This window comes from Hyaena hyaena, unplaced genomic scaffold (genome assembly GCF_003009895.1).
Source record: "Hyaena hyaena isolate Hyena2069 unplaced genomic scaffold, ASM300989v1 scaffold_95, whole genome shotgun sequence".
Classification (NCBI taxonomy): domain Eukaryota; kingdom Metazoa; phylum Chordata; class Mammalia; order Carnivora; family Hyaenidae; genus Hyaena; species Hyaena hyaena.
Window position 1 is genome coordinate 1,038,398 of NW_024080727.1, and position 288,358 is coordinate 1,326,755.

A 288,358-nucleotide genomic window follows, 5' to 3' on the forward strand; every position below is an offset into this window, starting at 1 on the left:
GCCGTAACTGAATGCTTGCTGTTTTGAGGCAATTCAAAACAGTGACCTCAGTGGGGACAGTTCCTTTATATGCTGTTTTCCAGGGCTCCTCTGTTAGTTGCAATTCTTAAGAGAATGTTCTGGAAAAAAAAACAACGTGTGTCTCAATTTTCTTTCCCACTATGGCTGTCATTGTTAAAAAATTTTTTTTAATGCTTATTCATATTTGAGAGAGAGAGAGAGAGAGAGAGAGAGTTAGTGTGAGAGTCGGGGCAGAGGCAGAGAGAGGGAGATACAGAATCTGAAACAGGCTCCAGGGTCTGAGCTGTCAGCATAGAGCCCAATGTGGGGCTTGAACTCATGAACCATGAGACCATGACCTAAGCCGAAGTCGGACACTCAACCAACTGAGCCACCCAGGTGCCCCTATGGCTTCATTTGTAGACAAGGACTTGCTTTAATCTGGGGTAAAGAAACTGTGTGTGAGTGAGTGTGTGTGTGTGTGTGTGTGTGTATGTGTGTGTGTGTGTGTGTGTGTAATCCTGCAAGACTCTAAACTCTGGAACATTCTATCCATTCAGATGACAGGCCACTGGGAATGGGTGCCTCTTTCAATGCTGTCACCTTGCCTTCTGTCACTGCTCCACATCGTCACTGGTCTCAATCCTTCCTCTCTTGTAGGACATTGCCCAGAGTAGCCAAGAGCAACCCCATTTTGGATTTCTTTCTGCATTTCCCCAATTCTACATACTCGGTTCCCATATGGTCTGTGTCCCACCATGCAGCAGGTTGGTCACATGTCTTGCCCTGAATAGCAGAGGTCTACAGCTTTCCATCCTGCACCACTGGGGTTCCCAATGCCTGCCCCTTCCTCCCCCCAGTCCATTCCTGCAGACCTCCACTGGCAGCCACCAGAGTTTGGCTTAGTTAGTGCGCTCGGCTGTAAGAAAGCCTGAAACATTGGGAGAGATTTATTGGGCTCACACGACAGGAAGTCTAGGGCAGTCAAGGGCTGGCCCAGCATCCGGAGGTGATGGGCACTCAGGCCCTTTCTTGCTTTCTGTTCTGCCCTTTCTGTTCTTTCCAGCCTTCAAAATCAGGCATAATTCTTAATCTGTGCAACAGAAGCCGAGTTAAGAAAATTGAACAAAACATGAGTTTATTAAGAGAAGTTTGGGGGGAAGGCTGGAGGAGCAGGCTGGAAATGAAACCCCAAGGATCAGCTCCCCACACTCGAACGCCATGGAGTAGCTAGAGAGGAAACCACCACCAGTGCTCCATGGACCACCAGATGCCACAGTAGGTCCACTGCCTGGAACTTGACCTTTCTGCAGTTGGCATTGCTGCCACCACCGGTGTCCCTTTGGTACTTGGAGCTCAACCACCGCTGCCCAGTGGAACGTCTTTCTGGACTTGAATCTGATTGGTGGAGCCAGTTCATGTGCCTGTGCCTGGCTGCAAAGGAAGCTGGGGAGAGAGTTAGAAACCCCCCAAGGTTGCATCTGGTTGATTTGAGCCCTGCGTGCAAAGGAGACCAGAGAGAGTATTTTCTCCACTCTGCCTCAGAGACACGGGACTCTCAAGATGGCTAAGTCTTACAAACACAGCCTGAGTGTTCTCAAAGAATAGTGCAGCCAGAAAGCATGACAAATGTCACCCCAGGCACCATTTCCTATTCCTCACTTCTCCGTCACTTTTCTCTCCACCCCCATTCACCTTTTGTCCCACAGCCACCATGGAGCTGCCCTGGCCGGCCATCAGTCGCCCCCTGTGACCATCCCCAGGCAGGTCTTTGTGCTCATCTAACTTCTCAGCAGAAGGGGACATGTTGACCTCCTCCTCAGAACACTTGTCTCCCGCTTTCCTCAGCATCCTATCTCCTGGTTTCCCCCTCCACCTCTGGCCACTTCTCTGGCTCCTCAACTGCCTCTTCCCTTCCTCCTGGCTTTTTGTCTGAGGGGTCTGGCACCACCTAGATGATTCCACCCATGAGTCATGGCCTTACATTTCCATCTCTAGGCCAGACCTCTCCCCTGAGACCCTAACCCTCCCTTGTGTGTGCTTCTTCCACCGGCACCCCTAACTTCCTCTGTCTACCACACAGCTCCCGATTTCCCTCTTTAATTTCTCAGTCGGTGTACCCCATCTGGTCACTGGCACTGCCGTGTTAAAGCTGGCAGCATAAGGATTCTATTTCTTTCCTTCCAGCTTCAGATCCACCCCCAGCAGCAAGTTGAATTGGGCTGTATCCCAATTCTCCCCACTTCCCTACCATCCAGGTAAGCCTCAGTTTTCCCCTGGAGTGCTCTGAAGGCCTCTCTGCTCCACTTGTGTCTCTTCTAGTCCATTCTCTACACGGCCACAGAAGACTGGCCATTACTCAAGCTTGAGTGGGAGCATGTGGGTCCTCAGCCTCAAGGCTTCCAAGAGCTTCCCATCTAACTAAGAATGAAATTTACACTCTTTATGGCCTGTGTGGCCCCGGTCATCTGTTCCTGCATCTCTGTGCCTGCTCCAGCTGCCTTAATCTCTCAGGGGATTGAACGTGGCAACGTCTTCTCCACCTCAGATCATTTGCACATGCTAGTCCCAGTCGACAGAGTTTTTTCCTTGCATTCTTCCCATGACAGGCTCATTCTCCATCCTTCCTATCTCAACTTAAAAGTCCTGCTGTCAAAGAGGACTCAGATCGCCTAGTGTTATAATCATCTCAGTCTATTTATTTTCTTTGCAATACTTGAACACTTAAGGATTCATAGTTATTTTATTTATTCGACTCCCTCCTTATCTGCTCCTCAACTTGAGTTGAAAGCCAATGAGGGTGAGACCAACCCTGTCTTACTCACTGACTAGCAGAATACTGGGAAGAGTAGGCGCTCCACAAAATCATATTGCTTGAAGATTATCTGTCTGTCTCTCAAAGATAGCCCAGCACCTGTTGCTCCAGAAATCTTTATCAATCCCTCTGGCTCAAACACTTGGACAGATGTTGCCTGTAAGATGTGTTCTCATGGGGGAGAAATGGTTTGGCAAACCCTGTGGCCCCCTCAGCTCTCAAACTGCATTTACAATGAATGGATCCGAGGTTGGACCTTTTAATAACCAGCCATGAAATGCAGCCAACCAGCTCTCCTTCAGGTGTGCGCAGGCCCAGTCTACCGCCCACCAGGAATCCACGCTCTGTGGCTGTTCACACGCTTGTAAAAGGTGGCTCCCTGGAGGCCTCAGACCTCCAGGTTGTTGGGCACATTGACATGTGTGATGAAAATTCTCCAAAGGCTCAGGTGAAGTGGGAGGGGGGTGCAGATCTCCCAGGCAGGTCAAAGGTGTTTTGATTTATGATGTGTTGCCCTTTCCTGTTGAGTACAGGCTGGAGACCATGTACAGCATGGTTTTGTTCAGGCTTGTAAAGTTATAGGAGCAGTACCGTGCACCTCAAATCTCCAGTTTATAGCATTAGAATTATGTGAGAGTGGAAAGGGAGCCCTTTGCACATGGTAACCACGTGTAGCATTTGCTAGACGCCAGCTGTATGCCAGTCCCCAGATAGGCCTTTAATCATACCACGTGCGATCTTCATGCGATTCTGAAAGGTGAATGGGTCTACATTTTACAGAAGGAGTCTCCAGGCTCTGTGCAGGCCCTCCCCTGCCAGCTCAAGACTGGGAGAACTGGGACTGTGGCCAGGTCCACCTTTTCCAAACTCCTTGAAGAGAAGCTGAAGCCGAAAAGGCAGCCTAGGCCAGGTTCCTCTGTAGGTGAGGTCACCCCTTGGGGGTTCCTGGGTTTGTTCCCCCTGTGGGGGCGGACATTTGGCAGCCTGGGAATGGGACCACAGGCAGGCAGGTGGGGGGCTGGCCTGGGTCCCACTTTGGCTGAGTGACCTGTCCAGACCAGGTCCTGGGAGATCACTCAGCCTCCCACAATACCCTCAGGGTGTCTGGGCCTGTCCCAGAACGTGGATTGGCAGCCTTGCTTGAGAAGCACCCCCTTGCAGAGGAGGAGGGACCTGGGTGGGCTCCTTAGCACTCATCAGTATTTATCGTCAGCGGTGTCTCCATGGGGCATTCATTCCACATCTCTCAGAGCACTTATTGCACCACTACGACAGCTGTTATGGCTCATTTGTTTTTGTATCCACAATGCTTGGAAGGTAAGAGCATGGAACAGATGGAAGGTAAGAGCTTGGATGGATGAATGGATAGGTGGGTGGGTAGGTGGATAGATGTATGGGTAGATAGATAGGTGGCTGGATGAGTGGGTAGAGGGGTGAAGGGGCGGGTGGATGAATGGATGGATGAATGAGTGGGTAGGTGGATGGGCTAGTAGACAGTTACATGGGTGGATGGATGGGCGGATAGATGGAGGTGTGGGTGGCTGGATGTTTCAGTGGATTGGTGAGTGGCTGCGTGGGTAGGTGAGGAAATTGAAATCAGGGAGAGGATTTGCTTCCACTTGCCTAGCCAGCCATCACAAGGGCCGATAGCACCCAGATCCTCCTCAACTGTCTTTCTCCTGTCCCTGTTGATCTCTCCTCCCTTTGAGCCCCAGCATCAGGCAGACTGTCCATCCCATTGGTGGCTGTGACAGGCCCAGCGTGTGATTCTGGTCACCAGGAGTAGGCATTGTGGCAAGGGAGGAATCAGGAGTGCTGAATGGGGCCCACTGCTGTAGTTCTGCAAGTGGAAACTTGAGGATTCTGGACCCTCACTCTCTGGGGCAGAACTGCCAATAGAACTTTCTTCAATAATGGACTCCTCCATGTCTGTGCTGTCCAATATGGTAGCCACTAGCCCCATGTGGCTACTGAACACTTAAAATGTTGAAATGTTAATGTGATAAAGGAGCTGATGTTTTAAATTTATTTAAACTTCCTGTTTATTTATTTTTTGAGATATAATTACATATAACATTATATTAATGTACATCAAATTAACATCCATCACCACATGTACTTACATTGTTTTCTTATGATGAAAAGGTTTAATACTGGCTGTCATGGCAACTTTCAAATATGCAATATAGAATTATTAATTATAGTCACCATGCTCTTCGTTACATCCTCAGGACTTATTTTATAACTGGAAGTGTGTATCTTCTGACCACATTCTCTCCTTTCACCCACCCCCATCCCTGGCCCCTGGCAACCACCAATCTATTCTCTGTATCTATGAGTGTGGTTTTGTTTTGACTTCACGTGTAAGTGAGGTCATATGGTATTTGTCTTTCTCTGTCTGACTCATTTCACTTAGAAGAATGCTCTCAAGGTCTATCCATGTTATCAGTAATGGCAAGATTCCCTTCTTTTTTATGTCTGAGTGATATTCCAGTGTGTGTGTGTGTGTGTGTGTGTGTGTGTGCACGTGTGCCACATTTTCTGCGTCCATTCATCTCTTGATGGACACTTAGGTTGCTTGCATGTCTTGGCTATTGTAAGTAATGCTGAAATAAATATGGGGGTGCAGATATATTTTTGAGTTAGTGTTTTCCCTTCCTTTGGATAAATACCTAGAAGTGGAATTGCTGGAATCATATAGTAGTTGTTAATTTTTCAAGGAACCTCCACACTGCTTTCCAGAGTGGCTACACCGATTCACATTCCCACCAAGAGTGCATGAGGCTTTCTTTTTCTCCACATCCTTGTCACCACTGGGTATTGCCTGTTATTCTGATGCCAGCCATCCTCATACCTGAGAGCTGACGTCTAACTGTGGTTTTGCTTTGCATTTTCCTGATGGTTAGTGATGTTGGGCACCAAAATCTATTTGAGTTTAATCAATTTACATTTATATTTCAACAGCCACAGATGAGTAGCCACAGCTAACCATTTGAGGAGGCACAGCTCTGGTGGGCTGAGTCAGCTCTTATTTGTAAAGCAGCCTCATTTAAGGACGAGTCCCAGGACAGGGATGTCCCTGACTCCTGAGCCTAAGCACCCAGAATGGAGCAGGGGGAGAGTGTCACTGTGGGAGAGACATGGGCAGGCACAGCCTTGGGAAGCTCAGGTGCCCTTCCCTGTCTTGCAGAGGCTGGAGCATCTCATACTTGGACATGCTGAGCCTGAAGGTCACCTCCTCCACATCCCTTCACCACCTCCCAGATGCTTTGGCTGAGCTGGCTAGTGGCTTCCTGAGATAAGACCACATGTGTCAGCCTCTGTGGCACTTGGTGGGGGGTGTCTATTCTGGTGGAATAGATGAGAGCAGAAGTGCTGTAAGGCAGTGAATGCGGAACATTTTGAAGACGTGTCTGCGGGGTAGCCTTTGCTGAGCGTGCATGCACTGAGCTTCATCTCCTGTCATGAGGACCAGCAACCCCCCCCCCACCCCCCTGGGGATGATGGAGGCAAAGGCCAGAGGTGGCTTGGGCCCCATGTTGAAGCACAACTAGCTCACCTGCCATGGTGGGAAGTCCTGGTGGGACGAGGTTTACTAGGCCCAACTCTCTTCTGCTGCCTCCAGACTCATGGGGCTCCAGCCATTCATCTCCGGCAGGTGCACCATCGTGACCTGGGCTGAGGGGCTCCTGCTGCCCACCACCCCCTCCTCCTGCCCTCCTGGACAAGTTTCTTCCTGGTAGCTTTGCACACATCCTTTCTTTTTTATGGTCTACCCTTGTCCTCTGGGCCTTTGAAGACCAAAGCCAAAACACAAAACCAAAACTTTCTCTCTCAAAACAGCTGGGCTCTTGCAACATGAAGCTTTGGCTCCTACTGTCTTTCCTCTTGCCCGCGTCTCAGCAGCCTGCAGTGGACATCAAGAGCCTACCTGGGCATGCTCTGCAGCTCTCACTCTGAGGACCACCGTTCTAAAATAACCCCCGGGCTGAATGGGCTAGTTGATGGAGTAACACAGTGTATAGAAAACCCCTGAACGGAAAACAAAGCCCTTTGATTAATATGTCAAAGTACTATCCTGTCACAAACAGAAATAACTCCTTGTGAATGGAAAACCACCCTTTTCTTCATTCTGTTAATGAGGAAGAATGTTTCGGCCTGAAAGGTATTTGGATCCCCTGGAGAACAGGTGGAAGGTCAGAGTGGAGGGGGTGGGGGTGAGCCCATCTCAAAGGTGGTAGCCCCTCTGAGGTCTTCTGGGGCAGATGCAGCCCGAGTCAGGCCCCTCAACACCCCGCCACCCCCCCCCACAGACACAGACACACAGACACAGACACACACAGACACACACAGACACACACACACACACACACACACACACACTCTGCCTACCACCACTCTTGGCTGGCTTGATGTTTTCACTCCCTGCCTCTCAACTCTGTCAAAGAATAACATTTCCATTTTTTGGTACTTGGGTAGACCCTAAAGATGAAGGGGTTGCAGCGGAAAAAGAAACACATGGATTTCTTCATTGACCATCATGAGCTCAATGCCCCAGCAGAAGCTAGGGGTTCTGCATCTAGCCCCAGGAGCCCCAGGGGGCATCTCAGAGGTTGTGAGGGGTGATGTCTTTTTTCCTAGAGCAGTGGGTGGGCAGGGGGTTGAGGCTGCCAGATTGTGACACATGTCTGTGAAGTGGTGCCACAGACCTAGATGGTCCCCAAGGTCTGTGTAAGTCCCCAGGCTCCTCCCTAATGCAGGGTGGCCCCTCCTGCCAACCTCGGGGCCCAGGCACCTCAGAGTCGTCTGTCCCATCAATGACGTCTGCTCTTGGGAACACCTGAACCCGTAAAGTGAACTCCTCAGGGAGGTTGTACTCGAACAAGGATCTACTCCAGATTTAGGAATGAATGGTGGAACTTCAGGCATTAGCTAGTGGGTGGGCAGCTCTATTTCTGTGACTGGGCTTTTCCAGTGCCCTTGAAATTACACATCGTCTGGGTGTAAGGCCCTGACTGCAGGGGTGAGACCAAGTATATGAAAAGGACTCTCACAAGGCCTCCCTTGGGAGGACCATGAGCTGCAGGTTGTATGCCTGGAACTGACCAACTTAGCAGCGCCTCCCCACCCCAGAGAGTCTGGGGAGAGTCAAGAGGCTGGAAGCTTAGTCCCCACTCATTCCCAGCTGCCTGTGGGAACTGAGGGCCCCCGGACTCTCTCTGCCACCAGATCTTTCTTCTGTAAAGGGAAATGTGTCACCTCTGTGGCAGTGAGCACACCGAGAGCCAGATCCTAGGTTCTAAATTCTGCTCCCATGCTGGGGACCCGCGGCTCTCTGGGAGACCAGCTGGGCCTAGATCTGGGGCAGGAGCAGCATGAGGCAGGTCTGGGACATCTTGTGCTGGAAAGCAAGCCAGTGCTCAAGGTTTCTGGGGCACTGAAAAGCATAATGACCATAAATGAGCACAAAGAACCATACATACAAATCATGGGCCCACTGGGATCATCAAGAAAGAAAAGAAAGGAAAGGAAGGAAGGAAGGAAGGAAGGAAGGAAGGAAGGAAGGAAGGAAGGAAGAAAGAAAGAAAGAAAGAAAGAAAGAAAGAAAGAAAGAAANAAGGAAGGAAGGAAGGAAGGAAGGAAGGAAGGAAGGAAGGAAGGAAGGAAGAAAGAAAGAAAGAAAGAAAGAAAGAAAGAAAGAAAGAAAGAAAGAAAGAAAGAAAGAAAGAAAGACAAGAAAAGAAAGAAGAAAGGAAGGAGGAGAAGAAGGAAGGCAGAGAAGAAGGAGGGAAGGATGAAAGAGGGAAGGAAAGAAGGAAGAAAGGAAGAAGAGAAGGAAGGAGGGAAGGAAAGGAGGGAGAAAAGCCCATTTGCACCAGTGGAGGTGAGCATGACATGTTTTTAGGATAAGCACTTGTTCATCCCAGGGGGTGAGGGAAGCTCTTCTTCACAGAAGAATGTCAATGTAGAAAGGAGAGAATCAGAAAGTCACTGATCTGCAACCCTCAGGGTGTGACTGATTCAGGCCAGGACCATCGGTGGAGGCTAAAACCATTTTAGGAGACGTTCCTGGGGGGTTGGGGTACCCACGGGACATGGAAGTACCACCCTGTGGATAACTTGGCAATCACAAAAGCAAAAGCAAAAACAAAAGCCCTTTGCAAAGGAGATCTAGCCCTCTCTGAGGTGACAAAGGGCTGCCCTGGGCAAGGTCCCCGCCCCCACTTCCCAGACCCCTCAGTCAGTCCTCAGAAATGGAGGGCAGAGAGTCTGGTCACACATGTGGCTCCAGGTACAGGGACCATCCATGGTGTTGGGGATCTCAGAGATGCCTTCTTCTGAGCAGACAGGCTTCCTTTGAGGGTGGCAGGCAGGGCCCTGGGAGTCTGACTCTGCCCTCCTGAAGGCTGGCCTTGGAGCAGCCTCCCGACCTCCCGGCCTCCTACCCTGGAAAACATCGCTGCCAACTCTGGACAGAGTTTCTGTCTTCCTTTGTCTGGAGTGAGGCCTGAGATAACCCCAACACTGCTCAGCAGCGGAGTGGCCCTGTGAAACTTGGCGCCGACCACAGAGGATGCTCTGATGGCCGGGAGGGTCAAGGTTGTCCCTGAGTCCTGGTGTTAAGTGACCAAAGCAAGTTGGATCAATACATATGCTAAGAGCTGATCACATACACACACACACACACACACACACACACACACACACACGCATGCACGCACACTCCTCACTCGAGCCCACGCTGCTACTGATGGTGGCAAGGGATCAAGGGTTTCGTGTGTGCGCATCAGCGTGCGCACATACATGTGCCTGGCTTGGTCTGTCCTTGTGTGTTATCCGTGAAATCAGAAAACTGAAAAGGGAGGCTGGGCAATCTGGCATTTGTGTGGAGCAAGGGATCATAAGAAGGGGGAGCTGTATGTGCCAGTATGTTCGATGTCTCTGTCCAGATCAGTCCCCGTCGCATCCCTGCTCAGGAAGCCATGCAGCCACCTCGGTGCTGCCACGTTCCCTTCCACCTTCACTAGCACAGATGTGGCGACTTTCGGTGCCGCGTCCCCTCCCGGCTTACACAGCACATCATACCTTGACCCCTCGCCTCTCAGAGGCAGGCTGGGTTGTTGATCCCACTCCACAGAGGAGAAAAGCGAGGCTCCGAGAGTCTTGCAGAAACTATTCAAGGTCCCACAGCGGGGAGCCGCTTCTCCTGAACCCACGTTCCTTCCACAACCCACGCCAGCCCCCGGCGGCCCCTCCGCTCAGTTCCCTGCTCATATCAAGTCCTCTGCTTCCCGCTTCAGCCCTGCCCTCTCTGTGTCCTCTCTCCCGGGCGCGTTGCCATCCACACAGCCTGGTGCCAGCTAAGACTGCTGCTCCCTGGTGGCCAGGTGCCCAGGCCTTGGTCTCCGCCCGGCATTCACTGCCCGCGGGCACTACTCAGGAGATGCTGGACCTAGGAGTTCAGAGCAATGACACTGACTTCTTGGGGGAAGATGCGTCTGGCGCATCTGGGACAAGGAGTTCCTACTGGAGGGTCAGAGGCATGAGGCACACACACACACACACACACACACACACACACACACACGATGGAAGACTGCCTGAGGCCGCTGGAAGAGGGCAGGTGACACCGAGTAAAACCGACCAAGGCCCTCGCACTCTTGCTGGTGATTGTACCCTGCAGGCAATGTGTGGGAGCTGATCCCGGCTTTGCAGACATGGACAGGTTTGGGGGGGCCTGTGATACCTGGAAAACCTCCTCCCCACTTTGGTCTCTAACTTGGGGGCCTGGATTTCAGGTTCAGTGAAATTTGGAATTACTAGATTATGATAATGATGAACGTTGACACAGCGCTTGTGGTTTGCATGGTGCTGATTAAATGCTTTACCTGGATGTAATTCATCTTTGTAGGTACTAACTTTTACTTTTTTAGGGACCTCCGCATTTCTATCCCTCTGGGTTCCTGGGGACATTGCCTACCAGAAGGGCAGGGCAGGGCCGTGTCCTGGCTGTAGCCCGAGGCAATGCCTCCCGTTGGCTGGCCTGTGACTGGTTTCATTTCAGTGCAGCCTGTGAAGTGAGTCTGGCAGTGGGGAGAGAGCATGACATGTGGACACTCCCATCCCTGAGCTGAGAGCCCACTGCTGACTAAATGGGCCCTTCCCCGATCTGTTTTCTCGATAAGAGTTTGCTAATCTCCCCAAATGCTAGGGAGCTCTTTTGACAATTTTATAAAAAAATGGGGGGTGGGGTTTGGGGGAAAAGATTTGAACAGATTCTTCATCAAAGAAGGTACACAGCTGACCAATCAGCACATGAAAAGATAGAACATCATCGGTTGTTAGGGGGAAATGCAAAATAAATCATGATAAGATGCCACTATGCACCTGTTCGAACAGCTGAACTGAGAAACACTGAAAACACTAAGTGCTGGTGAGGATGTAGAGCAACTGGAACTGCCTTACGCTGCTGCTGGGAACGCAAAGCAGTAAAAACACCCTAGAAAACAGTGTTGCTGCTTCCTCCAAACGGAAACATACACCTACCAAAGGACCAGTTATCCTGCCCCTAGGTTCACCCAGCGTGTTCGTGATGGTTCCCAGCAGCATTATTCACCGTAGCTAAGAAGTGTAAGTGTCCATTAACCGGTGAACGGAGAGACAAAGCTTAGCGTAGCCACAGGGGGGGGACACTACCCAGCAGTAAGAGGACGTTCCCAAGCAGGCAGTGATATGCAGGAAGCTCAAAAACATGTGAAAGAAACTAGGTCCACTTGTTTTATGATTCCAATGAAATGACAGTCTGGCAAAGGTAAAACTCTAGGGATGGAAAAGAGATCAGCAGTTGCTGGGTTTGGAGAGACGGGAAGGATACTGACCACAAAGGCACAGGAAACTTTCTGAGGCGATGGAAATATTGCACACCTAGACTGTCGTGGTGGTGACATGACGATGCACTTGTCCAAAAGCAACAAGTTGTACACCAAAAAAGGCTGAATTTTACTATCTATAAAGGACACATCGATAAATCTGATTTAAAAATAGTTCCACTTGGGGGGCGCCTTGGGGCTCAGTCGGTTAAGCATTGGATTTGGTATGGGTCATGATCTCGTAGTTTGTGAGTTCGAGCCCCACATGGAGGTCTCTGCTGTCACCACAGAGCCCACTTCAGATCCTCTGCCCCCCTTCTCTGCTTCTCCTCTGCTCGTTAAACATGAAAACATTAAACATTAAAAACTCTAGTTCAACATGAAGGGTCCAACTCACCGTATGGTCAGCTCTCAGGCCATGCTGGTCAGTGACCATCTGCCATACAGATACCCGGGGCGGAGGAGGCTGGGAAGGAGAGAATCGCACTTAAAGTGGAGCCCAGGTTCTACCTCTGAGGCTCTGGGGAAATGGCTTTGTCATCTGCTTCCCTTACGGGAACACTGGGCAGGCCCATCTCTGGGGAGGGATTCTGTGGGGACTTTTCCAGGCTAGATTCTAGAAACATCCAGTCTGGGAAAGGGCCATTTCAGTCCCAGCCTGCTGGCTACTCCTCGCGCCCTGGCGCCTCTGGGCAGGGAGCAGGAGCTTCCTGGGGACAGGCCAGGCTTGAGTGGGCAGCCCCCGCCCCTGCCCCCTCCTCGTTTCCCAAATCTGGGGCAGCCTGGAAGCCTGCAGTTGCCTGCCATGCGCCACCCCTTCCCATCTCAGGCCCAGTGTCAGAGAATTAGAAACATATGACTGAAGGGCCTGACAGATGGGGGAGGTGTCAAGAGGTGCCTGGCAGCTGTGGTCCCTGCTAGACCCAGACTCCGGGACACAGGGGTCCTGTCAAGCACGAGGCTGAGGTAGAGGAGGGTCAGAGGGGGAAGGTCATAGGGACTTTGAAAAGAGCAAGTGGAGAATTCTGCATAAGTCAGTGAAGAGTTGCTGCTGGTCACCCAGGCCTCTGTGGTACTGGGGTCCGTTGGGCCCCGCCAGCTTGGCTGTTTTCCTGGGGGGCTGCCCAGTGCCTTTTTCTAGCACATTGTGACCAGGTTTGGGCTGTGGAGAGTCACCCCCTAGTCAGCCCCAGGTGTGGGGGTCCATAGCCCCCTTGCCACTGGGACCATGGCCCTTATCTTTAGTGTCCTTCTCCTTGACCTCAGGGCTGTGGTGGGGACCGAGCAAGGCAAGGTGGTGGGAGGTGAGGGATGGTGACAAGCAGGGGTCTGGGAATCAGCCCAGACCCCAGAAGCTGTGACCTGTCACTTTGCTCCTGTCTCAGCGATGGGCAGGGACGGTGCTCAGGCGAGAGACGCTTGGGGCCTTGGTTCCATCCTCCTTGCCGGTGGCCTTGGCTGAGCCTTGCAGGCATTTCCTTGATGGACAAGGACAGTCACAACAGCCGCCCTTCAGAGGGGCTCTTGTGAAATGACATGGCCTGAGGAGGGGGGAAGGGTCGGAGCTGGTGAGCCTCCTGGAATAGGCCAGGAGAGGCTAACGCCTCGGCCCCCCGCCCCGCGCCCCCTACCTGCTCCAGCACTCACTCCCCTTCACTCTCCAGGTTATGGCTGTCCCAGGCTACAAGACACTGAAGCCACAGGGATGAGTGACTCTCTCAAGGCCAGAACAGGCCCCAGGCCCCCGTGGGCCCCAAAGTCCAGCGTTAATTCCTAAAGAAAAGCGGCCGATGAGTTGTAAAAAAAATTTTTTTTTGAATTGGCAATAGTTGCGCATTGGTACAAGATTCAAAATGCATCAAAAGGCGTATGGTAAAAATCTCCTTTCCATCCCTGCTTCCTGCTACTTTCCCCTTTTTCTTGGACTCATTTTCTTGGATATCTTTCTAGAAACTGCTCTACTTAGTTAAGTAAATACATGTATAGATTCCCTTGACTACTTTTTACCTGAGTGGCTGCATACTATATGCGTGATGATTTCTACCTTCCATTTTCCCATTTAACATACTATGGAGAATCTTCTTTATGCTTATAGAACTGCGTCTTCCGTTTTCATGGTTGCATAGTATTTCAGGGTAGGAGTTGGAATCTCTGTCCGTCCACCTCCGGGGCGGTGCCTTTCGCACGGTATTCAGTGTGGCCCTGGACAGATGCACTAGAGTTTGTTTGACCAGTGCCCTACTGATGGACATTTTGCTTGGGTTTCATCTGCTTGGGCTCCCATAACAAAATACCACAGACTGGGAGGCTTAACTCATTTATTTCCTCACAGTTCTGGAGTCTGGGAGCCCAAGACCAGGGTGCTGTCATGATGGGTTCCTGGTGAGTGTTCTCTTCCTGGCTCGCAGCCGGTCACCTCCTCACCATGTCCTCAAATGGCAGAGTGAGTGAGCTCTGAGTTCCTTCCTCTCCTAGTAAGGACGCCCATCCTACTGGATGGGGACCTCACCCTTATGATTTCATTTAACTCTAATTGCCGCTTTAAAGGTCCCATCTCCAAATCCAGTCACACTGGTGGTTAAGGCTTTAATATATGAATTTGGGGGAATGCAATTCAGTCCATATAGCTTATTTCTGTATTTGGCGATTATTATTATTATTACTATTATTTAAATGTTTAATTATTTTTGAGAGAGAGAGAGAGAGAGACGGAATGTATATGTGCACGTGTGCAGGGAAGGGGCAGAGAGAGAGAGAGAAAGAGAGAGAGAGAGAGAGAGACAGAGGATCCGAAGCAGGCTCCATGCTGTCAGAACAGAGCCCCATGTGGGGCTTGAACTCACAAACCACGAGATCATCAACTGAGCCAAAGTCGGACACTTAACCAACTGAGCCACCCAGGCACCCCCTTATTTGCCTATTATCAAGTAAAAACCAAAACCAATGATTAGGCAACCAGAAGGACATGCTGGCCAAGGAGACAGAGCAGGAATTGCTTGTTTGGCCCTCTGGTCTATTCTCTGCTCCAGGTGCTTGCTGCCTCCTAGGGGCTGATGGCCCCGTCCGGCTCCACTGGACCATGGAACTGTGTAGCTTTGTATGTCTAATTAACAGCCACAGATGTACAGTGTCTTAGATTTGCTTCTTCCTTCCTTCCTTCCTTCCTTCCTTCCTTCCTTCCTTCCTTCCTTCCTTCCTTCCTTCCTTCCTTCCTTCCTTCTTTCTTTCTTTCTTTCTTTCTTTCTTTCTTTCTTTCTTTCTTTCTTTCGTTGTTTCTTGTTATTTCTGATAGTCGGCCTCTCCAGAAATTGTCTCTAGGATTATTGTGCCTGGAATTTCATTGGCAGCAGCTGATCCAGAAGTAACATGTCAATGGTCATGGTAAATGAAGCCGTAATCTTGACCCTAATAGCTGCCTCTTTTCCTAATGAGCTGCTTATGCAAGCCTCCCTTCCCTGCTGTGGACACACATCAACACATTCCAAACCCTCTTTTGAACCAACACACAATTTTGTCACCTTGCCAGTTCCCTTGCTGGAGGGTCAGTAAATTTCGACGTAAGCTCAGGAGCAATTTGTGCTGAGAAATGTGGCTTCAGCACAACCACTAACAACCCCCAGCATGCTCAGTCCTGTGTCATTCCACACACGTGTGCATTTCCCCATAGGCTGCATTCCCGGGAGGGCGGGGAATGGGTGGTGGCTTGGCAGCGAGCATCCTTTCCACCTTCTTTCCTCAAAGGCTGGTAAGTGAACAGCTGCATTTCTTGCTTCCCTTGCAGCTAGAGTTCTAGTTGTGAATTGGGCTCTGCCCACCGTGTGTTCAACCAGCTCTCAAAAAAAAAAAAAAATTAAAAAGTACCCTGTGGTTTATAGTGCCTGCTGATTTTCATGGTGTAAATACTCCGACCGTGGTCAGTGTCAGTCGAGCTGTGCGTATGATGTCACTGACCATGAAGCTGGATTGCTGTGTACCATCGACCCTCGCTGGGATCAGCTGGCTCCAGCACACGCCCAGCGCTGCCAGTTAGCTGCATGCGACTATACAGTTCAAGGCCAAGAGTATCCCCCTGCTGCTTTTGGCTGTTCCTGCTGGCAAGCGGGGCTGTGGTGGTTGTTTCTGCTCCAGTGGAATCCAGGGTCCATTGAGTCCATTTGTGGGGTCAAGAGGCAGGTGTGGAGGCAGCAGTGGTGACCTCCTAACCCCCACCTGGCTGCCGGGGCTGAGGCAGCAGTACCCGGCCACCTGGTCCCCAGGCTTTGTTCTGGGCATCACTCCAGGTGGCCTGGGCCCACGCCTGCTCCTCCGGCCCTTTCAATAAAATTGTAAGCCCATAATTTCCTGTCTAAACCCCCTTTTGCTTAAAATTGTTTGAGTGGCTTCTATTTCCTGTAAGTAAACCCTGGATGATACAAAGTGGAATCTGAAATCATTTTTTCCTCCCTTAAAACAGACAGGCATTTTTCTCAAGCCTGTTCCCTAATCTGTGCAGAAGGAGGTTAATGAGTCATGAGGTCTTGGAGGACAATAATAAAGGCATCGGCACTTGCTAAGCTCGGCAAATCTGCCAACTCTGGAGGGAAGATCTGAGAAGGAGAGGCCCCCCCCCCCCCCCTTCCAGAGTGTTCTCTGTTCTCTCACAGCATCTTCTCCTGGACCCTGCTTAGGCTGCCTGCATTCACAGGGCAGAGGCTGCGCCGTTGGCTGCTAGTGCCGGCTGGGGAAGAAGCTAGATTTTCTTGGCCCCACATAACCAGACACATGAGGGTGTGTCATGCAGTTGCTGCTCTAAATGCACTTTGAGGCTGAATTGTCTTTGGGGTCTCTCTCTTGATTAGCCTCAGGCAGAAGTCATGTTCGGGGAGTAAACTACTCCTGGGGTGATACGGAGGAGGAGGGATGTGTAGACGGAAGATTCTGGCAGCCTAGTAGAGGCATTCTTTTAGGAAGTACTCCCTTGGTTAAAGGGAAATACCTCCTGTGAAAAGGGGCTGTTATCAGCTCTGGGCACCTTAGTGTGAAAGAGTTTCCAGGTTCTGTCAGGCTTATGGCAGACACTGAGCTGAGGACAGTGTCCTGGGAGTGTGACCCACCTGGGGGTGAGTATGACAGCAGGAATGTGGTGAGTAGACTTATCAGTGGCAGCAATGAGGGAGGCCAGCCTGGGTGGGATCCCACAGGTGGGAAGCTAGGCCCCGAACCAAAGTGACAGAGAACTGGGGTCTAGCAGACCTGGCTTCAGGCTCCGATCCCTCCTCCTGGTCCCTGCACAAATCACTCACTTCCCTGGGCCTGTCTTTCCTCATTTATAAAATGAGGAATATAATATCTAACCTCATAAGTTTCTCCTGAGGATTGGCTAAAATAGGAACTACAAGGTATTGGGAAACACAAAGTATAGGGCAGCATGATGGGAGCCATCTGCCTGCGTTTAGGCAATAAAGAGGGGGCCATCTAGAAAACTCGACACTAATGACACTGACACCAAGTCAGACTGCTGTCTTAAAAAGCATTTTTTTTAATGTTTATTTAATTTTGAGAGAGAGAGACAAAGCTGGGGAGGGGCAGAGAGAGAGGGAGACACAGAATTCAAAGCAGGCCTTTACATTTATGGATATGTTTTGTTTATCCATGCATTAGTTGATGAACATTTGAGTTGTTTCTACTTTTTGACTATTGTGAGTAACGCTGCTGTGATGATTCACGTACAAGATTTTGAGGAGACATAGTTTTCATTTCTCTTGGGTGGATGGCTAAAAGTGAGACTGCTGGGTATGTGATAACTTTATGTTTACATTTTTGAGGACCTGCCACACTGTTTTTCCAAGGTGGCCGCATGGTTTTGCATTCCTATTAGCAGGGTTTAAGTGTCCCAATTCTGCTACATTTTTGGAAACGCTTATTATCTGCCTTTTTAAAATTAGAGTCATCCTAACATGTTTGAAGTAGAATCTCATTGTGATTTTGATTTGCGTTTCCCTAATAACTAAGCATGTTGAATCTTCTTGTATGTGTTTTTGTACAAATACTCATTGTGTATCTTCTTTGGAGAATTGTCTGTTCAAATCCTTTGCCATTTTAAAGTCAAATTATTTGTCTTCTTCTGAGTTTTTAGAATTCTTTATATATTCCAGAAGTCAGTCCCTTATCAGACATATGATTCACAAATATTTTCTCCCATTCTTTGAGTTGTCTTTTCACTTTTTTTGATGATGTGCTTTAAAACACAAACATGTTTAATTTTGATGGTGTCCAATTTATTTATTTATTTTGTTGCTTATGGTTCATATCTAAGAAAACATTGCCTGATATACGATCAAGATTTATGTCTATGTTTGCTTCCAGAAGTATTTCAGTTTTAGCTTTCACATTTGGGTGCTTTTTAAAATCGATTTTCAGTTAATTTTTCATATGATAAGAGTTGGGGGTCCAATTTTACTTCTTTACCGATTCATATCAATTGTCCCCAAATCATTTTTGAAAAGGCTTTTCTTTCACTCATTGACTTGTCTTGGCACCCTTAGTGAAAATCTATAGACCATAGATGTAGCTATTTGAAGTTTTATTTCTGTTTGTCCAAACCCCCTTATTTTGAAAGACGTTAAGTTGACTTGAGGCACCTGGGTGGCTCAGTTGGTTGGACTTCCAACTTCAGCTCAGGTCATGATCTCATGGTTCATGGTCTCATGGTTCAAGCCCCATGTTAGGGTCTGTGCTGACAGCTCAGAGCCTGGAGCCTGCTTTGGATTCAGTGTCTCCCTCTCTTTCTGCCCCTCCCCGCTAGTGCTTTCTCTCTCTCAAAATAAATAAACATTTATAAAATATATTTAAAAAAAAAAGAAAAATGTATGTTGACTTGACCTTGACTCTTCTGTCTTGTTTCTGTCAGATATTCTTTCCAAAGAGGTCAACAGGTGGCCCCACTCACAACCCTGGTTGTTGGTTGGGCTGTTGGCTCACCGCATGGGTTCTCCTGCATGTGCCCTCTCCAGCAGGCTGGCTCCGGCCTCCACACAGGGAGGTCCTAAGGAAGGAGAATGGAAGCTATGAGTCCCTTGAATTTTTTCCTGGAGTCACACAGCATCATCTGTGCCACTCTGTTGCTCAAAGCAAGTGTACAAGTTGGCACATATTAAAAACGTGTGGAAATAGACCGTGCCTTTTGATGGGAGAAGCTGCAAGAATCTTCAAAGTACCTGTGGCCATAGTTCACAGCAATCTCTAAACACACCAGTGTGTATCTTCTAAGAACAAATAAATTCTGGATTATACATGGATTACACATCATTGTACAAGGGGTGTCCCCCTTTTCAGGGGAAAAGCCATTTGATAGAGACCTCAGTGACGGGAATACAGCATGGGGAAGAGTATTTAAGCCAGGAGGAAGAGCATGTGCAAAGGTCCTGGGGCAGGAAAGCATTTAGTGTGTTCAAGGAACAGCACAGAGATCAGTGTGACAGGAGAGAGGTGGGGCTGTTGCGAACATCAAATTGAATATAAAATATGTAAGCAAGTTATATTATGCGATGAGAGAGGTGTACTATTTCCTGTCACTGTGATTCTCCCAAGATATTTCCAGAGGGTGAGAGAAGACAAAAGAAAATATCTTTGGTAATAACATCCAGCTAGATCTGGGCCAGGGACAAGCATGAGGCATGCCACATTCCCCTTAGTGTCCAATGCCTGCTACCCAAAGTGAGCACTGTGTTGGGAACCTGGGCCAGTCCTCCCAGATGGGCTGAGGACCTGCTTTGGATCCCCTTTCTTCCTGGCAGCTCAGCCCAGCTAGGGGGCTCTCTCGTGTGCCACAGCCAGGTGGCTGCCCAGGCTACCCTGGCTTTCAGGGTCCCTGATTCCAGTGACTTCTAAGGGGCAAGAGGGTTCAAAGGTCTTAGCATTACAGGGTGCAGGGCTTTCCCTGGGGCTGCTCTAGGTCCTGGGGCCTGTGATGGGATCCACGGGAAGCTGGTCATGCTCTCAGCGAGGGCACTTACAGAGCCACAGCAGCCTTCTAGGTGTTGTCAGGTGGAGGGGGTCCTGGCCACTCGTGCTTTTGGAGTGTTTCAATATATTAGAAAGAAAGAGAGAGAGAGAGAGGGAGAGAGAGAGAGAGAGAGAGAGAGAGAGAGAGAGAGAGAGAGAGAGAGAGAGAGAGAAAGAAAGAAAGAAAGAAAGAAAGAAAGAAAGAAAGAAAGAAAGAAAAGAAAAACAAAGAAAAAAGAAAATAAAAGAAAAAAGGGAAGGGANAGAGAGAGAGAGAGAGAGAGAGAGAGAGAGAGAGAGAGAGAGAGAGAGAAAGAAAGAAAGAAAGAAAGAAAGAAAGAAAGAAAGAAAGAAAGAAAAGGAAAACAAAGAAAAAAGAAAATAAAAGAAAAAAGGGAAGGGAAGGGAGGGAGGGAAGGGAAGAAGGGAGGAAGGAAGAAGGGAAGGGGGAAGAAGGAGGAAGGAAGAAAGAAAAGGGAGAGAGAGGGAGGAAGAAAAAATAGGATTCAGAAAAAACAAGACGGCAAGCATGAGGTGTGCTCTCAGTGTAAGAACAAACTGGATGGTGTTTTAATACACAAAACACAGCTGAAAAAAAGTGCAGTGCGCTATTCACAACACAGCCACGGACTTACTGAACCCTTATTTCATAGCACAGCCCAAGATTCCTTCCATCCCATGTGTGACTCTGCGTCCAGCTTCATTTGGAGAGAGGGTGGCCGATGCCCTCCAGGGCACGGTCAGCGGGGGAGGGGGCCTTGGTGGCGGGGAGCTCTGGGGAGTCGGTCCCACGTGGAGGGAGGGGGGCTGGGGGTCCCAGGGGCTCAGGAGGGACCTGACGTCCTCACTCTGCTCTCCAGCTGCCTTGACCCTGTCTGGGCGTTAGAAGGTCTCTTTCTCTCTCTCCTATCTCTTTCTATCTCTGTCTTCTCTCTTCTTTGTGTGTCTTTCTTTTCTCTGTTTCTCTCTTGCTCCTTCTGGAAGCTGATGCGGGGCCTTCCCGCCCCCACCACCAGGCCCCCCAACAGTAAAGCTGCGGACTTTCAGGGTTGGGAACCAGAGAAGGTTGCCGGCAAGGTGGGGACTTGCTGCTTTCCTGCTTTCCTCCAGCCAGAGGGCCCTGGCCCGCCTTGCCCCGGGACCCTGCCACGTGCGGCGGCTGGCCTGGGCCTTGGCCAGGGTGGCCGTGACTGATGTGTCAGTGGGGCCAGCATGGCTGGAGCAAGTCAAAGCCAAGGATTCAGGACTGCAGGTTCTGGTATGGCCGCCCCGCTCTTGTACAGAGAGAATGCTCTATTGGGGCGTTTCCTCTCTTCTCCTTCTGACCTTCTTTCCAGATCAGCCCGTTCTCCCCAGATGCCGCGAAGTGGGGATGCTCATGGATGTCACAGGGTTTGTCCTCTCTCTAGGCCAGGCCTGGCCCCTCCAGTGTTGGGTGCACTAGGGTGTCATCGTCCTAGCCGGCTGAGGGCGGCCGGCTTACCTCCGAGGCCCGGCGTGGCCTGGCCCAGCCGCACAAATGTGGTGGTCAAATATTTATTTTTAGTGGCCACTGGTTAAATAGAACCTGCACTTTGATGGGGGAAACCCTAGAAAGTAAAAATAAATCAGATCTTTGCCTTGTCAGGAAATCCTACCAGGATGGACCCTGAGCCGCGTCCCCAAATGTCCAGGGCAGCTGTCAAGGCTAAAGATGTGAGGGTCCCTCACGGAGCCAGGTGGGCGAAGACTGCAGCCCCTCACTGGGAAGGCGGCAGCCCTTCTCTCCCCAGCCTCCCAGCACAGCCACAGCTCACCTGCCTCACGTTGGTTGTGGACCAACCATCAGAGGCGGCAGTGGACCGACACCAGGGGCCGAGGGTCTCACATGGGCACTGGCCTGACCTCTCTGACCTCAGCTCAGGTCAGGTGGTCCCGCCTGCTCAGAGAGGCACACAAGAGTCTGTTGGCTTAAACGCTCTGGAAATTCATCTGTGTGACCCGATAGTACCACCTCTCAGGGTGACGGAGTCCTTGCCCACCGCCTGAAGGGGAGCTGGCCCCTCGTGGGTGGGTATTGGGGGCCACTGGCCCAGAAGCCCCAGCCAAACCTTCTCTTATCCTGCTCAGGCATCCCCGCCTGAGAAGGGCTTTTCTTGGCCCTTGGTGTCTCTAGGGTGCAGCCCGTCTGCCTTGGGAAAATGACGCCAGAGGACAGAGACCACCTGCTCGTTACCAGTGCTCTGGTTTTCAGACGTGAAAGCTGCCTCAGAGGCACCAGGTTCCTTTTCCCAGGCCAGAACTCATAGAAGAATGTGAGTTCAAACCCAAAGTTGTCTCTAGATGTTTATTTTTTTATTTTTATTTTTTACTTATTTATTTATTTATTATTGAGAGACAGAGCATGAGCATGGGAGGGGCCAAAAGAGGGGGAGACACAGAATACGAAGCAGGCTCCAGGCTCTGAGCTGTCAGCACAGAGCCTGACGTGGGGCTCGAACTCACAAACTGCAAGATCATGACCTGAGCTGAAGTCGGACGCTTAACCAACTGAGCCACACAGGCGCCCCTGTCTCTGGGTTTTTGACCCTCTTCCACTCCTCATGGAATCCCTTATTGGTTATTAACACCTCAGACGGGATTGATTATTTTATCACAGTGTTGTTTTTTTTTTTTTTTAAGTTTATTTATTTATTTTGAGAGAGAGGGAGAGAGAATGCAAGCAGAGGAAGCACACAGAGAGAGGCAGACAGAATCCCAAACAGGCTCCAGGTTCTCAGCACAGAGCCTAACAGAGGGCTCGAACTCACAAACCATGAGATCATGATCTGAGCAGAAACCAAGAGCTGGGGGGCGCCTGGATGGCTTAGTCGGTTAAGCGTCCGACTTTTGCTTAGGTCATGATCTCGCGGTTCGTGGGTTTGAGCCCCGCGTCGGGCTCTGTGCTGACTGCCGGCTCAGAGCCTGGAGCCTGTTTCAATCTGTGACTCCNCCCCGCGTCGGGCTCTGTGCTGACTGCCGGCTCAGAGCCTGGAGCCTGTTTCAATCTGTGACTCCCTCTCTCTCTGACCCTCCCCTGCTCACGCTGTCTCTCTCTCTCTCCTAGAAATAAATTTAAAAAAAAAAAATTAAAAAAAAAAAGAAAACAAGAGTTGGACACTTAACCGACTGAGCTACCCAGGTGCCCCTTGATCACAGTGTTTCTTAAACCCAGATAATGCAGGACCCTTCCCATTCCACTTTTAGAAGAAAAAATTACCTTGGATGCCTAGTACTGATCTAAACTATTTTCATTATAACGTTACTTAAATAGATGAAAATGTGAAAGCAGGCACGTCCCTCTCACGTTTGTAGCTCTTATGGACCCTTCCCCTCGAGACCATTCAAAAGTCTCAAACAAAAGGAAAAGAAGAGACTCTGCAGAACGGCATCCACCTGAGGAGGTGGGTGACGCCATTTTGCAGAAGTGAGTCCCTGCTTACTGTGACAGGGCCTGTGGCGTCCCCGCCCAGTGCCTGCATGTGAGCTGTGGGGCCTGTTGGTGCCTATCACACGGTGGTGTCACTTGGTCCTCTGCATGTTCGTGACATGAGCTTGCTCACTCACCCAGCCCGGTCCACGGGACGGAACACCATGGGAGGTGTAATTAGGGCCTCCGTCCTGGTCACCGAGCAAAGCTCCAAAGACACGTGGTGCTGGCCAGGGAAGTGCTGGGGCAGGATTGGAACAAGGGACCTAAAGGCCTAGTGTGGGATGGGAAGTCCTGGGCTTGGAGTGGAGGACAGGCGGGGAAATCTTTAGGCCAGAACGAAAGCGGGCAGGAAAATCTCAGGGCCTCATCTGCAGGCACACATGAATGGGTGAAATCAGAATGACATTCCTGTCTTTTGTCAATGGAAAGTTCTAGAGCCCTGCTGTGGCTGCTGCTTGCTGGGGGCTCCTGGAGATGGGTCAACTGGGCCAATCAGTCTTGGAGGTCCTGTTGGGCCTTCACAGCCCCTGTGAGCCTCTGAGAATGAAGGGTCCAGGCAGCAAAGAGCCAGGCTCCCAGAAGGACTGCCAGACAGCGTAGGGATCCCCACCCCCAACCGGAGAATGACTGGCAGGTCAGGAGCGGTAACACCCCCTCCAGTGGCTGACTGACAGATCTGAACCTCACACGGATGGACGAATAGAGCTTTTCTGTCTCTGTTCTTGGTAACTGCCCTCATCAGCCCCTTCTCAGGTTGAATGGCGCTGCAAGACACATGAGACCCTTTGTCTCTCTGGCCTTCTGTTTAGAGCCTCTCCATTTACTAGCTGATTGTCCTTAGGTTTGTCAACTGATCTTTCTGGGCAGCGGTTGATGGACCTGAGTGTGAATCCCACGAGATAATATGGATCTTCTGCATTGGATTCTGGCTCCCCTTCACCTATCTGTAATATATGTGCGTGCACATATATGTACATGTGTAGATACAGATATTATTTTATAAGCAAGCTAAAAACAGCAGCAACGACAATAACCGCGAACTTCTCTCCACGTGCTGGGAGCACAAGAATTTGCCTCACTAGAGGCCCCGAAGCCATGTGACCCACAGAGGAATGAGCTGGGGCAAAATGGCAGACGTAGGCAGAGAGTGTCAGCAGCAACACGGCGATACAGCAGTACGTTCGTTTTGTTTGTTCCCGGTTTCATCTGGGAGCACGGGAAGAAAGACAACTCAACTTTCCTGCAAACTGGTCACGTCCAGTGTGCCTCAGCGAGGAGGTCTTGCTTACTGGTGGCTCTCGGCTAGTTCCAGTTTTCTTGGCCTCAGTTCCCCACAGTGGGCATCCAGTGGAAGACCTCTATGGGAAATGCAAAAGAGCCAAAGTGATGTGGTGGCCTTGGATCTCTTTTGGAAGTAGATGATGTGTAAATTATAACTAAAGGAGACACAAACTATTACAGTAAGAGTTTTCATGCCCAGAACCATCCTGGGAAGCACAGGGAGCACCAGAGCAGTCTTCTGTGTCTCTTGAACCTGCCCCTTCAGGTGTCTGCTGTACCGGAATTGCCAGAGCTTTTACCTTCCCAGGAAAGACCCTGCTCTCAGGCACCATGGACTGGATGGGGACAGAGCTTTACTTTGCCCAACACTGAGGACCAGAAGGCCATCCTTCCATGGGGTCCTTCCACGGCAGAATGTACATTTCTAGCTCCCTTCCTAATGGGGAGGCCTGTCTATGAAAAGGCCAAGATGGGAAGATGAAGAGGGAGACGTTGAGACATGCCTGAAGCTATCTACTCAGATATTTGGGTTAAAGAAAATTTTTTTTAATGTTTATTTTTGAGAGAGCACGAGTGGGGGAGAGGCAGAGAGAGAGGGAGGCAGAATCTGAAGCAGGCTCCTCACTGTTGGCACAAAGCCCGACGTGGGGCTCGAACTCACAAACTGTGAGATCATGACCTGAGCTGAAGTCGGATGCTCAACCAGTCGACTAAGCCACCCAGGCGCCCCTACTCAGATATCTGTCATATGAGCCTCCCCTCCCACCAGCAATGCCACCCCCCCAACCCTTTTCTTATAGAAGGTGGTTTTTAGCAGAAAGCATCATGAGCACTACAAGTACCGTTATGGACTAACAAGTGTGTCGGCCTGCTGATCATCCACTCACTGGCTACCATCGTGTCAAGCCCTGGGATAGATGCCAGGGGCACAAACTCAGTGAGGACCTTGCTGGGCCGAGGGGGCAGATTGGAGACAGACCCACGCTTAGGCGTTAGAGGAGAGAGGGGTGGGGGAGGGGAACCGAATCAGAGAGGGCTTCCCTGAGGAGGTGACCTGCGCCTTGAAAAGGTGGGGTTTGGCTAGAGAAAGAAGAGAACACGGAGGCACTGGCCAAGCAGCTGACAGAATATGGAGTGTGTGAAGAAACCACAGGCAAGGAGCTGGCGGCCAGCGTTCCCGGAGCCGGGGAGGCCGGGAAGACAGCGGCAGCTCGGCTGGCTCCCACGGGGGCCCCGGGGCCGGCCCTCCGACACCATCCCTGCCTGTGGAGGAGACTGAAGGGAAGCTTGGGAGGGCGTGCACGGTTGAGCACAGCAGCGGAAAGGACGGGGGGTTATGGCCATTTGGGGGGGGCTCCCAATAGTAAAGAAATGACTTTCGCCCTGCACAAGCCAGACTTCCTGCAGCTGGGAGAAAAGGCACTAATTCCATGTCTTACTCTGCCTGGCCTGGCGGGGCAGCCCCGGAGCAGGCTGGCAGGCTCACAGTCGGCCCTGCTGTCCTCGAGGGCACAGCGACTGTCCCTCTGGCCCGGAGGCCCCCACGTCCAGGCCGGAGAAACTTGGCTCCGCTTGGTCCTCTCAGAAGAAGTGGTTTTTATTTCATGTTCACCAGGGAGGTTACAAAATATGATTGGGGCTGCTGCTTCGCATATCGTTTATGCAATGCTCGCCCATCTCCCTGCCCCAAAGCCACTCACAAAGCGGTCTTTGTTCTCTGTGAGTTCAAAGTCAGCTTCTCCAGCGGGAAACGGATTGGCGATCACAAGGAGGAGACTGAGTTTTCCTGGCTGTCCGACCAGAAATATGGGACGCATCAGGGTTCCGGCAGGAGCCAGGGCCGGTGTGGTTTGCAGGCCACAGAGGCCAGTGTGAATGGATTTCCAGTGTGAGTCGAAGGCAGGCTGTGGGGGGCAGCCCACATCTGCCTCTCTCCCTGCGGCCTCAGCACACGCTCTGTCTTGCTTCCCACACCCATAGTGTGGGGTCCTCATCCCCTGGACTGAAAGTAAATCAGAGGGTTTCCTTGGTTTTTCTGGGGTTTCTCAGGGCTGAGTGGGGGGTGTCTCGTACCAGGGTGGGCAGGGCTCACCCATCCCACTTCTACTCTTCTGAAGTTTTGACTGATTGAATGAACGTCCAGGTTGGACTTTAAGGAAGATGCTTTTTCAAAGAGAGTTTGTAAAGGGCTGACCTGGGTGATCTGGAAGGCCTGGGAGATGCTGAGACCCATGAGGTTGTGGGGGTAGGAGACTCAGAGCCCTGGGGATCTGATGCAACCTCGAGCAGGGTGGCTGGCCTTTCTGGGCCTCATCTGGCCCTCTGGAAAGCGGAGTCACAGCTGCCTGATGGGAGCCGAGCACACGGCTGGGGACCACAGGGACCGCAGGCTCAGAGGTGCAGAGGCTTCAGACCACCCCCATCTGGTATCTATTGTATGGCTGAGCCAGGCTTTCACAGGGTGGAGAGCCTGCTGGTGGCCCCTGCACCATGTATAGAGCAGACCCATTCCCAATGTGGGATTGTCAGGCCAGCAGCCCTGGGGGCCCTGGGCAGAGACCCTGGCTTCAGCCCAAAGGGGACACTCCAGCTCAGACCATCCTGCCGTGAGGGGGCCCGTTCCCAGTGTCCTGGAGGAAACTAAGTAGGCGCACCTCCATGGCCGCGGCTAAGCTGGGCCTCCTCTCAGGCTCACAGGGGCCCTCAGGGAGGATGCTGGCTTCCTTGGCCATGAAACTGGCCCAGGACCCCCGCGTGGCTGGGATTCTTCAAGGCAGTGGCCGTGGCCTAGGCTACCTTCTGAGACTCACTCCCTGGTGTCTGACCTCTTCCCCCTCCCCTGGTGAGCCTCCAGATTGGGGGCTCACAACTCCCCAGCTTTCATTCCAGCAACAATAGCCTACATGTTTGGGGGTTTGGTTGAGGGAGTGGTGTGTCTCAGCTGCCTGGCCTGGCCTGAAGGCTGTTTTCCATCCTGGTGTGGGGGCTGTTGGCACAACAGTGAGGCCCACCTGCTCTCCCCCTTTCCGGGGGCCAGTGCCCCTTGGGGAGGTCACAGATGTGTTTCTGCAGCTCCAGGGCTTTACTGGGACTGAGCAGGAAACTGAGGGTGGGGGTAGGATGGGCTTTAGGAAAACCAAACCTCCCCCCAGCCCCTCGGAAGAGATGCTGAGCCTCCTATGGGGGAGAGGAGGCTCGAGTGAACTTCACAGAAGCTAGAAGGAGACGGAGGATCCCTTAAAGGTCCTCCCCACCTGGCTCCAGGATTCCAGATCTTTCCAGAGCACTTGCCTCACAGCCTTTCAAAGCAGAAGCCAGACCCAGATGGAGGCTGACACAGAGGCCCCTGCCTGGGCTGGAGCTTTTCAGAAATGGCACTTCCTGTGGCTCCCAGACTGCCTCCCTAGGTGGCCTCACTGTCACCGCCGCTGCCGGCCGTTGCACTCCCTGATAAACACTGGATCTGGCAGTTGAGACATCAGGGCCCATGTGAGATTTTGTGCAGGCTGGAGGCCCTCCGCTAAAACCACATCCCGGGGGTGGCCTCTCCACTCACACCGTTTGTGCAGGAAAGCAGCTGTTTTACAGTAACGGCTTCTGCATCCACGGAAAGGCCACCAGCGGGGTAGTAGGTATATTCTCTGCAGTTGCAGGCCCTTTTCCACCTTAGACACAACTCACAGTGGGAAGCCGCATGCTCAGGCAGGCTCACCCTGGGAGGTGCCGTCACCTACCAGAGGACGGATCATGAGTCTCCCCATTCTACAGTCAGGGAAACTAAGGTGCACAAAGCCAGGAGAGGTTGGGACTGGGGCTTGGGTTCTGCTGAGGTCTGCTTGCTCCAATCCTGGTGTGCTCACAAGACACACTGTCTCCTACTGAGCATGCTCGACGCCAGGCACTTTACCTGGGTCTCCTCATTCAATACTCACACCACACCTGGACTATAGGTATTGACCCATTTTACAGATAAGAAACTGAGGCTCAGAGAGGTTAAGTAACTTGTGCTAAGTGAACTAGGATGGAAAGTCAGACCTCTTTGACCTCAAAGGTCTCACCCACTCCACCCCTGTGGGGCTTTGCTGGCTTCCTGTGCTGCTTCCCCTAATGCTTTCCCTGACTATCCCTGTGAGAGCTCACAGAAAGGGCTATGTCCAGACTCCAGCCCCAGAGATTCTAATCTGCTGGCAGGGATGTGGCCTGGATGTCAGGGCCTTCTGCACGCAGGCAGCCCTGACCTGCCCAGGACAGCAGGGCTGGAGCTGGGCTAAGGTCCCTGACCTGCACACCCTGAAAGATGTTGAGTTTGGCTAAGTTTCAGCCTCCTTGGATATTTCCCCTTGGATCTGGGGTGATCGCTTCAAGTGAAATCCCAACTTTTCTGGCAAACACTCTGAGTTTATTCCACCTCCTCCGGCCTCCTGATGACCCAGCCTGACACTGCACACCTCGTTCCAGGAACTGTGTCCCACTCACTGGCCCTAACCTCTTCCCACCACATATGGTGAACTGCAGGCACTTGCTCATTTATTTCTGTACTCATGAATGTCAGTCTTCTGTTGGAATGGACCTCTGAGGCAGGAGGGACCTTGGCTGTCACACCCATCACAGGGTTCCTGGGTCGTGCACAGTGCCTGGCCCATGAAAGGTGCGTGATCCGGGTGCATGGACCAATGAATCAATGATAAGAGTGGGATCCATTCATCAGGGTTCAGATGTCCTGTCTGGCTTGATGCTGAAACACCAAGACCCCTGGTGACTAAGCCAGTCCTGAGGAACTGTTGGCCCAGTGGACTGAGCAGGACAACACCAGAGGACTAGCCCTCTAGTAGGGTGGTGTCTGCTGCTTCCACCCCAGGGTCCCTCTTCCTGTCTCTGATGACCTTGGAACCAACCCCACTGAAGGGCCAGGTCCTCTGAGAGCCTGGGGTCTTGTCCAGGACAAAGGGGGGCTGGCAGACCCCAGACTAAGCACCAGGTCAGCCTGTGCCAGGCCCCAGGAATCTGGGGCATCTTGCTCACCCTCATACGCTGAACTGCCCCCAGGAAGGTTCCCTGAGAGCCCCGATAAGGGGCTGATGCACAACTCCCTTGGTGAAGTTGAAATAGCTCAACCTGAACATTGAATACTTGGCTTGTTAAGTTGTGCTTCTGCAGCTGTTCAGAAGGGTGTCCCAGATGTCCCATTGTAGATCTCAGCACCACGGTGGGGCTGTACACACCTCCATTCGGAGCAGGCAGCCCAGGTCCCCAGACGGGGGGGCAGTGTGCCAACAATCGGTAACCAGGGCTCTCTAGACTGTGGTCTTGGTCAGGGAGGCTCACCAGGGCCTGAGCTAATGCCCCTTCCCTCCTTCAATCTTCCTGGCAGGTGCAGGGCTGGCTGAGGAAGAGGCTCGGTCTCTGGCCCTCAACTCCTGAGGAGCTCTGAACCCCTGCATTGGAGCTGCTGTGAGCTCTTCTGATGCCCAGCACCCATGTCTCCCCCAGGGAAGCCGGTCCCTGCAGGTGGGAGCCCAGCGCCCACGTCTCCCCCAGGGAAGCTGGTCCCCACAGGTGGGATCTGGCTTCAGAGGCTTCACAGGGAATGGACTTTTCTCCAAGTAACGGGGATGCTCTAATTTCTGCGGTTGGCATGTTTTGTTCTAATCTTATGGGTGTGATTCATTCCGTGTGATTTCTAGGGCATTTGGATGGCACGTGGGGACACCCGGGAGGAGTTTTTGATATCAGGATGATCTCAGGAAAGTTAGGGTGTCTGGTGATCCCCTGGTAAATGTAGACGCCATGAGTGACAGGAAGGGAGGAGGACCCCAAGGACGGCTGAGATGGGCTTGGGGAGGTCATGGTGGGAGGGATGGGGATTGAGCTGGGATGGAAGGTATGTAGCTTCTGGAAGGGAGCAGACTGTACCCTAGGCAGGTGCAAAGGGCTACTAAAAGTGTATACTCAAGAGGCAGATGGTGTGTCCCGGGAGAATCCCCAGGGGAGGCAGGACATGTAGGCGCTGGAATTGTAGTTTGCAGGTAAAGGAGAAAAGCATCCACACTCTGTGGTTAGGGCCCAGCGAATGACCTGGATGCGGCCCAAATGCTAGAACAGGTCGGGTTTTGTGAAGGAGTCATCTCCTTCAGCATCCTGTGGGGTGAGTTGGACCCAGGGCTGGCCCCCCTCTGCAGCACCCATGGGAGCTGTTCGGAGCCGCAGAGTCTCTGCAGGCTCTCCCACAGATCTGAACATTCCCACAGCTCTGGACGTTCCCATGCTGTTCCCACCAGCCCTGGATCTGGTTCAGAGATCTCAACTGAGACCATAGACAATCACCAGCCACTAAGTACGTGTTCCTGGGGCTACAGCACCTGGCCAGCCTGGACCACAGGAGGGGAGGCTGGCTCCTCAAATTGCCCCCCTGCCCAGGCCATGCTAAAAACTCCTTCATGACCGTGCATGGGCAATTTCAAGTGAGGGGTTCCCTAGTTGCCAGTTGGTAAAGATAAGGCCTTTGAGGACCATGGCTCAGTTTATTTTTTTAAGATATTTGTAATGTGGTGGATTATATTTGCAAGGGGAGTTTTGAAAAGTTCTGGTTAGAAAGAAAGAAGGAAGGAAGGAAGAAAGGGAGGAAGGAAGGGAGGAAGGTAGGTGAAAACTCTCTCCAAGCCTCTGCAGCACTGGTGAGTTATCGCTGCGATTACCAATATGCTCTTCAGCACATGGTTGGATTCTTGTGCTACTTTATAAAGCAGGAAGGTCCTTTGCACCACCAGTATTATTTTCTGGAAATACAGCAGCTAGTACATTGACTCCTGATTACCCTGGGCTGGAAGCAGCACAGCAATGTTTAAAAATTGCATCAACAGGGGCGCCTGGGTTGGCTCAGTAGGTTAAGCGTCCGGCTTTGGCTCAGGTCATGATCTAAGGTCTGTGGTTCGAGCCCCGTGTCGGGCTCTGTGCTGACAGCTTGGAGCCTTGAGCCTGCTTCGGATTCTGTGTCTCCCTCTCTCTGCCCTTCCCCTGCTTGTGCTCTCTCTCTGAAAAATAAACATTAAAAAAGCGTATCAACAATGTCACAGTATGTTCTGAAGACAGTAAGTGACTCTTAAACATTTCTGTTACTGTTGTCATAATGTCTTCTGTTCCCTAAGCATCACTCTGTCCCCAAATTGCAGCTATCACACCAGCCTCCATTTTGTGCCTTTGCTCCTTTATGATCTCAAGCAGATACTTTATATATATATATATATATATATATAGGAAGAAGGGTCATCCTTTCAGAGCTAACAAATGACATCCTTGTCAGACAAAATACTTTTTCTCAGATTTGTAAATTTGTTATAAATAGTACAAAATAATTTTTACAAATGTATTACTTTTTACAAAAAATATATATAAATAAAATTTAAGTATGGTTTGTTATTCAGTCAGCAAAGCCACAAGAGGAATGGCATTGCATGAGCAAAGACTGGAAATACTGCAAAGAATGCGTCTGTGAATGTGGATATTCTAAAGTTTGAGGTGCAAACTTTACCCCCAGCCCTCACAGTCTGGACAGGCTGAAGTTCCCCTTTCTTCAGATTAGCCTGGGGGGCTCAGGGCCGCTGATGGATGCCAGCTGCTGATGGATGCCATAAGGCAGCAAGAGGAAGGGCTTGGCGAGGGGCAGGCTCCCGGGGTAGGGGTGGGGTGCAGACCCCTTTCCTCTACATCTACACCCATCCTTCTGAGACCCTGCATCAGGACAGGCACCATGGCTGCCCTGGCAGTTTTGTTGCTTAGCAGGGAATAAGTCCCAGGCAGGTCACCCAAGGTGGAATTTCTCCATCCATGGGGCTCACAGCAGCAGCTGAGCAGGGAACCTGAGTGCCGGGGGTGGGGGTGGGGCCCTACATTCCTCCCCTGGGGGCTTGGGCTCCCCTGGGCCTGCCCCTAATATCTTCAGGCCCTGAATCAAGGGCACAAGGGAACCCGCACATACGATAAGCAAAAATATTTACTAAGTTATAACGTAAGCTATATATTTTTAAAAAATATTTTTTATTTATTTCTAGGAGAGAGAGAGAAAGAGACAGCATGAGCAGGGGAGGGTCAGAAAGAGAGGGAGACACAGACTCTGAAATTGGCTCCAGGCTCTGAGCTGGTAGTCAGCACAGAGCCCGACGCGGGGCTCGAACCCACGAACCGCGAGATCATGACCTAAACGAAAGTTGGACGCTTAACCGACTAAGCCACCCAGGTACCCCCGTAAGCTATATTTTTAATAAAATATTTTCTCCCTTCCTACCTAGGTAGATACATTTTTGTAATGACATGAGAGGCCTGCTTCAAATAAGGGAATTTCCTGCTTTATAAAGTCTGCACATGAGAATGTGATAGAGAAGAGAGGTCTGAAACCCAGCCACGGCCTGTTCCCTTCTCCTCCCACCCCAGGCTCTGTCTGTGAAGGGCCATGAGCCCAGATGTTTGAGTTTTATCCAACCCCTTTGTGTGCACTGTAAGTGTACACCATCAGTAGCATGGCCTCCCTAGAGAGGACGGGTCTGGGAAGGAGCCCATGCAGGCTGGTGGATGGTAGGGGGATGGTTCTGGGCTCTGGGGTGGAGGCTTTGGGTGGGCCCATCTGTGCACCCACACGCCGCTGGCCCAGCTGGAAGAAGGCCTGAGCAGGCCTCATGAACAGTGCTTTCCAAGGCAGATCTTATTGTCTTCACACCGTCTTTGGCTCCTGCTGCAATTGCTCACTGCTTGCTGGCTGGAGACATCGATACCCTGATGCCTCTTCCGAGTTGGCCCCGTCCCCTGGAGCCCAGAGAGACAGGACACCCTCGTCCCTCCAGGGGTAGCTGGTGCTTCCTCGCAGATCTGCTCTGAGCAAAGTAAGGAAGATTCTTTCAGCTTCTAACTGGGGAAGTCAGTGCTTGGGTGTAGGGTATACAGATCCTATACCCTTGGGGGCAGGAGGAAGGACAGCAGTGTCTGAGCATCAGGCTCAGCTGGCAGCAGGGGTGAAGGAAGCTGGGAAACGAAGGGAAATCAGACCTAGCACAGGTCTCAGGTTTGGGGCACAGGTGTGGGGCTCCATCCCGGCAGCCCCCTGGGGTAGACCTGGGTTAGACCTGAGGGGCTTCCTCAGTGTTCCAAGCCTCCCCGAAGGACTAAGGGGGGCAGGGCCTCCAAGGTGGGAGTGAGCCTGTCTCGGAAGGAGGAGGGAGGGGATGGGTTCGTTCACATTGTAGCAGGTACCAGAATCTCCTTCCTTTTTAAGACTGAGTAATACTCCATTGGATGGATAGGCCACATTTTATTTATCTTTTCATCCATCAGTGGACATGAGTTATTTCCACTTCTTGGCTATCGTGAAAAATGCTACTGTGAACATTGATGTACTGCCTTTTAAAAAAATTATGTCATGAATATTTTCTTTGCTGGTGTCTGGCTACAGCAGGCACCAGGAAACAGAAGAGAAGCCTTGAGAAGGAGTTCCATTGTTTTGCCTCCAAGGTGTCTCCTCGTGTGATGCTGCCTTGGCAGGGACACAACATTTTCAAAGGGTCACAGAATCAGAAAAGATGGTGTGATGAACTCAGGGCTCCAGAGTATGGCCTTGGCTTGAGTCTGCTGTGGGTCGAGGGGAAGGGAGTTCTGACTGTTGAGATGTTAGACAGAGTGTCTGCAAATGACAGTATCATTTGGCTAATATTGGTCTCAAGCAAATGAACCAGTTGGCAATTGACATTAAACAATGAGACCAGTTTTGAAAAACAGATGTTGGTGAAAGTGTAGTCAGCCAAACAGAGAGTGATCAACTTCCCAAAGACATTGTGGTCCACGTGGCAGGGATGAAAGAGTAAGAGTGATGCAGCCCTGAGAACATGGCGGGTGGGGTGCATAAGATTACCTTTGAGTAAGTGCCCACTGAGTGCCATGAAGCGTGTGGATGGCTTCTTAGACACAAGGTAACAAAAGGGAGAAAGATTGGCCCAGCAGTGGGTTGAATGGTGACTCCCCAAAACATGTCCACGTCCAAATCCGTAGAAACCTGTGAATGTTGCCTTATTTGGAAAAAAGGTCTTCGCAGATGTAATTAAATTAAGGATCTTAAGATGGGATTCCGGGGGTGCCTGGGTGGTTCAGTCAGTTAAGCGTCTGACTTTGGCTCAGGTCATGATCTCATGGTCCATGAGTTCGAGGCCCACATTGGGCTCTATGCTGACAGCTTGGAGCCTGGAGCCTGCTTCAGATTCTGTGTCTCCCTTTCTCTCTCTGCCTGTTCCCTGCTTGCATTCTGTCTCTCTCTCAAAAAATAAAATAAAAACATTTAAAAAATTAAAAAAAAAAAGCAGATGGGATCATTCCAGATTACCTAGGTGGGTCCTAATCCACAGACAAGTATCCTTGTAAGACAGCAGAGGAGATACTGGCACATAAAGAAGAAGCTTGTGTGATCACTTGGGTGACTGAGTCACCAGATCATCCCTAGAGCCCCTGGAGGTGAGCATGGCCCTGTGACCCCTTGACTTGGGACTTCTGTCTCCAAAGCGATTAGAAAAGAAATGTCCATTGTTTTAAGCCACCAAGTTTGCAGTAATTATTGCGGCAGCCCCAGGATATTCATATAGCCCCTTGAAAATGAAGTCATTAAAATCTGCCAATGAGGGGTGAGTGATTAAATTGAAGTGAATTCTGGGATTGTCTGTTGGTTTGTGATCAGCCAGCACCTGGCCTGGGTGAGGCGGGACAGAAGGATGAAGGGTTAGGAAGAGGAGGAGGTTTGCTGAACGGAGTGGGAGCAGCCTGCACGAGGTAGGTTGCAGAACCCTGGGGTTCTGCAGGGGACTGCCCACGTTTGATTCCAATTTCATGTATCAGATTTCTAACTACGCGTGACCTTGAACAATGCATGTTTGAACTGTGTGGGTCCACTTATACGTGGATTTTTTTTGCAGTACAGTCCTGTAAATGTATTTTCTCTTCCTTATGATTTTTTTAGGTTTATTTATTTTTAAGAGAGAGAGAGAGAGAGAGAGGGATACAGGTAGAGAGAAAGAGAAAGAATCCCAAGCAGGCTCGATGCGGAGCTCTGTCTCACAAACCTTGAGATCATGACCTGAGCTGAAATCAAGAGTCACATGCTCAACCAACTGAGCCACCCAGGCGCCCCTCCATTATATGATTTTCTTAATAATGTTTTTTTCCCTGCAGTTTACTTTATGGTAAGAATACAGTATATAATATATGTTGATCTATTGTTTATGTTATTGGTAAGACTTCCAGGCAGCAGTAGGCTATTAGTGATTTAATTTAGAGGGATTCACAAGCTTTATGTGGATTTTTGACTGTGGGGCAAAAGAGTTGGTGCCCCTAATTCAACTGTATTTACAAATTGTCCTGAAAATCTCTCCCTCTCTCTCCCCCGGCCTCTCTCTCTCACCTTCTCTCCTATGCACACTCATTCATTGTGACCATCTATTTACACATCTGTCTGATTTGTGACACGGGTCTTGAGGGAGGCTTTCTAGTGTGTCTGGAACTTTGGAAGAGTTTCTGTTTCCAGGTGTCTGAGGACAGGTGGTTGAGACCCAGAGAAGCGGGTTTCTGGCTGAAGTGTGGATGTGAGCTAGTCTCATCCCACACTGGCTGTGTTAGGAAGCTGCCCTCTACTCCATCCAGGGCTGTGTCAGATGTCAGAATAGTGAGTCCCGTGCTTGTCCCCAAGCCTCCTGTGCAGGCACAGACTGTAAATGAAGTCAGACTGTGGACGGGCGGATGGCTCTGGGCTGCCCGGCTTCTGGATTATGACCAGAAAACCCCATGTGCTTTAAAATGGTCGGGCTATCTGCACGTTCTCTTCTACCTTTACAGCAACTCCATTTGCTGCCTAACACCTGGAAAGGGAGCCGCCCCTGTGAGTGCACATGAAGCTCTGAAAGTTGTGGTGGTGTAGCTTATACATTTGGCTTTGACATTGGTTGGGAACGCCAATGTAGATCTGAAAGAGAAGTTGCCTTTAATTTGGAACTGATTGAGCATGCTCCTCAGTTCCTATTAGCACTTGGGGCTTTGAAAAGACCTTCCAAGGGGTGCCTGGGTGGCTTAGTCGACTGTGTCTGACTCTTGATTTTGGCTTTGGTCATGATCTCACATTTCATGAGATCCAGCCCTGCATCGGGCTCTGCGCTAACAGCATGGAGCCTGCTTGGGATTCTCTCTCTCCCTCTCTCTCTGCCTTTTCCCCACTCAGGCACACACAGACTCTCTCTCTCAAAATAAATAAATTGACATTTTTTTAAAAAAGAAAAGAGCTTAATAAATCCCCTAATATGGTAAGAAATCAATGTTTTAATTAGCATTTAGAGCAGACAGCCATTTCCAAGCAAAAACCTCCCAGCGTAGTCGGTGTGGATTTTCTATTTCAAACCTCTTTGGGAGAGTAATAACATTGCAGGTTTTAGAGCACCTTTCAGACATTCAAATGTAAATGGTGGGGGTGGGGGAGGGAGTCCAGCTCCTCTGTGACCCAGTGGAGACAAGGTCCGGGACCTCATGGTCTGAAGAGGGTGTCTCCAGCGGGACTCCAGAGGCAGATACCTGTACCACGCCCTTCAAGTTCCACGCCCGTGGCAGACATTGCCAATGGATCGCAGCGTCTCTGTCTGGCTCACATACCTTCCTGACACGGTACCTCAGCAACACTTCCAGTGAAGCAAAAGAGGAAAAAGTCCTTACAGTCTAAGAAGGGACTGCTGTGGTGAGGGGCCCCCAGGAAAACACGCACGATGACACCGGTGGCAGAAAGAGGGGTGGGACTAGGACCTCTTGTCCTGGGGATAGTGACGAGTGACAGTTGAGTTCTGGAAGATAGATAGGTAGTAGCTAGGGGGAGGAAAGGCATGTCCAGAGCACAGAAGGGCCAGTGTAGGGGTGTCTGAGTGGCTCAGTCGTTCAACATCCGAGTCTTGATCTAGGCTCAGGTCATGCATGATCTCATGGTTCGTGAGTTTGAAACTCATCAGGATTTGCCCTGATGGCAGATCCTGCTTGGAATTCTCTCTCACATTCTGCCCCTCCCCTGCTTGTGCTCTCTCTCTCTCTGCCTCTCTCTCTTTCTTAAAATAAATAAATAAACTTAAAAAAAGAGAAAGAAAAGCAAGGCCAATGTAGCTATAGCAGAGATGGGCTACGATTCTGGAGAGACGGAAGGACCAGACCTCATGCATGGCCTTGAAGGCCTTGTTGAGAACCACCGTCTTCATGGAGAAAGAGAAAAGCAGCCCCTGGTGTCCAGGAGCTGGCCCTGGCCCCCTAGAGCTGGGCCCTGGTTTGGGTGGGACCTGGTGACACTCCCACCCCAAGGCTGGTGTCCCATGGGCACCATGGAGCACCCACACCAGGCAAGATGACCCCAAGCCCAGGGCGAAGTGTCTCAGAACAAGGGCACTTCATAACCGTGTCTAAGCACACACACCAACAAGGTCGGGGTGCAAACCACAAAACAGCAAATGTCCTCTCACGATTAAAGTCAGTGACCACTGCTTTCTCACCTTGCTCCCGGCCGCCCTCCCTGCAGACAACATTTATTGCTGAGACATGCAATTCCTGACCTACGCCTGCTTCCCGATGACACCCAATCTAGGGCAAAGTCCTGCTTCCTTGGACCAGCCCCAAAGTCAGCACGCAAGCCGAGCCCTCTGCCCTTTCTGACACCTTCTGCCCATGTGGCACTTGGTCACTCTGGGTGTCAGCCTATCTCCCTGCTTCACCGAGGTGCTCACCTGTTTCTGGAGGTCAGGAAGCCCAGAGGTGGGGAAAGGGTGATGTCTACGTCATCTCTTCCTCCCCCTCCTCATCTTGCTCAGGATCTGACGCCCTCAGAGGGGAGGAAGGGGGAAGGCAGTCAGGAAGCTATTACTTGGCTGGTACTGTCATTGTCATCTCACATGGGCTCCCCCTCAACCTGCCAGCTTTTCTAAAAGAACTGTCTTTCCTGAGCACTGTCTGAGCTCTCCAGGGAACCCTCCTCTTACACTCCCCGGGATAGGCTCTGCTGAGTGCCCTTGACCTCAGTGAGCACATTTCTGTGAGGCCTGGCCTCTCTCTCACCGGGCCCCTCAGGAGCTATCCATGACATATGGCCCACGGCGCTTAAAGTTTGGACGACTCTGGGGGTGTGGTCTTCTCTCACGCTCTCTCTACCATCAGACCAGTGTGCCAGCCCACCGCACGGCTCCGATCATCCAGGGGGGTGTCTGTCCATTGTGTGCCCTATGCTGTAAGGGACAACATGAAGGTTATAAGAGATCCACTCTGGACCCTGCTTGTGAGATTTGAGGGGCAGGGGAAACACCCTTGACTCTTCTTCCCTTTTGGAGGGTAGAGAGGGGACTCCCAGGACAGCAATGGCTCTTTCTAGAACTCAGCTTCTCATCCTCTGTTATCCCTGGTCCTTCTGACCCTCAGTGTGGGTGAGGAGTCTAGCTGCCTTTGCGGTTTCCTCTGGAATGTGAAATCAATGGTTCTGGTATTTCTAAGGAAACTTCTATAATATTCAGATGGACCCACTGTCCCCACTTTCTGCCCCTGCCTCCCCTCAGAGGTACCTGCACTAGAATGAATAAGTGCCCGTCTTGTACATCCTTATCCTGGGGCAGCTGCTAGTGCTGGCTGTTTTCCCAAAGACCAGGTGTTTGCCTCTGTCCCATATTCCTTGGCACTGAACCCTGTGGCCATCGGTTCAGAGCAGAGCTCCAGAGCCAGCATAGGTGGTGGGACCCGGCTGACAGAGAAGCCAAGGTACCAGACCGCTTCCTTTCATGACAAGAGGCTGTGACAGCCAGCAATACTCTCGGAACTGTGTGGTGGACCCCGGTTGTCTTCCTGAAATGCATGACCATTTAGTTGGAGGGGACAGTGGCGATCCCCACCCCCCCCAACAGTGGTTCAGAAGGCTTCCAGCCTCACGGCTGTCTTCTTCGTTCTGCAGGGGAAGCCGTGCCAAGGCCCAGCTGTGGGACAGTCTGCAGTTTCCTATGCCATCCACTTAGAAAAGGTCTTGGCACAGCCAGGGGCCAGCGTGACAGGGAAAAAGAGCCCAGTTTTCTTTTCTGGAAGTTCCAGCCAAATCAGGCATGTTGAAGCACTTCACAGAATCCCAAGAGAAAGACCCTTTGCTTCCAGCTCTGGGTGTAGGATTCCCATCCTCCTGTGGATTCTCTTCCATTGGAATTTGGAGACAGGCCTGGATGAGGAGGCTGTCACCCGTTGCGTGATCACAGGCAAACTGCCCAACCTCTGGGAGCTTCGGTTTTCTTGTTTCCATGACAGGCGGCAGGAAGTGTACAGGTGGTGAGTGGTTTCTAGACTCCAGGCACCATATCAGCGGCTCTCTCACCGCTGGCGCTCGCCATGAGCAACACGGTTGCTTCATAGGTGGTGACTGTACCGGGCGCCTCTGGCCGGCCCCATGGGTGACTTACTCTTTTTCTTCTGATGCAAGGTCCCCAGCCTCTCAACTGCAGAGATTGTGCCTTCTGTTCCTGGCACTCAGCCCTGGGACTACCACACGGAAGGTTCCTAAGTAGAAGTTGCATGGAGGATTGTTACCTGGGAGGGAGCTTTCACACATGACTTTAAGTTTTCACGAACTCATAAGTCAACAAGAGAAAATACATAGCATTTGACTGAACACCTACTCTGCCTGGTGCTTTACATACGTTTTCTTATCTGATCTTCACAGGAGTCGTGAGGTGCTGTTTCCCATTTTACGGGTGAAGAAATTGAGAAAGCTCAGGCTTGGTCAAGATTAGTCAATACATAAGAGGGAGGGGCAGGATTTGTACGGAGTCTGACACCCCAGACTGTGCCTGTGCATTCTGCGAGGCTCAGTGATAGACATCTGGTGAACCGTGGTTGTCACAGTAGACTCATGGTCTAGCGGGGAAATAATGAACTACAGACCTAAGTCTGAAGGAGGTGCCAGCAGAAAGTCTACACCCCCTACAGGCTGTGGGGATAAAGGACTGGGACCAGGGCCTTCCCAGGGAGTTCCCAGAGACCCTCCATGCTGACTGTCTTGGCCCCAACCTCTGGCCAGCAGGGCAGCAGCGAGGGGAGGCTGGGCCTTGGTCTGCCAGCCCTTAACCCCTTGACCCTATAGATGTTGCATTGCAAAAACCACATTATTTTGTTTTGACTTCCTCTTGGGTTCCCAGAAAGTTTATTTACAGAAGTGAGATTGCCTCATAACATTGTTTTTTATTATGGTCAAATACACATAACACAAAACCTACCGTTTTAACCATTTAACTTAAAAAAGCGCACAATTCCATGGCATAGAGATGGAATCATACAGTATTTGTCCTTTCCTGACTGGCTTATTTCACTCAGCATGAGGTCCTATAGGTTCACCCCTGTTCCAGCCTGTGTCAGAATGTTTCTTCTTTAAGGCTGAATAATATTCCACTGTATGCTTAAAAAAATTTTTTTAGTGTTTATTTTTTGAGAGAGAAAGACAGAGTGAGAGTGGGGGAGGGGCAGAAAGAGAGGAAGACACAGAATCCGAAGCAGCTCCAGGCTCTGAGCTGTCAGCACAGAGCCTGACGTGGGGCTCGAACTCACAGACTGCGAGATCATGACTGAGCTGAAGTTGGATGTTTAACTGACTGAGCCACCCAGGCTGCCCCTCGCTGAGTGTTTATATCACATTTTGTGTATTTACTCATGTGTCCCTGGACACTTGGGTAGTTCCCACCTTTTAACTGTTGTGAATAATACTGTGACCAACAGGGTTGTGCAAATACCAGTTTCAGTTCCTGCTTTTGGATCTTTGGGTCGATATCTAGGAGTGGAATTGCTGGATCTCACGGTAATTCTATGTTTAATTTTTTTTAAATTTAATGTCTTTATTTTATTTTGAGAGACAGAGAGCGAGCGGGGGAAGGGCAGAGAGAGAGGGAGACACAGGATCTGAAGCAGGCTCCAGGCTCTGAGCTGTCAGCACAGAGCCTGACGTGGGGCTCGAACCCATAGACTGTGAGATCATGACCTGAGCCAAAGTCGGGCACTTAACCGACTGAGCCACCCAGGTGCCCCTCTATGTTTAATTTTTTGAGGATCCACTGTCCTGTTTTCCATAGTGGCTGCATCATTTTACATCCCCACTGACAGAGCACAGGGCTTCCCTTTTCTCTACATTCTTTTTTTTTTTTTTACAAATAGTCAAATTAGTTTCCACATAACACTCAGTGCTCATCCCCACAAGTGCCCTCCTCCATGCCCATCCCTCCTCCCCCCCACATCCATCAGTCCTCAGTTTTTGTCAGCATTCAAGAGTCTCTCATGGTTTGCCTCTCTCCCTTTCCCCCACCATTTCCCCCCTTCTTCTCCCGGTTGGTCCTCTGTTAAGTTCCTCCTAGTCCTCCTATACGTGCACACATATGATATTTGTCCTTCTCTGCCTGACTTATTTCACTCAGCATAACACCCTCAAGGTCCATCCATGTTGCTACACATGGCCAGATTTCATTGTTTCTCATTGCCATGGTATAGTATTGCCATAGTATTCCATGGTATAGATAAACCACATCTTCTTGATCCATTCATCTGTTGATGGACACTTAGGCTCTTTCCATGTTTTAGCTATTGTGGAGAGGGCTGCTATGAACATTGGGGTACATGTGCTCCTATGCCTCAGCATTTCTGTATCCCTTGGGTAAATCCCTTTTCTCTACATTCTTGCCAACGTTTGCTATTTTAAGTTTGTTTATGTGTTTTTATTTATTTATTCTTAAAACTTTATTTATTTTGAGAGCAAGAGCAGGGGAGAGGCAGAGAGAGAGAATCTCAAGTGGAGACTGGGCTCTGACAGTGCAGAGCCCAATGTGGGGCTTGAACTCACGAACTGTGAGATCATGACCTGAGCCTAGGTCATGACCTGAGCCGAGATCAAGAGTCAAACCCTTAACTGACTGAGCCACCCATGTGCCGCTGTCTGTGTGTTTTTATAAGAGCTACCCTAATGGTGTGGTTTTGTGCCTCTTAACTTTTTAGAACCTTCACATCCAATTTAAAAAATCTAGGGGAGCCTGGGAAGCTCGGCTGGTTAAGTGTCTGACTTTGGCTCAGGTCATGATCTCGTGGGTTGTGGGTTTGAGCCCCGCGTCGGGCTCTCTGCTGTCAGCACAGAACCTGCTTCAGAGATTGTCCCCCTCTCTCTCTGCCCTTTCCTAGCTCACCCTCTCTGCCTCTCAAAAATAAACATTAAAAGATAAATAAATAAAAATTCTATTTGTCTTACTTTACTCATCATCATTATTTTTTAAAGAACAGATGCGGTGCCTTAACATATTCTTTAGAAAAAAATATGAAGAAATGGACGAGTTGGGTCCAAGGGTAGTGGATTTGAATGTTTAATGGCTACTGTCAAACTGCTCTCCAAGATGGCTGCTCTTATTTACCTTTCCACTAGCAGTATACAGAGGGTAAGGTTTCCTCACATCCTCACTGACGTTTGATATTATTAATCTTTTAAAAACTTGACAATCAGCTGGGTACAAAGAGCTGCCTAAGTGGCTAGGTTTCTGAGATCGCCTTATTCGATGTCTCTTGGATCCTTGCAGTCTGCCCTTGGGCAGATGCAGGATGCAGCAAGGTCATGTTGCACCAGCTCCCCTCCCCTCTGCCTGCCTCCCTGTCTCACTCAGCCCTGCCAGTGGGTGCCCAGGGTCCTCCTTCAGCCTGGGCCTCAGTGGAAAGGCAAGCACAGTGGCATATGGAGAAGGTGGGGTGAGGAGAGCAGGCAGAAGGTGGGTGAGGGGGGTTGAGGAGGCTGGGGCCGTGGCTGGGAGTTAAGAGAAGGTTTATCTCAGCAAAAATGCCCAGGATGTAATGAGTGGAAGGAACTTCCAGCTGGGCTATGCTGACTTGATTTCTTTTGAAACCAGAGGAGCTGGAATCCTGCCACAATTATCCCCCTTACTCACCAAGAAGTCTGGAGTCCTGTCCCATGCAACTGCATTAGTGCTGTTTTCTGGCCTGATGTGACAATTAGTTGAGCGTGTGTGACAACATGAGCTCATGACAAATGACCCCTCCACCCTGAGATTTCTAAGTTTTCAGAGAAGGGAAAATACAGCAACCGCATCAGATCACGGGCAAGGAACTCAATCGTTTACCTTAATTCAGGCCTCAATGCTGCCGACTGAGCGGAGGGGACAGATCCCCACAGGAAGCATTGGCCCTGGGTGGGAGCCTTGCACGGGTGTCTGGGAATCATGCAAGGGTTTCCACTGGAATGTGGCCGCTCTCTGCCCCTTCGGGCCGTCTGCAAGCCGTGCTGTGTCCTGGAGCAGAATTTTAAAAAGCTGATTTGGTTCAGGCTTTTAAAAAATCAAAACAAAACAAACACCCAACTGGGGTGAACTGCAACTTTTTCCCAGGGAGCGAGCAAGCCCCTCGGCCAGGTTGCCCCTGGTGACGACACACTTTGGGTGAGCTGCTCGGCTGGGTCTTTGTTTCCCTCATGCACAACAACCGGGGTGGGAGAGGGTCAAGGTTGTTTTCCGGCTGCACACTCTGGGAAGCCAAACCCATACCTTGGGGCCTCTCTCCTGTCCCAGAGCCCCCCTGGTGGGGAGAAGAAAGGCCTCTGTGGAACTGGTTTCCCACGTTCACTTGCCTGGGGGCAGGTATCCAATGGCTAATGAAGGCGGCTATTGACCACCATGGGGCCCTGACTGCTGTGGACAAACTCGGGTCCCTGAAGCACTGGTCCAGGCTACCCGGCCCTCTGCCCAGCTCCATCTCTGCAGCCACAGGGACCTGACACCCATTTTCTGCTTCCTGAAAACCTCCACTCATCTGTGTCCTTCGAAGTAGTGAGAGTGGCTGATGGAGAGGAGGGCGGAGCCCAGGCCAACAGCAAGTGGCAAAGGCCTGTTCCCTCTCTTGGTTGACCAGTCCATAGTGCTAGAGATTTGCTTGCTGCTCATGAGGACTTCTTTGCTGCGGTAACTCATGGCTTGAGCTTCCATCCATCCATCCATCAGGCTCAGAAGCACTGAGTACAGCCTGGCAAATGGAGCTCACAGGGGGAATGGTCAGTTCTCGGCCACCAGTACCCTCCTTGGGCCTGGGAGCACGTAGGCCAGCTCTCCATGGGGCCCTATGGTTAAGCGGCCCCATAGGAGACAGCTCTCAGCCCAGAGCCTGGGTCATTAGTGGCTCGAGACGAGGAGGGGCGGCTCTCCAAGGGACCTGTGGCCTCGTAGGTCCCTGCAGCACTTGTGAAAGGAGAAAGGACGGGAGGGTGGATTGGCACAACTTTTCAGAACACCGTTTAGTCCAGTTTCTGTCAGAAATAACCAACCAGCCATCCCTAAACTTCATAGTGTGTAACTATCTTCCAACACTCACGGTTCTGTGGGTCTGGAATTTGGGTAGGGCAAGGAGCCTGGCTCACCTCTACTCTGTGGTGTCTGAGGGCTCCGGCAGCAGCAAAAGGGTGGCCAAATGGCTGCAATCATCTGAAGGCTCCTTCTCTCATGTTCCCCCCACAAGTTTTCCAGATTCAAGGGAGAAGGCACAAACTGCCTTCCTCCCCCTTGATGGGAGGAACGTCAAGGCCAGGTGTAGTAAAGCACACGGAGTGGGGGTACTGTTGTGGCCATTGTTGGAAAACATGGTGGAATGCACCACTCATCGGTTTTCCTCTTAGCCTGCACAGCTGGCCTTGACCAGGCCTCTCCCAAGTTTTCTTTACTTCTTGACCAGCGGTGGGCCAGGTCCTCAATAGGCCCGTTAGTGAGCTGGGCCACACAGTTGGGGGAGGTCCCCCACCTCTGCCTTTCTCCCCGTGGCTGGGCACGTTCAGGGTTGATTGGCGCTCAGAGAGCCACTTGGTTTAGTGGAAAGGTCTGACTGCTGGGGCTCACCCACCTCCCTCGGCATCTGTGGCCGTCCGTGTGACTTTGGGTCTTGTGTTTCTTGGCTCTTAACCTGCAACTCTGGGATGAGGGGGCCAGGCAGGGCCTCACCCTGGAGCTGAGTGGCCTGGGGACCACGAGCCCCCGCAGTGGTCAAGAGGCTCCTCTGTGGATGGCTGCCCCTCTGCGGCTGTGCTTCAGGGCACTTAGACAGAAGCCTTGATGCCCTTTCCTATTCGTGTAAAGGTTGTTTTTGTGGATGATGATGTCTGTGGGGCTGAGACTGAGTGAGCTCCAGAGGTGCCCTCTGCTGCCTTTGGTGGCTCCAGAGCAGAGGGCCCTGAGAGGATTAGTGGGTCCCTGCTGGGAGAATTGAGGGATCTTTGTAGTTCTAGAAGCTGCTTTTTCCAGAGACTCTCATAGGAATGGTTTTCTCTGGATTTTCCAGACCCCCCTCCACTTTCTGGCCTGTTCCCACTGTGCTGCTGCCCTTGGACCCGAGTGATCCCAGAGTGGGCACAGGGCCTCACACAAGCTGCATCCGGCTGTGTCGCAACATGCACACACACACACACTGCACATACATGCACAAATGCACGTGTCCACCACATATTACACCACACACTACATGCACATGCCTGCATACCTCGTGCCATACATTACACACACCCACACTGCATGTATACCACACAGTACCACACATGTATACACACCACATGCCACCCCACTTGCACACCATACACCACACACAAACACACGCACCCAAATATCACACATATCAACATCACACACCACATACACACCCACACCTCCACATTCACTTCACACACATATGCTCACACCACATATATACCCATACCACACACATGCACACCCATATAGCCACATACCACATCCATGCATGCACACACAGACACCACATACATCATACCACACATGTACACTATACACCCCCCACAGGGACATACACCACACACATTATACACCACACCCACACCCTCCACACCCACATGCACACACATACCCCTACATACAACACACATGCACACACACTTGCACGTGTACACATCATACTCATACATGTACACACACCACACATTCACGTGCACAGACACCACACATGACACACACACACACACACACCACACCACACACACCACGTGTCCATGCACACACACATACCACACACATGTACGCCACACACTCACACATCGGGACTCACACCACACACCTCAAACACATCCCCAGCCACCATATGCACATGCACACATACACATATGCACACATACATGCAGAGAAGAGACTCGTCACACGCCTGTGGCATATGCAGGAAAGCCAAATCACATTCTTAAAACTTGCTAATTCACAGAGAATGCAAGATGTCAATTAGAAAGTTCCAAGAAGTGGAGACCATGGGCCCCGCCTCTCCTCCAGCTGGCCCCCCAGGCACGCCGGGGCTCCTCTGGGCCTCTGCCCACCCCAGCAGCTTGCTTGAGTGTCTGTATTTATAGACATCCACACGTAGCCGCAGGGTTCCTTCTTCCCCAGATGGGCTCTTACTTGGGAATACTTGGTAAAGTAAACTCATCAAGCCCACAAACTCTCCTCAGAGGGCCAGGAGCCCAGAGGCATCCATTTCTCAGCAGGCGCTGTCGAGGCTCAGAGCGCAGGGGCTGGGCCTCCTGGAACAGGGCGCACCCTGGCCGCGGATGAGGGAACTGCTGGCATTGAGTCTGGTGAACTTGGCAGGGGGAGGTGGTGTCTGTAAGGAATGGGGACGGTGTGCAGAGGCTGCATTAAGTCCCTTCCTCCCCTGGGCTCCACGGAGGGAGAAGAGCTCCTATGTTTTGGAAAACATCGTATCCTCTGGCTCCGCACCCGGCAGCTGGCCACCGCCGTTTGCCCAGTTCTTTCTCTGCTGTGGAAGAGGCGAGACCCAGCCCCTGGCCTTACCCCAGGCATTACTGGCACCATCTGGAGCCTCCTGATAACTGGGGCAGACTAGCTTTCAGAGAGGGCCACATCCGGGAGTGTCACACATGCTGGGTGGAGGACGCCTCTGTGCCCCTCTACATTGCTCTGGACCAGGGTCCACCTGCCCGTCTGACTCTCTTTAACTCATAGGTCCTCTGGGCCTGGTCCCTGACCTCCATGCTATCCCTCCTAGGGACCAGGAGGGGACAATTCCAGGAAGAGGGGCAGGCACATGTGGCTTTGGGTCTTGTGTTTTTTGGCTCTTAGCCTGCAAACCTGGAATGAGTTAACCTGCAACTCCTAACTTACATCTAGGTCAGCTCTCCTCCTTGGCTTGAGCAGAAGCGGCCAGGGGGAGACGGCTGTGCCAGCAGGGCTCACACAGCCCTGAGCCCTGATTCTGCCAACGCGAGGAAAGGTGTATGTGCTCCCGCGCGTGTGTGCGCGTGCACGTGCCTGTGTATGGGTGACGTGCATCTTCAGCTCTGGTCTGGGGATGTCACCCAAGAAGTGTCAGCAGAAAAGGGTCAGAGGCCTCCTGTAGGCCCCTGACACAGGTGGGGACCCCTGGCTTCCAGAGGCGTTGTGCCCCCAGGGTTTTGACGCTCATGTCGTCCTTTCCACGGGGGAAAGTCGACCTATGAACATGTCCTCACAACCTGTTGTGAGGTTGTTCCAGGCCTGTATGGGCCCTTAATCCTGGCCGCTGTCCTGGACACACACACACACACACACACACACACACACAGATGCTCCTGGGCACACTGCTGGCTCAGAGGCTTTCACTTTAACTGACTCTATTGTGTGCCTGGATCTGTCACTATGTCACCCTTGAATTCTGTGACTGAGGACACAGGGGCCCCAAAGCTGAGAAACTCTCTGGGGCCTTTCAGGGCAATTGGCAGAGGCAAGATTTGAACCTGGGTCTCTCTGTGTCTCCAGACCCTTCACTTGCCACCACATTGGGGAAGAGCCACTCCCTTAGACCTTGGCAGCCCTGCAAGGGAAGTTTGGGGTGAAGGTTCTGGGGCATTTGGCCTCTGGGAGTTCAGAGAGGCTGACTAGAGAACCAGGCAGGGACCTCCAGCGCTCCTTTTCTGTGCTCAGGATCTTGGGCTTTTCTGTCCTGAGGACACCATTCCCACTCCTCCAGCCCCTCATGCGGGGGCAGAGTGGTTTGCTGAGCACTCACCATGAGTTCTTTGTCACTGTGTCACCCAGGAGGAGGGTGGGACCAAGGAGTGGAGCTCCCAGGAGACAGGGGCTGCTGCAGAGCCGGAGGTGGTAGTTGGAGGCGAGGTCTAGTTCCCGGACTCCCGCCCTGGCCGTTGCTTTACCACGTTGCACAATTCAGTGTGGCTCTGCTCTCTCGGTTCCCACCGCAGGACACAGCAGCGAATGAAAGGGAAAACTGCTAGCGGGCAGCCTCAAGGACAGGAGTTTGGGGGATGGGAAGCCTGGGGGGGGGGGTCCAGAGATGGCCAAAGGCCTTGGTCCCCACCCAGCAGGCCCTTGTGGAGAGATGTCTCCCTCACTGAAGAGTAAGGCTGAGGTCCAGCCCGTTCTCTGCTCCACCGAAGGCAACAGCCACCCAGTGTACTTCAGATCCAATTTAGAGCATTTTGACAAATAAAATCCAGATAAAATGTGATTTAGTTTTACTTGTCAAGCTGCACTTGGTTGGAGGCCTCAGTGTCCTGGCCCAGCTATTGGAGAGGTGGAGGTGGCTTTGAGTTCCCAGGTGCGGAGTGTGTCCTCTGGGGAAGCTCCTACCCCACCCTCCCTCTGTCCCCTCTCCCCACCACTGCTCCGAGGGCAGGGTTGACACAGGCTGGCCTTGGCTGGGCTTGAAGACAGGGGATCCATTCCTGGCTGGTAGGAAAGATGTCACCTTGCCCTGCACTGCACACAGGTTCCTCGGAGGCCACCTGAGGAGGAAGTGAAGAAGATGCCTCCCGGTCCCTGTGCAGTGGAAGCCAGGCCACCAGGTAGAGCTGTTTAGAAGCTTTCTGAGAGACTGGTGTGTCCCTAGAGGGGAAGGGAGGGGAGGGCAGGACGCAGCTGTCCAGGGCCCACGGAGAACCACCTCCTGTAGGTTCAAAGCGTGCCCGGCCCTCCCCACCCATGTTCTTTCCAACTTTACTGAAATATTATTGACAAATAAAAATTGTGTATATTTAAGGTGTACAACGTGATGTTTTGATACATGTGAACATTGTGAAACAAATACCATAATCAGGTGTGGTGAAAACACTTAAGATTTACTCTTTTTTTTTTTTTAATGTTTAATTTATTTCTGAGAGAGAGACAGACAGACAGCATGAGCAGGGGAGGGTCAGAGAAAGAGGGAGACACAGAATCTGAAGCAGGCTCTAGGCTCTGAGCTGTTAGCACAGAGCCCGACGCTGGGCTCAAACCCACGAACCATGAGATCGTGACATGAGCCGAATTGGATGCTTAACCGTCTGAGCCACCCAGGTGCCCCAAGATTTACTCTTTTAGCATATTGCGAGCATACAATATACAGCAAAACCTTGGATTGCAAGTAATTTGTTCTGAAAGTATGCTGCAAGACAAGGAACCATTTCCAATCAATTTTAACTCGGTAAGCGAGCCATGTCTTGTAATACAAGTAGTACGTGATGATGAATGTCAAATGATCACAACTGAGCCAATGGTTCTTTTCTCTCTCTCTGTCTCTCCTTTGCTCTCTCTCTCTCTCTCTCACTCTCTTTGGGATTGTGGGTGATCGTCTCCCATGCTTGGATGCTCAGTCTCAAGCCGCAGTGTTTGGCAGAAATCAATGATCCTTCAGAACGTTGGAAGGTGCTCACAACTGGCACTGGTGTATTTTTTGCCACCTCAAAGCCCCTATGGACAATCCTTTGCTTTTCCATACAAGAGTAAGCTCAGGAATGCTTTGCTTCATTCTAGGTCATTGGACAGTTCCTTGTTAAAGCTGCATGAAGAGAAAAAGATTCCACTGAGCCAATAGATAGCAGTGATTCTGGTTAGTGATAGTGAAAATCATCCTATATAATAACTCTCCTCTTATCTCCCTTGTACCAGCCAGGAAGGTTTTCAAGGTTAAGTTCAGGTTAATTTGTTTATTTTTCTTTATATTTTGTATTTTCTTTATTATTTTTTAATTATATTAGTATTGCAATCATTTTTATAGGAATATTTTATACGGATGTTTATGAATATTTTTATATGACTATTTCGACATATTTATACGTGGAACAAAACATCTTAGTTTCCATTATTTCTTATGGAGAAATTCACTTTGATATACAAGTGCTTTGGGTTACAAGCATGTTTCCAGAACGCATTATGCTCCCAAACCAAGGTTTTACTGAATTGCTATTAATTACAGTTATGATGTTGTACACTAGGTTTCTAAGACTTATTACTGAAGATTTGTACCATGTGACCAACATCTCCCCTTTTCCATGTCCAGCTCCTGGTAATTATCATTCTACTCTGCTACTGACTTTGACTCTTCCAGATTCCACAGGTGATACCATGCAGGATTTGTCTTTCAGCTTCTGGCTTATTTCACTTTGCCTAGTGTCCTCCAGTTTCATCCACAGTGTTGCAAATGCCAGGATTTTCTTCTTAAAGGCTGACTAACATTCCATTATATATGTGCATACACATCACATTTTCTTTATCCATTCACCTATTGATAGACACTTACGTGGTTTCTAACCAGGCTACTGTGAATAATGCTGCAATCAACATGCAATGCAGATATCCCTTTGAGATGGTGATTTAATTTCCTTTTGGATATGTACCTAGAAGTGGGGTTGCTGGATAAGATGATATTTTTAAGTTTTTGAAGGGTCTCCATAGTGTTTTCCGTTATAGCTGTAAAAATTGAAGTTTCCAGAAGCATATGATGGTTCCCTCTTCTCACATTCTCACCAATATTTTTTATCTTTTGGCATTTTTATAATGACCAGTCTAACAGATGTGAGGTGATATCTCTTTATTATTTTGATTGGTATTTCCTCATGATTAATGACATTGAGCATCTTTTCACATACCTGTTGGCCATTTGTATGTCTTCTTTACAAGAATGTCTATTCAGGTTTTTTGCCCATTTTTAAATCAAGTTGTTTGGTTTGTAACAAAAATAACAAAAATTGAGCTGTACAATTTCCTAGATATATTTTGGATATTAACCTGTCATTGGATATATGGTCTGCAGATATTTTCTTCCATTCTGTAGATTGCCTTGTCACTTTGTTATTGCTTCCAAAGTAAAACAGAAAATTTTACTTTGATGTAGTCTCACTTGTTTGTGTTTGCTTCTGTTGCCTGTGCCTTTGATGTCAAATCCAAGAAACCACTGCCAAGACCAATGTTAAGGAGAATTTCTCTTATGTTTTCTTCTAGGAGTTTTATTGTTTCAGGTCTAACATTTAAGTCTAAATCCATTTTGAATTGATTTTTGTGTATAGTGTAAGACAAGGGTCCAATTTCATTCTTTGTGTGTGGATATTCAATTTTCCCAACACCATTTATTGAAGAGAGATGATACTTCCTCCGTTGTGTTTTATTCTTCGTGCCTTTTTTGAAGACTAGTTGACCATATATGGATGGGTTTATTTCTGGGCTTTTCATTGTATCCCATTGGTCCATCTTTCTGTTTTCATGCCAGTACCATACTGTTTCAGTTATTATAGCTTCGTAATATAGTTTGATATCAGGAGGTTTGATATCAGGAAGATGTCTCCAGCTTTGTTCTTGCTCAAGATTGCTTTGGCTATTTGGGATCTTTTATAGTTTCATACAAGTTTAGGATTGTTTTTTCTATTTCTTTGAAAAATTCCATTTGAATTTTGGTAAGGATTACATTGATTATATAGATCACTTTGTATAGTATTTCCCATATTAATTCTATCTATGAACACAGTATATCTTTCCATTTTTCATGTCTTCAGTTTCTTTCACCTATGTTTATAGTTTTCAGTGTACAGATATTTCACTTCTTCTCTTAAATGTATTCCTAAGTATTTTTTTAATTCTATTGTATATAAAATTGTTTTCTTAATTCCTTTTCTGGAGAGTTCATTTTTAGTGAATAGGAACACAACTGATATTTGCATGCTAGTTTTGTATCCTAAAAGTTTACTGAATGTGATGTTAGCTGTGGGTGTCGTATATGATCTTTATTATGCTGAGGTACATTCTTTACATATCTAATTTGTTGAGAATATTTTTTATCATGAAAGACTGTTCAATTTTGTCAAATTTGTCTATCTCAATAGATCATATGATCTATTCATATGATCATATGAATTTGTCCTTCATTTTGTCAAATGTGATGTTGATACATCCTTACATCCAGGGATAAATCCCACTCACTTGTGGTGTATGATCACTTTAATGTGTTTTTAAATTCGGATTGTTGTATTTAGTTGGGGATTTTTGCATCTATGTTTGCCAGAGATAGTGTTCTGTAATTTTATTTTCTTGTAGTGTCCTCATCTGACTTTGGTATCAGGGTCTTGCTGGCTTCATAAAACGAGTTTGGAAGTGCTCTCTTCTCCTGAATGTTTTGGAAGAATTTGAGAAGAATTGGCATTAATTCTTCTTTAAATGTTTGGTAGAATTCGCTAGTGAGGCCATCTTGTCATGGCCTTTTCTTTGTTGGGAAATTTTTGCTTATTGACTGAATCTCTACCCTTATCAATCTGTTTAGATTTTCTGTTTCTTCATGATTCAATCTTGGCAGATTGTGTGTTTCTAGGAATTTATCCATTTCTTCTAGGTTATCCTATTTGTTGGGGTATAATTGTTCATAGACTCTCATGGTCCTTTGTATTTCTGTGGTACCAGTTGTAATCTATCCCTTTTGTGTCTAATTTTATGTGTTTGTTTATGCATTTTGTTTCTTTAGCTAGTCATTGCCAATTTTGTTTTATTTTTTCAAAAAGCAAGCTCACTTTCATTGATATTTTCTATTGTTTTTCTAGTCTCTGTTTCATTTATTTCTGTTCTGATCTTTGTTATTTCCTTCCTTATGCTAACTTTATTTTTTAGTTTATTCTCTTTCTAGTTCCTTGAGGTGTAAAGTTACTTTGTTTACTTAAAATCTTTTCTTTCCTTCTTATTGTAGGCATTATCTTTGTAAACTACCTCCTTAGAATTGCTTTTGCTGCATCCCATAAGTTTTGATATGTAGTGTTTCCATTTTTGTTTGTTTCAAGATATTCTTTAATTTCTCTTTCAATTTCTTTTTGATCCAATGGTGGTTTAAGTGTGTGTTGCTTAATTTCCACATATTTGTGATTTTTCCAGTTTTCTTCCTCTTACTAATGTTTGTTTCTTACCATTGTGGTCAGAAAAGATACTGGTATGATTTCAATCTTTTTAAATTTGTTATGACTTGTTTTGTGACCTAACGTATGATCTATCTTAGAAAATGTTCTGTTACGTGCTTGAGAAGAATGTGAATTCCGTTGCTGTTGGATGGAATGTTCTACATATGTCTGTTAGGTCCATTTAGTCTCAAGTGTAGCTCAAGTCTAATGTTTCCTTATGTCTTTCTGTCTGGGTGATCTATCCGTTGTTGAAAATGGGATAACAAAATCCCTTACTATTATTGTATAGTTATCCATTTCTCCTTTCAAAATGTTAATACTTTCTGTATATATTTTGTGCTCTGATATTGGGTGCATATATTTTTACAATTATTATATCCTCTTAACGATTTCAACCCTTATATAATGACTTTGTTTGTTATAGTTTTTCACTTAAAGTCTATTTTGTGTGATATAAGCTTACCTACTTCTACTCTCTTTGGGTTTTCAGTTGCATGGAATGTCACTTTCCATCTTTTCATTTTCAGTCTATGTGTGTCCTTAAAGTTGAAGTAAGTCTCTGTAGACATCATGTAGTTGGGTCTTGTTTTTTTATCCATTCAGCTATTCATTGTCTTTTGGTTGGAGAAATTAATCTATCTATTTTGAAAAGGACTTACTATTGCCATTCCCTTAATAGTTTTCTGCCTATTTTGTAGTTTCTTTGTTCTTCTCTTCCTCTCTTGCTGACTTCTGTTGTTATTTGATGATTTACTATAGCCGTATACTTTCATTCCTTTCTCTTTATTCTTTGTGTATCTACTATACATTTTTGCTTTGTGGTTACCATGAGGCTTACATAAAACATCTTTTAAGAATCTGTTTCAGGGGTGCCTGGGTGGCTCAGTTGGTTAAGCGTCCGACTTCGGCTCAGGTCATGATCTCACGGTTCGTGGGTTTGAGCCCCGCATCGGGCTCTGTGTTGACTGTTAGCTCAGAGCCTGGAGCCTGTTTCAGATTCTGTGTCTCCTTCTCTCTCAGATCCTCCCCTGCTCACGCTGTCTCTCTCTCAGAAATAAATAAAACAATAAAAAAATTTTTAAAAATCTGTTTCAAGCAGATAAGAACTTAGCTTGGGTCACATATAAAAACTCTACCTTCAGTGGGCCATGATGCAGACGGTGGCTTCTGGTGGGGGTCTCTGTTCTGCAGTCCTCAGGGTGGGAAAGGGAGGTCCTAGGGCTTCATGGTGGGGGGATGGTGCCAGGCCATCCCTGGCCTCCCCAAATGCAGCTGAGTTCTACCCCTTGAAGGTTCGCCTCTGCAGAATCACACAGATGTGCGCAGAAGATCCACTGTGCTGATCTTTTTTTTCATCCCTCAGACCTCCCCTCCACCCTCTGTAGGTAGAGGGGAGGTGGAGAGTCTGTCTTGGAGTGGGGTAGGTGTGACTTTGGGGAAAAGTGGGAACAGGATGCCATCTTCTTCTGGATCTTTCTGGCCCCCAAACCTGACGTTTGTCCATTTCTGTCTCCTTCTGCTTGCAGTTAACTCAGACCTATGATCATTTCCTGGGGATTGGGCTGTGGGCATCCTACCGGGCTCATGTGTTACTGCCTGACACTACTGAACTCAGATTAATAAGGCTTGTGGATCTATCAAATACAAAACAATCAACCCATCTCTAAATGTTATACTCCTTATATTCCTAATGCAAAACACCTGAGTTTTGACCAATTTCTCCAATTAAATATTGATTTAAAATTTTATCGAATCCCACTATAAACATTTAACTAAAAATCAAAGTCTGAACTATTAGATTACCTTCAGTGCCTTAAATATCATAAAAGGCTACATCTGCTACCCAGCTGAGTACTTTACTCACTCTAAAACTGACCCAAATTCTACTGCCTTAGGTTCACATCTTCCTTGTTTCACATGAGGCTCCTTCTTACTTATAGCCATAGTTCTTCCAAGGGTTCATGAGCCTTCCTAGGCTATAGTGACAGGGGAGAAGATGGTCATGATGGGAGCGAGTCCTGGGCCTGGGGTGGGGCTGGGCTGGGGCTATCACATACACTGCATCTCCTGATCGTGACAGGGTAAGCATTGCTATGACCATCTCACAAAGAAGCAACCAGGGTCATAGGGTGGGCTAGCTTGCCCCAAGTTGAGGGTTTAAACTTGTAGGACATCAGAGCTGGCTTTTCGGTGAGTAGGATGCAACCCTGGACCTCTCTGTAATTGTGGTTAAGAGCTGTAGACCATGTCCAACTCTTATGGTGCAGAAGGAAGCTCTCGGCACAGGTCTGGCTACAGAATGTTCCAATCCATCATTGTTCAGATTCTGCCTGAACATTCTGCCTGAACTGGAACAGAAACTTGTTAGGGCCAGCTTGAGAGCATCACTTGTTTGCCTTCAGGGCTCTGGTTGTGCTAGTGGAAAATGTACCTGAACGTTCAGGAAAAGCACTAGGCTGCTAGTAATGGAGAGCTGGAAAATACTGATGTAAAGCAGGAAGTGATTTCCTGGTCCACGAGGTAACGAGGAGACTGGAGGTCAGCTTCCAGGGCTGGCATGGAGGGCTGCCTCCCCCTCACTGTCCCAAGGTCTTCCCAGCCTCCCCAGAGGTCCCTGCCCTCATGCTCTATAGGTTACCAGGGAGGTAGAGGCAGGGCTGAAGCAGCTCCCACTGAGTCAGCCCTTCGAGGGTGCTTCCTGGGGCCCTACTCAACCATCTCCACACCATCCCTGGCTACGCTTAGTCCTAGGCTCTCCCTGCCCTGTAAGGGAGGCTGGGAACTGATGTACCGACGGAAGCAGGGTCTGTTACTGAGCAGTTTCTATCAGTGGTTCTTCAAGTGCTATTTTAATGAACTGCCCACCCCTCCCCTATGTCCTTAAAGACCGCTCCATTCTGCCCAGGATGGGAAATACCATCAGGCACTTAGGGAAGTAGAGGGTTTGAGGCCCCAGGCCCTGACATGCCAGAAGAGGTAGCTTCTTCCAAGACACCAGCCTGCTGGCATTTGGAGGGGTTTCACAGTGCTGTTTTCGGTAGCCTTGGTGGGGGGCTCTGCACCATTGTACTTGCTCTGGGGGGGTCAGCAGATGCTTTCTGCAGGAGGAACAGCAGGGAAAGCAGGACACACTCCCATTTGCCCCAGGTGCTGTGCAGGGGGGTAGTGTCATGTACACCCCCAGGTAGGGTCAGTGCAGAGACTCCAAGTAATCAGTGGCCCTGGAAGACTGTGACCAGCCTGTGATCGTCAGCAAGGCTGCTGCCTTCTCGGGGTGCCTGGGTGGCTTAGTTGGTTAAGTGTCTAATTTCAGCTCAGGTCACGATCTCGCGTTTGTGGGTTTGAGCTCTGCATTGGGCTCTGAGCTGTCAGCACATAGTCTGTGTCTCCCTCTTTCTCTGCCCTTTCCCCGCTTGTGCTCTGTTTCTCAAAAATAAATAAATGTTAAAATTTTTTTTTAAAGGCTGCTGCCTTCCCTAGTGCAGGGCAGTGGGTGGGAGCTGGGTGCTATCTGCTGCAGGAGAGGTCTTGACCTTGCAGTTGGGCTGTCCATGTTCACGATATCAGGGCAAGGGCAAACCAGGGTCAGAGCCCACTCACCTCGGCCAACCATCCCCAGCCCCTCCCCCGTCCTCTCTCTGTGGACATCCACCTCTGCCTGGAACTCTCTGCCTACGTCCCAAAGATGGCCAGGGTGGGCTCTGCTTGAGCCCTGATGAGGTCAGATGGATGTGACAGATTATTGGCCCTGCCCCCAGGACCTGATATCTTCCAAGGGGGTCAAGTGCCCTCATGGAGGAAAGAGGGCAGGGGGGTGCTTCTCATTACCTGTGGACACCAAGGCTGAGGTGTGTCCTTCCTGGGGTCCAGGGGAGAAGTCCCTCCCAGCGTGGCTTACCATCCACGGAGAGACCTCTATACAGTTCAAACAGTGCGGTGAGGAAAGTGTAAGGCGAAAACGAACGACCTAGCACTCTCTGCCCCCTCAATTCTTCCCAGAGGCAGCCAAGGTCGACCAGACTCTGAGGCATCCTGTGGGACATTTTTCCTATGCGTGCCTACGTAGCTGTACAATATTTTCTACTCAGATAGTAACTCTATACACACTGCACCGTGAGTCGCATTTTAGAAACACAATGCAATTATTGTACTCTGGAGAGCGTGCGGGACCAGCGTCATTAGCACCGCCTCCTTCTCCAAGAGGCTCCGAAGTGTGGCACTGTTGGAGGTTCAGGCTGGCTCCTGTTTGGGGCCATTAGAGGCAATGCTGCAGTGACACCTTGCTCTGTACCTTTGGGCACTTGCACGGAAATTTCAGGATCAAATGCTTAAGGAGGACTGCTGGGTCAATGGGTACGTGCACTTGAAATTTTGATGGATATGGCCAAAATGCCCCCTGAGGGGTGGCCCCCCTGGAGATATGCTCCCCATTTTCCACTCAGCAAAGTGATTTTTAAAGATAAGTAGGTCATCTGACATCCCTGCTTAAAACTGCCAGTAGCTTTGATGGAGATCCATGCCTAGAAAGCCAGGCCTAGCGGGTTCCCCCTGAATTCCCCTTCTTCCAAATGCCACACCAGCTCTACATCTCTCCTTCCAGCACAGCAGCTCATCCTGGCCACAGGGCCTTTGCACGTGTGGATCTCCTGACCTGGTGCCCTCAGGTCTCTGCAGGAATGTCAGCATGAGGGTCGTAAATGACATTTTGTTGCTGTCCTCCTATTTCCTGTTGGGTGGCGTTGAGTGCTATTTATGTCTTCTGCCTGTTTTCCTTTTGTGTTTTCTCTTTCTTATCGATAGGTATGAACTCTGTTTATAAGATAAATCAGCTATTTGTCTCTCATTTGCCACCAATATTTTTTTTACCAGTTAACTGTCTTTTAACTTTGCGGTAGTTTTTCCATTTAAGGTCTCCACTTTTTATGCAGTGAACTCCATTACACATTTCCTGCACAGGTGTCTAACTTTTGTAAAGAGCTGGCCTGAGCTGGTTCTGTGAGGCTGTCGGCTGATGGCCTGGCCTCTCCTCACAGCAGCTGGGGCCTTGGGCTGGAGGAGGCCAGGTCAGAAAGGCAGGTTGGGACTGGATTGTGGGGGACCTGAGTGTCGGCCGCTAGCAGTCTGGCTGTGGGTTGTAGAGCACAGGATTGGGGCAGGGCCAGGACGGGGCCCGGTTTGCATTTCAGGGGCAACTGGGCCACTGTGGGGTGCTGGGATGGGAAGGGAAGGAGAGGAGAGCAGTGACCGCCAAGGCCCAGTTGACGGACCATGGTGGGACAGTGGCGGTGACATGAGCGGCTGTCTCGCCCACATAATCTGCTGTGGGGCTTCTTGCACAGGGGTGGCCATGGGCAAGGGGGCTGCTGTCCCTCCCACCCTTGCTGGGAGCAGGCCTGGGTGGGGTAGAGCCCGTGCTGGTGTAACACACACTCTACAGACAGAGGCTGTGACATCGTTTGCAAGAGAGTCTGTTTATTTTCAGATAAAAGGAACCACATTTGCCTGCATACCTCAGCAAACCTTAAGTTTGATTTTCATAACTTAATTTTAGAAAAAGATCAACAACTTGAACTGGGGTATGACTTCCCGGTCATCCTGCCATCCCGGGTGAAGCAGCCTCAAATGGTTACCCTCAGTAACGATGGGGTACGCGTGCGTGCGTGTGCGTCGTTGGTAAAAATTCTTGTCGTCACACCCATACGCCTCCATTAACAGTTTCAGCTTTTCAGTTCTGCTGTACACGTGTGTAGTAAATGTTTAGCAAATACATAATTTGGTTGGAGCCCTATACAATGTGATTTCACAACTGAGGCCCAACCACTGGGCTATTACTTAATTTGTTAAAGTGATAAACAAGATTATTATGTGCAAACAAACAGGGCTTGTGTTCCAGCTGCGTCCAAGTTTATTTTACAAAGCTATAAACACACGGCCCTTTCTCAAGTCCTGCTGATTGAATTTCCCCTGCTTTTGTCCGCAGGAAAAGAATGTAAAGGCGGAGGCGGTGCTCTGGGCTCTGCGCTAGCTCCCTAGCACCGGGCTTTCCGACTGTGTCACTTAAAGGAACTCATTCATTCCCCAGATTGGGCAGTGCTCCTTGCAGAGGGTCCTTCCGAGGGTTTCTCACACAGAGACTTTCCTGAGCTGGAGACATCTGATCTCCGCTTGCCCAAGTGGGGCCCCGGGCCCCGGGGACCCAGGGGCTTGTGAAATGTCCTGAGAGCCCGGAGGCCACTGGGGGGAAGGGGCAAGGGTCATCACCCTCCCCCCACCCTGCCCCGAACTGCTCCCCAACTGAGAGCCTCTAATGTAATTCCATCCCAGATGCAGGGAGGAAAATGGGCAGGCCTGCTCTGCAAAGGCCCAGCCCACGCCCCCGCCTCTGTGTGACCCAGCGCAGAGTGGGATCGCCTCCCCTGCCCTTGGAAGTGGATGGAGGAGGCAGGGGGAGTTTCTCCCAACAATCATCTCTCAGCAGGCAGCAGGAGAACGGAGGTAGGCAGCTAACTCTGCCCTGGAGAACGGAGATTCCCCAAACCCCCGCCCAGGCGGTAACTTCTCAGTATTTCTAGCAGCAAGTGGTTCACGGGAGAACCCAGTCCGTCTCCTGGGTCCTCAGGAGGCTGTGGGCTGTGGGCAGAGTGCTCAGGCTGCGGGCCTGGGGGGCGGGCACTCTGCACCACTGTCATTCCATAGGAATTACCTTCTCTTCCGCATGCAAGCCTCCAGCCGGCCCAGCTCCTCGTAGGAGTGGTAGAAAACATCAAATTCCCTGGTGCCCCAGCCCCTCCAGACAGCCAGGCACCACTCCATGTTTTCGTTCTCAAAGCCGCACACAACCGTGTCCTTTGCCACCACGGCTGCATCCACAAGCACCCTACAGAGAGAGGGGGGCTCTGAGAAAAGCTATGGGGGTCCCCACCTGGTTGGGGCCAGGACCCCTAGCTTGCACCTTCTTGGGAGCCTGGCTAAGGGGATGCATCTGTCCATCCCGGGCTGGCAGCAGCGATGTGCTCTGACACCCTGCTTCCCCGGGGGGTCCAGTCTGTGGGCAGAGGCTTCCTAACGTCTAAAGAAGAGCCTAGCATGTCAGTGCACATTGATGGGGACTGTCTGTAAAGGTCTCAGGAAGGCTGCAGATGCAATGAGAGCAGGTAGTCTCTATAACTGGACCCAGACCCTCAAGGGTCCGGAAACACCTTCAATTTGGACTCCTGCTTGTCAATAGCCCATAGTGGATTTGAAGCACTGACTTCCATTGCTGTCTGCCTAGGCATGGCTCTTCTCCCATGCAAAGTGCCCAGTGCTTAGGAAATACAGGGTGGTATATTGGGCAGAAGACCTGTGCCAACATGTCCTAACTACACACACTTGTTTTTTGAGGTTGTGGGTTGTTTTGCTGATCTGTGCATGTACCAGTTTTCCTTCTGGGCCCCTGCTGGACCGTTGAGCCCACGTTTGAGCCCTCACTGCCTTGCCCTAAGGCTAGCACGCAAACCAGCCTGTGTAGGGCCTCTGGACTCCTCAGGGCCTTCACACTGCAAGCCTTTGCTAGCTATTTGCTGAGAGAATCAATGTCTCAGATGTATTGCAGAAAGCTGGTGGTATCAGGCTATGGCCCTCCTGTCAGCCGGCCACCAGCGCTGCTTTCTCCCTACAGTGAATGTGCCTGGCTCCTGCCAAATCTGCCTTTTGGGGGCTGAATAGGAAGAACGACACCGGGGAAAAATTCAGGAACACTAATGACAGGCAATTTGAGGTCCGCAGGCCTGGGCTCTACAGACCCACCTGCTCCCCCAGAAGGCCCACTTGTGATCTGGTAACCACACTGGCCTGCAAACTCAGCCAGGGCTCAGCCAAAACACTCAGATCTTGTTTCTGGAATCATTGGCCCAGCAGGGATCAATGGATCTGGTGACTCCCTGAGAATGCTCAACGCTTTCAGGCAAGGTGGAGGGTGGGGGTGGGGGTGGGCTGCCATAGATGTTTCCCCCTCACTGTTGTCCTGCTCTGGGGAAAATGGGCCAAACGGTATTGGAGGCCCAGCTGAGTCCTCGCTTAGGCATGGTGAGGGGTGGTGGGTGCTAGGTCTGTGGCTTCAGTAGGTGCTATATGGGCAGTGGAAGACCCAGGAAGGGCCCTCCTGCTTAGTGGGAAGGACAGTGAATCACCTGGTTCCCTGTTTCAATTTCAGCTGAACTCTGGCCCTGGAGACACACCCCAGGCAGGACACCTGGTCCATAGGTGCACGAGGGATGCCAGAAACAGCCAGCCACGACCAGTGGCAGATGCCTGGGTCAGCTGGTATTTGCTGAGCCCCTAGGTGCTGCCTGGAGGGCCCCATTTTGTTCCTTCTCTGCCTTATGGCCATGTTGGTAGATGTGGCATTTATTTGCGGAGGACAGAAGGGTAAGAGGCCATTGTGCTGGGATGTGGCGGCGGAGGGGGGGCTAGATTCGCCACATCACACCTCGGGTCCTAAAGGAGGTGCCCTCAGTCTTACCCATGTGGAGTCAGCTCACGGGCTTTTAAGACGGCGATGACGCGGCCCCGCTGGCCTCCGGCGTCCTTCTCCAGGCCAATGACGATAACATCGCCGCCGCGTCTGCGAAACCAAAACCGAGAAGGGGAAGCGTTTTGTCCAGGGCTGGGCTCTCAGGGGGAAACGGAGCTGGCGTGCACAGAGCAGGGCCATAAATGCGCAGTCTCTGCGAATGGATTGAGTTACCGGGAGTGCACTGAAGCCGGCCCCAGAAGGCCTTTCCCAGCGGGAAACCCAATCGCCACTGACCGCGGCTCTGCCTTGTGCTGCCGGCCGCTCCCCGGCGACCAGGTGAGCATCAGCGCGGCCCTTCTCAGGTTTGCTGGAGAGATCTCTCCGGGCTCCAGCACAGAGGGGCGGCCCCCGACGGGCCGCGACAGCATCTGAACGTGCCCGCGGGCAGCACAAGAATGCGCCCCACTCCTGGGAAACGTACCTGGGGACCCAGATGACGTCTTTCACGGCTAGAATCCTCACCGCCTGTAGGTGCTGGCTGAAAGCGTCCCCGTCCACGGGGGTCAGGTCGTGCTCAGACCTGTCGGAGCCCACGGCGGGCTCGTGCAGCCTGTCGGAGTCTTCGTAGTCAGTGGAGAAAGGCACGCTGGAAGAGCTTGCCGGGGAGCAGGGCAGGCTTGAGGACGAAATGGGGGCCCGGTGGGGAGAGGACGAGGAGGAGGAAGACATGGAGCAGTAGTCGGTCAGCGAGTCCTGGTGGGTCAGGATCTGCGTGCCCAGCTCCTTGCTGTACATGATGCTGACGTCCGCGATGGAGTCCCCCTCGGGCTCTTTCAGAATGGCTGTGTGGCTGCCGCGGGGCTCTGGACCCAACGGGCACACAGGAAACATGTCTCGGAGCGGGCTGGGGTCCCCGCAGAAGTACCGGGCGCACAGCTGGTAGGTAGCTGCGTGGTACATCACCAAGGAGTTGGCCCTGTCATCCAGGCACCAGACGACCTCCTCCCCCCGGCACTCAGAGCTGCCCACGACCGAGGTGACCACTGAAGGGGCTGAGTAGGGCTCCAGCCTCCTGCTGATCTCCAGGGCCACACAGTCGATGACCAGCAGGCCTGGCCCGTTGCTGTACCAGACCTCGGAGCCGCTGTTGACCACCTCCATGGCCTTCACGGGGTAGGGGTTCTGCCGTGTGTCTTCATCTGGGATGCTGAACTTGGACCTGTTGGCTGTGTGTGAGCACAGGTAGGAGCAGCTGTCATCCGGGGCACCCCGCACCACGGGGAACACTGCCACAAGCCCGTCGGCCAGGCCTGCCAGCACCAGGTAGGAATTCTGCAAGGAGAGAAGGCACGCTCGTTGGTCTCACGCATTCCAGGAGAGAAACAGCGTGGGCACGGGACTCATCTCTGCACACACCCCAGCGCACCCCGGAGGAGCAAGGCTCCTAAAGAGGTGGGCCTGTCAGCGGGACCTTCTGGGCATGCTCCCAAAGGACGTGCAACCAACCCCAGCCCAGAAGAGCCACGCCTGCCCGTTTGCTCAGGAGAGGAACGTGTCTGGGAAGAACGAGGCCCGCGGCACCCAGGGGAGGGGCGCATGCGGCCTGAACCACATGGACTGCCTTGACTCAGGCTGGGTTCTTGCAGTGTGAGCAGGAAGGACCTGCTTTCTCTCTCAGGTCACAGGGGCCTCCTTCCGAGGCAGGACATGGCTCCCCCTGCCTGTGAACTCTGCTTGTTCATGATGGGACGGCAGTTCCGGGCAGTGTGCGGGGCTGCTTGCCGCTTCCTGCCTGCTGCCCCCGCCAGGCGGGTGCTCCATGACAGCAGGCTCTGTGCGCTCACCCCTGCGCCCTGGGTCCCAGCCTGCGCAGGCAGGGCCGAGTCTCATCCATCTCTCTGGCTCCACCTGGTCTTCTGCCTCCAGAGACAATACGGGCCTGCTGGCTTTAGTTATTCTTGAAGAAATTGCTTCCGACTCAACCCTCTCCGGGGGCACTTCTTGGGCACTGCGCCTACACTCCCCACTTACCACAGCTACCCTGAAGTGCCTAGCTGGCGGTGCAAGGGCCCCTGGGCTGCCCTCTGCGCCTGCCGTGAAGCACGCGGTCTTCTGTGGCACCAGAGATCACTGGACAAAGTTGCAAGAACAGCGTTGAATACTGGGACCCACCCAGGCATCCCAGGAACATCTCTGCGGAGCTAGGGGTGGAGGGCAGTTTTGATGCTGGATGCCCAGCTGGGGCTGGGGTGGGACAGGAGGGGTTCAGGAGAACAGAGCTGAGGCCACAACAGAGCAGGGATCCGGGCCCGTGTCAGCAAGGGTGAGTGGCAGAAGGCCCCCTTTCTGGGGCCTGAAGCACCTCGGGAACCTGGGAGGCAGGGCTGTGCAATGTAACAAGGGAACCAGCCTCTAGCGCAACAGCGAGATTGATAAGCCCTAAGAACATTTATCAACATCCATCTTCAGAATTTTAAGAAAGAAAAGCGGCCAAAGCCAACAAGTGCATTGTCTCTCTCTGTATCCGGCTCAGGGCCCCAGTCGGGGTGGCAAGCCCCACTGCCGCTGGGTGTGAATGTGCGCGTGCAAGAATGCAGGGGCCTGCCTTCGCGGCCACAGGGCGGCCCGGCCTCTGAGGGGCAGGCCCCTGACGGGGAGGCTCCGCACAGAGCCGGCTTTATTCCCTCCGGTCGCGCAGGCGGTGGTGCCCTGGCTCGGGGGCTCTGGCCAGCAATGGCCTTAAATAGCGCTTTGTGTCATGTTCTCCTGGGCTCTGGGGCGGACCGGTCTTGCACTGCCCAGCCTCGCCCTTGGGGCCATGGTCGTAAATGACTCGAGGGTGGATTTCAGACTTTTTTTTTTAAAGAAATAAACTGTAGTCGGATGAAGAACGTATATATTTCACCACTGCCAGGAAGTAATAATAAGGCTCACATTTATCCAAGTGCACTGTGGGGCACGGTGTGCCCAGAGAACCTTCTTATCCTCGGTTTGCAGATGGGAAGACTGAAATTGGATGATGACAGCCAGGATGTTTTAAACAAACACCACCAATAATGACACCAATAATGACTCCTTGAGCATCTACCATGAGCACAGAGGACGACCAGCAAAGGCAGGAAAGAAATGTCAGGGTTCAAAGGCCCAAGCGGCCTGAGAGCATCACTGGGGGGCTGGGGCTGGGGCAGGCCAGCTGCTCAGAGTAGGGTCAGGGGTCTTTGATCTTGAGAACTGAACAGAAGGTAGTCTGGCAGAGGTGTGTGGGGCAGGGTCCCCTCAGAGCATAGTGCTGGACGGGTGGGGGAGGCTTGCCAGCCTTGCAGAGGGGCCCGGTCCCACCGGAGGAGTGGCAGAACCCGAGCCCAGGGTTGTGGAGATTACCACGTGGGCTTCCATTTCAGAGAGGTGGGGGCTAGAAGGTCAAGAACATGGACAAAGAGGGACCCAGGTCTCAGGCTGACAGTGGGCACTACAAGTGGGGGGAGCTGACTGCTCCCCGGGGGGGGACGGGGGGCCACCACCTGTTGAGTGGCTCTGGGGAGGCACTGCCCCCGCCACTATCAGAAAGGGCAGGACACACCTCTGACTGCTCTTTACATCATTTGTACCAAAAAAGCATTTCACTCTGGGATAGTGGCATTTGGAGGCAAAGTGCAAGGTTCTACTCAGCCCTCAGCTTTGCCTTGCTGGTTACAAGGGTTCTTGACAAGGCACTAATGATGGTCTGTCTTTCTCAGGCTGACTGTGGCCTGATCTGGGCTTGGTGGTCCAGGAAGGCCTGGCTTTGCTCCCACTCCTCATACCCTTCCCCCTAAGCCAGTGGGTTGGGGGAGACCCCCACCGACAGAAGGAGCGGGGAGAATCAGACAGCTGGACAACCACCTTTCCCCTTACCTCACCTTTTTAATAACAGGCACTGCCAATAAGCAGGTGACGACAGCGGGGGTGTCCAGAGCCCGCTGGGGTGTGTTTAAGGGGCACATGCCCTTGAGGCTATAGATGTAGATCTTCTGGTCCTGTGGAGGCAGAAGAGCCAACATGAGACCCAGGCTGGAACATGGCTGCCATTTCCTATCAGGGACATTCTGTCCTGGGAACCCCTCTGTGCCTTAGAAAGTAACACGTATGGAGGCTATCTGGTTGGCTGTTTCCGTATTCCTATTCTTTGCAGGAATGTTGAAAACTACTGAAGAGTTTAAAGAAGAGATGCAAAATTGCCCATAGCCCATTACTTGGAGAGAATCTCCATGGGGACTTGGGGCCCAGACTCTGCTTCCTATGGGTATCTGTGTATGTGTCCTCATTCCCGGCAAATGTGGGACCACACGGCTGTGCTGGTTTCCTCACTGTTCTTCCCAAGGTCCCAGCAGGCAGAGGCCCTGGCCCTGCCTGGCCCGTGAGGGAACCGTGTCTGAGCGCCTCTGTGCTGCCTGTCACTCAGGGGTGCCGCAGCATGGCTAACCTGTCGGGAGCTCAGGCCGTTTCCAAGCTTTCACGACCAGGCGTTTCACTGGGGTGAATGTCAGTCATACAGACACGTCTGCCTGGCCTTCTCTGCACCCATCCGCCTCCCCACCCAGCCCCACAACACCAGGAGCTTCAGAGCATTTGTTTGGGGCACCGTTCTCTCCTTTTCTCAGAAGACAGCTTCTGGGGCTTTCCGCTGACTTCTTTGACGTGAAGGCAAAATGCCTTCAGAGCTGAGTGCATTCGCTGTACAGACCCGGCCACTTCACTAACCTAATGGGGTTCTCCTGTTGCCATCCTGCCCCTGATACTTATCTCGGCTGAGTCTCGGTCACCAGGAAGGGACAGGCAGGCTGTTGGCCTTGGTGAGAGCCTGCTGTTGCACAGGGCTGCTGGCACTGTGCCAGGGGCCTCACACATACGGGCGGTGTGAATCTGACATTCAGATGTACCTGGGCCTCCTGTATTTGTATTTGCTAAATCTGGCTTCCCACGGACTGCACCCTGTGCCGCCCACCGCGGTGGCCCACCCTGCCTGGTGGCAGTTACCTCGGTGGCTGTCCACAGGGAGTTCTGGACCTTGAGCTGGCAGCTTAGTCTCATTCCCGCACAGCTCATCCGCTGTACCTCCATAAGGCCCTTCTCTGTGTTCACCACTGTGTAGTTCCTGCAACGGGCAACACCGTGTGGTCAGCTCACGGTGGCCAGGGGCCGCCTCCCCGGTCTTGGCTCTGGGCCTGAAGCAGCCTTGGAGGAGGACGTCGGCTGTGGGCCTCAAACCCAGGGCTGGGAGAACCCAGGTTCTGAGAGAATCAAGAACTGTTCATGGCATTGGGTGCAGGAGGGTCCTGGCCTCACTGGTAGTGTGTGACCATCCAGGCAATGAAAGGGTCTTCCTGATGGGAAGAGAGACTCCTGTGTGGCATTGGAGGGCTCAACGAGTTGCCCCCTGTGTGAAGAAGGGGCACAGCTGGCTGTGCCTCCACCAAAGTCACTCACTGCCCTCCCACTGGCCTTATCTGCTGCACCCCAGTAGCAGGGAGCCCCTCACTGTCACAGTAGACAAAGTCAAGACTAAAGATAGATGGGTGAATTTCAGAGTAGGCTGGGGGGGGGGCGGGTCTCAAAACACACCCTCCAACATAAGTGCTCTGAGAATGAAGCTGTCATTTATGAGGGCAGCTGTGCACTCTCTGGCCACCCACCAGTCTAAGGCAGAGACTGAAGTTCTTTATCCAGGTCACACACGTCTTTCACCCACATTTCCACTGGTCTTTATGTCTCTCGTCTGTTGACTGACTTCCTTCCCCTCTTCCTCTTTTTTCTCCTTCAGGTTAAGTGCTGAGGATTCCAGGTGGGGGTGGGGGGTGTCCTATGTAGTCCCCACATCCTGGGGTGCCATCTGCCTCAGTCCCCTGCCCCCAGTCTCAAGTCTTAGTCAGATTCTGTTTGATTTTTTTAGGTAAGAACATTTGCTCACTGGAGCTGTGGATGTCTATTGGGAATGTCTGGTTCTCACTCTTTTTGCAACCATTTATGATCATCGTCTACATCCATTATTTCAATAGAGATGGCAAACGGCAGACATTCTGCTTCTGGCATTCCTTCCTCATTTATTAGCTTCATTTATTCTCAAAAGAGAAACTTCCTCCTTTTATCTCTTTTGTCACCCTGGGGTACACACAGGAAACACAGAATAAAACCTTGATGCCTTCTGTGTATGCCAATTTTCAAAATAATGTGTTGGTTCCTAGGAACTTCCAATGGTCATCAATGAGGGGTTTTTGTTTGTTTGTTTTTCCTAAACAGTATTAGAAACTCATGACTGTAAACAATTGGATGTAGCTCAATCCACTGCAGTTCCTCTTACTCATGGCCGATGGCCCAGTCTTTGGCCAGTGGGAACCTCTTTGTATTGGCTCCTAAATCCCTTCAATCCATCCTCACAAGTGTCTGATGGTATCCTTGATTCTGGTGTGCCAGATGCTCCTGGCCGTCTTCCTGTCCCAGACCTGAGTCGGCCACTTCTCAGATAAGCCCTGCTTCCCCATGGTACTTTGAGACCATCATCATGTGGGTCCCAGAGTTCATCATTGGTATTTAGTCATTGTTTCTAGGCTTTTGCAATGGGCAGGACTAGGAAACATAGTTCATTTTTCTTAGATATATCATGAGACCAAAAATTTAAATTCAGAACTACAACTTTTTAAATTTAACCTCTCTTTCATACTTTGCATGCCAGAAGCCCAACGTGCAATGCATAACACCATTATAATTACCCATTCACTTTACCCTGCAATTACAAGCAAAGCCTTAAAATAGTAATAACAACACTGCTACCCACAATGTAAAAACTGAAAATGTATATATTTACATATATAAATAAAAATAAGCATACATAAATACACACACACATATACATATTTTTAGATCATAGTTCCTTAGATGGTATCTTAGGTCAGAGCACTTAGTCTCAGTGGCATAAAACCTGATGTGAAGCTCACCTAGACTGACCTAAGGAAAATGGCGCATTTCCTTCCCTTTATCTCATTGTGTCTCAAGCTTCACTTCATCTGAGCCTTATCAGATTTTAGCACCTGCAAATATTTGCCATGAGGCTTACCAGAAGACTGCTCATGCCATCAAATGCTCATCTGAAGATGTCACACTAGGCGGGTGGGAGAGACCATACCCCTTGGCCATGACTGATGGGTCTCACATCAGATGGTGGCTCTGGGGACTCTGTAAAGTCTTTGCTGCCATCTTTCCAATACACTGGCATCTTGGTCCTGTGACCTCCTCCTTGTTTCTCAATGATCTCATCCCCACTGGACCCAGCCAGCCTCTTCCAAAGTTGCATATCAGATCTTGCCTTTCCAAATATTTTCACCCCTCCACCCACTCAGTGTTAAGCATCTGTTTTCTGACCACTACCTCCTGGTTTTCCAGATTACTCCACCTACTACCATAACTCATTACAGGTGTGCGTGTATGGGGGGTGGGGGGTCTGCCAAGACCTGGGATTTTCTGGTACACTCCATTGTATGGCCTCCCTTAGGTTCTATGATCCATCTCTATCATGACTCTCTTGAAAATCCTCACACCTCTCATACCTTTCTCTCCCTCCTGGCAAAATCCCAACTCTGCCTATCTTGCAATGGTAGGGCAGCAAAGCATGCTGAGGGAACATAACCCCGCTGACGATTCTCATTTCCAACACATGACCTCCAACCTCCAGTGGGCCTCAGTGTCATCCAGCAATCACCTTGGTCTCATGCATCACTGCTCATGTCACATGTCATCCTTTTCTCCTCAAATATTCAAAACCTCTCCCCATGCTTTTGACCCTCCTGTCACTTCACTGAGACAAAGATGCAACTAGAAGGGAAGGTCCACAAACTCTTATTTAAGGGCAACAATCGTGCTTGGCTCTGGGTCCCCTGCCCCTCTCACTACTCAGCGACTCCACCCCGGTGACTGTCCTCTCCCTCCAACCCCCAGCATCATTGACTTCTTCGACTATCAAGCTGCAAATAGCATCCATCTTAAAACAAATTCCCCTCAGGACAGGAGAGCTACTACAACTAAGAAATGACCCCAGGAATGTTGCAGGATACATAATTAAGATAGAGGAATCTGTTGTGTTTTTATTCAGAAAACATTCCCATTTGCAACGGCACCAAAAAGAATAAAATACGTAAAAATAAATTTAATCAAGGAGGTGAGAAACCTGTGCTCTGAACAATTAAGACATTGATAAAAGAAACTGCAGATGACACATATAAATGGACAGAGTGTTTATGGACTGGAAGTATTAATAGTGTTAAAATGCCCATGCTACCCAAAGCAGTCTATAGATTCAATGCAATCCCTCTCAAAATAGGAACAGCGTTTTTCACAGAACTAGAACAAATAATCTCAAATTTTGTATGGTGCCACAAAAGACCCCAAATAGCCAAAGCAAGCTTGAGACAGAATAATAAAGCCAGAGGTGTCACAATCCCTGATTTCAAGCTATACCACAAGCAGTGGCAATCCAAACAGTGTGGCACTGGCACAAAAATAGACACATAGATCAGTCGAACAGAATAGAAAACCCAGAAATGAACACACGACTGTATGGTCAATGAATCTTTGGAATTTTTTTTAAATGTTTACTTATTTTTGAGAGAGAGAGAGAGAGAATGAACACAAGTGGGGAAGGGACAGAGAGAGAGGGAGACACAGAATCTGAAGCAGTCTCCAGGCTCTGAGCTGTCAGCACAGAGCCTGATGCGGGGCTTGAACTCACAAGCCGTGAGATCATGATCTGAGCCAAAGTCGGACGTTTTACTGACTGAGCCACCAAGGCGCCCCAATGAATCTTTGAAAAAGTAGGAAAGGTGTCCAATGGGAAGAAGACAGTCTCCTTGACAAACGTTGTTGGGAAAACTTCATAGCAACATGAAAGAGAATGAAACTAGACCACCTTCTTACACCATACACAATATAAATGCAAAATGGATTAAAGACCTAAATGTGAGACCTGAAACCATAAGACCAAAGGAACACCAAAAGAACACATATGCAGTAAACTCTTGGACATCAGGCTTAGCAGTATTTTTTTTAATCTGTCTCCTCAGGTAGAAGCAACCAAAGCAAAAATAAACAATGGGACTGTACCAAATTCAAAGCTTTTGCACAGTGAAGGAAATCATCAACAAAATGAAAAGGCAGCCTACTAAATGGGAGACGATATTCACAAATAATATATCTGATAAGGTGTTGGTATCCAAAATATATAAAGAACTCGTACAACCCAACACCAAGAAAACAAACCATCTGACGAATAAATGAGCAGAGGACCTAAATAGGCATTTTTTCCAAACAAGACATCCAGATGGCATCCAGGTGGCCAACAGACACATGAAAAGATGCTCAACATCATTCATCATCAGGGAAATACAACAAAAACCCACAATGAGCTATCACCTCACACCTGTCAGAAGGGTGAGTATCAAAGAGACAAGAAACAAGTATTGGTGAGCATGTACAGGAAAGGAAAGCTTGTGTATCACTGATGGGAATATAAAGTGGTGCAGCCACTCTGGAAAACAGTATGGGGGAGCCTGGGTGACTCAGTCGATTAAACAGCTTCCAACTTCGGCTCAGGTCATGATCTCATGATTTGTGAGTTCAACCTCCATATTGGGTTCTCTGCTGTTGGCAGAGAGCCTGCTTAGGAGACTCTGTCCCCCTCCCTCCTGCACCTCCCCCTCTCTCAAAAATAAAAATATTTTTAAAAAAGGAACAGTATGGAGGTTTCTATAAAAATTAAAAATAGAAAAAGCATACAATCCAGTAATTCCATATCTGGGTGTTTACCTGAAGAAAATGAAAACACTGATTTGAAAAGATACATGCACCCCTGTGTTTACTGCAGCATTATTTACAATAACCAAGATATGGAAGCAACACAAATGTCCATCTATAGAATATGGATAAAGATGCTTCACACACACACACACACACACACACACACACACACGTAGAATATTACTCAGCCATAAAAAGGAATGCAATCTTGGCATTTGCAACAGCATGGAAGGACCTAGATGTATTTTGCTAAGTGAAATAAGTCAGAGAAAGACAAATAACATATGATTTCAATTATATGTGGAATCTAAAAAACAAAAGGAACAATAAAACAGAAACAGACTCATAAACACAGAGAACAAACTGGTGGTTGCCAGAGGGGAGCTTGGGTATGAGAGAATGGATGAGATAGGTGATGGGGATTAAGACACCACAAAACAACAACAACAAAACAACAAAAGCAAAGCCCTCTGTTGACCCCACCCCCAGCAGACACCACCTTTTCTTTGCTTCCCTTAAGTGCAAATGCATACATGCATGTCTGTTTGCATGGATTCAGTTTTCTCTGGAGTGAACTCCATCAGGCTTTCAACCCACTGTCCATAAACATCTCTCACTGTGGTCAGCCCTGAGTGTTCCCCAAGTCCATGGTCACCCCAACAAGGCAAAGTAAGCCTTGAGACATTACCTGGACTCCTCTTTGCCGTCCCAAAACACCACCATGTACTCCTGGCCCTGGGACGAGAAGAAGGCAGTCTGCTTCCCACAGGGTAGCCGGTACATGAATGTTGCAAAGGTTGGGTCCTTCATCTGGCTCACCACTGACAGGGCCAGTGGGCGCTGAGGGAGAGAGGCCACCAGAGCCGTGAGCAAGGGTCACTTAAACCAGATTGATACCTATCCTGCCCATGAAACCAATGGTCTTCAACAAGAGAGGAAGGTCTAGAAACTGCTCAAAACAAGAGGCCGAAACAACTTCAGGTGCTAGAGTGTCTGGGTCATCACTGTCGATGGCAGCTTGAACTTTGATTGTTCAGTTGGCTTAAACTCTAATATTCCAACCTCCATGCCTATGGACATACAATCTTGTAAAGAATTTTTCTCAGATGTTCTTTTACTCCCAATACATTCAATTAGTACCATATAGTTTGATAAATGCATTTTAACCTTGAAACCACTGGCCCATAAAATAATAATATGACTGGGCACCTAGGTGGCTCAGTTGGTTAAGCATCTGACTTCGGCTCAGGTCATGATCTCATAGCTTGTGAGTTTGAGCCCTGCATCAGGCTCTCTCCTGTCAGCAATGGAGCTTGCTTCAGGTCCTCTGTCCCTCTCTCTCTTTGCCCCTCCCCCGCTTGCTCTCTCTCTCTCTCTCTCTCTCTCTCTCAAAAATAAACATTAAAAAAATGATAATATGACTCTGGCTCTCATGAGCAAACTTGCTCCTCATTACTTTAAAAAGAGATACATACTTTCTCTCTGCTCTTGCACGGGGACTGTACTGCTATAGAGGGGCTGGTATGTTTTGCTTGCACAATGGTGTGACATTAAAGTTGGGGAGGGACAAAAAACTCATTATTCCTGAGAGTGACATATACACAAAGAAGATGAGTGGATGTATCTCTTTCTAGAAGGGGTGAGCAGAGGAGGGTTGCCCAGTTGTTCTAGATCCTTAGACGCAGACCCTCCACCACTGTGGCAGGAGGTGACTGGCCCCTGAGCCCTGGGTCCCCGGTACCTTCTCGGGCTTTGTGTCCCAGCACTCCATCATGAGTGCCTGCAGGCGATGGAACTGCACCTCCTCAGGCTGCCCCAGAACAGGGCGGATGCCTTTGGACAGCTTCTTGGCGATCTGAAGCTGGTGGTGGCCCAGTGCTGGCCGCTGTCCCGACAGCAACTCGTACAGCACCATTCCATAGGAGAACATGTCTACCTGGGCAAAGAGGCAAGCCAAGTCAGGTCCCCTGCCTGGGCCCAGCACTTCTCGGAAGCTGGCCCTGAGATGGAGGGAGCAGGAAGATACTGTTAGACAGGGGATCCTGCCCAAAGGGAGACAATCATCAATCCATCCACCAATGAATGCAACCATCATTTCCTACCTGTTGAAACATCTGGCCAACCAGATGACCATGCAACATTCGGTCCCTTTAGCCATCCATCTTTCAATCTTTCCTTCCTTCCTTCCTTCCTTCCTTCCTTCCTTCCTTCCTTCCTTCCTTCCATCATCCATCTATCCATTCATGCACCCAGTTGCCTGTCCTTCTGCATATTTATCTATCTATCCTCCTGTCTACCCATTTATCCATCTATCTGTTCTTCTGTCCCATTTACCTATCCATCCTCCCATACTTCCTTCCTTCCTTCCTTCCTTCCTTCCTTCCTTCCTTCCTTCCTTCCTTCCTTCCTTTTCCCTTTCCTTCCTTCCCTTCTTCCATCTATCCGTCCACCCATCCACCCACCCACCCATCCACCCATCCATCCACCCATATACCCACCCACCCATCCATCCAATTAGCACACACTGAGAACTTGCTAACTGGCAGGCTCTAGTTAAGGGCTCCAAGGATGCCATGCTCCTTTATCCTTGAGAACCAAGACAAGGTAGGAGAACACGGACCCTAGCTTAATGCGCTTGGTACTAGAACAGCAGTGTATGCAAATCACAAAGGGGGCGTGTCTCCTAAATCACAACATGTGGACTCCTCTAATTTTAATATTATCCAAAGGCCCAACAGGGAGAAGTTAGTACAGGCCTTCACAAAGGCCAAGAAATAACATGTTAGCAGGAGAATGGCTGAGACAGATCTGAGAATTTTAAATGTTAAGGTTCTGTTGTCATCTTAGTTTCGAGATGCCTAGTCTGTGTCACCTGCTACTTAAGCAGCTCTTATTTTTATCACTCTGATTTGCCTTTTCTATTTTGGTTAATAGACACAGGTAACAAGTTAACCCACACATGCTAAGGTCATCCTTCTTCCTGCTTTATTTGAAGGTGGTACAAACTTCCAGTTATAAAATAACATGGGGACGTAATGTCCAGCATTGTCATTTAGGCCATTCCTGAAGCAATTAGTCAATAACTCATCTGCAAATCACCAAGTAATGAAAAATTATAGACCAGGGGTGGGGGATAGCAGAGGTTTCAGTGCTGGGTGGTTAGGGCAACATGGTGTTTAGTTGCCCGTGTGGCTGCATCTATTTCAGGGAAGAAGGCAGACATTCAGCCATCAGGTTGGCGGAGGCTGGCTGGGCAGCCACTCAGGGAGCCTAGGCCTGTACTCCTAGGATTCACTCTCTTCTCCTGGCTTTGGTGATGCTGTCCCAGCCATCTCTGCCATTCAGTTCGGACAACACCTTGTCGACAGCACCTACAGGCAGGGAGCCTTTGCCATCCTTACTCTGTCTGCCCCTCACAAGCCCCCATGAGGCTAGTCCACTGTCTCTGGTTTACACATCTAAATGGCAGAGGCTAGGACCCAATTCCAGACCCATTTCTGTCTTGGACTGCATTGTTCACTGTGTGCCACTTTCACTATGTCTCTGAATCAAGGTTAGAGAATTCAGAGGCTAAAGCACCATTCCTGAAGCGAAGGAAAAGTCAACCTTGACATTGCTAGGTGAACACAGGCCCCTGTGCACTTCTGGCTCAAGCCACAGGGGGAGAGACTCGTGCCTGGGGAAACACAGAAGTCAGAGGCTGCCGGTGCCTGGTCTCACCGGTGCCTGGGCTTGGCTTTGGGAATGGGCTGGGTGGGCCAGGGGCTGGCAGTGGGCCAGGGTGGGTACCTTCTCATCATACACGATGCGAGGCCGGATCTCGGGGGCCTGGTAGCCGGGGGTGCCCTCCACGCCAAGTGCACCCTCATGAAATGATTGCCTTGAGATCCCGTAGTCAGATAGCTTGATGTTGATGTGGTCCTTGACATCCAGAGACCAGACCAGAATGTTGTCCGACTTCAGGTCACAGAAGATGATATTTTTCTTGTGCAGGTAGGCCAGGCCAGAGGCAATCTGGTAGGCTATTTTTTGGGTGAGCATGTGTCCCAGGGGCATAAAGGAAGAATCTTGGCAAAGGAAAAAAATAAACAAACTATCATTACAACAACAGTCTTTTCTAACCTTCTCTCTTCCCAGATACTTAAATTCTACTGACATTTCTCATCATTATCCCTGTTGGATGCTGGAGGAGACAGAGAATGACCTTCTGATGTGAAGTAGTATTTAAGACAGACATGCTTGATTCCCAGTATCTCATGTCTGGAATTGTTGATGTTTTTACTAAAACAGCAAGGAATTCAAAATTCCTAGACTTTACTGCAGGCCAAGTTTGCTATACTGTCAATGGGTAGGTTGCAGGAATAAGAGCTTCATTTTAAAAAAGCTTTCAGGGCGCCTGGGTGGCTCAGTTGGTTAAGTTTCTGACTTCAGCTCAGGTTATGATCTCACAGTTCGTGAGTTCGAGCCCCGCAGCGGGCTCTGTGCTAAGAGCTCAGAGCCTGTAGCCTATTTCAGAGTCTGTGTCTTCCTCTCTTTCTGCCCCTCCCCTGCTTGCACTCTGTCTTTTTCTCTCTCTCAAAAATAAATAAACATTAAAAAATAAAAGCAACAAAGCTCTCGGGGCACCTGGGTCAGTTAAGCGTCTGACATGATCTCACAGTTCATGAGTTTGAGCCCCGCATGGGGCTCGCTGCTGTCAGCACAGAGCCCACTACGAATCCTCTGTCTCTCTCTCTGCCCCTCCTCCACCTGCGCTCCCTCAAAAATAAATAAACATTAAAAAGTCAATGAAATAAATTTAAAAAGTTCTCTTCCATCGAGGGAGAAATGATTTGAGCTTAATTGCATTTCTTCTTCCTGAATCGAGATGGCTACCTCTCTCCTTCTGTCAGCTCTTTGGAATTTAGTTACCAACTCATTTCCCAAGGAAAATTATTTTAAAATTTCCTTAAAAAATAAGACAAAACTGACCCCAGTGTCTCAGAGTTTTGACAATGACGGACACGTGGCTGGTGGGCTTATGGGGTCAGGCTGCCGCTCGGGCCCTCCCCGGGCCGCCTCACTTGAGACCCTCAGCTGCCCCCCTCAATGGGGCTGTTCTCATTCTCCTTTTATAGGCCAGCAAACTAAGCACCAATTCACTGGATGAGGGCTGAGAACCAGGACTAGGAACATGGTTCCACTTGACTCCAAACCCTAAGCTTCCCCAGCCTTGCCAACAGCACCATACAGGGTGTAGACCTGGTGAAGTGGGTGTCTTCACCTGCAGGGAGTTGGCACTGTGAGCTGTTGGGGGCGCATGTGTGCTCTGCCCCAGGCAGCCAGGCCCGGTGGGAGGAGGGAACCCCCAGGGATATGGCTTCCCGGGGAACTGTGCTACCCACCATGGGCTCTCCGGCCCCCAAGGGGTTGATCTGGTGGGGCGGGGCCCCAGGCAATCCCCTTGGAATGTTCTGGGTGTGCCTAGTACCTTTGGCATTCTCTGACAGCACAGTGTTGAGGCTGCCCAGTGGGGCCAGCTCCAGGGCGAAGCAGAGCGGGTGGATGCTGATGCCGATGAGAGACACGATGCAGGGGTGCTGCAGGGCATGCAGCATGCTGGCCTCTTGCCGGAACTCTGAGAAGTTCTTCATGGCATCTGTAGCTCGCAGGTGCCTCAGCATGGTGTCTGTGGGGGAGGGCACAGCCATCAGCGCCACCCGGGGGGTGAGGGACACAGAGCACCGGCTGCTTTGCTGGAAGCCCACCTCGGGCCACTCAGGGGTCCAGCCACACTCAGAGGCACCTCATGGGGACTCGAGGGGCCAGAGGGCAAGATATATATTCTAAGGCACTTAACACATTAGTGATTGCAACACTGTCACCCAGAGTTTGGCCCCACATGGTGGCATTCCTGAGGCATTTCAGGCTGGTAGCAAACCTCTCCTCCTCAGGTACTAAGTCAGGCCCAGCACAGTTCCTGCCCCCTTGATGGAGAACTGCGCAGGTCCCTGTCATTGTCACATGGGTGTCACTCTCGTAGCCCTCGCCGCACCCCACTGCTGGCTACTTGAGGGTCATAGCTGTGGCCTATTCCAGTTCTGCATCCCTGAGTGTGGCCCGGAGCCTGGTCCAGTCAGCATGGCCAAAAGGGTACTGAGCCAGGTAAACGACTCTCTGTCAGCAGCCAGGACTGCTGAAGGCAGAAAGAACCAGCGCTCTCTCTCCTCAGCCAGAGAGGAAACTGGGGTTGTCACACGCCCGTGACACGTCACCTTGGGCCAGAGGAGCGGGGTCTCTGGGCAGTGGTGGGCGATCTCCAGTATGCACTGTAACCTGTTAAACCCATGGCTGCTACAACCCTCCCACACCCCCACCCACTGAGGGGCCTCTCCCATCAAGTGGGTCACGATGCTGCCCACTGGTCTGTGGCCAGCTCTGAAGTCACCGAGCAGGGTCCACCAGGCCCTTATCCTCTGCTGTCCCTCTCTGTTTCTCCCCTCTGTTCAGAATTGAGAATCAGGGATGTTTGGACATGGAGGTTTAAACAGCATGAAAAAAAAAAAAACTTGGAAGTTAAAATGCATCGGTTGTGCCAGATTTGTGTGCGGGCTGGCCAAATTCATTTTTTAAGTACAAAAGTTTTGTTTTTCACATGAGGTCTTTAACCCATTGTAAGTTTACTTCTGACTACGGTGTGAAGTCTGACCCAAGTCCCTGTCTCAATTAGGGAACACTCAGCCTTTCCCCTCTGACTCACGATGTCACCTCTGCTAAGCATCAGCTTCCCACCTCCCTCCCCCACCACGCACGCCTGTGTCTGTTCCCTCTGTGGGCCTGGCCGAGCCCCAGAGACCACTGGCTTCACGTCTGTAGGGTTCTAAGTCATGACATCTGTGGGGCAGGCCTCTCTGTCCCCTACTGTAGGATTGTCTCAGCTGTCAGCTGTCCTTGGGATTTTGTCATCTCATACGCATATTTTAGAATCAGTGAGATTTCCCTCCCTCTCTCTCTCTGTCACACACACACACACACACACACACACACACACACCCCTCGCTGGTTTTTAAATGGGAACTAAACTGAATGGTATATACTAATTATCTCTCAGTACTTTGTGGTTTCATCGCTGCCACGGGGACATTTTCTAGCAATGGGTCATTGCCGTGCATGGGAATGCTGCTGACTTCTGAGGTTGAGCTCACGTCTGGCAACTTTGTGAAACTCTTCCTGGCTCTCATTTTTGCCAGTGGATTTGCTTAGATTTTCTGTGCAGGAAGTCATTCTCTTCCCAGAGCAACGACGTGTCTCTTCCTTTCTGATGTTTTCTTTACGTTGTTCTAGGATTCTGCTTTTTCTACCAAGTGTGTAAATGACCTTAATGATCATAAAGATGAACGTTCTAGCCCAAGGACAGTCAAAATGTGAAACTCAGCTGGCTGGGAGCGAGGTGGCTGCCCAGCCCCCACGCCGGCCAGGTGTTAAAAGGTGATGGGTTGCTCTGGGTAGAGAACACCTCTGAGCTGTGTGCACGTGGTGTGTGGACCCAGATGTGCCAGGGCAAGATGGCATTCCCTTATTCCTGTGGGCAGGGGAGAAGTCACCTCATGCTGGCTTCCCCATACATTCATCCAAAGTATCACCTCCCTTCTTTGTGGAGATGGCCAAGAGGAGCCCTGCAAGGAAAGGGGTCCACCTGAGGGCTAAGTGTGTGCCCACCACATGCCAGGCCTGTGCTGGCCATGAAGCAAGCAGATGACGGGAACTGTCAGAATGGCCCATGCTCTTGGGGGCTTGTGTCCAGACAAGAAAAGAATTTCCCAAAATGATTTCTGGGCCTTGCTCAGCCTGACCTTTCGGCCTATCCCACATCCTGCCAGGAGCTAAGCAGGCTGGCCACCCAGGGGCTTCCGGTGGCCTTATTGACCCCCCCAACCCCCTCATTGCCACTCCTAAGGTGGCAGGGAGTTTGGACCATGGGAGCACATGCCTGAAAAGAAAAAAAAAACGACGTAGGGCCCTCCCTGTTCACCTGCTGGGACATTGGCAAAGTTCTTGAATTTCTTGATCTGAAATCGCTTCACTGCCACGGGCTGGCCTTGGTACCGGGCCCGGTAGATGACAGTGCCGCTTCCGCCTTGGCCCAGGACACTGCTCTCGTCCTCACTGTGCTCCAGCTTGCTGTTCTCCAGGAAGAGCCTGCCACAAACACAGCACGTGGGTCAGATCAGACCTCCCTAACTGCCCCCTTACCCAGACCCCTAGAGAGTCCCGCTGAGGTTGGCGGGGCTGGTCCTGGGATGGGTGGGTGTGAGGATATCTGTGGTCATTTCTCCCCACTGCAGGGAGCCATGGGTAAAAGCCTCCTGTGGGGTCAGACAGATCCGGGCTAAACCTTGGTTGTGGGCGGGTCATACGGCCTCCACAAACCTTCTCTGTAAAGTGAGCTCATAATAGAAACTGCCTCCTGTGTGTAGATGGTGGCTGGCACCAGGAAAGTGGCCTACCCACTAGGAAAACAATTCTTTTGGATGTTTTCCTCCAAAAGGTTCTCTGCTTTAAAATCAAGCTACATTTATCTACTGTTAGGTTAGTTGTTACCCTGTTTCTTTTTATTAAGCAAAGAATTATATGAGTGGAAATGGAGAGCTTCTTTTCTTTTTTAAAAATTTTTTATTTTTATTAAAAAAAAATTTTTAGGGACGCCTGGGTGGCTTAGTCAGTTAAGCGTCCGACTTTCGCTTAGGTCATGATCTCGTGGTTCGTGGGTTTGAGCCCCTCGTCGGGCTCTGTGCTGACAGCCAGCTCAGAGCCTGGAGCCTATTTCAGAGTCTGTGACTCCCTCTCTCTCTGACCCTCCCCTGCTCACGCTGTCTCTCTCTCTCTCCTAGAAATAAATAAAACATTAAAAAAAAAAGCTTTAAAAAAATAAAAAATAAAAAAATTTTTTAATGTTTTGTTTATTTCTGAGAGAGAGAGAGAGAAGAGAGACAGCATGAGCAGGGGAGGGTCAGAGAGAGAGGGAGACACAGAATCTGAAACAGGCTCCAGGCTCTGAGCTGGCTGTCAGCACAGAGCCCGACGCGGGGCTCGAACCCATGAACTGTGAGATCATGACCTGAGCTGAAGTCGGATGCTCAACTGACTGAGCCACCCAGGTGTCCCTTAAATGTTTATTTATTTTTGAGAGAGAGAGAGAGAGAGAGACAGAGAGAGAGAGACAGAGAGAGAGAGAGAGAGAGAGAGAGAGAGAGAGAATCCCAAGCAGGCTCTGTGCTGTCAGTGCACAACCCGATGTGGGGCTTGAACTCATGAACTGTGAGATCATGACCAGAGCCGAAATCAAGAGTCAGATGCTCAATGGATCAAGCCACCCAGGTGTCCCAAGCAGCCAAGAGGGCTTCTCACTAGCATGAGCAGTGTCTGCACAATCGATGGCTAGGATTTCACCCAAGGACAGGCAGTTTAGACCTCACTGGTCTGTGTGTTCTAATCCGGGCAAGGGGGAGATTTCTGTGGGGCTTTGGAAAGACTGCAAGTTCTTCCTGGAAGGGAGGGAGATGGAGAGAGATGATGGAAGGCATAGGGGGAGGGCGAGCTACCCTCCCACTTCAGGGCCTCCCCTGGCTCTGCTGAGGTCTATCTGGGTTCCACATCAGCTGCCTGTGCCAGAAGTACCCACTGGGGCCATTCTGGCCCCACAGGCCAGCCCTGCTAGGCTGGTGTTTCCCACTCCTTCCAGGAACAGATTCTTCAGCTGCTCAGACTTTGCACAGCTCAGCTGCATGCATTACACTCCAGGCGGGTGCAGCCGCACCCCTGGCGGCCCTCAGTGGTGCAGGGGAAGATGAGCCGGGCTGCTCTCCAAGGGTCCACCCCAAACCACCTGCCTGGGCAGTTTGGGCACATGGGAGCCCCCTAGGATAGGCATGGGAAGACACAGGACCATTGGGGCTCCCTCAAGGGCATTCAGTTAGGACTCCTGTGAGCTTGGAGGCCACAGGACAGGGCTCCCTGGATGCCGTGTAGCCACTCTCCCAACCCCCACCTGCCTAAACTTGAAGCACAGGGAGTGTGATGCTTCAGGGCCATGGTTGGGGCCACAGCCCAAGTTTCCAGTCAGCCTCTGCTGGGCTGGGAATCCTGTTCACATTGTTGGTCTTTTCAACTCCCAGCCAAGTACCGTCATTTAAGAACCACACCACAGCCTGTAATTAGACCCACACCAATAGGGACACCCAATCTGGCTTTCCAGACTTCATACAGTAGAGGCCACAGCCCAGATGCAGTTGGGGCATAAAACCTAACAAAGTTCAGCAAATACATGAAAATCCTAACATTTGGGGCTGCCTAACTGGGCACCCTCCCCCAAGAAATCTGATTCACACATATACAAAACTCTGCATGTGGTCTCTGAGAAGTGAGAACCCCTCACGTTGGAGTTCTAGGAATAAAGGGAGCTCATTTTGCAGAAGAGTGGCATTTTATTGCTCTTTCTACCAGTGAGGTAACTGGGGATATTGACAAGGGCTATGGGGAAGGGGACATCATCCAAAGTAGGAAGCAATTTCTTAACCTGATAGACTCATCCAGACGCAGGCTTTGGAACCCAGATTCTACAATATCTCAGAGTACTCTGCATGTATTCTTTGGGATATGGAGCAACTTGGAAAAATGAGAATATAAACATTCTTATCCCCACCCCAAAAAGTGTACTTTTCTTTGAAGAAGCCAGATCTACCAATCCTTTGAATAAAACAACAGGACTCCATAACTCCAAAATAGTTGGTAATCTCCAATATCAAATTGTCTCCAGGGAGACCATACCATAGTTTCTGGTTTCCACGATTACAGAAGATTCCATCTTTTACCAAGCACTTGGATTTTGTGACTGTTTCCTGTTGGATGGAACCTCAAAACATTCTCTATTTCTCCGGCATTCTTTGCCCAACCATTATCTTAGGTTATAGAGTAGACTCAACTTTAAGAACAGATTTAGAGGGGCTGCCTGGGTGGCTCAGTCCATTAAGTGTCTGACTTCAGCTCAGGTCATGAGTTTGTGAGTTCAAGTCCCACATTGGGTTCTGTACTTACAGTGTGGATTCTCTCTCTCTCCATGCTCCTCCCCCAATTGTGCTCTCTTCCCAAAATAAATAAATAAACTTAAAAAAAAAAAAAACCCAGATTGGGGCACCTGGGTGGCTCGCTCAGTTAAGTGTCTGACACTGACTTAGGTTATGATCTCGCTGTTCTTGAGTTCGAGCTGCATTGGGCTCTGTGCTGACAGCTCAGAGCCTGGAGCCTGTTTCAGATTCTGTGTCTCCCTCTCTCTCTGCCCCTCTCCCACTCGCATGCTGTCTCTCAAAAATAAACATTAAAAAAACAAAAAAGAACAGATTTAGGGGATCCAAATGATTGCATTTGCCAGGAAAGGAAAATGAGGCTGTAGATCTGGGAATGCCCCCTTCTTGAACGCCACCAAGGAGAATTTGCCTTCTATTCCTTGAGCCGGCAAGAAAATGAGGAGCCAGAGGGAATGGCAAGCTTAGCAGAAAGGAGCTCAGCTGATGTGAGGGAGACACAGTGTGGGGGATCCAGAATGGCTTTCCCCTCCAGGTGATCTGCTTAGCTGAGCCTGTTGTGCCCTTGAAAATGGCAAGCTGACAGCCTGGTTTGCTTCAGGCAGCCTAGGACAGGGACCTGAAGGTCACAGGAGACTGCACGGGAAGCAGTGGTTATAGCAGCCCCAAAGCAGGGGCTGGCCATGCAGTGCAGCACTGTGGCCTACCTGGCCGGGAAGTCGGTCATGAACAGCTCGGGAACCAGCTCCTGGAGAGGCACGGGGAGGTCAGGGTGTCTGGGGCAGGAGATGAAGTCCTGCTCAATGGCTGTCAGCACACAGTCTTCCATGTCGAAGTACTGCACACCCTCTGCTTTCTCACTCGGGTCAGTGTGTTGGGCCCAGGACGTCTCGCAGACCGGGCAGGGCACGTACTGCTCCATGAGTGGGGTCCCGTCGCTCTCCGTAGCTGTCAGGGCTGGATGGGGACAGAGCAGGAGATAGCTCACATGCGGTCGACTGCTGGGAGCACCCTGCAACTCCGGGCTGGGTGGGCTTTTCACGGGAGGGGGTCTGTGCGCCCCTGCCTGGAGTTCAGCCCCAGGGAATGGCTGAACCAAGACTTGGGTTCTCTTTTGGAGAGCGAAATCCTTCATCCCGAAAGACGTGCGTGGGGAAAGGTCAGGGATGTACTGGGCAGACGGTGGGTGGTCTAGACCCTGAGCCGGCTGGCCGAAGCAGGGCTGGGAGGTTGGGGACCTCTCCTGCACATCTGGGCCCTGAGAGGATGCGGCAGGCCCGGTCGGAGCTATGCCACGCTCCAGCAACCGAACCACAAACAATGAGGAGCCGTTCTTAAAATTAGAAACATAAGGCTTACAATTACTCCGATCCTTCCTAGAAGAGCAATGCAGGGGGAGAAATGAGTACAAATTAAAATAGACAGAACCTAGTCATTTTACCTGCATTGCCCCGGGCAGGAGACACACAGCTGTGCTGCCTCTGAAGGGAGGTGCAAAGAAACAGCCTCCCCTGTAGAGGAACCTTCAGGATGAGCTGATGGCCTGTCTTGTGCAGGGTAGGAGGGGGACTCCTAGAAGCTTCTGGGCACACCTGCTATCTGCAGCCCCACGTATAACACGTCCTCTTGGCTGGCGGTGGTGCGGTCTCCCGGGCAGCCCTGTCCCAGGTGCTCAGTGCAGCCCCTCCTGTCTCAGGTGATTATCTGATGCTCCCCCAGCCCCGCCCCCACCCCCCATATCTCCAGAAGCACCAGCTGTGGGGCCCACTGGTTGGCGGGGAGTCCCAAGCCCAGGGAGGCTCATATGGACCTAGAGGCTCCCTTGGATGGCCAAGCACACCCAAACTGCCTTCTCTTGGGCTTCTAAGCTTTTTTTCCTTGTAGGTCAGCTTTCCCACCAACCCTGGCAGGATCCCAGGCCCTGGTGTCCAGAGCCCACATCCTGCCATGTCCTCTGATGCTGCCTTGGGATGCGGCCAGCTCAGGGAGGTTAGAAGGCTGGCCCAGCAGGTCTTGGGGTCCAAACCCAAGATGGCTCTCTCAGCTGCCAGCCTTCAGGGGTTGAGGGCTCAGGGGAGGAGGCTGCCTGGTTGGCCCCAGACCGCCTCCTCTCCACAGGACACCCTGCGGGTTTGTCTCCACTCTGGTAGCCAAACAAACAGAGGGCCTCAAAAGCTTCACTTCAAAAGGTGTTTTCTTTGGGTGGATAGTCAATGAAGAAACTGATCAAAGGGCCACGTGGGTGGTCGATCACCTCTGGGATTTGAAGGTGGGGGCAGGCAGGAGAGAAAAGGGGGGGGGTCCTTGACAGGTGTGGCTCTCTCGCCTCCCCACCCCTGTGTAAGGGTTAAATCTCCATCCGTGGGGTCCCCCCAGGTTTCAGCACAAGCCTCACTGTGCCGACAAGACCCATGTGAAGTTCACATGCAGGGTCTTCTAGGACCACATGTGGTACCCAGGGTAGTCTTCCTTCTCACACACTGTGTGCAGCCAGGGGGCCAAGTCCTGTACACACGTTGTGGGGCCCGGGCCCTCGTCTTCCCCATAGCACCCACGCCCATGACCCAGTGAACTCCCCCAGGAACAGGATTCTGCCAAAGGGCCATTAGGACCTCTCTGGTTTCCTTGGGCTGAATCCCAGTGAGACTTCTGCTCCCCAAATAACATGCCCCATCCTGATTCATAAAGAAATATTAACATGAGCAGAGCCTTGGTTCAAGAACATTCTCTTACCAGGAAACCACTGATCGATCAAGGAATTGACGTGGTCTGTGATAAAAGCCATTGCAGAGAAGTCCCTCATTTCTGACTGGCAAATGATTTTAATTCCTCCGCTTTTTTTCTTTTTCCAGTTCACGTCTGAAGATTCCACACTGCAACCCAGATAGAAGGAGTCCACTGTGATCTGCTCGTGGAGGGCCCTGGGATGATCTCCTTGCCTCTAGGGCAAGACCTAAACCCACGGACCCCACCCCCCCACCCCAGGACCCTGTGCCCAGGCATGACTGTCAAGGGGACCCCCTTGTGTGCCTGACTCTGCCTTGTGCCCCCACTACTTCCCAACACCATGAGGTGGACGTAATGAGGACTTGGCAGTAGGGATGCTCAGGCTGGAATCAGGTTCCGAGGTGTGGCCTTGGGGAAGGGCCTCGCCTTCTCTGAACCACAAGGTTCTCATCTGCCAGGCAGCAGCTGTGAGCTTTCAGTGGGAACATCTATATGAAAACGCCAGGCACAGAGAGGGGCTCAAGTCAGGGCCTCAGAAGAAGATACATTACTCGTCTCCTCCTCTTCTCATGGAACTGAAGAATGTCTTGAAAAACTCATTGCAAATACGAAATGATTGTGTTTATTAAAACTGATTAAAAGTCACTTATTAAACCTCTTGAGTTGACTTCATGTCTTTCTGTCTCTCAAAAAAGTAAACAGGAAAAGGGAGCTAAATTATGGATCTTGTTATGCTGCACGTAGGATCGGGGCTGGGGAACCGGTGGTGTCGCCTGGGCCATCGTCACTTAGGACAAGGGGACAGGGCTAGATGGCTGCAAGGCCCCTGCAGATATTATCTAAGTGGCCACGGGGATGCGGGAGCTCAGTGGCCACCCACTTCCCTCAAGTCCTGGGCTGTGGCCACCACACCCTCCCTCACCTTTCCTGTCCTGCAAGGGGAAAGGAAGGAGGTGAGGAGATGGGGAGCCTCTGGATATTTCCAGGGGAGGGTCTCATATTTCTACAAGCTGCCATGAACAGCTGCTCTTGGGAACAGAACTCTGGACACCAAGTGGACAGTCTCCCAGGAGAGGCCCCCACAGGGCTATTTCCATGGCACTGGGTTGGCCCAGTTGTGTGGGTTCTCAGGTGTCCTACCTGAGGCGGCCCTATCCACTCATGCGTGTTCTCAGTCATGTGTGTTCTCAGGTGTCTCAGGTAGGAACACCTGAGGTGGCCCCGTCCAGTCGTGTGTGTTCTCAGGTGTTCCTACCTGAGGTGGCCCCATCCAGTCATGCGGGTTCTCAGGTGTCCTACCTGAGGCGGCCCCCGTCCAGTCATGTGTGTTCTCAGGTGTTCTACCTGAGGTGGGCCATCCAGTCATGCAGGTTCTCAGGTGTTCCTACCTGAGGTAGCCCCCATCAAAAGTGACCAGGAGCCCTTCCTGCCAATAGATGGTCTGATTTCTTTTCACTCTGAACGTACTGCAGCGATTTCTCTGGTTTCCCGTGAAGCTGTAAATGGTGACTTTCCTATGTCTGCTTTTAGTATTCTTCCTGTTTTCAAAAAGCTGAAAGACAGAGAAAAGATGCTGCTTAAGTATTCCAGCCTCCTCGCTGGCCCTGGACAGGGCTCTGCAGAGGTTGGCACGGCCCCATCCTGATAAATGACCCCCCATCTTTCCCACCCCCTCCTCCCCCACCATGCATCCTGCTGCCAAATTAAACACTGCATTATCTGACGGGTCTCCAGGATACTCTAGGAGCACATTTTCCCCAAAGGATTGATAATAGGCTTCTTCTGTTTAAATCTTTTCCCTCCCTGACTTTACGAGCAAAACTTTATGTTAGAAAATGTAGAAAATACAGAGAAATGTGCAAAAGAAAGCAAAACAACAACTTAACACTAAGCAAAGAGATTTTGGTATATTTTAATCCCAGATTTTTTTTTCTGTCTACATGTATGTTTAGAAAATAGTTAAGGCCATATTTTCTGACTTTCTATTTCTAATTTTCTAAATTTCTAAGTTTGTATGCTTTTAAAAACCTCACTTTTCCTATGCAATTAGTAACATATAAAATTCATTTTTCTAAAGCTCAGTATTTTGTGAAGTGTAGTAACTTCCTGGGGCATCTGGGGGGTTGGTTAAACAGCCAACTCCTGATTTTTGCTCAGGTCATGATCTCATGGTTCGTTCGTGAGTTCAAACCCCGAGTCTGCGTTACCAGTGCAAAACCTGCTTGGGATTCTCTGTCTCACTCTTTCTGACCCTTCTCTGCCCACGCTGTATCTGCCTCTCTCAAAATAAATAAATAAACTTAAACAATGAAAAAGCCTTATTTGATAATGAAGACTGTGAAAGCCAATGGAATGCGAAAAGTCACAAAATTTTCTCTGACATCAAGTGATTTCCTTAGTTCACAGTTTTAGCAGTGGGATTATTGCTTCAGAGGGTCTGAACACGCGTAGGCCCTGGATACGTACTGGGCAATCGCTTTCGAAATGATTAGACTGTATACACTCTGACCATGGTGTGTGAACTGTCTCATGGTTCCGGCAACACTGTGGCTTTACTCTTTGCTGATTTGAGAGGTGAACAGTGGCCAGCATTTTATCCTTGCTTGAATTTGTATGCCTTTGATTACTCCTGAGACCGAACTCCCTCTCATCTGAATTTCAATGGGACTTTCCCTCTCATTTTGAGTGAGGGGTGCTGCCTGGAAGGGCATCTACCCCCTCGCCCAGCTGGGCCCCCCATCCCCAACACAGAGCCCACTTGGGAACTCAGGCCTCCCACGATGACGAGGATGAGGACACTGTTGTGACCTCCCACTTAGAACGTGGAAAGAAAACAAGTTCAAAGGGAGGGCAGAGTGACCCAATCGGGACTGTAGATGAGCCAGCTCATGCACCCACTCTTTCCATCAGTGCACCCTGGAGGCCTTGCAAACAAGCACCCCTCCCCACCAATAACATGAGCCACAGCAGTTAGGATTTTCAGGCTCTTATGTGTATTTTTTAACATTTCAGTAAAATGGGGAAATCAAAGAATATCTTTTGCCAAGGAATTATTAATTCCGTAAGAGCTTTTTAATTGGAATGTGGTAAAAAATAGATTAATACTGAATTTAATGCCAGGTATTCAATAGTCCAAGTTTATGCCAGGGCACTCATATTGTAGAGTGGGTCAAAATCGCCTGGAAGGCTAGTGAAAAACAGAGCACTGGCCTCCATCCTGGAGGTTCTGATGTCGTGGGTCCAGGGTGGGCCTAAGAATTTGCATTTCTAACCAATTCCCATGAGAGGCTGCCTCTGCTGGACCAGGAACCCCACTTTGGGAAACAACACTCCAAAAAAATGCTACTTTCGTGTTACTGTTTTGCATGAAATTCACATTGATGGAGAGCCAGGATGCCTTTCAAGCACCCCAGGGGGAACCCGCTGAAAGTAACTTCTTGGGTTAGGTCTTCGTTGCTTCTGGACCAAGTTAAAGCTCTACACTCCTGGTTCTCAGGCTTGGCTGGATGGTGAAATAACCCGGCAAGCTTTAAAAACTGCCGACGCCTGCGTGCTGCCCTGAGAGATTCTAAGTCAAGCAGCCTGGGCTCTGTCCATGTCTGTTAGACGCTGCCCAGGTCCCTGCCGGCTTCTAGCGCACAGCCTGAATGGGCAAAACCAGGGTTCTAAAGCCATGGTTGTCCAAGTGCGGTCCCCACACTACCTGGTGGCATCACTGGGACAACGGTTAGGTATGCAAAATGCTGGGTCCCAGTCCATACCCACCTCATTGAAACCTCTCAGGGGGCCTAGCCATCATTGCTCTAACAAGCTGGGGATTTTTTTTCTTTTTAAGAGAGAGCTAGTACACACACGTGCGTATGCAAACAAGGGAGGTACAGAGAGAGCAGCAGAGAGAGAATCCCAGGCAGTCTCCGTGGCTGATGTGGGGTCCGTGAGATCATGACCTGAGCTGAATTCAGGAGTCAGACTCTTAACGCGCTGAGCCACCCAGGCAACCCTTCCAGGATTTTGGTGTGGATTGGTTTACAACCGCTGCTCCTAAAATGAATATTCTGAGCTAGTGAGTGCTGATTTGTCATTCGCAGAGTGGCTCAAATGGGTCTGCCAGCCTACAGAAGAGAAGGCAGCCGTGCCACGCTGGCCTCTTGGCCCCAAGTCTGTAGTTTTGCTGCAGGAAAAGGGGTCTCGCTCAAGCCCCTCCTGTGAACGGCCATCTCCTTCCCACGAGGGCAAAGCTAACAGCTGCCTCTCCATGCATTCCCCCTACCCCCCCCCCCCCCCATGCAGAAAAGGCAGCTACCTGGAGGTCCATCTCTGCCAGGCTGATCAGCATTCGTGCTATAAACCTTTGCCAGAAGCCAACAGGAACGAAGCTCATCTTAAACACTCTCTGGATGGTATTGGCCTTGGGGTGCCGCATTCCGTGAGTGTCCAGGCCAGGTTTGGATGGAAGGAGGTGTGGCAGAAGATAGCTGAAACACAACAAAGGGGACAGGTGAATGGTGCGGCCCAAGCTCCGCTGTGGGGCCAGGACCCCGGCACACATCCGGCTGGGGCACACTGCCCAGGTCCTTCCCCAGCTCCCAGCCTGAACCCCCCCACCCCCCCGCCCCGTGGCTCCGGGTCTTTGGGATTTTACTTTACAAAAAATTTTTTTAACATTCATTTTTGAGAGACAGAGAGAGACAGAGCACATGTGGGGAGGGGCAGAGAGAGACAGAGACACAGGATCTGAAGCAGGCTCTAGGCTCCGAGCTGTCAGCACAGAGCCCGATGCAGGGCTTAAACTCACAGACTGAGAGATCATGACCTGAGCCAAAATCGGCCACCCAACTGACTGAGCCACCCAGATGCCCTAGGATTCTAATTTTACTTTTTTTTATTTCTTTTATTTTTTTTATTTTTTTATTTTTTTTTTCTTTTGTATCTTTTTTTTTTTTTGCATGCCTTTTTATTTATTTTATTTTAGGTTTTGTTTTCCCCATTTATAAAAATTTTATTATTGCATAATTGTTTTGAGTATATAAGCACAATTCCAAAAGTCAAAACTATCTGGGAATGCTCTGTGTCACTCCCTCGCCTGTTTTTTTTTTCTCCTTTTTTTTTTTTTTTTTTTACAAAGAGTTTATTGTCAAGTTGGTTTCCATATAACACCCAGTGCTCATCCCCACAAGTGCCCTCCTCCTTGCCCATCTCCCCCCCCCCCCCCCCCCCCCCCCCCCCCTCCTCAGTTTGTTCTCAGCATTCAAGAGTCTCTCATGGTTTGCCTCTCCCCTTTTCCCCCACCATTTCCCCCCTTCTTCTCCCCCATGGTCCTCCGTCAAGTTCCTCCTAATCCTCCTATACGTGCAAACATATGACATTTGTCTTCTCTGCCTGACTTATTTCTCTCAGCATAACACCTTCAAGGTCCATCCATGTTGCTACACATGGCCAGATTTCATTGTTTCTCATTGCCATGTAGTATTCCATGGTATAGATAAACCACATCTTCTTGATCCATTCATCCGTTGATGGACACTTAAGGTCTTTCCGTGTTTTGGCTATTGTGGAGAGGGCTGCTATGAACATTGGGGTACATGTGCTCCTATGCCTCAGCATTTCCGTATCCCTTGGGTAAATTCCTAGCAGTGTTATTGCTGGGTCATAGGGGAGTTCTATTGTTAGTTTCCTGAGGAACCTCCACACTGTTTTCCAGAGGGGCTGTACCAGTTTACATTCCCACCAACAGTGTAGGAGGGTGCCCGTTTCTCCACACCTAGGATTCTAATTTTAGAAAGAGGCAGTAGTTTATGTGTTAAAAATAAATGCTCCAAGAGAAAATGAAGATGGGTACAGCAAATACACATATCAGGGAAGGTCCCTAAGGCGGCAACTAGAATATGCTGAGGGAAGACATGAAAACATCTGTAGTCATAAACCCGTCAGACATAGCAAATCATGGTTCGCTCTCTGTAAAGTGGGTTGTGATGGGGGAAATTGCTTAAAATTAACCTTGGATGGTGTAGGAAAAACAAATACAGCTGCATAGCTCCAAGGACACTGCAGATACTGGGGTCAGAGTAACGTTTTTGGCCTTCCAAGCTATTTATTGTTCTTGGACAGTTGAGACAACAGGATCACCTTCAAAGTCAGAACGAGGCTGTTTTTGCACAGAGGGATGGTTTATGAGAGCACTCTTGCTCATCGTAAAAGTGCTGAGTCACCGAGTCAGGGAGCCGTTCATGACTGTGGTCAGTTGGAAACAGCTGAAGCCTGGGGAGGTCCTGCTGAGGGCGGGCCTGAACACTAGCATCTTCTGTGTGTGTGTGTGGAGCCGTGAGGGCAGGCCCAGGGCGGCCCTCGAGTGTGCCATTTTCTTAACAAAGGCCTTGCCTTCAGCTCCCCTGATGCTTTTAAAATACATCAGTTTATGTCCAGTAAAATGTCTTCAGAACTTTCTGGAAGAGACCCTCGAAAATACTGTAGAAGCCTTAATCCCAGCTCCGTGTTTTCAGCACGTGGTATAATTGTGTTGAGATTCTACCTCCCTGACATGGGATGAGAAAGGACACCTATCCCACAGGGCTGGCGCTGGATGGACAGGGGCTGTGCAGGTGAGGCCCAGAGGGGGCGGGCAATGAAGTGTTAGGGTTTTTTTAGCCACTTCAGATCTTGAGTGAAAGGACCTTCTCAATCACCTCTCCTACCCCCGGCCTTCGCCAGCAGGACAGCCTGATTTATTCCTTCATGTCCTGAAAAGTCCTTGTTATCTATCTTCTCCGCATCCCTCCCCCAAGTGGGAGGCCCTTGTCAGTGCCTTGCATGACTGGTTCCACTTCTGCCGCCCACACCACACTCGGCTCAGATCTTACACTGCCCACGTCCTTGTAGGGGTGACAGTGAGTGGAATGAGTGTGCTCTGGGCACAGGAGCCCCCCACAGGCAGCATGGCGCACCCAGAGCAGGGGCTCAATATTTCCAAAGGCAGAGATGACTCGGAAGCCGGCATGGCAAGTGAGGAGATCCAAACTGGAAACGAGGCTCTTTTCGAGGTGCGTGGTCAGGGCCACGGACACCTGCTAACCTGCCTGGGAGCAATTACTCATTGGGAAAGGCCAAACCAGGGGATGATCACAGCGTCAGCAAGATGGGGGTTAAAGAGGTGAACTCTTCATGTGCCTTTTGAACGTAAAGCCGCGAAACCTGGGCAGGGCAGAAACCTGGGCAGGGCACCGGGTCTGTACCCAGGAGCTGGCTCACTCACGCTGCATCACCGTGGCTGCCCTAATGGGACGGGAGCTCTCAGAGACGGTCAGTGGCATCGTTGACCAAATAGAGGCTTATGCGCAAGGAGGCGGAACTTAGCCTGGAGCACAAGGGAACCATTATACCTGTGCTGAAGTGGAAACTGGACAGACATTCCTGGCTTTATATGGAACCAGATGCCACTTGCTAGGAGCACTTAATGCAAAGGAAGAGGTGACAACAAATAGTACTGATGACACCTGATGTAAAGACACCAAGTGCAAGAGACACCTTGAATACTCTACATGTATTATCTAACTTATTATTATTATTTAATGTCTATTTATTTCGAGAGAGAGGGTGAGAGAGAGAGAGTGGGGGAGGGGCAGAGAGAGAGGGAGAGGGAGAGAGAGAATCCCAAGCAGGTTCTGTGCTGTCAGTGAAGAGCCGAACTCAGGACTCGAGCTCCTGAACTGTGAGATCATGACCGGAGGTGAAATGATGAGTCAGCTTAACTGACTGAGCCACTCAAGGACCCCAACATGTATTATTTAATTTAATCCTCACAACAACTGCAATACTAGTTGGTAAAAGGATTGCTCCCATTTTACAGATAAGGGCAAGAAAGGCAGTTGGAGTTTGTACTCAGGCACCCTGGCTCTGTGGTCTGACCTGCTGTGCTATAAGCCTCTTTGGAGACTTGGCCATGGCCTGGCTGATTGTATGGTTCACTGGTACATACTTGTGTGTACAACTGACTTGCTCTTTTTGAGTGCAGGTATTCCCTCCTTTCTCTGTCCTGTCGATAAAATGTCCAGAAAATTGTCAGATTTTGGTAATACTGTCAACTCGGAGGCTGCCTCACGTTGCATGGACCAAAGTTCAGGACATCCCCTGGGCCATGGTACCTTTTGGACTTTCAGTTTCTCTTTGGGGTTTCTCTTTTTGACTCACTCATGGCCACTGGCGGGCTGGAGGAGGCTCTCTCCTATAGTTATAAGGTCGAGTGGCTATCTGGGTCGTGCCTCAGGCACAGTGGTTGAGGTCTGGCTCCCAGGAGGCCCCAGTCTATGCAGGCAGAGTCTCTGGGCTGGCCGCCCAGGCTCCAGGCTGGCCTCCCAGGAGACTCCAGTGGGCATCGTCCCAGAGCTCTAGGGTTAGGGGGTGGGTGGTGACACGGTCTACAGCAGGTGTGTGGATTTGGAGTCCTGGCTACTGGATCTGGGGCAACATTGGTATTAGACCCAGGAGGAAATGGCTGAGACTAAAATTAGGGCAAGGAGGCCCTGAGCACCCAGCTGGTTTAGATGCATCACTAGCTCAGGCTGTGAGTACCCTGCCCCCAGCCCCACCCCTGCCCTCTCTGCATTTTGAAGCCAGGCTGCGCAATTAGTGTACATACCCTCATCACTTACCCCGTTCATATTCACCAAATGCCCAAGCAGTCAACCCTCTAAAATGTGAACTCCCTTTCCCCCGCCCCCACAATATCTTTAATGCCACTCTTGCATGTTTTCCTGCACTTTTTCAATAAATGCATTTCTCTGAATCCCCTGAAAAGGGACAGCCATGGCATAGGAAGGAGTAGCCAGACCAGGCAGGTGGGTTCTCAGTATGGCCCATCCCTGGAAATCTCGTTCAAGCCACCAGTGCCCCCAGTCCCAACTCCTTCCTCCAGGGAGCAGTGCGAGTAGCCCCGCCCAGGGCTCACCTGTCGTTGGCCACAGGCAGGGCGATCTCGAACTTGGCCAGGAACTGGAAGTACTGCTCCTCCGTCTGCTGTGTGAAGCCGGTCCCCACCAACAGCATCCTGAGGTCCTCTGCCCGGATCACCCCATTCTTGGCCACCGAGCGGGAGCCCTTGATGTTGAAGATCCTCTGCAGACATTCGGACAGCCAAATGGGGTCGAGAAAGTAGAGGTTCCTCAGGCCATGGCTGGTGTCCGGGAAGTGAAGCAGGGTGCCGGTCTCTATGAGGAAGCTGATGGCTGCCCAGGGCGGGGGGCGGGGGGGGGGGGGCGTTGGGCAGGGAAGAAGCGGCATCAGACAAGGGATGAAAGGGACTCTGGGGTGGCCTCATCGGGAGAGGTCCAGGTCCCACATCTTCCTAGGAAAGCAACCAATGCTCCCAACACGCATGGCCCTTTAGATGGTCAGCTGCCCAGTCTCCTAACTCTTGTCCAAGTGCTGGGCCAGCTGGGGAGCCCCAGTCCTCGATCTCCACCACTAAGGATTCCATCTTTGCAAACTGGCCTGCTTGTGACAATTTTTTTTGTGGCCCCCAAAAAACAACTACCCAAAGTGCTTTGACAGCCATTGGCAGACACCCCTGTGCCCGCCGCAGCCGACCTGTGCCGCTGATGGCTCCCCTCCTCCCCTAGCCTCCCCCAGCCCCCCCTTCCCCGCCTCCTGTGGCCTCCCACCTCCCTCCCCACTCCCACTGCCCGCCCACTCACCCGACTGCAGGTCCTCGTAGTCTTTGATGTCGTTGTCCGGCGTCTGCTCCACCAGCTGCTCCAGCTGCCTGTCCGTCAGGTACTGCACATCGTCGCTCAGGCTGCGGCGCTGCTGCTCGGCCAGGATGGCCTCCTGGAGGCTCAGGTAGCTCCTGGGGATCTGGGGGACAGGTGGGTGGCTGGGCCCCTCAGGTCCTGAAGCCTGCCCAGCCCTGCCTGCCAGCCCCTGAGGCCAGAATAGGTAATTTTTTTTTTTTTAAAAAAAGCTTGTTTGTGTATTTGTTTGTGTATGTATGTATGTATTTAATTTAGAGAGCACGCAGAAGCAGGGGAGGGGCAGAGAGAGAGAGACTGAATCCCAAGCAGGCTCTACACTGCCAGCCGGGTGTGGGGCTCAAACTCACCAACCATGAGATCACGACCTGAGACTTGAGCCAAAATCAAGAGTCAGACGCTTAACCGACTCAACTGCCCCGGCGCTCCCCCCAGCCCCGCCAACTTCCCCCAGGTGAATCTCTTCTCTCACTGCCCCAGCCCCTTGCCTTCCCCTGGAAAACTGCTCTCGCACAGCACCTGCGGACCCAGCATTCTGTGTTTTACAGCAGGGAGGGAGGGAAGTTCGGACTCCCAATGAAAACGGAGGGGCCCCTCTGGATTCCATCGGAAACGCCAGGTACCCACCAGCCTCCCAGCGAGTCTCTGGCAGCCGATGGTGCTGCCCACGTCCTTCATGTTGCACGTGACATGGAAGATCAGCTGGCGCAGCCCTTCCTGGCCTTCCAGACTCTTGCAGGAGAGCTCGCTGCGAGTGTAACACAGAAGGCAGTCACTCATTACATCTCTTGACCCTCTGATAAGCTCTGCAGTGTCTGTTTCCCCAGGTTTTGTCCCTAATGCTGGCAAGTCAAGGGAGCTCATGAAAGGTGGGCACAGAAAAATGTATCCGGGTCTCTCTGGGAGCAACGCGTTAGGAGTTCTGTCTGAGTGTGCCCATTTGACAGAGGAGGAAAGTGAGGCCCATGGGTGCAAGATGACCTCTAAGGACACAAGCTGGAAAGGAGCAGACTTGGTGTGGACCCACGTGTCTGGCCCAGACCCAGGGCTCAGGGGTGTACTCAAGGGCACATGAAGAGTTCCTGAAACGCTGCATCAGGATCAGCCAGATCCCACATTCTGAGTGGGGCAGAAGTTGCCCCAGGCTGCCCCCTGCAGCACAGTCTGCAGCACTGCACCCAGAGTGAGGGAACCCAAGAGACCTCAGCGGGGCTTTAGTAACGCACACTTGATTCCTATGAGAGAATGCTTACTTCACTTGCTGGGCTTGTTTTATCATCTGTGAAGTGGGCACAACCATCCCTATAACTTACAGGGTTGTCGTGAGTCCAAGGTCAGAAGGTGAGAGAAGTAACAAGCCCGGGGCACCAGTCTCACTGGCGCTGGCCAGGACCGCTCAGTCCCAATGTGAGGGCCAGGACCTGTCAGTCTTGGTCAGAGATCAGCAAATGTGATGCATGGTGCACGAGCTCCTATCTCCTGGTCCCCTGGGGGCCGTGCACACTCAGCACTGGCCACAGGGGCAGAGGGGACCAGGAAGGAAGCATGGAGTGGGTATGCCCAGGCTCTGCCCTGACAGTCCTCTAGCGGTTCCTTGCCCTCCCCAGGGCTGAGTCTGTTCTGGGGGCTGAGCCTGGAAGGGGTCCCAGAGGAGCCCAGTCCCCCTCTTGGGAGCCCCCTGCAGGCAGATCCCAGTGTCCCCAGGGAAGACAGACACCTGAGGAAGCAGCAGCGCCAGCCACAGCCTCAGGGACAAGGTAGGAGTGAGCAGGACACTCACTGTAAGTGTTTGAAGGTGATGTCCGGGAAGCCCGTGGCCCTGGACCCGGAGGGTGAGCGGCACAGCGCCAGCACATAGGCGCGCAGGGTTGCGATTCTCTCCACTCGGAATTTGGTTTCAATTAAGTCCAGGTGTGTTCCGACCACCAGCACCACAGCGTTGGGGGCCTTGGCCTGCCAGAGAGAACCCCAAGGCTGAGCTTCAGAGCCTTCTGCTCCACGAAGGGACCAGGAAACAGCTCCCAGGTGTATGGGGGAGCTGATGCTGGATGGCACCCAGGGGGGCACCCGCACTCCTCTCTGCAAAACCTGTTTGGCACTGAGGGGTTCCATGAAGCACCCCAGAGGGCCTGGATTTCTGACCCCTCCAGCCAGCATGTCATCTCCCTGGGGCAGTGGCCTGAATCTAGGCTCTCATCACCTTTTCTCATGAGAGGGGAGCTCTGTTCTCCTTTTGGGTTCAAGGGTGGGGGGCTCTTAAACTTGAGGTAGAAGAAAATTTTACAAGAGCACCACCAACCATCTGGCTAAAGAGGTTTTTTGCTTTTTTTTTTTTTTACAGCGAGAGCGAGAGCGAGAGCGAGAGAGAATCCCAAGCAGGCTCCATGCTCAGCACAGAGCCTGATGCAGGGCTCAATCTCGTGACCACGAGATCAGGACCCAAGCTGAAATCAAGAGCCGGGCGCTTAGCCAACTGAACCATCCAGGTGCCCCTGGCTGAGGAGGGTTTTAAGTGTTTCACTGTGACCTAGGATCCTGGGTCCCCTAAAAACCTGCCCAAACGCAAAGTGTTTCCCCCGGACCATTTCTTTCTTCATTTTTCTTGTTTTTCTCAGTGAAAGTGGCTGCTTCAGGGAGGTGGTGGACCCCTGTGATGCCCTGAGGACTGGGAACCGCAGGGCTGGCTGGCGCCTCCTCACCTCGATGTTGAGCAGCCAGAACTGGAGGCTGGCCACGGCCTCCTCCCCCAGCGCCAGGTTCCAGACCACCACATATAGGGCCTTGTCTGTGAAGAAGCACTGATTGACGGTGGCCATGCTGGCAGGGCCACCGATGTCCCAGACGGTGAATTCCACGGACTCAACCTGCTTGAGCAACAAGGGCAGCAACAGGAGGCATTTAGGAACCAAGGCTGTATAGTCAATCAGATCGAGAGAACTGATCACTGCAGATGCTGGGCTCGGGGCCTAAAAATGGCACAGCAGTGGAAGGGCTTTGCCCCTCCTGCTGTTTGTCTCAGGAAGCCAGTAACCCAAGGGAGGGAAAAGTGCCCAGCAGTGTGGAGGTGGACTTCTAGAAGCTTCCATCTACCCTTGACAGAGCAGGGGGGTGGGGCAGGCCCTCCCTGGATGGCTGGCTCCCGTTTGTGTCCACCTGATTCTGCAGAACACTGGGGCACTGTCCGGCCTCTGTGTCTGCTGCAGACAGTCAGGAGACATCCAGACTGGGAACCCCGTGCTGACGTCAGCGCCCACGCCAAGGCTTAACCTCCATCTGTGCAAGGGCGAGGCCAAGGAGATGGGCCTCCGGACTTGAGTAGGCCAGAGGGCGGCGCCCACCAAGGATGATGGGAAGCTTCCCCGACGTGGGAATAAAACAAAAGATTAGCTGTAGTGCTGCCGGGAAAGGCTGTGTAAACGGTGGTTTCTCTATCATTCTATGAGCTAAGGGTCTGGCCCCACCAGCTAAGGCTGCAGTTTTCTGTAGCAAAGAATCATTTCCAAGATGCTGCATTTTGGCCTCCAAGACAAGGCTTGCTGACCTGCTTTTGCAAAGAAACGAAAATGGCCAGCTGCTCTAAACTGGCGGAGGGCCCAGACACACAGGACGTTACGGGGCTCGGCGTGTGAAAGATCAGATGGTTGTCCTTCCACTGAAGGAGAGGAAACGATAATAATGGCAGAAAGGAAGTGGGGGTCAAGGGACAGGAAAAATGGAAACTGCAATTCACCTCTCAGACCTCAGACAATCATTTGCTAAAAGAATGGCCAGGAGAAAGTGATTATGAGTAGATTTGCTTAAAAAACCAGGGGAGAATCCAGAGATCCTGGCCATTTTAGTGAACCTATGAACATAAGGCAGTTAGATTCACTCCTGGGACCTTCTGAAGGTGGTAGAGGGGCTGGTATTGTTTACTGTTCTGGCACTAACAGGCGGGACTCTGCTCCTCAGAGGACCAGTTTCTGAGTCTGTTAAAACATACAGCCTAACTGCCTAACGACCCGAACTGGAATTTCCCACTTGGGAAGTGACTTTGTACAAAGGGCCCTAAAACAAAACCTGTCTCTGGTTGGCGCTGTGCTGGGGAAATCATGCAGTCTCTGGCCACAATGCCCCGAGGTTTCCCCCGAGTGGCCTCCTTGCACCTGGGTCCCTGAGTGGCCCCTGTGACTGCAAATAACTTCGACAGGTGAGGGAGGTGTTCCAGGTGTGCGTTCCTCCCCCGCATTGCTGCTCGCAGTTCTGCATTCTATATTCTGGGATATTCTACCGCTGCATCCTTCTATAGGCTCTCTTCTCTGATTCAAGTACAAGGCAATTTTCATTCTCCTTTGTCTCATGCTGAACGCAAAACAAGATGATTCACGGGTTCACCAGGTAGGGGCTTGAAAACAAGACTTTTCAGAACTTGGGGTGAAAGCCAGTGTCAGATAGGACAGTGTGTTCATTCCAGGGGGTGCATTCTCAGCCTCCTCACAAGGGGCAGGTGCTGCCGCATCTCACTGTCTGTAGCAGCAGTTTGCTCTCGGCTCTGGGGGGCAGCTACCCCAGACCACTTGAATTGCAATCCTTAGAGCCAGGAGTGGCGAAGCCTGGCCACCACTGTCTTCGAAAGCTCATCAAAGAAATCTAACGGATGGCCAAGGGTAAGAACCACTGGCCCGAAGCTTCAACTTAACTATAACAGAACTATGAAGTTTAAGAAATTATTAAGAAATTATTTACTGCCCTTGACAGGAACTTTGAAACAGTACACAGCAGCCCCCGTAAATATCCTGGGCCCCAGACACCAGGCTGTGAAAATCCCAGGCTCTCTGGAGCGGAGACAGAAGGCGCCCAGGAGAACTCCCTCCCACCATGGGGACTCTGCGCGCCAACCATCCTTGACCTTGGCTCTCGAGCCAGCTGGCCTCTGGAGCTCCCACTTGGTGGTCCTGATGGTGGCCTCGCTGTGCACCACCTGGGGGACCCTCCCCGTCTGTAAGATCTCCAGGAGGGTGGACTTGCCCTGGCGTGGAGGACCCACGATGATCATTTTCATCAGCTTGCACTTCTCCGCTTTCCGCAGCTGAGCGCGCAGGTAAGACAACATCGCTTTGGGGCCTACGCAAAATCACAGAGCGGGGATGGTAGACACTGTGGGCACACAGGCGGGAACATACAGCAAAATCCTGTCGTGAAGGAACACTTTGCACGTGCTCTAATAGGCAAGTTGGGGAGAAGGTGTGATACTAATTACCCCAAAAGTGGAGTCCCAAGTCAAGGTTGTAAAGACAATAACCTTTCTGCCCACAGGACCATCGATACTTCCATCATGTGATCAATGGCAATACTTCGGTGCTCAGCAACAATCACTTTCTAGGTGATTTTACATTATTTATTTATTTATTTATTTATTTATTGAGAGACAGAGAATGAGCAGGGAAGGGGCAGAGAGAGAGAGAGGAGACAGAATCTGAAGCAGGCTCCAGGCTCTGAGCTATCAGCACAGAGCCAGACGCAGGGCGTGAACCCACAACAGTGAGATCATGACCTAAGCTGAAGTCAGACGCTCAACTGACTGAGCCACCCAGGCACCCATAGGTGACTTTACACCAAGCTGCTTCCACCCCAAGGTTCTTAACAAGTGGACTTGAGTCATCTTTCCCAGGGGGCAGTGCTGAGGAAGCCCTACCTTCCTTTCTGATCTCCGTGGGCACGTTGCTGATGTTCAGGTCTTCAATGTCCAGCTGCCAAAGGTTACCCAGCTGCCCCAGCTCTGGAGGGAGCTCACGGAGGCCAGGATTGCTGAAGGCATGCACACACACAGCATGGGAGAACACATGCGCACACACGCACGCACGCATGCACACACACACGTAGCAGCCTGTCAGCCTCTGGGGCCCTGCACCCCAAGCCCGACATCTTGGGCCCCTGCTTTCTCGCGTTCCATTTAAACAGTAATTCCAAAGTCTTTCTCCCTGGGAAGCCAGCGGTACAAGGGGAGTCTTGTCTTCTGCAAATCCCTGTGGCTTAGAACTGGATTCCCTCCCCCAATGTCCACCTTTCTTCTATGTATTACGATGATCCATAAAGATCACTAGTATCTCTTCTCAAAAAGGCAACATAACTGGAATTTTTAAAATATTTTCATCACTTCGCACACTGTCTGAACCCTCTCCCCCCCCACCCTCCCCACCCCCCCAGCAGCGCCTGGCAGTAGGTATCTGGTAAATGGAAGGATGAGGAGCTGTTCCTCTCATTATGACTGAGTCAAGTAGCAAAAGATGCATCAGGGCATCACTGCCCAACCTGCCCCCCAGCCCCCACCTCTTTGACTAAGTCTGGTTCTCAAAGTCCCCCTGCTACTTCCTGGTACCTAGATGGCTTCTCTCTCCCTGTGTCTGTGTCCTCAGATGGGAGCAGGACACCCTGCCTCCCCGGGCCGGCAGAGCCAGTGCAGCTGCTCTGGCTGGGTACTCACTTTCCCAAGTAGAGTTCTGATAGGCTCTTCAGTAGGCAAACCGAGGGGGGGACTGCGTCCAGATGATTGTCGTTCAGACAAAGGACTTCCAAAGACTCACTCAGGAAGGTCGGAAATTCTAGTACGCTGGCTGCAAAGAAATCGCAAAGCAGATTGGATATTTGCAGATAATACTGGCCGGGTACCTGCACAAAATGGTGTGTCCTTTGGAGGACATTTTGGGCAAGACCATCTGAATCAGGTGCTTATCTGACTGACCCAGGGATTCGAATTCGAGGGAATGGTCCTACAGACACTGTTGCCCGTGTGCAAAGACGAAAAGACAGGACACTCAACGGCACAGCGTTTGTAACAGCGAAGACAGAAGATGGCTTACATGTCCCCCCCCCCCAAGGGGGGTGGCTAATGAATAATGGGATAGGGTTCAACTATCACAAAGCACGGGGAAGGTCTACACGCACAGGAATGAAGGGATACTCAAGAGCTATTGGTGAACTGAAAAGCAAGGAGTGGCATCAGGCATCCAGAAGGCTTAACTTGGGAGCCGCAAGAATGTGTGCAGGCATGTGAGCAAATACACACCCATGCATTCGTGTGCATATGTTACATGTACGTGTGCTATCTGCACACGTATATGCTAGTGTCATTTATGTGCACACCACACAGCCACACAGGTACATAAGTGTGCTCTATAACATAAGCATATGCACACACACCACCCACGTGTGTGCATGTTACGTGCTGCTATAGGCATGTGGTTATACACAGGGACGTATGCACATACATGTCTTACAAGTATATCAGACACAAACATATCTGTTACTTGAGACACAGCAAATTCCGTAGTTGTCTCTGGGGCAGGGGATGACTAGGACGCTGGATATCCATTCCACACCTTTGGCACTGTTCAAAGATTCTGTTTACCATGGACATGCATTACCTCTTCAATTACAAAAGAGCCAGGCAACTAGAAAATAACATGATCGGCTCAATTTTTAGGCTTCCTAAGATGGCATTCTCTGAAAAACTAGCCAGCTGTCTGGTATTTAAGCGACTTCATTAATTAGGCTAATTAGCAGACTCCCATTAAAATCATGTCACATGTGCTCTTCCCAGGGGCACTGGAGGGTGGGAGTGGAGAAAGACCATGGCAGGGAGCTTGAACTTGCACGCTGATGGGGATGAGAGGCTTAGGTTTCTAGTAGGGTCTCTGAAGTGCCTTATCCTCCCTGGTCAGGCAGGGAGGGGGACAGAACTGCAGGCCCCTGAGGGTCCCTTTCAGCTCCAGTTCTGAGAACTCAAGATAAAAGACCGGCCCAAAGCCCTCTCCTCCGGCCCTCTGCCAGCCAAGCGAGATAGAGAAGCTGGGATTCTTTTGTTGGGCCGGAGCGACTTTCCGCTGCCCTTGATCACAACTTCCTCCCTGCGCTCTGGCTCTCCTCCACACATGTGGCCGTGGTATCAATGCTAATGGGGGTAACCTGGCATCAGAGAATATTCTGGGAGAGATGATAATACTGAAAGCAGTGCCTAGAAACCCCACCCAGTCAGCAGCCACGGGGGTGGGGGGGACTCAACGCAGTGGCTCCTTTAGAAATAAAGGTGCGACATGCTTTTTATTTTTATTTTTTAATGTTTTATTTATTTCTAGGCGAGAGAGAGACAGTGTGAGCAAGGAAGGGTCAGAGAGAGAGGGAGACACAGACTCTGAAACAGGCTCCACACCCTGAGCTGGCAGTCAGCACAGAGCCCGACGCGGGGCATGAACCCACGAACCGTGAGATCATGACCTAAGCGAAAGTCGGACGCTTAACCAACTAAGACACCCAGGCGCCCCCGACATGCTTTTTAAAGAGTTGGCTTTGGACATAGGAAAATGCTCAAGAGGACTCTTTCTCCCCAGTGAAAAAGAATGATCAACTTCAGCCTGCCCCAAGACACGCTGAAAGAACACAACAATGAGAAAGGCTCCCTTACTTCCCAGAGAACACACTCTGAACACCTGGCCTCTGTGAGTTCCAATTTTCCAGTTTGACCTTGGTGTTTACGAAGCCTCTCTAAGTAATGGATGGATGGAATCAGCAATTACCACTGCATTGACAGCACCTGTCACGGCGTGCCCGGCCTGGTGCAGAAACTATGGAAACGGGGCTGCGTGAGCATGGCCTGAGGTATTTATGAACTGTAATTATTTATTCATAAGTAATTTATGACTCCGCTGGTCTGAATTTTACCGTAAAAACAGCCGTCCAAATTATTTTTGGACGAGGCCGCTGCACAAATAATGACTACTTGAATGTACATAAATCTCCTCGGAGTTCTACTCTCCATCTGCAAACAAGTTATCTTTTATAGATAATTCCTTACCCAAGGATCCACAGCCCTGAGAGAATCACCCCACTGAAGGAGAATTTGCAATCCCAGGTGTGGGCCTCAACTCCTGAGACGAAATCTAGAGACTCAAGAGGTCTTTGTCATGTGCTGATGCTACGACCCACCTCTGCCAGGGAAACTGCCAAGCCATGTGGCCCTCCTCACCCAGCTCCCCAGACAGGCTCCTGAGGGGCCACCGGCAAGGTCATTTTCCAGAATGTTGGCGCACGCTCCATTGTGCTTCTCATGGTGTGCCTTTGGCCTTGTGCTCTGGGAGCCTCACAAGGGAGCAGCTGGTCCTGCTTAGTGTTGGGCCCACCTCCTCCTGTGAGGCCTGCATTTCTAAATTGGAGACACCTTTCTAATCCACTCGTAATACACGAGGCTCAACCCGCAGCAATGGAAGCACGACTGAGACGCAGCCCTGCTATGCTTCTCGTGCATTATCATCATCCCGTTTGGGCATCGATGAGAAGAAAGTGTTTGTTTCTCCTTCCTTCTGAGTGAAATCCCTGTGTCTAGACTCAATTTCCAAAGCCCCAAGGCCCTTCATTTAAAAAACAACCAGTTACGAGGGGCACGTGAGTGGCTCAGTCTGTTGAGCGTCCAACTTTGGCTCAGGTCACAATCTCATGGTTCGTGGGTTTGAGCCCCGCATCTGGCTCTGTGCTGACAGCTCCGAGCCTGGAGCCTGCTTCGGATTCTGTGTCTCCCCCTCTCTCTGACCCTCCCCTGCTCACATTCTCTCTGTGTCTTTCAAAAATGAATAAAAACATTAAAAATTTTTCAAAAAGGACCAGTTATGAAATTCCCAATTGTGTGTCCCCAGTACTTGGTTTAGGGCCTCTTCATTTGTTACAGGCGCCATTTGGACTCCCTTTTCTGCAAACTGTTTATATCCATTGCCCTCTCCTGTTTTTTTTTTTTCTTTTTTTTTTGCGGGGAGGGGTTGTCTTTAAAAGAAAAACCAATTTGTAAGCAGTCTTTGTATATCAGGGACTTAACTCAATTTATGTTGCCACAATTGGCGTTGCAAACATTTCTTGTCTGTTTGCATTATGATTTGGTTTATGATGCCTTTTACTGAACAAACCTTTTATATTTTTACAAAGCCCAAAATTTTGGTCCTTTTTCTAAAGACTTCTGGATTTCCCATGTAGTTTTTAAAGGTCTTCTCCACCCCAAGATTATACATATATTCTCTTAAATGTTTATTGTTTTCTTTTCCTTTATATTTAAATCTGAAATCCACATGGAAATTGTCATAGTTGATATAAGGAAGGAATGCCTGCATTGTGAGTTTTCCCCTTCCAACTGGACAGGCAGTTACACCACAGTATTAAAACAATCAAACGTTTTTCCCCTACTAAATTGAAATGCCAACTTTGTCATATACTAAACTCCTATATTTACTTCGGTCTGTTCCACAGATGACATGTTACTTTTTCAATCATATGTAAACACCCACACTCGTACATGACTGCTATATATGCATATATGTACATATACACACATATCAGTTCATCAAAAGGCCTAACAGGTGGACAGCCTGGGTCACCTCCGCAAATGTGTCTTGGCCTCTGGCCGTTCTTGTCCCCACCTTACACCATCTGTGCTGAAAGCACTTGCCAACACAAATCAAGTCAAAGAAGAACATTATGTTACATTTCAGTGACCTAAATATTCGTTCCTGTTCTACGGGACAGCACCCTGAGGGACATTTCTGTAGCCACCGCTAGGTTTGGAAGGCTTAGCTTACAGGTTAAAAAAGAGCGCTGGCTGAGTGACTCCAGGGACAGGTTCACACCTTCCCCCATACCTCACAGAAGACAATGAAACGAGAAAAATTTGGTTTTCCTGGAATACTGTCTGCTGAACTGGTCTGGTTCTAAGACTGGTAAAAATACTCCAGGAAAAGTTCTGTTTCTGATGATTTTGGGGGAAGACCCTAAGCCCCCCCCCCCCCGCCCCCGAATCTCAGGCTGGCCAGGACACCATGTGGGGGTGGGGGTGGGGTGACTGTGTGGCCACATGGACTTCACGTGGATGCTACCGTGTGGCAGTAAGGACTTCCCAGTGCTGCTCTTCCCAACCTTGGGGCTGGGGACCCATGGTGCTGGGCTGAAAGTTGGTGGTCACTGAGCAGCCATGGGACCACACCAGCCAGGTGCCAGAGACTGAACTGTGTTCCTCCCTTGGTACATTGAAGCCCTAACTCCCAAAGTGATGATATTTGGAGTCGGAGCCTTTGGGAGATTATTAGGTTTGGATGAGGTCATGAAGGTAGGGTCCCCAGGGTGGGATGAATGCCCTTATAAGAAGAGACACCGGCGGGCTCAGTCAGTCTGTCTGTCTGTCTTTGCGAGAAAACAGCAAGAAGGCTCTCACCAGGAGCCCACCGTGCTGGCACCCTGATCTCAGACTGCCAGCCTCCAGAACTGTGAGAACATAAATTTCCATTGTCTAAGCTAACCAGTTATGCTTTGTGATGGAAGTTTAAGCAGAACGCAACACACTGGAAGCCTCAGTTTCCTCACCTACAAAACGGAGAACCCCAATTCGTGCCTCACCTGTGGGCTTTCAAGAAAGCCTCTAACACATGTACAGCATCTAGGGTAGTGATCGCTCACGGCAGAGCCATCCACTGAGCAGCTACCAGTCTCATCGGACTGCAAGCAGGAAAGGGGGTTCAGGATACATGTAGGCCAAACGGGGAGAGATGACGCCCATGCAAGGGCGACCTCCTGTGGTGGAGCAGGGAACACCCGCCCAGCTGTCTCCTCTGCCCACATAGCCACACACACACCTGTCTCCGTCCCAGAACGCTGGCGCCCTCTGGTGGTAAAAAAGGAAATACGTTTGGTTTTAAGTCCGTCTTCATTTCTGTAGGGGCCAAAAAAAAAAAAAAAAAAAAAGGTCAGATTTTGAGGAAAGCATGGCAAAGACATTACTATTTTGCTGTGATTATATAACGCCAGGCCATGTAGAGATAAGGGAGAAAATTCAATCAGCAGGGTGTTCGGGCCCCCTGCCGCTGCTACGTAAGCACCCACAGCCCCTGCCTGCTAATTGCACTAGTGATGTTCAGAAGTCTTTGGGGGGGAGAAAAACCCTAAAGGAGGTGATCAAACATTGGCATGATCAATGGCGATTTCCATTCTTGAGCTTCTCCATTTCAGGCATGAGTGAGGATTTCTGTGCCTCTCAGGAAGGCCTTTTTCCAGTGGTTGGAAATTACACATTCTCACAGGGGAGGGGGGTCTCTTTGGGGGGTTAATTCTGCTAAGAAATGGGCTTCAGTAATTGAAATCAGCAGGCTGGTCTCCAGGGCCCCAAGGGCCAGCTGTGCTCATCCTCAGATTTTCCTGTTTTATTACACAGCTTTGGGAGTGATTCTTATTCACTGGATGTGCATTTGGGCTGGTGATTGGCCAAAGCTTTGGAACGGAGTGATAGGTTAGGCTGACGCTGACATGAGAACAGTCTCCAGGAGTCTTTAAAACTTAGAAATGGCAGGACACTGTTTTGAGTGAGTTGTACCCTCTTCCAGATTATGTTTTGAAGTCCTAATCCCCAGGATCTCAGAATGTGACTGTATTTGGAAGCCGGGTCCTTAAAGCGGTGCATGAATTAAAATGAGGTCATACAAATGGACTCTAATCCAGTCTGACTGGTGTCTTTCTAAGAAGAGATTAGGATACAGGGAGACAATGTGAGACATAGGGAAAAGGTAGTTATAGTTAAGCCAAGGGGGAGAGGCCGCAGGAGAAATCAACCTTGCTGGCACCTTAGTCTCAGATCCCAGCTTCCAGAACCATGGGGAAATACACGTCTGTTGTTTGAGCCCCCCCAGCCTGAGGTTCTTTGCTATGGCAGCCCTAACACGCCAGTGCAGGCACCAGGCCAGGGGGCGCCTTGACTGCAGATACATGCACAGTTTAGAACTCGCCAGGGTAGAGAGACCCCATGCTTACTTGCCAAATTGGTTTCTGGAAAGATCCAGGGTTTTAAGTTGTCTGCAGGTCCACTTCTCTTGAGGAGGCAGTGCCATGAGCTGGTTGCCCTGTAACCTCAGGAACATGAGGGCCTGGGAGGGAGGGAGAAAGAGAGAGAGAGAGAGAGAGACAGTGAGGGAGGGAGAGAGAGGCAAAGTTACCATTAAACACCAAAGGGAGCAGAAACTGAAGAGAAAGGTCAGTTCCCTGACAAAATGCAGCCAATAGATTAGAATGGATTCATTTTTGCAAAGATTCCAAGAGTGTGGGGTTCAATAGTCTCTTAGAACTCATGAAATTAAAAAAAAAGAACTCATGAAATTATATTGGGGGCATGTGGGTGGTTCAGTCAGTTCAGCGTCCAACTCTTTTTTAAATTTTTAACTTTATTTATTTATTTTGAGAGGGGGAGGGAGGGGCAGAAAGAGAGAGAGAATCTCAAGCAGGCTCAGTGCTGCCAGCACAGACCCCAATGCCAGGCTCAAACTCACAAACTGTGAGATCATTACCTTCACTGAAATCAAGAGTCAGACATTTAACCGACTGAGCCACCCAGGTGCCCTGAGGGTCTGACTCTTGATTTCGGCACAGGTCATGATCTCACAGTTGTGGGATGGTGCACACCCCCTCCGTCCCCCGCCACACACACACAAAAAGAACTCATGAAATTATACCAAACACAGCAAACAGGACAGTTTATACACAATCCTTCCCTCCAGATCAATGGGAGGCAGTTAATTTCAGAATGAAAGGAGTCCAAGTGCTTCTCAGTGTTGGGCCTTCTCAAGAGTTGCAGTTACTCATGGGCCTGGCCTGGGAACCGCAGCCGATGCTGAGGAGGCGGGAGGCAGAGGCATCACACCACAGGGAGGGGATGCAGCACAGTGCTGGATGCCATGGCCTCTTGCGACCTCCTCAGGTGATGCCCCTGCTGGGTGGGGTGGCAGGGACACAGAGACCAGCCGCCCCAGCCGGGCGCCCTCTGCTGGCCAGGAGCCTGAGGTGCCCCCAGCTGACTACTTGGACCCGAGCCCTCCCACTGCCCACCAGTCACTGAGGGGCACAGACTCTACCCTTGGACCTCTAATGTGTTTCACTTGAGATTACAGGGAGCAGATTGTGACCTTTCTTTCTTTTTATTTTTGTAAGTTTTTTAATGTTTATTTTTGAGAGAGAGAGACAACGTGCGAGTGGGGAGGGACAGAAAGAGAGGAAGACACAGAAACTGAAGCAGGCTCCAAACTCTGAGCTGTCAGCACAGAGCCTGACGCGGGGCTTGAACCCACGAACCATGAGATCATGACCTGAGCCAAAGGGGGACGCTTAATCGGCTGAGCCACCAAGCCTTATTGTGACCTTTCTTGATGCCACCAGTAGGAACACCAACTATCCTGTCCTCTATGGTGGTGGCTCAGGAGTGTGAACAGGCTACCTGCTTTAAACTCTGCACTCCATGCACTTGACTCTTCCCTTGTCAAAGGGAGCCCACGCCCCCTCCCCCGCCCGTCATGGCAACCAGCTTGTCACCGGAAGTCGTGCAAGGCTTCCCAGTACCCCCATCTGGAGGGGAAGACCTTGGGCAAAAGCGAAATCCCCCAGGCCGAGTAGTAAGGTTCCAGACAGAGTTCTTTCCCCTCCTGATTTGAGCTTCTGCTCCTGGTGGGAACCAGAAAACTGAGTCGGCAAGCTGCTGGTGGGAAGAAAGGGACCCAGAGCTGGGGACTGACACAGAGGCTCTCCCCCAAGGGCGGAGCTGGAGCAGAGGACTGAGCGCATGGGCGGCGGGGGGGGGGGGGGGCGGTGCCCCGGAGGGTGGCAGTGACCCCTGTCCTCCCCTATCAGGGCCCCCATCGAAACGTGCACACCCCTGCACTTGAGGCCTGATGGCCGTCCTCCCTGAGAACACCCAGATGCAAGGTGCCTTCTTGGCCCTTTTGGGGTCCCCTCACTTTTCCCTGCAGGAGAACCTGGGGGGGCTCAGGTGGCCGTTGAGGCAGGACGGGGGCCGAGGCCTGTGCCCTCTGCCAGGGGCGGCCCTGACACCTTCCTGTAACACTTCTCAGGCCCCGACCTGGGGCTGGCGCCCAGAGCCATGAGATAAATAGGATCTGTGCTCTAGGCCTTTAGGGGCTCCTGTTGGAATGGAAACAGGATCTGCAAACACCCCAAGATGCAAAAGTAGCCCCGTGTTGGTGGGTCGGGGTGGGGGAGAGATACAGAACTGTGGCAAAAGGCACTTTCCTGAATTCACATCCAAAGAAACTTCTAATCTCCAGGAATTCCAGCTCCGCCGCCTTTGGGGAGGGAGACGGGGGCAAGAAGGCCTTGCCCAGCAGTGCTCCCTCGCTGTGCACATGGGCTTCAGGGGGTCCACTGGGGTTGGGGTGGGAGGCAGGCGTCGGAAGGACAGAGACAGAGCAGGTCAGACAGACGGTGCTGGGCTGTGCTTACAGTTTTCACCCTGAAGAGTCCTGGAGGATAAACCCTCACGCTCTCCCTTCCCCTTCACATAGCTGTTTTCAGTTTGCTCACTTCCTCCCAATCCTTGTTCATAAACATGCACATTTTTGACAGCTCAACTGTTTTTTTTTTTTTTTTTTTTCTGGTCCCAGAAGCTCAGGAGAAGCATACAGATTGCGCTGCAAGGTGGAGCGATTTCCTCACAAAAGCTGAAAATGGGAAATAGAGGGCCTGTTAGACTCACATCGAGCTGGAAAAGCCCCAGGGGGACTTCTTTGAGAGCGTTTTCTGAGAAATCCACATCCCTGAGGTGGTGTTTCCAGAAGACGGCCATTTTGTCTGGTAGAGATTCCAGGCTGTTTTTGGATGCTCGACAACATTTCTAAGAGTTCGACGAGAAAGAGAATGAGTCGTTAGCTTTTCAAGCACGTGGGGCCATGAGCAAGACCGTTTCCAAATCTGATGTTAAAAATCAGAATACTACAATAAGCCTCTGTCATAAGCGCCATGGAGTTAAAAGGTTACAAACTGTCATTGTCCCATTTCCTATCCCTTTGCTCCAAGGAAGGGACAGGAATGGTTTCCTGAGGGAGATGAAGGTGGCTCATAGCCCTTTCCCTTCATTCTAGAACATCTGGCCCATTGTCCTTGGAGATAATGGCATGATTCAGGACCATGCCCTAGAGAGGAGCCCGTTTCCCACACACATATGGTCCCACCAGAATGTTAATGCTAGTGAAGGAGAATTTCTTGGTTTAAAACCAACGGCAATAAAACATAAATATTCTTTATGCTATTCCATCCGTTTTAACAAGCAAACTTCCCCAGAAGCAGAAACACCATGTAACTGGCAGTGCCGTGGAGGCAGATGATTTCTGCCTCCCTTCTTTATTCTGATTTGACAGCTTTCTGAAAGGAACTGTGCCCCCCAGAAGTCTTCCTACACCAGACATACAAGCTGTGACTGTGGAAAGTTCTATGGGTGTCATGGCATGAACCTCAAGCCTGGAGCCAGGCGCGTGGGCCTGGTGAGCCACCTGCCTGAGACACTCTTCGGCTGTAAGAGGGGAACAGCAGTGATACTACCTGGTGTGGCCACCGAGGGGCGCAAGTGAGCACACTGAGAGAGCCCTGGGTAATGACCAGCCCTTCCCGATTTCTGGTACAATACTAACCAAAGGGCAGGCCCAGGCATCTGGAAACACCTTCAGGTTATTTCTGGAGACATTCAGATAACTGAGTGACTTGAAAGAATGAAGGAAAAGGGCAGGGAGTTCCGTCAATCTATTGTTAGAAATATCGAGTTCCTGCAGCTTCCGCAAACCAATCCAGTTAGTGGCTAGGGGGAAAAAATAAATAAATATATCGGTAAAGGAAAAAAAAAAGGTCCTATCAAGAAGAACACCACGGGGCGCCTGGGTGGTTCAGTTGGTTAAGTGTCTGACTTCGGCTCAGGCTATGATCTCACAGTTTGTGAGTTTGAGCCCCGCATCAGGCTCTGTGCTGAGAGCTCAGAGCCTGGAGCCTGCTTTGGATTCTGTGTCTCCCTCTCTCTCTGCCCCTTACCCACTCATGCTGTATCGTCTCTGTATTGAAAATAAACAAAACATTTTAAAAATTAAAAAAAAAAAGAATACCACGACAAAGTCAGTCAGGTTACTGATGATATAACATACCGTTTTCTTCTTCAAATAATTTCTCCAAGTAGTTTTTTGAAGCTGTCAGTTTTTGAAGTTTTAAGAGGTGCAGGAACCCCGGTGGGAGATGGGGCAGTTTATTGCTGGAAATGTCAATTTCCAGGAGCCTGTGGTTGGGGAAGAAGGGAGTCAAGGCATCAGAGCAAAGAGGTAAGCACCACTGTTTTGTGTGTCTCTGTATACGTGTTTCTCTTTTCCCCTTACACCAAGCCGAAGAGTGTGCACTGAAAATGCAGTGGTGGGGGGCGCCTGGGTGGCTTAGTCGGTTAAGCGTCCGACTTTCGCTTAGGTCATGATCTCGCGGTTCGTGGGTTCGAGCCCCGTGTCGTCGGGCTCTGTGCTGACTGCCAGCTCAGAGCCTGGAGCCTGTTTCAGAGTCTGTGACTCCCTCTCTCTCTGACCCTCCCCTGCTCACGCTGTCTCTCGCTCTCTCTCTCCTAGAAATAAATAAAAATATAAAAAGAAAAAGAAAAAGAAAATGCAGTGGTGGGATTTGTATTCATTGAATTCATCGTTACCACGTCCCGTGTAGACAAAGAAAATCAGCTGTCTCTGGTGGTCCCTGGTCTCATTGACTGATTGGGATGCAGACCTCTCTCCATATATGATAGCAAAGGAAGCTGGGGCCCTGAAACCTCCTGGATGGCCACAGGGCAGTGCTTTTAGGCACCTGGACCCTGGTTTGATCCCCGCTCAGATGCCACTTGATCTTTAAATGTTTGTGTGCTCGGGGCGCCTGGGTGGCTCAGTCGGTTAAGCATCCGACTTTGGCTAAGGTCACGATCTCACAGTTCATGGGTTCGAGCCCCCCTGTCAGGCCCTGTGCTGACAGCTCCGAGCCTGGAGCCTGCTTCAGATTCTGTGTCTCCCTCTCTCTCTGCCCCTTACCTGCTCATGCTCTGTCTCTTTGTGTCTTAAAAATAAATAAAACATTGAAAAATAAAAATAAATAAAAATGAATGTTTGTGTACAGCCTTCTTCCTCACGGGTTATGTCTGACCCCATGTTCTTTGCAATATTCTCCCTTAACTTCACTTCGAGTCATAGCTCGAAGGCCCAAGTCCTTTAGAAGATGAGGCTTTGCAGGTAGGTATCATCAATACATCCATGAAGGTAAGGTCCTTCCATGGCTCACTGCGCTGCAGGGGGAAGGTGCAGGCCTCTTCCCAAGCTCTCCTCCCCCTCCTCAAAAAAGGAGACCAAGAGCTGCCCACACCATCTACCTGCTGTTAACTCTTTCTATGAGGCCCTTCCCACTTGACTTTCTCTGGGAGGTGGACTGAAAACCTTCCACCAGCCAGTATCTCAGCGGCCTCTGATTCCTGTGTGCAAGCCCAAGACTGGATATCTCGGGCAGGCAGGTCCACGTGGCCACCAGTGAGAGTGTAAATGTGAGCCAGACAAACCACCCCTCTCGACTTCTCTGCGTTCCCCTCGAAAGGAGTCAGGAGGCCTTACTCCTCAGATCTTGTATAAGGGCAGGCGGGACTTCTCTCCCATTCCTGAGAGTTTGTTTTCAAAACCACAAAGGACATTCAGAGAGCTCGTGTAGGGGGAGGGCAGGTCTGGCAGCTGGGTGTGGACGTCCCCAGCCCCACTCCAGGGGGCCTGCATGTGCCGAGTACCTACCTGGAACAGATGATTTCATCCGATGACTGCACGCCAGGCAGTTCCCCCAGGTGGTTGTTGGAGAGGTTCAGCTTCCGGAGGTTGATGAGTCCCCAGGGGATGACGGAGGGGAGGGAAGACAGGCAGTTGTCAGAAAGGTCCAGCTCCGTGATCTGGCAGGAGATGTCGATGAGCCAGTCTAGATCCACCCAGGGCAACTTGAGGTGGGACCATTTCACACGAAGCGCCTGGATTTGGAGAAAGGAGAAAAGCACCCTTGGATGGTGAGCCCACGGCCAACGTAGGCTTGGGATGAAGCAATGATTTGTTCATGTGTGAGTCTGCCGGAGTCCCCAGATGTCAGGATCTTGGCCGGCTTGTAGCTGGCACTGGGGACGTACCTGTTCCCATCTGCACCTGCGTCTCACAGGTAATCTCTGCAAGACTCCACCTCATTCTCCAGCCTCTAGAGGGAGCACGTGTTGCCTCTTACAGGGCAGGAATCTGGCACCTGCTGTGTACAGAGGGAGGCCACCCATACTTAGAGGAGCCTCCCCAGACTGGAGAAGAAGGCTGAAGGTCTTCTGACCTCCCTCCAGGGAGCCAGCCTGCTCTAAGCCAAACTCATAGGAAGCCAAGCCTCCATGGCTAACATCAATCCAGGAAGCTGCGCAATAGCTTCTGGAGCAGTCAGATCATAATGGACAGCTTCACTTTGGCCCTATGTCCAACTTCAATCGACCAGAGAAAGCCAAAATGCTCCCCCTACCAAGCACGTGGAACCCCCCTCTTCTATTTAGCTGCCTCCAGCTTTCTCATTGGCAGCCTCCAGTTGGGGGACACCCAAGGCTTTCCCTTTTCCCCACTATAAAGCTTTCTCACTTTTCTGCCAAGACACAAGCGAACGTAGTTGACTCCCTTCCTAAAGCAAGCTCTGAATAAATCGCCTTTGCTTTCCTCCTTGGGTTGGTCTTTGTTTATTTCCACAAGAGAGAGTCAGAAAGGCCAGCAGCTTGCTGGCAGTAAAAAGAGATCTGGTTAAATACACACGGACAGGGCTTTTCTCTTTCTTCTGGATTATCAAAGCATTTGGGGCTCAGTTAGGTTTCTGGCAGGGGGCAGGGAGGAGGAAATCAGCTTTTGGGCTTGTTTCTCCAAAGCAGCTGGAAAGGCGTATGAGGAAATTAAAGAAACAAAAATCAGTGCTTGGCAAATGGGAGAATGTAATCACCAAGCCCATGGCGGGAAGACCAATAACAACTTGGGGTAAATTTGCTTTCAAAATTGGCAATAGCAGGCAGATTTCCTTATGTGGCCACTAGATGGTGCTATGTGTTGTCTTTATCTCCTTAGCTGAGCTGTCAGGATTGGAAAGGGTCTGTCTATTACACTCTGTGAAAGCTCTGGTCTTTGAACCAGAGTATCTGGTTCATCTGAACCAGGGGATGAAGAACTCTGTCTCTGTCTTATCGCTCTCTCCATTCACGTGGATGAAGAGGGACAGGTGATGACATATTGGACTTTGGGTCAAAAGAATGGAGTTTTAACTTCAGCTAACTTTTTAATAAAGACAAGTCACTCTATTGCTATTTCTATTGTCATTACTGTTCCCCGCCCCCCACAATTTTTAATTTAAAAAATTTCAGGACTGCTGAAAAGCTGAACTTGGATACAGCGAGGACCCCTGAAATGCCCTACCCTTAGATTCCACTGTTAATCTGTCACCACATTTGCTTTCTCTCCTTTTTCTCCACACTTTTCATTTTTGGCTGAATCATTTCCAAGTAAATTATCGCCATCATGGCACACTTCACCCCTAAATACTTCAGCATGTATCTCTGCAGAACAAGCATAGTTTCCTATGTGACCATCAAGTATTTATCATTTTCAAGGAACGAACTCAAAACAATATTATCAAATCCACAGTCCACATTCAAATAGTCCCAGCCGTCCCAGAAATAGCTTGTATAACTATTTTATGTCCTGATCCAGGATCCCGTCAAGAATCACACATTGCATCTATTGGTCATGTCCCTTTACTTTTCTTTAAGCTAGAAGGGTCCACATGGCTTTTAATGTCATTTGCAACATTGGCATTGCAATTTTTCAAGTCATTTCAGTTGTCTCGTATTATACCCCACAATCTGAATTTACTCTGTTGTTTCCTAATGTTTAGATTCAAATTAAGCATTTTTGGCAAAAATCTCAGACAATGAGGAGTCCAATCAATCGGGCCCCACCCAAGGGCAACCGATGTCTGGTTATTCCCCTGTTGGTGATGCCGGGCCTGACCTCTTGTTGAAGGCAGTGCCCGTCAGATCCCTCCTTTGTAAAGGTGCATTTTACTCGTTATGACCAATGAGCAGTCTGTGGGGTGATACTCTGAGACTAGTGAATATCTTGTGTTCCTACATCATTTCATTCAGTGATTTCAGCGTCCACTGTTGATCCTGGCCTGACTCAGTACAATGATGCTTGCAAAGCAGTGATTTTTCTAAAAGATCATTCCTTCTACACTTGTTACCTGGCATTCTTCTGTGCAGAAGGGCGTCTCCCTGACCCTTTTAAATATCAATATGGACTCATGGATTTTTTTTTTTTTAACTCAAAGGGTTGCAATAACTATTATCATTATTTCTTTTGCTGCTCAGATCACCCCCAATTTGGCTAGTGGGAGTCTCATCAAGGGGGTTTCTGTGTTCCTTTGACACGTCCCTACATGTTTTGGGCATTTCCTCACTTCCTGGCAAAGTAAGATGCTCCAGTCTCCCCTGGTGCTTTCCAACCAGCCCTGGAACCAGCCCTGATTCCCTTTAGCATAAACTGGTATTTAGAAACCAGCATCTGGTGTTAGGTATACCCACTGCTACCGGGGTGTCACTGCCTCTCAGCCCATCGATCCAACACAGCTCTGTATTACACATGAGTGCATCCTGATGCCTTCATTTCAAATCCAGCCACAAGTGCTTCTCCTTGATCTTTCCATAATTCATAACTGTACTACCCTTTGTCTGATTATTATTGGCTTTCATCTGTTAATTAAGTGGTTTGGATCAGATGATGGCTAAGTCACTTCTAGACCCAGGGTTCTGTCTGGCTTATGTGCTTAGAGGGACAGTGTTTGCCTACCGGGAGCCTTGGGATAAGCAAGACAGCCAACCGAGGAGCAGGCTGGGAGGAAGGTCACCATATCTTGCAATGCCAAGTCAAAGAAGACCCTCCAACGGCCTGGCTACCTCCTATTCCTAGGTTCTTGGACACACACAGGTCCCAGGCCCAGGCCCAGACAGCTGGACATGAAGCCAAGGGGGCCCAGAGTGCAGTCTGACTCTCCCCTCACCCTGTGTGGCCAGTCTGGTCAGCCAATATCAAGTGGATTGGACTTGAATGGAAAGAGCAGCCAAACATATGTAAGCTGACGAGGAGGCTGGTTTTGGATTTGATTTTTAACAATAAATCTTAGGCGTCTATAGAAAGTCTTATACGTAAAACTATAGGACCATCAAAAGTTAAATGAAAAAGAGAAATGACTCAGATTATTACTATGTCATGAACTACTTATGCTACAAATGCACTAAACATCCTTGGCAGATAAGCTTAGGTGTTCTTCCCCGACGCTGGCCATCTCCTTCCCGCATCTCATCTCCTGCATCTCTCGCACATTCCAGAGCTGCAACTTATAATTGCATAAAGAACAGGGACTTGACCTCATGACACTTGGAGCCCTGTGTCTGCCTCAATCCACGTGGGGGCCTTGGGCAAGTTGTGGTGGATGTGGATATCGTCTTGGGCTCTGACTGGCTCAAGTCCCCTTATATGAACTTGCCTGCTGATTTTGTACTGCGCTAACTCAAACCAAGGGTCATCTTTGATGTGCCAGCAGGTATGGCTTGTCCAGAACCTGACCCACGTGCACCTCCGTGCAGCGCCTTGACCGACAGTCTCTGAAGGTCAGCAGCATACCTAGCATGCAGCAGACACTAAATAAATGTGCACTGACAAGAATCAAACCACCAAGAACCGCAATCTAATCCATTTTCACACCTCTAACCCGATTGGTCATCCTAAAATGTCAAGGTCCGCTCAAAATCTTTCAGCCTCCCCGTAGCCCCCACGAATGCAGCAGGACATCTGAGCTCCTTCCCTGGGCAGCTCCACACCCACTCTCCAGCTTTACGCCTCACTGTCTTCTCCCCGCCCTCTGCTTGCCCTCTGCATTCCTGTTGGCAGAGGGCTTGTGTAGTTAATAATTTGTTGTAGGTAGAAGAAATTGGGCGGTGGGGTGTGCTCTCAAGGGCAGAGGACTCAAGGCCAGGGAAAAAGCGCCAATTAAAGCACCAAAATGGCCTGTTCGTGAATGAACCACAGGGCTCAGAAAGTGGACCCAACACTGAAATTCCTAGGTGGGCTGTGGGGACCACAGGAGTGTGGCCCCGCTGTCAGTAATGGCCTGTCCCATCTGCCAAAGGGCTGCTGGGGCTCCCAATAGTCCCCCTGCAACGTGCATTGTCTGGTGATGCTTGGACACCATGGCAAACACCATATGGGCCTGGTGCTGAGACAGGTTTTGTAGAAGCTTATCCCAGAAAACTGGCCTCCTTTTGACAGTGGGTGTCGTGAGGTCACTCAAGGATCTAAGTTTCTGCAGGCCTGGCTGGCTGGCCTCTGCCTTCACGCTCTGCTCTGCCACCATGATGAAGGGGGCAAGGAGCCTCCTCCTGGCTCTGCGCCCCGCTCCGTTTTCTCTCCGCTGGAATTCGCAGTTCTCTTACCTCCTGTCCAAATCCTAGTACTTGTGCAAGCTTTGGTGCAAGGACTGCCTTCCTTATCCCCAACTAGGGTCTGCGTTGCCTCCAATTATATGACAGGGACCCCACCTTGCTTCACTTGCATTTGAACATTTAGTAATGTTTGCTGAGTACCGCAACGTGTAGACCATTCTGTCAGCACGGGGGCAGATGACAGATGTGGACTTGCCAGATGGAACCAATAGTTTAAAGAGGAGACGTGTGTGTGTGTGTGTGTGTGTGTGTGTGTGTGTGTGTGTGTGTGTCCAATGTGCAGCTGGTCGCCCTAACTCATGGGTTTCTTGGTCTTCATGGACTATGAGCAGGTGATATTGACCACAAAGCCAAGAAAGAACACTTGTAGGCAAACCGCATGTGCTTCTTTTTTGGGAGCCCTGTTCTAACAGAAGAAAATCATCAGTAACAAGTGAGTGGCTATGTGCCACTGAATTTTCCAGACACGAGGAAGAGGGGGAAGCAGATGCTGGCAGTTCCTAAAATCGAGCTCTTTCTGGGTCTTACACCCACCAGACAGCTTCTATAGGGTTGGAATCTGTTAAAGTCAAGCTCCCAGAGAATTCAGAAAAAGCAGAAGTCCGAAAACAGGAAACACACTCAGAATGTCAATATCCTTGTAAAAAGATTTCTGGGCTTGGGAGCTGAAAATAAATGGGTGAGATTTCTACCTGGCCTTGGGTGGGTTTGAAAGCTTTCATTTACAAAAGTTATCTGGGCGCACAAACATTACAGGGTGGCCAAGCATTTACAGGACGATGGAGAAAGGAATTTAACCCATGCAGGGCGAAGATCACTCTGGAAACCAAACCAGATAAGGCCCCGAAGCCTTCATGACTTATTCATGTTTAGTCCAGGCAGGATCACAATAAACAAGGTTCTGGGGGACAGAAGCCAGCAACTGCATAATGAAATCCATGCACTTTGAATTGCAACATCAAAGACAGCTGGATGTGGAGACCCCCCAACAATTCACCAGTGACGCCGTGGTTAAGGCACCCCCACTCCAGAACAAACAGACAGAGATGGGCTCACGTTTGTCCTCAAGCACGAGACCTTTAAATTTCGGGCCAAAGAACTTTGGCTCAAGTCATGATCTCACAGTTCGTGCGTTTGAGCCTTGAGTCGGGCTCTGTGCTGACAGCCAGCTTAGAGCATGGAGACTGTTTCAGATTCTGTCTCTCTCTCTCTCTGACCCTCTCCTGCTCACACACACACACTCTCTCTCTCTCTCTCTCTCTCAGAAATAAATAAAACATTTAAAAATTTTGAAAAAAAAATTCGGGCCAAACAGAAGGAGGTACTGCTCTTCCAGAAGGTGCAGTATGAGGACTTGGAAACCTGCTTCCTGAGACAGTGCTAGTGATTAGGATCGAATCAAGAAGGGCTAGATGTATGTAAGGACATGGCTCAATATGGACAGTGATGTCTGGGGTGCTTCTGTGTGTATGGAAGACCTCCTTGTCCTGTAGCTGAGGCTGCTGCCTGGGACAATCCCACCTTTACACAATCTTTCTTGAAGCCACCAGACATAAAGTGTCACAGTGAGAAAGCCAGTGGCCCGCATGATATCACTTATGGTTGCTTTTATGTCAGTGCAACCTTTACTGGTGGAAGAAAGGGAATTGATAAGTGGGGGGCTGTGGTCTGCAATGCTTTCAGCCTGGCTTTTAACCTTGACGGTCGCAGGTTGGTGAGGGGAAGGGAGCCGAGTGCCTCTGCCATTGGTTAGGTGGACAACAGCCTCACCAGAGTCGAGCTTCAATGTTACATCCTTACTGGTCTCTGCAGGGCCCACAGAGCAGAATTCATACCTCTTCTCCCTGTGTTGCCAACTCAGCGTTCCCGCCAGTTGGCAGCATTTGACCTGTGATCTATGGTTGACTGTGTAAGAATCTTCCCTCCTGGAGGCTATAAATCCCTTGAGGTAACCGACTAGAGCTCCATGATGTTAGGGAATGTCACAAAAAGGCAGCGTATAGAATTAGTCTATTCAATCAAGACACCCATGTTAAAACGGGATGGGGGAGGGGTACCTGGGTGGGTGGGCCGATTAAACGTCTGAGTCTTGATTTCTGCTCAGGTCATGATCTCATGGTCCGTGTTTTCCAGCCCCACATCGGACTCTGCATTGACGGCACGAAGCCTGCTTGGGATTCTCTCCCTCCATTTCTCTCTGCCCCTCCCCTGCTCACACATGCTCCCCCCCACCTCAAAATAAATAAGTAAACTTAAAAAGGAATAGAAGGGGATGGGGAATACATAGAATCTTCTCAAATGTATTTGTGAATCCTTGGGCAACATAAAACCCAAGCCTTTCTTTCTAGGATTAAGCAAAATTCCCTTGAATGATGGCAGAGGACCTTCTCCTTGTTGAATGAGCCAGAAAGACAGGAACAACTTTCTGATGTGGAAAGGAGCAGTCAGGGCAAGCAGACCGCTGCAGAGGTGGCAAAACCAACACGTCTAATCTCAACAGAACTGACTTACTAAAAAGCCTGAGGAACAAGCCCAAAAGAAACTGTAAAAGTGAAGGTGCCTGCAAATGTTCTCTGGGAAGCCAGACTGTGAGAGGAGACCATGGATGACAGGGGTTTGGCTGGACAGAGGCTCAGCATGTGGGGGCTGGTGGCTCTGTCCCAGGGGTCCTCGTGCACGTGAGGGCTATGACACACAAGAACTGACCGCGCCTACCTCCTCATCCCTGGGAGGAATCCTCCACGTGAAACTTCCAAACACCTGCCACTCAAGTGATTGCACACTGGCAGGGAAAGGCTCTCGAGAAGAGAGGGAACAGTCAGCAAGTAATGATGAGCAGGACATTGGATGTCTGCCCATGCACATGAAGTGGCCATGAGTGGTGGACTCACGTCAAGCAGTGGAGGAACGGCCACATGGATGGTGTTACGGGCTGAACTGTGCTCCCCATGAAAGATATTTTGAAGCCCTAACCCCCAGTACATCCGAATGTGACCTTCATTGGAAACAGGGTCTTTACAGAGATTATTAAGTTAAAATGAGGTCATTATGGTAGGTCTTCATCTAATATGACTGACTGGTGTCCTTATGAAAAGGGGGAAATTTAATCACAAAGGCAGAGAGGGGGTGATGTGAAGACATGCAGTGAAAAATGGCATGTGGCTGGGGTGCTGGATTTACAAGCCAAGGAAAGCCACAGAGGGCCAGGTACCAGCAGAAGTTAGAAAGAGGGGAGGAGGGACCCTCCCCTAGAGCTGAGAGGGAACACAGCCCTGCTGCTGACATCTTGATGTCAAACTTCTGACCTCCATAACTTGAGACAATACATTTCTGTTACTTAAAGCCAACCAATTTCTGGTACTTTGTTACAGTACCAGTGATACAGATGATAACAAGTCAAATGAAGACTAGAGAAGTCAAGACCTGAGATCTTGGAACATTCCATCAACAGGGGGCCCCCACATTAAAAAAGAAAACAAAGAAAGAGAGATTTTTGAAGCCCAAAAGGATGCCTGTTGAGATAAGTAGATTAGAAATATGATGTAAAAAAAAAAAAAAAAAGGTAAGGGAAAGGACAGTAAGTAAATTAGCAAAAAGCCTGGGAGGGCCCCATAGTGTAGAGGACAGTTTCAAAAGGGACCTGAGTATGACTACAGGGAGTAAAGGAAGGGACAGATAAAGGGAAAGGGGAGGTCAGCCTTCTTTTGAAACTCACAGGAGGAAGATTAATTCAATGAGGCAGTTAATGAAATGACTGAGGAAAAACAATGTAATCCATTCTGAAAAAGCATGTCTGCTCAAAATGCTGCAATATCAGAATTAGCGTAGTGGTTTGCTGCCAACATCATTCAAGACAAACAAACACAAGGAAATATTACCATAGAAACCAGATCAATGTGAAGCAGAAGTACGAAAATAACAAGGTTTACAAGCAAAACTATGATGGCATGTTAAACAGTCAACATGGAACAATCTGTTGCCTCCAAGGGCTCACTCAAGGTCAGACTGTACGGCAACCATCTGGAAGTTGAGCTGGGATCACGGGATGACACGTTCTCGGAGACTCTTTGCAATGCACGCACCGACTTTCGTGCCCACTTTTTCAGCTGACCTTCACAGTAACCTTGTAAGGTCGGGCACAATTTGCACATAAGGAACTTCAGGGAGACAATTCACTCAAAGGTAACAGAACCAGGATGACGATGAAGGTGCCTGATTCTCTGTGTGGTCCCCTCCTACCATACCACCATGTTCCCACAGCCATGGAAAAGCTGACACCATTTCAAAGGCATGAGAAGAAATAACCAAGGCTTCCTGATAGCAATAAAGCTACTCGAACAACCCCAACCCCAAAATACAGCCATGCTAAGCCTTTGTGTTCCAACCCAGGGCAAAATAGAAAAGAAAAACTAACGAAAATTGAAGAAAAATACTAGCAGACTATGCTAGATCAACTATGCAAAAAATGAAGGGAGGATTATAGAGCTACACACTGCCTTCAAAATGGGAGATCACCAATGGTAGAAGGCAGAAGAATGAATTTTGTGTTCAAATAGATAGGAATGCACACATTTACTGATTACATTCTGAGTATGAAGGAAAAGTAAATAGAAAAAAAGGAAAAGGGTAAAAGGGAGCAGGGAGAGGAACACATCTCTTGAGATAGAAGATAATATCTTAGGGGCGCCTGGGTGGCTTAGTTGGTTAAGCGTCCGACTTTCACTTAGGTCATGATCTCACGGTTCATGGGTTCGAGCCCCGCGTTGGGCTCTGTGCTGACTGCCAGCTCAGAGCCTGGAGGCTGTTTCAGAGTCTGTCACTCCCTCTCTCTCTGACCCTCCCCTGCTCACGCTGTCTCTCTCTCTCTCTCTCCTAGAAATAAATAAAACATTAAAAAAATAAAAAAAAAAGAAGATAATATCTTATCTCAAGACAAAGGCAAAATAGAGGTAGAACCAATGATGGAGGCAGGGTTGGGAGGTGGACAGTTCTCTGACCATGAAAACATGCCCTTTTAAGTAATGCTTGTGCGGCAGAGAGAAACCGAGTCACAAGAGAATATATATTTAGAAGAATAAACGCATTATAAGTAATGGAAAAGAAAAGGCACAACTGTGATCAGAATTGCAAAAGGAAAAGTGAAACATCATAAGCCAGCCCCGCCCTAGTTAGAATAGAAAGCTAAAAGAAAACAGGAAAATTAGAACAAATAGATTAAGCACAGAAAAACCAGAATGAAGTAAAGGCAAGGAAGATCATAAAGCCAAGATAAATAAAGCCAATTCAAGGGTCTTTGAAAAAAATAATAAGGTCAACACTCAATAGACTAAATTTAAAAAGGTTTAAATGTACCTTTAATAATCTAAGAATGAAAGTGACACTCTGACAACCATGTAAAAACAATGTTTAGGTTATGGGAGGTGTTGTCTGTGGCCACAGCTAACAAACCGAATGAAGATGTTGAAATGCAAGATTTACATACAAAGATAGAAATTCTCAAAGTGACATAAAAAGAGAAAAAACAAAATCATGTACGTAAGGCACACAAATAAGGAAAATAACCAGAGGCTCCCTGCCCAAAGGCTCCTAATTCCATATATGTCCTTTTTAGTATTTTATCCCAAAGTTTTGTTTTTATTTATTTTTATTAGTTTTTAAAAATTCCAGTCTAGCTAATATACAGTGTTATATTAGTTCAGGTGTACAGTACAGTGATTCAGCAATTCTATACACTGCTCAGGACTCATCACAACAGGTGCTCTCTTCAATCCCCATCACCTGCCTCACCCATCCCTCACTTACCTCTCCCCTGGTAACCTCAGTTTGTTCTCCATAGTTAAGAGTATCGAATGCCAAAAAGTGTTTAATAAAATTATCACTTTTTCTTCACTAAACTTTTTAAAATGAAGACAGGGGGTTTTTTTCTTTAAAAATTCAATGTGCTTTTTTCCCCCTACAGTATTTCAGTCATTCCTTTTAAAAATAGGAAGCTTACAAGAAATATTCTGTCACTAGTTCCAAGTTAATTTTGCCAACATCTATTTGAGAAATAGGGGGGGGAAAGCAAGAAATAAAATGTCTGTAGTTAACTAAACTACTTAGCTTATTACTGAGAGAACCTTCACTTCCTCAACTCAAAATTATTTTTTAACATTTATTTATTTTTGAGAGACAGAGGGAAACAGAGCACAAGCATGGGAGGGGCAGAGAGAGAGGGAGACAGAATCCGAAAGAGGCTCCAGGCTCTGAGCTGTCAGCACAGAGCCCAATGTGGGACTTGAACTCAGGAACCGTCAGATCATGACCTGAGCCAAAGTCAGATGCTTAACTGACTGAGCCAGCCAGGTGTTCCCTCTTCAACTTTTAAATAAAGACAAAAATTTCTAACTTACAAGATTATATAGGGGATTAAAGCAGAACATTTGACAAAGTTCTTTGTCAGCTATGAAGTGTTATGTAAATGGGAGGTTTACTATATCTATAAAATTTCATCCATCCATCCCTCCATCCATCCCTCTAGGCATCCATCCCTCCATCCATCCATCCATTCTTCCATCCATCCTTCCATGCATGGAACCATCTGTTCATCTTTCCCTGGCCCTACAGTGGGGGTCGAACACAAAGCAAAATGGCCAACTCCCCTGCTTTTGAGAAGCTTCCATTCAAATGAGAGAGTTGACATTATACAACGTCACATCCAGATAATCTCAAATCTTGTTAAATGCTATGAATAAAGTGGACAGGAAGCTCTGAGAGACAAAAGGGGTCTGACCAGGCCTGTGGACCAAGGAAGGCTTCCTGAGGATACGTGTGGGGTTAAGATTTGCAGGGTGCCCTGGGGTCATGGAACAGTGTGTGCTCTGTGCTGGGGAGTGAGGCTTCTTCCTGGTTGTGCTGTCAACCTTGTGCGAATAGTACAATTTCCTCCTGCTGCTGGACGTGTTGGTTTCCTTCCCCTAATTTCTTCTTATTATAAATAGCAGGGTTTTGACCACATTTGTGGGAATTGACTTTTTTCCCCTTTTGAATTACGTCCTAGAGGTATCTCTCAGAAAGGAAATGCCAAATTCAGAACAGTTCACTGGGAGAAAAGAGTTTTATGGCTTTTGTCACATGATGCCAATTACTTTGCACACATATGGAACAGATTTACAGTGCCAGCAGTAAGGCCTTGGTGTGCCCATTTCTCAAGTGTCTTACTCAGCATTTATATTTATTTTTGCTAGTTTAATAGGTTTCTGTCAGTACTTTCATGTTGCTTTAATCTGAATTTCTGTAATTATCATTAAAGTTATATTTGTATCCATGCCATGATTCACCACCTGTATTTTCTTGTATGTAAATTAACCCTTAATTTCTCTTTAAAAAATTTTTAATGTTTATTTTTCAGACAGAGAGATTGACAGAGTGGGAGCAGGGGAGGAGTAGAGAGGAAGACAGAATTTGAAGCAGGCTCCAGGCTCTGAGCTGTCAGCACAGAGCCTGATGCAGGACTCGAACCCACGAACCATGAGATTATGACCTGAGCTGGAGTTGGATGCTTAACTGACTGAGCCACCCAGGTGCCCCAATTTATCTTAATTTCTTACCCAATAGAATTTATGAGTGATGTGCTGCAAGGGCCATGGTTCTGGCTTGGTCCCTGCTGAGTTCTGAGCACCTAGCAGGTGATCTATAAACATTGGCTGAGTTAAATTCGATTATCACCTGCTATGTACATTCTATCAAGGATCTATTTTGAATTTAAGTTTTGGTCAGGTCTTTTTTTTTTAAATCTTCTATTGCTCTCTTTTTTATATTTCTTTTCAAAATTATATTTTCTTATAACTGGCTTTAATATATAAATCACTCATCTTATTTCTGACAACATACCTTTATATCTATTTGTCTATCTGTAAAAAATTTAGTCATGTAATCATCTCTCTTTCACAACTGGGATAAATGCCCTTTTAAAAATATATTCTGATGGGTTTCCAGGGTTTAACTCTTACCTGTTTGAAGTGTATTTGCATTGCTACAAATGTAATTGTCCATCTTGATATCCACTATAGCGACCATATCTGATGTAGTTTCTTCTCATTCTTTCCTGTGTTTTCCAGTTTGTCATTTAAGCTCAAATCATAGTTTTACTATTTCTGCCTTTCTGCTTTATTCATCATTTTCTCCATTTTAACCAAATACAAGTGGTTTCTATTGCTGCTGCTGTATATTAGGGTTTCAGATCTGGGAGGAAGTCCGTCACGAATGCCTCCTTGAAAGGCTGTCCTGTGTCCTTGCTCACTTCCTCTACTGCATAACCTCGCTACCCTATTTCAGATTCTATGAAGAACTAATGGCATGGATGGTATCCCCAGGAAAGCGTCCGAAGAAGGAATGCATGAGGGCAGGGAAAGATTCAGTATGTGGAAACTAGAGAAAGGAGACCAGTGTAGAATCATCAGCTAACTTCCTCACCAGGGTGCAAGAAAAGCCGATTGATGGACAGAGGCTGCAACAGTCCTGAAGTTTGATTTGACAACTTTTTGAGGGGGCAGTGAAAGGCTTTCTCTTCTTCTCAAACCAGCGAGTGGTGAGAAGGCCAGGCCGGGGTTGTGAGTCTGCTCCCAGAGCCGCCTCTTACCCGCTGGGGCGCTGCTGCTCCAGAGACTGAATTCTGGAGACACCCGTTCCTACACTTGTTACACTGCCAGCCGCAAGGAGGGTGTCAGGGTCCAAGAAGGTGGGAATGTGCATAAATCGAAATACTCTGGAAGGCATAAAACTCTTTTCTATGTTTATTTATTTTTGAGAGAAGGAGAGAGAGAGAGAGAGAAAGAGAGAGAGAGAGAGAGAAATACAGTGTGAGTCGGGGAGCAGAGAGAGAGGAAGACAGAATCGGAAGCAGGTTCCAGGTTCCAAGCTGTCAGCACAGAGCCCAACGTGGGACTCGAACTCACAAACCAAGAGATCATGACCTGAGCTGAAGTGGGACGTTTAACTGACTGAGCCACGCAGGTGCCCCTGGAAAGCATAAAACTCTTGAGTAAAAACTTCTTTTTTGCATCAAGCATTAGGCCTAACCCGAGACAAGGGTATTCCCCAGAGGACTCAGTGTCCCTCAGAAAAGCTGCTTTCATGGAGCACCTGGGTGGCTCAGTTGGTTAAACTTCTGACTTGGGCTCAGGTCATGATCGCACGGTTCATGGGTTCAAGTCCTGCACCGGGTTCTGTGCTGACAGCTCAGAGCCTGGAGCCTGCTTTGGATTCTGTGTATCCCTCTCTCTCTGCCCCTCACCCACTTGCACTCTGTCTCTCTTCTCAAAAATACATGAACATTTAAAAAAAAGAAGAAGAGAGAAAAGGCTGCATGCCCGTGGTGTCTCAGGTGGTGTGGGGAGCATGCAGCCCCCACCCGATCTGTCAGCCCATCCATCAGCCACTCATGAAGGCCCCAGCAACAGCCAAGAGCATCCCACAAACACAAATCCTCAGACACCACCCCCCGCCCCCTTGCCCTGATCCCATGGATGGAGAAGAGCTGCTTCAGCTCGGAAAATGTGCAGCCGGATGTTTGTTCTTGGGCTCAGACACAGGCATCTGAATGGCGGGTTACCAGGAATTTCTAAGGTACATAAGCCAGAGCTGATCCAAAAACTGATGATGACGATGATGATGGTAATGATAGTAAGTGTTCCTCTCTGGGTGAGCTGCCCAATTAAAAATCATCAGGCACTTTCAGAAGGAAATTAATACTTTCTCCATTGGGTTGTCTCAGAATTAATTCCAGCTCTTGCCTGCTTGCAATTCTCAGAGCAGCCCCAGAAAGCCCTATCGTCGGGCCCGCTAACAGCTTGAATGGAGACAAACACCATGGTTATTCCAGGACCTGCTTATGCCTTTCCTAGCATTTCTGAGTTTTCCTGCTCCTTTCTGGTCATGCCGACATCGGAATGTTGCCATTTCTCATGGCAACAAAGCAAACATTGACAGGACCTTTGCCATGAACACAGGCCGTCTCATTAGATGTCCGGCAAGGGCTTGGCAGCTTTCAAGGGGGCGCCGGCAAAGCAGAGCCAGGAAACAGCTCTGGCCAGGTCCGACTTGGCTTTGTTCTTGCTCTTCTGAAAGCATGTCCAGACCACGTGGTGTGGGCTCTGGGACCCTCCTTGCCAAACACCAACAAAACCTAAGCAACCTGCTGTTGCCAGTGGAAAATCAATGTGGACTCGTCTGCAGTTCCCCGTCTGCCGTCAGAGGTGGGGCCTGGCAGCCTGACCCAGAGGCACGCAGGAAGGCTCTGAAGCTTTGCTGGCTCTGGCTTCCAAGGACGCAGCAGTTACACACAAAAATACCCACCGGCTGGTGGAGGTGGCAGAGCATAAACACACAAAAAACAAGAGGACTTCTTCTGCAAGGTCACTGCTTCAAACGCCAGCAAAGTCAAGGGAGTTTTCAGGCTGTGCATCTGTGGCAGCAAAGCACCCTTTTAATGACCACCCTTGTCTAATATTCTGAGCCAAAAATGCCGGTTCAGACCCACTGCTCACCTGGAAAGGGAGCAGCACTTACCTCTGGCTCCTGAGTCATCCTTCCTGGATCACGGGATCACTCTGGATCACTGGATCATGCTGGATCACTCTGGGCTGTGCTGCCTCCCTTTCTTCTCCCAGCAGCACAGGAGGAATGTGCTATCACAGGTTAAAGATCACAGGCAGCCAGACACACCACCGCTGGACACAAAGGTACTTGCCTTTGAAATTCACGTGAATAATCAAAATACCACCTGCTTTGGGGAAGCCCAAAAAATCCTTATGATTCAGGCTGCACTGCAAATTTCATTTTCTCTTCTGGGCCAAGGAGAAGAAAAGTAACATTGTCTTTTCTTTGTCTACTCCTAACATTCAATAATCACTTCTATGCTCTATGCCTATCTTGGCAAATGCCGCAGGATTTACCCGGTAGAAAAGATGGCAGATATAGATGCCAACCATTTCTGCTTTTAACCTTTAGCCAAGAAAATCAACGTCACTGGTTCTCAAGCTTGGGGGCACACTGGAATCACCTGGGGAATTTTTTAAACTAAACTGATGCAGGTCCCGCCCGAGATTCAGATTCGATCAGTGTAGGGTATGACAGGAGCATGGAGATTCTTAAAAGTTCCCAGGGAGTCCACATACAGAAAAGTGTGACAACTGCTCATGAACTTGGGAGGTACAGTTCAGGAATCATGAAATGGGAAAAGCCCTGAGTTAGGAGACTCATGTTCTGGGCTGAGTATTGCTGCTTAGTATTTGCTGTCCTTGGACAAGTAACAGAATGTCTCTAAACCATAATATTTTCATCTGGAAAACAGATTATATCCCTGGAGTTCATACCGAGGTGTTGTAGAGATCAAATGGGTAAGAAGGTGCTGGGAAAAACACCAAGCTAAAGGTTGGATGATCACTATTTCCTCTTACAATGTGAGGTTAATATTTAACATTTATTGTACATTCACTATTGAATACTGGTATTCTTTATTTTATTTAATTATTTTTAAAGATTTTAGTTTTACATAAGCATGGGGCTGGAGCTCACAACCCCAAGATCAAGAGTTGCATGTTCTATTGGCTGAGCCAGCCAGGAACCCCTGGTATTCTTTAAAAACTAGGAAACCAGCAAATAAAGGAATGGTTAAAAGGAAATAGTGATAAATAGAGTACAAAAAGATGGAAGTAATAAGTTAATATGACAGGTACCACACACATGTGAATTGAGTGGACTCCTCAAAGACACACTCTCAGGTGGGATTAGAAACTAAACGCTGTTTATAAGAAATACACCTAAGACAATGAAAAAACTGGAGATAAATGTCTGGAAAAACTTACACAAGGTTAATGCAAAAAAAAAAAAAAAAAAAAAGAATGTCGTGGGACCATGTGAAGAGCAGACAATTTTAATGATAGCATGAATAGGATTAAAGCAGTTATTCGACATAATGAAATAAGTCAAAATGGGTCATAAAGCCATAAACCAGGCATATGAAGCAAATACTTTTAGAACTATGTGACAAACTAGAAAAGAAAATCAGAAGTAGGAAATATATATGTACACATATACATAAACATGTATTTTATAAATATGTATATTTCCGATTCTGATCAAGAAAGCCAGCGTAAGTTGACAGCACATGAAAGACTTGAATAATGCAATTAACAAGCTGAAATTAGGGGGGAAAAAACTGAAGTATATGACTCAGTAAATCTACAAAAGAACTCCAGTAATAATAGCTATCTTCTATTAGGTACTTATGGCCCAGTTATTGATTTTAGAATGTTACAAATATTACCACATTTAACTGTCAAGTCTCCCTCTGAGACAGATACTTTATCTCTCTTTATCTTTCTTATCTCCAAAACAGAGAACTTAAGTTACCATGTGAAGGTAGTAGAGTAGTGAAGTCTGGAGCCCAGATTAGCTCAGGAAATCTCATACCACAATACCCGAAACACTCAAAGACAAATACTCAGTACTCAAAGAGGGAGATGTGAAGATTTTAGTATAGATAAAAGCTAAAATTAATGAATAAGAAACAGAACAAATCAATCAATCAATCAATCAATCAATGAATCAATCAATCTAGCAAGTCCTTTGACAAGACCACCAGAACATATAAATCCCTGGCTGGTCTGATTAAGTTCAAAATAGAAAAAGTAAAACTGTCCAACATCATAAATGAAAAGGGAAATTTATCATCAGTATTTATTACATCAACAAATTAAAGTAGAAAAGCTACATAAATGTATCAATAGCTGCCAAAAAGTGATTTGACAAAATCCAGCAATCTTTCCTTATAATAAAAACTCGTTAAGCAGAAAAGAAGACATGGAAACCACCTAAGTATAACAATAGTCTATTTACCAAAAATCTATAGCAAATGCCTATACATTGCTGAGGTCAAGACCTTTAAAATCAGGAACAAGAGAGATGCATCTCTATCATGATGATTCAACTTTTGACATTTCTAGTGATACCATGGGACATAAAATAAAATAAGTTTTATAAATATCAGAGAAGGAGGGGCAAACCTATTTGGAATTTGCTGATGACTTGATCATACACCTAAAAGTTTCAAGGAACTCTTCTAAAAATTATTAGAATTAATAAGAGAAGTTGGCAAAGGGACTGGATAAAACATAAACAAACAAAAGAGCTTTCCTGCATACCAGTAACATCAGGTTGAAAATAGAAAAGGAAAAGAATTATATTCCATTCAAATAGTGGCAAAAACAATAAACAAGACAGGACCAGGTTCTTTATGAATAAAATTACAAAATCTCATTAAAGTATGAAAAATAAAAATATAAAATATAATGCAAAATCTCATTAAAGAACATAAAAGCTACACAGAGTCATCGTTGGAAATGCACAAAATGGAAGAAAATGTGTAATAATAATTTTCAAAGAAAAAACCCAAATAACAAGTAGAAAACATGCATTAATAGGCTGTACGACTTAAATAAAATGTCTATTATCAAAAAAGTATGGCATTTACCTAGAAACAGATTAATAGGCCAGTGGACCAGTAGAGAGAACTGCAAAATGCATACAGATAGACACTGGGGAAAATAACCATGGTGACATTTCAATTCAGAAGGAAAAGGAAGTTCTATTTAAAAAATTGTGCTGGAGGGGCACCTGGGTGGCTTAGTCGGTTAAGCGTCTGACTTTCGCTTAGGTCATGATCTTGCAGTTCATGGGTTCGAGCCCCGCGTCGGGCTCTGTGCTGACTGCCAGCTCAGAGCCTGGAGCCTGTTTCAGTCTGTGACTCCCTCTCTCTCTGACCCTCCCCTGCTCATGCTGTCTCTCTCTCTCCTAGAAATAAATAAAACATTTAAAAAAAATTGTGCTGGAATAACAAACATCCACCTAGCAAAGATGAGAGCTATATTTGCTCCCTCGTACCATACATGCAAATAAATATAAGAAAAATTAAAGCTTAAAACATAAAAAATAAAAGAATAAAAATATTACAAGACACCCCAGGAGGAGAATATTTATATAAAATTGAGGTGGGAATGACCTTCTTATATAACCCAGATGCAATAAAAAAAAGACATATCTGATTTCATATTCTTATATCTTTGTTATCACAAAAGATAACAGACAAAAGAAAAATAAGGAATTGGGGAAAATATTGGCAACATGTATGATCAAAAAGGTTTAAAATCTAATACACAAAAGGTTCTCCAAGATGAGAAGGAAGAGATGACCGACTCTTTAGGAAAATAGTCAACAAATAGTAACAGGCAACTAATGTGACTGAGGGGAAATGCAAATAGTTCTTACAGATATGACAAGATGCCTAATATTGTTAATAATAACAGTGTGGCCATTAAAACAAGGAGCTCTCATTTTCATCCAACAGACTGATGAAAATTAAAAGGTTCCTGGATATCTAGACCCAAGGTGTGGGAACAGAGATTCCCCATATAATGTTGGTGAAAGTGTGAATCTCCACAGCTTTTTGGGGATGTGATTCACAAATAATCCACTTTTGGGACTTAGATCTACAGAAGCAAATATCCTGGAAATCTAGGCTGTATTACAAGAGGCCAAACGCAGAAACTGCCCAAATGTCCACAGGAAAAAGGCTGAGACAACTAAGCTACATTTACTCTATAGATTTAAGACATATATTTATTTGTTTGTTGTCTCTGTATGCTTGCTTATTTATTTATTTATTTATTTATTTATTTATTTATTTATTTTGAGAGAGAGCATGAACCAGGGAGGAGCAGAGAGAGAGAGGGAGAGAGAGAGAATCCCAAACAGGTTCTGCACTGTCAGTGCAGAGCCTGATGCAGTACTTGATCTCACAGATGGTGAGATCATGACCTGAGCTGATGTCAAGACTCCAACACTTAAATGAATTGAGCCACCTAGGCGCTCCAGGGATGTATTTAAAAGAATGACTTTTAGCCATGTTGACTTACCTAGAGGGAATAGAGGGATAGAATGCTATATTTAAAAAGCCAAATTGGGAACACCTGGGTGGCTCAGTTAGTTAAGCATCCAACTCTCGATTTCAACTCAGGTCATGACTTCATGGTTCATGAGATCGAGCCCTCAGTCAGGATCTGCACTGACAGTGTGGAGCCTGATGGGGATTCTCTCTACCCTTTCTCTGCTTGTTCTCTCTCTCTCAAAATAAATAAATAAACATTAAAACAATAAAATAAAAAGCCAAATTGATAATGGAAGTAACGCAACATGATTTTTTGTTATTAAAATGGAAACCTAACTAAAACTACATCCTGCACGGTTTGCTAGTTTAATTCAGATATAACTGACATATAATATTGGGTAAGTTGAAGATGTACAACTTGTTGAATTAATATACTTATTTATTGCAAAATGATTCCCGCTATAGTGTTAGGGGACACCTGTATCATGTCACCTAATTCTCATTTCTTTTCTGTGGTGAGAACATTTAAGATTTACTCTTTCAGCAACTTTCAAGTATATAATACAGTATTATTACCTATAATCGCAAAGCTGTATGTTATGTATGCAGAACCTCCTCATCTTATAAGTGAAGTTTATATAGAATGACCAACATCTCCCCATTTTCTGCATACCCTCCAACTCCTGGCAAATCATCTACTCTGTGTTTCTAGGGGTTTGGTTTTTTCTGATTCCTCATATAAGTGAGATCATACAGTATTTGTCTTTCTGTGTCTGACTCATTTCATTTAGCACAATGTCCTCAAAGTCTATCCATTTTGTTGAAAATGGCAGGATGCCCTTCTTTCTTGTGACTGAAAAGTCGTTATCCACTCATCCATAAGCAGCGACAACTCACCATTTTTCCTGGACAGCTGCTGGACAAGGCACTAGTTTCAATGAAATACTTCCTGAGGAGATGTTTGCTGGGGTCAGGACTGTCCAATAAGATATAGGAACAGAAGAAGGCCCCATGCCGAAGCAGGAATATGGCGATGTCTTCATTTCCTAAAAGACAGAAAATGGGAAGCTAAGGGCTTTCCAATATAGAGTGTAGCACAGTTGTCCAAAATGGTGGATGCTAATATGTGAAATGGGAATGAAAAGGGTAGTTATGCTGGTGGAGCTTCTCTAGTCCTTCCCTTGAGATGTCAAATTTCTTTTTTTTTTTTTTAACTTTTTTTTTATGTTTTATTTATTCCTGAGAGAGAGAGAGAGACAGCGTGAGCAGGGGAGGGTCAGAGAGAGAGGGAGATACAGAATCCGAAACAGGCTCCAGGCTCTGAGCTAGCTGTCAGCACAGAGCCTGATGCGGGGCTCGAACCCACGAACCGTGAGATCATGACCTGAGCTGAAGTCGGATGCTTAACCGACTGAGCCACCCAGGCGCCCCGAGACGTCAAATTCCTGTTAGTGAGAGAATTTTTGTGGGACCCTGCCCTGTGGCATGCCTCCTACTACAGTGTCATTTGCCACAGTTGGTCCCTGTCAGTGAAATCCCCTTGCAGGGGTGAGTGGGGCAAATGAGGGAAGGTGCAGACATCTTGAAAAAGAAGCAATTAACAGAGTTTGCAAACATCTCCACAGAGAGCTTTCTTTAAGGGCTAGAAGTGAGGGTGAAGCCACCATCCCACATCTGGAAACTTCGAAGCTTCCCATGCGCGGGATTGGCTGGGGGACCCACCTGACTTGATGGCCGCGTAGAGGGGCAAGCGCACAATGACAGGAAACTCGTTCTTCCTGACCGCGTAGCTTTCCGGGTCGGCCCCGTGTGTCAGGACCAGGAGCTTCACCACCCCCAGGTGCCCTCGCTGGCAGGCCAAGGCCAGCATCCAGTTCAGCAGCCGCTGGGGGCTGCAGGGACCTGGGAGGAGAGGGAAAGCGTCACTGAAGGGTTCTGGTTGTTTCTGCTGCCATGTCCCCTTGGGCCGTTGCTAAAATCGTGCTGGCCTGTCTCTACCTGAAAGTCCCTTCTGTCACGTTGATAGTGTTTTCTGGAACAGCCCCTCTCAATTGCATGGGGCACTTTCCCACATCATTATAAACCCATCACAGAATTCCAAGTGAGGAAAAGCAGCATTTGAAACAGCATATACAGTATAATGGTTAACTGAATTAAAAAAAAAATGTATGTGTAGAAATAAGACTAAAAGGTACCATCCCAGTGTTGCAACTTTATCTCTGGGTAGTGGGGTTATGGCCATTATTCCCCACACCCTTTTCCCCATCCCCAGCCCTGACCTCATCCCCACAGTAGCATCATATACAGGGACATGGGCTTTGGAGACAGGCAGCTTAGGGCTAAAACATTTCAGCGGTGTAATCTTAAACACATTTCTTCACCTCTCCCTGACTCAGTTTACCTACTAGTAAAATGGGAATAATAACACTCATCCTCCCAAGTTTAATGTGAGGGTTGCATGACATAACGTATGTCAAGGGCCTGCCTCGGTACATTCTAACTCATTATATGTCATAATGTTTTCAGAGTACTAACACTTTACTGCATGTCTAAAATATCTGTAAAATACATATGTTACTTTTATAAATGAAAAAAAAAAAAGGCTCTGATAAAAGAAATAGATTTAACTATCCAGCCTAGATTTTTGAGAATCACTCCCTGAAAGAAACCACCTACTTAATTCCAGAATGAAATAACATTTAGCACACTGAATGAACAGGGACAATGTGGGCTGAAGTGTTACAATATCTTCAAGTTCAAAGGAATGCAGTGTCTTTTAGATGTAGCTGCTGTGGAAAAATGATCTCATCTTCCACATTGACACTTGCCAAGTGCATCATAACATTGTCTCATTTCCAGAGGCTGAAAGTCCTTAGGAACCAAAGTGCTTCCAAGCACAGAGACAGGGACCCTCCTCTCCATGGTAAGAAATTGACCAGGACATGGAAGAAATGAAAATGCAGCACACAGGGTGTCCGGCACAGTGCCTGGGCTACAGCAGATGGTAAATAAATGTCCCTTCTTCTCTCTCTGGTAACCAGAACTAACAACTCAAAGGAGGTGGTACTTGAACAGATATTAACACATGATCCCTAACTCACTCACTGCAAGGATATCTAGAGATGAGAAATCCAGCCATCATGCTGCTAGCTTCTTGAGGATGGATGTACACCAGTCTTAGGAGGCTATATCAGGCTATATTGCAAAGCTATGATTTTCAGATGAGGAACTCAAAGCTCAGAGAGGTCTGGGAACTTGCCAAATGCCCCACAGTAAATGGCAAAGTCAAGAATTAAGCCCTGCAAAACTAAAAGATTTAAACACCTAAAACCAAAGGGTTCTTTCTGAACCATATGAGACCGCTACATGTATTTTCTGAGGCCCCAATCCAGTGATACTCACAGAGAGACCCATTTTGGTCTCCATCTGTCCTATTCCCCCTTTGCTCTATCTCTGCTCAGCTACAGAGACCAAAAATTACATAATGATGTATTCCCACCCTCTGTGAGCCTTTCATCTCTTCCTCTCAAACCCTCCCTTGCTCTCTAGTTGTGTCTTGTGTGTCTTCTGGTCTTACATCACTCCTAACAATGGCAGCCTTCCCTCCAGTTTGGGAATTCACAGGGACACACACTGTTTTGCCTGTCTCTGCACTTCCTGCAGAATCTGGAAAAATGCTCTAGACTCCTTCGGTCCTCAGCAACTCTGTCCCTAGTTGAGTTGAAGATAGGATGCCCCAGGAGCAGTTGAAAACAATGCCCAGACCCAGTCACACTCGGGTCCCTTCTCTCCAAAAGTAGGCAACCTCAGCCCTTCCTTCTCTTGTCTGCCAAGTAAGCTCCTATTCACCCTGCAAAACCCAGCTCAGATGTCATCTCCTTATGAAGACCCTGCCCTGCACCCAGACAAGACATTCCGCTTGTGAGCGACCAGACCACTGTGCCAGTACTTCAGCACCTTTTGAAAAAGTCACCAGGTCTCTCCGTGTTCCTCAGTTGTAACAAATGTATGACACCGATACAAAATGTAAATAGTAGGGCAACTTTTGCAGGGAGATAGATGGGAATTCCCTGTCCTTTCACATCAGTATTTCTGAACATCTAAAACTGCTTTAAAGAATATAATCTATTATTTTTTGTAAAAAAAGGACATAGATCCATATTTTTTATCGAATATGGCATGAGAACATTGACCTCCTGAGCTAAAGGGATTGAGACGTGGGATGTGGTGTTGCCACTGGCAGCTACGCAGTTTTGACTCTGGATTGTCACTTTGATGCCCCAGATGTCTGGACCTCCTGCTTGGGGGAAGCGTGAAGAAACAAGCATTTGGAGCAGAAGCCCACCACATGCCTGTCTGACTCCTAAGAAGAGGGTGTCCTGAGAGGCGGCCACGAGGCTCACACCTTGGGATTTACCTGGCAAAGACTCGAGCAGTTCCTGCACGACGTCGGTGTGCCCAAAGTGCGCTGCCACCACAGCTGGGTTGTCGTCGGTGGGCTCCGTGGGCAGCTCCACCCGCCTCTCGGTGAGAAGGTAGCGGACGGTCTCTAGATCCCCATAGGCCGCTGAGATGCTCAGAAGCTTGCCCTGGTCCAAACAGAGCAGGAAAAACGGGACTTGGGTGAGCGGGGTGCTGTCAGGAAGTACCAGGAGAATCAACTCGAAATGCTTCGCCGAGTCCATGGGCAGGACGGGGCTGTGCTGTCTGGGATGGCACTATGGGTCACATGTGGGTGTCGGGGACGTGCAATGAGGGCTCATGCAAAGTGAGAGGTGCCGGGAGCGTAAAATCACATGCAATTTCAAAGACTTAGTCCAAAAATGTCAACGACCTTGTCGATAATTTTCACGTGGATCACATGTTGAAATGATCTTTAATACATTCAGATCAAATAAAATATATGATTAATATTTCATCTGTTTCTGTTTCCTTTTTGAATGTGACTGCCAGACAATGTGATACAACTGTGGCTCCCATTCTGTTCCTTTGGGACAGCACTGCTCTTCGCTACGAGGGTCATGAGGATGGGGGCCGTGTGGGTATCCCCATCTGAGGCAGAATACCAATACATGGACAAGGACATGGAGGTTCAGAGAGGTTTTGTAACTCGCCCAGATCACACAGCTAAACAATGGCTTTCAATGACTATAGAAAAGGCCCTCACATTTCATGGGCTCGCTGGGTCTGCAAAACAAATGCTGGATTGGCAGGTACAGAGTGTGACTGCATTACTGAAATGTGAAGTCCTCCTGGAACCTGACTACTCCCCATGGATTTGGGCGTCAGTGTTCAAGCAGGTGCACACAAAACGACACGGGAACAAGGCAGGCTGGGCCATCACTGACATTTACTGAGGACGGACTGTGTATAAGAAGCTGGGGTGAGCACTGAGGATGCCAGGACCAATCTGTCACAGCAAAGAGCATATTTTGCTTGCTGAATAGGTTAGGAAACAAGTGCTTTGGGACTCACTTTAGGGTGATATGGACAGGGATGGGTCCACAGAATCCTAGGGATGGAAACTGATATATTAAGCCCTTATCATATGCCCGATGCTGCACTGAACATTTTATTTACACGGTCACACTTCATCCTGATAACAGTCTTATGAGGACTGTATCTGTCGTTGATCTTTAAAAAAAAAGAAAAGAAAAGAGTCTGGGGTGCCTGGTTGGCTCAGTCAGTTAAGTGCCTGACTCTGGATTTCGGCTCAGGTCGTGATCTCACAGTTTGTGGGATCAAGCCCCATGTCGGGCTCTGTGCTCACAACATGGAGCCTGCTTGGGATTCTCTCTCTCCCTCTCTCTCTGCCTCTCACCCCTTCAAAAATAAATAAATAAACTTAAAAAAAAAAGAGCCAGTTATTTTACCTGCAAAATGAGTTTATTTGGAAATAGCAGAGGTATTGCAATTCAAGATAAGCAAACTACGGGAAAACGGAAGAAGCTGGCAGAGTGTTTCACTGAGTTCCCACTGGCCAGGCTGTTGCTGGCCAAGGAGAAATTCCCCCTCCTCCAGCTGGGGCCTGGGAAGTAAGCTTCCTCTCCTTGCAGAGTTTGCTACTTAGGTGAGTGGTAGAGCATGAGAACTCCCCATTCAGGGTTTCCAGATTCCAGTTTAAATGAGGTTTCTTTTATTTATTTTCACACTGTGTTTCCATCTTGTGGGTGAGGAAATGAAGGCTTGCCCACAGCGAGGGAATTTACAGTCTGCAGAACTAGCCAGGATTTGAACCGGGGTCTGTCTAGCCCAAAATCTATGTTCTCTCCATTCTATCCAAGACTTCCCAGGAAACGTGGGACCTGGAGGGAGGCCCGGGGTCTGAAGAGGAGTGAATGAGCTGCTGACGTGACATACTCATTCAATATGACCAAAAAAGAAAAATCCACTGCCCTGCCAATCTGCCTGGGGTGGGGGCCGGGAGGCCAGCCTTTCCAGGAAAGCACTTGTATTAGGGAGAGAAACCACAGGGATTGATTAAATTGTTCACCACATACAACCAACAACCATCTACACTCTAGTGGGTTGGAGGCTTAAAAGCCTCATTCTCATGAAGTGGTGATTTCATAGAAGCCAGCCTGAAGCCAAGAGGAACTAGAGGGAAGAAAGGTCAGGGCTGGCCTTCTGCATAGAGACAGCCCAGAGGCTCTGTAGTGTGTATTTATTTTAATTCAAATAGTATAGAAAAGTATAAAATAAAAAAGGAGGCCTCCCTCCATATCTCTACTTCCCAATTTCCTTTTGCAAAGGCACACACTCTTACACAGCCTTCCAGAACATGTTCATCCAGATTCACACACGGGTAATCCCATGTGAACCCGAACTCTTCTTTTACTTTAGTCATTGTAGCTTTAAAATTTTTTTAAATATTTAGTTTTGAGAGAGAAAGAGAGAGCATGAGCAGGGAAGGGGCAGAGAGAGGAAGACCCAGAATCCTAAGGAGGCTCCAAGCTCTGAGCTGTCAGCACAGAGCTTGATGCAGGGCTTGAACTCACGAACCATGAGATCATGACCTAAGCTGAAGTCAGACGTTCAATGGACCGAGCCACTGAGGAGCCCCCAGTCATTGTAACTTTTTATTGGCATATAACACACCTACAGAAAAGTACACAAATTGTGTGTTCAGTTTCATGAACTGTTACAAATGAACCCATTCATGTAATGGACACCCAGGCCACAGAACCTAAGATTATCTGTGCCCCAAAGTCCCCCTTCTGGTCACTGTCCTACCTGGAATAGCCACTATCCTGACTTTTAATACCACAGATGCGTTCTTGCCAGTTTTTAAATGTCATAAAAGTGGAATCATATTTCACTTATTATTTTTTTTCTTTTTGCTCTGAAATAGAGATTCATAGGAAGTTGCAAAGACAGTCTTAAGGAGCATCCATGTTTCTTTAACTCAGTTTCCCCCAATGGCAACACCTTATACAACTGTAGTTCAAGATCAAAACCAGTAATTCGATGTTAATACAATGTGGGTATATCATTCTGCACTTGAGCAAACACCACTGTGATCAAGATACAGAACTACTCCCGGTGCCTGGGTGGCTCAGTCAGTTAAGCATCTGACGTCGGCTCAGGTCATGATCTCATGGTTTGTAGGTTTGAGCCCCGTGTTGAGATCTGTGCTGACAGCTTGGAGCCTGGAGTCTGCTTCGGGTTCTGTGTCTCCCTCTCTCTCTGCCCCTCCCCCATTCTCTCTCAAAAATAAACATTAAAAAACTTAAAAAAAAAAGATACAGAACTACTCCATTGTGAGATCAGTCTCTCAAGCTCCCGCTTTATGGGCACACTCACCTTACTGCCCTCCACCATCACTAATCCCAGCAACCACGAATCTCTCTTCCATCTCTAGAATTTTGTCATTTTGAGAATGTTATACAAATGGAATTATACAGAATGTGACCTTTTGAGATTTTTTAAAAAATTTTTCTGCTGAGCATAATGCAGGCTGAGAAGTTGGCTTGAAAAGACTGGCAGCCATAAGTTTGCATGCAAAATGAGGTTAAAAAGCATGATTATGATGATAACAAGGAAATAATCTGAGTGACAACCTTCATCCAAGCCAGGCCCGCAGTCTGGCTGAAGGAGCCGGCATTGATCCTACCTTCTCCAGCTGGGACGTGCTCTCATCACAAGCCTCCCGGAGCAGGTGCCGGGCCCTGCTGGGGTCTCCTTGCTTGTATGCGGCGTGAATGCCCTCTGTCCCTGGGCATCGTGCTGTGGGGTCACTGCCTGGTGTGGACGGTTTGTTGCCCATGTCCCCAGCACCTGAGTGGACAGAAGCACACACACAATGTCACCATCACTTGCTAGTGCTGCTCAGGGGAATCCCTGGAGAGGAGAGCAGGATGAACTCTCCAGGACATAAATCTGGGGCTTTAGGAAGAGAAAAAGGCTGCCCTGAAATAATGCCAGTGTCACCACAGGGAGTAGACCCCAGGATCAGCAGCCCTGTAAGAGGAACTTCCTGTGTGGGGCTGGTGCTGAGTCAGGCTGTCTGCGCAGCAGCACTGTCCTGCGTGGAGCGAGTCCAGGGCACCTGGGGCAGCTGCCTGGCTGCGGACTGCCAGGCTGATCTCACTGACAGCAACAGAAAAGTTTTGGTGGGAGAGCTGATAGTCCAGCCAAACTGTTCCCCTTCTGTTTCCCTCACAGGGGTATAGTATCTAGTGGTGGAAGAAAGACAGGTCTAATACTCAGGATTTGGAAATCTATACCCTCTCTGCCTAGAAAACCCCACTAAGGGTGTGGGATTTAGAATCAGCAGTCCTCATCAATGCCTGCCCCTGCCAAATATCCCACATCATGATGTTGGAGATCCCCTGAAACTCTAGGCCTTAGGACGCCCTTGGACCACTGGAGTGACTGGCCCAGGGTGTCCCTAAGATATCTCTTGACTCTGCCAGTCTGGTGATCTGAAATGTGGCTCAGCCATCAGGCATTATCTTGCTGTTCTCTAATAGTGGACACTGGCTATGCTACTTGGGAAGAATGGCCAGCTTTGCAGAAGGCATGTTACAGCAATGCTGGGGCATTCACTGAGCGGTCATGATTGGCTGAGCACCATACTGGGTGCTGAAGATGCATAAGTAAAGGAAGCCAGCTCCTACCCTCACAGAGCTCTCCCTTTAGAACAGGGGTTTTGTGGACCCCAAAGGCTGATGAATAGCCTTCTAAGGTTGCCTTAACATCCTAAATTGGACACAAAACTCTGTGTGTGTATGTGTGTGTGTGTGTGTGCATGTGTGCATGCATGTGTGTGTGTACATTTTTCTGAGGAGAAAATTCAAGGCTTCTACCAGATTTCCAAATGCACAAGTAAACCAGAGTTAAAAATTTTACCTCTATAAATATTATTGAAAAGGCTACAATGAATGAGGAGTTATGTTCTGACTGTGTTAAGTGAAATACCATTCTTGGCCAAGTTAACACAGTCAATAAAAGGCAAACCTGAACTGAAGTTTGGTTCCCTAGCTCTCAGGCTAGGGTGAACCTCTTCCATCTCTCTGCTGCCTCTTTGAAGGAATGAATAAAAGAAGCATGTTCTCATGTGAAAATATGCTTGGCAGGGTTGGCTTCCAAACATTCATATCACAGAAGTGAATCACACTATACCTGCTAACATTCAGAAAATTTAAAAAAAATTATTTATAATAGCATAGAATTATGTGCTTAGGAACAAATTTAACAAAAGATAGGAAGATGTATATAAATGGAAAGACATCCCATGTTCATGGATTAGAGAAATAAATATTATTAACATGTCAATTCTTCTCAGTTTTATCTATAGATTCAAGAAAATCCCAACCATAGTTCTTATAGGCAAATAAACCCATGAAACAGCATAGACAGTTGAGAAATGCACCCATAGTTGTACATTCGATTGATTTTCGCAAGAGTGCCAAAGCAATACAATGAGAAATGTAGTCTTTTCGACAAATGGTGCTGGAACTGGACACCCACAGTGAATATAAAGAAATCTGGACTCTGACTTCTCACCACACACACACACACACACACACACACACACACACTAATTTGAAATGGACCATGGACCTAACATAAAGGTTAAAATTATGGAACTTCTAGAAAAGAAGCCATAAGAGAAAATATTGAATACATTTATGTCTTGAGAGTAAGCAAAGATTTCTTAAATGGGACACAGAAAGCAATAACCATGAAAGGGAGATTTGCTAAATTACACTTGACCAAATTTTAAAACTTCTGCTCCTCAAAACATTGAACTACCATTTAAAAATGAATAGGCAGTTTATATACTGGAAGACAATATTTACAGAGCATAAATCCACCCTCCCAAAATAGAATGCTATCCAGAATACAAAAAGGACTCCAAAACTAAGTAACAAAGGACAGCCCAATTAAAAATGGGCAAAGATTGGAACAGCAGAGGATATTAAAAATATTCAAAAAGCTCAATATCACTAGTCATCAGGGAGATGCTAATTAAAACCATAAGGAGACATGACTATATTCCCACCAGAATCACTAAACTTTTAAAAGACTTACAATACTTGGTTATGGAGCAGCTAGAACACTCAAACCTTATTGGCTGGAGTGTAAAATGGCACAACCATTTGGAAACAAGTCTGGTGGTTTCTTATAAAACTAAACATACAGCTACCCTATGATCGAGCAATTCTATTTTCAGATATTTACCCAAGAGAAAGATGTCTCAAAAGCTTATCCAAGAATGTTCATAGCAGCTTCATTCATACTATTTCCAAGCTGTAAATAGCACAAGTGTCCATCAACAGAAGAATGGATAAACAACTACTGTGACTTCATAACTACTCAGCAATAAAGAGGAATGAACTACTGATCCATGAAATGAGTGACAGAGAGTATTAAAACAATGCTGAGTGCAAGACTGACTGCACAAAATGATTCCATTTATATGGTATTGTAATCAATAGGTGAAAAAAAATGAGAATAGTGGTTCCTGGGGGACAGGGACAGGCATGAAGTTTAACAGAGCAAGAGCTTGAGAAAATTGCTGTTTGTAATTACTCAAGTCTTATCAAACAGTCTAATGAAGATTTATGTATTTTTCTCTATATGGATTTTACCCACAGGTGCTAAAAACTATATTGAACTTTTTAATAATAATACAAATGACAAAGGTTTTGAAGGTGATGTGTACAGATGCTTACAACTTTAAAAAAAATTTTTTTTAACATTTATTTATTTTTGAAAGACAGAGAGACAGAACGTGAGTGGGAGAGGGACAGAGAGAGAGGAAGACACAGAATCCAAAGCAGGCTCCAGGCTCTGAGCTGTTAGCACAGAGCCACATGTGGGGCCTGAACTCACAGACCACGAGATCATGACCTGAGCTGAAGTCAGATGCTTAACTGATTGAGCCACCCAGGCACCCCGGATGCTTGCAACTTTCTTTGAAATGCACTGAAACCATTGGCTTGATGGACGGACAGAGAGATACACATATGGATAGAATGTGAGAGAGCAACTTTAGAAAATGTAATGGTAGAATTTAGGGAGTGGGTAATGAATGTACATGGTTCAATTCTCTCTCTTTTTTTTTTAATTTTTTTTTTAATGTTTTATTTATTTCTAGGAGAGTGAGAGAGACAGTGTGAACAGGGGAGGGTCAGAGAGAGAGGGAGTGACAGACTCTGAAACAGGCTCCAGGCTCTGAGCTGGCAGTCAGCACAGAGCCCGACGCGGGGCTCGAACCCACGAACCGCGAGATCATGACCCGAGCGAAAGTCGGACGCCCAACCGACTAAGCCACCCAGGCGCCCCTGGTTCAATTCTTTCAACTTCATATTTACATTTTCTTCCATAGCAAAATGTACAGAAGTGAAATCAAAATATCATACCCTAAAAGCAGGGCCACCATATGGCATACTGAATAAGGGCAGAAAAATCCTACTCTGTAGAAAGGCAAAGACAATCGGCTTTGATACCATTCAGGGTCTTTACAGCTCATTCTAAGACAGGACTTTCCCTATTTCAAAGGTGCCCATTCCGAAAATCCACGTAAGTGGATAGGCCTCACACAACACACCATAGAGGATTTGGGGTTGTGTATTTTTGTGAAAAGGAATCAGGAAACGGCTCAGTGTGTAGTGGTTGCACTTGTGAGTAAAACAGTTTTGCTCCCAATCACAAGCTAACAGTCCCATTAATTATTTACCACCAGAGACCCTGGGACATCGGAGAGCTGGCTGGAAGGAGAAAGGCATTGGCAGTTTGCTAGAAGGATGCGGAATCAACAGCAGCGGCATCCATCAGGAGAGGCACTTATTTATGTCATTGACCATCTTTCAAAATTAAACAAATTTTTCCCGTATCTCTGTAAATTACAAGCATGAGTGAGTGAGTAGTGTGTGTGTGTGTGCATGTGGATGTGTGTGTGTGTGTGTGTACACAACCAAGTATAAAGTAACCTCTTCTGTTCACGTTAGGTACATAAATAAAAACAATTCACCTTTCAGTCCCAATTAAGTGACACTGAGAAGGCAGAACCTAGGGCATAGGGTACATGTCAAATTACAAGGGTGATTTTACTTTAACTTGATTTTTAAATAATGCAGCATATGTGCAGTAAATGATGTAATCGGAACCAAGACTCTGCTCAATTCTATTTATATATTTTTTAATGTTGTGGTGTCTTCATTTCTGCATCTGATCTTCCTAGGTTGCGTGGACAATGTATATCCACTGTCACTGATGCTGAGGGCTGGGGCGGGGAAGGGGGGTCTGGTAGAATCAAATTGTTGAAAGGACATTACAGGAAAACATCCGCTAATGTGCATGCATTTAATTTAATCTGCAAACTTCTCTTAATTTCCTGAAATTATAAAGAGAATGGTTAGCATACATTTAAATGGAAAGAAAAAAGACCACAAAGCTAATAATTAGTATTAAGGATGGGCTGGGGTGGAATTAATAATGGAATTAGAAGAGATTTTTCTTCTTTATTTTCCCAATAGAATTAGATGATTATTTTATCATAAGCCTTAAAGAATTACACAAGGAATAAAAGAACACATTCTCACTGAAAAAAAAAATACAGAACTACATTATATAATAAAGCAGAAGCCTGAACTCTCCACTATCAGGCACCTTTTCTTGAGGTAAATATTTACTTTCATAGTACTTTTCCCCCAAAATACTACAGTTCTGTATTTGACAGCTGGTGACTTCTGATTTAAACTTAAAGCAGAGGATTGTATTTATGCCACTCAAGATTATTTAGTGATTTGTGCCTGTTATGGACAATGTGCCATTGTCCATAATCCTATTCTTCTCTGCAGTAAAATATGACAGCTCTAAGTATTTTGTTCATACAGATGTAAAATTCGTATTAAAAATATAAACACCCAAATGTATCCTATTCAATAAAATACCAAATAAGTAACTAGAACTAGAACCAGTAGGAAAATAACTATAGAACATTAGAATGATTCAGTTTCAAATAAAAAAAAATTCCATTTTGTTCTCTATTGCAATGTCATTATTTTTCTATAGAGCAATGAAAATCCCCTATAGGCACGAATATACACATACTCACATACACTACAAATAGGCATCTCACTTGCTTTTCATGCAACATTAATATGATTAATATGCTTAATGAAGTAAGCAGCCAAATAAAGGAGGAGAAAGGAAAATTAAGAGCACAATTTTGTTTTTGGTTTGATTTTAGGAATCAAATAATTACAAGTAGGAGCTAGTGAGGGGAGGCTACAAACAGAGCAGATGGCAAGGGTTATGGATTCAGCTCATGCAGAATGATTCAAGAACACAAGGAACATCTACAGTAAGCTGTGAAATGACAGTGGACATATTCCTGGTTGGTGACAAATGTTAATATCAGCATAATCTGGTATTTAAATATGCTGGGCATAGACAATTAAAGTTCAGAACATGACTAAGTATTCGGTTAAAACAATATTTAAAAGCCTGTGGAAGGAGAACATCATTTTGTCCTGAAAAATCACGTTCAATGTAGCACTCTATAAAAGAAATATTTTCAGCAACAGTGCGTGCTCTACATATTCAGCCATTGCTAGAAGGAATGGTTTCGGCTGCCAATAACTCAGGCTCTAAATATCATTTCTGTAATTCAGGTTTTGGAAACGCAGAATATTCTGACTGGAGGCAAATGAATGGAAATTTTTCTTCTCTTCTATTTTGGGGACATAGTAAAATAGAATTGCATGAATATGATTGAGCGATGTCAACTGTAAAAGCCATGTCACTTACACGAATGGTTCCTCACAGACTTCCCCTCTTAAAGAGAGTCCTCCTTTGTCTGTCAATTCTGAGTCCATTCTGTCCCTATATCCTAAGGAGAATCTTACCTTTGCTTCTAGAACAATATTTGTTAAGTCATCCCTCCCCACCCCAAAATCGGAATAAAATTCTCTCTCTACTGTTTTTCTTCTACAAATCTAGGACAATGGAAAGAGAGTTAATATGAAAGTGACTTTAATTCTGTAAGTTCTAAATGTTGTTCTCTCGTATATATGTTGAATTATATATAACTATATTATATTATATACAATTATATATATTATAATTATATTAATTCTCTCTTTCTCACCAAAGGGAAACATGTATGCTGGAAAGAGAATGCTGTCTGTCCATATAAAAATCTGTTGTATCCTCTGTATATCCTGGAAAAGACACTAACATTTTACTTGCATATCTATGGATTTTTAAATTCCGTTTATCTCTATCAACAGAGTAGCAGAAAGTAAAAACATATCTCTCAACCCACAGTTCCCAGCAAAGCACACAAAAGTAAACTTTAGGATGCTACTGACCTGGTCATAATTGCTTAAGGACCTTGCTGTGCGTCCTCCACCGAGTCCCTGGGTAGCCGGAGCACAGGGGCGGGGGCTGTCCCTCTCCGGAGGGGACACCCTCCTGGCCATTCACGGCCTCACCCACTTAGCCCTGGGTTTACCAACCTTCAGCTGGAAGGATGCCTCTTTCTTGGCAGCTATCACTCTAGGATTTTAGCCTCAGTAGCAGTTTTCATCTCTGGGTCATATTACGGTGAAATCCAACCCTTTAGTTATTCGGGAAAGATGCAGAGGTTGGGGCATGTGGAGGGGGATGTGACCCCCAGGGTGACCCTCGGTGGCAATTCCTCACCAGCCCCAGATGGCCAGTGCTCAGCCCCATCACGCCGGGCCACCAGGATCGACCAGCATCAGAACAGAAAGCCCAGGCAGCGGTGGCATCCTGGCTCACGGCTCACACAGACCCACGGCCGCTCAGTGCTTCTCATACCTCAGAGCCTCACAGCACAGACGCGCAGCTTCTCTGCGGGTATTCTCACCAAATGGATTTTTGCTAATAAGAGGGGGATGAGCAGTTATATAAACAAACAGCTCACACAAGGGAAAATCGCAAGGAAAAGTGCTATTTTCTTTAGAAATAAAAAATACAATTCATCTTAAGAGGCCATGTATGCCCACCTGACCTAGCAAAAAATTTAAAGAATTCTAACATTCATTGGCTGGCCATAGTGTGGTGACATTTGTCATTGTGGGAGGCCTGCAAATTGTATGACTGTTTCAGAAAGCAATAGCAATACTATATATATAGTATACATAGCTATATATAGAATAGGGTGTTCATTACGCTAGATATAAAACATATATATGTAACATATATAGCATATATTATAGCATACATTATGCCATATATATAGCAATATTATTTGTGAATATACATACATATATATGTGTTATATATATATATACATATATATGTATGTATAACAATATTATATAACAACACCCTATTCTCCTAGGAGTTTATCTGAAGAAATAACATGGCATGCACAAAAAGATACATTGTTAAGCTATGACACTACCTTGCAGAACTACCTATAACAGCAGAGGGAAGAACCCACTAACCAGGAAAATGGCCAATATCAGGGAATTAGAAAGGCAGTGTCTAGGTGCCTAGCACTAACTGCTGCTTGAGTTTTGTCATTCAACTGAATGCTCACAGCAGCACTGTGAGTAGGTGTCATGGCTGCCATTTTACAGATGAGGGAGGCCAGGATACAGACGTTGTTCACAGTGGTAGAGTTGACAGGTAGCTGGGGAAGAGTGGAAGCAAGTCTTTCTGACCCCAGGGTTCACAGCATTCCCGCTACCCTGTTTTCCCATTTAATGCCTGTTACGAACTGCATGTTTGTATACCCTCAAAATCCATGCTTTAACCCCAACCCCCAAGGTGATGGTTTAGGAGGCAGGGTCTTTGGGAGGTGACTGGGTCATGAAGACAGAGCCCCCACAATGGGATTAGTGCCAAAAGTCACAGGAGAGGTTATTTTGCCACTCTCTGTCTAGTGAGGATCCAGTAACAAGATGGCTATCTGCAAACCAGGAAGTGGGCCCTTTCCACAAACAGAATCACTGGTGCCTTCACTTTGGACTTCCAGCCTCCAGAACTGTGAGAAATGAATGTCTGTTGTTTAAGTCACCCAGCGTGTGGGAATTTGTTACAGCAGCCTGAGCTGACTTTTTAAACAGTGCTTCAAGGTAGTTCAAAATGAGCAACTACTACAAGCCATTAAAACATAATAATGAAGACTAATAATAAAAAATACATACATAATATTAAGCTAAAAGTGTAGAATATGGGGCACAGGTTGAAGCATCATTGGTTGACAACATTTGAAAATATGCAAAGTAACAGAATTTACTCCAAGTTGGTAGATTATATGGAATTAAAGTGCTCTGGGGGGAAAAAAGGTTTCTAGTGTGTATAGTCTATTATTTTTGTTTATAAAAATTTAGTCTCTCTCTCTCTATATGACAGTAGCAGTTGCCTTCAGCAAGTGCAATGAATGGAGATTATTAAAATTTTATGTTTTTCTTTTTTTAATTTCTTTTTTTTAACTTTTTTACTTAATGTTCATTTATTTTATTTTTTTTTTTAATATTTTTATTTATTCCTAGGAGAGAGAGAGAGAGAGAGACAGCGTGAGCAGGGGAGGGTCAGAGAGAGAGGGAGTGACAGACTGAAACAGGCTCCAGGCTCTGGGCTGGCAGTCAGCACAGAGCCCGACGCGGGGCTCGAACCCACGAACCGCGAGATCATGACCTAAGCGAAAGTCGGACGCTCAACCGACTAAGCCACCCAGGCGCCCCAATGTTCATTTATTTTTGAGAGAGATAGAGTGTGAGCAGGGGAGGGGCAGAGAGAGAGGGAGACACGTAATCTGAAGGAGGCTCCAGGCTCTGAGCTGTCAGCACAGAGCCCGACGTGGGGCTCAAACTCATAAACTGTGAGATTATGACCTGAGCCGAAGTTGGATGCTTAACCAAATGAGCCACCAAGGTGCCCAAAATTTTGTGTTTTTGTGTTTTCCAATATTTTTTTTCTCACCAAGCTTACATTGACTTTGAAATTCAGAAAATGAAATTAAAAGATGAAGTATATTCAGCCCAAGGTTGACTACTTTCAAGCTGCTTCACAAGCCAGTTCTTTGATGGCATTATCTAAACCGAAACAACTCTTTGTCTTGGATATACCAATTGTTTTGGTTCTGGGTAGAGCCAGCGAGCAAGAAAGCCTCTTGGGACAATAATCTGTAATCACGTCACAGATTTAAGAGATAAAATAAAATGGTCTAACAATTAATAATAATATTTAGTATGTCAGTAATTGGTGCCATGTATTGAGTTCTGCCTGATGTTGTAAAAATGTGCTCCATACTTCCACCTTCCTGCCAAACCCATGCAAAGCAGGGGTTCTATTCACTGTCCTCCATGAAGTGACCAGTTCTCTGAGGGGTCAGAGAGCGGAACTGGGACTTGGACCCTTCAACACCTGTCACCAAAATCTAAACCCTTACCCCCCAGGCTGTGTGCTCCCAACCAAACATGGGATGCTTATTTGGAACATAACGTGCTTAGCAAGCACGTGGAAACTAAAAGGTGAGATGATCCTGTCTCATTAGATGGAAAAAACAGAGAGGAAACAATGGAAGTCAATTTCTCCATGAATTTTCTGAAGCGGCAGAAGAGAAAACCCAGAAATACAGAGCTACAAAGATAAATTCTTTCCTATACTTAGTTCCTCTTCCAAATATTCATTTATTTATTGCTCATTCATTCTAGAAATGTTTAACACACCGCATATGCTGAACTAGCCCCTGTGGACACAGCTTACTGAGACAGAGGGAAGAGCTAGTGTGTGAGGCTGTCTTCTTCCCAGATTTTCAACATCTACAACAGAAACCACCGTCCAGAGGCAAACACCACCCTGGTAAAGAAAGAGGAACCATCCTCCTGGGGAAGTAAAACTCACAGAAGTTACATGGTTCCTTTATTTAATACTCCCATAATATAAAATGGCACAATCTGAAAACAGAAAAAGAAATCAGTCACACTGTGGGGAGGTGATCGTGGCTATACACACTGAGGGCCAGGCCACCCTTTGTCACAGCAACCCTGCTACTTGGGAGCTGACTCTGAGGGAATCATTCTACACATTTAAAAACACTGTGCAAAAAAAAAAAAAAAAGCAGTATGCATGAAGATGCCGATTGCAGTATTATTTCGTAGAGCAGAGAACGGAGGTTATGCCAAGGACCTAATGCATTATAAATGCTTACCATGTTGAACACACAGAGGGACAATGCAACACCACAGAGGAAAACAGACCAAAGGGAAAGACTCCAAGATAATAATGCTGGTTTTCCTTATGTGGCGGCATTTGAGGTGATCCCTTCCATTTGCTTGGCTTTCCAGTTACTTCCATTACTGCTACAATGGAAAAGTAATGTTTCAAAATATACTTTTCAGGGATGAGCAGTGGCAGTTATAAGTAAGTGATGAATCACTAAATTCTACCCCTGAAATCATTATTACACTATATGCTAACTTGGGTTTAAATAAAATTTAAAAATAAAAAATAAAAATAAAAAATGTATACTTTTCAGGTTAGCATTGTAAAACTTCTAGCTGACCCCAACTTCCTCTTGGCAAAGATGGACACAAGGGAAGGAAGAAAATATTGCAGTCTAGAAGGAAATAAGGATGAGGCACCCAGATTTTTCCCAGTGGTGTCTTTTCCCCAAGAATCATGAACTGTGCTAAAATGTGGTGACAGAAATGCCACTCAACTCAGATGAGAAGACTTGGGGTCAAGTCCTACTTTCGCTGCTGAATGGCTGCATGGTCTTGACAAGTATTTATGTCTGAATCTTGTCATCTCTTGTAAAAAGAACAGCAAAAAGGCACATAAAAAAGCTACTGCAGGGCGCCTGGGTGGCTTAAGTGGTTAAGCATCCGACTTGTGCCCAGGTCATGATCTCACGGCTCATGAGTTCAAGCCCCACGTGGGGCTCTGTGCTGACCATGTGGAGCCTGCTTGGGGTTGTCTCTGCCTCTCTCTCTGCTCCTCTCCCACTTGTGCTCTCTCTCAAAACAAATAAATAAACTTTAAATTAAAAAAAAAAAAAAAACTACTGCAGAATTCATGACCAAAAAAACAAAAAATAGGGCCAGCACACAAATGGGGATTATTTCCAGGGGGCCTGCCCTCCCTTCACTGCACCCTCATTTCCTCCATGGACCCCAGGCTCCCTCAGCCTTTACTCTGGTGTCTCTCCCACCTGGAAAGAGCTTCTGCCCCTTCCCCATTTATCAAAATTCTCCTTCTGCTTCTAGGTTCACCACAGATGCTCCTCCCCCAGGGAGCACTTGCAGGGAGGGTACTCTCCATGGGCCCCCTTCTCCTTCCTCTGCCTGACCAGGCCCATCCTCTTGTGAGGGGTTTACCTCCTTTCTGCCCATAAGTGCCACAGGCTGGGCCCTGCTTCCTCAAGTCACGGGTGCCTAGCATGAGCCATGCACAGAGTAGGTACTCATTAAGAGCTGCTTGGAGTCCATTTGTCAACCCTCCAGAGCTCTCTGCGTGTCAGTAAGGGTTTCACGTATACTTGGCTCATCTGCTGTACATTCAGCATGGGTACTGGGGCACAGGATTCTCCTGGTGAAAGAGGAGAAAGATGCCTTCAGCCCTTGTTGGATTCACCCTCATGAACGACTTCCTTCTGGCCCTGGAGCCTGGCCTCCACCCCACCTGCTCCAGTGTGGCCGCTCCAGTGTTGCGGCGGTAGGGTTATGTCAGGTCAAAATGTAGACTGTTTCAAGATAATACTCTGGGGCTTTCCAACTCATGCAAGTAGCCCAGGACTTAGTCCTACGCAGCGGGAGAAGGAGGCCCCAAAACATGGAGAGCCACATAGAGGAGTGGAAGAGTGGAATGGTCAGGTCACCCCACTTTGCACCCAGCTGGGCAAGCACGTCTACATCACCCCATTGTGCCTCCTGGAGGTGATGGCAGCATCTACCTTAGAAGGTCAAATGAATGCAAGTATGGAAGCATGGGAATTGCTTAGAACACTACCTGACCCTTAGTGGGCTCTACATAAATGCCAGCCCTTAAGTATGGTTCTTTGAAATGAAGCTAAGTGTGGTCTGTGTCTAAAAATTGTGAAGTCCCAGATTCTATCTTATCCCTCAGGTATCTGAGATAAATCATGTGAATTCAAATGGACAAGTTGGTGGTTTTCTGTACCTTTTTTACTGAGCTCTGGATCAGATGTGAGTGGAGGGCCAGACAATGGAAGACAAAGGGCTTGCCTCCAGCACCCTTGCTGAGCTTGTGGGGGAGACAAAGTACAGAGGCACCCAAAACGCCTGGGCATCAATTCCAGACAGGGTAGTAGATGCCAGTGGAAACAGCCAGGTCCCTGCATGCTGCCTAGCACACAGCTAAAGCTCAATACATATGAGTATAAATGCTAACAGCCAAAATAAGGAGCCCCGATTGTTTACTCTGACAGTGACCTTATCTAAAGATGCTGCTGAATGACATCAGCCAAGTTCAAGTAAGAGGCTTTAGAGTTCATTTTGGTTAATAACTCTTCTTTAAAACCCCATTAGGGTTGCTCTAACAAAATTGCACAGACTGGATGGCTTATCAATGTCAGAATCTTATTTCTCACAGTTCTGGAGGCTAGATGTCTGAGATCAGGGTGCTAGTGTGGTTGATGAGAACCCTCTTTTGGGTGACTGACTTCCCATTACATGCTCACATGTCAGGGAGCTCTGCGGGGTCTCTTCTGTGAGAACACTAATCCTACTCACCCTTGTGACCCAATCGTCACCCAAAAACCCCACCTTCTAACACCATCACCTTGGGGGTTAGATTTCAACATATAAATTTTAGTAGGACACACACATTCAGACCATGGCAATAATCTTGTGCAAAAGTATAGAAATGCCCACTAATACTCCCACATAAGAAGTAACTTTATAGTTGATATAGTTTTTAATTCTGAAGGCAGTGCTCAGAGTTAACCGCTTGGTTAATCACTGTAAAATCCTTGATAGGAAATGGTTACTGTGATTTTAAAAACCTGTCTTTTTTAATGTTTATTTATTTTTTAGAGAGATAGAGACAGAGTGCCAAGTGGATAGGAGCAAAGAGAAAGGAAGACCAAGAACCCGAAGCAAGATTCAGACTCAGCCCAGAGCCATGAGATCACAAGCCAAAGTTGGACGCTTAACCAACTGAGCCACCCAGGTGCCCAGGGACATTTGGATTTTTCTACTATTTGGCTATTGTGAATAATGCTGGTGTAATTATTTGTGTACAAGTTCTTCTGTGAACATGTTTCTAATTCTCTTGGACATATATGTAGGAGTAGAATTGCTGGGCCATATATATATATATATAATTTTTTATGTTTAAAAATTTGAGAAACTGCTAAACTATGTTCCAAAGCCATACCATTTTACATTCCCACCCAAAACATAGGTTCTAATTTTCCCCATCCTGACCATCACTTGGTGAGGATTGTCCATGTTTTTAATGTTATCTATTTTAGTGGGTATGAAGTGGCATCCCACTGTGGTTTGGATTGCTATTTCCCTGATGGTTGGTGATGTTGAGCATCTTTTCATGTGCTTAATGTCATTTTTATATCTTCTTTGTCTATTCAGATCCTTTGTTCATTTGTTTTTATTATTGACTCATAAGCAGTCTTCACATAATCTGGATACAGGCCCTTTATAGGATATACGATATGAAAATATTTCAATCCATTCAGGGAGTTGTCTTTTCACTTTCTTGACTGATGTCTGTCAAGTATAAAAATGTTTAATTTTTAGAGATCCAATTTATCTTATTTACCTTTTGTCACTTGTGTTTTTGGTTCATATCTAAGAAACCAACAGGGCGCCTGGGTGGCTCAGCCGGCCAAGCGGGCTGACTTTGGCTCCGGTCATGATCTCATGGTTCGTGGGTTCGAGCCCCGCATCGGTCTCTGTGCTGACAGCTAGCTCAGAGCCTGGAGCCTGTTTCAGATTCTTTATCTTTCTCTCTCAATCTCTCTCTCTCTCTGACCTTCCCCTGTTCATGCTCTCTCTCTCTCTCTCTCAGAAATAAACTTTAAAAAAAAAAAACATAAAAAAATAAATCTTTGCCTAATCCAATGTCATGAGATTTAATCCCTTGTTTTCTTTTAAGAGTTTGATCATTTTAGCCTTACATTTAGGTCTGTGATCCATTTTGAATTGTTTTTTGCATATTGTGTAGGTAAGGATCCAGCTTCCTTTTTTTTTTTTTTTTTTTTACACATAGGTACCCAATTGTCTCAGAACCATTTGTTGAAAAGATGATTATTTTTCCTCTAAATTGTATTAGTCCTCAGGGTGCCTGGGTGGTTCAGTTGGTTAAGCATCTGACTTCAGCTCAGGTCATGATCTCACAGTTTGTGGGTTTGAGTCCTGTGTTGGACTCTGTGCTGACAGCTCAGAGCCTGAAGCCTACTTCAGATTCTGTGTCTCCCTCTCTCTCTGTTCCTCCCCCTCTCATGCTCTGTCTCTCTCTCAAAAGTAAACATAATTTTTAAAATTGTATTAGTGTCTTTATCAAAAATCATCTGGCCATAAATGTATAAGTTTATTTCTGGACACTTAATTCTATTCCACTGATCTATATGTCTACCCTTACACCAATATCACACTGTCTTGATTACTATAACTTTGTAGTACATTTTGAAATAAGTCAGTGTGAGCCCTCCAACTTTGTTCTTCTTTTTCATGATTGTTATGACTATTCTGAGTCTCTTGCATTTCCATGTGAATTTTAGGGTTGTCTTGTCAATTCCTGTGAATATTTCAGCTGGGATTCTGATAGAGACTGTATATGTAGATCAATTTTGGGAGTATTGCTGTGTTAACATTATTAAGTCTTCCAACCCATGAACACAGGATGGTTAAACTTCTTTCAACCATGTTTTGTTGTTTTTTTTTTTAGTTTTCAGTGTATAAATTTTGCACTTCTTTTGTTACATTTATTCTCAATTGCTTTATTTTTTTTTGGTGCTATTGTAAATGTGTTTTTTTAAATTTCATTTTCAGACTATTCATTGAAAGTATGTGTAACTGCAATTGAATTTTTACATTTTGATTCTCTATCTTGAAAACTTGCTGAACTGAACTGATTTGTTATAAGTTTTTGTAGATTCCTTAGGATGTTCTATATAAAATATTTTGTCATCTGCAAAAAGAGATAGTTTCACTATTTCCTTTATAATCTGGATACCTTCTATTTCTTCTCCTTGTTTCATTACCCTGGCTAGACACTCCAGTATAATGTTGAATAGAAGTTGTAATAGTGGACATCATAATGTTTTTCCTGTTGTGAGAGAGAAAGATTCAGTCTTTTATAATTACATATGATATGAGTTGTGGACTTTCAAAAATGTCCTTTTTCAAAGGTTGAAGAAGTGCCCTTCCATTACTGGTTTACTAAATTTTTTATCATCAAAGGGTGTTGGATATTGCCAAATGCTTTTTCTGTGTCTGTTGAGACGATCATGTGTTGTGTTTTTTTTTTCCCTCCTTTCTCCCCTGTTAACTATGATGTATTATATTGATTGATGTTAAACCAAGCTTGCAATCCTTGGATAAGTTCCAGTTGGTGATGTTATATAACCCTTTTTATGTATTACTGGATTTGGTTTGCTAATATTCTGTTGAGGATTTTTGCATCTGTATTCATAAGAAATATTGGTCTGTAGTCTTCTTTTCCTTTGGTTTTGGTTTTGGTGTAACACTGGGCTCATAGATTGAAATGGGGAGTGTTCATTCCTCTCCCATTTTTTGGAAGAGTTTGTGAGGTTGATGTTAACTCTTTAAATGTTTAAATGCTTTAAATGATTTAAAAAGCCATCTGGGTCTGGCTTTTCTTTGTGGGGAGTTTTTGGATTATTATTTCAATGTCACTACTTATAATTCTGTTCAGATTTTCTATCCCTTCTTGAGCCAGTTTAGGTAGCTTGTGTCTTTCTAGGAATTTATCCACTTTATTTAGGTGATTGAATTTGTTGGTGTACAGTTGTTCATAGTATTTTATAATTCTTTTTATTTCTGTGCAGTTGGTAGTGATGTCCTCTTTTCATTCCAGACCTTAGTAATTTGAGCCCTTTCTCTTATTTTTCTTGGTCATTCTAAGTGAAAATTTGCCAATACTGTTGATCTTATTTTAAAACCAACATTTGGTTTCACTGATTTTCTCTTTTGTCTTTCTAGTCTCTATTTCATTTATTTCTGCTCTAATCTTTGTTCTTCTTCCTGCTTGCTTTGGGGTTAGTCTGTTTTTCCTCCTCTAGTTTCTTAAAATGGAAGGTTAGTTTATTGATTTTGGATCTTTATTCTCCTTAAATACAGATGATCATAGCTATAAATTCTTCTTCTCAGTACTGCTTAAGGTGCATCCCTTAAGTTTTAGTATGTTGTGTTTTTGTTGTCTTTCACCTCAAAGTATGCTCTAATTTCTCTTGTGATTTCTTCTTTAACCTGATTACTTAAAGAGCATGCTATTTCATTTCCACATATTTGTGAATTTCCCAAATTTCCTTCTGTTATTGAGTTCTAACTTCATTCTATTGTGATCAGAGAACATAGGTTGTATGATTTCAGTCCTTTTAAATTTCTTGAGGCTTGTTTTATAGCCAAACATAGGATTTAAACTTGTAAGGAAACCCTCCCTCCCACAAAAATCTGTGTGTCCCAGAACAGGGTAAGAAGACAAATGACAAATAAGAAAAACAATTGCAACTTACATCATAGACAAAGGGTTAATATGATGAAACAGGCATGTTCTTCTATTGTTGGAGAGAATAAGTGCAGCACTTATGGAAGGGAATTTAGCAACACCTAGCAAAATTATATCCGCATTTTCCCTCTTAGCCAACACTCTGGCTTTTAGAAATTGACACCAAAGATTCAATGTCAAAAGTGCCAAATGATAGCTACACCAGACTATTCATTGCAGCATTACTGCAGAGGAAGCAATCCAGATGTCATAGAGAAATGGCTAAATAAACTCTAGGATGTGCACAGAAGAGAGTCCTGTGCAGTGGTAAGAAGGAAAGGGAAGCTCTGTACAGTCTGGAGTCACCGCCTAGTGTTCAGCACTCAGGGCAACGTCTTTCCAGGGGCAGGCAAACAAGTTGTGCTGGGTCTGCTCACCCCGTCCTGGAGCTGGGAAGATGGAGGCTCAGCAGAGGGGGAATAAAGACCCTGAGCCGTGCCTCCAAGTGGCAGCTCTGGCACCACACAGTGGAGAAGCTGCAATGCTCTAGGGCTTGGTTTGCTCAGACCATAAAGTGACTCTTGTTCTTAGAAGGAGAGGCCCGCTCTCTTCCTCCCTGCCACCATGCCCACGGGTCACTCTGCCAAGGATTCTCTTGATGTCTTCCTACAATCTCCATGCATCCATAAGTACTGAGGGTGGGGACTGAACCTCCAAGGAGGAGTCCCCCCTTTTCCTCCCCACCTCCCAGGTGGAGTCTGAGTGCATCTTCTCTGCGGACATATCCACAAGGCAAGCTGGCTTTGGGGGAAACACCTGGGGATCTCTGGAAAGAATGAGCTTAGAGATTGAAGACAAAGACTGTATTTTGTGAATTTCTGAGGAAGATCTGGGCAGAGGAGTTCAGAGATTTGGCTGTGAGCTTTAAATGGAATTCCCCATAGATGCCCTGTCAAGAAACTTTAGTAAAGATTTAAGGTGCTTTTTAATTTTAAGATTCTAGGCTGGAGCTTCCTTGGAATATATCATTGTATTGTGAGGACAGAAGCTGCGAAGTGGCTCAGATTTCCCTGGATCTCACATAAATATTCATTTCTCTTCCTCTTCCTCCTCCTCCTTCTCCCTTTCTCGTCCTTCTCCTCCTTGTTGTCGTTGTCTTCTTCTTCTTCTTCGTCTTCATCATCTTCTTCTTCTTCAACAAGTAGATTATAATAGAATTATGTTCTGCAACTTGCTTTTTCCACTTAAAAGTTCTTCTGTATCTGCATATGGAGACCCAGACACTTTATTTCATGGTGGTTCTTTGTCCTCACTGATGGATTTCTAGGGCATTTCTAGCGTTTTTGTAATCCCATGTCGTGCTGAACATCCCATGTGTGTGTTCCTGCTCACCTATGAACCGTATCTTCAGGTAAATTCAGAGGAGTGGGAGAAGCAGAGGATAGACTGAGGCTTAATTTTTATCCAGATTGCCAATTTGCTTTTCCAAAAGTTGAACCAATTATAGCCTTACTTAGTTATCAATTAAACATCAGTTAAAAATATGAAGAATGGAGGGGTGCCCCGGTGGCTCAGTCAGTTAAGTTTCTGCCTTCAGCTCAGGTCGTGATCTCACAGTTTGTGAGTTTGAGCCCCATGTCGGGCTCTGTGCTGACAGTATGGAGCCTGGAGCCTGCTTTGGATTCTGTGTCTCCCTTTCTCTCTCTCTCTCTCTCTCTGCCCCTCTCCTGCTCATGTTCTGTCTCTCTCTCAACAAATAAACAAACATTAAAAAGATTTCAAAAATATGAAGAATGGAGCAAAAGTTATATCTTTGCTATATTAAATAATATCAAACTTTCTGATTTTTCTTGATCTGAAAAGCAAAATAATATCTCATCATTGGCATTGGTTTGCATTTTTTTCCATGTGAATGACATTCAGCATATTTTCATACAACAACTCACCGTTTCTATCTTTTTTCAGCAAACAAAACTCTCTACTTCTATTTCTTGGTTCATCTGGAAACTGGAATGTTCTTTTTCCCAATGATCTGTAAGTGCTCTCTGTGGTATATGTTGAAAACAGTTTTTACCTGTTCATTGTCTGTCATTTGAAGAGGCTTTTCTGCAAAATAGTTCCAACGCTTATGTAACCATGTTTTCTAATTCTTACTATGCTAACTAGGTTTGGTGTTTTAGAGGCAAGAAAAGGCCTTCTTCGCTCCAAAATTATTTTAAGTTAACATTTTCCCAGACTTTTAATAGTGTTAATTCTTATGTTTAAATATTTGATTCATGGGAAATTGACTTTGGTGGGAAGTGAGAAAGCAATGTTATTTCTATCTTATTACCCAATTCACTTTCTTTTCTAGACCAGTGTGAAATCTTAAACGGTAAAGCAAATTCTATGTGCATTTTGGTCTGTTTGCAAGTTGCTACTCCGTTCCATCACCGTCTCTCTAGTCTCCACCCCTTTCACTACTATGACATTGTAATAAATTCTAACACGTAGCGGAACAAATCTCCCCCCTTCTCTCAGCCCACCTCCTCTCCATATGAATTTTCCTGGCTACTCTCACACTTATTTTTCAAGGTCAAACATATTAAATTTTGTTCGTGTTTGGGGCACCTGGGTGGCTTAGTCAGTTAAGTGTCCGACTTCAGCTCAGGTCCTGATCTCCCGGTTTGTGAGTCTGAGTCCCACTTCGGGCTCTGTGCTGACAGCTCAGGGCCTGGAGCCTGCTTCAGATTCTGTGTCTCCCTCTCTCTCTGCCCCTCCCCACTCATGCTCTGTCTCTGTCTTCCAAAAATAAACATTAAAAAATAAATTGTGTTCGTGTTCCTCCCTCCCCCAATCCTATTTTATTCTAATTGCTACCGCTCTGAATTATAGAACCAGTTTGTGGAGAATCGGTGTATTTACAGTGCTGTGTTCCTTTACAAGAGGAGGGTGTGTCACTTTATTTACTCAAACCCCCTTTCTGCCCAAGGTTTGAAGTTTTCCTCAGAGGAGCCCTGTAAAGTTATCATTATGTCTCTGAATATTCCATAGTTCATTAATATTAATTTAATAATTAGATAAGAACAAAAGTAAAACATTATAGCTCCTTGAACATTCAGCATTTTCATTTCTGTTTTTTGGTTCTTTTTTTCTTTTAAGTTTATTTATTTAGTTATTTTTGAAAGAGAGAAAGAGCTCAAGTGAGGGAGGGGCAGAGAGAGATCGAGAGACATAGAAAGAGAGAGAGAGAGAGAGGCACAGAATCCAAAGCGGGCTCCAGGCTCTGAGCTGGCAGCATAGAGCCCAGCATGGGGCTCGACCCCATGAACCAAGAAATCATGACATTGGCCAAAGTCAGATGCTTAACCGACTGAGCCACCCAGGCGCCCCTCAGATTTCTGGTGCTTAAGTGTGTCTCTAGAGGGCAGATACAATCTAACACAAATTGCTCCTAGAAATTGAGAAGCAAAAGGTATGAAGAGGGGGTTCAATAAAAGCAAATATAACCAACTGTCACACATATCAACGCATGCTGAGCCTCCCTTATCATTAGAGAAATGCACATAACACTATACCAACACACCGTTTTTCACCCATCAGATTAGGAAAAACCAGAAGTGTGAGAACAAATACTGCTGTCAGGTCTATAGGAAGCAGGCAAGCACATATGCCATAGGGGAAGAGGGTAAATAGGAACAACTCCCGTGGAGGTGACTGACAATATCTGGCAGATTTTTGGAAACATCTACCCTTTGATCCCTCACTTTGGGAATTTACTATACGGGTGTGCTTCTCTCTATACATGTAAAGACATTCCAGCATTATTTGTTATAGCAAAATATTAGAAACAGCCCAAATGCCTTTTATTATTTTTTAAATTTTTTTAATGTTTCTTTTATTTTTGAGACAGAGAGAGAGACAAAGACAGAGACAGAGCACAGGCAGGAGAGGGGTGGAGAGAGGGAGACACAGAATCTGAAGCAGGCTCCAGGCTCTGAGCTGTCAGCACAGAGCCCGACACCGGGCTCAAATTCATGAACTGTGAGATCATGACCTGAGCCAAAGTCGGATACTCAGCTGACTGAGCCACCCAGGCACCCCACAAATGCCTTTTAGAAGAAAGCTATTTAAATCAGCTGAGGGACATCTGTATGATAGAATACTAGGTGGTTGTCAAAAAGAACGATGATAGTGATGATAGCTTTTATGTACAAATGTGTGAAGGAAACAGGCAAGGCACAGAACAGTGGGTATGATCAGCTACATTCCGTGTCAAAGGAGGAGAAAGAAGAATCTGTTTTGCTTGTATACACATAAAGCAATTCTGGAATGATGTAAGAATCTAAGAATTGTAGATTGATACTTAGGGCTTTGGAACCGTGTGATCCATATTCAAACAACCAACGTTTTTTAAATCTTGGCAAGGGGGAAACATGAGGTCATTTGCTCTTCCTTCTCCTCTGCATGTCTTCAGGCAGAGACACACACCCTCAAGTTCAAACAAGAGAAATTGACTCCAGCTGATTTGCTTCAATACTGGGACCACCATCTGCCTTCCAAATCTGAAAGCAGGCATACACCAAAGAGGCAGAACCCAGGACCTGGGCTCCTCTGTGGCTCGCAGAGTTGTGGGTTGGTGTACTTAACCAGTGGGGATTTGAGGGGGGCCCAATGGGTGATAAGGATGATTACAATGTGGCCTCTGAACAATTAAAAGCAAAAGCCACCAACACATCGTGTATGAGGTAAGGCTTAACAGAATCGAATGCCTGCAGCCTCTCCCCTTTGCCCTGCTGAGAAAGAAACGCTGAGATCTTCAGGCTGAGCAAGAGCTCACTCTCCCGGGAGCCGGGCTCCTCCGAGGCTGGTGTGTTAGTGTGTGGCTCCGTCTGGACCCAGCTGCTCTGTGGTTACCTTCACAGGTAACCTGCAGTGGAAGGTTTTCCTGCAATGGAAATGTCCACGCGCGTAGCACAAGCTTCTTCAGTGCAAATGCTGGCCGGACGACAATATGGCTCTTTGTTTTTATGAGTGATATCCTGATTATTAAAGCGAGGAGCTCCATGACTCTTTGGAACCGCAAACATCCCAGGAATGCCCGGGCTCTGTTACCACGGCCCCTGGGCCACGGAAACCTGACTCCCGCCTCCGCTCCCAATGCCTCTGTGACCCGTTTCCAGGCACTCCCTATGCACGGCTTGCGACTGAACATTGAAGATACTCAAGAATATTAGAACTTCGAGCTTTGCTAGGCGCGTGCTCCCATGAGACATACACATTTTGCCAACTGGGCCAAAACCAAAATGCATTGCGGACATGAGGCAAGGAAAGATTTTGACTTCAATGAAAATGTCTTTGGTGTAAAATTTCAATTCAACAACTTTTGATTCAATTAGGTTTTAATTAAAACAATTCTATTTTCATGATTAGATTTGGGGTCATCGCTTTGTAGCCCCACACATATTCAAAAATGAGGACTGGCCACATTTTAAATCCTGTGCCTTCGAATAAAATCAGACTCTCCCGTCTCCCCATTTTTCTCATATTATTATCATTTTCACTAGCAGAAATACAGTCCAGGTGAGGCTAGTTAACTTGCCCAATAGGGAAGGAGAAAGGAAGAAACACTAATTGAGGGGCTACATCACATTGGTGTGTTGCTAAGCACTCTGCAAACACATTCTCACAATGCCTGTGTTATAGATGAGGACTATACATGTTATAGCATGTGGAGGACCAGGACTTGAATCTGGCTCCTTCTGACTGCAAAGGCCACATTCTTGACGCTGTCACTCACTTTTTCTTAGAAATCACAACATGTCAGAGATATCAAGAAGATATAAAAGAGATACTGAGAAGATGCTAGAAGATGGAATTAAGACAGCAGACTGAACCCCGATGCAGTCATCACCTCCTGCCTCAAATCCTTGGAGATTTTGTAAAAAAAAAAAAAAAAAAAAAAAAAAAAATTACCACCAAACCATATTAGCATAGGAAAACATAAAGGAGACCTCAGAGGACAGGAAATCATGGTGTACAAGGTGGAGGCGGTTTGGAGAGTGCTCCCAGGCTGCCTAGGGTGCCCAGAGGAAGCAGGAGGGCCGCCAAGGTCACCAGCAGGGGACTGCAGGGATGGGGAACCACAGTAAGCCCCAGCCAGCCTGTGCCAGTCAGTAGAGGGAGTCCAGGGTTCTGCCGCTTAAAGTTAAGTGTAGATAGAGCCCAACGTGAGGCTTGGACTCACAAATTGTGAGATCAGAAGATCGCGACCTGAGCCAAGATCAAGAGTTGGACGCTTAACCGACCGAGCCACCCAGGCGCCCCTCCTTCTTTTCCTTTTTAAAGCTACCTCTTAAATGCCAGACTCCTGGCGGCAGGTGGCAGCCAGGAGACACATGGAGCCCCCCCACCCCTAGAGACATGCTCCAATTCCACGCCCAGGACTGCCCACGGCAGTGTCTCTGCCCTTCTCTCCCTAGGCTACAGTGCCTGATGCTTCGTTCACAGACAGCTCCGGGGAATCCCAGCCGCAGAGACCAACATCCAACAATGTGCCCACAAACATTTAAGGAAGATAAACACCATAAGGAGAACCACCTAGTTTCACCAACGGAGGCAACAAGCAGACTACAGATGAGCAGGAAGAACCTGCCCCACCTTCCACCACCACCGCCACATGCAGAAAGTAAAGCTAAATTAACTTTCCTGCTAATAGCCAAGGACCCAGTACCACCGGAGGGACACTGACCAACCAGACAGAAGGTGGGGGCATATCTCATGGCAGCCCTCCTTGGGCCTCAGTGTCCCCAAGAGGAAGAGGGCAGCTGACAGCGGCAATGCCTGTACAAGGCAAGGTTTTGCCGGATCTGAGAGCCTGCATTGCTTGCTGCACTCTTAGATTACTGCTTGGGGTTGGGCAGTGGGGGAGCTATACAAATAATCCAGTTATGGGCAAAACCCTGATAAAACAACCACCATCTTCATCCAGGAAGAAAGGACGAGGCAGTGCGTGAGCAATTCTAAACTAACTTGTGCTCTAGCTTTCTGGCGCTTCGGGGATCCATCCCTACTCAGAACCAGTGTTCATAAAATAAGAACAAGGCCTCATAATGAACATGATCGACGTCTTGGAAAGATAAAGGAGGATATGGCATCTATAAACAAGGCTTGACTAAAAAGCTGAGAACTTAACACTAGAAGAGTTGCGCTGTAGAACACATGAAATGGATGATAGGAAAAGAATGGACGGGGCTGGAGGATGCAGGGGTCATCTGTGAGACCAACCAGAAGGTGCAGCACCCAGAAACCAAGGGTACAGCCAAAAAAATTAAGTGACATGGAAGATGATGCTCGAAGCTTTCCAAAATGTGCCTGGTAAGAATTCCATAACTATGCACTCAAATACATGAGAAGAATGTTCCCATTGAAAAAAGATGAGTTCTCAGAGGTAACAGGATGCTACTCAACAAGTTGGAAAAGGGAAAAGGGAACTTAGAAAACAAAAGAAACAGAAAATAGAAAGCAGAGAAATAAAAAAGAACAAGCCCCAGAACTGATTCTTCCAGAAGACTTACAAAACAATCTTATTAGAAGATTGACCAACAAAAAAATAAGAGAGGCAGGGGGTAAGGAGGGGGAGGGAGAGAGAGAATAACAGTGTCTGTAATGAGAAAGGAGACAAAAGTATACAATAGAGAATTAAATCATGAGATCACCAGAGGAAACGGGGCTCTTTAAGGAAATGGCAGATGGTAGGAATGAGGCAACAAATTCCAAGCCTGGGACACTTCTTAACATCAGAAAGCAAGAAGGTGCTCAAAGACTCTTGGGGTCATGTGAAAAGACAGAGGAACCAGCCCAAAGGAGGTTCTACTGGCCAAAGATGAATTAAGTTTAGCATCAAAAATCAAGTAAGTTAAAATTCATGAGCTAATAATGATACTATGAAAAAAATCCCTCACTGGTGGCCTTTGAAAGATATTACTAGGGAATGGACTCATTTTCAGGAAAAGGGATAAATAAATTAAGGCAAAGAATCACACATTTATTTATTTATTCTGACTTTCCCATCATCTCCATGATGGGAGAAAATCTTTTTAGGATGGATTTCAGCCAACAGACAAGAAGGAATGATAGACTCGAAATATCACAACTTTGCAATCTCGAGTGTAGTAACTGATCTAAGCAATGATCCATGACTAATAAAGCCATTAGGTGAAGAGGTGAAAAACCATTGGACCTTTGTAATGGATTATCAGAGTGAAAACACCCAAAATCACCAAAAAATGTAAACACTGAGGACAGACAATTAGACATCAATTGACTCCCGAGGTGAGGCAATAGAAAGTATAAAACAACTACCTCGCATTCTTGCCAAAACCTCTTATTGAGTCTAAGCAAGCCTTTGGATCTATGGAAACACAGAGACAGGAATGTGTTAAGCCACACCCACCAGATGTAATCACCAAGATCCAGACTGTGGGAAACTGCAAGTGTGGTTTTATCAACAATTAAATTGCAAGGAAAAATTAAGTGAGGGAGAAAGGCTGAAACGAAGAACTGTATCGCCCAACAGAATGCGGGGACCTTGATTCAAAAAAACCAGATTCAAACAAAACTGTGCTAAAAACACATTAGGAGGTAATCAAGGGAACACTGATATCTGATGCTATTAGTGAAACATGTTTTTATTTTTTAAAATGTATGTAAAATATACTATGATTTTTCTTTCAGTCTTCCTAACATGAGAAGTCTCGAATTGGGTTCTAAAATAATCTAGAGAGAGAGGGAAGGGGATATAAAGAGAGGGAAGTCTAGCTATGTGTGACAGTTCTGGAAGTTGGAGCTATGGATACAAAGATACTTTTGTAATGTGTCCAAAATTGTTCATAATATAGAAAATGAAAAATAACCAAGATGAAAACATAACATTTCAAAATTCTGCCCAAGCTAAAGATTTATGAAAAGAAAAACAGCTGTTTTCAATCGAGGCCAAAAAACTGTGGTTTCTGAGGGGAACAAAAAAGTCAAGAGGGGGTGCTTTTTTCCCCTGACTTTTTTGAAAGAGAAAGGAACTGAAAGACTGAGGGCCAGGGTGGGAGGGAATACTTTTCATTATATTCCCTTTTGTACTTTTTTTTTTTTTTTTGAGGGAGAGAACACACCCATGAGTGGGGGAGCTGGGCAGTGGGGGGGGGGGAGAGAGAGAGAGAGAGAGAGAGAGAAAGAGAATCTTATGCGGACTCCACATTCAGCATAGAGCCTCGATCCCATGACCCTGGAATCATGACCCAAGCCAACATCAAGAGCCAGATTCTCAACCAACTGAGCCATCCAGGTATCCCCCATTTTTGCACTTTTGAATTTTATTTTATTTTTTTAAAAAAATTTAACTTTTTAAATTTATTTCTGAGAGAGAGACTGAGACAGCATGAGTAGGGGAGGGTCAGAGAGAGAGGGAGACATAGAATCCAAAGGAGCCTCCAGGCTCTGAGCTAGCTGTCAGCACAGAGCCTGATGCAGGGCTCGAACCCACGAACCGTGAGATCATGACCTGAGCTGAAGTCAGACGCTTAACGGATTGAGCCACCCAGGTGCCTCGCACTTTTGAATTTTATATCAAATACATGATTTATCTGTGACAAATGAGTAAAATCATTTAAAAATAGGTTTTAAATCTCAAAGCCACCATGAACTTTATGCTAACATGCCTGAAAATCTAGGTTAAATGGATGGCTATCTAGAAAAAGGTATTGCCAAAATTAACTCAGGATGAAATGGAAAATTTCAATAAACCTATAACTTTTTTTTTTAAATGTTGACTTAGTTATTTTTCAGAGAGAGGTGTATAAGCATGTGAGTGGGAGAGGGACAGAGGTGGGGGAAGAGAGAGAATCCCAAGCAGGCTCCACAGTCAGCATGGAGCGTGATGGGGGGCTCAATACCTTGACCATGAGATCACAACTGTGAGATCACGACCTGAGCTGATATCAAGAGTCGGAGGCTTAACAGACTGAGCCATCTAGGCACCCCAATGTATAATCTTTAAAGGAATGGAATCAATGGTAAAACACCTACCCATAAAAAGTACCAGGCTGCGATAGTTTTATGGGCAAAAGATTTTATGCAGCTTCTTGGAAAATACAGCTCTTATACTATGCAAGCTTAATGTTGGTTGAAAAAGCAAGTTAGAAAAAGACTAGCATAGTGTGAAAATACATATTTAAAATTTTTCAATATAGAAACCATTCTGAGAGGAGTAGCATTGCCAAAACGTGACTCTGGTTAGCATCCCCTCTCTGTACCCATTCCACAAACACAGATAATGAATCAGCTGGGGGGTGCCCCCTTCTCTCAGCTAAACGGTCGGCACCCACACTCCATTTTCCACGGGTCCAGTGGCTCCAAGCGTCACGGCCAGCATTCACACCTAGCACACTATTGACAGGCCAGCCTTCTGGGAAGGGAGGTCCGTGCTAGACCCTTTGGTGGACTGGGACACACCTCTCTGAAGGCCCGGCTTGCCTCCCTGAGAGAGGATGAGAGACTGGGGAGCACGTGCAATCCATCTTGCAAGCCCAGGCCCGGTGACTTCCTTTCCCTCAGTGAAGCCTCTTCCTTAACCCAGCCAGATGATGGTGACCCAGGTGGCAGCCCAGAAGGGAGTCATCTGGCAGGACAGAAATAACACTGCGTACTTACGGATTTATCTATATCTAAATCTTTTTTTTTTTTTTTTGCCTTTTCAAATTTTTATTTTTATACATTTTTTTGTATTAAAAAGAAAAGCATAATTACCACAAATTACAAAGGACTAAAGCAGGACTAGAATAATGAATGAATCACTTCAGCCTGGAAAGCAGATACTCTCAATAATATTAATGTTATAATACAAGCTCATTCAAGTATTTTACATTTTTTTTGTCCTTTTAAATGTGATATCCTAGCACATGGTAAAGATAATGTACTATGAGCACAATATCTATATAGCAATGTTATAAAACATGGCAAAGGGTTCAGATGATCTTCAAAATAACGGCTGCCTTTGGGGGCTGATGGAGGGCAGTACCAGGCAGAGGTCCAAAGTGGGGTTCGAACTACACCTGTCGTGTTTTACATCTGATGCCTCTTTCTTTTACCCCTCGCCTGTAATCCATTATCAAGTTCTGTGGTGTATTAAAGTTGGCCACAAACTTTTTGCTTTTCCTCCCTTTAGGTGGTGGAATGTCTCCCGTAAAAACCAGACTGGCCTTTTCACCTGTTTGGACCAATGGGGTAGCAGAAGTGACGAAGAGACAGCACCAGGCGGAACCTTTAGGGAGGCCTGAGAGCTCGTGCTTCTGAACCCCTCACTCCACCTGCTCTGCTGGAAGGAAGCGCAGGCCCAGTGGTTGGTTGATGGGAAAGCACGTGGAGAGAGAGAGAGGTCACACGGAGGCACACGGAGGCATCAGACATGGCGGGGGAGCCAGAAGGGCCACCCAGCTGTGCCCCGCAGGTTCCTGACCCACAGAATCCCGCGAAGCCATAAATTGTTGTTGTTTTAAGCCAGTGAGTTATGAGTGGTTTGCTGCACGACAGTAAATACTTAAACAGGTCATGATAGCTTTTGCCTCAAAACAGATCCCAGGTCCAGTCGCCTCTTCCTGCTCCCGCCCCACCGACTTGCCCCCTCCCCCCACCCCGGCCCCTAGTTGCTGAGTTCAACTTCGCTGCTCCTAGGCTGCATTAATTACTCTCCAAATAAAATCTGAACCAGTCCCACCTGATATTTCTAGCACTCTGCTCCAGGCACACAGGCCATCCTGCGGCTGCTCCAACTTGTCCAGCTGATCCCCGCCTCATAGACTGTGCACTGGTGGGTATCTTTGCCACGAGGGCCCTTTCCCCAGCACTTTATGGGACGGACTTCCTCCCTCCATGCACCAGATTCTGCGTAGGTGCCACATTTCCCTAGATGGCTTCCCTGACATCTGATCCAAAAATGTGTCCTCTGCCCATCCCCGCCCCCCACCCCCATCCCTGCACACTGGTTGATTTTCACTCCTGACAGTGGTGCTTATAGTTTATTTACCGTGCTCCCCCTCCGCATGGAAATAGAAGTATTAGGAGGACTTTTTCCGGCCTTCTCAGTGCTCAGTCTGTAGAGGGTTCTGATATAATGTGGAGTGAATGAAGGAGCGTGGGAACACGTGCTATAGTGTTTTCAGTATATTTCAAAAACTCTCTTCTTCCCAGTCTTCCCGTGACTCCTTCCTTCCTTCCTGGTCAACCAAGCAGCCCTGAAATTCAGTCACCTCCTCAGAGAGGTGTTCCCAGTAAGAATTAACAACAGCCACACACTAGTGCTTCTTGAGCGCCTCCTGTGGCTGTGATGCTATCTTCATCAAGGATCGCTCTCTGATGTTCCCTGTTCTCTGTTGTCTGTTTTTCCTGCTAGAATTACAAGCCCCAGGAGCGCAGAGGCCACACACCTGCTGTCCTAAGAACCTAGAACAGTGTCTACCACAGAGAGATGCTTGATACCTGTTCACAAAATAATGCTGGATTATTATTTTCTTTTTTTTATTATTTTTCTTTTTTTTAATGTTTTATTTATTTCTGAGAGAGAGACAGCATGAGAAGGGGAGGGTCAGAGAGAGAGGGAGACACAGAATCTGAAACAGGCTCTGAGCTAACTGTCAGCAAGAGTCTGATGTGGGGCTCGAACCCACAAACCGTGAGATCATGACCTGAGCTGAAGTCAGACGCTTAACCGACTGAGCCACTCAGGAGCCCCTAATGCTGGACTATTAAAACAAACAGGAAGTCAGGCTTTAGGAGACACACAGATAACAAAGGACATTAAAAAGAGCTTCCCAAGGGTTGCCTGGGTAGCTCAGTTGGCTAAGCATCCGACTTCAGCTCAGGTCATGATCTCACAGTACAAATTATCGCTTTATCTGGAATTGATTATAAAAAAGTTTGTTTGAATGAACTTGACGTAACAAATCAATTTAAAAACGAGCTGAGAAGGTAATACGATTGACACTGAAATAAATTAACATAAATATCAGTTAGGATCCTCAGGAGAATTCATGAAGACACCTCAGTCATGAAGCAGGAACAAAATGCTATGAAAGAAACTACCAAGAATACAAAAAGAGCTTTTTGGAAATCACAAATGGATCCTAAAATGAAGCATTCAGTAGAGGAGAGGGAAGATAAAGTCAAGAATATCTCTACAATTTTTTGGGGCACCTGGGTGGCTCAGTTGGTTGAGCGTCTGACACTGGCTCAGGTCATGATCTCACAGTCCATGAGTTTGAGCCCTGTGTTGAGCTCTGTGCTGACAGCTCAGAGCCTGGAGCCTGCTTTGGATTCTGTGTCTCCCTCTTTGCCCTTCCCCTGCTCATGCTCTCTCTCTCTCTTAAAAACAAACATTAAAAAAATTTTTAAAAGAACATCTCTACAATTTTCAGAAGAAGAAAAATCAGAAAATGTGAGATAAAAGATGAGCAACACGTATCATAACTAAAAGGAGTTCCAGAAAAACAAAACCAAACCCAAAAGAGAAAAAGCAGGGGAGGAAGATACTATCGAAGAGAATACAAGGAATTTTCCAGGCCAAAACAGTTGGCCTACCCAGTGCCAAGCAGCATGAATGAAAAAAGACCCTCACCCACGTCTTGTGGTGACGAGAGTTCCAAAGATCAAGCATACAGGGAAGATTCTAAAAGCTTCTACGGGAAAGGGGAGAGGGAGGAGGGGAAACCAAAGGTCTTCCACAAAGCAATGAGAATCAAACTCCTTTAGAGGACAATAGAGCAGGCTCTTCCAAGTTCTGAAGGCAGACAATTTCCAGCTGGGACCCAGGAAGGGCAAAGTGAACTTGCTTCCAGGAATGTCCAGTCGTTCACATGCGCTGGTGCAAGCCTGTGCTAGGAGTCTTCTGGATAATGCGTGTTAAATAAATAAGCGGCCAAACACTTCTGAGTAGGAGTCAGAAATGGGGAATGGAGGTAGAAAGAAGGGAACAGGTGCTCACCCCTTGGGCCCCACCAGACAAGGATGACACTGAGTCCCCAGGCTAAGTCACAGTGATGGGAACATATCATTGAACACCACGAATGCAACCCAAAGATGAGTCAACACTGATAGAATTCAGTATGGATGGAGCAGCTGCGAGATGTGGCACAAAAGTGAAGGCAATCGTTTATCACCACAGGCAGCCACGGACACTGGCTCAGCCGATGGGGCAGATGTGCAGGCATATTCCCTATGGAGAGAAATGGTGAGGACCTAGAGAACTGGAATTAGAAACAGGAAATAGAAACCCTTCTGGGGGTTGACACTGGCACTTTGCCTTAACGTCTGTTCTGTGTCACTTGCTTCTTTACCCAGGGGTGTGTATTACTTCAACAATTTTTTAATGCGCTTATTCTTTGATCCTGCAATTCTGCTGGGTCACAGGCAGTAATAATCAACTCTTAGGATAACAAGCAAAATGCAGAAATAATCTAAGGACACTTTAAAGGAAGACTGATTACATCAAGGTTATTCTAGTCATGCTACCGAATTCGGTGCACGTGAAAAAGGCTTCAAGACAACTCAAGGAAGAAACATCGCACAACACATGTACAATTGAATATCATTCATGTAAAGCCAGAAACACATACAAAAGAACTGAGTGTGTGTGTACATGCTTGTGTATAAGTGTGGGAGAGGTTGGGAAAGAAACACACTCAGCTAACAGTGACCACTTGGAAAATATGGAAAAGGAGTCAAAAAGTACAATGGCTTTATCTATATCATATGAATATTCTATGAGAAATGTGTGTGATTGTACACAAAAGCCTTTTTCTTAACTTTGGGGTGCTTCCTTCCCACTGTGGGTCAAGGGCTCTCTGCTTGCTTTTTGCTTTTGAACCCAGAGGTGCTGGTGATGCCTGTACGAAGACATGGGCAACTGCCTACTGGAGCCTTTTGATCTTGACTGCCAGGCTGAGGTAGCAATGGTCTGAGGAACCTGTCCTGGCCTTCCTCTGCAGGAAGCCACCTGTGATCACCTGCCAGTGTCTAAGTACTCATCCGGAGTCCAAAGGAAGCTACTAAAAGGAATTTTCAAGTGTCAATACTTGTCCTTTTATTTTCAAATTCCAATCTCAAATTTACATCATCACATTGGTTCTTTTATTTTTTTTAATGTACTTGTTTTGTGAGAGAGAGAGTGAAGAGGGAAGAGGCAGAGAAAGAGGGAAAGATAGAGAATCCCAAGCAGCCTCCACACTGTCAGTATAGAACCTGACGTGGAGCTTGAACTCACGAACTATGAGATCAAGGTGTGAACTGAAATCAAAAGTCAGATAGTTAACGGACTAAGCCACCCAGGACCCCTATCACATGGTTCTGTATTCAAAATAATGCACTACAATTTTTCAATACATCTAAATATTTCTAAGTCTCTGATAAATTCAAGATGCCAAAATTAAGTTAGTATTGTTCTTGGTTCTCTTGAAACAACCAGGCAGACAACTTTAAACCAACACCAAGTGATGTGTCCTGGCCACTGGATGTTGGATGGCGGCAGATGGGATAAAAGCTGTGAGCACAACCCCAGTAAGAATGAGCAAAATGAAGTATAATCCTAAAAAGTTATTTACAGTTGAAAATTTAATTTCTAACAAATGTGATTTCTTTTTTTATATAAATTCTTTTTTTAAGTATTATTTATTTATTTTGAGAGAGTGACAGAGAAAGCGAGTGAAGGAGGGGAAGAGAGAGAGAGGGGGAGAGAAAATCCCAAGAAGGCTCCAGGCTGCATGAGGCTCGAACTCACAAATCATGAGATCATGACCTGAGCCGAAACCAAAAGTCAGATGCTTCACTGACGGAGCCACCCAGGCGCCCCAACTACTGTATGATTTCTTCTATAACATTAGGTTATGAGCTCAGGATGCTTGAGATTCATGTTTCTGGTTTCTTTTCTTTTTCTTCTCTCTTCATGATGAATGCCAATAAATAACAAGATGTTTAAGTGGGATCTGGACAAACTAAAAATAAGGGAGGCCAGGATGGTCAAGGACTTCTGATATCAGAAGCCCCTATTTTCATCCATCAGGGTTCCTGAAAATGTGTGTAAAATCCATACACTAAAGTTTGGACTTATATGTTATTGCAGAGGGAGGAGTCCATTGTCAGAGAACTAAAGAACTTCATAAAAATCCCTAATTATGGCTGCTTCAAGGTCTGACCCAGGTGGACCAGGAAACCAGACAGGTGGAAGAAAAATCCTTGTTCCTCTGTACTGGGACCGGGCAAGGTCTACACAGCACTTTCCTGCTCACAGGCCACTGATGACTCCATGGGGGCCCGGGTGCAGGGCTCAGGAAAAAAAAAACAAAAAAACAAAAAAAATCCCCTCTCTTGGCCACTGGCATCGTAGGCAGGTCTTGGCTGGTCCCCAGGGAGCATAGAAGCTATCAGGTGGGACCTCCCTGCCCATTCCTCATAAAGAGAGCTGAGTAAGGGCCATTGACGGGTAAGGGAAGGTGGGCAGTGGGAAGGGGCTGAGGCTCTGGGTGACCTTTAGGCTCTTGCACCTAGAATGGGTGCTCCCAAGAGCCACCCATGGCAAGATGGAGGGAATGGGTGGGAGGCAGGTCTTTCCTTGGGCTCAGGTGGCCATGGCCTAATGTCAGTGCACAGACCAAGGACCAAAACCCCGGTGATAACCAAGTTGAAGGCTGTGGGGTCCAATGAAGGCAGGACCACCCCTGCCTCCCATAAACTTCCGAAGAGTTGCCCACAGAAAGGCTGGCATTATTTGAGAGGTGGTCAGTTTCCCATTGCTAGAGGTAAGCAAGTGTATTCTGAACAAATACTCAGAAGACATAAGTGACAGACTGAGGTTAATGTTAAAAACCCCGTCAAACCCAGAGCATGAAGCACAGCTGTTTTAACTGCTTCCTGCCTGGATGGATGCCCATAGCCCTTTGTCCCACCCCCAGGGCTATGGCTTGGCCTCCCTTCCCTTCGCCTCACTCAGTAAGGGATTCCTTACTGGATACTGGCTATGGTCCCCGGGAGGCCCAATGCTGCCCCTGAGGCCAGGCTGAGGTTGGGACATCCCCTGGACCTTAGTCACCTTCCCAGCAAAGCCCCGTCCACCCTCCTCGCTTCCATGGTGTGCACGCAGCCCCGCACACACGAGCAGGACTCCGCCTCCAGGAACTCGGGCCGGCAGTTCCGTTCTGGAAGGCACGCATCAGTGTGGACCTGTCCCCTGTAGGATCCCTTCCAGAGGCCCATCAAGAAAGCTCACTACCACCGGAGCCGCACTTCCTATTTCAGCCCATTTCCTTGTTCTATTTCTGGAAGGCAAGAAGAGAGCGCCTACTTGAGCAAACCCCTTGGCTCCTAGGAAGCTATTTTTAATACAGATTTGAAAAAGGCAAAAGAAAAAGAGAAGGATGCTGAAAGTAGCTATGTAAAAACCTGGGATTTGAAGAGCTTCTGGAATGTTCGTTCTCTTCCTTTGGTCCATGCTGGTTCAGCGGAAGACAGTGCTCTGAGAGGCAGGCAGCTGAAGTCAGAACTGCTCACAGAGCGGTGGGATATGTGAGCCACTGCCAGAGACGTCTGCCCAAGCCCTGCTCACCCTCCATGATCCAGAACAGGCTTACCAAGCGTTCGTAGCCTGAATTCTCTAGAAATTTGTTCACCTCTCAACTTTCCAGGGAGACTCACCTCAGCTGGCAAGACAGGTTTTTCCACTCTGACTGGTGTCAGCCTTGGAAGAATGTGTAATGATGTGTTTGTTCATAGATCGCCCCACAGCCTCGGCTCAGTATCTCACTGACCCTCGATCTATGAGTACACACTCTATGCTCCTCCACACTTTCTTTCTTTTTTTTTACAAATAGTTTATTGTCAAATTAGTTTCTACATAACACTCAGTGCTCATCCCCAAAGTGCCCTCCTCCATGCCCATCGCCCCCTCACCCCCACATCCATCAGTCCTCAGTTTTTGTCAGCATTCAAGAGTCTCTCATGGTTTGCCTCTCTCCCTTTCCCCCACCATTTCCGCCCTTCTTCTCCCGCTTGTTCCTCCGTCAAGTTCCTCCTAATCCTCCTATACGTGCAAACATATGATATTTGTCCTTCTCTGCCTGACTTATTTCGCTCAGCATAACACCCTCAAGGTCCATCCATGTTGCTACACATGGCCAGATTTCATTGTTTCTCATTGCCATGTAGTATTCCATGGTATAGATAAACCACATCTTCTTGATCCATTCATCTGTTGATGGACACTTAGGCTCTTTCCATGTTTTAGCTATTGTGGAGAGTGCTGCTATGAACATTGGGGTACATGTGCTCCTATGCCTCAGCATTTCTGTATCCCTTGGGTAAATTCCTAGCAGTGCTATTGCTGGGTCATAAGGGAGTTCTATTGTTAGTTTCCTGAGGAACCTCCACACTGTTTTCCAGAGGGGCTGTACCAGTTTACATTCCCACCAACAGTGTAGGAGGGTGCCCGTTTCTCCACATCCTCGCCAGCATCTAGAGTTCTCTGATTTGCTCATTTTAGCCACTCTGACTGGCGTGAGGTGGTATCTCAGTGTGGTTTTGATTTGTATTTCCCTGATGAGGAGGGATGCTGAGCATCGTTTCATGTGTCTGTTGGCCATCTGGATGTCCTCTTTGGAGAAGTGTCTGTTCATGTCTTCTGCCCATTTCTTCACTGGGTTGTTTGTTTTTCGGGCGTGTAGTTTGGTGAGTTCCTTATAGATTCTGGATATTAACCCTTTATCTGATATGTCATTTGCAACTATCTTTTCCCATTCCGTTGGTTGCCTATTAATTTTCTGGGTTGTTTCCTTGGCTGTGCAGAAGCTTTTAATCTTTATGAGGTCCCAACAGTTTATTTTTGCTCTCGATTCCCTTGCTTTTGGGGATGTGTCAAGTAAGAAGTTGCTGCGGTGGAGGTCAAGGAGGTTGTTTCCTGCTTTCTCCTCTAGGGTGTTGATAGTTTCCTGTCTCACGTTCAGGTCCTTTATCCATTTTGAGTTGATTTTTGTGCATGGTGTGAGAAAATGATCTAGTTTCATTCTTCTGCATGTTGCTGTCCAGTTCTCCCAACACCATCTGTTAAAAAGGCTGTCTTTTTTCCATTGAATATTCTTTCCTGCTTTGTCAAAGATCAGTTGGCTGTATATTTTTGGGTCCACTTCTGAGTTCTCAATTCTGTTCCATTGGTCTATGTGTCTGTTTTTGTGCCAATACCATACTGTCTTGAGGATGACAGCTTTGTAGTAGAGGCTGAAGTCTGGGATGGTGATACCTCCCGTTTTGGTTTTATTTTTCAGGATTACTTTGGCTATTCGGGGTCTTTTGTGGTTCCATACAAATTTTTGGATAGTTTGTTCTAGTTTTGAGAAGTATGCTGGTACAATTTTGATTGGAATTGCATTGAATGTGTAGAGTGCTTTAGGTAGTAATGACATCTTAACTATATTTATTCTTCCTATCCATGAGCATGGAATGTTTTTCCATTTCTTTGTGTCTTCTTCAATTTCCTTCATAAGTTTTCTATAGTTTTCATCATACAGATCTCTTGTATCCTTGGTTAGGTTTATTCCGAGGTATTTTATGGTTTTTTGTGCAATTGTGAATGGGATCAGTTTCTTGATTTCTCTTTCTGTTGCTTCATTATTGGTGTATAAAAATGCAACCGATTTCTGTACGTTGATTTTGTACCCTGCAACTTGGCTGAATTCTTGGATCAGTTCTAGTAGGCTTCTGGTGGAGTCTGTCGGGTTTTCTATGTAGAGTATCATGTCATCTGCGAAGAGTGAAAGTTTGACTTCCTCTTTGCCAATTCTGATGCCTTTGATTTCCTTTTGTTGTCTGATGGCTGATGCTAGGACTTCCAGCACTATGTTAAACAACAGGCTCCTCCACACTTTCTAAATGTGCCTCTCGTACTGCAGGCGAGCTGACTGCTGACAGCGCTAAGAAGCTTGCAACATGCCTTCCTGGGACACAGCTGTGCTGCACAAATACAGGACAGGCACACACAGAAGCCCCTGGGACCACTCAGCAACTGGTGAAGTGCACATACCTTCCTGGCTCTTGGAAGTGCTAGCTGTTCTCAACAGGCACAAGGTGAGGTGCACAACCAAAACAGGTAAGGGTGTGAAAAACATACCTCGTACACATCTGTAAACGCACACAATATGCCTCATCACCCCAAGCCCAAAAGAAAATAGGAGTTCTTTCCTGGTTTTCATTATTGTTTGGATCTTTTTCTAAACTATGTTTGAAGGCATCAGAATAACTTTATCATGTCCAAAGCATGTTGTCTTCCAAGCATTTTTTTTTAATTTACTTCTTTTGGAGGCGGGGGGGCGGAGAGAAAGGGAGAGAGAGAGAATCCTAAGCAGGCTATGCACTGTTGGCACAGAACCTGATGCAGGGCTCAAACTCATGAAGCGTGAGATCAGGACCTGAGCCAAAATCAAGAATGGGATGCTTAACTGACTGAACCACCCAGGAGCCCCTCTTCCACGAATTTGTAAAAGAGAGAGCTTCGGTAGTGAGAGCGCGCTGCTCCTACATTGACTATAATTGGAGTCTCATTGGTTTGCTTTCTGGCAATTGTCCTTGGGTGCATTGAAGTGGTGGGTGGGAGGCAGGAGGCCAGCTGAAGCAGATTTGACCTTAAAATTGAGCAGCGAGGTGTGCCAGTTAGATCCTAAGCACAACACATTGGTATTTAAATAGTCAACACTTTTAAAAATAAATTGCAGTGTTATTCATCTGGTTGCAAACGTAATGCAAAAAAAAAAAAACAACCCCACAAAAAACCAAAAACAAAACATAAAAAACAGAAAAAGGAACACACGCTCAGTGTAGAAAACTTAAACCCTGCAGATGAGCACAGAGCAGTGGCTGTAATCTCCATGTGACTGTGCTACCCTTTGAGTGTCACCTGCCCTCAGGCTGTGGTCGTGGTGTGTGTATTTGCATTTTGTGAAAATCAAATCCAACATGCAATTATTTTAAATTGGGCCTGAAGAGCTTTGGGGTCAAAGTGAAGGCCAGCAGGTGGGATTCACCAGGCCCTCCCCTCACTACTGCCCATCAAAGCAATTCTACTGTTAGCTGTTACATAGGCTCCAGGTAGGAGTTCGGGGGAGGAAAACACTCTGCTCGTGATTTAAATAAATAAATAAGAATATATACATAAGATACATTTGATTTTTCAAAGGACTGAAGCCCATCAACTCCCATCACAGCATATGGAATGGCAGGCACCAACTCTTCACCTCTGTCTGCACCCGCAGCCTGGTCGCAGCATCCTCACAGATGGAGCGCTTGATTTGGGCTCTCCCACATGACATGCTCTGGCCAAGGGCAATGGCATGCTGTTCTGAGCCTAGGCCTTAAGAGACCTGGCATGTGTCTGCTTTCTCCCCTTGCATCTCTGCCATTGGCCAGGGAAGGATGTCCCCTGAGCTCAGATGAACAGGAGTCATGTGGAGCAGAGCTCAAGACAGTAGTGTGCAACAGACCCCCCCAGGCACCTGCTGGCGTGGAGGCCAAACATAAACTGTCATTGGTGCATCCCACTGGGATCCTGTGTCTTTCTGAATCAGTGTTCAGAGATGTTAAGACACTCAGCAGAGGTCCCCAGCACTAAGAACTGAATGCAGCTCTGATTAACCCCACAGGCAGACTCTTAAGCCCCCCAGCCGACATTGTGTGAACCTCGGAAGTGTCTGCCCACTCCTTCCCTCTCAGTGAAGAGAAAGGGAACACAGTCATGGGGCACAGGGGTGGCTTAAGTTGGCTGGTTAAGTGTTGGTTGCTTAAGTGTCCGACTCTTGATCTCAGCTCAGGACATGATCTCACAGTCCATAAGATTGAGCCCCATGTCAGGCTCTGCGCCGACAGGGCAGAGCCTGCTTGAGATTCTCTCTCTCCCTCTGCCTCTCCCTTGCTTGTGTGCGTGCTCTCTCTCTCTCAAAATAAATGAATAAACTTTAAAAAAAAGAAGAAGAAGAAGAAGAAGAAACATAGTCATAAGAAACCTGTGGGGTTCTAAACAAGACAGTCACGGAAGTACTTATCACTGTAGTGAACATGCAGTTAGCAGGGCCTCCACTGTAAATAGATTTAACATCAGAGCCACAGGTAACAGATTTAACATTCCTAGTGCCTGCGGGGTCTTGTGGAAGCCCCCATGGTGATGCTGTTCTGTGGAGGAGACAGGCAAGGAGTGGGAGAGGGGTCCTCCTCTGCCCTCATTCTTCCACTGCTCTCACGGGACCTCAATGTCAGCTGCAGGAGGCCACAAGGGGCCTGACATCTGGCTGCCATGTAAGTAGCCCACTGCCAGCAGGAAGGGAGTGCCTATATTCATCCCTGAGGGTCCCAGAGCGGGACTCCCACCCTCAGCCCCTCTGCAGCCACCTGTGGTACTTTCCACCTGGGAGTTTGGGCATAAATTTGCACTTCTTCATGGGGTCCATAGGAGAATTCAATTACCATGATAATTCCCTAACAGAGAATACAGTTGCCATAATGCTGAGCCACAGGACAGAATGGTCCTACGCATTGCAGGCCGGGTTCCTCTTATCTTCTTTAATTCTATGGTTTATGTGTTTTGTCCTCACAAGGGATTCACAAGACATCACCTCCCCTGTGGGGCCTCTCCCTCCAACCCCCAGCACCTAGAACAGTGTCCAGTGGGGGCTGCATGACTCCCACAGGCTTCTGTACCCTTGTGTGTGGCCTGTGGTTCGTTCAGAGCAGGGTGGTGGCCAGTTCTCAGGTTCCATTGGGGAAAGAGGCACCAGCAGCAGAAAAGATTTTCCTGAGCCTGCTTTTCCCAAACGAGTGGGGAACCCTTCTATGGGAGAAGGGTAAAGTCCAGACAGACCTCGAAGGTAAGAAACAGTGGGGACTGGGAAGTTTCAGTGCACATGGAAGTTTTCTGGTTACCTGTCCTATCTCAGGCCTGGAGGCAGGGCTGGATCCACATCTGTTGAGGGTCCATTGGCCCAGGTCCCTAGGATCTGTAAGAATCAGTGGGGATCCCTCACACCTCAGAAAGCATCATCTCAGCCTTACAACTCTGTGAGTAGACCAAAACATCGGTATGGCCTGGGAGCCTATTAGAAACACAGACTCTGGGTGCCCCCACACCTACCCAATGAGAATCTGCATGTGTCACCAAGATCGCCAGGGGACTCAAGCATATACTACAATTTGGGAAGTGCTGCTCTATGGGACCCAAACCATTTATACCCACAGATTCTCAGTTCCAGCTGCACATTAGAATCATGGGAAGGGAGTAGAACACTTTTCTTACACGCTCATGCCTGGGGGAGGGGAGGGTGCCTCGCCAATGGTAGTTTAGACCTCCCAGTGTTTCTGAGGGTGAGGGTAGAGACCTGCTCATTTAGGTCATCAACTCTTGACCAGGAAGGGGACTGGGCAGATCCCCTCTAGGGGTTTTTCAGATGACACAGTCACCCACCCAGTAAACCCCAATGTCCCTGCCCCTACCCTCATTCCTCAGGACTGCAAAGAGGAGAGACAGGTGGGATAATGGAGCTGGAAAGTAGAGGTGCTACCCTAAAATCAGGTATCATGTTCTGCCACAGGTCACCTTGATCTCATGCTAATAAAGTAAGGTCTTTCTAACAAGCAGCCAAAAAAAAAAAAAAAAAAGACATACGTTGTTAAGAGAGAAATAACTTTTCAAAAGATGCAAGCAAACATTCTGGGAACATTTAGTGCTGGGCAATGTCAAGAAAGAAATTCTTTTCCCATTTCATAATTTGATTTATGCACAAAGAAATCTTCCAGGAACATCACCCTAGTTAGCTTTTGGGCATTTTCAATGGAGAAAAACACTCAAGTAACTACAATATCTGCTAAGCCAGGTACAACATTGGATCGCTAACTTGATGGAGGGTACAAACACCCTGGCCCTCCCAAACCCAACTTATGGGGCCGCACAATGGCCTAGACTTTAAGGGCAAGAAATTCTAGAGTTAATACAGGGTTCAAACAGCAGTTCTGTCATTTACAAATTGTTGACCTTCACCACATGTCTACACGTCTCTTTACTCTCACGTTCCTCAGTTATAAAATGGGGATAAAAGACCATTTTATAGGTCATTGTGAGAATTCAACAAGATTATTTCTTAAGACACTGAATCTAGTGCCTGGTATGTACTAAGGGCTTAACAAATATTTATCATTAACAAGAGTGTCTCTGCCTATCAGATAAAAGGTTAGCATCCAAAATCTATAAAGAACCTATCAAACTCAACACCCAAAAAACAAATAATCCAGTGAAGAAATGGGCAAAAGACATTAATAGACACTTTTCCAAAGACAACCATAAGGCACATGAAAAAAATGCTCAACATCACTCATCATCAGGGAAATACAAATCAAAACCACAATGAGATAGCACCTCACACCTGTCACAAGGGCTAAAATTAACAACTCAGGCAACAACAGATGTTGGCGAAGATGTGGAGAAAGAGGAACCCTTTTGCACTGCTGATGGGACTCCACACTGGTGCGGCCACTCTGGAAAACAGCATGGGGGGTCCTCAAAAAATTAAAGATAGAATTACCCTATGACCCTGAAATTGCACTACTAGGTATTTATCCAAAGGGTAAAGGAGTGCTGATTAAAAGGGGGCACATGCACCCCAATGTTTATAGCAGTGCTATTGACAATAGCCAAAGTATGGAAAGAGCCCAAATGTCCATCAACTGATGAAGGGATGAAGAAGATGTGGTATATACACATAATGGAATATTACTCAGCAGTCAAACAGAATGAAATCTTGTGATTTGCGACTTCATGGATAGAATTAGACTGTACTAAGCTAGGCAAAATAAGCCAGTCAGAGAAAGACAAATATCATTTGACTTCACTCATATGTGGAATTTAAGATACAAAACAAATGAACATAAGGGAAGCAAAAATAATATAAAAACAGAAGGGGGACAAACCATAAGAGACTCTTAAATACAGAGAACAAACTAAGGGTTGCTGGGGGCGGGGGTGGGGGTCTCAGGTGGGGGGATGGGCTAAATGGTTGATGGGCATTAAGAAGAACACTTGTTGGGAGTGAGCACTGGGTGTTATATGTAAGTGATAAATCACTGAGTTCTACTCCTAAAACAATTTTTAAAGTATATATTCACTAGCTTGAATACTAATTTTAAAAATTTTAAATTTTAAAAAATACTAATTAGGAAATGAAAAAAATTTTTAATTAAATTTTAAAAAAAGAATTAAAAAAGCACAACAGTGTCACTGCCATCCTCTTAACTTGTGTTAATAGTGTTAAAAGTGATAAAACACATAGGGCCGCCTGGATGGCTCAGTCAGTCGAGTGTCTGACTCTTGATTTCAGCACAGGTCATGATCTCATGGTCCATAGGACTGAGCCTTGCATCAGGCTCTGTGCTGACAGCATGGTGCCAGCTTGGGATTCCCTGTCTCCCTCTCTCTCTGCCCTTCCCCCACTCACATTCTCTTTCTCTCTCTCCAAAAATAAATAAATAAATAAACATTAAACATTTTTAGAAAGTGGTGTAACTAACTCTAGTAGAAATCTGGCCATACGTATAAAGAGGCTTAAAAGTGTTCAAGTCTAATATCTCACTACAAATCTATTTTATGGAAATAGTCTTAAAACCATGTATGAAAGGGGGAGGGGATTTTTCGGTAAGATTCAGTAACTAGCAGCAACCTACTTACCTACATATCCCCACAGACCCAATAGGAGAGAAAGGACTGGGTCATTCATTTCACACAGTGTTCCCACATATGATGACGTTTCACTAGATCACACAAGCTGGGTGACTGATAAAGTCTGATAAAGTTAGGAGGAAAAATACTATAAAATGAAAACAAAATCCCTGAAGCCCAGAGAGAAGCAGACTGGAAGAGAACATGTCAAGACAGTAGCAGTGCTTATGTTTAGGGCAGTGGGGCTCTGGGCGATATCTTTTTTCCTACTTCTCTCTCTTTTTTTAAATAAACATATATTATTTTTATAATGAGAAAAAACCTTTAACCAACATGAAATAGTGGCCTGATTCTTAGGATCCTTGACGCCATAATACATTTTGGCCCACAGCCCCTTAATGCTTAGGATTTACATGAGAATCCCAAGATATGTTTTATAATGAGATTTCCACTTTAGCCTGTGGTTAAAAACCCCTGGTTCTAGACTCCCCACAGGACACGAACGGCGGGTTGTGCCCAGCATGCGAGACTGGGCTGCTCTTACCATGATGGGCCTCCATGGCACGTTCTGGACACACAGCTGAGCCCTCTGGACCCACACACCAGTACATGCTGGGTGGTCGCCGAGACATGCCAGCCATCAACCCTCGGGTGGCTGTGCTCCAAGTCAGTTCCGGCCAGGGTCACCGCCACACCGCTGCCGGGAGGGTGGACTGAGGCACAGACACGCCGTCATGGCTGAGCAGAAAGCGGTCTCATTCTGGTGGTGAAAAACATATAAAATCAGAACCTTTATTAATTGTCAAGTTCCTTCCTGTACCCTTGCATACATTTAGTATTTATTTTATTAAAAATTCATTTAATGTTTATTTATTTCTGAGAGAGAGACAGAGAGAGACAGAGCATGAGTGGGGGAGGGGCAGAGAGGGAGACAGAATCCAAAGCAGACTCCAGGCTCTGAGCTGTCAGCACAGAACCCCATGCGGAGCTCAAACTCATGAGCTGTAAGATCATGACCTGAGCCAAAGTCCGATGCTTAACCGACTGAGCTACCCAGGCGCCCCAATACATTTACTATTTATACATTGCATGGGTAGTTTTCTTTGCAACATTCCTGACATTCCATCTGTCCAGCCACGCCCAGTCAGGTGGGAGCAGTGAAAAGGATGAGCTCCCCCCACCCCAATTGCACCCCACTGATCATGTCTACTTAAAAACAGTCCTAAGAAACCCCAACAATGGCAGACACCTACTGGTAAGGGGCTCAGCCATTGTTAAAGCAACACATACTTCTTGTCAATTGCACAGTGACATCAATACAGTTACATGAGCCTTCCGCTTTCAGGGGCTCACACTCCAGTTGGGGTGGGGCAGACGACTCTTAAACTGATCACAATAGAAGGCTTTCCTTTGCCCAGGACAGGCTCTTCCAGAAGCCCAGAGGCAATTACGTAATCCCAAAGAGGCAATCAGACAACAATCCTGAAGGAAGGCATTGGTACTGGTTATGAAGCCAAGTCAATGTGTGAAGTCAAGTCAATGTGAGCCCTGGGGGATAACAGAAAGGTGCCCCACACATTTTGTCTGCCGGGATACATTTGTCAATGTCTGTAGCATTGTTGATTGTCACAGCTAGGGGTCTGGGTGCTACAGGCGTCTAGTGGGTAGAAGTCAGGGATATTACCGAATATATGACAATGCGCAGCCACCCACATCAGAGAATTACCTGGCCCCTAACTCTAAGTTAGATTAAGACTTATGTCCCAAAACTAACAAGACTGTGATAAACGCCGAGGCAGGGTGCGGCTCTCTCATGCTGGGCTCCCACTGAGCCTGCGGTGGGGGGTCCCCAACCCAGGGGCCCATCCTACTATGATGATTAAAGTTCCAGAATTGCCTTAGGGAAAGACCCAGGTCCAGCTCAGGCCTGGCATGGGATAATTGCACAGTGGGAAGGGAATTACTATAAGAAATGTGTGTGTTTCTATTAGTGTTGATATAGAGTCTTGTACTACCATGGACACATTCTCTGGGGCAGGACTTTCCAAGCTCCCTGTCTCGCTGCCTTTAGGAGTATAGCCCACTTGGGCCAGGTGCCTAATTTCCAGGCTCTGAGAGGAGAAAGCCCCAGGGCTCTCCCTGCCTTATTCTGTAGCTTGCTCAGTGCCAACACTGTTCAGGGCACCTTCTAGAACCTGCTCAGAACCTTCTAGAACCATTACATAAGTAATAGTAATTAGCAACTATTCTCTGAAACAGATACCTCTGAAAAGGAGAATGATAAAGTGTAGTAAAAAAAAAAAAGTCAAGGTCATGTAAACCATGCCCAAGACAATATGGAAAAAAAAATTCAGTCTGAATGTCAAAGGCTCAGACTGTCTCTGTCACATGTCAGCAGTGTGACCTCAAGCTGAAATTTATGTGTGTCTCTGTTTTCCCATCTGTTAAAAATAGACATGCACCCTCTCACCCAGGCAACCTCTCGGGATGGCTGTGTGATTTCAAGAAAGCAAATTTTCTGCCATCACTTTGGACAACAGGGCCAGAGCTGTGGTTCTTACCTGCAACACCAGCGGGATGCCTGGGAGACCGGCAAGGTCTCCCATCTGCCCTCTGATTAACAAGCTCAGAACATCAATGCTAGAGGGCAGACATTGCAGACACACTGCCAACCCCCCCCCCCCCCCCCCCCCCCCCCCCCCCAGTGAGCAGCTTCTAGAAGGTGCCTTGAGCAGTGTGGGCATTGAGCAAACTACAGAATAAGGCTGGGAGAGCACTGGGGCTTTCTATCAGAGCCTGGACATCAGGTGCTTGGCCCAAGCGGGCTGTATTCCTAAAGGCAGGGGAAGGGGGAGCTTGGAAAGCCCTGCCCCAGAAGACTTGTCCATGATGCATCCCCACCTTTCTGAACTAAAGACTGAAGTGTTTGAAACACTAAAGTGTTTGAAGTTTGGGAGCCTAAAAAATCCAAGGAGGAATGATCAATCCGGACAAAATTTAGGAGACCATTAAAGAGCTATAAACTGCAAAACCTGATTAGGAAAATCAAATTGAGACAGGAAAATCAACTTGAAGAAGGAAAATAATCTGTCTTAAAAATAAAGGCTCTAGGGGCACCTGGGTGGCTCAGTCAGTTAAGTGTCCGACGTCAGCTCGGGTCATGATCTCGCAGTTCATGAGTTCTAGCCCCGAGTCGGGCTCTGTGCTGACAGCAGAGCCTGCTTCAGATTCTGTGTCTCCCTTTCTCTCTGCCCCTACTCTGATCATGCTCTGTCTCTGTCTCTCAAAAATAAACATTAAAAAGAAAAAAATAAAGGCTTCAATTCCTACTGACCCTCAGAAATCAAGAGGCACAGCTCCTATGTGTTTTTAAACACCTCTTAAAATCAGCTACCACATATGCCTAACAACACGTCAAAAATCCGAATGCTAGTAGATGTTCCTTCTGAAAACAGAAGTGTCTTACCATAGAATGCCCTTAAGTTAAAAAAAAAAAAAAAGTCGTTAAAATATTTTAGGCCAACCCTTGCCTAGCACATTTTGTTCCCCTTTTCATTTTCAGTTTTCTTTTGAAAAATCATTTTACCAATGAAGGATTTTTACCACTGGAGTAGTTTTTCAATTGTAATTTGTATGTTGGCTTAGACTCTAAGATAGAAGTTTTAAAATGAGGTAACTCAGTTTTTGCTCAATCTTTGCCCTCAAACGGATCTTTGCTTCTTCCTGCTTTTTTGGGGGGTTTAGACCAATGCAACAAATCATGGTTGTAAGTTACAGGTCTTCTTTTCATTATGGTGTATGTACATCCTTAAGAGGGCTTCAAGAGAGGTTTTTTTTTGGTAATAATTATTTTAATAATTTTTTAAAACCTCACCAATTTTCATTTGCCAGTGCTTTATACCTGCATCAACAAATAAACTTAATACTTCATGAAAAAGAAAAAGAGGAACTTGACACTCATTCTACAGATATTTTCATTGGGCCCTTTCCATGAGGAGTGAACCACCATGAATTCATGAAACTTACAGCTGGTGGGGAATGGACAGTTAAGTAAGTGCTTGCTACAAAGTTTCAGGCACAGGAGAAACATAAGAAACATAGACCCTGTACTGCCTCACCTGTCTCTTCAGAAGACTTGGAAAGGGTTGCCAGTACCAAAGAGCTGGCAGATGCTTGCAAAAAGCATGTGAGCAATGCTCCTATTATCCAGTAATGTTTTTTTGAATGAAAAGCCTGGTACAGATGGTTGGCCCATGGTTCTTGACATCCCTTTGGCACTGCTAGCCTCCTTGGCTAGTCACTGGTTTGCTCTAAAATGTGTTTATGGATTTGTGCACATCAAAATATCATGGAACTGCAGACCAGAGAAACATGTGGTTCTCAATCCCAGATGAGCTACCCAAGAGTTTGGGAACAGAAGCCCTTCATGAGTCTGAAACCACAAACAAGTTAAGACTGTCCCCTCACCATTTGATCACTATAACAATGTGTACTGGGCACCTCTTAGTTCTGGGAGTGTGGATGCAGCAGTGAGCAATACGGAATGGTCTCTCATTCCTGGAGCTCTGGTAGGGGCTGCCGGGTAATCAAAGGAGAAATGAAATAGATGAAGAAGGAACACAATACCAGTGGAGGCTCCAGAAAGACAGTAAGAGAAGGTTGTGAGAAAGAGGCTGAGCTTAGCATGGCTTGGCCACGTGAAGAGCCAGGGGTCAGCCCTGCAGAGGCCACATGCTGGAGAGTGAGCTGGACCAGGGTGGCTGGGGGGTGGAGGGGTTGGCTTGAGCAATGGCCAGGTGGTTGATGATGGCAGAGGCCAGATCATCTTGACGGGAAGGAGGTATCCTGGATTTCATGCCAATCACAAGGAGAGACACTACGGCAGAGTTCTAAGCAGAGGACTGACACATTGTGATTCACTTATTAAAAAAAAAAATCACTCTGGCCGTCAAATAAAGAATTGGAGAGGGGAGGGTTGTAATCATACAGGAAAGAGATGCTGGTACTCAACTGGGACCGAGACTGTCAGAAGGAAGGGTTGGACCCAAACACCTGGGTAAACCCAATAGAACTTGCTAACAGACTGAATTCAGGATGGGGGTGTAGGGTGGAGGTTAATTCCCTGCAACTGAGCAACCGAGTTGACGAGGGGGCTATTCCCTGAGATGTGGAAACTTGGGGGAGGGAAAGTCTGGCTGACCCCAAAACTTCCTTTAGGGACAAATCAGATGTGAGGTTTGTGTTTTTAAGTTAATTTCTTCATTCTTCAGGGGCACAAGCAAAGGTAGTTAAAGTCAAATCACAAAAGGTATTTAATGTTAATGTTTTCTGAAATCGTGCCTAGTCCACGTGTCCCTTTAATGACTGGGTACTTTGTTACAATCATTGGGTGACTAGCAAACTCTAAAAAGCATATTCTTTGAGAGTCTTGCTAAACACTTCACTACAGGCTCCTGTTTCTCTACCTCTCTGAGCCCTACCGATGTTTTTGGGAAGAAAACTTCCTGGCCTCCAGCTGGAGAGGGCCAGGGGAAGCTGGCCAGACGTCCCCAAATTCTCCCTCACCATTTTCCTCTGGCCTCCTGCCTTCCCAGGCTCGCACCTGGCCCCGTGGCGGACCTCACTGTCTCCCAGCCTCTGCCAGGGAAGGTGGCCCTCAGAGACCGCCACGGAGATGGAGGGGTTTTGGGGACCCGGACAGAGCCGCGCATCCCGTGGACTTTTCGGAGCGTGCAGGCGAGCTCGCCCCGCCTCGGCAGACCCTGCCCCCGCCCCGCACCCGCAGAAGGCCAGAGGGCCTGGACACACGCATTCACACTCGCCCGCACACAGGCGCGCTCACACTCGGCCCGTGCGGGGCTGAAGGAAGAGGTTCTCTCTCCAAAGGCGGAGGAAAGCTGTAGACGCTCTGCTGTCTGACGCCCGACTTCTGTTTCTTGTCCCCGCTCCCCCGAACCTGTCCGGCGCGAGGTTTCGGGGTTACCCACCCCCCACCCCGGGGCCCCGCACCCTCCCCCACCCCGCGGGCCGGGGAGGCCGTGCGGCCGCGAGACGCAGATCGCCCGCGCCCTCGGTGGTCCCCGGGCAAGGGTCACCCCGAGGCCGCCCGGAGCGCGGGCCTGGGCTGCCGGGCCGGACTCCGTGCGACCCTCCGCGGGAGGCAGCCAGCGACCCGCCCTCCTCCCTCCGGCGGGGCGCCTACCCGGGCGCTTACCTGCGGCGGCGGCGGCGGGCACGGCCCCGGGCGCCTGGGACGAGGGGCTGGGCGCGCGGGCCCGGCGGGGCGGACTCCGGCGGGCCGGGGCCTGGCGGTAGCCCTGCCCTCCGCCCCCTGCGCCTCCGGCCGCGCGCGCCGGGGCCGGGCAGGGCCCCAGACGCACTTCCTCAATCCTGCGGCCCGCGGGCGGCGCGAAGAGCGCGCGCAGCCAAGGTCCGCCGCTGCCGCTTCTGCCCGCGAGGGGCGCCAGGGGTCCCTATGGTGGCCTGCCTCAGTTTCCCTAGTCGAAAGCCGGGGGCGCCCAGCTCCACCGCTCCTGCCCGGGCGACGAGCCTTCCTCGTGGCGCGCGGGCTCCTCCAGGTTTGGGTACCCTGCTCTCTCGTCGCGGGGCAGGCGCAGCGACAAGATTGGCCGGTTCTCAGCTCAACCCGGCTTTCCCTCTGCTCTGCTCGGGAGCAAGATTCGCCAATTAACCTCTGACTTGTAGCTGTTAGGCGTAGACTCGCAGTAATTATTTATTTATTTATTTTTTAAATGTTTTATTTATTTCTAGGAGAGAGAGAGAGAGAGAGCGTGAGCAGGGAAGGGTCAGAGAGAGAGGGAGTGACAGACTGAAACAGGCTCCAGGCTCTGAGCTGGCAGTCAGCACAGAGCCCGACGCGGGGCTCGAACCCACGAACCGCGAGATCATGACCCAAGCGAAAGTCGGACGCTTAACCGACTAAGCCACCCAGGCGCCCCTCGCAGTAATTATTTAAAAGACCGGCAGTATTCGTTTCTGTACAACTATAGGGCGGTAGAGAAATACATATTCGTAAAGCTTTCATATTCGGCAAACTGTGCCCCTCCCATCACATGAGTTTACTACTTTAATTATGAATGTATGTATAAAGATGTCACTATTTGGTGAATCATTTTAAATTGGGTGGGGTGCTTTGGCGGGGGAGATAAAACATGGTGGAATGTTGGCAGTTTCTTGGGTTTCAACCTAACACAAGTATGTTCATCACATCCCTGCAGCCATTATACGGACGCAGATCGGAAAGACACACGTCCGTGCTGCGGGCAGGCATCCGATTTGGCCCCACGTGCCCACCCCAGCGGGAGAAGCCTGCTGGGAAAAGAGCAAATGGTTCTGCAGCCTGGCAGGACCCGCACCCTAGACTCAATGGAATGTTAGGACTGGAACATTCTCAGGATTAGAGCAAGACAGACAAATCGCCACCACCCTCACTGTCATTTCACAAACGCCAGGCAGCCGCAGGGTCCCCGCAGGATCCCCGCAGGATCCCCGCACGACCCAGGGGACACTCTCAGTACTGGCCCCTTGGCAAGGGCACCCCTGGGCAGCTGTGCTCTGCTCCCAAGAGGCCGCGCCTCCAGCTCTCCTGCCGCAGAACGCCCTTGCAGAAGGGTGGGTGCAGTTTTGCAATCCTGTCCTCCATACTTCGGTCCCAATTCCAGCACTCAAAAGGCAGCAGTGTGATTGCTACCGAAAAGTCCCTAATAATTTGCAGGGCGTGGCGTCGCCTTGCTGAGTGAGCGCGGCAATGGCGGTGCGGCGCCTCCAAGGAGCGCGGTCCCGCCATCTAGCGGCTGCAGGAGGAAGAGCACGTCCAGCACCGAGACAGACTAGTGCTCGGAGTCGCCAATGTGGCGGGGGCAGCTGACTTCCTTTTTACGTGACTTTGAGAATAGGCTCGGGAATGTCTCCAATGTAAGAAACATCCGAGAGGACTGTTTTGAGCTGATCGCATCCCAGGATTTAACTCTATTCGTTAGGCTTGGGTTAGTCACAGGTTTGCATGGGAAGGTTATTACAGGCCGGTTAGGACTTATGCCCGCTGACCTGTGGTCCTCTAGCTTTTGCTCTGCCTGCCCTGATTGTCAGCATCTCATGTTGGAATGACCCTTCCTAAGGTGGAGTCAGGTGGAAGCTACCTCCCTGGACCTAACATTTTTGCCTTCTGAAGACCTATTGGCCAACTGCTACCCCATCACACCACCCACACTGTCTTCTAGTCATTTCTTCAGCTGGGAACTCACTTTCCTTAGACATTGCTTCCTGGACACTGAAAAAAAATCCCTTAGGACACCTGGGTGGCTCAATCAGTTAAGCAGCTGACTTCAGCTAAGGACATGTTCTCACAGTTCGTGGATTCGAGCCCCACGTCGGGTTCTGTGCTGACAGCTGGGAGCCTGGACCCTGCTACAGATTCTGTGTCTCCCTCTCTCTCTTCCTTTCCCCCATTCACACTGTCTTTCTCTCAAAAATAAACATTAAAACATTCTTTATCTGCTATCAGGAAAAGCTAGGCTATTCCAAAGGGTCTGCTTTTAGAGAATGTGCCTGCCTCCCACCACAAACACACAAGTGCAGGCATGTACATCCACACACATCATGGCCAGTCTGTGCCCCCAGAATGGTACCAAACGAAGGAAAAGGCCATTTTTCTAGAATTTTCTGCTCACATTTAGATTGACAAATGGAAGGTCTCTAAATAAATTTCATGCATACATTAAGTGTATACATGAAGACAGATCTGATTCAAGCCTCCCTTTGGGTTTCTTGTCAAAGCTGGCACCCTTTCACCTCATGGCCAAAGTGAACAGAGGATGCTCTCGTTCCAATCTGTGTCAGTTCACGACTTGGTGACTGAAGCTTCTTGATTCAAAGCCTTAGAAACTTAAGGTGGCTGAGACCCAAACACCTAGATCCTTGCAACAAAAATGCAAACCTGTGCACACAGAAGCAGGATGCAGTATTTTCCCTAAAATCTATTTTCCCTCAATTCCCATGCCATCCTCTCCACTGTTTTCCACAATCACATGCTCACTGACAAAAACAGACAGCATAGGTGACAGCCTCAACTTCACCTGCTAAGACACAGAGCCTCTGAAACCAAGCTTGCTGTCTCCTCCAGCCCCAAAACCATGTAAGCAGGTTTCCCACGCAGGCTAAATGCTGGCCTGATCGATTGAGCCAGTGGAATTTTCATCTTAAGCTACTGATACTGCTTTATTCCAAGCCATTTTGTGCCGAAGGTCCCAGAAAGAGAAAGATCAATCACAGAATTAAAATGAGTTTGGCCCTTAAAGGAAAAAACACGTTTGTCAAATATCCAATTTTATTTTATCATCGTTGCCTTGTTGAACACAGTCTGCAGTTAGGGTCAGAATTCCCAGGCCAATAGATTTTTTAAAACCATACCACAGGAGTAAACCTTAAAAGAAGTGAAATCTAATACTATATAGATTTCCATTTCTAAATACAGTATATTACAGAAGGTTAAATATACCACCTCTAAGTTGTTTACTTACAACTATAAAAAGATACATTAACCATACCAATTATAAATAATGTAGCATTTCATATTAAAGACATTATTGTACAGTGAAAGATTAAGAACCCTCTAATGTATTACTATCAAGGTTAGTGTCTATAGTCGCTTGAGATAAAATCCTGAAAATTCAGTGTATGGAGTCGAATCCTGACTCAACAAGTTGCTGACAGTTTAGGTGGTATTAACTATGCAGAGAAGGTGAATAGCGTATTGCCTATTTCTGACAAGAATGATAACCCCATTTCACTAGGACTTTCTTCATCCATACACTGCTTTTGATGTTGATTTTCATTTTATTATTGCCCTCCCCCCAATTTAATTCTCAAACATGATTTAACTCCCAAACATAAGCACCATTAGAAAAGTACAGAAGTAATGGCAAAAGTATCCAAATAACGCAATGACATTTGGTTTTTGTTTTTTAAAAAGCTATCTGGGCACACATTAAGACTTGGGATTGCATAGCATTTGCACACACAGAGAGGAAAAGAAAATTTCGCAACATGTTAGTGCAGTACTCAGACCACTGTAGTAGGAGAACCCAGTTCTTCCATGGAGTCTGGGTGTTATTTGTTAATTGATCATTAATTAATATCAAAATAGGACTTTAAAAAAGCCAGGCTGTATTAAAACAACGGCCTTTCCAGTTGTGTGTGTTTTCCTAATCTAAAACAGATAACCAAACTAGAGAAAAAGAAAATTACATTGGCTGATCATAAACCATTAATGCAAGTGGTAGAAACTGATAACTTGTAAAAGTGGAGGGTGGCTCTGATTTGTCAAACGCAGGAGTTAATTTTCCTAGCATTGGCTATGCTCTTGTAGTGTCAGAGCACTGGGTCCTTAGCAGCGACGGTGACACTAGTGATGTTCTCTGCCTAAGAAAGTGCCTTGGTTAAGGTCGACCGTGACATAGTTCTAGATAAGCATTTTGGGTGTTGATTTCGATCATATTCCAAAAGAAATACTGGTTTTTGAGCTGAGTCCCATGGTCAATGTCGAGATGCAGTCCTTGAAGACCCACTCCTGTTCACACCCAAGATCTGCAGTGCCCTTCCACGGTACTTGATTCCCAGAGCTCCCCACATTGGCTCCTCACAGCCCTGCTTTTGTTTTTGTTTTTAACTTAGCTCTGTTTCTTTCCCACTGAATGGTAGGAGGGGCTTGTTCTGTGGGTAAGTGACCCTGAGGAAGCCACAGGTACAGGGCTCTGTTTGCAGAGCAACCGGGGAGTTTTTCCAAGTTCTTACTGGAGTCAGAGCTGGCAAAACATTTGTAAGTGACCGCTGGATACTTGAAATGCCACTTCCCGTTGGCCACACCCTGAGCCTCTTCACTGCCCCGCCCCAGGACCTGGTTGAAAGGGAAACACAGAAATGGCCAATAGCCCCTCCCCCAGGCAGGACTACAATTTCACACACAACATAATGGTCAATAACACAAGAGTGTGAGAGGAAAAGAAAAATCATTCAAATCCAGTAGATGTAAAGTCTCCACGACAAAGTGACCCAGGAAGGAGGGCAATGCAGGTTTTCTTCGGCAAGTTTGATCTGCCATATTCGGCCGTCCAACGTTTGAGGCAGGAGAAAGTCTTTTCCTCAGGGACTCTTGTCATCGAGTTTGATGGTGACTGTTTTCACTTCTGTGTATTCAGCCAGCGCATATTCACCACTGCAATCACAGAAAAGAGGAAAATATAAAACGGGCGTGTCACTTAGCCGTTCTGTGGGGACTATGTTCCAACGCTTGGTTGGTCAGTACTCTGGGGAGGCAGTTTGGAGTCTATGCAAAAAGTCAAAATGTGATGATTTTATAGAGGAGTAGCCAAGACCCTAACATCATTAGTATGTCTAAGTAACAGGATCTATAACTTAAATTTAAATACCACTTTCTTGGGGTGTCTGAGTGGCTCAGTCGGTTAAGCGTCTGACTCTTGCTTTCAGCTCAGGTCGTGATCCCATGGTTTGTGAGTTCAAGCCCCGCACTGGGCTCTGTGCTGACAGTGCAGATTCTGCTTGGGATTCTCCCCCTCCCTCTCTCCCTCAAAATAAATAAATAAATTTAAAAAAATAAAATAGATAAATAAATACCACGTTTTTTGGTGTGTGATGCTTCGGAAATATTCAGAAGGACTAAGGGTTTGTCTTTAAAGAATGGAAAGGGATGGAAATAAAGAGGTGGATTCCCTGGGTGGGGAGCACAGAGTGAGAAGAGGGCCTGCATGGGTGAACAAGGCAGGGGGCTGGACATGTGGCCTGAGGACCCACAAGGGGCAGGGACACGGAGGGCATGGAGTTGACCTCAGAGTCTGCAGGCGAGGACCAGCTCGAAGAAGAATAAGGCCAGCCCAGAGCGGCGAGGGGAGCAGACATTAGCACAGCCTGGACACCAGGGGAACACAGCCTTCGAGTTAGCACCCTTGCTATCTGTCCCTTCTTTAAGTTTTGCAGAGCCCAGGTGACCCTTCTCGGGCATCATGGGCCATCCTCCGAGTAGCCCCTCTTCCCAGAACTGGGATAGATGGCTTTGGATAGATGTAACCGCCTCTCCAACACTTGCTCTACTGTGAAGTACATAAAAATGTGTACTTGTTGAGGAAAAGAGGTAGTAGCAGAGGTGACTCCTGGAGGCTCTGTTGCTAGGAAGACTTGAGACGTTATCCCATTCCATCCCTTAGATCAGTGGTTCTCAAAGTGTGGTTTCCAGACCAGCAGCCTCAGCAATACCTCAGAACTTGCTCGAAATGCAGATTCTCAGGTCCCCTACCCTGCCCCTGCCCCTGATATGATGCCCCCCCCCCTTCCAGGTGACCACATCTCAACCCTCAGCACCTATGTGGCAAAGGAGATTAAGGTTGCAGATGGAATTAAATTTGCAAATTAAAATAGGGAAGTTATTCTGGATTATCTGCGGGGACCCAGTGTAATCACTGGGATCCTTAAAAATGTAGAAGGGAGGCAGGGGAAGACAGCCAAAGGGAAAGGAGACTACAAAACCAGGTTTAGAGACATGCGACATTGTTGGCTTTGAACACAGAGGAAAGGGCTGCCAGCCAAGGAATGTGAGAACCTTCTAGAAGCCAGGAAAGGCAAGAAAACATATTCTTTCCCTGGAGTCCCCAGAAAGGAAGGTAGCCCTGCAGACTGTCAGATTTTGAGCTTACAGAACTGTATCAAATGACAAATTTATGCTGTTTAAACCACAAATTTTGTGACAATTTATTGTATGAGCAATAAAAAACTAATACACCCTCCTAAAGTGGGGCCCAGAAATCTGTGGGTTTTTTTAAACCTTTTTCAAAAGTTTATTTATTTTGAGAGAGAGAAAGCATGCACAAAAGTGGGGGAGGGACAGAAAGAGAGAGAGAGAGAGAGAGAGAGAATCCCAAGCAAGCTCCATGCCCAGCGCAGAGCCCAACTCTGGGCTTGATTTCACAAACAGTGAGATCATGACCTGAGCTGAAATCAACAGTTGGACACTTAACCGACTGTGCCACTCAGTCACCCAGGCACCCCCAGAAATCTTTGTTTTAACAAACCAGGGGATTCTGATGCAGCTCAAATAGGAGAACTATCGGTTTTGACCAATGTAGCCTATGCAAGTTCTTTGCCTTCCCTAAGCCTCCATTTCTTATCTTTAAAATGGGCATATACCATCATGTCCTTGCAGTTAAAATGATTGGAGATAATTTAGTATAGAGCACCTCCTATGTGCTAGGTAAAAAAATGAATGGCAGAAAGTAATAGCATTATTTTTAATTAACATGTCTTTGAGATTTTTTGGTAGTTCCCTAAAACAAATAGTTCAAGAACCCATAAGAATGAGTGAATTGCTTTTCAGTCTTTTCTAAATGTAACACAGAACATGAAAGCCCTGTACAGAATGGTGAATTCAACTTCTGTAGAATAGAAAATCCATCTAATCCCTTCCCCTACAAACAAATGACAAACTAGAAAAAAAATTACATTCACAATTCTATTCTATGTGAGAAACAGTTCTGTTTTCCTTAACATACAAAGAGCTCTTAAAACTCAGTTTAAAAAAAAACCCACATGCAACCAAATGGAAAAATCAACAAAGGGCATGGTGAACAGTCAGTTCACATAAAAACAAATACAGATTATTTAGTAAGTATTAAAAATGTGCTTAATACCCTCACAATTAAAGACAGGCAAACCAAAAGAGTGGGAAGCTCATGTTCCATGTGGCAGATTACCCAATATTAGGAATTTATTCTGAAAACAATCTCCCACGAGTGCATAAAGATTTCTGCACAAGGAAGTACACCAGCATGGTTTGGAGTAGCAAAAGCCCTTGGAAACAACACAAAAGTCCATCACAGGTGACCCTTAATGAAAAGAATGGAAGGGTATCCAAAGTCCATTCTCAAAAGCAAAAGTAGCTAGCTCCCATTTCCTTTGAAACCAGCAAAGAACACACATATGCACATCTGCCGTATGCAAAGAAAACGCACAGTAAATCCTAACAGTGAGCATATTTGTGTTGCATTGTTTAAAACTCAAAGTGGTCAAGGATTTATCCAACTTAGTAAACAGAAGTACACCAAGTGACGAAAGCACGTTGAATTAGCTCATGAACTAATAAGTCCAGTATTAAACTATTCCTATAAGATTAAGTACATGAATCACTTCATTCTTCCTATTCCTGCAATCACTGCCAGAGTTCACGTTCTTGCTGCTCGTATTCACCCCACTGTGGCATTCTCCTAATGAGTTTCTTGCCCAGTCATGACAGTCTTAGCGTGCAAAGCCATCCACGAGCCCAGCCATTCTCCTAGTAGACCTCATCATAATGTTGGAAGGAGGAGAGACCAGTGATACTATGTTCACTGCTATGTGATCAGAACCCAGCATGCGACTGGCACACTAAAGGTGCTCATCAAATAGCTGCTAAGTGAACGAAAGAGCACATGAACAAAATGAATGATGGAACAGTGGCCACCTCTAACAAATGGGACTGAAGATCAGTGGCAGGAGGTCTAGAATTTTTGTTGGTGTTGATTTTTGTTGTCGTTACTGCAAAACAACCAAGAAAACGGCCCAGGAGGAAAAGGATTTGTAGGCTTCAGCCCAAGACCTGCACAGGAACAGCCCCCGGAGGGGCCTGTGGGTGGGCGGCAGATAGCCAGCCCAGTCCAGGCGGCCAGACAAGGGGAAAACCATGGAATCCACCGTGCAGTGCTCCAGCACAGAAAAAAGGAGAACTAGATGCAACGTGAAGACATTAATCAGAAACAACTGAAAATGGAAATTGGTTTGCAAGTCAGTTTCCAGGCTCCCTGGGAATTATGTTAAAGTACTTTATCTAAAGCCTTGGGAAAATATATGCCAAGGGTCAAAAAAACACACCGAAAAAAGTCCCGACTGTGGCAGGATGAAACATGGGCTATGCTCTGTGCCAGGTGGGGGTGCTGAGGCCCTGAGGCACTGTTAGCACAGGGGAAGGGGACAGAAGTGACACAGGTGAGGAAAGTACTAAGCAAAAGTTGGTGTGAGTGAGTGCACGCTAGAAGTCAGGTGGGTCCCACACACCCTTCCCATGGCTTCCATATCCAAGGCTGTCTATTTGGGGGCCAAAGTTCTTGCTGCAGCAGGAAGCTGTGTCTGGCCTCTGGGAGGAGGACTGTGTGGGGTTCTGGGGCCCTCAGGTGTCACTGGTTGAAGGCAGCTGATTAGAGGACACCAATGACCACGTACACCCTGGCTGACATCATTCCAGGTGGCTTACAGGGATGACATCCCTGTTGAGGAAGGCCTTGTAGTGTGGTGGGTCCAAGGGTTCAACCCCACTTCTGTCACTTACTGGCAGTGTGTGACCTGGGAAAGGCATGGACCCTTCCTGGCATCCTTGGGTTTCCTCATCCAGAAAACAAGGGTAATAGTACTCGCCATCTACAATGGACAATGCTTGTGTCCACCTATAGTTCGTACACTGAGACCTTGACTCCTGAGGTGAAGGCATTTGGGAGTGGGTGATCCTCACCAATAGGATGCGTGTCTTTATGAAGGAGACTCCAGACGACTCCCTCACCCATCCACCATGTGAGGACAGCCATCTATGAACCAGGAAGCTAACCCACGTCAGACCCCAAATCTGCGGGCACTTCGATCTCAGGCTTCCAGCCTCCAGAACTGTGAGGGATCAATGTCTGCCATTCAAGTCCCCTGCCTGTGGTGTTGTTATAGCCAACAGAACACACTAAGACACCGCCTCATAGATGGTGTGAGCGTGGAATCAATTAACACATGCGAAAGTGCTCTTACGGAGCCTGGCAGACCCTCTGTTCAGCGAATGCCAATTATCACCCATACTATGGCTGTCGGGGGGCCCTGAAGGGGACCCAGGTGACCCTGGCCCAGGCCCCATGTCTCTCTTGAGCAGGAGGTTGTGAAAAGAAAATGAGGCAGAGGCTCACAGAACACACCACAAACAAGGCACTCGGGACAAAACATGATTTCTGCAAAGGATTTTCACTGCCAAGAATTTACTGCAGTTTCCTAAAGGGGAAACTAGCCACTGGGATGCCGATGACACCAAGGGACACCTTCTACTCAGATGTTCAGATGGTCCTGGCATATTTGTCATGACTCAGGAATGGATTAGAGAGAAAGACCAAGATGGAGGAAGGGCCCCCAGGGCTGTGGACACTGGTCAAAAGCATTTGTTCAGGAAGGGATGCCAGCCCCACTGTTTCATAACATCTTTATTAAGAATCTGGAAGGGGAGGAGCGCCTGGGTGGCTCAGTCGGTTAAGCGTCCGACTTCGGCTCAGGTCAGATCTCACAGTTCATGGGTTCGAGCCCCACATCAGGCTCTGTGCTGACAGCTCAGAGCCTGGAGCCTGTTTCGGATTCTGTGTCTCCTTCTCTCTCTCTGCTCCTCCCCCACTCATGCTCTGTCTCTCTCTGTCTCAAAAATAAATAAACTATGAAAAATTTTAAAAAAAAAGAAAGAATCTGGAAGGGGAGTTGCCCGAAGGCCCTGCTAGGGCCTGAGCTGAGGGGAAGCACTGAGTGCTCTCACTGGAAGATGCACAAACAAGGACGAGGTGATGCATTTGTATATAAACAATACAAACTGTTTAACTAAGAGGAAGAGCTAAGAGCCCTCTGAGATGTTCCAGGAGCGGCCCTGCATGTTGTCACAGATGGTCCCCTGGGAAGATTGATCCTACAAGCTGTTTGTCCACCAAGACTCATAAAACCCCCAGCACCACCAAGAAGGATGTGGGGGAGAAGGCAGCGTCCAGCTGGAAGCGGCATTGTGTCCACTCCTGGAACGCTCTGTCCAGCCCTGTGTCTGGACCTTTTATCTCAGGCCAGACCCAAGAAGGCCTGTCCATTAGTCTATGCATGGAGTTCATCTACCCAGCGGGCAAGACAGAAAAGAGCCTTGGAAGAATATGAGTGAGTTTGATGGAACCACAGAGGACAGGGCAGTATGTCTCCCAAAGAGGCACCAAGAAGGGGCCGGAGTAGCCCAGAGTCTGTCCCCAGAGCCTGTGCCGGCGGAGGGGGGGCGGGGCGGACAGTGCCAGAGCCCAGCCTGGGAGAGGGCCCATCTTCCCTGCTGAGGACCGGGTTTATGGGAGTCTGGCAAAGAGTGCACTTTTCTAGTTCTGCCCCTGTCCTCACACAAGGAGCCTATGTTGAGTCTCAACCGAACGTCTCCACGTGTGGTGGGTGCTGGGGAGGACAGGAGCTGAGACTAGAGGTAGGTCCTGGGGCTAGAAGGGGTAAGGCATGAAGATGAGGGCAGGGAAGGGCAGAGGTAGGAAGGCGATGGAGGATGGAAGGGATCAGGCACAGCCCCAGAGGGAAAGGGGCGCCAGCCTTCCTGACATAGCAGACCCAGCCTGCCACTCAGGAGCACAGGGCGAGGGCACTGGACTGGAGTACATGTTCCCACCACCCTGAGAATGTAGTGTTTTTTTATCCAACTGCCGATGGGTGTGCAATGACAGAAATACTTACAGTTCTCTGCCATTTCCTGACATTTTAAAGCCACCGAATGGAGCCTGTGCGTAGATGGCATTATAGCAATTGATCCTAGAGGAAGAACAGAAGAGACTCATGATTGCCTGGAGAAGACCAACCCAGGGCACTGTGTCTCGGCTCCCAGGCGCTTGAAGCAGACTATTGCCTGAAGAGTGACTTTTAGTCAAAGTTTTAATAATGGGAACAGGTATGTTCAACTTCTGTCTTCTCATTCTTCCCACCAGAAGCTAAAATTCAAATATTCTTAAAAATGAAGCTTTTCACTGGGATAGGAAGGGAATATTCAAGGGGGAGAAGAAAGGAAAGGGACATTATGGTATAATGGAATAAGATTTAGCTTTGAAATGAGCCAGACCTGACTTCAAAGTTTTCTTGCTAGACCATAGGATTCCGGGCTTGTTACTCAGCCTCTCTGAGCTCCCATTCATATTTATCAGCATTATCATCTTTAAGATGAGGATAGGGGCACCTGAGTGGCTCAGTCGGTTAGGCATCCGACTTTGGCTCAGGTAATGAATTCACAGTTCATGGGTTCAAGTCCTCCATCAGGCTTTGTGCTGACAACTCAGAGCTTGGAGCCTGGTTCGGATTCTGTGTCTCCCTCTCTCTGGCCCTCCCCCACTCAGTCTCTTTCTCAAAAATAAATCAACATTTAAAAACATTTAAAAAATTAAATGAGGATAATGTCATCTTCAGGATTACTGGTAAAGCAGGGAATTTCATCCACACTTTGAACAAGACCATGCACTGATTTTAGAATCAGAATAAAAAATTAAAGTGAGATGGAGTGAAGTCCAAGGGCAGCATGGCATGGTGGTCAAGGGCATGGGCACCAGAGCTACACGGGCACCAGAGCTGGCCGGCCCGCTGTGGTCTCTGCTCTGCCCTGTACTAGCTGTGTGACCCTGCAATCACCCAGCCTCTCTGTGTCTACTTTTCTCATTTAGAACATGGAGACGATAACGCTCCCTATCTCAGAGGCAGTCATGAGTATCAAGCAAAGCACTAGGACGGTGCTTGGCACATAACATACAATTAGCAGCTCTCTGTCAATAGAAGACTAGTGAACTGAGCAAGTCAGCAACTCAGAGGAGCGGAAACATGCACAGCCTCTACTCACCAGACTGTCCCAGACTCTAACGCGGAAGCCAGCTTCAGTGCCTTGTCGAGGTTTTTTGTGAATACAGCTGCTGTGAGTCCATATTCAAGGCTATTTGCCCTTTTTATCACTTCTTCAATATTTTTGAACTTCAGTATTGGCTGCACTGGTCCAAAAATCTAGGATTAATTAATTGCAAGAATGACAATGAGTCATGATCGAACGAAGCACATACACTCTGAGCAAGCACTGCCTTCATTTTATGCCTTTTCCATATACCTAGAGTGCTCATATGCAGCAGAAATGATGACCGGAGAAAAAAGAATGTCCAGAGATCTTTTTATCTCTGTGATGGTTGACATTTGAAGGGAAGGATTACAGTTAAAAATTAAAATGTCAACTGAAAGTATATTTCAGGCTTATGATCTCTTATTGTCATCAGGGCTTCTGAGAAGCCCCAGCCCTTGAGCTTTGGCATTGACCCTGCATGCTGACATGCACAGAAGACAAAACTTTCCAAATTTTTCTTGGAGAAAGTTATTGCCAAGGGTGTTTGCAGGGCATAGCTGTAGAACTGTGTGCCCCGACCTCTTGGTGGTGCGTTTTCCATCAATGAAGATGTCAAAATGTTTCCCTAAGAACTCCCAGGGGAGGGGATGAGACAATGCTCCTTGCTATGCAAAATAAAAATAAGAATCCCATAAAAAACTCTAGGAGAAAGTCTATAAAATACCCACGCAGGAAGCCCTCAGCAGTGATTCACTTTCTCACACGTCCCAAAAGACCACATCCCAGGATGGAACCACCCAGGACCCTAGGTGGGAACCAATTTCCGGCTAGATTAATGGTAAGATTGAAAGGCAAAGTTAGAATCACACTCTTAGGGGGGTCCTAAGGAAGTCATACGGAGGTCCACCATTTGCAAAGATGCTCATGGTGGAAAACTTCATAAAGAATTCCAGCCATGATATGTTCTTTGCATGAATACACTTGTCATTTCAGTTCAGTCTTGGGGGACTGAAGGCAGCTTTGGACTGTGAACTTACAGGCAGCAAGAGCCCTCTAGCATGTGCTAACCTGAGGATGTGTCAGAAGACAGAAGAGGGACAGTTGATCCCCAGGGATGTGTGAAAATGGGGGTTAGGACAAACTCTGCACCCACTATATAGTGCTTGGGGTTTCCAAAGGCAGGTACACAAGATGGCTTCTCTCAGGACCCCAAAGGAGAGAAAGAAGGCAAAAGAAAAGAAAATGCTCCCCTCAAAAAGACTTCTGGGATCCCTGAGCCCTAGAGAAGACTTCTGTTTGAAAGAATCCCTCTCCCCCCTCAAGTCCTGTAAGAGACCCCATGGGATGAAGCTTTTCCTGCAGTGCCCAGTACCTCTTCCTTGGCAATCCTCATGGTGTCAGTAACTTCTGAGAAGACAGTGGGTTTAATGAAGAGCCCCCTGTCTTCCATAGCCGAACCCCCACATTCCAGCTTTGCTCCTTCCTTCTTCCCACTCTCGATCAGTTCGAGGATTTTGTCAAACTGCTTTTGGTCAATCTGCAGAACACAATGAGAAGTATGTTCTGGATTCCTTCTGGGCAGTGGCTGCCATCTTAATGGGTCCAATGGCCTTCCACACGATCAGCTGTCCTACCCGTAAGTGTCCTTACCAAGTCATAAGTCATGGGACAGATGTGCCTTGTATACAAATATTCTTCTGATGTACATACCTAGGCTCTTTGGAGCAGGGGAGGGATGGGGACATAGGCTCTTCTCACCCTCTCCAGGTGTACAGTTTATTCATATGACTGACTTCTTCCATGCTGTTAAGCAAATCCGTGAATGAAATAAGATCTGAAGTGGTCACATTCCTTCCTCTCCCAACTCTTTGCATCCTGGGAAGGTTGCCAGATTTAGCAAATAAAATTACAGGGTGCCCAATTAAATTTGAATTTTTGAAAAGCAACGAATGACATTTTCAGCATAAGTATATATCAAGTAATGTTTGGCATATACTTATGCTGCAAACGTCATTCATTGTTTATTTGAACCTCAAATCTAGCTGAGTGCCATGTATGTTATCTGGCACCCCTGTGCCCTTCTCACAGGGCACCATGGATCTGCGTTAATAGTTACTGGAAATCTTCATCCATGATGTGGAGAAGTAAGAAGGAAAGCTGACCACTGTACCCAGCACCCTCAGAAAAAGAGTGGAGTATACTTGAAGGTGAGATGGGTGGGCTGCTTGTTTGTGAGGCATCAGATTGTCAGAAAGGCCCCACCTTCCGCCACCTTGCCTAGGAATTTCCTGGGCTAGAGGGCACCCTGTACCACTAGGCTAATAATCTGCATTTGAACATGGCACCCAACTAGCTGTCAAAGAGCACCCTTTTTGGGAGATTGTGCTCAAGGGAAGAAGTGCTATCTCCATCTCCAGTGGTCCTTCTTCCCAAATCCACAGATGCCCTGTTCTTGACCATGACCCTGTTGCTAGTCTCTTTGGTTAAGAGACATAGGGTTTTGACTGTGATTGGGTTGCTGTAACTGAGATTTTTAGACAGAAAAACTGGTTTTGTTAAAACAACTTTAAATTAAAATATAAGCAAACCAATTGTGTATTTGGATGACTGTTCCTGAGGAGCAGGCTGGCTTTTTCAGAGCCAGTGGGCACAAATCATGCACGTCCCTGGACCAGTCATTTCCTGACGTGTGTTAAAATTCCAAGTTGGATCCTTGTACCCAGATAAATTCCAAACATAAAAAATTAGACCATGAAAAATGAATACAGGAAAGTTTTCAAATTCTCTCATGTGGGAGAACACTTCTAAAAATATTGGGTGATTGTCTTTCTATGATGTGAAATCCAGAAGCCATAAAGAAAAGATGATAAATTTGAGTATACTATTTAAAAAAAAGGCAAAAACATCATAAGCAAAGTCAAAGGGCAAAAAAACAAACTGGAAAAAAATGACAAGTCGTATCATAGAACTAGAGCTAATTTCTCTAGCATTTAAAGAGTTATTGGAGGGGCATCTGGGTGACTCAGTCTGTTAAGCATCCAACTCTTGATTTAGGCTCAGGTCATGATCTCAGGGCTCATGAGATCCAGTCCTGTTTATGGCTCTGAGCTGACAGTGCAGAGCCTGCTTGCAGTTCTCTGTCTCCCTCTCTCTCTCTGCTCCTCCCCTGCTCTCTCCCTCTATCTAAAAATAAATAAATATTTAACAATAAATAAATAAAATAATGAGTTCTTGGAAATGATAAGAAAAATGACTAGAAATATAAGAAAAAAGTGTGCAAAGCACCTGCACAGTTGATGGAAAAGGGACTGAAAATGGCTTTTAAACATGATAAGATATTCTGCCTTACTCATTATAAGACATACATGCATATTAAAACTAAGTGAGATACTATTCTTAACTATCAGATGGGCAAAATCCATATCCTGTTAGTAAGTCTGGAGAAACAGACAAGCTCATACAAGGTTGGTATAACGTAAGTTGGTTCATCTCCTTGGAAGGTGATTTGGCAATGCTTATAGAAATTACAAATGTGCTCCCACTTGGTAATCCCACTTGGGGACTCTGTCTCACTGATGTCCCTGTATGTTTGCAAAATGACACACTCTACAACATTGCGCGTAACTGTACACACTGACACATTCATCAGAACTTGTTATTTGAGGAGTACCTAGATGGCTTGGTCAGTTAAGTGTCCGACTCTTGTTTTGGCTCAGGTCATGATCTCACAGTTTGTGGGATCGAGCCCTGCATCAGGGTCTGCGCTGACAGCGCGGATTGGGATTCTGCTTTGGATTCTCTTTCTCCCTCACTATCTGACCCTCCCCCACTAGCCACACACATGCAGCTCCATCCCTCTCTCTCTCTCTCTCTCTCAAAAATAAGTAAACTTTAATTGAAAAAACAACATGTTAGGGGTGCATGGTGGCTCAGTTGGGTAAGCATCTGACTTCAGCTTAGGTCATGATCTCAGGGTTCATGAGTTCGAGCCCCACATCAGGCTGTGTGCTAACAGCTCGGAGCCTGGATCCTGCTTCAGATTCTGTGTGTGTGTGTGTGTGTGTGTGTGTGTGTGTGTCTGCCCCTCCCACACTCATGCTCTATCTCCCTCTCAAAAATCAATAAAACATTAAAAAAAAAAGAACATGTTGGGGCGCCTGGGTGGCTCAGTCGGTTAAGCGTCCCCGTCTTTGGCTCAGGTCATGATCTTGTGGTTTGGGACTTCGAGCCCCATGTCAGGCTCTGTGCTAACAGCTCAGAGCCTGGAGCATGTTTCAAATTTTGTCTCCTCATCCCTCTGCCCTCCCATGCTCATTCTCTCTCTCTCTCAATAATAAATACACATTAAAATTCTTTCTTAAAAAAGAACTGCTATTTGAATTCTGGTGAATTCATATAGCAGAATTCTATGTACCTGTGAAAAAGAATGAGGCAGATACTCATGCCGTATGGAAAGCTCTTCAAATTTCTTATTAGAACACAAAAATCAAGGTGCAGACAGTATAGATGTCACAGTTGTCTTGTGGGTGAAAACAGGGGCAATTAGAATATATATTCCTATTTGCTTATATATACATAAATTCTGGAGGGCTATGTGAGAAGCTAAGACTATGTATGCACAGAGGGAAGGTGAAGAACCAGGTCTATGAAATGAGGGAGGAGGATGGAAGAAAGCTTTTTCTCCTCTGACATTTAGATGCGTTCTAGGTTTGAACTCTTCTGTATATATTCCCATCTAGAGAAGTAATTTAAACAACTGTAATGGGTCCAGTAATATCTCAGGGTTCTCTCAACTTCTCTCCGGATGAACCTGGTCTTGGGTTAAAAGTTCCAGGATTGCTCTTTCTTCCTCCCCAGAGGCCAAGAGGGCTTGTAGGGCTTTACCAAACTATGGGTCCTGAGTGGCTGTGACCATTCTCTGCCTGTAAGACCAGACTTCTTGCCTGTCCGTCCTGTAGGCAGTGTTGGGGTCCCCGTGGAAAGCCTGCATATCCAGACTCAACTCTTTCTGTGGAGTCCATGTGAACACATTGTTTAAATCTTACAGTCTTCCAAGAAATGGCCGCTGGTGCCTTCCAGTGCTGGAAGAAGAACCTACCAGAAGTGAAGGGCATGGCGGGGCACAGCACCAGAGATGGAGTCAGATGGACCCCGAAGGACAGGTCGAAAGCTGCACTGGGCTCTGCTGGGGAGGGCAGCAGATCTGCCCACCCCCCACCCTAGGTGGCCTGTGCAATGTTTATGTACCTCATTGCCAAATAAACCTGAAAGATGTTGGGGCATTCGGCAAAGCAACTGCCTGCAGTGGACACTGGTGTAGGTCAGCTAGCTGTTTTACAGGCATGAGACAGACAGGACTGACTATTTAGACAGCTGTAAATCCTCTCTGAGTAAAAATCTTATTACCATAGATGAAAAAGCACTTTGGGAGAAAAAAATCCAACAGCGTCCTAAAATAATATGCTGAGGTTAGGCGGCTTAAGTGAGCTTTCAAAAGGACTTTTAGCAGCGGCATCAAAAGCACCGACGAAATCAACACCCATTCTGCTTGGATCTGCTCTCTTGGAAGAGATTTCTGTATCTGGCTTCAAAAGTCAAGCCTGGAGCCTTGGAAAGAGACTTATGAATAATGATGGGGTGAAAGGGTTTCCTTAGTATGGGATCAACTCACATATTTCCCACGGAGTCTGGATTAGCTTTACAATCACGGTGGGTTTGATAATGACTTGTGGCCATGTTTGCATTCAGACCTGAAATCCAACCAGGGCCACTGGACAACTTTGTGTCACTGGCCGCTGGGTTTGGAGCTGAGGTCTGGCAGGGTGGGGAATTTGGGCCACAAGCGGAGATGCTTCTCTCCACCAGGGTCACGTGGCTTTGGAGCCACAGAGCATGTGGGCCGGGAAAAGGCAAGGATGGGCACTGTGGCCAGAAATGCACCTTTTCCACATGGTCCTCCCCCTTCACCAGCCAGGCTGTCCCCACGGGATGCACAGACATTTACTGCCACCTAGATCAAGGAGCTCATCATTTAATGCTCTGTCCCCCCCTTTAAAAAACAAAGACTTATTAGCTGCCTTGAAATATTCATAATATTCATCCATCACTCCCACTTTCCAGATGAGGAAATTGAGGTTTGGAAGGAGTTGAGACTTTCACAACGTCGCAGAGCCAAACTTGCGCTCAGATCCATGGCTTCCCATGTAAACACATGGTGCCACTGCAGTGGGTAAGCAGCAAGCTCGCAGGATATAGACACAAGTAGGTGAGTCTCGACACGTGATTAGAAACTTCGTGGCTGGGACAGGACTTTGGCTATGAGAAAAGTGGGTTGCTGTTGAGCTCCATTTCAATAATGCATGGGATGGTCAGGCTGCCCTCTTAAATATTTATCCATCTGCTGCACTGCATAATTAGTAAGAAAGTGATACAGGATGTGCCCTTTTAAAGAGGTTATTAAACCTCGTGGTTATGATCATTTTCATCCTGTCGTTAGTTTCGAAAACCAGGCCTCCAGAGACATGCTCCGCCTGCCCAGAGATACGTCCGGGTTCCCAGAGCCCTCTCCACTGGGGCTCTTTGGTTTCTGACGGTCACCTTGTCCTATAGGACACGTGAGCTCGAGGGTCTGGAGGCTGAGACTGTTGGCTCTGGGCACTTTGCTCCTGTCTGTACTTTGCTGCCTTCCGCCCAGGGTTACAACCCCTCTTGTGCAGGGAAACCAGCCAAGTAAGACGGCCTCTGCCTGAGTCTCTCCTCTGGGGATTCCTGTGGCTCAGAAAGTGGATGGCCCTGTTGGCTGGAGGGTACAAGTGTAAGGCCTTCTGAACCAGGAGTGCCTCCCTCCAGCCAAGGCCCTGAGCTTGGCATTATTTGCTGCAAAGAGAAACAAACAGGGGGTGTGTGACCACTCCCACTTCATAACCGCAGGGAGACCTGATGGCACTATACTCTTCGTGGATGGCATTGTGTCTAAACAAAAGCATCAGGTGGCCAAGCAGCCTCCCTTCTGCTTTAAGACGCACCCCCCCCCACACACACACACTTCTGCTTTGAGAGGGACCGGAAGGTGGAATCAAAAAGCTCCAGAGCTGTAAGGGACCAGGTCCAAAGGGACTGCCTGGTTCAGCCTCCAGACATGCAAGCGGGGTGCCTACACATTAGTAGGTTACCTGGGGCCCCTGTTCTGTTCTGACGTCGAAGGGATCACCGACGGGACGTTTCTTGGCATATTCTACGCTCCGCCTGACGAACTCTGCGTAGATCTGCTCCTCCACGAACACCCTGGAGGCAGCCGTGCAGCACTGACCTTGGTTGAAGAACACTCCCTGATGGGCGCACTCCACAGCCAAGTCCACTGGAGGGAGGGGGTGGCGGGGGCAAGAGGAAGCGATTAAGTCGTTAGGGCCGGACTGGTGACAGCTGCAGCTCTAATTGCCGGGGCAAGAAAACAGGCACCGGAATGACTGCGTTTCAGAAATTAATTTTATTCTCAGCATTTCCCAACAGAGAGGATGGGAAAAGGGATTTTCTGGTGCACCGGGAGCGGGGCATGGGGCGTTAAGTGAGTCCTTCTTCAGACTTCTGGACTTCTTTACTATACTAATGAGCACGGAGAGTTGTAGTAATGCCCCTTCCTCCACCCTCCGTTCACCAGCTCATGGATCCCTCCCCTCCCCCTTTCTGGAGGACTCGCATGTTCTATAGATTAACCTTTGGTAAGTACCGATGTAGGCATTGGTGAGAGCTTACAATTTTTTTTAATCTTTATTCATTCTTGATAGTGAGAGAGAGACAGAGCATGAGCAGGGGAGGGGCGGGCAGAGAGGGAGACACAGAATCCACAGCGGGCTCTGGGCTCTGACCTCTCAGCACAGAGCGGAGGTGGGGCTGGAACTCAGGAATCCTAAGATCCTGACCTGGGCAGAAGTCACTACTTAATAGACTGAGCCACCCAGGCACCCCTCATTGATGACAGCGTTTAAAGAAGCCCATATTTTCCACCTTAAGCTTCCTTCACTTATCAAGTCCTATTAAGCAAGCTTCTTTTGCTTATGAAGTCTTACCAAGTAACATGAACTCCATGTAGAACTTATGTGGGTTAAAAAAGAAAGCAGGGATCCTGCCTCATGAGGGCTGAATCTGAACTGTAGAGCAGGCACCAAGTTAAAACTAGAAGGGTGCTTAGTAAGTAAAACCTTTGGGGAGGTCCTTCATGAAGAAGAGATGCTCAGTGGGCTTCCCTTTAGGGTTCACAGGATGGCCTCTGGTGCTCCACTGTTAGCTGGTTTTTCCACATCCCCCGCCCCTCCAGTACACACACTGTTGCTTAAGAAAAGCAGCTTTCCCATGAGCAGTTGATCCACAGACACCCAGCACTGCTCTTGGGGCAGCTCCAAGGGCTGCTGGCCTCCACCTTGAGAACCAAGCCATTGCTACCAGGCAGGACAGTCTGTAGAAGTCCCTGGAGCAGCAGGTGGCACCCTAAGGTTCTGGCTTTCTCTGACCCTTACCTTCTCTGCGCCAACCACCCCTCCTGCATCCTGATGGGAGCCATGGGTAATGGCTGCTGTGATGGAGAATGGGGGCATGTCACCATTGATACTATGTCTGGATGCCAGTGACGTCACTTTTGTGCTCTGGCGTGGCCCAGATGAGGAGCAGGAGATGGATATGTAGGGGGTTTATGACCCTTGTAAAACCAACCCTCAAACATGGAGGAGTTTAGTATTTTAGCTGCAGGTTATTTTCTCTTTTTTTCACTGAGGGGGTAATAAGATGAGTTGGGTGCAGACGGGGCACCCAGATATGGTGGCACAAGAATGCAAAACAGGGGTCTTGGCTCTTTAGGATTGGAGTTGGGGAGCCCGAATGTGCTAATACCCAGTACTGTTTCATGTGGCTCCAGAAACCATCAGTGACACCAGTGAGTGATGCTCCCACAAGGGCCACCAACCCAGGCAAAAAATGAAAAGCTTGTCTTCATGCCCAGATTCCCCCTCCTTCCTTGAAGTTTGTTTCCTCCCCCAGGCCACTCTCCCATTGAAAGCCAGCTTCAAGGAGAGGAAGTGATATCAGTCATTTACATCTTAGCAAGAAATTGGGCTAGGGTCATTTTTCTCAGGGATATTTGCAGTTCTAACCTTGCGTGGAATGGAAGGTTTTGTTCTCCATGAGAGGAATTTCTGGCACTAGTGGGCAGGTGGGGGAGGCTCCTCTTTAAGGGCTTCAGGGTATTTGGGAAGTCACACCTTGTGACAGATGACCCTATCAGCAGGTGAATGAATGCCTGATTTGGCCCTTTCTTCCTCCTTATGGACACGCAGCCAAGAATAGCATCTATTTTCATACTGTGCCAACCATGAAGCTCTAGCAAGACACAAACTGCCCTCAAGCAGGTGGGCAGGTTTGCTTTCTCAGGGCAGAGGTGGAGGGAGAGAGACAGCACCCTAGGGAGGTAATTTTAAGGGTCGGCCACCACCGTCTTCTGATTTGCCAGGCCTGACAAAGAAGGAAGAAACATCTCGAGTCTTTGGAGAGCCTTGAAGCATGGTAGAAAATATTGACTGCGAGGGTAGAATGATGAATGCCTGTGAGCGGGGAGCATCTGCCCTGCTCCTCCTTCTCTTGGCCCCCTCCCTGCACACTGGACTCTGGAGAAGAATCTGGACTTGCTTCCCATAGCCCCAGCTCTGCAGGGACAGGCGATGTAAACTTAATCTTCAAAAGCAGAAACAGGCAGCCTCTCTGCCACCACACGGGATACACTTTTCTCCAAATGCAGCTTTCTATCAGCAATAAAGCTGGTGTTTGGATCTCCATCTGCCTACTTAGGGCAAGATGGCCCAAGGTAGAAAAACAGCACCACTCTGTGTGTGTGTGTGTGTGTGTGTGTGTGTGTGTGTGTCTCAGTTGGTCCTGAACTTGGGCAAGGAAGCAGGGAGAGGTTTATGGATCCCTTAAAGCTCCAGCAATGCCCACAAAGGGAGACTCACAGTCAGCATCAGCACACACGATACAAGGGTTTTTGCCCCCAAGCTCCAGTGTCACCCTCTTCAGATTGCTCCGGGAGGCGGCTTCTTTAACCAGCTTTCCAACCTGCAGGATAAAAAACAGACCCAATGAGGGGCGCCCGGGTGGCGTAGTTGGTTAAGCGTCCGACTTTCACTCGGGTCATGATCTCGCGGTTCGTGGGTTCGAGCCCCGCGTCAGGCTCTGTGCTGACTGCCAGCTCAGAGCCTGGAGCCTGTTTCAGTCTGTGACTCCCTCTCTCTCTGACCCTCCCCTGCTCACGCTGTCTCTCTCTCTCCTAGAAATAAATAAAACATTTAAAAAACAAAACAAAAAAAAAAAAAAAACAGACCCAATGAAACCTTGGATGGGGCCAGGCATGGCCTGAACATTCTGGACGAGCTGAGGAGGCAGCGAGTACTGCATGCCCAGGGCTCCCTGCCTCTCTGCCCAGGTGCCCTGGGCCGTGATGCTGTCTTCCCCTCTCCCTGTGTCTCCTCATGCATCAGACCTTGACCTCACTGGAACATTGGCCCAAACTGTTCCACTTACAGGGGTGGAGTGGGAGACTTTGGAAGGCCCAGTGGTTCACCCACAGCCACAGAGCTGGCGAAGGGCACGGCCAGCTACCCACTTGTCCTGGTGCCCATCTGTCCTGGCAGCGACGTCCAGCTAGTCTGGTAAGGGGCCCGAGGGGACCAGCTCCCACTAGTAGGGAAGGTGGTTCTGTGTGGCTCTGTGGTACAATCTCAGGAAACCTCTGAATATTAGGGTAATAGGGAAGCTGACCTTCAGGATGAGAAAGAGCTGATTGTCTGGAATCAGACTCAAGCCTGAGGCTTCCCCAAGGGGAAGGGAGAGAATTGGTGCGCTGTGCAGTAACAGAGGAACCACTCACCAACTTCCTTCATGTCCCTGACAGGTCTCTCCTGTCATTCCACGTACTGCTAGAGTTAGGCTGGGCCCTTCACACAGCTGGTGCCACACACTCAGAGCTGGGAAGACTCTCAGAGACCAGTGTGCACACGGAGGCTGAGAGCCAGGCAGCTAAGCTAGCAAGAGGCAGGGCTGGACTCTTCTAGGGCTGAGGCTGTTTCCCCAAAACCTAGGCGTGAGTGCATTTTAAAAATTGGCCAGCTTGGGGCACCTGGGTGGCCCAGTCCATGTTGCGTCGGACTTTGGCTCAGGTCATGATCTCACAGTCTGTGAGTTTAGAACCCCACGTCAGGCTCTGTGCTGACAGCTCAGAGCCTGGAGCCTGCTTCGGATTCTGTCTCCCTCTCTCTGTGCCCTCCCCTGCTCTCACTCTGTCTATCTCTCTCAAAAATAAAATTTTAAAAAAACATTAAAAAATTTTTAAAGAAAAATTGGCCAGCTCACAGTTGATGGACCGGAATGATGCTTGGAATAGTTTCAGAATGACAGTGATTGTCCCCAGAGAGCAGCAAAGCAATACCAGTCTGCCATGGGCTGGCGACTCCTTGTGGGGTTGAGGGATGTTCTCACAGATGGACAGAGCGGGGACACTTAGGGTGGGCAGGTGTGCTGAGCGCCCCCGGCTGTGGTGATGCCATGCTGGGCCCCAATTCGGCTCTTACTAGACTTCTCTAGCAGTGCTCACGCCAGCCAGCAGAGGAGAGTGGATACGGTACCGGCCTCTCAGGCTCTGGGGGATGAATATCAGGGGGAAGATGGCGACACTCACTGCATGGGCAGTGTTTGTTCATTTCTTTCTCAAGGACAGAATATCAAAAAATAATTCCACATGCATATGTGCATCAGTTAAAAAGGGGGACGTTCTCGTCTCCCCTCACCCTGAGCCTCAGGACCTGCACAGAGGTGGCCCTGGTTAAGAATTTCTTAGGGATCCATCCTTACAGACAATTTCTATTTCTCCGCACCTACGCTTTTACCAGTGGGATCGTCCTGAAGACACTTTCCCACAGTTAACCTTTTTGTGCTTCAGCCACAGATGCCGGACAGTTTTCCTTACTGTAAGGGCTGCAACAGAATGGATACAGAATACTTGAAAGTATGTCCTTGAATGGAGAATATTTCTCAACGTACTTGCTTTGAAATGGCATTTCTGGAGCAGAAGTTTGACACTTTCAAATTTGTGGTCAGTGCTACAAAATTGCCCTGAACCCTGGTACTGGGGTGAGTGAGTGCCTGTTTCCCGATAACATCAATGACACTGGATTCCAATTTTTACCAATCTGACAGACAAAACCAGGAACTTAGGTCAAGCTTGTGGAACATTCAGCGTTTCTCCTCTCTGAATTACCCATTCTCTCACCGTTCAGTGTGCTCCCCCCCCAACATTTGACTTTTAGGGATATTATAGATTTTAAGCCTTGGAGAGCTGCATGAATTATGACTGGCTTTCCCCCAAATTGCTATTTATCCTTTCCCTTCGATTGTGATGTTGTTTGTCCTACGGATGTTTTACATTTTTATTTTATCTTATCTACCAATCTTTTTTTCTAAGGCTTCTGAGTTCTATTATATATTTATTTAGTTTGGAAACTGGACCAGTGACTTTATTTATTTACTTATTATTATGTTATTATTTTTACTGATTGTTCTGTGTTAAATAACATGGTCATATTTAGAAGGATAATAAACCATAATTTAGCTCCTCAAAGGAAAAGTTCCCAGGTCTCGGATCACTCAGTGACTTCCGCTTTTGCCCACAGCCGGTGAGGAAGTACCTCTGTGGATCCCGTGAAGGCTAGCTTGCTGATCTGAGGGTGAGAAGAAATGGCCGCTCCCACCGTGGGCCCAAATCCTGGCACGATGTTGACCACTCCTGGAGGGAATCCGACCTGGAAGGAAATTGAGGTGGCATTCAGAGGAGGACAATGGACGAGTATCTACCACAGATCACGAGTGGCCAACAGGCCAAGGGCTGTAGGATGTCTGCAAGCCCAGCGGCCCCCTCACTGGGAAGCCAGGGCCCAGGTCATACGTCCACGCCAGGGCCCAGGTCATACGTCCAACCCAGGGCCCAGACCCAGGCGGCCAGTGTGTGGGCTGGGACAAGGTGAGGCATAACCCTTGCTTCCAGGCGGCACTTAACCCAAAAGGGCCTCTGACCAAAATGGCGGTGAGCCTCTACAGCTGAGTGCCATTCTGTGCGTGTGCACGTGCGTGTGCATGAGTGTGTCTGTGTGTATCTGTCTATGTGTGTCTTGGGAGAAGAGATACACCTTGCTCACAAGCCCCAAGGCTCAGAAACACCTACAAAATATCCTCTATGAGCTTCAGCCTTCATTTTTTTAAACCCGCCTCATCAATGTTCCAAATGGCAAGTGTAATCGCTCCCTCAGACCTCTTGCTTGTTGAACCCGGGCCATACCCGGAGCTGGCAGGTCCTCAAGGTGGGGACTGCCATTTCTTCCATACTCATGCCTCCTGCTTTGCACATCCGAGGCCTCGTTATTAACCAAGAGCACTGCAAATGAATGAGGTGAGGGGGTGCTATTTAACAAATAATTAATTTAATATCTAATGTTATTATTAAAACACATTATTTTAGAAAGGAGAGAGTTTAGGACATGGTGCTCGAGTCTCAGTTGTCCCAGGGGCTATGTTTTAACCGTTCTGTCAGTCTCATGAACATGATGTAAGCATGTCCTACATCACCAGTCAAAGGAAAGCGGGAAACTGGTCAGTTCCTGGCGACTGCTGGAGCCTTACTTCTAAGCAGTGAAGGTCATGCTTCCCGATCGTACTCGCCCCACTGTGAAGTGAAATGAATGGATCTTTTCTCCCATCCCCCTTCCCTCTGCTTCTTTTTGAACCTCTTTGCAGCATACAGCTGGGCACAGAAGTCCTGAAGCAACAGAAGTTGTCGGGTGTGTCTGGATGGAGGTGTTTCTTTGGATGGCTCGTTTCCCGGAACGGTGGCTGCCCCGGGGGAGAGGACAACCATCGGAGAGCGAGAGCATGGGCGAGTGGGCCCGGCTCGGGGTGGCCGCTGCCGTGGGAGCAGGCAAGATAGCCCCTCCGGGAGAAAACCAGACCGTTTTGTACACCACAAATGCAAGGCCCGGAGAACCCCCAAATATTTGGCTCCCTCTCAAGTGCCCCTCCTACACATTCTCTAGACACAACATTTGCTCTTCAACCATGGGTTTGAACCCATAATAAGAGTTAAGTATTCTCATTAGGATCAGTGGGAGGAACGGAGTTTCTTCTAGCTCAGTGACCACAAGCAGAAGAAAGAATGCACGATTGCCAAGTGAAACACAGAAGCCACTCCCTTCCCGCTCAGCTGTGTGCAGGCTGGCACTGTCACCCACAGCCCAGCTCCACAGGGCCGCGCTATCTGGTGACCGTGGCCTGGTGCCGGGGAGTGCGAATGTTATCGACAGTGCATAATACTGTCTTTCTTTTTTGGACGCCTTACCTCCTTGATCAGAGAGCCCAGATAAAGGGCTGTGAGGGGGGTCTGCTCTGCCGGCTTCACAACTACAGTGTTCCCACAGCAGAGCGCCGGCGCCAGCTTCCACACCAGCATCAGCAGAGGGAAGTTCCACTACAACAGAACACAGAGGACCTTGTTGGGGGGGTGGGGGTGGAGGCTGGATCCACCCCACTCCCTTGTCCTGGGGGCCCCGTGCTGCCTCCATGGAGGGGACTTGCTTCTCATGGTCTAGACTTGGGGCATAAGAGGTAACACAGGACTGTGCCACGACTGGAACTTCATACCTGGGTCTCCTGGGTGGCTCAGTCAGTTAAGCTTCTGACTCTTGATTTTGGCTCAGGTCATGATCTCACAGTTTGCGAGATGGAGCCCCACATCGGACTCTGTGCTGACAGTGAGGAGCCTGCTTGGGATTCCCTCTCTCCCTCTCTCTCTGCCCCTCCCCAGCTCATACTCTCTCTTTTTCTCTCAAAAATCAATAAATAAACATTTATTAAAATTTTTTTAAAAAAATAATAACTCATTCCTACCTAGTGCCTCCTAAACTGCATTCTGGGAGATGTTAATAGGTGGCCTTTGCAAAGAGGATTCTGCTATATGTTTATATTTCTGCTGCATGTATATATTTCTTCCCCAGCTCTGTCTGGAATTCCTACCATAGACAGCAAACATAAGATACCAGTGCCCAAGGGCTGGTATGCTCAGCTAAATGATGGCAGGCGTTGTTTTGGGGTCCCCCCACTGATGATTGGGGTCCCCTGTTTTTCCTGGATCTGGGTCCCCACTCCTTAGCACACAATGCCATCATCTCTCTTATCTGACAAGCAAATCTCCACATCTCTCTGCACCTTCCCTTGGCCTCTACCACTTCTAGAAGCTCCCTTCTCTCTCCTCAAACCTTATTGGAGGAGCTGTGTCCACGTGCCCAGGTCCCCTTCTGTAAGTCCCACCAATGGCGCTTCTGCCGCACCCAAATCTCCCAACACCACTGTTGGTGAGCACATCTAACAGCCGTGTTTCTGTCTTTTTTAATTTCTAGGAAGGGGGTGACCCCATTGATCAAGGTCTTTGGGAATGTATTCCATTCCCAGGATGCCCTTGACCCTTGCTGCTCAGACTTCTCAGTGGGGCCCCCTGATAGTCTATGGGATTTGACCCCAGGTCCTCTTCTGTCACTCCATACACCTCTTTGGATGACCCCCATCCCAACTTGATGTCCTGACCAACACCTTTGTCCTGACCATCGCCTGGGGGTAGCTCCAACCCTTGCCTCTCTCTTGAGCTCTAGACCCAAATATGCAAATGTCTGATGGGACCCCTTGGTTAGCTATTCCACTGGCCCTTCTGTGTCACCTGTCCAGACTTACCTTCATCTTTCACTTCACTCCACCCAAACCTACTTCTCCCCTGTCTTCTTCAAATCAACCAGCAACACCCTCCACCCAATTCCAGCCAGGACTCACCCCCAACCTCTGATTAGCCACTAAACTCCACCAACTCTATGTCCTTAGGAGCTTTCAAATCCATGCTTCTGCTAGGTCCTCAAATAGTTTGTTTCTGTCTCACTATTTTTCTTGGTGGGGATACCCTCCTTAGCCTCTTAACTGACCTGCAAGTTTCTCAGGGACAAAGGCTGGATCCCTTTCCTTAAGGTCTTCAGTACCTGGTGCTCTGGTGCCATGCCTGGCATACAGCAGGCTTTTAACCATTTGCTGAGTACACACATCTCCTTCATCTCAGGGAGCACATTTCCAATCTTCTCTCCATGCTGCCTCCTGTCTGCCCAGCCTCCCACCCTGGTGTTGCAGGGGCCTAGGGCTTCCTCCAAAAGATAGCCAGCATCACTGCATTCCCCAGCACCTGCCAGGCTCCCCATTGCCCAGTGAATAAAGTTCCAGGCCCTCAGCAGCCACAGCCCACTGGGTCTATACCATCTGATACGTGTGCACCTCCTCTTCCTCACTTCGTCCCCATCTAAGTGTGGTCTCACCAGCTGTCCTTGCCCTCCAAGTAACCCAGGCACCCCTAGACCTTCACTCAGGCCATTACTGCTGCTTAGAGAACCCATTTTCCTATTGAACCACTCTTTCTCATCCTTCAAGGCCTACTTATGAGACCACTACTCTAGGGTAAAATGGCTACTCCTAGCTCTCTGATTGGAATCATTGATGCCTTCTGTTGTGCTCCTGGGGTCGGTCCCTTAAGAAGAGGAATGGGATCTAATCTATCCTGATAACTGTCAAGCACTGAACTCCATGCCACAGAACAAATGCTCAGGTAATGCCGGTGTGATCGAATCCAGACACATCAGAAACATTCCAAAGGCTACAGGGGAGTCAGGAAGGATCTACATGGATCTATCTATCTAGAGAAGTCATCATACTTACCGGAGTGATGGCCCCACACACACCTATAGGTTCATGCCTGGTGAAACACACAACGTTGTCATCTGGAAGAGAGGTTACATGAAGGAGAACACACTGGGATTAATCTAGGTTAAGGATTTTATGCAACAACNGAAGGAGAACACACTGGGATTAATCTAGGTTAAGGATTTTATGCAACAAAAAAAAAAAAAAAAAAAAAAAACAAGAAAGAAGGCCAGAAGCCCACAAAGGTGTCAGCTCCAAGCCTTGTCCAGTCTACAAAGAAGCGATTTCTAACTCAATTTTAAAAAATAAAATGCTGGGGCGGCACCTGGGTGGCTCAGTTGGTTCAGTGTCCAACTTTGGTTCAGGTCATGATCTCACTGCTCATGAGTTCAAGCCTTGCATCGGGTTCTGTGCTGATAGCTCAGAGCCTGCTTCAGACCCACTGCCCCCCACCCCCCGACCCCTGCTCCGTTCCCCACCCGTGCTCTCTTTCTCCCGGCTCAGGTCATGATCTTTCGGTCTGTGCGTTTGAGCCCCACGCTGGGCTCTGTGCTGATAAGTCAGAGCCTGGAGCCTGCTTTGGATTCTACGTCTCCTTCTCTCTCTGCCCCTCCCCTGCTCACACTCTGTCTCTCCCTTTTGAAAATAAATAAACATTAAAAAAAGAATTTAAAAAAAAGTAAAAACTCCTTAAGAGAAGAAATCAGCACAGTGCCATCTCCTTTGAGAACAGGGAAGGGGTCGCTGGGGGAAACCAGAAGTGCTCTGAAGAGGCTACCTGGAGCAATGAGAAGACAAAGCCCCCAGAGGGCCCCTGATGAGGTTAGGCATCCTGCATCAGCTCACCTGTGGGTATGGTCCTGCCCTGGATTTTGTCAGCCCACCCTGCAAAGTATCTGAGGGTTTTAACACAGCCCTCCAGGTCGATGAAAAATGCATGTAGGAATGGCTTCCCCGTGTCCATCGTTTCCAGGGTCTGCAACATAAAGACAACATCTGTTTCGGACATAGTTTCCCTTTTGGCCGTCAGGTTGTTAACGACAGGGGACGGGGGAGGAGAGCACAGCCCTAGAACGCCGTGTGTGCAATGTTCTGTGTGTCCTGTCACAAAGCAAGACACTCCATTTCCCATGAGACTGTCTCAGACTGTCAAGGACGTCTTTCCTTTCAAAACACCTCGATGTCGGGGGCTGGCTGGAGCATGGCAAGCATCCCCATTGAAGGAGAGCAGATAGAAGTCTGATCTGCAGCCTCACTGGGAAGGAGGACACAGTAGCATTTGATCTTCTGTCTGGAGCACAGTTGTGTCAGCTGTGTGACCTGGCCAAACATTGTATATTTCCCGGGAAGCTCCTGGGAGGTTAGGCTTTGGGGAGGCTGGAGAGAGGGCTGCCTTCCTCTGACAAAAGGGGCGATGTGGGTTCTTTCCTTTTGGCTAGGCTGACCCGCGTGGCTGTGGAAAGAGTGACAGAGCCCTGAAGGGTAGTGCCATCAGCACAAAGGCACAATCCTCCCCAGCTGGGCTGCCGAAGCCGGATGCGTGGTCGGTCGGAAGGGAGCAGGCTCGCCCTTGGCCGTGAGGGAGGTGATTACCCAGGGTAAGTGCGCAGACACTCAATGGTCCGGATTCTTTTCTATTTCCAGCTTGGGTTTAAGAGAACCCCTTTGTCCCTCAGACAAGTGGCCCCAGTTGAGCCCAGCGCTGAAACGGCCTGTCATCCATCTCTGCAGGAAGTAGCCACCCTGACACATCGCCTGGGGCTGGATTCTCATTTTAGAGTCGATGAAGTGAGATGGTGACTTACTGGGGAAGAGAGGCCCCTCCACATGCACCTGCATGTGCCTCATCTCTGAGCTCGACACCTGTGTTCCCACGTTGAGGTGTCGATGCCACGGCTAACAGAATTGGGTGACACCCAAGGTCACCTAGCAGGTCAGTGGCACTGAATTCGGTGCATCAAACTTCCAGCCGGCACAGTGACCACTCCTGAGGTTGCTGCCCCCGGACATCTGCATCTGGGAAGATTGTGGAATGGCTACACAGGGTACTCAGGGTGGCTCTGTCGGAACTGGGCTTCCGAGCATTCCTAAATAGGAGCAACCACTTCCCGTGCTGAACCGAGAGTCCCTGAAACCCTCCCTGCCTCAGTTCCCTCATCTGTAAAATGAGAATAAACCTAATAATCCTACTAATAATAGTAATAATACTATTAATGCTACTAATAATAGCAGTACTTGCCTCAGGGGGCTAGTGTGAAGGCTAGAGCAGGGCCCGCCCACAGAAAGTGCCACGTTAACTGTTGATGGTGACAGTGATAGGATTATGATCATCTTCCTTTTGGGAGGCTTCTTTTTTGGGCAATCCTTGCTTGGAGACACCAAGGAGAGAGGACTGTGCATTACTGAAGATGACAGGGCTGGTCTGGGTCTGAGATGTGGGCCCGTCCACAGAAAGTGCCATGTTAAATGTTGATGGTGACAGTGGTAGGATTATGATCATCTTCCTTTTGGGGGGCTTCTTTTTTGGGCAATCCTTGCTTGGAGACACCAAGGAGAGAGGACTGTGCATTACTGAAGATGACAGGGCTGGTCTGGGTCTGAGATGTGGGCCCGTCCACAGAAAGTGCCATGTTAAATGTTGATGGTGACAGTGGTAGGATTATGATCATCTTCCTTTTGGGGGGCTTCTTTTTTGGGCAATCCTTGCTTGGGGACACCAAGGAGAGAGGACTGTGCATTACTGAAGATGACAGGGCTGGTCGGGGTCTGAGATGTGTCCCTGCCCCAGCAGATGTGGCTCAGGGACCAAGTGAGGCCAACGAAAGATCCAGTATGCTATGCCTTACATTCCTATTGATTCCACGTCGAAACTTTTATTTTCCCACAGGAAACCCAGCCATTGCAAATAACGCCCCAAAGTCCAGGATGGGCCTACTCCAGACAGCATCTTCAGATCTGTCAGTGGAATGAGGGATTCATTCTTGGCCCTTTTCTGGAGGAGGAGAAAGGCAGAGGACTGAAGCGTAGCAGCGTAGGGACTTCCTGCCTCCAGTCCTGGCTTGCCTCCTCTGGCTGGATAACCTTGCACACCTTACCTAACCTCTCTGGGCCTGGGTGTCTTCATCTCTGAAATGGGATAATGAAGGCACAGGCCAAGTGGCCACCAGACGCCTGGGGCCTGGTGAGGATTCAGCAAGCGTCGTCTAGCTTTCACTATTAACTTGGGCTAGTTTACTTCCCAAAGTGACAACATGAATTTGCCAGCTTGGTTTTATGGAATCTGTCCAAGCAAACCCAGGGTCATAATAGGTTTAGACAGGAAACTTTTTAAATGTAAAAAAAAAAAAAAATTCGCAGATGAGCGTACAGGGTTGAACCTGAAACATCGAGTGTTAGCTACTGACTGGGACTTGTAAACAGTTATTGTGTCTGGACCGGGAGGGGACCGCAGCCGCTCCCGAGTCTACTTCCTCTACCATGTTAAGAGACAAATATGCTTTCTGTAAAACGAACGCATCGTAACCTTCAGATACCAAAGAATGAAGAAAAATGCGAAGGGAGACTGTCCCTATACTCAGTCAATATGCCAAGGGTTTAAATGACGAGGCCCAGAAACGGGGCTTGGATTGAAAAGAGAGTCAACAGGGAAGGCCCCTATTTGCAGGAGGAGGGTCTTCCAGAAAGGGCACCCACAGAGCCAGAGTCTGGGCCCCAGGTGCCTCAGGAAGGGGGAGGAAGCCAGGGCTGCTGGATCGCCCACATCTGTTTCTAAACATCGAACACAGAAGTAAATACGTAGCTCTGTCAAAACCACTGAGCCGACAGGAGAACATGATAGAAAGAAGCACTTTGCTGCATGAAAATGCAAGGAAAGCATATCAAGGTGGAGGGTGAGGGTGTTTCCCTATGATGTGGCCCCGGTTCGAAAAACCATATTTACCACTAATTCTCCTGTTCCTTTCACGGTGTGGCGAAGAGCCGAATCTTGTATCTCATGCACAGCCAGCTCCCCACGAGAGAGGCAACTCGCGCCAGCTGCTATCACAGCCCAGTCCTGCCGGGCTCATGGGGCAGGCTGCAGGCAAAGGTGTCTGTAGCCACTGCTCCCTAAGACGATACTGACACTTGAGGACAGGCTGGGGAGGGGTGCCCAAGGCACATCCTCTCCCTCCTGCTATTAGTCCCCACGGACATTGCAGACTGATGAGCTCATGCTGGGTGAAAACAGAAATGTTTTTGAAAAAGCCAGTCTGGCAGCTTGAGAGTTGAGGCTGGCTGTCATTGCAGGAAGAAACCAGAGGCTCCTCGGACAGAAACGCTGGAGAGGGAGCCACCCCTTGCCCAGATTTGGGGGCGAATATCCCCCTGCAGGGACTGGCCGGCTGGGGAGGAAGGGGAGGCCTCGGTGCAGACTTACCCTCTGGGCATCGCACCTAACAGCAGGACCCGAGGTGCAGGGTTCTTCGGCCCTCCACCCCCAAAACACACATTCGGGGACAAAAACAATCTGTGTCCTGGATGATGCTGTTCTCCATGACGCTGGTTATTCTATGGCTTCTTTCAGACACCGGATCAAGAAAGGAAAAAACCATTTTTCCAAATCGGAGGCTGAAAAGGAGATTTTTCACCCCTACAAGCTGAGCCTCAAGGTTTGGAGCAAGTTTTAGACAGGAGTCGAAGCCATATAGGAGGGCTGTATGGGAGGGTGCAGAGGACCTCGAGGCAGGAGGTGGCCTTGAGATTTCCTCTGCTCACTCACTGCAAGACTAAAGGAAGGTCTCAGGATCCCTGTGAATAATGCATTTGCAACCTATAATGGTCTTCACAGCCTGGTATGATTGGAGTAGCCATACCCCATGGGGCGGGGCTGAGGTCACATGCCCCTTTTGCAGCAGCAGAACCAGGATTATCAGAAATTACTGGCCAAAAGGGTATATAGCTGGGCATGCAGCATTATTTATGATGAATGCTGTTACTAATAAAAGCTATCATCTAGTTACTGCTTACTGCATGCCAAGGCCTCTGCTAAGGATTTTAAATGGATCACTCTCACTACATTTAAATATCACTCTTACTGATATCTTCCACAAAGAAATATATGCTCAGAGAAGTAAAGCAACTTGTCCAAAGCCACCCAGCTAACAAGTGGCAAAGCTGGGATTTGAACGGAGGTCTTTCACAACTCAGAGGTTTCCCACAAGCAGGTCAGTCTGCCCTTCACTATCATGCAACATGCTCACCACTGCCCAGTTCAAGGGTGGCTTTTAAGTTAGACGGGAACTATTTTTTCTATGTTGAATGATGACATTTATCTTAATAAGTATTCAAAAAATATATATACCAGCATATTAAATCTGCAATTTCATGGATATTGTCACTTACGATGAAGTTAAACTCAACTTTGCAAGAGATTTCATGTGAAAAAAAAAGTGTCATAAATATACAGGTGTAGGGCCAGGATATGGCCTAGCTCATCTGGCTGGCTGTGACTAAGAATCTGGGAACCACCAACGAAGCTCAACTTCCTCCAGGCAAGTTCTTGGTTCAGTATGTGAACTGCAGGGGGCAAAAGTCTGACTTTAAAACCAAATCGGTGAAGGTTGAGGGCGTGGACACGTGCCTTTTACCAGAGAGCTATACCTCAAAGGGCCTAACACATCCACCTCCACACCAAACCAGAACCTTGGGTCTCCCCCACACTCCGTGGGGGACAGGCCCCCTCTGGGAGGCCAGCCAGTTGTCTCACACCTGCCCGCTGATGCATGTGTACTCACAGCCAGGATGTCACGGTCCCTCTCCACAAGGTCAGCCAACTGATTGAGCAGCCGGCCACGGCCCAGTGCGTCCAGGCGGCGCCATGGGGAGCCCCTCTGGAAGGCGACTTGTGCGGCCTCCACCGCCTTGTCCACGTCGGGCTGAAAACCAGAGTGAGTGTATCATCTTTTGCTGTGACTGCATTTTGGGAGAATTCAGCTCAGCTGTCCCTTACGGAGAACAGCAGAGACCTGTCTCTATCACACAAGCAGAGAGGAAGGGGGTTGGTGGCAATCAGTAAATAGCGGCTGGGTTTCAAATCACTGGACCCGTTCAGGGCTTCTGAGGGACTGTCTGCTTCTTTACGTCTTAGGTCTTTTCCAAGATTCCTACAATGGCCAAGTACGAGCCATCCTTCTGATCATAAAAGCGTTTTAAAATAGATTCTAAAACTGCCGACCTTAATTATTTTTCTTGGTGACCCAAATAGGAAAAGATTTTTCCACTTGCTCGCTCAGTTTGGACACACACTCCTGCAGTTATTCAATTAGGTGGGGGAAATGTCTGTCTTTTTATTTTATTTTGGCATTATATTCAAGCTGAGGACTCTGGTCCCAACGTGAGAAGGGGACATGAGTGTTTCTTGGGAACTGACCGCATCGGAAAAGTCCACAGACAGGGAGGATCTGGAACTTTACTCTCCCTTCAGCCTCACCTACCCCCCTGGGGGCAGAAGTATTGCACCATTTTATCGACAAGGAACTGGATTTTCTGTGCACCCATAGAATTACAGTCAACACTTATTGGGGCACCTCGGTGGCTCAGTCCGTTAAGTGTCCAACTTCGGCTCAGGATCTCACAGTTTGTGGGTTCAAGTCACGCGTTGGGCTCTGTGCTGACAGCTCAGAGCCTGGAGCCTGTTTTGGATTCCGCGTCTCCCTCTCTCTCTGCCCCTCCCCAGCTCATGCTCTGTCCCCCTCTCTCTCAAAAATAAACATTAAAAATTAAAAAAGAAAACTTCTTTGTAAAAGACATGAGGTTAGAGCTATTTAGAGTTGCTTAAAGTCATACATTCTGGGGCGCCTGGGTGGCTCAGTCGGTTAAGCGTCCAACTTCGGCTCAGGTCATGATCTCATGGTTCATGGGTTTGAGCCCCACGTCGGGCTCTGTGCTGACAGCCAGCTCAGAGCCTGGAGCCTGTTTCAGATTTTGTATCTCCTCTCTCTGACCCTCCCCTACTCACACTGTCTCTCTTTCTCTCTCTCAGAAATAAATAAAACGTTAAAAAATTTTAAAAAAATTTTTAAAAAATAAATATTCTTAGGTCAGGAGAGTGAATTTGAGGCTCTAGGTTGCTGATGGGCAATGGCTCAGTCCCCAGGCCCCTCAGAGCCTCATTTCCCTAGAAAAATGATGCCGGATGCAGTCAAGACAGACACTCCACCAAGATTCTCTGTTTCCAAAGCATGCTTGGGGGCCACTGAAAGCTTGGGGAAGGAGGATATTAGGACTTCGAATTCCTTGTTCTGGGCTCTGGGGACCAGATCCCCTCCAGCTGCAGGGGACAGGACAGCCTCTGTCTCCACGAGCTCAGGGCAGACACCCAGACCAAGAGAAAAACCAGGGCCTGGGGCAGGGATCTCATTCTCCTCCTTGATACCTGTGTAATGCACCTGGGAATCACCCACTGGGAATCCTGTTCCGCACCCTACCCCCCCCACTCCAGCCGCCCCACATACTGACATTATATAAAGATGAGCCCTCCCCCCACCCCATGCTGTTATCTTGGTAAACAGAGCTTAGCTCAAAGCACTGTACACAGAAGGGTCTGTACAGGCAGAACCACTGTGTTTCCTGCCTGTCACGGAACTACTACTGGTGGCATCAAATTCAAGCCTATTTTACATGTATCTTTCACCCTGTTCACATTCAACATTACCCATATACTTAACAAGAACATCAAATGATTACGCTAGTGGTGGAAGACGGGTTTCTGTTTCCCTTCCCCCTTAGAAAAGCTTTACCTTCAACATTTCTTCTAATGGCACGTATACTTACAAAATATTTTTCTCCTTTGAAATGGATCAAAGACACACCCAGAAGACATAGATATATATGCATAGTTATATCGTCCTATAGTTATACAGTTGTTATAAGAGTTACAGAGACTGTAGCTTTACATGATCATTTCATGTTCTGGCAGAAAAGAAATCTGCATGATGTTATTACCCCTGCATGACTTGGTTAGCAAGTCTTTTTCCCTTCAAGTCTTTTTTTTTTTTTTTAAGTGTCTCCTGCCAGAATGCTGCATTTGGGTGAAACACACCAGCCGGAAATGCTTTCTGGAAAGATTCTTTAATGCCTCCAGGTTCAAATAATTGATAAAAACCTTTCCTTTCGCCCTGTGATGAGGATAGCTGAGGTCATTCTTATAGATGGGGAAACATCTATCAAAGGAGAGTGACTCTTTGCAGTGGATCGTTCCTAATTGATCCCATTCTGGGCCATGTGTCTGAGAAGCAGCTAACTTAAGTCCTATCCAGAGGACGGGCCAATTCTGTCTTAAAGCTGAGCCAAATTGCCTCCTTATCCTTTAATTATAGGTAATTTAATTACTTGGAGGTGGGGGGTAGGCAAAGCACTCACCTTATCTCCTTCTTCTACTTCACATATTTTTTCTAGAGTTGAAGGATTATACGTGGCAAACTTTTTTCCACTCTTGGATTCGTGCCATTCATTGTTGATGAATATCTAACCAGGAAAGGAAGTTGTAATGCATTAGGGTTAAATCAAAATCATATCATTCCAACGTGCTGAGGACCTTAGGTAACGTCTTGTTCTACCCGCCAACCCCCCCTACCTCCCCACTCACCCACCCCTTTACAGAGGGAACCCGGAGGGGAGATGGAATCACCATCTGAAGGGGAGGGGATGCCCAACCCAGAGCATCCTCAGAATTAGAATCCAAGTCTCCTGACTTGTAATGCATTTTCAGAGAATTATTTTTGTCATAATGAAACTAAAGTCATTTAGAATTTTTCTAAAATGTCTCTCTCTTTTTAAAAAGCATTAACATGGATTCATGGAGGAATGGCTATCGGGTATAAGTTAAATCCAACACCCTCACCAAGTTTGGGGGAACGTTAAATAGGTTTGGACCTATTTAAAGTGCCAAGGAATCACCTGCCCATGAAGGATTGGTCGTCAGTGAGCACTCCCTCCTGCCACCTTCTTGTGGAAACCCCCAGCTAGATTGCTGAGGAACTGGCTTTCTACAAGGATCTTACCATAATCCTTAATCTTTGTGAAATGTACATCGGTATTCCTCCCCCATTCTCTTTAAAATGTCTGTGTTCATGTTGGGCTTCATAAAAGCCAGTGTTGGAATACAAAGATAAATATCTGGACTAGGAAATGGTCTGTTTATATACGAGCAGATGTAGCAAATAACCATTTATATCTAGAACCAAGGAATTAACCCACAGACATCACTTAGCTCGGAGCCTCAATTATCTGGAACACAATTGAGAACAAGGACGTTAAAAATAAAAAGACACCATGAGTACACTAAAAGGAATTTGCAAAGTTCCCACTCTGAAATGTGTGTACTATTTACTCTTAGTTTACTGTAACTGCTAACTACCTTAAAAAAGCACCCAATTAAACAAGAGTGTTTTTGGAAAAGAACGAGGAATAGAGGTGACAGATAATATACAAAACATGTTCTGACAGTGTGGAGGCCCCCGTTACCCAGAGAGGACAGATGATCTGCTGCTGTACCAGCATGGGACAGCCTTGTCATCACAGCCTATCACGGAGTCATAAAGACCCCAGTCACATACGTGAGTGAGACGCTTTAGAAGCATTTCCATCAATAATTTCAAGGTACAGAACTAGCTCATCAAATTCCATTTCTATATCTATACGCATATCTTTTGCTTCCCTTTCTGTCATTTTCAATGAGTTGTGTCACTCCAAGTGCTATTTTCAATTACTGTGAATGGTATTCATTCAGAACACCTGATTCCTCAGTGATGCTAGGCGAGCAGAGCGACATCTCATCCAGTTGGTGCGTGGCTTGGTTACGGTCTCTGTCCGTAAAAATTCCAGAGCTCACTGAGAAGGAAACGCGCTCTGCGAAGCTGCTGGGGGAAGACCATTTTGATAACTCTCCCCCCAAAAGCGGGGACCTCTGATGTTCCCAGGCGGGGACAAAGCACAGAAGGCTAGCTCTCGCCGGGGCAGGTGGGCAGAGGCACCCTGTCTCCCACAGGGAATCCTGAGCTGAGAGCATCCCTTTCCTGTAGGACGTGCCCATCCGACTTCTGGAAGCTCAGCGCCTTCAACATGAAGCCAGGCCCCCAGGGAAGCACGTGGAAGAAGCCAGGCTACAATTACAGGTTTATTCTTCCAGCTGAAACCAAATCCAAGTGTTCACTTTTGCCATCCAGCAAGCAATCACTCGGTAACAGCGAGAAATTAATAAGTGGGGAAGAGGGGTTCAGTTAGCGCGGGGAGGAAAGCGCAGCCAGAGAGAGAGAGAGAGAGAGAGGCCCATTTGCTGGAAGATGAAATTTCGTGGGTTAGCAAATAGAGACTGTTAGTGAAAACTGCTGATTCTGGGTCCTTCCTGGTATCAATTCCAAGGGGGAGGGAAATGAGAAGACGGTAGAAGAGAATATAAATAAGGAAGATGGAGACAGATTGCAACGATCATATGTCTGTTATACTTCATCTCCAAGCATGTTCCTCTAAAAAAAAAAAAATTACTTGGTCGGTCATGACATTGATCTGTAGTCCCTTCTAACCAGCAACTTAAAAAAAAAACAAAACCAAACATTCAGACTCCTCAACTCTGACCATATTTTCCCATCACGATGTTGCCAATTTAGCAAGATTTTTTTTCTTCCTACTACACTAGTAAAGTAATCTTGGAAGTGGTTTCTAACTGTTGATTTTCTCTCCACGAAAACAAAACAAAAACATAAATAACGAAGGGGTCTGTAAGTGTGGACTACCAGTTATGCTGCCTGCATTGTCTTGTGCCCCAAATAGGGAGAATGTCTCCGGAAAGAAAAAAAAAGTTTTCTTCCACTTGTGAATTGGTACCAAATAAACCTCGCAGAGGTATGAAATGAAGTTACACCGAGCTGTACACGAACTCGAATTTTCCTGAAGGAGAAGAAAGGTGTGCTTTCCTGACTGAGCTGGAAAACCACAGCTGCTCTGAGGAGACCCGGGTCCCGGGTGGAGAAGATGGCGGTCACGCAAGGAAGGTATGCTGCTGCCATTTACAGTAACTTCCATCGGACTTCGGCTAGACTCAGAGGAGTATGTTTTCAGAAAAGGAGATTTGGAGGAATTTTATTTTTCATAAAAGAGATCCTAAAAATGGGTGTTTTAGTGAACCAGAAACTCTTAAGGAGAATCTCTGTTACCGGAAGAAATTGTATAAGGAAGGAAAAAAGGTCCCCCCACCCTGAAATGAAAAAGGTTGGGACCCTGTGAAACTGGGAGGGGGTGCCCAAGGGGATCCTACCCCCACCGCAGAGTCACACAGCACAGCCCAGTGTTAAAATGTGACAACAAATGAAGTTTCGACAAGGCCATCCTTCTGGAAACTGGACTTACCCTAGGAAATGGCACCCCCAAGGCTGGGGCTCAGACCCGCCATTTCTTCCATTAGCAAGAAGTACCATGAGTCAGGTTTGAAAAATAACAGCCTTTACTGGCTCACGCGCCGCACCCGTCCCCACCGCCTGCCCCAGGCCTCCATTGATTCTGCAATTCTGTGTCTCCTGCTTCTTTCCTAGGCCCCTTCTGCTGTCTCTCCAGCCAGACACTCCCTCAGCATTGCTCGCCAGGGCTGTCGTCCCTCGGTCACCGCGCAGGCTGTCTGGGACCTGCAGCTGCTAGTGGTCGGCCTCTGCGCTGGTGGGCCTGCAAGGGCAAAGCAGGCAGAGGCCTCATACTCCACAGGGACGGAGGGTATAGTGGCCTGAGGCCACAGCAGCCATCGTCACCTGGTGAGCCCCTAAAACTCCAGGTTCTCTGGCACCTCCACCTCCTCGCCTCTCCTCAGCCCTAATCACATATCCTGCTCTGCTCCACTAAGAAAATGGAGGTGCCCAGCAAAACTAGCGACACTGGTCGCTCTGCAAATAATCCGCTAAGATCCTCCTTATATACACTTGTAAACGGCCATAAAGAATCGCAGAGAAAGAAAGAAACGTTCCCTATGTGGCTTCCTTCTTCTGAAAGGACTCAAAACGGCAGAAAGGGAAAGGACAATAAGGTATGCGATTGCTGGGTTCTGCGTCATTTAAAAGAAAACAAAATATATTAAACAAAAATAAAAACAAACATCACCACCACCAACAGGCAAGCACCAGCAGTATAAAGAAAGGTCTGCAGAGACGTAGGTACTATTCTTATGTTCCCAGAGTGCGTGGTGGAATTTTCGCTCTGAAGCCGATACTGCTTAGGGAAACTACATTAAAAATAATCTCCAGCGTTTATGGTGAAGTGTCTCCGCTGATTACGGAGCCCTCTGAAAACAGTTAATTTAAATGTCATGTGATCAGAGGCAGAGCCGACATTAAGTGCCAAGAGACCCGAATCTGAAGGCCACACATAGTGGCCTGCAACTTTCTCCGCTTGATTAAAACTATTTGAGAGGCATAATTGCTACTTTTGAAAGTAAAATTGGTGGGGGAATTTTCTAAGTGCTGTGTCAGCCGGAGTTGGGGGCTAGGGATAAGATGAGAATTAAAAAAATAAAAAGGAGGGAAAGTTGGGGGAAGAGAAGCCACCGGAGGCCTCGGCCTGCGACCCGGCAGCGCTCAGCGGTCCACGGCCTCCAAACAGCCTCTCCGTGTGCTCCCCCGGGACGCGCTCCGCGCAGCCAGCCGCAGCGGGGCCCCCGGGCCTCACCCGCTTACTTTCGGCCCCAGGCAGGTGACCGCACCGCTCCGCAGACGCCCCAGCCTCCCGGCCCAGCGCAAAATAGCAGAGACCATTGGGCGCGGTGGGGCCTTGCCACCAGTGCGGCTTCCCAGGCCCAGTTCGGAGACCTTCGGGAACACATTCTCCGACTGTCAGCACCAGAGCTTCTGGTCTCCAGGGCAGCTTCACCCGGGCTCACCTTCCCACTTCCCCTCGCTCTACAGGTAAGCCAGATAGGCTAAGCCGGGAAGGTGCGACGTCTCTCCGGTTGCTCGCGATGACACGGTTCTGGAGTGTCCGGTGCAGCGCGAGCTCTGGGAGCGACTCTCGGGGTTCTCAGGCGCTCTCTGAGCCCCCCAAAGCCCGACCCGTTCAGCCCCGGAAACCTTGCCGCGGGGTCTGAGGGAGACCACCGCGCTGGAGGCAGCACGGCCCGCACCTCCGCTCGCCTTCAAAGCGGGCCCCGCAAGGGTACGTCGGGGCCGCGCCGGTCGGCGGCAGCCTGGGGCGGCGCGCGCGCTGCGCAGTCTCCCGCGCCAGGCTCGGCGGCTTAAAGCGCTGAGCCTCGCCGCCCGAGGGCCTGTCTGGGACTGCAGATCGCGGGGTCCCGCTCGGGATGCGCGGTGGACGCGCTCCCGCCCGGGATGTCCTGCGCCGGACGCGGCTTCGAGAGGGCCAGACCCAGGCGGAGAGGCTCCGGTCCCGGGAACGCCGGGCGAACTCGACTGACGGCGCGCCGCCCGCAGCGCCCGGCACCCTCAGAGCCGAGCGGCGGGGCTCCCGGCCTGGGGGCTCCGCGTCCGCGCCACCCGGCCCGGCAGACCAGCGCAGAACCAGGCTCCCGTCGGGTGGGATGGGCGCCCACCTTACCTTGGTGAACTTGACCTCCAGGCTGCGGACGGGGCGCGGCAGGGCAGGCGGCTTCCTGTCCAGCTGCCCGTTCTCCACGGCCCCGTTGGTGGTGGCCATGGCTCTTCGGCGCTCCCCGGCCAGAGGCGCCCGAGTCTGCGGCGCTGGCTCCCGCCTGGATGGTGCGCAGCCTGCTCGCGGGGTGACAGCTCCGCGCCGCTTTATGGAGCGACCCACGCCTCCCGCCCAAGGGGGCCGTCTAATTGGCTGCAGGACCGGAGGAAGGGAGGGCGGGCTGGAGGGGAGGGGGCCGGCCTGCCTCACCCCACCCCGCCCGCCACCCCTACCGGAGCCCGGCCACCCCCCGCCCGGCCACCGCGCCGCGCGCTCCCCCGCCCCGGAGGTTGCCCTTGGAGGAGCTCCCCCGAAGAGCCACCGGGCCCCGGAAGTGCGAGAGCTCCGGCAGCGGGCCAGGGTAGGGAGCGGGGGCGCTCGGGCCACAGCGCCCGGCTCTTGCCCCGAGGTCGGGCGAGCTCTCCCCGCCGCACCTGCCGCCCCCTGCCCGCTGCCGCTCCGCGCACACGGCTGACTTCGGGAGGCGCGCTGCGCTCCGGGAATGCGCCCCCCGCCCCCACCCAACCCCTGTCCCGGGCCCTGAGCCTTGTACGGGGTCGGGGCGCCCAGCGGGGCGGCCCCGCTTCGCTGCACACGTGCCTAGGCCTAGGACCCGGCCACCAGATCCTCGCTCTCAGGACAGTCGCCCGCCGCGCCCCTCTCGGCCCCTTGCTGGGACAGCCTGCTAGGCCCTGCTGGTCCAGATGGCCAGGACTTTCCCCGCGGCCCTGGGGCTTCACGCGCCGAGGGCCAGAAGGCAAGGAAAAGCGTTTGTCCCTTCCTGTGCTGAGCTGGGCCTCTGACCTTAACAGGCGCACCCGCCCTGCCGCCTTGGCCCTGGACTTCTCTGGTGCATAAATTATACCTCAATTTAAAAGAATGAAATAACAAAGAGAGAAAGCGCATCAGCTCTTTGCAGCTTTGTGTTTTAAAAAGCGTTGGGCTGTTGTCTGGTAGGTTGCTCCTCATTTCCCAGGGAAGCAGAGACCTGTTCAGCTCCCCTGGATTGCCCTTTGGGAAACACTCCACCAACCCCAGGGACTTGCCCCGGGTCCCATCTGAGACATGGAAGTGGCTTCTCATACTCGTCATACCTCAGGTTTCTGGAACAATGATGTGGGGCATGAACTCGGCAACAAAAGCAGTGGTTTAATCCCCAGTTAGGCTCGGCCCCTCAGTCCATTTCCTTCTGTGAGTAATCTCAATGCGGAGACCGGAAATGGCAGCACTCCTTTGCATCCCTATGTCCTGATGCTCTTTCTGTTGGTTTGGTGGGTCTCCGTGTCCCTCTCTCTTTCCTCACTGCAGTGCTACTGTGGGTCCTTCTGGATGGTGGAGTAAACAAGCTTTTAAAGCTTTTGCAAACTGTTCATCAGATCTCCTGCCCTCTGGGGGTGAAAGCGTCCTATGCTGTTATGGGTTAGAACACATAAGTGGGGGCGAGGGAATAATGGGTCCCCTCAGTGGGTTAGGGCCAACCCACATGGGTGAGTCTGTCTTCAGTGCCAGGCTCACTAACACTGAGGCATCCAGGAACAATGCTCCTCCCAGTCCCCGGGCTCCCTGCCCTGCCTGACTGGCCCTGTGGCCCCCATTCAGCTCTCTTGAAAATCTGCAGGTGGATGTCCCATGTCAGGGCCCCTGGCTGGATGCTGAGCCCAGGAAGGCCTGCAGGGTCCAGGCAGCACATTCTCCCTGCACTGGGGCCTGGGCCCCAAGGCTGGTGGGTGCACCAAGCACAACAAGGCTGCAAGCTTGAGAAACTCTCTAAACAGAACTCTCATTCCAGAAGTTTCTGTGGGCCCCTGGATGGTTAAACTTATATCACTTGTGCCAGGCTTTAAAATAAAAGTCTGAAGATTTGTAGAAGCAACTGTGTTCATTAAATAACTGCTGGTGGGCACCTGGCTGGCTCAGTCGGTTAAGCGTCAGACATCAGCTGAGGTCGTGATCTGGTGATCTGTGAGTTTGAGCCCCGCGTAGGGCTCTGTGCTGACAGCTCAGAACCTGGAGCCTGCTTGGGATTCTGTGTCTCCCACTCTCTCTGCCCCTACCTCACTCATGCTCTCTCTCTCTTTCTCTCTCACTCTTTCTCTCTCTCAGAAATAAATAAACATTAAAAAAGATTTTTCTAAATAAATGCTGGCTGGATGGGTGGAGGCAAACAGGGTGGGGCCTAGAACTCTGCTCCTGCAGAGAGTGGAGCCTGTTTGCTGGGAGGTAGACAGCTGCCATCTTGCTCATCGTGAAGTCAGACACAGAGGCCACCTCAACTCATACCCAAAGACGCCCCTGTGAGCTGCAGCATCTGGCCTCAGGGGCCAGTTGCAGTGACGTTGAGCATCTCACCAGCAGCTCCTCCTGTTGACAGCCACCCACACGATCCTGGGAAGCTGGGATCAGAGCAGGGCACCCAGACATAGCAGGGAGCTCCCAGAGAACAGATCAGGAGAATGGGCCTGGTTCCAGGCTTGTCTAGACCAGTAGGCTACCACCGCTCCCCTGTCTTGCCACCCAGTGGGAGGGACGAAGGCAAGATGCTCTTCTCCCCATTTTACAGGTGAGTAAACAGAGGCATGCAGATACTTGCCCTAGACATCAGCAGCCGTGGAGAAACCGAGGCCAGACTGTGTGGGGGTGGGTGGTACAGACTGTGGAGGAGGGATTTCTCTGAACTTCTGTATGTTCTTCTTTCACCAAAGTGAGCACCTGTGTCCTGTGGCCCCACGTCTCTAGAGCAGCACAGAGCACAGGAAAGGTAGAGGTGCAAAATGGTGGCAGTTTCCCTCCAGGGTGTGCCTTTCTGGGATCAGCCCCCAAGGTTCTGGCCTCAGAGGCAGTGACCGCAGTTGCTAAGGGAGGAGGAAGGACCATTTTCTCCCACAGTCCACCACTGGGTGTCTGGGTGCTGGAGAGATTGCCTGAATGCCAAGACACCAGAGGCCCAGCGCCTTCTGACCACATCCCCTGTCGAGATTGGGTTAGACACTTCATCGTGCTGAGCTTCAGTTTCTTTTTGTTAAAAAAAAAATTAATGTTTATTTGTTTTTTAGGGAGAGTCACACAGTGCGAGTGGGAGAGGGACAGAGAGAGAGAGAGAGAGAGAGAGAGAGAGAGAGAGACTCCAAAGCAGGCTCCAGGCTCTGAGCTGTCAGCACAGAACATGATGTGGAACTCAAACCCACAGACCATGAGATCATGACCTGAACCAAAGTCGGACGCTTAACCAACGGAGCCATCCAGGAACCCCTACAGTTTCTTTTTCTACAAAATAATCTCCTTCCCACTTTACAGTGTTTGGGGAAGCCCAAGCAAGAACACGGCATGAAAGAACGCTATACAAACTGTAAAGTGCTGTTATACATCCCCACTCTTCATTTCCTATTCTTCTTGGAGACTGATTTCTCTGAGCTGGCAGTTCTTCTGGAAAGTTAGCAAGTTCCACTAGCTTCTCTGACTTGTGTGGAAACTTCTCTGATCGACAGTCACTCTACTCACTTCATCGACTATTTTGAGTTTTTTAAATGTTTTATTTATTTCTGAGAGAGAGATTGAGAGAGAGAGCATGAGCAGGGGAGGGTCAGAGAGAAAGGGAGACACAACTTGAAGCAGGTTCCAGGCTCTGAGCTGTCAGCACAGAGCCCGATGAGGGTCTCGAACCCACAAACCGTGAGATCATGACCTGAGCAGAAGTTGGACATCCAACTGACTGAGCCACCAGGTGCCCCTTCATTGACTATTTTGTATTCAGCTCTGTGGCGCTGCTATTGTCCTGCTTTTTGGAGTGTCAGATTATAAGCCCAAGACATTTCGTGCTGAGCCTTGTTTGCTTCTTTGCTACCATTTTGCACTCCTTGCTTCCCTGTGCTGCTGCAGAGACATTCAATAAAAGTAATGACGAAGACAAAAACTAAGAGAATATCAAAGTTAGAGTACCTCTCCACCCCTCCCCTGGCATTGAAAACTCAACCTAATTCCATTTTTAAATTCATGAAACATTGCGGGAGATACTGAGGTCTGTAGCAAATGTAATTAACAGTGATGACAGCAGTAATGGATCCCACATTTTGTTATACTTTATTTCAAGTCTGCTACCCAAGCCTCAACGGAGTGCCCAGAGACTTCTGAGGGTTCTTGGCATCCCTAGAGTTGGTGGCTGGCTTCAGAGCTGTCCCCTTAAGGCCACTCACCTCACCCAGCTTCTGAAAGTCAAGGCCAGGCTCTGGGATGAAGGTTCAGAACACTTTCATGGAAAGCCAGGCTTCTCGGGTGAAGATGGTTCTCTGAAGTTGGGAAGCAGTGTGGCTCTTTGGTGCCTCAGGACAGGTGACCTAACCTCAGTTTTCCTGACTATAAAATGGGCTGACAGGTGCCCTTGAAATGAGAGAAGATTACCTTTACTGCCAGCATCTCCCCTCCGGTGTCCATGAAGTGGGTTCCACCGTTCATGTGAATTATTCAATGTTGCCTCAACTTGACTTGAGCAGGGAACTATGTGGTTTTCACACTCACTATAGCTCAAGCCCGCTCTACACTTCCCCATCTTTCTGTCCTCAGGGAACAGCCAAACTGAGCTGTTTTCCTATGAGTTTTCATCCGTGGTTACACTGGTCAGGAGCATCCAGGCCTGAGGAAGATGAGCCAGCTGACACCCAACCACGTCAAAGTGAAAAGAGCCCTGGCACCACTTTTTCCAGCTGCTTCCTTTTCAGGTCTTTTGTAGACCTGAGGGAAAATCTTTACACACAAGATTCATCTGAGGTAAATCAGTTTTAGACCACGCAGAAGCAGAGAACCAACTATATCAAAGCAAAGAAGATACACAAAGTATTTGTGGGTCAGGCCTTGGTTAGGCCTCACACACACTCAGGCTGACAGTTTACGGCTGCTGGAACGTCCCCCACCCCAGTCCACTTTCCACCAGTAACCCCAGTGATAAAGAGTTGTGACCAGGCCAGGAAAGAGCATGGCAGGTAAAGTAGAGACAACTGGTTGACCGCCCAATTCTTTGCTGCTTTCGTGCCAGTAAAACGTCATATTATTGAGGGCAGCCGTGTGCTTTGATGAGAGCAGCGTGCCTCTCTTGCAGACAGGAGTGGTTAATGAGATATAAGCCAAAGTCTTTGGTCTGCACTTCCGAAGAAGCTCTTTACATGGGGCTGAGTCAGCTGCGAGGCTCTTCTTCCTTCTTGCTGCCTGGAACATAGCTACAAGGGCTGGGGCTCCGGCAGCTCTCTTATGACCAGAAAGCAATTCTGAGAATGGAAGTTATGTGATAAGGCAGTTGGAGCAGACGCGCAAGAAGAGCCTTTGTCCCTGATGACCCTAGAACCAGGCTTTCTGTCCTGGGTTTCCTCCCTTGGATTTCTTTCATGTGAGCACAGGGTGAATCCCTGTCTTATTTCAGCCTGCTATTTGGGCTTTCTATTATATGTGGTTGAACCTAATCCTAAGTGATAACCACTGGCTACTTAAATCATGCTGTATCACCGTGACTCTAACAACTCTAAGCTCACCTACACTCTGGTGGAGTAATTATGTTTTCTTTATTCCTATCTAGAATGAACAGGACGTTTGAAATCTTATCACCATCTCTACCTTCTTTGGCTTTTTTTAAAAAAGTTTTTTAATGTTTTATTTATTTCTAGGAGAGAGAGAGAGAGAGAGAGAGAGACAGCGTGAGCAGGGGAGGGTCAGAGAGAGAGGGAGTCACAGACTGAAACAAGCTCCAGGCTCTGAGCTGGCAGTCAGCACAGAGCCCGACGCGGGGCTCGAACCCACGAACAGCGAGATTATGACCTAAGCGAAAGTCGGATGCTTAACCGACTAAGCCACCCAGGCGCCCCTCTACCTTCTTTGGCTTTAATCAAATGTTCTGAATGTCTGTGCTCAGGTTTATAGTAAATTAAAAAACAAAGAAAAACCTAACATGGAATAAATGAAGCTAGCTCATTCCTACATCCACAGCTCTGATTACCTAAATTGGATGGTGATGTCCTTCCCAGGGAAGAGAATCTTTTTGTTACAAAGGCCCTTACAGGACTGGGCAGGTAGCCCACTATTCTGTGGTGCCCTTAGGTATTAGCTGTTGGGGCCTCACCCTCCACCTTACTGAGGAAGGTACCAACGCTCAGATCACTGATATGACCGCACCGTTCCCTGGGCGACCCAGATTTGGAAGCTGCTTGGCCCAGCCAGCGCTCAGGCCAGACTTCTTGTTTTAAAGTATACAAAATGTCACTACATATAATCATTGCATCTCCCTTGGAACACTCCCCACTTCGCAATATTGCCGCTGGACTTTCTCAGTGACGTGAAGGGTTGTTTGTAAAATTTGCAACCCTCTTCAAAATTCGGGGATTCTGAGTTTTGAACCAAATTTGAATTATTTTGGGGGGTGACCTCAATTTATTCTGGCAAAACGCACTTCCTGGTTAGAAGGAAAGGTATTTAAGGGGCTTATAAAAGGGTTCTGGGAGATTCTTGGACAAAAAGTGGCTTTCACTAAACAATTGTGCTGAGTTAAGCCTAAGTGAATCAGAAACATACATATTAAATTTCCCTTGAAATCCACATGGGTATAAAAATGTTGGGAAAGGGGGCTTAGCAAGATGCAGTTTGCCAAACCCAAAATGTTTGAAAACTAATTTGAGTGTGTTAGCTTGGCGAATCACTCTTGGGCTCATCTATCCTAGCCTCACAGCGACAAGACTTTCCTCTTGCCTTTCAGCCGGGACTCCCTGTAAAGGAGCATCAATTACAGAAGAATCTCCCCTTGGATTTTTGCCCATTATTTGAATCCTGGGGTAAAGACAGGGATGGAGAGTAGAAGAGCTGTTAAAATCAATGTTCTCACAAAATAGCCTGGGGATCCTGTTGTCGTTGTGTCTTTGTGGGATGAAAATTACTCAAGCAGTGCTCTGGAAGTTCCCCTGTAATCAGAAAGTCTCTATAAAGCACATTCATGTCTTATCATATGTTTAGGCATAACAGACGGGAAGCTTATTTAGGCATATTGTCATGTGGGCTTTTTGATATGGTTTTATGGTGATCCTAAAACAGCCACCCCACTCCCAGGGGAATAGACTTATTAGCGAACTGTAGCATTCTCAGATTTCTAATTCTTTTCATTATTGAGCATAATGCAATAATTGAGTTTATATTATATTATACTATTATTATATTTTACTATATTATATTATAATCATTAAACACAGTTTATCAATTAAAAGACAATGGATTGGATAAGGTGTATTTTCCACTAGGGATGGTAAATGAGCATATATATTAGGAACAAAAATAAGGATTACAAATTTCACATAGCTTAAATGTTAATCTTATAAATTCCACGGATACTTCAATTATTGTGAATTTCAGACCGTGTCGTATCCCAGGAAGTACTCAGCGTTTGCACCTGCTAGCCACTGCACTTCTCCCCGTGGCCACTAGATGTCATGGGACCAAGTTGAGTAGGAAGTTGCCACTAAAGTTTTTCCCACCGTGAGACACAGGAATTCCCCAATTTACAAATAAATGGTGTTGCAAAAGCTTATTGATAGGTGCCCAAAGCTTCAGCTGTATCATAGACACAATGCTAGAACTGGAGATTAGTGCCCAGGCTAGCCCACAGAATCCTACTCGCTTCTTTATGAGCCTGAAAAGGGTCCTAGCTTTGAGATCAGACACCTGTGGCCGTGACTCTCTGTCCAGACCTGGCATTTGAGCTATGCGTGTCGCACCTCTTCCTCCACTTCCTCTTCTGAAAATGAGAGTAAAGATTCCTTCCCAGCAAGGTCGTGGGAATGAACAAGAGAGCAGGTATGATGTGCCAAGCACACTTGCAGTAAAACGGACAGGAAGACACCACTGCTGCCCAAATCATAATGGATCTGACAGCATCACATCGGAGCCCTTTCCTGACTTCCCTCCAAGGCATCGCTCCCCTCTGGGTGTCATCCTGTCCTGCCCCACACGCAGGCAAGACCCCCTAGGACACTCTAATGGAAATTTGCCAACAGACTGCAGGAAATAGATTTTTTTAAATGCCAGAGGATAAATATGTATAAGCCTAGGAGGTCAGCCTTGCAGGCAGACAGACTGGATAGGATTCCCAGTAGGGCATTTATTATTGAAGCTTCCTGGGCTTCACTTTCCTCATCTGTCAGAAGGGGATGGTGGGACCTCCCTCACAGCTTGAGAAACGTAAATGAGACCACAGATGTGACAGGGCCAGCCTCTGCCTGGTGTATGGTGAATGTTCCATGTATGTTACCTGAGACGCTCATGCTAGTGAGACAGACCCCAGTCCCTTCCTTCATCCCTGGCCAAGAAACTCCCAGCTGGGTAGGTAGCTTCTCAGCGCTTCTAGAACCTTCTACCTGGTTTTCTCTCTGATAGATGTCATAGGTGGCTTTCAGTGGCCCCAGATGCCAGCAGACAGAAACCCTTCTCTGGCTGACTCCTGGCCTACATCCCCTGAAATACATCCCCTCCACATATATTTATGCTTCATCCTGACATTGCAGACACTTCCTGGGCTCCTTCTAGAAATCTTTTTGGTCTGGGGGCTCCTGAAAGTCCCACTTTGCCCTAATTTGTTCCTCATTCCCCTGTTTCATCAGGTGTATGTTAGGTCTGATTCTTCCCAATTTTCTAGTGCATACTGGCCACAAGCTTTCCTTCCCAGGCTGATTCTCAGGCATTAGTAGGGCAATTGCAGCATAGCAGAGAAGGATCTCAACTCATCATCAGTGTGATGATTGAGTAGCAATGTCTTCTGTGGGCATACCATACAGGGAAACCCTAGAAACTAGCCTTCTCACACTACCATGCACAGAAATCAACTGGGATTTTGTGAATGTGCAGACTTGATTCATGGGTCTGAGGTGGGCTTAGGATTCTACACTACATATAAGCTACTAACAAGTATGTAAGAAGTGTCCTCTCTAGATTGGTGGCATCAGCATCTCCTGGGAGCTTTTTAGAAATGCAGACTCTCTGGCCCTGCTCTAGACCTACAAAGATGAAATCTACATTTTAACCAGAGCCCCAGGAATTCTGTATGCACATCGTGGCTTGAGAAGGGCCACCAGGCTCTGGTCTCTGGTTGGCCAGTACCTGGCATCTTATGAAAGGCACCCTCATCCCACCCCCACCCTGAAGCCTACTTTGTCAGGATGGCTGAAATGAGTCTTTTGTGTCTTGTGAGTCTGTTTCTTTTCAGAGTGGAGATTCACCTCACGTTCATATTTCACTATGATTCTAAGAAAGGTCCAATATGCACTCCTAGCCAAGAGCAAACTCCCCCTACTCTTCAGAGGCTCATTATAGCATCTCCCAAAGGAATGGCTTTGCAAAATTATAATCAATACAGTTTTACAAGATCAAAAACCAGAAACACTAGGGTAATACTATGAAAAAGTTATAATTTCATTATATGGAATAAAAATTGTTCTTTATATTGATGTTGAATTCTGGGGCTTGAGGAAGTCAGGTTTAATGGAATGGGATACAGACTTGGGGAAGGTAAGGAAGGTCTCCCCTAACTTGACCTTTGATCAAGTGATGACATCAAAGGGGTTAAGTGTGGACAGTGGACAGTCAGTGGAGGAAATGAGAAGCCAGAGCAGGGAGATGGCACCAAGCCACAGGTTTCTTTGTAGGAATGCCAACTCTAGCCATTGTATATACTCTGACTCATGGGGTAGCTACATTATCACATATATATGATTTTGTATATGCAAAAAGATAACTATACATCTATTTGTGTAGTCATTGATTGGATATTTGTCTTCTTTAAGAGACAGAAGTTTGAAGGCAGGAACACCGTCTAGTTTCTCCCCCCATTGCCAAGCCAAGTGGCCATCACAGTGGATATGCAAAAAAACAAACAAACAAAAAAAAAAACCAAACAACCAGTCACTGAATGTTAGTCAATGCATTGCTTCTGTCTTATGTTATGGACATAGACAGGCCAAGGTAGTGGTATCCAGCATCCTGGCTCCAGTAGTTGCTGGCCGTGTGACCTGGGGCAGGCCTCTAATCATTGGCTTCCTAGCCTGTAAAATAGGACAGTTTAGTAGCACATGGCTATGTGGATGGCTGGTGTCAAGGTGCCAGGCTGTTCTGGGAATGGACCTCTCTAGGTAAGGGGGACTGGTCAGGCTGGGTGGGTGGTTAATCTTCAACTTCTGAAAGAGGGGTTCTCCAATGCTACAGTGCATACATTGGCCAAGGTCAGGGTAATTTTGCTCCCAATAGAATGGAATGAAAGGCTGGCTAAGGGAAGGGAATTTATTTTCTGAGAAACTTGAACAAAGGCTGGAAGAGAAAGAAATAATTTCTGGAATGGAAGTGACTGAAGTATGAGGAACATGCAAGAAAAGAAGGCATAGGGGCACCTACTTTGGCTCAGGTCATAATCTCATGGTTCATGATTTCGAGCCCTGCACCTGCTTCAGATTCTGTGCCTCCCTCTCTCTCTGCCCTTCCCCTGCTCACACACTCTCTCTCTGTCTCTCAAAAACAAATGCACATTAAAATTTTTTATTAAGAAAAGGAAAGAAAAGAAGGTATACAGCATAGTAGTACCACGTTACTATCCTTTCTGGTTTCTAACCCCTCCCACTCGGAATCAACTCCTCACACCCTGGAAGGCTTCTTCTGATCTTTCATCCATGCCACACTGCATGCTCCCCAGGTGCCAGCTGTATAGCATGTCTTTTTATTCCAAAAACACATTCATCTCATTTCTACCTCAGGGCCTTTGCAATTGCAAATTGCTTCTGCCTGGAATGCTTTTCGGGTACCTCCTCTGTCACGAGGGCCTCAGCTCAAATGCTGCCTCGTCAGAAAGGCTTCCCTGCCTAGCCCACACAACATGCTTCCCTCACAGCATTCTGTTCTACTGTCCAGTTGGCTTACTGTCTGGACTCCTGCATCTAGAATACAAATGCAAAACTGCAGACACACACACACACACACACACATACACACACACACACACACACACACACACACACACAGTAGCCACCAGGGGGCGTCATTGACCCAGGGCAGCTTGGTACTAGATAATGGAAAGCTGCCCCAAATACTCAAAATGTAAATGGTTATTTACATATTAGGCACATTCAACAACTCTGAGTTGGATAGCTTATCTGTAGCTCTGCAGTGAATGCATCACGATCAATTTGCTTTCTAGAACAAATTAAAGATCTTGAGTTGGAGCAATACAAACAAGTTCTGTTTGTTTTCCCACCCATTCCTGGGATGTTGATAGATGAAATGACATTCTCATTGGTTAACCTATGTTGCAGACCTGGTGGAGACCACAGAGATTTCCAAAACCCATTTCTTTAACTCGGCAGATCCACTCTGGACACAGAGGGCCAACATTGCCCAGGGTCGTGGTGTTATTGTGACTGAGCCAGGACTAGAATGCTCAGCCACTTGGCTCCCAGCCATATGGTGACTTCTCTACCTGGTGGAAATCCACAATTCCCTCATATGCCAAAGCATCCTCTTCGTTTTTATCTTATAAGAAGTAAAAAGGTCAACGTGGGGGAGAAGAAGGGGGGAAACAGTGGGGAAGAGGAAGGGAGGCAAACCATGAGAGACTCTTGAATGCTGAGAACAAACTGAGGGCTGATGGGGGCGGGGGGAGGGGAAGGGGGTGATGGGCATGGAGGAGGGCACTTGTGGGGATGAGCACTGGGTGTTATATGGAAACAAATTTGACAATAAACTATTTGTAAAAAAGAAGAAGAAGAAGGAGGAGGAGGAGGAGGAGAAGAAGAAGAAGGGGGGGGGAAGTAAAAAGGTCAAGCCTGAGTGAAGTGACTTTCTGGGAAGCCAAAGGATTTTATATTTCATTAAAGCATTCTAGAAACTGGGCATGATGACTGCAGAAAAATGGGACATGGTTTTTGTTTTCAAGGAGTTTCTAATTTAGTTTGGAAAGTATGTCTTGGTAGAATAACGTATCATATGCCTTACTGGAGATATAGAGGTAAGAGATGGTAACTCTTGGGTATAAGAAAGGTTTTTAAGAAGAGAAATAGTCAAGACCATACACTTGGACCTTTATATTGTCACCTCACTTTGACAAAATAATAGCTGGCAGCATTGGATCAGCTGTGTTGATGGAGCCAGAGTTCAAGCTCCAACTCTGGGTAAGGTGTCAGGATCGCACTGGGGCCATGGACCTGGCAAGCCTTGGCCCAACATATGGCCTCAGCACCCTGTCATCCTCCAGACCTGCCATTTCTGCCTGGCTCCCAGCATCTCCCATGCAAAGCATTTCTAGGGGGTGCTTTAAAGATGAACCACCCTTCAGGGCATCCTCAAGTGGCTATAAACTCTGAAAGTGCCCAAAATAGCCTGATTTGGGCTGTCACTAGTTGCCTAAATGTTTAGACCTGAAATAAAGGCCACCAATTTATAGCCGAGCCCTTTTCCAAAGGAGAGGTACCTCCCAAACTCTCTCCCTCCATTGTCAGGCTGCTTGGCATGGCCATCTTGGGCTTACTGCATCTGGGATGCTGGTTCTCAAGAAGGAGAACATTTTTTAGTTATTGTTATTTCTTAAAACACAGCACACAGCTATGTGCTATCACATATAGATAGCTACTTGGACCCTACCCCAAATACAAGGACACGTAGACAAACGTACTTTTCTCCTCCAGTTGTGCTGGATTTACAGTCTATTAGATACAATGAATATAAAAAAGCTCGAGTATAGGTGGTCTGGCATTCTGTTGTCTGTAACAGTTCTCTGTCTTACCTACAGTCCTCTCTTCAAATGATCTAGCAACTTCCTTTGTGCTAACCTTTGTGATTGAAGAAACTTAGTTTTGGTAACTTTCCCAACCCACAAAACCAATCCCATTTTAAGGTGGAAAAGTGCAGTGCAACAATGGAATTACTGTTTTTTTGTTGGTGACATGAAAATGTGCAAGCCTGACCCTAACACCAGTCACTGTTGAAAGGTACTGCCTTGTACAAAATAACAAACCAAATCCCAAACTGTCTGTTTATGGTCATCACGGTTCACTTCATTAAGCCATAACTCTGATTACATTCTTTCTTCTGCCCTACCCTGAAGGCTGAGCTCTGAGGCCAGGGGGCCTGGCCTGCTCTTCCGTGGTAACTGTTCGTCCAAAAACACATTTGGGCAAAATAGATGTAGGGCGAACAAAGGAAACCCTCAAGCTCTGTGGGGACCTAACTTCAGGGGCTTCTTCCGGGCCCTGGAGTCATGTTTCCGTCTCCCACCTCCTGAGCACCCCACCCAGGGAGGCCTCTGCTTCCTGTTGCACCTGCAGAGATTCAATGGGGGAAATTCCTGGCTGAGGAGGGAGAGGGTGAGGTAGGCAAGGTGCATATGGGGATATGTTTTAATTTGCAATAATGATGCAGAGGCAGAAATCTTAAAAGAATGGGACGGAGTGGGGCAGAGGGAGCCAGTATGTGGATCACAAGGCAAGTGCTCAAAAATAGCCATTTTGTTGTTAGAAATGAATAAATATAAGTAGGTGGTTTTCCCTCTTCTGAGTCCAAATTAGTCTAAACACTGACTGCTCATGGGCTCTGGCTCCCCATGCCCTGGAATCTGGATTAACCCCATGGAAAAGGGCTCCAAGTGTGCCCAACCTAAAGGCAGAGCCAAATGTCAGGGGCCTCTCGTTCAACAAACATGTAGGGCTGTCACTACGAGCCAGACTCTAAGACAGACACTGAAGCTCCAAAGGTGAAAAGAACAGTGCACTGCAGACCTCATAGCTCTTTCAGGCTGGGAAGAAGACAGACTCAGAAGGAGAAGCTGGAAGTGTAAACAGCCAGCCAGAGAAGTGCAGAAAGAGGAGAACTTGGGTTTGGTTCATCTAGGGACAGAAACTGGAGACCATGGTGACTTAAAGAAGACTGAAATTCATTTTCACATAAAAGAAATACAGAGGTGGAAAGTCAAGGGCTGATAAGACAGCTCCACAGCCAGTCATCGGAAAACTGGACATCTCTCTTTCTTTCTGCTCAGCCATATTAGCTTGTAAATTCCATCCTCAATTTGGTCCCAAGATGGCGTCCTTTCTTTTTAAAAAAATTAATTTTTTTTTTAACCTTTCAACCACTGGGCATGCCAAGCCCACTTCAAGGAAAGAAACTGCATTTTGAGTCAGCCCCATTTTCTGGAACTGGTGAGAACGTCTTCATTTCTCAGGTTTCTGCCTGTGGTCACCTCGCAAGGCTCCTTGGTCCTTCCATGTCTAGTCCCCTGCTGCATCCTGAATCCTCCTGGCTTCATTTCCCGTCACATCTGCTGTGGGCCAAGTGCCCAACAATTTTCCATGAATGCCTCTGTACCGAGAGGCTACACAGCTGCATGGCTCGAGGTGCAACATACCCAACACATATACTTACTGCCTCTCCCCCGCCCCCAACCCTGGCCAGAGAGCCATCAGAAACTTGTGTTTACAGGGAAGAGTTCTGACTTTGCAAACCAGAGACACACAGCCATGCTCCATGGGGGGGATGGGGGTGGTTCTCAAATATTCCCCTTCTCCCATGAGCTTCCTGTCCCTCACACAGTTGCTGTTTGGAAAAGTACAGCTCAGGAAGGGAAGTAGAAGGTGGTGGCATCATAATCTGAGAACAAAAGGACATTCCTCCAAGGTCCAGTCTGCTGTACACATTGGGCAAAATGTTTATTGTTGCTTTTTTGATAAGTGAGCTATAACTCTTTAAATGTTTCCAAGTCATCACTTTTAGGATCTGATTCTCCTCTCTTATAAGGCATTACATTGCTCTAATATGCAACAGTCTAACATAACATTAAATCATTTTTTAAAGTTTCATCTAGTTGAGCCTGAGCCAAGGTATTCTTGGGTTGGGTTTGCACATCCACCCCTTTTTTATAGAGTTAAAAAGAAACACACGACAAAATACCTATCGAGTGATTTCACTCTTGCCAGCATCCAAGAGTGATCTGCTTAAGTAGGTCCTTTTGGTTTCCAGGGGCCCCACAGTATGGCTTCACCCTCAGGATCAGCAAGAATTCTTGGAGTGCCCACCACACACACCAGACTGCAAAATGAGACGTGGGAGGAAGTGGTGGGCTGGCCACAGGTTAGAAAAGGCACAGTTTTCTAGGGATGCCGAAGACTTGGTTGGAGAAACAGGCTAGCTCAGGGCTGGGAGTGAAGTAAGTGATTGCACCCCTTTTATGAGCAATGCTTTAGCAAAGCCTTCGCCTCACCTATGCTCCCTCTCTGCAAAATCCGCTTGGCCACTGAAGCCCGAGTGAGGGCAGCCTTCCCAGGAAGGTGTCCTTCCTCCCGCATCAAACCTTCCTCTTTTCTTCTCATTCAGGCCACCTTCCAAACAGCTCTCAGAAAATTCTGCCTTGGGTTAGGTTTGGTTGTTCACATATCGATCTCCTGTCTGGTAAGAGAAGAGCCATGTCTTGATCACCCTAGTAGCTTGGTGGTCTTCCAGAGTCCTCGGTGACATGGGGAATGCAGCAGACCCCCCCCAAATGCACAGCCTAGAAGATGGGGAGTCACAGCTTCCACTGCAACGTCCAGCCTCCTATCCGGTGCTCTGCACAGATCAAGCACCCATACGCCATCCAGGTTCCCTACTTTGCACTTTTCATCCGACCCCAGTCTTGCCTGGGGCCTTCCTCGGTCAACGGTGGGGATCCCCCAGCCCACCTTCTTCCCGCCTCGGTTCTTCGGAACATGTAGCGTGGGGAGGGGAGAGAAACGTGGCCACATCCGGTGGGAGTGAGGGGGAACTTCCGCCCAGTCTTGGCCTCTTCTGGGAGAAGGCCGCCGCCCCTGGGAACTGGCCATAATTAGGAAGGAGGGGTGGGTGAGCAGAGAGGCCCAGAATCCTGGCCTGTTTTCAGGGGGCCAGCACCATTCAGAGGACTTCCTAGATAATCCCCGCTCTGCTCTCACCCAGGGCCCAGCCCCAAGGGAGCCTCTTCCTGGACCTGGCATCGGCCTGGCCTCTGCCCAGATGCGAAGCTGCGTCAGGAGACCCTGAGACGCCATGAGCAAACAGGGTCCTGTGTCGCAAGCCCGGCCTCTTCCCAGGGCCGGGAGGACAGTCTCCCTGGGTCTGGCTTCTCCTCCCCAGCCGGCTTGGCCAGTCTGGAAACAATGACTGCGGAGAGAAACTGCTTCTCACGGGGGTTTTCAGTAAACCGCGGCTGGGCCTCAGCAAACAGCTTTTGCAAAAGGCTGTGGCTCCCAACTATATGCTTCAACGCTGGGAGGGTGCAGAGGAAGTGACAGAGACAATAGACAGCATTGTGTCTTCTCCCAGGAAGCTCTGCTCTGCTTTGCTTTCAGGGAAATTGACTCTGGGGCAGTCCGGTCTGTTCCAAAGCAACAGCTTTATGTGATTATGTTAGTCGCAGGCTAGGACGAACCCGCCCTTCCTACCTCATTAACAACAACGCCAGCAGGGACCAGCCATGCCATGGGGGGCTCTGTGCCCTAATTCGTGGGGCAAGGGCTGAGCGTAGGAAGTCGGAACAACAATGCATCTTGGGGCAGAAGCTGTCTGTGGAGGGAGTGCAGCTTTGATGTGGGGCCCTGTCCTGATTAGGGCTGACGGCTGGGGCCCCAGCAGTGCTCTGGAAGGTGGCATAAGCCGGGATGGCATTTGGGATGTGGGTTTTTGCACCTGGGTCTGATGAAGTTTGATGGGGTTTAACACATGCAAACAGCGGCTTTTGTTCTGCAGGACAATGGCCTCCCTGGCCTGGACCCAGTCTGAGACCCCATGGCACCCGTTTCCTCCCCGTCGCCTCTTGTCACTCTTCTTGTTGAAGTTTAATTAGGACAAGGAGCTTTCACAGGCTCATTTCTCACTCCAGCAACTTTCTAACACTTCCTAACGAGGAGGCCAAAGCCTGAGGACAGGGGGAAGGAGAGGAGGCTGTGAGGAAAGAGAAGACGGTTGAGGGGGCTGGGAGGGGCAAGCAGGGGGTGTGTGGAGAAGAGCAGAACAGGCACAGAGGAAGCTCAAAACCACACCGGATCCTTGGGGAGCTGGGGATTGATCTGGGAAGAAAAGAAAATAAAACAAATCCTAACTGGCCTTTGTTTTCTGGGTGGCCAGACAGTAACTTCCCCCAAATTCTCTATGGTTCCGGAAAAGAAAGCAAAGGATCAATCAGTGTTGACTTTGTGACTTTCAGAACTGGCTCCCGTGGGCCGTTAACACCTTAAACTCCTCTAACTCACACACAAGCTTTTCTCATCCACTGGGGACTAGACTACAGGAGCTGCAGGGACAGTGCCCCACCTCCCAACCCACTCCTGAATGAGGCTCCCGCAGGAGAGAGTGCTGTTCCCTGTGCAGAAGGTAGGAATCCCACATTAATGGTGCAATCCTGCTGACCTTGATGGAGATTTTGGCAGAACGAAATGAAGATGGGGGGCAAGGAGGATCCCTCTGTATCCTTGCCTGTGTTAGTCAGTATAGTTCTGGCCCTGCTCCCGTAACAAACACTCAAAATGTAGGTGCTTAAAATCTATGAAAGTTTTTTTCTTTTTCTGCCACATGTCCATGGTGAGCTGGCTCAGAGCTCTGCACCACGTCATCCCCACTCTGGGCCCCAGGCTGAGGGAGCATGGTCCATTATCAGCAAAATTTACCATTGGTTTGGTAGAGGGAGAAAGAGACGATGACAGTGCACTGGCTCTTGAGGTGCCTTCACAAATGTGCTTAAATTTCATTACCCAAAGAAAGTGACCTATAGTATCTAACTTCCAAGGTTGGGAGACATGTCCTCTTTTTATGTTTCTAGGAGGTAGACCAGAAGTATTTGATTAGTAGTACCAGTAACTTTCTAGTTTAGTTATGTATTGCTGTGTAACAAATTACTCCAAAACTTTGTGGCTTCAACCAGCAATATTTATTTTCTTACTCAGGAATCTGGGAGCAGCTTAGCTGGGTGATTTGGGCTCAGGGTCTCTCTTGAGATTGCAGTCGAGATGTTGGCTGGGGCTGTGGTCATCTGAAGGCTTGACTGGGGCTGTAGGGAGATGGCACATTCACATGGCTGTTGGCAGGATGCCTCAGTTCCTTACCACATGGATCATTCCCTGGACTGCCCAAGAGTACTCATGACATGGAGGCTGGTTTTCCCCAAAGCTGGTGATATGAGAGAGATAGAGAGAGATAGAAAGATAGAGATAGAAATAGAGAGAGGGAGGGAGGGAGAGAACAAGCAGCCAGCTGTAGTACCATTTCGGACCTAATCTTACAAGTTGTACACTATGGGAGCACCTAGCTGATTCAGTCAGAGGAGCATGTGGCGCTTGATCTTGGGGTTGTGAGTTTGAGCCCCACATTGAGTGTAGAGATTACTTAAAATAATTTTTTTTTAAAGTTCACTTTAAAAAACAAAGGAGTTGTACACCATCATTCCTGCTTTCTTCTATTCGGGAGCCTGGAGGCATTAAGTCCAGCCCACACTTAAGTTGAGGGGAATTAAGCTCTGTCTCTCTCTTTTTTAACATTTTAAATATTTTTAGAGAGAGTGCATGAATGCTGAAGGGGCAGAAGGAGAGGAGAGAGAATCTTAAGCAGGCTCCATGCTCAGCATGGAACCTGATGTGGGGCTGGATCCCATGTCCCTGGGATCATGACCTGAACCAAAATCAAGAGTTGGTTGCTCAACCCACTGAGCCACCCAGGTGCTCCTAGGCTCTGTCTCTTGAAGGGAGGAGTGTCCAAGAACCTAGGGTTGTATCTTAATACCTCCATACCTACATGTGCTCCCCAGTTAACTGTCAGGAGCCTGGGGCCAATATGCAGAGTCATGAGTTCATATGGCCCCAGTTCAGCCCTGTTCAGCTGTAGCCAGGGCCTCTGCATTCATCCCTGTCCCTCTCTAACTTGGAGGATGGTGGGAAGAGAGGAGTGCAAACCTTTCAAAAGATACTCTTGTTGAAGAAGGATAAAGAGAGAGAAAGAAGGGAAATATTTAAGTCCTCAAAGTTGCCCTACCCACTTCTCTGGTTTAAGCCACTGGTGGGTATGGCCTATTGGAGTCAGAGGTCTTTTCCTGGGCAGATTGAGATGCCCCTTTGTGCAGAAGGTGAATGACAATGGGGTTCCCTCACTAGCTATGTAGATACGAAGCACATAAGCTTGCCAGGGCCTGAGTTCAAGTCTATGCTACCGAGAAATGATAAACCACTATGCATGTAACCCTTTGAGTTATGAGTGAAACTTCAAGGCTAAGGGCCTATCGAACATCCTGGCCCATGTGAAACTCCCAGCAGAGATTTCCGCCAATCAGGGCTCCAGATAAGTGGAAAGAGCGGAAGCTCTAGAAGAAACCCAGTGGGAAATTGGCAAATGGAGCAATGAGGGTGGGGAGTGAGGTCACAAGATTTGCCCAACTACTGGTCTTGACCCAGATGCTCTGGCCTCCAGTGGGTAGAAGGGCCTCCCAAGTTGCTCTTTGACAACCCACACAGCTTCTGTCAGGGGAGGAGTCTCAGTTTGCAGAGCAAGCAGCAGAAATACTAAACTTTAAAGGCGACATCATGCTAGTTATTCAGAAACGTTGTCGGTAGGGGCAACGGTCTCTTATGAATTTCCATCTCCTTTGTTTCTAGAATTCTTTGGGGATGGTGTTTAGGATTCTCATCTCCCCTGGGATTCAGGCCTACTTAGAGCCCAGAGCCCAAAGCCTCCCTTTTGGGAACCTCTAAGGTCTTGCATACAAATGGAGAGGATGAGGTGTGTTTCCCAGAAGGCAGACAGGACCCATCAAGGGCAGCAGAACCACTGTGGGCTGGAGGATTACTGGCCACAAGGACTATTCCTTAAATAGTTCCACTATTCATTCTTTGGCCAATAATTAGAACGATTATTGGGAAAAGAGAACACATGGAATTTGATCCAAATGAGAAAGGCTCAAGCAACTTACTGGGTCGAGTAGGCACCTCGTGTGAGTGTGCCTCTTCAGGGCTGTGAACCAGGCTGGCCAGGGCTAGAAGGAGCCTGACCCTGAGAAAGTCGTGCTTGTCTGGGAAGAGCCTTGGCCACGTGTGTGTGGCCAAAAGCCCTGAGGATGTGAGCTGTCCAGCAGGTGTCACTGGCCGTGTGGCCGTGACTACCCGACCAGCGTGGATGGTAGCGTGGTGGCCTCTTCACCCCAAGAGGCCCTAGAACCCTGGCCAGTGCCCACTTAGCCAGGACCAGCTTCCTCCCTGGGGAATAGTTTTCAATTTGTAAATTGCTTTTTCCTGCCTCTCCTGTCGCTCACTCCCAGTGTGTTCCTTTCTGGGAACACTTGAGACTTTGCATTCACTGGTGAGACCGTACCCTTGTTGCCGTTCACAAGTGCTCAGGGGATGGCTGGTGGGAGGGATGCCTGATAAAACTTCGTTGGAAACGGGGTGTGGCAGAATCTGTCAATGCTGTACACCCTCGGTGCCCCAGGAATTCCACACCTACCCAAGGGAAACGAAAACGTCTGCTCAAAGACATGGAATTTTCATAGCAGCTTTCTTCCTAAGAACCAGGACACACTCGAATGTATAGAAAGAAAGGTAGGATTAATAAAGTGGACACATCCACATGAAGAAAAAAAAACACACTGCAATGAAAATATGAGAGCTCAACATATACAGAACCATGAGGCTGAATCTGATACAGGACTGAAAGAAAGAAGCTAGACAGAAAGGGTATATGCTTCATGGCTCCATTTATGTGAAATCCAGGGACAGCCAAAACCATTCTGGGAGATGAATGGGGGTTCCCTTGGGGGATGGGTATTGATAGGAACGGGTTGAGAACCTATAGGAGCTAGAAATGTACTAATTTTTTTACCTTGGTGGTAACCTCACAGGTATATCATAGCTGAAAAATTCCTTAAGGTATATTTTTTGATTGAAATATAGTTGACACACTATGTTACATTAGCTTCAGGTGTACAATACAGTAATCTGACAAGTCTATGCTGTTATGCTGTGCTCGCAAGTGTAGCTACCATCTGTGACCATACACCATCACACAACATTGTTACAATACGGCTGACTATATTCCCCATGCTGTGCTATCAAGATAGACGTGCACCTTACTGTATGGCTGCTGTGCTTAGAAAGAAGAACAGTTAATGTGGTGAACAGGTTTCCTGTACATTCTGGCTCTTCCTGGAACTTTAAGAGGCATTTCCATAACAATGAAGAATTGATCACTCCATAAAACAAAAAACCAAAAAGGAAACAAACAAACAAACCAGTACCAATGTCACTTTACCTCCCAGACTTTAGAGTCCTTCCAGGAAGAAATAGTTTTGGAGGAATGACATTCTAGTTGTAAAATTTTCTCTCCCTAAGGAGGTGATCCCTGCCCCCTCCCCTCTGTGTTGAGGTTGGTGCAGCAAATAGTTTCAACTTTCAGATGTCATCTTCCAGGCAAAGAGTTCTCATTATGGTCTAATTACCTGGGCTATTGGAAACAGGAAACGAATAGCTGAGCTATTGAACTTGGGGAAAAAAAGAAAAGAGAACCGCTTCCTACCAATATTTTTAAAGTTTCAAAAAGATCACTGCTTAGTCTCCTCAGGGCTATTACGTACATTATAAAATCAGCCTAATTATATATTTTAACAGGAAGCCAAAGAAAGGACCAGGGAAGTGCAGTTTCAATCTTTTGGATAAATAAAAATAAATGTGTGGGTGTGTGCTATAAATAAATACATCTTACATTTCAAAATGCCTGATCACATATTTGCTTAAGGAATTTCTGAACATGATGGTAAAAATAAGATACGTCACCTATTTTCCTCTAAAAGATATAAATATACAAATAAATAAAAACACTCAATTTTTTTAAAAAAATTGTGTAATGAGTTCTGGTCAGTAAGGTCCTTTTTCTTCATGAATTTTTCTGGTTTGTGTGAACAGTCTAGGGAGAGGAACTTTGTGGAAGAGATTGTAGTGACAGAAAATCCCAAGGAATGGGGGGTGCTCATCTTTCTGATGAGGGCTTTATATCAGAGCGATTTACCCTCCCCCCCCCCCACCGCAGAGAGCATTTCTTCTATGGGGACATGAAAAGTGGACCCCTCACTGATTTCTCATTGTTCCTGTAAAATATATGTTCCGCCTACAAGCCCAGAGAATGGGCCGTCATCAGAAGCACCTCCATGTCCTGCCGCTGCCAACCTCTGTGATATTGGATACCACATAAAAACTAACAAAGCAAGGAAGATAGACATGGAAACAAAATCTGTATATTTTATTTCAAAGGGAAAGTCTTCATGAATGTCTCTCCCTGGCCCTTTGGAGACATGATGAACATAGGCATAGTTTTAATCAAGTAAATTAAACTTACTTTAAAGCAAGAAGCAGCAGCCGAATTGCATCTTGCTAGAGAGACCAGCTTCGATGCATAAAATCACACTGGGTCCCTTGAAACGGAGCACTGGGAAGGAAAGAATGAACAGTCTCCCCACCATTTTAAGGAAACATTCTGCTAACCGCTAGAGCCCTTTATCAACAGTTCAGAAGTCAAGGAATACGTTTTTATTTTTTTAAATGTTTATTTATTTTTGAGAGAAAGAGTGAGGCAGACTGCAAGTGGGGGAGGAGCAGAGAGAGAGAGGGAGAGACCAAATTGGAAGCAGGCTCCAGGCTCTGAGCTACCAGCTCAGAGGGGGGCTCAAACCCACGAACTGTAAGATCATGACCGAGCTGAATTCGGACACTTAACTGACTGAGCCACCCAGGCACCTCAAGGAATACATTTTTAAAGCAGTAACCAGGTAGAGATTCCCAATCACTTTTGTGCAATGGATAGAGACTTCAGAGTGGCTTTAAATGGTTTTCTGTCCCTCTCAAAACACATCTGTGTAGGGGCACCTAGTGGCTCAGTCAGTTAAGGGTAAGGATCTGACTTCAACCCAGGTCATGATCTTACGGTTTGTGAGTTTGAGCCCTGTGTTGGGCTCTGGGCTGACAGCTCAGAGACTGGAGCCTGCTTCAGGTTCTATGTCTCCCTCTTCCCCACTTCCCCTTCCCCGCTCGTACTCTGTCTCTCTCCTTCTCTTTCTCAAAAATAAATAAACATCAAAAAAAATTAAAAACCGCATCTGTGTATTTAGCAAGAACTAGTGGTTTTTACTAAAATTTATTTAAAGTCATTAAAATTGGAATAGCTCAATGGTAATACATCCTGCCATTCTGTAAAAAAGTGTACATTTCTCAGCTTTATTTTCCTAAGTCCTCATCTAAAGTGTTGTGAAGCATTCCTGGGTAATTGCTTAGATTTGTTTTTGCCATTCACATGTAAATGGCTGAATTAATGACACAAGAATTAACAAGAGACATAATTATACTTCGTTGTTATTTGGTTTGGGGGAGAAGCTATGTTCACACCACTATCTTAGATACTCAGTCAAAGATGGGAATTTCACTGGATGTGGGAAATTGCCTGTTCTATAGGCAAACAATTGTCATTAGGACATCCCTTAACTCAGTGTGACCTGAACCAGCCACTCCAGCATCTTGTGGAAGCTTTCTAGAAAGTGCTGCATCAGGCCTGACCCTGTCACTGATTCAGAATTTGCATCTCCCCAGCCCCCAAGGTACTGCAACGCACAGGAGGGTTCGAAAGACTAGTTCTAGTCATCTGTGCGTTGATGGCCACACACCTTTAACCAGGCATCGTAAGTGAGGGATCCAATGATGAGTGAGAGCTGGTCCTTTCCATCAATGACCCTATATTTTATTAAGATGTGATCAAAGATGGGCTGTTACCTTCAACAAGGCAGATTTGTGGGAGGATAGGTGTCTGCCTTACAATTGCACAGGGTTCTTCACACTGAGAAGTGGTCTTATTTTCCTCTCCGCAGGTGAGGTCACTGGGGTCCGCATCCGGACTCCTACTGCACCAGCCCTGACTCCTGCCTCCACACTGGCCCGAGTTAGATTCCTCCCTGGGACTGCTGGGTCAGCCATGGTGTAGAGATAAAAGAAATAACACAACGTTTTCTTCTGGAAAGTAAATGTTTTGAGGCAAAGGTGGAAATGCAGGGCTTCGCTGGTTTCCAAGGGAAGCCACGCACAGATGCGCACACTGACTGATCCCATGCCAGACGTCTGCCTGCTCTCTCAGAGACACAGCCAGCATTCTTATCTGGTAATTGCTTCAGGGGGGTCAGAGCGGTCTGGGGGCAGGAGAGGCTCCATGCTTCCCATCTCTGAATCATTAGCTCTTTCTCCTCTGTCTTATGGAATCTTGCCTTGGAGTTCTGGACCCCTTATCACTGTTGTCCATAGAGATGCAAAGTTCCCTCTGCCATGGGGCTACAGCCAACTGCAAGTTCCAGTGAAACTGGCCCAGACGGAGCCGGGAGGAAGCTTTGGGCGGCTGGCCGTCCACAGGCAGGGATGTGATTGGGTCCTGGGAGCCCCCTCTCCACTGTGGGCCTGGGAGGCCCCCCTGGATAACTTGTTCCAGGTGTTCAATCTCAAAACAAAGAAGCTTTTCTCTGTTGCCTGAGAATGAAGAGTCCTCGCTAGTTGCATAAAGTTTTTCCGAGATGGTAATATTTGGTTACAGTAAGATCTGTTATTTCACAGGAAACCCAGCAGAGGTGCCCGTAATTTGATTCATGTAGTAACTGGGAAAACTCCAGGCGGGGAGCTGGGGGGAGTGGAGATCCCAGCTCATTAATGCAGCATTCCGTAGGGTCAGTGTTGAGCCCTCTGAACAGAACTTCCTACAATAGGCTGCCAGGTCCCCAGCCACCTTCTGAGGTCAGGGTCACCAGGGAACTTTTGCTGGCATTGCTCTAAGTATAACATCCCAAACAGTTTCCATGACCTGCGTTATTCCATCTGACTTCATCTTTCTAGTGATTGTTAATGTGTAACTCTACAGCCGGAACAAATAGCAATTATGGAATGGAACTAGATCCAACCTGTAAAAGTGTCGAAAGACAACAGCTACAAATTTTTTGGGGGGCCATGGTATCTGGTACCTGCAGAATATAATTTTATAAAGTACGTAAGGTGACTTAAGGCAATATCCACAGCTTTTTCTAAACATTCTATTAATTTATATCTTTCCAGGAAGTTTTATTTTTAGAACTACTATATCAATTAAGTATAAAGATTCTTATCAATTAACAAGAGTGAAATTGAAATAATTGGATACTTGACTTATGATATATATGCGTGGTTTAAAATCTAATTTATTGGAACATGTTTTATGCAAGACCAAGTGCATTAAGAAACACCTGCATATAATGTGAGGGTAATTTGATGAAGGTTTTTATCCATTCCCAGATCTGATGCACTCTTAAAGAGTTGCTTACTGCTGTCCAGGACCAGGCAGCAAAATGCTGAAAGAGTAGTAACCTTTCTGGAGCAGCTCTGCAAGCCCTCAGATTCACTCTTGCTCCCAAGTCCAAGAAGTGCCCATGGTCATTTTCTCAAGCACAGAACAAGGACAACATCTGGAGAATTTTTAAACCTGGATGACAGGTATCGTAGTAAACCAACAGTTGAAATGACGATGTGTTTGTTTCTCATTCTTTTTAAGTTTGTTTTTTTTTTAAATTTTAAGTCTATTTACTTATTTTAAGAGAGAGATTGGGGGGAGAGAAGAGAGAGAGGAAGAGAGAGAATCCCCAGCAGGTTTCCACACTGTCAGGTGTCACAGTGAGATCATGACAGGAGCCAAAATCAAGAGTCGGACACTTAACCAACTGAGCCACCCAGGTGCCCTTGTTTCTCATTCTTTTGAGACCATTTGTTGGAGAGCCAGAGCTGATGCATGGTGGGGTTTCCTGTTGACCTGCAGTCACCAATTTGGGGAGTGGAAGAGACAGGTTGTCTTTGGGGTGACATAGACAGGTTGGGAGTGGTTTAGGAAGAGGTTGAAAACCATGAACGTGGGCACTTTGAGTTACTGGTACCTTCCAGATCCATTAGCCTCCCACCTCTATCCTGGATCTCCAGTTAGGCGCACACCATGTTGGCTACAGATGCATACTGCAACTGGTCCAACCAGCACACCTCAGTCACATCACAGAGTTGTCACCTGGAAATTCCTGGCCAATGAATAACTGCTGAAATGTGCTTCAGTCCCTTCATGTTGGACCTGGCTTCCCAGAGTTATTTATTGCACCAGGTGTTGCCTGCTTAGTGTAAATAAAGTAGAAGTACTTGGTAAAATCATCACATTACACCCTCTCTCCATCCCTTTTCCTAGGTTTTAATATGTTCGCCTTTTGTCCACTCTAGTCATTTGGACCTAAACTCGAGTCTGGCTGCCCCACTCACTCTGCCAGTAAAGTCTCAGATTTTTCTTGTTCTTTACTTTCGTTTACAACATAAGCCAAATACTCTAGTCACTTACATTTATACTGCATGACTATCTAGCAATATTATTAACTTGTTAAAATTTTAAAACATCTTAAAAATAATTAATAAAATATTTAGATGCTTTACAATTTCATTTTTTCCAACCTCAAAATTGTGAAAGCCACTAAAAAGATAAATACTTAATAGAAATATTTATAACACTGTATTTTACATAGCTTTTAATAATTAAATATGTTCATTTTCTCATCTTGATTTTTCTTCTTATTATTTATTTGAGAGAGCATGCATGAGAGGTGGCGGCAGAGAGGGAGGGAGAGAGAGAATCTTAAAGCAGGTTCCACACTTAGTGTGAAGCCTGATGTGGGGCTCGATCCCAGGGCTCTGGGATCATGACCTGAGTCAAAATCAAAAGTCAGATGCTCAACCAACCCAGACACCAAGGTGCCCCACTTTTCTGATTTTTAAAATGATGAGAGGCTAAGTGATATCTCAGGTTCCTCTTCCCTACAATTTTATGTTCTAAGATTTTGGTTTTGAGTCTCTTTTCAGTTAGCACACTCCACAGTAAGTCTAGCTAGATCTATTTTTTTCCAACTTAAATTATGAAAAGCTTTAAGTGTCATGCACGCATTACCCAGGTCCCACAATTATTATTTGCCATATCTGCCTTGTCTTTTGTGTATGTGTATCCTTGTAAACCATTGGAAATTGAGTTGCAGACATTATCATGCTTTACACCTAAAGACCTCAGCACTTCCTAGAAGCAAGTGCATTTTTCTGCATGACACGACACAGTAATCACTCCTAAGAAAATGAACAAGGCTGAGATGTCATATAACTATAGTACCTGTGATACTATAATATCATCTGAGAAGACACATGATGGCTCTTTAACTTTTTTTCATCTAAAACAGCCATCCTGCCTCTGCTTGCTCTTTCCTCCATGGCATGGGTGTGTGTGTGTGTGTTTGTGTGTGTGTGTGTAAGAGATTGGCTTAATGCTTTGCTTAAACAGCATGTCCTGTTTCCTTGTGGGTTCTTTAACTTGTGCTTCTAGAGTTCAATCTAAAGTCTGGCTTAGGGGCACCTGGGTGACTCAGTTGTTTAAGCATCCGACTTAGGTTCAGGTCATGATCTCACGGTTTGTGGGTCCGAGCCCCACGTTGAGGCTCTAGGCTGACAGCTCAGAGCCTGGATCCTGCTTTGGATTCTGTGTCTCCCTCACTCTCTGCCCCTCCCCCCAAGAATAAGTAAACATTGAAAAATTTTAATAATAAATAAGTAAAGGCCAGCTTAGATGCAAATTGCTTGCTACTGGTGAGGCTGTGAGCTTTCTGCTGTAGGGCATTTACAGCTGCCTGAGAGGCTGAGCCAGAACACTGTCCCCGGGAGAAGTGGCCTCAGAAGCCCAGCTGCCTGGCTTCTAACTGTGGTGACTTGGGGGTGGGTGGTTACCTGCCCTCTATGCCTCAGTTTCCTTATCTGAGGAGAGTAGCAGAATCTTCCTGTAGCTTCGTTGAGAAGACTTACTACACTAACACCAGGAAAGTGCTTAGGACAGTGTGACACACGGTAAGCACGGATTAATGCACGATTTGGAAAAACATGTGTTTAGCCAGGGAAGATGAATCATCAGACTATGTAAGTGCCATTCTAACAGCCTCTGTGCAGAGACCCCATACTACATGGTGGGGATCATTAAGGGCTGTGTGTTGAACCCAGATGCTGGTTCTCTATACCCTGCATAGGGGCAGTGTGGACAGCCCTGGGAACTCCAAGATCATTTTGTGGGACACACTGCTCCCACCATCACAGACAAACTCCACACTCAAAGGCAGCATGATTGCAAATTGCCAATACTCATCCTCCCCAAGTTACATCACCGAGAAACATGCAGGTATATATGATACTGGGAACCTGTTGAATACGGTTAATTATGTTTCATTAGCCCTATCCGCCTGCTGCTAGGTTTACTGTACTTTTTCTTGAATGGCAAATAAGAAAGCTTTTTATTTTAAATGACAGCCAGGGGAAGAATCAGGTTGCTAATTTCCCAGAGGGCATAATGACTGATAGAGGCTGGAGACCAAGAGTCATTTTCCTTAAAAGATACGACTTGAAAGTCATTCTTTAAATTGCTTGGATCTGACCTAGCGAGTTCCAAGGTCCTAATTAAAAACAGAAGGCAGGAGGGTGGAGGAAGGAGAGACGGTGAGATCCAAGTGGGTAGTCGTCCGGGACACATTGCTCTTGAAACCCAGAGACCCATCTGCAAGTGACTTTGGAAGTGCTCTAACCCTGATTTGGGTCACCAGAAATCACGGGGACAGGTTCAGATGTCCCTTCCAGAGGCAGTAGTGGACTTATTCGGGGACTTTTGCGCAAAAGGGAGGCAAAAAGGGAGGAGGGGTGGAGTCTCCTCTTCTCTCTGGACTTCTCACCAAAAGCCTCAGTAGGTCTCTGTCGGTTTGTCCATCCTGTTTTGTTACTGACCTGATTTGTGACTTCAGGCAAATGAGTCTCAGATTTTTCACGTGCTAAATAAAGGATGAGGGTGAAGTCTCCCCGGCTTTCCCTCATCCTGAGGTCTTTGTGAGCTCAAAAATTCGGTAATTAGAATCATACCTAAATTCTGTTTTATATTTCTTTTGATGTTTTATTGTTTTCCACTGTAATCATTTCAGAAAATATATGACATCTTGAATAGCTAATGATCACACAGTTCTGTTAGTAGTATCTAGAATGTTTGCCCACTTGGGTTGTAATAAGAATGGTACTCCTTGGGGCACCTGGGGTGGCTCAGTTGGTTGAACATCTGACTTTGGCTCAGGTCATGACCTCATGGTTTTTTAGTTCAAGCCCCACACTGGGCTCTGTGCTGTCAGTGCAGTCTGCTTCGGATCCTATGTCCCCTGCTCCTTGCCCCTTACCCACTTGTGCTCTCACAAAAATAAATAAACATTTTTAAAAATGTTGTTTTTTTTAAAGTGGTACTGCTTATTGTGGTTGCTCTGGTGATGGTGGACTGGCCCTAGAATTTTGAAAAAGTAACTTGGTGCCCCATGTCAGAAACTATAAATTATTCCATGCTGCTGATTAATATCCCCCTTGGGAATTTATCCTAAGATAACAACAACAAAATACTGTATATTTTAAGGTGTTCATTATAGTATATTATATAATAGCAGAAAAACTGAAAATAATATATATATCAATAAGCCAAATTTATAGTATGATATTTAGCAATTAAAAACTATGTAAGTGCAAGAAATGGGGAAAATATAACTTTTTTGAAAGAGGAGACAATGAAATTATATATATACATGATTATTATCATGTAAGTATATGTGAGGGAGGATGCAAAAATAGCAAGTACCATAGTTAGGGTAAGACAGTGAAATTATAGATGCAACTGTCTTTATTCATATATTCTTTCTCTTTTTTTGTTTTAAAACAAAAAAAAAATTAATTAGTAGCTTTGTTCCAGGTTTGGTTCATAATTCTGTTCAGCTTACAGCACATGTTAGGAGAGTTATTTACTTTTTAAACTCCCCAGCAACAATTTGCATACAAATAAAAACAAAGGATGCCAGGACCCTGTCACAGACAGCCTGTTTTCCCAACACATGGCCCAACTCAAAGCAGGCACAGGGCACGGCCAGTGTGCCAGCTTCGGGTCAGATGCTGCCGAGCCTCAGTCTTGGTGTGGGCGTTTCTGGACATTTCTCAGCTGGGTGGTCTGTTCCAAGTCACAGATGCTACCTCTGTACAACAGTAATATAGCACCTGTCAGTGCAGAGCAGAGATGTGTTTGGTGATCGTGTGCCTGGTGAGTATGGGTTCTTAGTAAATAACAACCATTACTTAAAATTTTTTTTTAACTTCTGGGGTGCCTGGGCAACTCAGTTGGTTAAGTGTCTGACTTCAGGCTCCACGTATTGGGCTCTTGTGCTGACAGCTCAGAGCCTGGAGCCTGCTGCAGCTTCTGTGTTCCCCTCCCTCTCTCTCTGCCCCTCCCCTGCTTGTGCTCTTTCTCTCTCTTTCAAAAATAAATTTAAAAAACATTTTTAAAACAGCTTCTTTTATAAATTGAAGCATTAAAAGTTTTAAAACAATTTTTTTTCAAATAGTTTATTGCCAAATTAGTTTCTACATAACACTCAGTGCTCATCCCCAAAGTACCCTCCTCCATGCCCATCCCCCCCTCCCCCCCACATCCATCAGTCCTCAGTTTTTGTCAGCATTCAAGAGTCTCTCATGGTTTGCCTCTCTCCCTTTCCCCCACCATTTCCGCCCTTCTTCTCCCCCTTGTTCCTCCGTCAAGTTCCTCCTAAAACAATTTTTATAACACCCATCACCCTATGCAGTTACAATTTTTTTTTCTTATGGTAAGAACTTCTATGCACTTCTATGCACTAAGTTCCACTTAGCAACTTTCACATATGCAATACAGTATTATTAGCTAAAGTACCATACTGTAAATACCATCCCCAAGATTCCTTTATTTTCTCACTGGAAGCTTGTAACTTTTGATCACCTTCGCTCATGCTCATTTTGCCCACCCCACCCCCCAGCCCTCTCTTCTGGCAACCACCCATCTGTTCTCTGTATCTATAAGTTCAGACGGTTTCGTTGTTGTTTTTAAATCCCACATATCGGTGAGATAATATGGTATTTGTCTTTCTCTGACTTAGTTCACTTAGGATAATGCCCTTAAAAGGGCAAGAATGCCTTTTTGTGTGTGTGTGGCCGAATAACTTTCAGTGTGTGTGTGTGTGTGTGTGTGTGTGTTGTATATCAACATTTTCTTTGTGTGTGTGTGTGTGTGTTGTGTATCAACATTTTCTTTTTGAACAACTGAAGATGTTTAATTTTTTCTCTTCATTACCTTTGAAAACTGATAGCAACAGGTGTAACAGGTGGTATGATGTGTGGGTGTCTTATAAAGTATCATAATGATCGCTCATGAAGCATGACTGAGCACTAGATGTGCTTCTGCCCTGTCCAGTGCTCCCCCTACCCCACTCACCTGTGCGAAGGGACTCCCTCTCTTCTCTTTTTAAAAATAAGCTTAAAATCCCAAACATACATATGCCTAAACCATATCGGAACACATTGCAAAGCATTCTTAAACATCAGTTCCCAGAGGTGAGGATAGAGAAGCTCCTTCTAGGTGAGGCTACCTCATGAAAAGTGAATGGTCTCTAAGTTGAAAAATATGACATTTGGTTGTTAATGCATTGAGTTGAGATATCTTTTTTTATAAAGATCTTATTAAAATTTTTTAATGTTTATTTATTTTTGAGAGAGACAGACAGACAGACAGACAGAATGTGAGCAGGGAAGGTGCAGAGAAAGAGGGAGACACAGAATCTGAAGCAGGCCCCAGGCTCTGAGCTACCAGCACAGAGCCCAACGTGGAGCTTGAACCCGTGAGTCATGAGATCATGACATGAGCCAAAGTTGGACACTCAAACAACTGAGTCACATAGATGACCTTGGGTTGAGATATTTTAGGAGAATAAAAAGTTATTTTCATTAGGGTCTTAAACTGAACCTAACCATGAACCAAAAACCAGAGCAGCCTCATAATTCCTGGTGCCGTGCTGTCTTTCTGAAATGCAAATTGGAGGGGTTTGGTGTGTCTGAGCTTCTGCTCCTTGAAAAGGTTGTGAAGCACAAGGTCATGCTCTGCTGTCTGCTCTCCCTTCTCGCCTCTCTCCCCTGCTTCCCTTGGTGATGCCAAAGGGCCTTCCTAAGCTGCCAGATTCAGACAACTGTGACCTGAGCTCCTTCAGGAACAAGACTCGGTCAGTAGATGGAACTCTCTTAAATGACTCCATATGACCTTGGGAAGGTAGCTTTAAATGACCTTTAGACAATGGCTAAGTATGGCTTGGGTGAGGCAAGATACCAGTGTATCTTGTCCAGATTCTAAGACCTTCAGTCCTTCACTAGCTCGGATTCTAGAGACCAGACATGGAGGTAGTATGCTCTTCAGGGTGTGGACCACATAGCACAGATGTCAATAGAGGCCATGAAACCGACGTGTAGAAAACACATTTGCCCTCACACAAACACCCAATGCTGTCATGAGAGGAGGGGCCTCTTCAGGGACCAATGCTCATTCCAGCCATCCAGCTCTGTCTAGCATGTGACTGGATGGCTCGGTGCTGGTGCCCTATGATTTTAATTTTCTTCAAGGGTGACAAAATTTGAGAGTGACTTTAATGTTTGAAAACAGGTGTGAAATCATTCAGATCTGGTGAAAAAAGTAATTATAGTAGGCAATGCCCTTTTTTTTATTTAAGAAAGTCTTGTGATCTAGGGATGCCTGGGTGGTTCAGTCAGTTAAGCATCTGATTCTTGATTTTGACTCAGGTCACAATCTCACACTTTCTGAGATCAAGCCCTGAGTGGGGCTCTGTGCTGACAGTGCAAAGCCTGCTTGGGGTTCTTTCTCTCTCTCCCTCTTTCTCTGCTCCAGGCCCCCCTCAAAATAAATAAATAAACTTTAAAAAAAAGAAAATCTTGGGGCACCTGGGTGCCTCAGTTGGTTAAGCGTCTGACTTTGGCTCAGGTCATGATCTCGTGATTCGTGAGTTCGAGCCCCTCATCGGGTTCTGTGTTGAAGGCCTGGAGCCTGTTTCAGATTCTGTCTCCCTCTCTCTCTGCCCCTCCCCGACTCGTGCTCTGTCTCTCTCTGTCTCAAAAATAAATAAACAAAAAATTTTTTAAAGAAAATCGTGTGATCTTAAGAAGAGGAACAAAACCACATTTTTGATGAGGTGTATTAATCGGCACTTCCAAGAATATTCCAAAGCTTCATCGTGAGAGTGGGTATCCAGCCTCTGAAAGAGGTGACTTCAAAAGGCTGTGGTCCACTAAACATGCAGGTTTGGGCTCAGCTCTTTGGGAATTCATCTATTTCATTTGTCAGACCTTATGCTTTTCTAACTGTGCTTTCACAGATATGTGCATCAGCTTCCTGACCATTCCACTTCACAGAGTTCCCCACAGACTGACCCATGTACATTTTAGTAGCTTACAGATTCAAGAAACATTTCTCCAAACAATAGAGATCATAGCACTGGAATTATTTGAGTTATATTCTGTTTTCCTTGAAAACAGTATTCCAGGGGTTATGGTGGATCAGTGACATTTACACACTCTACTTACATCCACATTACATTGAACTCAGCAACAAAATTTATTTTTCCACGTCTGACTTTCTACCAGAACCTTCAGTTATTATGTCCATATTTCTGACTTCTTTCTTGTTAGTTTCCCATAATCTACCTTAAAGGAACAAGGGAATGTTCAATTCCATGACTTGAGTTTATTTTTGTGAACAGAGCTCTTGATGCTTAAATAGTCAAGGTAAAGCCGGTGGTCCAGCTGTTAAATGTAAAAAGTTTCACATTTCTTTCTGTTCTGTGGTAAAATCTTTCCTTTCCAGAGAGACAGCTAGACCTCAGTGGTCAAGATGAGTAACTTCTCTGTGAGTTGTAAGACACCAGCATTTTTTTCTAAGAGGAGATCTAAACTTCTAACTCATGTTGCTGGGTTTAGATTAGATTTGCATGTATTTGGGGGGAATATTTAAACTTCCACCTTGGCTATATTTACATACAATATGTATGTCAATTGAGTGAAATGGTAAGTTTGCCAGGACCCATCTTCAAAAATTCAGGCAAGGACACCTGGGTGGCTCAGTCAGTTAAGTGTCCAACTTCGGCTCAGGTCATGATCTCGCGGTTCGTGGGTTCAAGCCCCGTATTGGGCTCTGTGCTGACAGCCAGCTCGGAGCCTGGAGCCTGTTTCAGAGTCTGTGACTCCCTCTCTCTCTGACCCTCCCCTGCTCACGCTGTCTCTCTATCTCTCAGAAATAAATAAAACATTAAATCATTCAATCAATCAATCAATAAACATTTTAAAAAAAGAAGGCAAAGGCTGCCATTGCTTCTAAAAGCAGTAAGAGAAAGATGCTTTCATCATAAATAAAGTTAGAAACAAATAATTTAGTCAAAATGTGGGAAATGAAATATGTGCACACAATTTGAAATGACCCAGTCCAAAATTAAATCTGGCAGAAGGAAAGCTTTGCAGCTTGTGCTGGGTTTAAAAGCTTCATTCGCTGATTGTTATCCGCTGCCGATTACCTAGGTTCGAAGGTAAAAGCAGAATGTGCTCACGTCTCCGAGGATAACATTAATCCCCTTCGCAGAGAACCTAGCACCAAATTCAGCACTCTGGCTGGAGAATTTCACTTTTTGCTTTATCTCTGCCGTCCACCTGGCCCGTCAGGCCTGTCGCATACCTGCAGCCTACAGCCTGGAAATCAGGGACTTTGATGTTCTAAAGGACACTTTATCTCGGGTAATTTTCACCAATTCTTAGTTATTGTGTAGGATGCTCAGAGATTCAGAGAATGAGCGATGGTTTTGTCTGCTAAGATCAGAGCAATTTGCAAGCTTTACTGAGGGACAAGGTCTAATAAAGGGACTTTTGAGCCGGAGTCTGTCAACACCACTGGGAACTGGCATGACATCAAGCTCCGTGATTATTGATAGCTTAAGCATCAGTGGGCAGAGAGAAAGGCTGTGGGCATGTGGAATTCCTCCTAGCCAGAGCAGAAAAACTTTCGGCTTAGTACTGGCTTAATGCAAGATTTATTTTTTAATTAAAAAAGGAATTCATACACATGGGGGGGGAGGTCAGGCTGTACAATGAAAGGGAAGTCCCCATCCTGTCCTAAATACTCAGTTGAGTTCTTCTCTCCAAAGGAGTCATTATTGCACAACTTATGTGGGTGTAAGTATTCCAGGAGTTCACAAAATGTACTTCTCCCCCACCTACAACACCAAAGGGAGTGGCCCCTCACCCACTTCTGCCTCTTGCTTTTTGTAGGTCATTTGGCTGACTCTTCCATGTTCTTTCTCTGGGCAGGAAGGACATGGTGTTCAGTTCGATTCCTCGTCCCAACACTCTTATGAGGTAGGTACAGTTATTAAGACCCCTTTACAGATGTGGACACAAAGGCATGGAGGGGGACATGACTCACCCAAGGCCACCAGTCTGAGGGGCCAGCTCAGGTTTCCAAACTCAGAACCTGCATGACCACTACTGACGTTGAAACCCCAGAGCCACCTCATTTCCAAAAGACAGCTCTTATTGTATAATACTTGGTAGGTATGATAGAACCTGTAAGGAGTTTATAATATTAATCACAGTGGTAAAATCCGGACCCTTGAACCTATCAACACAGCTTAGAGCCAGATCTTGTCCAAAACTACGGGGGTTCATGCATACTATCTTGCTCTATAAAAACCTTTTACTTCAAGTAAAATGTAAATAAATAAATGCCATTTTACTTTATATATAATAATCTCTAAACAAAATATCATTTAGTTTTGCCTTTTCCTCCTTCATTTACACAACAGTGTCGTGTCCCTTTGTCTGATTGTGCCATAGTTGACTTAACCTGCCTTCTAACCAATGGCCATTTAGGTTGTTGGGATCAAAGTTTGTTGCTGTGCACCTCTTCTAAGTGAGTCTTTGCACTCCTCTGCGAGTATAATGAAGGATACAATCCTGTGTCAACTGAGTGAAAGGGTAGATGGTGCCAAATTTGCCTCTCAAGAAGTTGAACCTGTAGTGGCTGAATGGGAATTCCGCTTCATCTCAGTAGTGTGAAAGTTAAACCTTTCCATCATTGCCATTGTGAAAGGTAGGAGCTTTACTCTTCTAAATCAAATTTATTTGATTATCACTAATGTTGGACTGCCATTTGTATTCCTTTTTACATGAAAATAGCCTTACTTATTTCTTTGTTAATTACCTTTTTAAAAAAAAATCTCAACAGATCATTCCATTTGATGGAAATCAGCCCCTTTCCTATCTTGTCTATAACAAATATTTTCCTCTGATTGCCATTCCTGTATTGACTCTGTTTATAAATTTTCCTAAACAAAATTGTGTGCTCAGATTTATTACCCTTATTATGTCAGGATAGTACATCTTGTGTTGAAAGACCTAAAAACACTCAAGGACATTTATTTGTTTGTCTATTTATTTATTTAGTATATATAATAATTACTTTATGTCTCTTTATGCTATTCTATGCTATAATTTCTGGGTTTTAGGTCTTTTTCTTTATTGTGGTAAGAACACTTAACATGAGATCTACCCTCTTAACAGATTGCTGAGTGGGCAGTACACTATTGTTATCTATAGGCACAATACCACCGAGCAGATCTCCAGAACTTATTCATGTTGCATAACAGAAATTTCATACCCATTCATTAGCCATTTCCCATGTCCCCCTACCTGCAGCCCGTGGCAACCACCATTCTACTCTTTGTTTCTATGAATTTGACTATTTTGGATACCTCATGTAAATGGAATCATACCATATTTGTTTTTCTGTGTTTGGATTATTTCACTTAGTATAATGTCCTCTGGGTTCATCCTTGTTGCACATGGCAGCATTTCTTTCTTTTTCAAGGCTGGATAATATTCCATTATTTGTATAGACCACATTATCTTTATCCATTCATCCAAGAGTATTTCAAATGTTCCTGAGTTTTATTCTAATATGTCAGCAGTTTCATCTTGTATGTGTTTAAATCTTTCATCCACTTAGAAGTTTTTGGTTCAATGGAATGAGATAAGGATTTCCATATTGTATTTTGCAGATATCTAGGCCATGCCCCAACTCTACTTTTGAGTCATCTATCCTTTTACTCACTGATTTGAAATGCAGTTTTGATCATATACCAAGTTCCCATATGCATTTAGCCTGTTCCTGTAGTTATTACACTGTTCTACTGCTTTTTGCCCATTTGTGCACAAAAAACAAACGACAGCTTTATAATATTTTAACATGTGGTAGGGCAGAGTCTCTCTCATTGCTCTTGAGTTTTAACAAATTTTCTGGAAATAATAAAATGCTTTTCTATTTTTCTATATGAACTCAGCATTAGCTTGTGAAGTTGAAGAAAAAAAAAAAGGTGGAGAGCCGGGCTGGCTCAGTCAAGCGGAGCAACTCTTAATCTCAGGGTTGGAGGTTCGAGGACCACACTGCATGTAGGGATAACTTGAAAATAAAATCTAAGAATGAAAAAAAAAAGTCCATGAAGATCTTGTTAGTATTTTTATTGAGATCACATTAATTGAAGGAAATTACCATCTTTACAAATTTTTACAATTTTTTCCTACTCAATAAGGAATGTCTCTCACTTTAAAACCTTCTCTTATGACCATTGATATCATTTAAAATTTCTTTATATAGGACCTGCACATTTACTATGAGGTATGATTCCAGACATTCCATCTCTGTTCTTTTTTCTACCCTTTACTTCCATTTTATTTTCTAATGAGTAATTGCTTGCACTTAAGAAAGCTATTTATTTTTTTATAATTTTGTCACCAGTCATTTTACTAAATTTCCTTATTTATAATAGTTTTTTCTCTTGTGTATGTGTATGAATGTGTATGTGTTTGTTTAAGGCATACAATTCTGTCATCTGCAAATAATGAAAAATTTACTTCCTTCTCAATTTTTTTTGGCATTTTGTTTCTTTTGTCTAATTACATTATTAAATTGGCTAGTAATTCCAGTGCAATTTTTCATAACTGTAGTAATTGTATTTCTTTCCTGACTTAAATAGAAATACCGCCAATGCTTTGTCTTTAAGCAAAATGCTGCCGTGAATGTGTGTAAAAATGGTGAGTGCCTGTTTCTATTTTATAAAGATAGTAAATTATGAATTCTTTAGAAATTAATAAATGCCTTTCCCAAAGCTAAAGATAAATTAATTTGATTTTTGTCCTTTGACCTAGTCTGTGTTATGTTAATAGATTATCTAAATTGGAACATTCTCACATGTTGGATTGAACTCCACCTGGCTATGGTATATTTTTCTTTTAAAACATGATTGGATTACTTAGACATTTTGGAGCTATGTTTGTGAATGAGATTAATCTATATCTTTCTTTTGGGAGATGTTTTCAAATCTTGTTATCAATATGTAATTTTTTTGCCTCATAAAAATAAATCGTTAAATGCCCACACAGTATCTTAGATTGGATTCTGGAATTTTAAGAAAAATGGCCCTCTCTTTTTCCCCCCTCTCTCTCTCCCCCCTCTCTCTCTCCCCTCTCTCTCTCTTCCCCCTCCCCTCTCCCTCTCCTTCTCCCCTCTCCCTCTCCCCTCTCTCTCTCCCTCTTCCCTCTCTCTCCCTCTCTCCTCTCTCTCTCCCTCTCCCCTCTTAGTGAGAAAAGCTGGTGAAATCCAAATGAAGTCTGTAGTTTATAGTTTTATATCCATGTTAATTAATTAGTTTTGACAAATGTACTCTGATTATATAAAACATTAACATTAGGGGATGCTAGGAGAAGGCTATATGGAAGGAAACTTTTTCTACTACCTTGGCAACACTTCCATAAATCTAACAGTATTTCAAATAATAAATTCTGAAGTAAAAGGTAGTTTAGAAGCTTTCCTTCTTTCTTCCTGATTCACGGCAGTTTAAAGAGCACTGTATCTGTACTTTGAATGCTTGATAAAGCCATTTACAATACCAACTGGACTGTTTTTTGGAAAGTAACTTTTTGATAACTAGTAAAATATTAACTATGCAAATAATTTTGTTTCTATTTCTCTCTCTTATGGTTTCTATTTTTAGTAATTTATATTTTGTTGGAAAATCATTGAGGTTTTCACATTTACTTTTGTAAACCTGAGCTGAGTAATCATTTATTATTTCAAAATTGTCCCTTGTAGCTGAGAATTTTCCCTGTTTTCATATTTCTTTCTTTTAGTGGGTTTTTCCCTTTTCCCTCCATTTGGTAAATTATTTTATTTATAATTTAAATTTTATTATTTAATAATATTTAGTTTACTCCCTTTTTCTTGGGGTGTGGGGCAGCTCTTAGACTTATTTGGTGGTTTTATGACATTTTCCTCTTATCTCCTTTTATTTTTTACTATTTATGTCCCTGAAACGTCTTCAGATTTATTTTGCTTTCTCCCTAATTTTTTGAGTGCATATGTTATTAATTTAAATACTTGAAACTATGAAATTTCCTCAGAGTACTGTTTTAGCTGTATAATATAGTTTCTGATACATATTTATTATTTTTACTTTCTAATATACTTTTTAATGTTTTATTTATTTTTACCTAGGTAATCTCTATACATGGGGCTCAAACTTCCAACCCCAATATTAAGAGTCACATACTTTTCCAACGGAGCCGGCCAGGCACCCCGATTTTCTAATATTCTATAGTTCTGTTTTCTATTTAATTTGGGGCCTAAGATTTGTAAAAGAAAGTTATTAAAATTTGTGGGAATCTGTTGCTTTTACAAACAACACTTGCATAACAGATGAACATAGGGGAAGGGAAGGAAAAATAAGATAAAATTAGAGAGGGAGGCACAACATGAGAGACTCTTAAATACAGAGAACACGCTGAAGGTTGTTTAAGGGAAGGTGGATGGGCGGATGGGTTAAATCAGTGATGGACATGAAGGAGCACTTTTTGGGATGAGCACTGGGTGTCAGACATAGAGATGAATCAATGTATCCTTCTCTTGAAGCCAAGACTACACTGTATGTTAACTAACTCGAATTTAAATTTAAAAAATAAAAACAAAACTTGCTAGATTGATTATATTTATTTGTGAAAAAGTCCTTATAGGTGAGTAACTGCTGTTAATATTTTTCTCTATGAAAGCTATTTGATCCTGAATATTTATGATAAAGTAGAAGCAGATAAGGGCCCAAGTCTTATCTTCATTTCTTCCATGCTCCTCCACACTTTGAGAAATTCAACTTTCTTTTCCTTGCTTATTTAACTTTACTTTCCAATTTACTGGGGATGGTATTGAGCTTTCAGTTAAATGAAAGGACCTACAGAGTTAAATGATGCCATTTTGAGAGGTTGCATGGGCTTAGAAGATTAGCTTCTGTGAAGATAGAGACATATAGAACATAAAGGGGAGAGAGGAGTGTTGAAATATACTCCTAAATCTGTGAATTTCATATCAGAGGAAGCCAAGTGACTCCAACCCCCAACATGAAGCTAGGATATTCTTGGAGTCCCTGTTAGAAATAATACAGGCCCTTCAGTGCCCTATGGAAGGAGTGAAATTGAGAATTTAGTCAACAGCCTCAGAACAGATAAGCTTGGCTACCTTCCTAGGTGGAAAGTGACTCTCACTCCATCCCGTATCTTTTCTATGTGGCACCATGGACATCAAGAGCCTCTCCAACAGAGGCCTCCCTCCTCTGCCATGTGTCTCCAAGGGAAGGCGTTGCTCCCAAATCATTCAGAAACGTGGCGTCTAAACCCCAACCTAGCTTTTATGAATATTCACATCCAACCTATAAAACTGTGACTTTAGCCCTGAATGCTCCCTTAAGTAATGGATTTTGATTTGTTCCCCCAAATCTTCCCACAATGACTCAATCTGATGAAAATGATATAATTCTCCAGGGATTCATTTGGTTCCATTGCCCACACCATCTGCCATTTTCCACCCTGTCCCAATGTGGTGGGTCTTTTCTAGTTGTTTCCCTTGGCTGATCGCTGTCCACATCTTCCGTGCCAGTCCTTGGGTGTGCATTCTTTCTCGAGACACATCACCAAATCTGATTACTGTAGTGAGCTTCTCCTTCCCCCTGGGTATTTATTTATTTAGATATAAGGGAAAATGACAAATGTGTTTTGTATTACATGCTATCGACTATAGCATGCCTTAGTTTCACAGGGCTGAGGGGTGTTTTCTATTAAGGTTTCTACATTGCCCCTGTGAGCCAGGCTTTCCTTCCATTGCCAGCTGGAGGGAATGGCCTGGGTCCCCTAGTCCGTCAGCTCAGAATAGAAGAGAGAGTGCATTACCTACTATTTCTACCCTTATACTTTGCCCTCAATGTCATTTTTGTTTCTTTCTTTCCACAGCTCCTTTTTCTTTTAGAGCAAACACAGCTGTATATGAATCTCAGGGTAGCTCACTCATATTCCTTATAAATTCCACCAGTACTTGACTTCAGTGCCATACAGTAATAATTATTATTATTTTAAAGTAATTACTATTGTTTTATAATTACGAGCCCAAAAGAAACCAGGCATTCTAATGCTTAATAACTTATAATTAAATTCAGTTCTTATGTGGTGTGTGTGTGTGTGAGAGAGAGAGAGAGAGAGAGAGAGAGAGAGAGGCAGGGAGAGAGACAGAGAGAGAGAGGGAGAGGGAGAAGGAAGGAGGGAAGAAGAGAAGAAAGAGAGGGTTTGCTGCTAACTGGGTCAGCCATCAGTTCAGGAAACAATACAAAATCTCCCAATTTGAACATCTTCAAGCATCGTCCAAGAACCATGACAATGATACTAGCTAAATTTCATTGAATCTTTGCCCTATCTCAAAGCAGTCTTTGCTAAACGCCTCACAGATCTTACGTCAGTTAGTCCCTACAATCACTCTTTCAAGATAGGAAATTTTATTCCCATCTTACACATGAGGAAACTGAGGGCTGTCAGCAATTAGTTCATCTCAGGTGGGAATGAGATAAAGCCCAGAATGGTTGCAATGTCTTAAGGAAGACAGTAGCCCTTGTTGTTTCCATTTCTATAACTTCCTAAGAGTCTTTTCCCCCAAAGTGGCAATATATCCCTTTCTAGAGCCAGGTCAGGAGTTTGAGGATTCAGGATAGAGTGAAGCAGCGTTTGGAACAGAAAATCCAGTCCCCTTGTTACCCGCCAGCAATTTTTCTCTCTCAAGAGGGCTCTCCTTTCCACCTGATCTATTTTTAGTGAGCCAAATTGATATAATTACAGGATTTTAAGCTATTTCTTCTTGTTCTGAATGTTAATTTCTATAACCTGTCATTCCCAATTTTCTCTCATCAAAACACAGATTATTTTATTTCTCATATTTATAAAGTAGATTCTGCGTTTTAGAGTGTGACATTAGTTTTCAAAGTGAATTTTCTTTTCAGGGACGATTTATGATTTCAACTGGTTCATTTCCTCGAAAGTCATTATTTACTTAATAAACAGTAGATCAAGGCTAGGAAAGGCTTCTTGGAATGTGTTGACCTATAAGTCATCGTAAGTTTTCTTGGATGTAAGCCCTTGAATGTGAGTCCTGGGCATCGGATTTTTACCTTTTTACCTTACATTAACCTTACAGTTAATGCCAGGGATACAAAAAAAAATCTCTTAAACCCATCTGAGAGAATTTTTGCTGGGTGCTAAACATGCCTAATTAGTTGGCTGTGCTCTGAGCCTGGCAGTAGTCAGAAGCAAGTCCGAGGACTCCTGTTTGTGAAATCCTTGCCATAACTGCTTTCATCCCAAAGGGTCATTATGGGAAATGATCTTTCATAACACAGACATTTCAGAGCATGCCAGGAAGACAGGATTTTTTCCCCTTGAATACGCAATCAAGACACATGGACTCTGCTTCTTTATTCATAACAAGAAAGACATTTTTGAATCTTTCACACGTGCAGTTTCATGTTCAGAATCATGTTTCCTGTGGCTGACAATCCCGGGAGACGGCAATCTGGAGTAACCAGGAGGTGCAAACAATTAGTTTAATGGGAACGGAGGCCTGCAGCCCAGGGCGAGGCTGGAAGCCCCTCCCGGAGCACTTGAGATAACCACGCTGCAGCTCTCGGCAGAGGCGCAGACTGAGACCCCGCAGCGTAATTGCCCGAGCTGCCCTATAATTTAGGGTGCTGAGTGTGATATAAGAGGGTCATTAAATCAGGACATTAACCATGTCAGAAAGTAAATGAGCTCCTTTGTTGGATGAGTTCTGCGGTCTTGAAGTCGCCAGGGTAAATCGTTCACGGGAAGACAGCTCCCACGAGGGGTCTGCAGTCCGCGCAGAAGGCATGGGGTTTGTACGCGTCCCGCGCGTGTGCACGATCCTATGTGCCCGCCCGCACGCTCCCTGCCGCAACTTATCACGACGTTTTCAACTTCGGCTGCGGTCAATGCGTTTTAACCGTGAGCCTGTCGTACCACTAACTGGAGTGGACAAGGGACCAACCGCATTTCTACAGGAAGACAAAGGTAGAGGCCTCTCCATAGAGGCCCTCCCTTGAAGACAGTGTTGACTGCTCTTTAGTGGCTGAGTTAGACCTGCAAATGGTACCGTGTGATACTAGAATTTAATTTCAGGTTATGGATCATAACATTTGGCCTTGTTTTCTTTTTTTTTTTTTTCTACGAGTGGGTGTGTATTTCTAAACCAATATTTATTTGTTTAATTTTCCATGATCCACATACCAGGCACTGGGCCAAGCCCTTTCACATATATATCTTCTTATTTGAGGTAAGAAAAATGATCTTCAATTTACAGAGGAAAAAAAAATTGATATAAAGGGGGGTTAAAAAAAGAGGGGGTAAAATTTTGTGTTAATATTGTCTAACAGTTAAAACAATTGGACACCCATAAGCAAAAACAAAAACAAAACATAAACAAAAAATCTTGACAACTAAAAAAATCCTTGACCTCATACCTTATAAAAATTAACTCAAAATAGATCATGTAAGACTGTAAAGCTCCTAGGGAACATGGGAGAATATCTTTATGGCTTTGGGTCAGGCAAAAAGTTCTCATACATGACATCAACAAGATGATTGATAGGTAAAAGAAAAATTTCATACATTGAATTTAATCAAATTTAAAATCTTTTGCCCTGCAAAAGGCACTATTTAAAGGAAATAAAAAGACAAGCCACACGCTGGGAGAAAATATTTGTGAATCATTTTTTAGATAAAGGACTTATATCCATAATACATAAAGAACTCTCAAAATTCAACTGTCAGAAAATAAGTGACCCAATTTTTAAAATGGGCACAGTATTTGAACAGACACTTCCCCCAAGAAGATATAAGGATAGCAAATAGGCACATAAAAAGATGCTCAGCATCATTAGCCACTAGACAAATGCAGATTCAAACCACCCTAAGATACCCCTCCGCACCTACTAGAATGATTTTAATGAAAAATAGTGATAATACCAAGTACTAGCAAGAATGTGGCAACAAGCTGTCTCATTCATTGCTGATGAGAATCTGGGTATTCTGGATAGCAATTTGTCAGTTCAGTCTCTTAAATATGCGGTTGCCTACTGACCATGTGACCCAATAATCTCACTCCTAGGTATTTGTTCTAGAAATATGAAAACATGCTCACATGAAAACCTATTCATGAATCCTTCTAGAAACGATCTTTATAAATGCCCTGAAGTGAAAGTACCCCTGTGTTTTTGGGTGGATGAATTGACAAACGATGGACATGTATACCATGGAATACTACTTACTCAGAAGTCAGAAGGAATGAACTATTGATACATGTGACAACATGGATGTTTTGAAGGCATTGTGATGAGTGGAAGAAACTAGTCTCAAGGTGCCCTATGGTCCAAATCCATATACATGACATAGATGTAAAACAAGAGATGGAAAACAGGTCAGTGGTTTCCTGGGGTTGGGGTGGAGGAAGAGTTTGACTGTGGTAGGACAGCACGAGGGAGTTGTTTGGGGTGATAGAATTTTCCAAAACCTATTGGTGGTGGTTACACATATCACACATGGATGAAAGCTCATAGCAGTATATGAAGTTAAAGTCAATTTATGTATAAATTTAAATATTAATAATAAAAGCAAATAAGTAAAAACATTGGCCAACATTTATTGAGAACTATATGCCTAGCCCTATGCTAAATGTGATTGGTCGTGTAATTCATGCATTTCAGCATTGGTCTCTCTTCAGATTGCAGCTCTCCACCACACCTCATCTCCCTGCCCTTTTCAGCTCAGCTGGCATAAATCCCAAATCCCAGATAAACTCAGTGTTATCACCGGTGATTGTTCTTACAGTGACTTTCCACTTGCTTTTCTACTTTTCTTCCTTAGTTTCATGAACTGGTATATGGGATTTGGTCTCCTACCATGAGCCCCTGCTTTCCCTGTTCGGACAGGAGCTAGGTGTGGGCTGAGATGGGCAAACAGCAGCGAGGTGGGCTCAGGTGTATACCAGGAGTCTGAACTGGTGGTGGCCGTCCCCAGGAGTCACTCCTCTGAGCACATGGAAAAGCAATACAGTTTGTTCCTCGATACCCTTGTAGTATGGAAAAAGGCCACCCTGGCTCATGGGAGGGTGCTCCTGATCAGGGCTATCCGTGGTGCCCTGGCACAAGTTAGGGCTCAGTAAGATGTGCATTGTCCTAACACAGATAACAATGAAAAGCACTGGGTTCAAAGTCTGTGATTCTTCCTGCAAACAGTGCAGGAGTAGGACTTTATCTGGCTAAAGGCAGATGCAGATTTCAGAGCCTTAACGGGATTCAGGGAAGGTTCTGGAGTTGATCTGTGGTCGCAGGTGACTCTACCCGGACTCACTGGAATGTGGCCAGATGAGGCACGCTGGAGGCTGCCCCACGCATCCAATCCTGCGGGTGGGCAGATGTCTGTGAGTCTGTCTATCTGTGCTTCCCTTCTGCTCTGTGGTCCACAACCTCACTGGGTGTAACCCCAAGCTCTCCCTGGTGTTCCGCGAGTGCCCCCAGTCTGTCACGAAGGTTGTGGGGCCCTGGTAAGGTGTGTGGGAAAGGCCTGTGTTTTGAGACTGGCTGCAAGCTTCTTCTCTGGCTGGAAAGACTACCGTGCGTAGAACGAATGAGTGAGATGCATGAAACATAAAACAGGTTTTGTAAATTGAGTGGGATTTCAAAGGCCTAAATTCCAGAAGTAACCACCCAAAAAGACAGATACATGTTTTAAAGGGTCTTAAAGATGCAGGACTTTCTCAGACAAAGACTGCAAAGGCAGGACAATTAAATGGGTTGGAGACAGAGAGGGCCCTGCTTTAATTTATTTTCTCAGGGAAAGCACAATGTGGGCTGGACTACTGGCATCACATAGAGCAGAAGACGATGTTATTAGGTGAACAGAGAGTCTTTTGGGTGGGCAGGGGGGTGTCATTCACGCTCCTGGCCACCTGCAGAGCTTCCAGTACCCTCAACCCCAACCATGGGGAGGCAGATAGCTCTGTGGGGCGTAAGAGCGGGGCTGCATGGGGAGGCTTATGCTGTATGACTTTGTGGGGCATATGAACCCCTGGGAGTCTCAGTATCCACATCTGTAAATGAAGAATTATAAAAATAGTGCCTGCCTTGTTGTAAAAATTCTATGGACATGGTCACAGTCTATGTCCATGCTAATAGTTAATGTACACCCTAGCGGTCTATGTACACACTGTCTATGTGCATCCTAAGGATCTGTGGACATGCTAATTGTATGTACATGGTAATGGTCTATGTGCATGCTAAGTCTATGTACACACTGTCTGTGTGCATGTTAATGGTCTGTTCATGTATTAACAGTCTATGTACACACTATATATACATGCTAATTGTCTATGTACATGCTAACAGTCTATGTGCATGCTAATGGTCTGTGTGCATGGCAACAATCTAGATACATGCTAACAGTCTATGCATATTTATGCATGTAACTGCATTGCAAAGAAGGCAGAGCAGTAGACTGGGGCTGCCTGCTTCCGGTTACCTCTCTCGGCAGCTCTGCAAGGTAGCTTGCTTGTCTTGGACCAAAGTGCACGGGAGCTAGCATACAGAATGTGTAACACAGAACTTACAATTTTAAGCTAACAGTACAATATGCAACACTTTTTATCATAACATCTGTTTTCCTAGAGTGCATTAGATGCTTTGTGCTGAACTCTTATGTATCCATAATAAATGTGTACAGTTCTTACATGATGGTCGATTGATATTTTCATTTATGTTAACAAGTAAGACAAAAGTGGAACAACAAAGAACTGTTTTTTGGAGCTTCATTTATTTTGTTCGAATGATTCAAGCAACTTCTTCGGTCCAACAAATATTAGTTTTCAAATGCTAGAAGAATAAGTATTTTCTTGCTTTTTTCCTTGCTTTCTTATATTTGAAGGAAGCCGCAAACATAATACACTTTAATCTGCATGATTAACCATTTCTTCATTATTTTCATAAGTACAGACAATCAAAACAGTAAATCAAGGACTGGTTTGCAGTTTTTGCCAGTTTCCATAGTGCAAATATTCCCACCCTGGCCAATTTCAAGCTACGAATGTGACATCATTGAACACAGAGCGGGGGAAACATGTGTAATTGCATCCAGTATATACTTCTACCATCCAAGTGCAGAAAACCAGATAACCTCAAGAACATAAATATTAGTAGAGTGAAGTAAAATAATTAGAAAGAATTGAATTTTGAATATTTATTGCCTTCATCTTTAGTATGATTTATTCAGTTATTAGTTTACATAACTTAATTTTTAATAATGACTGTTAAACAATTGGCCTGCAAAATTGCTGAATATTTAACAGTTGGCTCCCACATGCAGATGCCAACCAGCCTCCTTGGACCACGGCATGAGAGCCTTCCTGCTTCGATGCCCCCCACCCCCGCACCAATTTCCACAGACAGTTCTTGAAGCTTGCTCTACAGCCATTGACTTCTGATTTTTCTTTGTCACTGTCTTATAAATTCCCTTTACCTCTTCTCCATCGGATCTCATTTCCTAGAACTCACATCTTTCTCTTTCTTGGCTTGTTCTCTCATTTTTGTGGAATACATCCTCTGGTAGCTCCCTGAGAAAAGGGAAACAGGATTTTTTTCGTCAGATCACCCGTGCACATGTTGTCTCAAGTGTTACCTATTTGATTGGGATGTGCTTTGTGATCATCATTAGTTAGAAACCATCTCTCACTGTAGCTTACATTTCTGATCATTTGTTCAACAAACATTGAAAACCTACTATGGTGTATTATCTCTGCCTTCTTGATTGTAGTAATGAATATTCTTTTGCTACCTAAAGTCTTTCATCTGAAATACTATATTTTTTCAAGTCCCTTATGTTTTTACTTTGCAAATTCCATCATCAAAACAACAGTCATTTGAGGCTTGCTTGACTTCATGTTCTTTCCTTTCCCTGTCTCAAATGCTAAGCACCATGTTTCACTCACTATAATGTGTCACCAGTGTGATAACATCTTTAACACAATTTTAATATGACTTTTCATTTCACTTGTATGCTGATTTTTAAAATGGGTTTGGCTGAAACAGAGCATTATTTATTTGCTTTGTGTTCATAATTTGTACCCTAATTTCTTCCTTTAAAATAAAGGCATGAATGTTGGAGTGCCTGGGTGGCTCAGTCGGTTAAGCATCCGACTTCAGCTCAGGTCATGATCTCACAGTTTGTGAGCTTGAGCCCCACAACAGGCTCTGTGCTGATAGCCCAGAGCCTGGAGTCTGCTTTGGATTCTGTGTCTCCCTCTCTCTCTGCCCCTCCTCCACTCGTACTCTGTCTCTTTCAAAAATAAATAAGCATTTAAAAATAATAAATTAAATAAAATGAAGGCATGCAACTTAATGATAGCTTAGAAACTTCTGGAGTTCTGTTTTATGAATAATCTTTGGATGACTTTTTCTGGGGGAATCTGTGAAAATGATAGAGAGAGTGGGGTGTGGGATGGTGGAGGAAACAAGACACGGGAGAAAGAAGGAAGGAAAATAGAAGGTGAAGGGAAGGTCATCACAAGCCTATTGCTTGATGTGGAATCTGCAATGAAAAGAGCCTTTCAAAAAGGAGCTAAATAAATCCTTATGGATTTCCAAAATTTTTGGAATAAAATCCTCTATATTTCATTAAAAATTTTTAATGTTTATTTTTAAAAGAGAGAGACAGACAGAGGATAAGCAGGGGAGGGGCAGAGAGAGGGAGACACAGAATCCCAAGCAGGCTTTAGGTTCTGAGCTGTCAGCACAGAGCCTGATGTGGGACTTAACCTACAAACCACGAAATCATGACCTGAGCTGAACTCAGACTGAGCCACCCAGGCACACCCTCTACATTTCAGAAAGTCCAGTGTGGGTCTTGATCTCTTCATGGACTGAGTTACATCCCGAGGATTGGGAGTCAATGAAAAGCATTTAAAATGCCAGCATTATTGGAGATCTTCCTTCAGGAAAGCCAAGAAGTGTTCAGACTGGAACTTTGTACCACTTTCCTGGACTTACAGGGATTGGTGCCACCCCTGGGAAGGAAGCCAGCTAAGAATGGATGAATTTCATGAAGGCATTTGTCTTTGTGCCCTGTGAGGTTAGTGGAGCTGGCCTCCAGAGACCTGAAAATTGGCAGTTCCCTGTCCCCTCGTCCCCTACTCACCACAGTCCCTTCCCATGAAGCCAATCATCCGGCATCCAATCATTGCACATCTGTGTGTGCTCTGGGGCAGTCCAACTGATGGCCTGACTCCCTCCTGCTGCCTGTTCCCATGGGTGCTTAGGGTTTCTCCATCTTCTCCAGGATGATAGCACCTGGATTGTGTCTTTCCTGGCCTTTGGGGCTCTGCTGGTTCTGCATCCATCATTCTGGCTCTATGTCCTGTTCTAAGTCACTCTAGGTCTTAAACCAGATCCCTGTGGATGGAGCTGTGTCATGCCTCAATGGCCCCAGGAGACAATCCTCAAAGACAACCATCAAAAATCAAAACATTTCCCACGATCTGGGTGCCCAGACTTACCCATGGCCATCTGATTAAATGCTCTATGTCATTAGAAAGGCAAATTATCCATATCACCAGCCTACTGCTGGGATTCACTTTTCTGTTGATGGAAACTCTGCAGTTTTACATTAATTATAAAAGGAATTCAAAGTTGTTTGTGAGAGGATTTTCCCAGAAAGAAGAGTTAGGGAACCATTTATGCTCCCAAAATGAGGGATGAAGGGAGTGGGCTCTCAACCATCAGTGACTTGACTTGATTTACGATTAATCCATTTTCTTCATCTCTCTTGAATTTCATCCTTATCTAAAGAGGAGCAAGTGGGTGGGCTAAACTAATGAGTAGAAGCAATGGGAATATTTCCACCAAAATGAAGGGATTTTCCTTTGAAAGTCTCCTCCCATTTATGTCCACATTCAAGAGGAAAATTCCCAGGATGAAGAGGAGACTGGGAGAATGGGTGGCTAGAAGTTGTTCTGGACTTTAACAGTAATTTTAGAAAGGATTTTGATGTTGATTTTATTCTGCCCCAAAGAAGGAAATATTATCTACTTCCATCTACTGATAATGACCTAATTTTTCTAAAAAGAGGGTATAGAACATACGAGATCCTGTGCAGTCCCATATAATCTATGCCACAAGCAGAGACCTGCTGAGTAACCACTAATACTCAGGTAACAGTTACTTTGGGGGAATTCCTGGGAAATGAACAAAGTAAAAATAAATGAATTTTCATAAAAGCCAGAAATGAAAGATGCCTGCTGCTGAGGAAGCAAGCCCAGGGAGCTTATTCCTGGAGTCACATCCACCAAGTAGGGTGTCACTGGGATGCTGCAGGCATTTCCTCAGTGAAAACTCGCAGTTTCCTGATAGGTCAGCCTGGAGGTAAGCACATCTGAGATCTGTGAATTATAAGATTTAAATTCTGCAGATTTTTGGATATCTGATATGGAATGTTTGGGGAAATAACTTCTAAATCCAACAACTAAAAAAAAGTTCACATGAAAAAAGATTGCCTACAGCAATAGGATTTCTGTTTGGCAATAGTTTCCTCTGAGAAAATATGATTATTAAAGTCTCAAATGAGACTTTCCTTTTGAAAAAAAAATATTTCACTACACAAGTGTGATTCTTCTGCTCTGGGACAAAGGTAGAGATAAAGAAACACTGCAGCCACCTGCATTTGTAATGATCTGGTGAGTTTGTTTTAAATTAGCAACTGCTCACAGGGTTGAAATGGCAGTTCTGGGACTGATTTTCTTTCCTAATTGTTGGCTTTTGTAGTCTCTAGATATTGAAGGCAGGACAATTCTATGACACAGCTGTGAAGTTCAGGGGACAGAAGTCCTGCGGTGAGGATACTGTAGTTGATCCTTGGCTATTATCTCCCCAGCAAAGTGAGGGGCAGGTAGTATACACACAGGCAAGCCAGGATGCTTCTGGACAGCAAGGTCATTTTTAGCCATGGTTGTGAAATCCAGAAAGAATCCCATGATGGCCCAAGACTCCCAAGGTCCTTGATCCTTCAAGAAGAGCCGTCCCAAGTAGGAAAGCATCTCCCTTACCCTGGAAAAGGTAGGGGAAAATGCCTAAGTTCAAGATAGAGGCAAAGCAGGGTGTGGCTCCTCTCACTGAAGTGGTGCCAGCTCTGCCTGGTCCCAAAGAGTCTTCTGAAGGTGACAAGCCAGACAAGATGGTATAGGGCCATTTCTTCCTTTTCCTCTCTTATGAACAACTAAGAACCCTGGCTATAATACAACAAACAAACATAGGAAGACTCTGAATAATGGGAAAAAAAATAGAGTAGACTGGCTAGGGATCTTGGGCCTTGAAGAATGATATGGTAGTGTGTTCCTGGATTTTATTTTTATCTCCCATATTTCCTGAATTTGGTGCTAGAAAAGTTTTTAATTGAGAAACACCAAAAGGCCCAGATTTTTTAAAGTCACAAGAAAAGCCTGGTCTCTCTAGCCAAAGGACAAAGAAAAAGGCTTTCTAGCAGAACAGAAATAATTTTGTTAATGCCCCCCCCCCCAATTCCAGCTTCCCCCAGCACTCATGTGCCAGTGGAGGCTGAGAGATGAGCCTTGACTTCCACTCCTTATCCAGCAATAGCCAGGAGCCCTTCCATTCCCAAGCCAAGATGTTGTTCAAGAGGCCAAGTAGAGAGATGGACTTCCATTTAAACTTAGAAGTGGCAGATTGTATTCCTCCTTTTCCAACTAGAAAGTCAGGAGTATTTCAAAGTGAAAGGAGCTGGAGAGGGTACTTTTTAAACCTGTATATGTAATGACTCCAAGTAATCCACATATAAAACTTAATAATTAACATGATGAAAGGTTGAGCACTACAGTAGGGAATATCACCTAGATTTCCAGATTAGCCCTAAGGTAACACAAATGAAACAGACTAGACCTGTGTGCTAAATCTAAGCAGATGACTGTCTGGTAAATGGAGGATTTTAATAGAATTCAGAGTCTCAGAATTCCCAAATGTCAAAGATATAACTTTTTAAAAAATCATTTGTTATGTCAAGAACCAGGAAAAATCGCAGCTTAAGAAAAAACAGTCAACAGATGTTAACACAAAGATGATTCAGATGTTGCAATTTTCTGACAAGGATTTTAAAGCACCCATCATAAGAAAAGACTCTAATAAGCAATTAGGAACACCCTTGAAATAAATTTAAAAATGGAAAAGCTCAGGAAAAAAATTAAAAATATAAAAAGAAGTAGGTGGAAACTGTAGAACTGAAAAATATAAATAGCCAAAGTTTTAAAATTCTGGATGTGGTTGATATAGATAAGAGGTAATAGAGGAAAGAATCTGTGAACTTGAAGAAGATGAGTAGAAATCACCCACTTTGAAAAAAAAAAGACAGAAAATAGGCTGAAAAAAATGAACAGATCTTCAAGAACTAATATTTGTGTTATCAGAGTCCCAGGAGTAAAGGGAAAAGAGAATGGGGCTAGAAAAATATTCAAAGAAATAATGCGTGAAATTTCCCCAAATTTGGAAAGGGACATAAATCTAGATTCAAGAAGCTTAGTGAATACCAAAAAGGATAAATCCAAAATATCCATGCCAGGACATATCATAATCAAACTTTTGAAAACTAAGAATATAGGAATAGCACCTAGAAGGAACTTATATATTACCTACCTATAGGGGAACACAATTTGAATAATAGTGCATTCCTCATCAGAAATTGCCAAGTCTAGAAGAAGGTGGCACATTTTTCAAGTGCTGAAAGAAAAGAACTGTGAACTCAGAATTCTATATCCAGCAAAAATATCCTTTAGGGATGAAGAGAAGATAATATTCCAAGATAAAGGAAAATCAGAATTTGTTAGAGACCTACCCTGGAAGAATGACCAAAGATATTTCTTCAAACAGAAAAGAAATGATAACAGAAGAAAATTTGGAATATCAGGAAGTAAGAAATAATGAAACAGGTAAAAACGGAATTAAACAAAACAAACTATTCTCCTCTTGAGTTTTTAATTTTAAGTTTGATAGTTGAAGCAAAAATTATAACATCACTTGATATGGTGCTCTATGTATGTAAAGGAAATATTTAAGGGAATTCTATTATAACATGGAAAGGGGAGTGCTAAAGTGACCTAAGCTAAACGGTAAGATTTCTACATTTCACGTGAAGTTGCAAAGTATTGATACCAGCAGACTATGATAAGTTATGTATGCATATTTTAATACCTAAAGCAACCACTGAGAAAATGACACAAAGAGATATACTTAAAATATTTCAGATAAGGGGCCCCTGAGTGGCTTAGTCAGTTAAGCGTCCGACTTTGGCTCAGGTCATGATCTCTGATTCATGTGGTCAAGTCCTGCATTGGGCTCTGTGCTGACAGCTCAGAGCCTGGAGCCTGGTAAGGATTCTGTATCTCCCTCTCTCTCTGCTCCTTCCTCTCTGCCCCTTCCCCACTCATGCTCTGTCTCTTTCTGTCTTAAAAATAACAAGCATTAAAAAAAATACTTCAGATAAATAAAAATAGGATTCAAAATAGTGTTTAAATAACTAACAAGAAAGCCGGAAAAAGAAAACAGGAATGAGAAACAGAGAGAACAAACAGAAAACAATAGATGTCAGACTTAGGCCCTAATATATCAATGATTCCATTAAATGTAAATTATCTAAATACACAGGAGATTGGCAGACTAGATGAACAATTATGACCCAATTACATGCTGTCTACAAGAAACTTGCTTCAGATGTAATGATATAGATGGGTTCAAAGTAAAACGATATACAGTGGGATCGAATTTGCATGGGTGGGCAGGAGACAAGCTGATGTCTGATGCCAAGTCAACATATCAGTGATGTCATCAAGCTCAGAATCAAAGTTGGAGGGACAATTCTGAGTTCCCACAGTGAAGCAGGTGCTTAACAAATATTTAATAGATTGTTGTCCTCAATGATAACCACTGTCATATGATGTTGTGCTATTATCCTATTTCATTGATGAGGAAACTGTCATTATCTCTTGGCCCAAGACAATGCAGCTAATAAGTAAAAAAAGATCAGCGTCATTCATCAAGCACAGGC

At 47.1% G+C, this 288,358-nt stretch overlaps 2 protein-coding genes across 3 annotated transcripts; both read right to left on the minus strand.

Annotated features, from left to right (window-relative positions):
- Nucleotides 1-59,073: 59,073 nt before the first annotated feature.
- Nucleotides 59,074-185,413, minus strand: LRRK1 (leucine rich repeat kinase 1). Of its 2 annotated transcripts, none has more exons than XM_039235056.1 (33): nucleotides 185,211-185,413; nucleotides 141,884-142,047; nucleotides 138,188-138,359; nucleotides 135,493-135,672; nucleotides 134,668-134,816; nucleotides 114,085-114,311; nucleotides 112,435-112,562; nucleotides 111,934-112,097; nucleotides 111,003-111,140; nucleotides 108,278-108,390; nucleotides 107,110-107,186; nucleotides 101,931-102,060; nucleotides 101,142-101,254; nucleotides 100,356-100,570; nucleotides 98,167-98,331; nucleotides 97,248-97,420; nucleotides 96,095-96,215; nucleotides 95,414-95,573; nucleotides 94,669-94,945; nucleotides 90,031-90,202; nucleotides 87,116-87,279; nucleotides 85,734-85,873; nucleotides 83,708-83,957; nucleotides 79,952-80,118; nucleotides 77,411-77,608; nucleotides 75,730-76,007; nucleotides 73,682-73,876; nucleotides 72,629-72,780; nucleotides 67,135-67,252; nucleotides 66,018-66,134; nucleotides 62,600-63,450; nucleotides 62,125-62,226; nucleotides 59,074-60,498 (listed from the first exon to the last, which is right to left on the minus strand). In XM_039235056.1, the coding sequence occupies exons 1-33, from the start codon at nucleotides 185,305-185,307 to the stop codon at nucleotides 60,321-60,323; spliced, it is 6,045 nt and encodes a 2,014-aa protein (XP_039090987.1). In that variant the 5' UTR covers nucleotides 185,308-185,413; the 3' UTR covers nucleotides 59,074-60,320. The 2 variants fall into 2 exon arrangements, with proteins under 2 accessions (XP_039090987.1, XP_039090988.1); XM_039235057.1 differs by lacking the exon at nucleotides 185,211-185,413 and adding an exon at nucleotides 176,371-176,454.
- Nucleotides 185,414-193,990: 8,577 nt separating this feature from the next.
- ALDH1A3 (aldehyde dehydrogenase 1 family member A3) lies at nucleotides 193,991-233,930 on the minus strand. The gene is made up of 13 exons (XM_039235080.1): nucleotides 233,736-233,930; nucleotides 228,567-228,671; nucleotides 225,941-226,081; nucleotides 221,013-221,142; nucleotides 220,182-220,243; nucleotides 217,777-217,905; nucleotides 216,077-216,190; nucleotides 213,350-213,452; nucleotides 210,527-210,711; nucleotides 204,727-204,891; nucleotides 203,367-203,524; nucleotides 202,223-202,297; nucleotides 193,991-195,899 (listed from the first exon to the last, which is right to left on the minus strand). Exons 1-13 carry the CDS (start codon nucleotides 233,832-233,834, stop codon nucleotides 195,827-195,829), a joined length of 1,539 nt encoding a protein of 512 aa, XP_039091011.1. The 5' UTR covers nucleotides 233,835-233,930; the 3' UTR covers nucleotides 193,991-195,826.
- Between the last annotated feature and the right edge of the window lie 54,428 nt (nucleotides 233,931-288,358).

Bases quoted from the DNA above. Each gene is read 5' to 3' on its own strand.
- LRRK1 (XM_039235056.1), bottom strand. From the start codon at position 185,307: ATGGCTGGCATGTCTCGGCGACCACCCAGCATGTACTGGTGTGTGGGT. The intron at 72,781-73,681 runs GTACCGGGGACC...TCTCTCCCTCAG, and splicing joins GGGACACAAAGCCCGAGAAG to CGCCCACTGGCCCTGTCAGT. The intron at 67,253-72,628 runs GTAATGTCTCAA...TGCCCGTTGCAG, and splicing joins GACGGCAAAGAGGAGTCCAG to GAACTACACAGTGGTGAACA.
- ALDH1A3 (XM_039235080.1), bottom strand. From the start codon at position 233,834: ATGGCCACCACCAACGGGGCCGTGGAGAACGGGCAGCTGGACAGGAAG. The intron at 228,672-233,735 runs GTAAGGTGGGCG...TTTCCTGGTTAG, and splicing joins TGGAGGTCAAGTTCACCAAG to ATATTCATCAACAATGAATG. The intron at 202,298-203,366 runs GTGAGTAGAGGC...TTCTTCCTCTAG, and splicing joins TTAGAGTCTGGGACAGTCTG to GATCAATTGCTATAATGCCA.